This window comes from Lonchura striata, chromosome 18 (genome assembly GCF_046129695.1).
Source record: "Lonchura striata isolate bLonStr1 chromosome 18, bLonStr1.mat, whole genome shotgun sequence".
Lineage (NCBI taxonomy): Eukaryota > Metazoa > Chordata > Aves > Passeriformes > Estrildidae > Lonchura > Lonchura striata.
In genome coordinates this window covers 9,387,413-9,616,917 of record NC_134620.1, presented here as the reverse complement: position 1 = coordinate 9,616,917, position 229,505 = coordinate 9,387,413, and the positions used below count along the sequence as shown (strand labels likewise).

The window sequence follows — 229,505 nt, the reverse complement described above, 5'->3', positions numbered from 1 at the left end:
TTTAACTGTAAGAGCATAGAGGAAGGAGAAAATTAAGCTGTTGTCTCCTTCTAACAATGACATTCAATTGATTATTACTTCAGAAATTGTGAAGGCAATTTCTGTTTAATTCTTTCAGAAATTCCCATCTGGCTCTGAGTTACACCTGCAGGTGAACTCGTCTGAAACCTCTGAGGCAGAGAAAAGAGACTGCACAGACACCAGATCCTGGAGCTACAAAGCTCCTCAGTTTTTTCCTGAAAGGCTTCACATGACAAGGATCATATTCAGCACTCACACATCAAAGACTGCCCCAGCACCAGGCACAAGTTTTAAAGCTTACTGCAGCACATAAATACCACCTACCTCCCATCCTGGCATCTTAACTTTGTCTTGAGGCTTTGAATCCACTCAGGAGTTTCCTCTTACTTTGATTCAAACAAAGCAGTAAGGGCATATGTACTTTGCTACATGAAATAATCCTTAGCCTTTTATCAAATTAGGCTTGTTTTATTGTAAGACTCAGTGATCCTTAAAGAATGAATAAGCTTTTTTCCTCCCCTCATAGACAGATGATACATCAGGTTAATATTTGGTGCAGAATTTGGTCCTAAAGCAACGAATTGCAAAAGCTATCAAATAAAAAATAAAATAAACAAAATAAAAGACCAGGCAAAAAAAATTATAAGGGAAAACAAAATGCTCATAGCCTTTATGAACTCACCAGTACAAGTTCCCATGTAATAGAAGGATAATTCAGTCCTCTGCACAGCTGACAAGAGTTGCCTCAAAAGCAGTCAGCAACTCTCAATGTTTTTTATTCCTGGAAGTTCTTCCTATTACAGTATTTTACTTGTAAAATAAAAAACTTGTAAACAAAGTCAAGAGCACTCTTACATACAACAAGAAAAGAACAAAAATAATTTCCCTTTCTCTATAATTTCAGAAGACTTCTATAAGCTCTTAACAGACTTGAAAAACAGAGCAGCTCAACCACAATCCTTTTGAATTGCTAAAGGCACCTGTTTACCAAACGCTAATTGAGGTTAATCAGACATCAGTAAGGAGAGGAGGTATTTTCACCTTTTCAGATCAAAATCCCCAGCAGCTCTGGCTTGTCCAATTACCCTGCTCTAACTAGAGAAGAAGCTGCCTGTCACTGCCTTGCTGACCATTTCAATTCGTGGCACAGAGTTGGCAGCCTGTAGTTTTTGACTTGTCTGTTGCAGTTACAGAATTATCTGTGTACAGTTTCTCTAGCAAATTCCTCCTGGTTAGTATTTTATGAGTAAAACAAACATATTTTTGAAGTAGCACATAATTTTACTAAAATATTCAGTTAAATCAAATGTAATTTTTCTAATTAAAATGCTTTTTTAGTGAGGATAATTCCTCTTTGTAGGCAAGTCCTTCTTTTTAACCATGAAAGGGAGTTCTTAACAGTGTGTATGCTCTCATAAATATTCTTATATTCCTTCTCAGATATTTAGCAGCATTCTTGTTCACACTTCATTTGTTTGCACTTTATCAAAACTGCAGTGGAAGCTGGCCTGCTGCTATGATCCATATCCTTCCTGGTCTTTCTCGTCTGATAAAACATTAAATAATATTAAAAAAGAAGAGAAAACAAAAGGAAGGTTTCGTTTTATGAAGCCATCCAAACTTTAAATTTTCAATTTTCACAAATAAAAAGACATCAAATTCTGGAATAAATAAATATTAGCTCATTATTATAAAGATAAATTAACTGTAAGTGAATAATGTTGATATCATGTGTGCCTGATTTGCAATAATTTACTCATTGAAGAACTGTAAGCCAGACAATTTGCATTAGCATGGTTAAGTACCTTAATTCAATTATGGAATTACTATTGGGTGATTAAAGACTGAGAACAAATAACAAATAAGTCTGAGTTCATTTTATTTATATACTAGCTGCTAACTACATGACTTAGCAAGCAGTTTAATTAAACTTGTCCCTATGGGAATTTATCTGGTATTGCTAAAAGTAAATATGTACAGGAATTCACCAAGGAATGACCTTTCCTTCCTAGGAATGGTTTGAGATTGGGAAGCAAGAACTTGTCTTTTTTTCAAAACCATTGGGACAAAAATCTTTCATGAACTTCAGGTTATAAAACCAAGAAGAAATATCCCCACACTCTCACTTGGGACTTCTATAAATAAATCCCTACAAAACTGGATGGAACATAGAAGAAAATAAAAATTGAACCATAAATCTGTGGCTGGCTTCTCGCTCAACATGGATTTACAAAGGAAGAACAAATGCCTTGCTCGTGTGCAAGGATTTAGATCAAAGTGAAAAGTCTTTGCTATCTGTTGGGAACCTGGCTTAGTTAATAGGTATTTAGTGAGGTTGCAGGTTCCTCTTCTGGAAAAAGAGGATTTCCTTGCAGTTAGACACCCAGCTTCATGAACAAGCAACTCATGCTTCTTTGGGCTCCTCCTGGGCCCTTAACATTCCCTGGCTGTGCTCACTCTTGCAGAAATGAAAACTGGAAGTTGCTGTATTCTACAAAGAGGCCAAATTGTAAAAATCTCTTTATTTAATGTACTCATCCTCTCATTTGTCCCTTTGGCACTCCAAGGTGATTGTTAATGAAAGTCACAATTCTGCAAAGTATTATTCAATCTGCTTAATGGGCAGCAATTTGCATTGAATGTGTGCGTGTGGTGTGAACACGCACACAAATCCTCCAACACCAGCAAGTTATTGTTCAAGTCTTGGATTACAGTTGTGCTTTTTGGCATGCTGAAGACCACTTGGTAATGGCTGGGAAGCTGGAGTGTTTTGATCACTAATTATAACTCTGTCATAATGGCATTACCGGGTTATTGACTTCTCTCTCACCCCATCTCTTTCAATGAGTCTGTCATTACAGCCCTGATAGATTTTAACAATTTTTTGGGGCATCTGCCTTTCTATAAATGCTCTGTACAGCACAGGCTATGATGGGCCTGACTCCTCTAGTCACACAACAGACCAAAAAATAAAAAGCCCAGAATTTTAATATCAGTAATCATTAGCATACAGTTGTATCCCAAGGATAAAATATGGTCCAATGTATATGTGCATTCAAACCTGGCATTCACAGTATTTTCCATTAAAAGATGTTGGCAATTTAAATATTTCTGGTCATTTGCTCTTATTGTACCAATCACATTTCTAATTTTTCCCAGGCTCTTCCAAGAAAATGATTTAACACACAGTGCAGATCTTCCATGTAAAAAAGACCAGAATTTTTTAATTACAGTAGTTTCAAAGGATCTAATAGCAATAAGGTTCCCATAAATGTGCAGAATCTAACAAGCTTCATAGCACTTTGCAAGGAGAAGCAATCATTCAGCAGAAATGTTAGAATGCCCTTTATTCCCTTTCTCTATTTCCCAGCAAGTATCCCAGGAGAATCATGAGGTTTAAATTTGCTCAGGCATGAAGGGATTGTGCTCCCCTTGAGCCCTTGTATTATGATAATGCATACATAAAGGTAAGTTTTATTAATTGGAGATCTATCCACAGGGGTTACTGCAACAAAGGAGGCAGGGGAAAGAGAACAGAATGGAAGAAGGAATGACCCTACTGTGCAATGATTCCAAGATCCAAAATTCAATCCTGATACACTCCCCTTTGAGCCTGCACCTCTTTACTTGTGCACTGATTTAATGTGAACTGTTCCAGGCAGCACTAACTTTTTACAACTCACTCCAATTTATCATCTTTAAAAAAAAAAATCAATACTCCAAACTCACCTTTCTACTTATCTTAAGAATTGCTCCCAGGCAAGATTGGAATTCATTACTGTAGCCTTTGCATAAAAGTACTGTGAGTTCATGCTCTGTGCCTCCCTAACAGCTCTCTCTGCCTTCTTAACACCAGGAGCACAGATGTGATAGATTTCTCAGTATTTTCCTCATTGCTGTCAAATTACATTATATTTCACTCTTTCTTATTTGTGTCATATCTGTGCCTCCTCTCATTATTAGTTTCTTCTTATTTCTTTCCACATTTTAATAGCTGAGGGATACCAGGAAGTTTTGGTGGTGCCAGACTCCTTCTCCCATGCACAAACATGAGTAACCTGTTGCAGATTTTTCCCCCCATCCCCAAAGACTGAGCTGTAGGGGTGAGCTTCTGCACTTTGGGAAACAAAAGCCTCCATGACAAATGCCTTCTTGCTTTCCTATCAGCTAACCAGGCTTTAGAGGGAAGGAAGAAAATAAAACATGGTGTCAAAGCTGCTCTCCTTCTCCATCACTCAGCGGCTCCAAGAGCCAACAAACTTGTGCTGTGAAGAGAATCTGTGAGCTCTGATTTGGTAGTGGGAATGTCATTGTGAAAATGCTCCATATTCACCAGAGTAAATTAAAAAGGCACCTGCATCCAGCAGATTGCCCCAATTATGCTCTCATAGATTTTTAGTGGTTTCAAGTGAGAACCCTCAGGGCAGAGGCTGGTCCAAAGACAAGAAATACTGCAAAGAGCTCTGTCATGTATCAGTGCACTTGAAGAGGGGACAGGAAACAACTGGCATAGGTTGAGGGCATACAAATAAGCCTTCAGACATATTTGGACAAGAGATGTTCTTTAGGTAGCAGAAGAAATTGTACTTTAGGGGAAATAAGCAGGTTTTAAAATTTTTAATAGCTAAATTCAGTGTTATGTTGAGAAATCACATCAATAACAAAATTCCTTCTAAATCAAGAATACTTGTGTCAGATTTTAGCTTGGTATGAAAAGCTAAAGTGTGGCATTCAGGCAAAGCTGAAAGAAAATTTGTTTCCAGTTTTAGCCACCAAACATACAAACCCCCATTATTTGCTTGGATCTTCTACAGAAGTCAAGATATCAAATATTCTACAAAGATCTCTTTATACCTTATTTCATATCAGTTCAATGGAACAGCAAATAGTATGATCAATAAAACCAAATGCTTTAAAGTGTCTGCAGCTTTTTGGGTTGTTGCTTCTGTCTGTGATGCTTAAGCAGAGTCTTTTCACAGTTAAAAATTAAAACACTTGAGGGGCTCTTTCCTCTGTTTTCTGCTGGAGACTCATTCTCTTTTGAGCTAAAGGGCACAAGCAGCATGCAGCTAAAATAAACTTTGTAGGATCTTATAGCTGACAGCTGCAGTTTTTAAGATGAGGTTTGACAGGCATTTGGAAAGGCATACAATGACTTGAGGAAATTCAAGCAGAATCAAAGAAGGCACGAAATGGGCCTCGCTCTTCCATCCTGCTCTGTGGCTGGCCCATATGTTCTGGGTATTCCCAAAGCTGGCTCTCAGCAGAGGATGCCCTGAACAGCCAGCAATGTTTGTGCATCAAGCTACAGCAAAGGCAGCTGGGCACTTTTCAGATCCCTGCTTTGCAGGAATTGAGCAGGCTTTGTCCCCTCCCTCCATTATGTTCTTAGGGCATTCTGTGCCTTGGAAATAAACTCCATGTTGTACAGCATATGAGGGTTGGGAAATAAATCTGACAGCACCAAGCAGAGCTTGAATCAGGGATGTCTGTCTCATTCCATTATCAGCCTGGCAAAGATGTTGTTTTTCATATCATGCTCCCACACATTTGTCTCAATGGCATCTGAGCATCCTTGTCTCCTCTGCATTCACCTGTGCACAAAGCAAAGTATTTAACCTCATGTCTCCATTTAGCAACACCCTGACAATCCAGCTGGAATGGAATCATCACAAGTTTTCATTGAGCCCTCCCACACCTGCCACACATCAGAAAAATAATAACTTATTAACAAAGGCCTTGCATAATTGTTATCTCCTCAGGTAACTCCAACCCCACTGGCCCTCTGAGTTACCTCAGTGCTCCAGCAGAAAACAATAAGCAACATTCCATTTCTTAACCTGGCAAGTAAGGACAAATTGACTTAGAAAGTTTAATTACTTACAAAAACCCCCCAAAAACGTATGACATTGGTTGCCACGGCAACACATTCTCATTAGGTGGCTCAGAAATGGCAGTACTGAAGAAACAGACTGTAACTGCTAGTCCCACAATAAAATATGATTATTAACTGTAAATGCTTTTTTTCCTGTTTAGAACTACAAATGCAACAGCCAGGGATTGCTTTTGCAGGTAGTGCTACAGAAATTTGTGTGCCTATAGCCCTGTGAGCTGCTGCTGAGGCACTGGGAAAGAACAAACTCTGTTTGTGTAGCATATGACAAAAAGGATGGGTGGGTTTGGAGAATTGGGAACAGCTCACTATAGTACAAAGTTTGATTATGCAGAAAAATATTCATATGAATGTCTTGGTCTTAGTCTTTCCTTAAATCTTGCTTAAAACATCCAGGGACTGCCAATGCTTTAGGGAGAAAAGTAGTAAAGCAAACCAATGAATAGGGAGCCTGGAGCACAGATTGTTGCCAAAGGGGAAGGCAAGGTCCAATCTTCTGCTCTCATGAATGTGGAATCCTCACTTCCTTCCCCAAGTTTTCCTCATTTTCTGGCTCTTCACACTCTTTCTGTCATTTTCTCTCAGGATTAAAGCTTAGGTTAAAAAATGTATCCCGGAATAATCATCTTGGGAACCACTGACAAAGTGATGCACTGTCTTAACATAAGCACTTCCTTTTTGTTTAAATATTTTATCATTTAATTATTAATACAATTTTTTAGAGTAGAAAAACCCTACAGTTCTTCTTGCACCATCTCAGCTCTGCCCTTTAATAAACTTGATAGGTATACATGAAACATAACTCAATTCTCAATTTTCCCTTTTCTACTCTTCTTTCCTTTTCATCCCCCCTCCCTGTCTCTCAGTACCCAGCTGGTATATTTTTGCTGGCTCAAATTTGGTTTTATTTCATGCTACCTAACCCTTGTTTATTCCAGAATATTTAATTTTGAGGGAACTTTCCAGGTCATAATAACCAAGGTGAGCAATGAGTTCTTTAATAGCATATGTGCTACTTTTTCTTATAACAATTGCAAAAGAAAACCAAGAATAAATCTGAGCTGCAAAAACGAAAAAACCAAAACAGAGGTTCTCTCAGCAAATATATATTGTGCAAAACAGTTTCAGAAGGAAAGAAATATTTATGTGAAGTGAAATAAAAGATAATTTTAACCTTCTAAATTATGTATGCGTTACATGGCATAACAAGGAAGCAGAATTTTCTTCCTTAGTCTTGATAAGATAAAAAGATACAAACTAACCCAAGTTTTATATTACCATCCTCTCTTTTAGCTAACATTTCCCAAAATAACATTTTGCTGTTAAAAATTCATCTAGTAATGCTGAAACCTTGCCCTTATCAAACAACACATTGGGATTTAACACAGCTGAAAGATTTTTCCCTTGCTGTTATCCCTGGATATTTGTATTGTAATAACCAAATGAAAGAACATATGTATAATGAATATATGGCACAAGCTTCCCCCCAGCCTCCAAAAGTGCAAAACACAGCACTTTATGAGGCTTTTTTTTTAGCTTCTACATTCCAAAGTCTTGAAATTCACAAATTATATGCATTTCCCCCACTTTATTATTGACATACACCAGGAAAAATTTGTAGGAAAAGGTTATGGAGTAGTTTTCCACAGGACTTAGTAATTTGAGCCTGTCATAAACAACGTGATGGGTGGATTGAAATTTCTAGAACCCAGCATGCAGCTTCTGCAGCACAGAGCAGCTGCAATTCATGCTTGGCTTGTGCCAGCTGCTGCTCCTCATGAGGGGCTGCAGTCACTGCTGCACCAAATCAGCACCTCCAAGCAGCCAACCTGCACCAGTGGGGAAAGGCTCCCAAGATTTCTGTATTGTTAACATTCAGCTACAATGAGCATAAAGAAAGATTGATGCACCAACTACATTTTGGGCTGATTTGATAGGAATAAATCATCTCTTATCAGCTGGACCAGTGCCAGCAGACCACAGCAAAGCACAGTACCACCTGCCCACGACTCCTCAGCAGCTTCCCATTAACTAATACCTATTTAAATGCTCTTTAACTCATTTTAAATGTTTTTTAAACAGCTTTTTAATTTCATTTAGGTTAGTTAAGTAGGGTTTGATAATTGTTGTCTGTCCTGGGGAAAGAGCAGGTGCCAGGTGTGGTGTGGTGCTGTCACACTGCTCCTCACCTCTGTTGTTCCGTTGGGCTGACCAGTGCTAGATCACAGTGACAAACAGACCATGCCTGACATTTATCTCCTGGAAATCAATATGGTTTTAAGATCCTATCCAGAACAGCATAATAACATGCAGAGCAACTCAGGAGATGGAAAGGATGAAAGGAAAATAAGTGGGGTCACAGCTGGGTATCGGAGCTGGGCCACCCAGAGGTCAATCAGGTCCCTTGCCCAAAGGAGTCCATGAGTCAAAATTTACAAGCAGAGTTCAAACACAATGAAGAAAGCAATGGAACTGTGGGATGGGGGTTTCAGCAGAAACCTGTCAGGACCCTATTTCTTTTCAGCTGTTAATGCTTTGAGGTGTGGAAATAATTGAGAAATTTTATGTCATATTGTTTAAATATAAAATCTGGATTGCTCATAACAATTTGTAAAATTACAGAGCAGAAGAAAACAATATTTGTTTTAAGATTGAACAGATGGAAGGAAAAAAACTCCCTAAATTTTATCGTATTGATTTTGCTTATTGAGATCATCAAGATCCTTTATCTTTTTCTAAAGGAAATAAAACCACTATTTGCAGCTGAGTACTGGGGTTTGGAAAGGACAAGTTTTGCTTTTGTTCTGTCAATATATTTCTGAGAAGGTCTAAGAGAGTCTGCCTGCAGGTGATGATTTTGCAAGCAAACAAAATAAACATTTCCAAGTGTCTTTCAAAAGCTGACCTGGAATCCTAATGGTAAGTACACATTAAAGGTATAAAGTTATCCTCCATATAAATGGCTCTGAAATATTCTCCACTATCAATTTTGAAAAAAAAATCTCAACAGCGTATATAACAGCAACATGATATTTCCTGTGGAAGGCATTACTCTCCTATTTGTCATCCAGCATTCAGAAGAAACCTCACTGGGTTTTGCTTTATATGAAGACTAGGAAAGAGCTTGTCATGCTAGCACAGTGTGGAAAACACAAATGGATATTGGATTGTTCCTTTAATGCAAAGGATGAGCAGATAGTCATGCAATATTTATCACTGAAGGGCAGAAGGGCAATCGATAATGGTTTCCCATGTGGGCCATTTTTCTCATCACTTTATAGAACAAATCCAGGTCTCCAAACATGTGAAGCATGGAAAAAATTCCCCCCTGCAGTCAAGGCCATTGTTTAGACTCATGTGTTTCTACTGCCCTGACTTGCAGTCTGAACTCTTGCACTGGTTTCTGTTTTGCCCAGCAGGTATCAATTACCCTGAAGCAGAGCCATGTATAAGCTTCTGAATTTCACCAGTAAAAAGGCTTATGTAGAAAAAGATATCAATGCTCAATGGCTTGGGTTAAAAAAAGAGAAAACCAAACCTGAACATACAAAAATACCCCACCTACACCTTGACTTGCAAGTTGGGAATAGTCAGTCTTTCTTACCTGCATTAATCTCCTTACCTCCTACTTCTCATTCTTTCCCTTCTTCCCTTCCTCCTCAAATCCAGGTAGAGTTATTCTTGGTGCTAACAAAATTCACCAGATTCACCTAATTATTCCAAATATAAAACAGGGGAAGGAAGGTCTAGGAAAAGAGATGAAAACACCTAAACAGGAACAATAAGAAATAATTATCCTTCATATTTTTTTAATGACTAGGATTCTTAAAGAGCCAGAATTGATTTGTATGGGTTTCATAGCATGCACTGTACTTAAAAAAAAAAAAATCAAATAAAGAAGTTATCACATAATTTGAATTTATGTCTTAATGATAAGTCATTAAGAAAAATTATTTGACAGCTATAGGAAAGGAGAGATAAATTCAGGCTGCCTGCAGTTCAGCAAACAGTTGTTCTCACCCTCAGAATGTATATTGAACCACACCCCCGAGGTTCAGAGTTTAGCAAAATCTCCAGCTTTTCTTAACACATGAAAAATAACATTTGCAAAATGTCATAAGCTCACTTTATATTGCTGTTTTGAGGATTGCAACAATAAAGGTATTTTCTTGAAGTGTCAATTTAATTAGTTTCACAGTTCTTCTCATACCTTCCCCTATTGCCAGCAGCCTTTGTTCTTGAGCAAGCAGTGAACTCCTAGAATGGAAAAACTGTTAATTTTTCTAGTTTTTAAAGAAGCAAGCAAGAAAACTTTAATTTCAAATGCTTAAAAAAAAGCCTGGCATTATTTTTCACTCACGTGCATGAGCCTAATCTGGTTTGATCACAGCTTTAGGAATGTTCAGGTTTGAACAATACATTTTACACCTTGACTCAGAAAGGATCTTCTTGTCACGTTTTCTTTTGTTTGCAAGGTCAAGGTGAGGACATAGCCTGTTTCCCTGTTTAAAATCCTTTCCTGTGATTAAAAGCAACACGACAGAGCAAGGAAATGGAGTGGAAAGAGCAGATACCCAGCCACACATCATTACATTACCCAGCCCTTTCAGGAGGCAGGCAATGACCAGCAGTCACCCCTCCAAAGGGAGCATCCCGAGCTTTGATTCTGCTGCTCCAGAGCCCACGAGACTCCAAAGCCACCCAGCCACTCCTGAGCAAACCCATTGCTCCTTCCTGCAGCTCCAGCACACCCTGGAAAAACCCAGCCTGCAACCTTGCTACAACTGGAATTACCTTTAGCACAGCAAGCTGAAATCATTATTTATTTATTCCCTGGCAGTGTAGATGGATAATTAGCACATAATTTGACGTTTCCTAGGCATGACAGCCTGCTCTGATAGCTGCCCCTAGTCCTGATTAAATCTCGACCTCAGATCTCCCAGCAGCACCTCATATGAAAAAATTCCACTCTGCCAGAATCAGGTTGCTGTCTCAAAGTTTGAAACCATCATGAATGTTTGGAGAGAGGGAAGAATTTTAGGAACAATTTAATTTAATTTTATTTTATGAAGATTTCTGTCACTAAAGGTTGCTTGGCATTCAAAGAACCTGTAAGAACACGGATCTGACTGGGGAGCCAAAGGGATATTAAACCTGAGACCTTAAAATAGCTTTGGGAACAGAGACATGCACATGGAATTGGAAAGGAAAACAAGTTTATCTGAGTGCTAGAAAAGCTAATTCAGTGCATTAAGTGCATTAAGGCTGCTCTAGCCCACACCCTATGGAGAATACACAGGAGCTGTTATGATCTGTGGACACATTTTGTGCCTCCTGCAGTGCAGTGCTCACCTTCCCAAGTGTCCTGGACTGAGCAGAGGCCATTGTCTGGCTCGGTGGTGCTGGTTCTGCCTCCAGGGATGGAGAGGATGGGCAGGATCCTTCAGTTTTCCCAGAAAGCAGCTCAGAGCTCCTCATGGCCACCACAGGGTGTTGGCCACAGCTGACACACATTAATGCTGACCCTTTTTGAGGTGCACGTGGGACTGTTCCTCCAGCCCCTGAGGAAAAGACTTTTATCCCATCCCTCTGAGGCCTGAGGTGGCTGGGAGCTCCTAGCCCTGCTCCAAAAGTGTCCTGGTGGGATCTGTTCCACCTCCATGTCTGCAGGCAGCAGCCATCGGGGAGGACAGCTGCAGCACACCAAGCTGCCCCTGACAGGGACACAGGGACACACAGGGACACACAGGGAAACGCACAGGGACACACACAGGGACAAAGGGACAGTGGCAGTGTCCCATCTAAGGGCTCTTCCCAGGCAGGACACAGCCCCTCCATAGCAGGGGAAGGCCTCAGCAGCCATTTGCTTGAAGCCTGGTCACTGAGGGCTTGTGCTGTGCCATGTCCCCAAACCTTGGGGTACAGCTCTGTGTGCCCACTGTCCCCTCACCCCAGGGCAGCAGGATGGCAGCTGTGCCTGGGGTGAATGAGGTGACACTTCTGCAGATGGTGGCAGTGCCAGTCTCTGTCTGCAGCGCCCTATTGTAAATGCAGGCAAACCCAATGGGAAGAAATGATGATGTCTGACTTAATTCAGAGGCTGAATTATTTCTTTATTATAACTATGCTAAAATATATTAATATCCTATATAAAAGGAGGATACTATACTACATACTACTTTCTCTGACTCTCTCCCACAACTCGTGACCCTCTCCCTATAGTCCAGACCCAGGTAGGTTGGATTGGCCATCAGCTCAAACAATCCTCACCAGAATCCAATCAAGCACTCACTCCAGGTAAACAATTCTCCAAACACATTCCACATAGGAAAAACACAGAGCAGAAATATAAATTGTTTTCTTTTTCATTTCTCTCTGTGCACCTCTATGAAAAATCCTGAGAGGAGGAGAAATGTGCTTGCCACAGTGGCCAGATTTGTTCCCTCCTTGGGAGATCAGCAGCTTTTCTCCGTGGGGCTGGAAAGGTCACGGCTCTCTGGAGTCCTCAGGCTGCTCTGCTGTCCCCTTCATCCCTGAGCCACTAAATGCCACTTAGCTCAGCGGCCTCAGGCAGCAAATTAAAACCAGTGGGATAAAATGGACCAGCATCTCAGATGTATGAGTAGGGTTCTGTGCAGATATTTACTTAAGGCTGTTCTGCTCCCATGAAATACCTGAGTTCTTACTGATTTTTTTCTCCGTGCTGCTGCTCCTTTTTTGTTCTTGTTTTTTTACTGATGGTGCTCTGCCTGAGAGCGCAGGAATAAAAGATGGCAGAGCCCAGCCCAGGGGCTGCCTGGGTCCCCAATTTTCTGTGGCTCACCAAATCAAAATTCCAGCCCTGTGAGCCTTTCTGAGTTCCAGGTGATGAGCATTCCAGGGGAGAGAGAATCTGACCCCCGTTTCATGCTCAAAACAAGGAAGAAAGGCAGTGTCCAGCCACTGCTCATGCCATTAGGCTCCAGGGGAGATTATTACTATTTTTTTGACATTCACAATCTCTTCTGAGTGTATTTGGACATGTCCAGAAGTGGTAGTGGAAGGTAGTTGTGTTATTGATCTGAGATCTCCCAGGTTTCACACAGAGGTCTTTCCTGAGCATCTTCACAGCACAGGAGATGCAGAACAGCTGTTCTCACCTTCTCTGTAACCCAGTCTTGCTCATACGGGGACCAAAGATTTTCCCTTGGGTACATAAGGATTCTGGCAAGTACATTGCCTAAATCCTTCTGTGGATATTGATTTGATAAAGGCACCCTTGACAAAATTGGTTTCTGGAGGCCAGTCCAACACCTCAATCCATACATGTTGAATAGATGTCACCCCAAACTCCCATCCCAAAATATTACCTCTCAACATCTTAATAAACACACTTTTTTTCTTTTCTTGGACAGACCCTTTATTACATTTCAGGGGCTAGCTTGCAGAGGACAGGTTCATTTGCTAATACATGAATCATTATTGCTTTGAGCCTCTGAGCTAGCATTTTTATGAGCATATTTCAAAATGTATTTGATTGCTGTTAGAAATCATTTCAGTTCACGCTCGACAACCAGGCCAGCCTAAGCCAATATGCTCTGCCTGGCACTGTGGAAGGATGTTGTGAGAATTTAATTACTAACTGAAAGTTACTGTGCATATGGCAAATTTTTAATGTAGTAGGGTTTTGTTTGTTTGGTTTTTTTTTTTTTTTTTTTGCCTCCAAGATAAAACCAACCAGTTGTTTAACTCCAGCTTATTAAGATTTTTATCTAGCATTTCTGATAAAATTGTTTCAGATTGTACACCCTACAGAGAACAGCATGCTGCCTTTTCCTGTCCATGAGCTGCTTGCTGGCCATAAATGTCATCCAAGCCAAAGTGAGTCCTCTTTGCCCTTCTGTAAGCCTGATTTGAGTGTTAGAGATTAGATTTACTTCATTGCCTTCATGTGAGAAAGCTTTTGGAAAAACATTTGTTTTATGTGATAAGGTACAACAAAACATCACTAGAACAGAACTTCTTAGTTCTGGCAGCAAGAGATTCACCTTGGGGAATGAGAGGAGGGAGGGAGGGAGGGAGGGATGGTGGAGGTGTAGACTGTAAAAACACATTTAAAATAGTTTTTACTTGTCATCTCCTTTTCCACTATTATGATGCTGTTGATGCTCTTCTACTGTTTGGCCTCTGTGTGCCATAAGAGCTCTGTGATATATGTCACACTGATATTTACAGACTAAGTGAGTCAGAACCTTATCTTGAATCAGACTTTATCAGCACATTATCAAGAGGAGAAGTAGTTTTTAGAGTGTTATTTATTTTAGAGTGTTTAGAATATTAATATATAGATGATATGTATATATGGCACATTAAACCTACTGGTTTTTATGAAGACCTCAGGCCTGGCACAAATTAACTGATTAGGAGCCTCATTTTTCTAAGCAGCCAGCATTTTTCTATTTAAGCTGAATTTTCAGAGGCTGTATCAAAGAACATTTCTGCGAGACATAATGCTGTGTGCATTTGCCTCAGACTAAATTTATCACCCATGCATTTATCAATGCATTTCAAAGGAAAAGAAAGAAAGACAACCTAAAGGTCCACTGTTTTGACTTGTGCTCAGGCAAAGAACTTAAAAATTTACTTCAAAAACCATTAGAATTGTAAGGTCTTGAATAGGTTTAATAGTTACACAGAGTCATAAAGAGGAAGAAAAGCCTTGTGTCACCCTGGCCTGATGGCTAGAAAAAAGGGTCTCTGATTCAGACTTAAGAAAGATGATTTGGCTCCAGGATCAAAACATGAAGCAGGCCCCTAAGAGATGAAAAGTTCGTGACTTTTTTCCAATAAGGCTGAACACAACACAAATCCCTCACTGCCCCTCACTGAAGCTTTGAAATTCCTTTCTTTTCAGAAAAAGAAGGCACAATGCAGTATCCTGGGCCTCAGTATTATGATAGCTTGAGACTGTGAAGAAAAAACATGGCTTTGACATGCTAGGATGTATTCTGAGTAATTGAAACAAAATTTCCAACGGGGTTATCATTCCAAATGTACCTTTTCAAAGAAGGAAAAACATTTTCAAAATACCTGTGCCACTTTACTGAACCCACACTCTGCTCTCAAGAGTGACTCAAAATGACTTGTACTGTCTAAAAAGAGAAAAAGTGGAGCAAAAGTTATTTAGGTCCAGATTCACAAAAACATTTAACTACTTAATTGTGATGAGTTTGGACCTCAACTGATCTGTTGGACTTGCATTTGCATCCTTGATGGAGATTGTAATTTCATAACTCTCCTTTGGTCAGCAAGACCAGAACATCCAGGATCTGCCTAGCCTTGACCTCCTCTGCAGGGTGAGAGTGGCCAGGTCAGCACCTCACCCAGAATCACCCTGAGCAGCCCCAACATCTTGCTAATTGCCATTTTTAATATAAAACAATCAGCTTTGCAATGAAAATAGAAGTTTCGCCAGTTTGAACACTTCACTTTGGTATTTAATTTCCTCCTTTTTGATGATAGGTGGCACCAGCTTCTCCTCAAAATGCCAGTGTTTGAAGTACACAGAAAATTTCAATAGGTTTTGGCAAATGTTTCACTGCTAACACATCACAGCACTGACCTGTGTGTTTTGGAGCTCTATCAACAGATTAGGCAGATTTCGCTGTAATAAACTGCAAAAGCAGAAAAGTCTTTCCTGAATCCTGATTAAAATCCCTTTATTAAAGCTCAGTTATTCATGTAAAGAACCCAGGGCCTTATCTCGAATTGCTGTGTGTCAGTTCATGCTTTCCAAGTTGGACAGTGCAGCTCAGTCTTTCTTTAACTCCCATTTTTCCAGTTCAAGGGAATCCTGATGTGCCTTGTCCTTCCCTTCCCATCCCATTACTGGAACTCTGAGCTCCTCAAGAATTTTTTCTGCCAGCTGGGGCCACCCAAAGAGTCATCTTACAGCCTCCACTGTCTGCTTGGCTTTTTAAAAAATAATTAATGTTGCACACATAGTCCAATGAATGTCACATCACTTTGCCGGTTGCAGCCTTACCCCTGAGTTCTGAAAATGACAGAATTTTGTTAGTAAGAAGGCTCTCTTTTTTTTTTTTTTTTTTTTTTTTTTCCCAGTGCAGATTGTCTACATCAGTAACACACCTGAAAGAATGATAGAAAATGTTGAATCCTAAAAGGAAAATTGTAGGATTTGGTTAAGGAGTAAAAGTGTGCTAATGGTAAGAAGAACAAAGTCCAGAAAAACCTTGCACTAAATTTGCATGAGTTTTGTTTGCTGGTTCTTAGGATTTCAGTTAATTTTAAACACTGAAATTATCTCTTGGATTAATTCACAAGTTAGGAATGTTTCATAAATTCTAGAATAAAGAAAGGGGGCTTTGTTTGTTTGTTTGCTTTTACCTCAGCATAACAAACAGGAAAATACCCGTCCTTGTTTCCTTCCTTTAAATTCCAGATAATGAGTCAGGATGCAAAAGCAAAGCTAACTAATAAAGGTGCTCAACTACATTACAGTAACAATAGACAGCCAAAACAAAACAAAACACAACCAAGCCATTATAGGCTGAAAAATCATTATCACTTCCAGTCAGTGCTCAGTTACAGGCACATATTAATGATTCACAGTCAATTCATGAAGATTTATTGAACAAAAGGGTGGCTACATCCACGGAATACATTCTTCACAGTGAAAAATCTGATGCTTAGAATAACTTCTGCAGTATGAATGTTGTCAGATGCAGCACTGCTGACAAAATATTTATACAAACCTAATATTGCCGGATATTATTCACAAAACATTCATTCTAGCAAGCATATGGTACCTTCAAAGGTGATGTTTCTCTTTCCAAGAAATGCTGGCTTGATTACAATAGGAAGTTTGGTCTACAGAATGCCTTGGCTTGAAGCAGAGCAGTGTTTGTACAGAGTCCTCAGCGTGGAGTTACAACAAAATGGGAAAGAACGCAAAGACTGATCCTGGTGATGGAGGTAAATTTGCCAAGGCTGTATCAGGTCATTCCTTCTGAGCCTGGTGGTATTGCCCCCACCTGAAGACTACAGCCAGCCCTACCTGCTCTGGGAAAACCAAGGAATCAACAGCTGCTCCTCAGTGACTTAGGCAGTCACTGTCCTTGCAGAAATTGGGAAGAAAAAAGCTTGGGCATTCAGGTGTCACCCAGCTGATTCAGCTGAACCAGAGGGGTGTAAGAGAGTCAGGAACATGGGCACATGTCCCATCCTGGTCCCTCAGCTGTAATCCTGGGTGCTCCACAGCCTCCTGACAGCAGCAGCAGCAGGGCAGGGAAGAATGAAAGAAGGACTTGGATCCTTTCTCAGATGCTCTCTTCTCCTTGATCACAAATTGCAAACTTTGTCATACACACTGGAGAAACAGCCTGGCTGAGATCCAATATCAATGTTAAAACCAGCAATGTATGTTTTTCCCACTAAGCAGCTCTGGAACCCGATGGGTTCTCACCCTGCTATCACCCAGCACAAGAGATGACACAGACCATCTGCTTGTGCAGTTACAAAGTTGTTTGCTGGTGACACCCACACAAAAAAAAGACAGTTCAGAAATATATTTTAAAACAGGATGACAGAGGTCAAAGTAAGAAGGGTGTTAAAAAAGAGTTGGCAGCAGTTATTCACAGCTTTTCACCATAAGAGACCTACAGGGCATCCTATGGAATGAGAGGCTGTGGTGCTGACTTACAGCAACTGTGCTATTCATTACAGCACGATGTTGTGATATCCAGAGCTCTGAGTGGGTTGGATACAGACAGGTCCAGTGTGCTAAATCTAATGGTTGGGTTGGTGTGTAGAGCCTCTGGCTTGGGAAGGCCTTCCCCTGAGAAATTAGGGGGAGATATATGGTGAAAGAATCATTTTACATTTTCCCTGCATCCTATTTCATTCTTCTAAACACCAATTATTGGCTGTTTGCAGTGGTGAGATGCTGGGATGTGTAGATGACAGTTGTCTGCACTGTTATCAGTCCACTTTTGGATGTGCACCCCCAGGGCCAAGTCTCTTACAAGTGTGTGGTGACTGCCTTTCAGAACACAATATGTACAATTTAAATTTTAAAATGCCCATATGCTTTGCTATTCTAGTTTTCCTTTGTGTGAATCTTTGAATTTTAATACATGTGTCCAAATGTACAATGATAAAACATGCAGCTCATGTCAGCAGTAAAATGCATAGTAATTTATTAACTTTTTCAGTGTGAATACAAATTGATTTGTTGATGTGCCACATAATGAAAAAATATTTGCAGTCACAATTTGCATTCTAGTTGCTGCATTTTTTAAAATTAAACATTACAGAGAGTTTGAAAACTGCACAACACTTGTTAATGGCCAATAGGAAACACTAATACTATGAGAAGTAATCAAAGCTTCTACATGTCTTTGAAGATACTCTTGATTCAGAAGTTGTTTTTCAAAATAAGATTGCCATATATCGTTTCACTGGGTACTTGTAAATATTCTTGGCCAAAACCCATTGTTTTTATTTAGGACAACCACTGAACTCAATACCTTTTAGTTACATGCCATTAATGCTTTTGTAATGTAAGTCACTGTGTTTTATGAAGCCATTCTGAAATCCATTATAGTGTACTAAAGAGGTAACTGTAGTTTGGGATTCTTTCCAAAGAGAATTTTTGGGTATTAAGTTTCCTGTGGTGGCATCTAGATCTAGAGACATATGAAGATCTGATCATTCCTTGGTTTCTCTCCAGTCTGTTAGCTAGATTTTCTAATTTGCAATATCATCTTTTATCTGTGGTATGACCTCTACCATTGACTTTGATCAACACTAAGAAGCAGGTGGTCAAAATAGCAGCAGGAAAAAACAGAACATCATTGTTAAAAACACCTTCAATTGAGTGAATTCTTGTAGTTGTTCTTCCTCCCAAAGCCTCTCATGAAAAAAACAAAGGTATTTGTGCTCTAACTGAATACAAACATGCTAAACTCCCTCTGAACTACAATTTCTATTGCAGTTCTTCCTATAGCCCAACTCCCTGGATCCTGAAATGGCCCATAATGCACTTTTGTATGGCTGGTAATGAACCATTCCAAATGAATACTGGATACTGAAGGAATTACATACTGTGTAATTGATCTAAAGAACAGATTAGGACTGGGGCTATTTCATTAAATCTCACTAGCTCTGATTTAAATACTTAAAATTGCAGCTATCCTGTGTCAGATAGGTTACACTCCTTGTCACATGGCAAGTGAGGTTTTCATCTACTAGATCCCAGTTTTTTAAAAGGGACATGCCAATGAAAAGGACTATAAATGAAAGACCATGAAGGCTTCCTCTTCAGACACATTGAGTCCCAAATTATTCATTCAGCTGAGAGAAATACTTCAACACTTTCAAAATACGTATGAAGACCTGTTCTATGTTTCCATATTTTGGTCTTAGATCATTTCTATGGAACACGAGTTTGGTTTTTTGCATGTGGAACTGCCCCAAAGAGTTCTGGTGGGTGAGCACAATAAAGATCTTACATGATTGCAGGGGAATCCAGTGGGTCCTTCCAAAGCATCAACTTTTCTCTTGTTTCCTTCCCACTGGAGCTTAGCATGCCTCAGGAACCTGCAAGCCAGTAAGGTTAGAGGACAGTTCTGGCTGAGGAACAAATAGATTCAACCAAACCAAAATAAAATTCAGCTTGGAAAATAGTTTGTAGCTCTCAAAAAAGAAAGAGCTTTTATTACCTTAGGACTACGGCTAATTTTTAGGTGCCCTAACATGCTTAGAAAAGAATATTTTTTCCTGGCTTGGCTTTCACAACAGTGCTAGTCTTTCTTACCTTCAATTCTTTTGTCCTATGACCTAGTATTTAGCTCCATAATCCCCTAAATCAAACAAAATAGCATAGAAAGCCTTTGATCTGAATTTTCTCCACAAGGCATATTATACTACATTGAATATTTTTCATGAGATCTAGAATGCTGCACTGTGGGAAACAAGACTGAAAATTTGAACACCATTAAGCAGGATTTCAGATAATACTAAGGGGTGAAATACTGACAAAAGAACCATAGACTTTGGTTAAAACAGATAATACTCAAGGCTTTTTTTATTATTATTCCTTTGACGAGAGAATATTTAAGACCCTCTCAACATGCAGAGTCACCATGTTAGTACCACAGCCAAAGCAGTGGTTCATACAGATAAATAATAAAGTAAAATTAATCCAACAGATGTGTTTTGCAAATATAAGAAATTGTTCCAGCAAGTCTTAAAAAATGACAATCACATAAAATACCAACTCCACCTTTTAAGAGTTATTTGATTTCTTTTATATTTCTTTTATATTGTTATGTAAATCTCAAAGCCACTTATCTACCATAAAAACCTGTTTACCTTCTTATACCCTAAATCTGGTTCTTGCAAGCCCCTGCAGCTGGTGGCCTTGGCACTCAAACCTGCCAGGACTGACCACTGTCAGACAAATGCTCTGCACTGAGGGGCCAAATCCCAAAACACCCAATTCTTATTTTTCATGGTGGTGTCAGAGTGAAGGTTTGAAATCTCCTTTGAAATCTCTGCCAATAAATACAGATCTATCTGGTCCTCTCAGCTTCAAAGCTCCTAAACTGCCCATGCAAGACTCCTTTTAGCAGAGTAGATTTAAACTCTGATATTCTCCTAAATATTCATCTTTCCTTTTTCATTTACCCAGGGTTTGAAAGGCTCACTTGCCCCACTGCTAACCAAGGATCAACTGTAGATTGCTAATTCAAGACAAGGAAAAAATAAAGGGGAAAAAGAAAGCACATGGCATATTTGCTTCTGTTCAGTACTGTGACTTTTTACTCTAATAGGTATTTACTAATCACACTGATATATAATTAATTTCTACTTCCTGCCATGTTCACATAAAACAGTTAGCACTTATTGGAAAGACTAAAAATGGGTGTGAATGACCTGTTACTCCCCCAAAATCTCACCTGGCAAAACCATCTTTTCCTTCTTTTGCTTTCCCATCTCCCTCAAGGAGTAAAACTCCATCAGAGCAAACAAAAAGAGACTACAGCTTTCATACAGTTTAAAAGGTGGAAATTGTATTAGGAGAGAAGATGAAAACTCACTTACAAAATCATTCCTGTACAAAGCCTTCAACACCTGATGCATAGATGGTAAATATAATTTTAAATTGTCTGGTAGTTTAAGATAAGGAGGTTAAATGGAGGGTAGCTGTTCTCAATCTATATTTAGCCTGAAGTTTCCTACCTCTTTTGGACCTGCAGGAAGACTTAAATACTGAGATTGTCCATGATTTTATACAGTATTGCTTGATTTATTAAAGATGCTATTCTCCCTGCAGGTCTTATTACACTGTTCAAAAGGTTGTGTACAACTTACCATAAACACAGAATTTTAAGTATTTTTGTACCTAGAATCTCACCAGAATTATTCTTTTGTTTATGTTCATGTGCAACCTGGTCCATGAGACATGAATAAAGATCAGCAATTAGCCACAAGTAAACTCCAGGAGAATTGGCCTTGTATTGCATCTTGCACACTCTATTTCAAGAATAAAATTGGGGCAAAACACAGTGTTATGCTTTCTAGATACTAACCAAGCCTTGACAAGACCTGATGGATTTTGCATGTTAAAAGTAAAAATTTTATTACATATCATGCCCTTGAAAAATTAACTTTGTTTCCATTAAATTCTGTTCAGCATGCCTTGAAATAGGAATGGCTAAAGTTATTCAAGGAACAGACCACCAAGATTCACAGCACTACAGTGACTGCAATTACCTATTTTCCTGGCTCAGTAAAACAAAACATTTTTTTTTTTTAAACTATAAAATATTAAACTGAAATTAACAGATACCATCTCTGTCTCTCCTTCAGTATGACTGAAATAATCTGTACAGAAAAGCTGTGTGCCATGGACCCACATCCAAAACCAGTGGTCATCAGTTTTGACTGCCTTTTGGATAAGGTCTTGTCACTGCTCTGTCCATATGCACTGACCCTCCATGAACTACCGGACACATTATTAAATTCAGGTTTACAAAGATGCTGCCAATGGGTCAACCACAGTAAATTATTTATATTTCAGAGTAACAGTATTTATATATGCTCCCTACCTCCTGCTCTAATTTGCCTTCTTATCACCAGGCTTGTTTTTCAAATGCTGAAAAGACTTTGTTGGTTTGTTCAGGAAATTTGTCTAGACAGTGCTCACACAGCATATTTGCTCACATTTGACATTTTCACAGGATGAGAAACAAAATGGAAGATCAGAGTTTTTAAGCTCCACAGATGGCATCTAAGCCAGTCATCTTGTTATTTCCAGAATAAGGAGGATTTGCAGTATTCTTGTTCCAGGCAGTCCCTGGAACAACACAACAGTGCCCTGCAGGACAGGACACACACTCAGGGCTTTGAGACCAGTCGAGGCCTCCTGAAATCCATCCATCCATCCATCCATCCATCCATCCATCCATCCATCCATCCATCCATCCATCATCCATCCATCCATCCATCCATCCATCCATCCATCCATCCATCCATCCATCCATCCACCAAGTACATTTACTGCCTCAGAAGAGCCAAATATCCAAGTGCTAAATTGTGATGTCTCTACACACAACAAATGTAAAATGTGGCAATGTAACAGAACATGTGGCTATTTTACCTATTCAACATTTATCTGTGTCTAATTAGAAGAGGTCTCTAAAATGCTGCTTGCCAGCAGCTCAAAGGTTGAGAACCACCTGTAAACATTTGCAGAACAGTCTCTTTCTAGAAACAGAGACTCCTAAACAATCAACCTTGAAATGTACCATATATTATAATATATTTCCAATGTTATTTACAGATCTTGTTTAGTACAACGAACCAGACATGCTGAAAAGGTAGGATTTTTCTAGTCCTCTTTTATACGAAGTACAATAAAAAAGGCACATAATTATTCACCGTAGGAGTTGTGCACCAGTCCAAAACTTAAAGCTAAAAAGCTACCCATCAGAGAACTCTCTTTATGAGGCAGTATTAGGATGTCTCCTTTGAACTCAGCCTAGAAAGATCTGTGTGTCAATTCCTCTAGGAGAGCTTAAGGAATCCACTTTCCTGTTGTGTTCTGATCTTCACAAGATTTCCAAATCAACAGAAAACTCTCCTTAAGCTTCCCACATCATCTGCTGGAGCAAGGAAGAGTCAAACAGGGCATGTGTGTGTCTGCTTTCCTTTTTCTTCTTTCTTTCCTTGGAATGCCCAATGATGGAGGACTCTTGAGAGCCAAGACCTCTTCAAACTAATTTGCTTTAAGACAAATGCCTCAGGAGCTATGGCACACTGAGCAATGGGCACCAGCAGGAGAGGCAGCTCAGCCCCACAGTCAGTGCCGACCGTGTTTGATCCAGTTTCTGATCATCCATTTCTGCCCCGAGCACCTTTGTACAACTAATCTGAGCCCAAAATTTGCATCCTTGGACATTTCCACTTCTAGACAACGGCCTGTGTCTCTGCTGATGATAGGACCATTCTGGGAAAAAAAAAAAAAAAAGAAGGGGAAAAAAGGATTAGAGAAAGGAACACAAAAAGAACAGACTAAAAAAAAAAACAGCGCTAGATCTGTAAATCCTTAAAAACCATTATAAAATGTATTTCTGTATATATCAAGTAATAAATGCCTCAGAATGTGCTAGAAATTCTTAGGAAAAGCTAGCTAATACATAGAAAGTACCGAAACAATTCCTTGATAGTTGTACATTTAAGAATTGCTGGGAAAATCCCCCCAAATCACAAGAAAATCTCTAAAAAGCACTAGTGAATCCCTACAGAGCCCAAGAAATAGGAAATCCCAGAGAGTGTAATAATGCTTTTGAAAGTCTTAAAAATGAAGATTCTAGACCTTAAAAAATGCCTGTAAAGGTACTAGGAAAAAAATCCAGAAAGTTCTAAATGCAAAAACTCCTGGACAGTAAACAATTACAAGCATGTTCTTGACAATCAGGCCAGAAATTGAGACTATTCAAAGACAGGATAAGTAAAAATTCTTAGAAATCGTACCCCAAGATTTCTAGTAATAATGAAAGAATATTCCTGGGTAGCACACAATCTGTGGAAAACACATCTGACTATTTCAAAAAAGTACTGGGGGAAATTCCTAGTATAACCCTTCAAAGACCACCTTGGCATCATTCCTTTCTAATGCATCTCTTTAAGGTTTCCTCAGCTTTTCCACACCTGTGTGAAATCCCAGAACCTCTGCGCTGGCCTCAGGACATCTTCACACTTCTTGAGGGTGGGTGTCCTGCCCTTGCCATCGTCCACCAGGCATTTGGAGTCGGGCAGGAAGGCGGTGGAGCCCAGCGGCCCCAGCTGCAGGACACCTTCCGAGCTGTAGCGGACGAGCTGGGGAGAAAGGAGAATTCTGAGCCCTTTGTGCTTCTGCACGCTGCTCAAGGGCAAAGCTTGGCACTGCTGGTGTTGGAACTCAAAATGTCTCTCAGACATTTCTAGAGGTTCCAGGCCTTGGAAGCATTTTAGGCCCCGGCAGGCAGCTGCAAACAGCTGTGATTTTGAGTTTGAGCCATGGAATGAGTTACCAACTTTGGAGGTGGAACAAGCAGTCACAAAGGGTTAGATAGTATAGTAGAGGGGAGAATTTTTTAGTATTGTACAGGGGGGTTTTAGCACCTGTACAGAGGGGTTTTTACTTTGTACATGGGGGTCAGAAGTTCTAAGATGGAGGAAAGTGGGCTGATCCTGTTCTTCCTCCTTCTTCTTCCTTGCCTCCATATTCTTGGTGATGCTGGCACTTGTGGATTGGTTTAGAGTAGAAAAGCACTTTGTAATATAGGTAGTAGGTATTGGGGAAAAACTGTAAAAATATAATACGTAATATATCATATAAAAGAGAGCAGCAGCCCTGGGCAGAGAGGGAGAAGAAGAAGGCACCAGACAGTGAGGGTGTCAGGTGTGTGTGTCAGCACAGCCTGAGAAGAAAATCTTTTAGATAATTAGAAATAAACTGCCTTGAGACAGGACACCAAGAGGCTGAGGAGTTTTTCTTTGGAAGCACGGGTTGGAGGAGAGACTTTTCCACCACACGAGACCCCTGACCAAACCCGGGGTTCTCACAGTTGGTAAAACCTAGAACACAACATTCCCTTCTCCCACACTTCTGCTCCCCACCCACAATGTCCCTGCAAAAAGGGCAATCAAGGAAGTGAAGTAATCCATATGTAAATCGTGCCCACTCAGCAGGAGTTGATTTAACAAGGACACGATGTCAATTTTGTCATGCAGTTTGTTCTTAAGAGCTCTGGTAGAGGCTATTGATAGCAACAAGTCTAATTAGTTTTTGTAAATAAACATTACTGAAAAAAAAAATCCAACCATGCAAACAGTATCCAAAAATATGAGAGGAAAAAAAGAAACCATGAGGGAAATGGCAGTAAATTTGCTAACATATGCTTCAGGCCTACATAATAAAGAATGACACTGTGGTATTTCAGTTTTGTGTAAAGCACATTAAAGTGAAAATGCACGATGCTAATTTGGCAGCAGGCCAACACGTCAAATCAGACTTATCTACTTCTCACTTCTGTGCTTAAACCCAGAGTCATTAAACCAGCACAATATTTTGCCCTTCTTACTCTGAAAGTGCAACACCCAGGTGCCAAAAGACTGCAGAGTGGAGCCAGCTACGTGGCTTGTGTGCTGTCAGACTGGATGCTGCAGGGTGAGGATCTGAGCCACCAAAGAAGTGCAATTACCACCCAGGAAATTCACTGCCTGTCTGGTCCTGTTGCTGTTATATGGCTGAAATTACTTAACAAGAAAGAGAAGGAAGGTCAGAAGTGCCTGCCATTTACTGGATGCCACTGACCAGTGTGTGAGATATCATTAAGAGTCAATCAAAAAAACTCAAATTAGAGTCTGGCTTTCTACTGCCATCCTTATTAACCTCAGAAGAATCATGCTGTGAATAATCATTTCTTGCTGGTGGCAAAAAGAACATGGTCTACTTGCTCCCAGACCAGATGCTCTTTGACATAGTATGTGTTCATTTTCCCACCTGCCACTTCTGTTCAGAGCAGCCATGTGAAGCACAGAGGTAGAGGAGAGCCTACATCAGAGAGATAACCACATGAGGATGCTCTGGATATTAATGGTGTCTTTGTCATGGGCCAGTCTGTAAACACTTAATCAAGACACTTTTGGGATTTTTTTCCACTCTGAGGTTAGGAGTGACATATGTAAAATAAACTCAAGCAAGCAAAGTAATTCAAAATATGAAGGGACTGCCAGGTCAGACAAATTAACTTTGTTTTTTCACATAAAAAGGAGCTGGGGAAAAAAAATACAAATCAAACATAACACTTCATCTTTTTTTTTTTTTTTTTTTATAAAATCAGTCTGTATATTTCACACTTCTATTTAATGGATTTTCAGCAGAATCCAAATTAACTTCAAGTATGGCTGAAACACTGATCAGAAAATGTATTCATCTTGCATTCTTTATTATCTCTCTGTAGTCCCAAAATACTGCCCCACAAGCTTGTTGGCTTTGCCTGAGGTAGATAATCAGAAGCACTGTTTATAGTGGGCTATGTGCTCTGTAGGATAGGATTGATTTTCTTTTTTGAGATGAGCAGCATTTTCTGTACTGGTATTAAAATGGTCTAAAACATTCTTTATCATCAGTAGGCAGAGTTATATGTGCTCTGTAGCACAGTGGCCATGCACTTGGTCACAGAGCAGCCTGTCAAAGCAGAAAGTACCAGTCCAGCTTAGGCTTTAGAGGTGGAAGATACATTAACTCTATTCTAAACTATCTGCAGTATTGAAAGTGGCAGTTTGTGTCACAGCTCAACAGGGTCAGGGATGGCTCGGTGCAGGAAATTGTTATCTATACAATCTTGAGACAAATGGAACAGCATGGGCCTAATTTCCTGAATTTGCACTTTCTGTCAAGTTTTTATGGCTGTTCCAAACTGAACTTAGGCTTATTCCACAATAAAATAAAAATCTAAAAAACCCACCCACAAAGAATTATCTCAGTTCAGACCATATTACATAGGAAAGCTGTAGAGCCTGCTTCTGCGAAATCAGACCAGAAATTAAGGTTCAAGAAACTACTATATTATTAATAACATCTCTCTCCAAAGAATTCATATCTTAAATTCCTAGAGACAATATAAGGTGTGAAAATAAAATTAGCATTAAAATAAGTTGCTTATTACTATAGGCTAGAAAGCAGGAACTGGGATACAGCCAATTAAAATTGTACCTCTTGTGTTCAAACTTGATCTTAAGTGTCACTAACATATCCACAAAGAAATAATTCCTATTTATTTTAGGACTGTGAACATGAGACACCATGTCAAATCCATTGCCAGTGCCAACCAGCCAAAATCAAATTACAAAGTTCCCTTTGTTACGAAATATGAAATCTTATGAATTAAAAAAAAAAAAAAAATCTGTGCAGGCTTTGATGGGCTGAGATCCTTAGATATCCACACACTCCAAATTGCCAGCTGCAGTACAGAAGCACACTTTTATACATCACATTGGGATGGACCTTCACTCAGCTTTTCTCTTTCATCTAGGAAGAGCTGGAGGATTCAAATGACACTGAAACTAAGAGCTTAAATACTCAAGATCTAATCCTGATACCATCTGCTATACTGATGTATAGGAAAGTTTTCCCTTCAACATTCAGAAATCTGAGCAGAAAGCAAAAGATGCCAAAGGTTGTTTATCAAGGCCACCACACCTGAATCAAAAATAGTCAGTGCTGCTGCCTATGGAATATGATCCTCCAGGAATATTAATGTGGTAAGAAAATGGCAGCTTTAAACTGGAGGGTTTGACTTCAAAAACATTTATTCCTGCTAATTTCCAGTCCAGTGAAAAAAAACACCAAATGATTGCAGGTAATTTTTTGTAGGAAACAGTTTCTAGGATGGGCCTGGTAGCTTTGACACTAAATTTAACCTCTCTCTCTTACTCTTGTTCTCCAGGCAAAAGGAAATCTTTAGTGGTTCCTCAGTCCTGCAGTTAAGGCAAGCTGTCAGCTCACACAGGAACAGCGAGTGATGCAGGAATCCCAAACACCCTACATCTCCAGAATACCTGTCCCCTCAAGGCAAACAAAGATCACAGCTTATCAAACTTCCATGATTGTTCCAGAATCCCACCCACTGCTTCCTGCAAGTGGAGAAACCACCTGTGCATCCACCCTGCTGCCCTGCACACAAATCTGGGCAGCCACAGCTCTACCCAGCAAAATGTGAAATACCTGCCCTCTAGCAACAGTTTAAGCAGAGCCTTTCATCCTCTCTCACTCTATTTGTGTAGCTGCAGCCCCAGGAATGCGAGCAGGGAGCTCTCCCCCCCTCTGGCTGTTCTCAATGCAGAGGGAATTCTCTCTCTGACAGCTGCAGGGCTTCTCCTCTCTCTGCTGTGAGAGGGAAGGGAGGGTGGACAAGGAGGCTGCTCACCATTCTACCCCAGGAAGCCATTCCATTACTTTCCCCTCTCTTTCACACACCATATAATCAGCCCCACATTATGGCATTCAAGGCAGACTCAGACAGGGAATATTTCCCCTGGGGCTGTGTAGTGTTCTCAGAGGGCTCAAAATCTGCATGTCCTATAACCATTCTATGAAGCTTCCAGAACAACATGTTCTACTTTTGGGGGCATAGTATCTGTCCTCACAACCCCACTTTTTTTTTTTTTTTTTTTTTTTTAATTTTTTTTACAACAAATGTGTATAGAATCACTGGGCTTTACAGCTGATTGTACAACGGAGGCCACACACAGAGGCAGAGCAGTTCAAGACTCCAAATATATTCCTTTATTTACAAATCTTCTGTAGCACTCGACTGTTTCTCCCAGTAGTATTTGCAAACATTTTTCCCTGAAAGCCATTAGACTCAAACTCCAGATCCAATGAACACATATAAAAAAGACAGTGCTGTAAAATGGGTTTTGAAATCAACTCAGAATGATGCAAAACCTTGTCTGGATATTCTTAGCTGTTAGCTTACAATGACTTAGTTCAAGTCAAACTCATTAAACTAAATTGATGTAAACTCAGGCGAAATGCATTCCAGAGCATCCATAAAAGAGCTTGTCCCTGTTTGAATAAAGAAATTTAAAAGCTGATATCATTAGAAAGATCTGATTTATCATGGTGAAAACTGGTCTTGAAAATACACATAGGGAAAGGCAGTCACAGTGGAGTGATTTTATTTTGCCACTGTAATGCAGGACAACAATATCCAAGGGAAACAGAAGAGTAAGACATAGAGAAAAGAACATTTTATCATAGATTAACAGTAATCTTATTCCTAATTCAGCTTTCTTTAAACACCTGCCTGACTTGGGTGGGTTTCAGGGGAACCACGTGTACACTAAAATGACTGGCAATGTGTTTGTCAGAATTGAAGAGTATGAAAAACAAATAAGGCTGTAGCTAAACAGGGAGAGGCCTTCACACTGGTAGGACATATGAACACCAGTGATAACCCTACTGGGGAAAGGGAGCTCCATATTTATATGAATTTATATTCAGTAGGCATGTACAAATAATCTAAATCTCGGCTCAGTAGGGGTATTTTATGTTCTATGCTTGAGATGAAAAATGTCAGAAATGGAAAGCTAAATGCAGCAGACAACTATGCTCACCCAGGCTGATTCAAAGAGGGGCTTTAAAAATGTTTATTTAATATATTAAAACTCTTGCTGTCAACACCTTTCATGCTATGTGCTTGAATATCCTTGATTACGGTTTGTGCAGCTGTGGTTCTCTCACTGAATTAATTTTGTAAATTGTGGTGAGATTATAGAAGTTTTCCAGCTGTGTAATCATTAATTAACTTGGCTGCATTTGAGTGGCTCCAACTCATGCTTGTCTGTGAAATATTCAACTTAGATAAAACATCACCTCTGCCTTCACTTGGTGTTTCTTGCAGAATGAAAATTCTTTTCCAGTTTTTTTGTTGGTTTGTTTGTTTTAAATTCACTGTAACTTATGCCCCCCTCTATTTTCTTCCTGCGAAGCCTACTCTGTGAAACAGGAATAATGGAGGCAAACAAGTAGGTTAAGGACTTAAATTGCAAAATAAATTACAGTCAGAACCATTTATTTCATTACTCTTCTAAGTGCTGGCACACTATGATAGAGATTAGATGTTGCTAAGGGACTTTCAGGAAGGACTTAAATTTGCAACTTTCTGTTCCGATTAGGATGGAGCAGGAGAGCCTTGACATCTCTAATGAGAGTCTTCTTGAGAAGCTAATTTACATCTATTTAAGCAATGCTATTTTGTTACCTTATTCACAGGCTGCTCCTTCCACCTCTACTAGGAGAGTGTCAGTCAAATACTCCATAATGACCCTGCCAAAGGTGGACATTGTGGCAGTAGGAATTACTGTCTGTCTCACTTTGCCTCCGTGGTGAAGCACAAGCCAGGGCTCCCAATCAATATATCCATGACTGAACCTCAGATAATTGTTAAGCCTGATAAGGTCAGAGTTTATTTACATGTGAGAATGTTCATTAATATTGTTTTGATTCAGATGCTACTTCAAGAGAAACAAGAATTGCATTTCAGAAAAAGCTCAAGTCCTGGATTTAAAAAATAGTCAACTTGTGTAAGTAAAATCACTATGAGCATGGGAAGAAGAAATGTCATTTTTAAATCTTCAGACATCTGAAAGAAAATAATAATATGCACAGTGACTGACAAAAAAAAGAGAAGTCTTCTATTTTAGAAAAGTCTTGGAGGATATTCTTAATTCCCTTTGAAGTTGATGTTAAATATGTGCTTAACTTTTATGCCTACTTGGGGCATCAAATCAGCAGCTTGATAAATAATTTCTGCCCAGGAGCCTGTTGGACCTAGGAACAGTTAAATTAAAGAGGTACCATGAATAACTCATGTCATAGCAAGAAATGCTCACTCACACAGACTAACTAAATTAATTAATCTTCAGTGGATCCCTGTTATTTAAACAAAGTAACGTGATACTTCTGATTTCCTAACTGGCAACTTCCAAGTATGGATTCACATGATGGACAATCTTGGAAAAGGCACCTGACAAGACTGGAGTAAGCCAGACAATTTCCTTGCAGCTCAGGAATTATACTGGCAAACTCAACCAAATACATCCACTTACTTAATTTCTTCTGAATATTCTCTAAATTCAAGGTTTCTCACTCATGATGGGATTTTCACCATTTACCTGGGAGGACATTCCATGGCATGGATAAAGGATGGCTTTGTCATCCTCTTCAGCCCCCTGGTCCAGGCAGTAGCCACTGGCTTTGCTGTTCCGCACCTGTAACCAGATCAGAATGAAAACACTTCAGCTGGAAATAAATCCCTATTTTAACCCAGTCCAGCTAAATCTCAGCTGTGCTGCAGCTCCTGAGAAAAGTACTATGTAAAACTGCTCTCTGAGAGACACATTCTTCTCCTTCAGCTGTGACAGGGTGCCAGCAGTGAATCTGCTCCAGGAAAAGACATTATTTGGACAACCTGCTGTCTTTACACATCTTGGGTCACAGGTCCATTTTTGGCAATTACTCAAGGATTAGAACTTCCTAAAATTCACCCTAAGAAAGCCAGGCCAAGTTTTGCTCCAAATTGCCTATGTACAAACATAAATTTTGACCCTGTATATTGAGAATGTGGCTTTATAAACAGAATAGGAGCTTCCCAGGACTGGTGTTGGATGTGACATGCTTTTGTTTCTTCCTATTGCCGATATAAAAAAAAAAAAAGCATGTGAAAATTTTTATCTGAACTGAAAATATAGTACATTGTTATGTACAGAAGTGACATAAAGCACATTTTATGAAAGGGCACAGGTTCAGAGATCCAAGGAAGTAAAAAATTTCTGTGCCTCCCTAGACAAGAAGAATTTACAAGTCTATAAAAACTGTGATAGAGCTCTTGTGCTCTTGTGAAAACCCTTCCAGCCTTCCTCTTGAGGCTGGAAGCATTACACGCATATTTTGAACATAGAAAAGCTTTAGAGATATCATAAACAAGAAGTTATTTAGACAGACACCTCAAAAGACTCAGCAGGTCAATTTTGGTTTAGACTGTAAAGTACCTGTCTGGCCACCCCCATAATCTAGAAACAGCAGCAGCATAAGGTGTCAGAAAAAAAAAAATCAGTATCTATTCCTTCATATTATCATGTACAAACATAACAGGAAATCCAATTGGATAAGGGGGCCCACTAACAACTAAATTTCAGGAGGTTTATTTTATTGCTTGGGTGCTATAAAGGCTAAAGAAGATGAAGACAGCTTTATGAGATGGCTTTTAAAAAATGGGAATTGAGTCACTAGGAAATATATTTTTACTACTGTTTCAATCTGTTTCACATCTACTCAATACATTTATTTTCCTTGAAACTCACAAAGATCCAGACATCCTTTCCTCCAGGAAAATAACCAGAAGAGAAAGTACTTTACAACAAGCTTGATGTCATTAGAATGAAGCCTAAAACCTAGGTTGGTTAATAAAAGGTAAATACCTTGTGTGGCTCTATTCTATTAAAAATGTTAAAGAATTTGGTATTTGCATCACTGAACTTCCTGTTTGACTCAAGAACTTTCTATGTGGCAGTTCAAGAGGAACAAAATTTATTTTAGAGCCCAGATTGCTCAGGGTCTGGTAGAATTGACATAACATTGGCACTTCTGCCAATGTTTTTCACTGTTAATGACCTTCTCAGAGCTGACAGATACCAACAGCTCCTCTTGAACTTACTCAATGTCTTTTCTCAGTTCCTGATGGGGATAGTTACATTAGGATGCAAAGTGATATTATGGAATAAAACTTGCACTTTGTATCAATGTCTCAAGTGCCTGACTTATTTTTATATGAAGTCAATCAAATGGAAAAGAAAGGAACAGTCTCCATTTAGTTGTCTTATGGGAAAATACATTGCCTTCGTATTTAATTATAGTGCATGTAGACAATTATTTGAGCTCTGCTGACCACTGAGGCTTTCTTTATGATGTCTGTGGCATCTTGTTTGTGGAAATGATTGCCTCAAACTTATGTCTCAGTGTTTATTATGAGAGCCAAGGAGGTTGTGTGTAATTGTCAGTAAGGACAACTTCATCTGTGCCACAGCACATATCGTAGTTGAGATGGCCACGATACACAGTCACTATACAATTTCAGAAGGCTTTTAGCATTTGCCCAGAGTAACATCATATTACTTGAGAAGTCTGCAAGCATCTGCCCTTCTTGTTCTTTAGCCCAACCTTTTATAGCCTCATGTTCATGTTTTACACCTGTGTGCCCTCTGCTCCCTTTGGTCAGCACACCTGGGCACCCCATGGCTCACAGCTGTGCCCACTGGGGGTGAGGCTGGGCTGCAGCCCCGCTCCCACTCACCACAAACTCTGTGCCTACAACCTGCTGTCCTCCCACAAAAGGAATGAGGCTTCTCAAAGCTCCTTAGTGTTGATTACAAGGAGAGGAGAGCATTTTTGTTGCCACTGCTGTGCTGATGTGTAATTGCTCTGCACACCCTGATGGGCAGCTCTGAAGGCAGAGTGCAGCTGGGATGTGTTTCCAAAGGCATGCTGTACCTCTCCATAAGTGACTGTGTTATTGTAAACCCTCATCTCAGGGTACACGTTCTCCAAGTACCACTTAAAGCTCCGGCACTGCAGTCGCTGTCGCAGAGCGATTCTTTCAGAAACATCTCCAAAGTCAACTCCAGGGTTCTGCAAAATAAAAAAAGAACTCTCACTGCACTGGCTTTATGGTTGCTATCTTTACTGAAATCAAACTGGAGTTAATTTTGTATACCCAGCTGTATACAGCTTGTATAATTTTGTATACCAAGCTGTATTTTCCTCTTTTTCTTCTTTTGTTGTAAGCAGCAGCTCATGAAACAGCTGCTGTTGAGTGCAGACAATAAATATTAATGAAAGCCAGTGGAAAAAAGGAGCATAAAGAACAAGCAAAACCCCAAAATAAATCAAAATAATAAGAATACAATAAGAATGTTGTTACTTACAGCAGTTCTAAGTGTTTGCAATCAATCCTGAAGCCTTTGCTTTCAGATTCATTTAGAATTTAGGCAGTAATTCTGATCTAAAATATGGCAGCTTGGTCATGCTTTACTCCAGTAAGAGATTTGAGTATTCAGTAAAGTAAATGATGTCAGAACAGATCTGTTAAAACTTCAAAGCAAAGCTGCTTAAAAATCATTAAGCTCCACTAAGCATTCATATAGCCCAGCATTCAGTTTTCACTAGAACTGGAGCTCATTTGCAGACTTGAGCTACAGAATGCCATTAAACTCAAAACCTTTATAATTCTTCTTCAGAATTTAATTCATATTTAAATACAAATCCCATGAAAGACACAAACTGGAAGATTCAAGTTAATATGAGCAAAATCAGCCATTTAAAACTGGTGGGTCCTGAGTTAGAGTCTGTTGATTTAAAGAGTTATAAATCATCACAGTTCAACATTAAGACAGTAAGAGTTACCTCATGCAAAAACCTTTTCTGACACTATATTAATCAAATGGACTGCAACTGGGGAGTTTTGCATGAGATCTCTCTGAAGTGCCTTGTGCTTTTCCTCCAGAAGAATATCTGTACATTTTACAGATTGTTTCTAATGCAGGGTTCCAAGACAGCAGCAAATCTTAGCTCAGGGTTTATTAAGATCTCCAACAGATGCCTGGTTTTCAGGAGAGAATACAAGTGTAATACTGAACAGGTTTTCCTATTTGCCACATAAAGAGTTCGCTGTGCTCACTGCTGCTTGCTGATGCAGGCTCTGTCAGGGGCCCTCAGTGCAGCATCCATTCAAATGAATGTTAATTTACGTAGTACTTGAGACTGCGTGGAAGCAGAGCAATCCTCTGAGGCACTCAGTGCAATAAATCATCCAATGTAAGATTCCTTTATCACTAAAATTGTCGAGGAATAAATCATAAGTGGGGATGTACCAAGTATTTGGTTAACTGGAATAAAGGTGTGCTGACCCGCTGCTGAAGGTTATAGGAACACGATCTTGCAGGTGTGCCCAAGACCATCTGCTGATCTAGAAAAACATTATGCTCACATTCTCAATTACCTGTGAGTTGTGAAAAAGATGGTGGGGAAGAAGAGTTTATGTGGAGAAGAATATAAGTTACAGAAGAGTTAATCTGGTTTTGTGGTATGGGAAAATGCATATGTTTTACCTGCCTCTTTTCTGCCCCATTTTGAAATGAGGCAATACAGTGCCTTTTTTGCAGTGCTGTTTCTACAAGAGCAGCAATGAAAACAAATTGAGCTGTGCTCACCCTCTGTGCCAGCTGCAGTCACCATGGAGAGGTTACAATGTGATGGCACAAGAATGAGGTGTCCACAGGATTTACTTTGTGGACATATTCTCTTTAACCAGCTAGCAAGGTTTCTAGTTCCCCTGCAGAAGGCTTTTGTGATGGCTTATGCCAAAAGTACAGTACTTTTGTAATCTGTATTGAATACTACAGTGAATAATGTAATGAACACTAACAGCAGCTTCCTTTTCCTGAGAGCTAATAGGCTTTTTTTATGATGCACATTTTATCAATCAATCAATTTATTTTATGAAAAAAATTTTTTAATGTTCAGTACTTCTGCTGATTTTATGTCTTTTATTGTAGATATGCCTGGTTTTTTTTAAAACCTCTGCTGCATAGCTCAGTGCAGAAAACTGCATCAATAAGTAATCTCAGAGAGATTAAAGGAAATCATGTTTTGGTGTAAATGCTTATTTAAATATCATCTTTTCCCAGAATTCATTTGCACATGTCATAAGACAAGCAATTTTACAGAGGATAGTTTTTCATCTCCTAATTGAAAACTGACCATTTTAGCAAGTGTATTTTATGTGTGCAGACAGGGCCAAAATGCCCATAAATTTTTAATGGACACTGCTCTGTCTTCCTCCTACCGTCACAGAAATCTTGTGTGGAAAAAGTGATGCAGTATTGCCTTTTCTTAAGGCAAAATAATTCTCTGCAATTACCTCTTGTGCCAAAAGAAGTCACCAAAAACACATTTCAGAAACCTTACACAGTGTGTCCAATATTGAACAGCAGCGAGTGAATTTAGAGCTGTGAAAATATCTGGCATATTCAGACATCAAACGGACAAGGAGGAAATGCTGCTCCTCCAGGTATGTGTATTCTAAAAACTGTAAGAGGAAAGAACAAAAATGGGGTTTCATGTATTAACTAGGTACCAAAATACGAGTAGATGGTTAGGACAGATTAAATCTAATGAAGCCTTTAACAAGACTCCATGACTTTGATGAACTCCAGGTCATAGCTGAATATTCCCAGACACATCTGGGTTTGTGTATTTTCCTGTTCTGGTAAGAACATTCCTGTTCCTGTTTGCTTCAGCTCTGGGCAAACTCCTGCTGTAAGGGTTAACTAAACCATCCTTACCTACAGATCAGTGTATGTTACCCCTCAGCTGCTCTCCCTGTGCCCCTTCACGTGAATAATTTGGATGCAAACACAGCCAAGGAACACAGCAACAGCCAGCTTCCACCTGGCTGGGATAGAACATAAAACTCTTTCCTTCAAGAATTATTCTCACTGCAGATGTAGCATGTGGTATACTTATAGAACAAAGTGACAAATGGAACCTATAGTTTATCTAATATTTATATGACATGGATTCCTAGAGGCCCCCACACAGCATCTACAATTTGTATGCACAGTGAGAAGCAGAACGTGCCCACATTGCACCTCTCAGCCTGTGGACAATAAAGCTATTTAATGTCTGATTTTTTTATTGCATACTTCGTTTTTTATGCTGGTAAGGTCTACTGAGTCCCACTATGAATGATGATATTTATTTATGGACATTTCTGTTGTCCCCACCGTTGTGGCATATGAACACCTCAGAGTTTAACGGCGCCCCAAATTAACGACTTCTGGGGGAGCACATAAACCTGAGACATTTTGCTCTGGTTAAATTATAAATCTGTGTCACTGCATACAACAGTCAGGACTGAGTGCACAACTCAACTTAGACTGAGGATGGCAGATGGCAGAACTGTCCACACTGAGCGTGCAACAAAGCGCTTTCCCTGAGCTTAGCCCACTTCGTGCAGCTGTCGGAACACCCTTCACCTCCAAGAGCTAATTAGGAACAGCTTCGTGTTTCTGCCTCTGCTCAGGACAGAGTGTGAGCTGTACTTACTGCCATGGGGATGTTCCAGGCCATGTAGACGTGGGACTTGAAGTCGTCCATCCAGACCTCGGCGGCGCGCAGGGCGTTGCGCTTTGCATAGTAGTCGATGTCGTTGTTGTAGGGCTTCTTGGTGCGCTCGATGTGCGCCACGCGGGAGCAGGGCAGCACCTCCATGCTGCCCCCGCACTGCCACACCTGGGGGAGGCACAGAAAACAGCCCCGTGGATTCTTTTGCCCCTCCAGAAGCAATACAAGTGTCTCTTTGGAGGTGTTGAGTGTAGGGTGTTTGCTAGTGGGAGGTGAGGGCTGTTGAGCAGTTCAAAAGGAGCGCCCAGTGCTCCTCTTGCTGCACGTGGCAGGTGGGTCTCAGGGCATGCAGATGGCTACATTAGGTACATAAGTTTAGAAGCCATAAAGAGACAATCCTTCACCATAATATCTCTGTTTTCAGGCCAGGGACAAATTGTGAGGTATCAACCTCTGCCATGGGTGCTATTTTAATCTAATGTTTGTTATTGAAATTTCAACAAAAATCAGCTGTGCCATCTGGCTGTGTTTGACACATGAGTGGGGTACTGGAAAGGGCTCTAAGGTCACCCCAGAGCCTTCTCTTCTCCAGACTAAACATCTCCAACTCTCTCAGACTGTCTCCACAGAAGAGGTGCTCCAGACCTCTCATCATCTTATCTCTGTACCCCTGAGCTGATGAAGAGGGCTAAAAGGGGCTGAGTGCAGACTGTCACCCAGCCTGCCCAGACACCGTGGAACCCACACTGTGCCATTTTCTCCCTGCCAGTTGTTTACTGTCTGAACTCCATGGCAGGGGACAGTGAGGACTTGTCTCTTTGCATCAGCCAGATCTGGAGTGATGCAGGGTGAGGGAGGCTTATGGATTCAGCTCCCTCAGGTCTGCACCTAGTACTAGAGTCTGAAAATGAAAGATATTAAAATATAAGCAATAATTCAGTACTTTCCAAGGTTGCCTTTTACTGAGAATAAAAACACATTTCCATACAAGATGCATTCCAGAACTATACTGGGGCAGTTCTCCACCTAACCTGCCTTCTCAAGGACAAAGATAAAGTGCTTGGGAAGTGGAAAATAAAATCTCTGCTCTAGCTTTTCTTTTTTTAATACTTTGTTAGGTAATATTTACTTGCTGCTTTCCAAACAGTTCTGTAGTAAATCACTGGCCACTGAAATTTACATGTGATAAATGGAATACCCCGAAAAACACACTGCTCATAAATTTGGACTGACGTGTGCTGAGGGTTTCCAATGCAAAGAGGAAGTGCTACTAAAAAAAAAAAAAAAAAAAAAATTAATTGATTTTCACAATCAGAAGGAGAAATGAGCAGTGAACTTTAGTATACTGCTATTTGCCCAACCCAGCCTGGAAGTCAGCTATTTAATGCATAGCACATTTTTCTTTCTATTGATATGCCTAATGACCTTGTAACTCTTATGTAAGTATTTTGGTACCAAGGGCAAGTACATTATCTGAGCGACAGATTTATTTCCTTTGAATGCCAGTGCTCACACAAACGTGAAAACTAAAAGGTACTAAACTGCAACATCAAAGAAAACAGTTTAGCTCATCTGTAAATTCAACACAAATAGTTATTTATCAGTGATAACTTCTCCACAGATGAAATCCACAGGGAACACAGACACCTGGCTTTGAAGGAAGCACAATAAAAAAGGCAGCAGCAGCCTCAGGCCAGGTAACTCTGCCTGATCCTGGGGCTCAGCTCTCAGTAGGGTCTGCCTGTGGGTCACACCATAATCCCTTGGACTGCTTTCCACTGACACTCAGTCACTTCTTCCCTTTCCCCTGAGCCTGATTTTGCTCTTTAAAGAACCAACATCTGCTGAAGAGGAGGAAAGAAGGATGGAAACAGCCAGAAAATACTCAAGGAAATTTTTCTTTCTTAGAAGATGCTGAAATTTACCCCAAATTACTTGGTTTTTTTCCTGGAATTATGTAATTTTTAATACCAGAAGGGGCTGTTTCCCTGGATAAAAATGGTATTTCCAATCCCAAAGAAACAGAACTGGATGTAGAGCACAGGGAGCAAGTGTCAGAGTCCAGAGCATCCCTCTGGCTGCCCTGGATGACTCGAGCCCCTGACAGGCAAAGAGTCAGATATCTGTGTATCACCAGGTGAACATCATCATGCCACCGTTTCTCCACCTCCCAGACAAATGTCACAGCTCCTCAGCTGTGGTGATTTCTTTCCAGGCCACACAAGGTCTCCTGTTTCACTTCATGAGGATCAGGCGCTGTTCAGTGGAGCACAGACACAACTCAGTATCCTCACACCCTTTCAGCACATGGCAAAGTGCAGGGTGAAGATCTTGTATCCTTCCCTTCCAGCCCAATAATTACTTAAACTTAGACTAAACAGAAGAGTTTCTGTAGTGGAATCAAACATGTGCATCCAAAACTGGGCAAGATCCCAGCAGCTGAGAGCCATCATGTGAGATTTGGATGAATACTCGAGACTTGTGCTTGAAGGAGGAGGATGGGATGTTCTCACCTTCTCCTCTCTGGACACAGACTTGAAAGGCAGAAAACCATTCCCTGTCTGCTTCTAACAAAGGGTGAAAGATTGAGAGAATTTTACTGTATGAGTCAGGTGAGAGAGAGGTGACTCGGCCTGACCCTGAAACGGGTTGATTCTCCTCCTCTTTTCATTCTCAAAACTGCACTTAATGACCCATTCTAACAGTAGCAGACAACACATTTATTTCCACATCAAACTATGAAATTATGCCAGGAAAATAATTACATGCCTCTATAAAGCATTTATCAAGCAGGATCCTTAAAGTACCTTACTGGGGAAGCAAACTATTTCTAACTGTGAACATAAAATGATGCCCGAGGCCCTCCAAAAAGACACATTACAGGCAATCAGAGAAAACTGCCTTCCATATCTGTGGCTCATCTTCTGGGATAACAACACATTTCCAGCCAAGTTACTCCTCTCATATGGAGCTGCCAACAGTAAATGTGTGTCTTAAGGTCCATTTGCTGAGCTGGTGGAAGTGTTACAGCCTCTGAGCTGCTGCCCACAGGGCTGCACATTGCTGAAAATCCCACTCCACCTTCTTTTCCCACGTGGAGAGACAAATCCCTTAGAGCAAATTTTTTTTTCTTTGGCTTCACAGCATGAACTTATCAAACCTGTACTGTGGGGCAACAGCCCAGGCTCCACGGAAGGCCAGGAGCAGCAGCAAAGCAAAGCGTGTCCTCCTTGACTGGTACAGCTGAGCAGCCCAGGGACTCAGCTTTGCCTCCATGAGCATCACACTGTGCAACATTTTAAGACATGATCAAGTAATTCCAAGAGACACTCAATTTATTTGCTAATTGTAGCTAATTTCTAATTTCAGCACTGCTCTTTAGGCTGCTATAAACAAAATTGATGGCAATTTAAATGTTACCATAGCCGTGTTACCTTAGCATTTTTACTGCTAATTATCTCAATCAACTTTTCTATAAACAGACATATTAAGTATTGAGAAGAACAAGTACCCCCATCAGGAGTAAATTACAAACTGAGTGATTATGTTTGTGGCTTGCACTATAATGATTTACTGACACCAATTATTAGCTATTCCTGTACACCTGAGGTGTGGCTGTCCTACAGGAAAATGTTTATTTATGCAGCAGCCAGCTGGACATCACCTTTTATGCATCAGAGAAAATCTGACATGAGGCTGTGTCTTGTCTACCATGGCCTCAATTGTGCATCATCAAAGTTCTCTGAAAGTAGGTTGGGTATATTATTTAGAAAAGCTAATAAGGTGCTGAGCTTTAATTCTTGCCAAACAAGAATAAATTTTCCAAGGAAACACATTTTCCCACAAGTACCTTCTGCTGAAGATTGAAACCATCTTTATCAGGATTTTAAAAAATTAAAGGTAAAAAGAGCTAAACAAACCTGGCCACCACTCAGTAGGAAGCAGAGCTGGCCAGAGTGCTGGACTTATCAATTCCTAAATCTTGGCAATATACATAGAGAGAACATTGCTGATGTGTTCTCCTGCCCTGCAGGTGAGACCTGCTTCCAACAGCATCATGTCCTGCAGAGAGAATGTCAGAGCTCAGAAATATCCTGGGATTTAATATTTGCAATTTTTAGCATTTTAAAGATTATTCCTGGGATTTAATATTTGCCATTGGCAGGAGAGTGGCTGCAGCTCCCAAGAGGCTCTTCCCTCTCTATGGACTTGCTGCTCTGTAAATTGAATATCACATTATTGTGTACACTGAAGTGGCTGCACAGGGTTATTTAATTTGGTACAGATGATCTCACTACAAACAAAATCAATAGGTAAAAATAAAAAAAGGCATCAGTATGAAGGAACAGCTGGCGAGACAGTTTGAACTTTGAAAACCTAGACTGGAAGTAAAGATTGTGGTCCTTAAGAACTTTGTACCTCGCTGTGAATTTTGCAGTTTAAGCACCCTGGAGCTCAGTAAAAGAGAAAAAGAAAAGTCTCAGATTCTCTGTTACAACTCTTTTTCCATCAGACAGACCTTTGATTTAAGGAGCTGGAGAGATGAGGTATCCCAGACTGTGTAATAGTGGAAAGGACACTCCAGTGTGTGGGGGATTTGCCTCCAAATAAAGACTCTTGCCCAACACTTTTGTGCCCTCTTCATAGACACACCAGTTCCAAACATTCCTCTCAACACCACAGGTTTAGAGATGCCAAAGCAATTCCAATAGAGTGTGACCCAGGCATTTACAATATGTTGGTCTCCACCTTTCTTAAAACCTGACTTTTCCAAGAGAGCTGGGGTTAGTCCACTTTTCTAATAATACAGAACATTGAGGAATTAATGAAATTTTCAGTACCCTGAGGCTTTGAGCCCATTTTTTATAGGTAGCAATCTCTCTGAAGGTGTCACTGCACAATGTGCATGGGTGCTGTAGCAGCTTTGTGCTTTATCTGCTTCCAACAACTTTGGACATCTCAGTGACCCTTTCCTGAAAGGAATAATCACAGTCTGCATCTTCCAGCTGGAACAAAATGGAAGGAACCAGCTTCAAAACACACACATGGCAGCAGGGTGCCTCATTCCTGCTATACCCAGCAGAGGATGGCACCTGGCACTCGTGCCATGGCCCTGCCAGAGGCAGCATTTCAGATGTGGATGTTGTTCTGCACATCCTGAAACAAAATCCTGGTGCTGGAACAGGGCTCTGATGTTTTGTGGAGCAGTCCTGAACTCCACCTGAGCAGCACTTCACAGAAGTAGCCCTTCAGATTTCAAACTTTCTTTTCTGAGTGAAAGCAGCAGAAGAGTTGGAGGAGTTTTAAAAGCAGCTCAGATATCCCTGTTTTATGATATTCCACTGTGGGAATTCTAAAAAGTCAGGGATCTCAGGCTTTCTTTGATTTACAAGGTAAAGACTACCAGAAACAGATTTCTTCTAGACTGCCTACACACACCTACAGCAGGATTGGAAAAGATTTTTCTATGATGAAAGAATTTCCACATGTTTCAGAAATTTTGTTGGCCTAAGTTTTCAAGAATAACATCAATTTAAAATGTTTTAACTAACTGAAACACAAGCTCTTTGTTATATCTACCTGTGTTCCCCACAAAGGTTTTTCTGAAACTGAGTAACTGATGATTTTCAGAATATCTGCTTGGTGTTAAAAGCTTTTTCAATGTAAGATTTTATATATATATATATATATATATATATATATATATATATATACATATATATAAATCTGAAAGGTCAGTTTAAACTGAAAACACAAGCCTTTGTTATAAAAATAGAACAACACAATCTTTTGATAACATTAAAACCAGTATTTGCTGTCTAGAAATTTTGCCAAAGCACAGAGTGTTCAAAAGGAATATTTTTGGATCTGACAGAGGGATCAGATTGTGGTTCCTCGAGGTGACAAAAGTCTGATTTCTGACAGAGGTTGTAATACCTGAAGGGCAGGAGGACACGTAGTAAATTCACAACAGCAGGCACCACTGAGCCCTCTCCAGCCCCTGTAACAGCACAGTGTAAAATAAAACCCACGTGTACTGCAGGTACAGGAGAATTCCTACTCTGCTGAAGTCAAACAGAAAGGTAACTTAATTCTTAAAAACCTGCAGTTGTTTCAGTCTCTCTCTCCAGCCAGCCATGAACCAACAAGGTCTAAATCAGAAGCAACTCTTCAAAGTATATTTGAAAGACGACAATAAAATCCTTTCCCCTCTGAAGCATGGGAGCTCTGCACTTATCCTCCAGTCCTTAAGAGATGTGCCAGCTCTTCTAGTGCCCACATTAGAAACTGAAAATTAATAGGAATATAGTACATTTAGTGTTCTTGCATGTCTGATATTGATAGTTTATGTAGTTCACTGAAAACTGATCTTTCAAAGTAATTTACAGCCTGACATTTTCTTGTTTTCTAATGGAGTCTTATGGATATTCTCTCCTGCACATATTCTCAGAGCTGCCTAGAGAGTCATATTTAATCAGCTGGGCTAGATAAAGTGCTCTCTCTCTGTTTTTCACTTCACATAGGAAGCTATTAGAGACTGGGGAGCTGTCATAATCAAACACATCATATGGAAAAATTAATCACATGGTCTCGTTTTGTTCATCAACTGCATTTTTATCACCATCTTTAAAGGCAGCCATAATTATGGTTTCAAAAAGTCCCAACTGTCATTTCTCAAAATAGCCAGTGCTAGTTAATGGTGCACTTCTAGAGCAAAAATCTTTCCATGCTGGGACAAACCAGCTTACATCAGAGAAACTTTTAGCTGCCAAAAAGAGACTTGAACAAAGGAAGAAATCACATCTCAAGATCCACAGATCTTTGTTTTGTCAGATGTTTCAGGATAAACTTCTGACCTACGCTTTCAAATTACAGGACCCAAAAGGGTCCTTGGTTGACTGATCCTGACATTGACTCGGTGACAATCCTTCCTTTTTGCTCTCAGCTGCTGCTCAAAGAAGTTTGCAGATAACCTGCTCATAGCAGATGCAGAGGGAGTGTGACAAAACCTCAAATATGAAAGCTGATTCTGTTATTAGGAGTCAGTACCCATCCTTTACTCCTGCTGCCCTGGAAGGCTGGAAACACAGAGCAGTGATTTTGGATTAATGATTTTTGGAGGGTTGAATTTCACCTGGGGCTCTCCTCATGTTTTTTTTTTTTTTTTTTTTTTTTTTTTTTTTTTTTTTTTTTTTTTTTTCCCCTGCTCAAACAGCAAGAACTTAATTTGAAGAGAGAAGAGATATGAAGGATAGAGAAGTGTAGCCATACAAATCTTCAGGATATGTCTGGCTCTAGCATTACTGCTTTATGATTATTATTTTTATCAATATTTCAGTAGTCCCATTGAGGAATACTTGGAAGCTTGCTGCTTTTCCCACAACTATTATAATAGAGTTCAAGGGTGTGCTACAAAATCCTCCTGCAGAGTTGTTTAATGTGAATTTCATGGCAGACTCAAAATGATACCTTTTCTTTATAGAAAAGTAAAAGAATTTTTTTATAGGTACTTGATTAGCCTTTAAAATTTGTTAGCATTTTTTGGAGTTTGACCTCTCAGCTTTGATCCCTTGGGGTTTTCTGGTATTTACAGATGATTTGCTTTCAGAAAGAAAAAAAAAGGCAGTGGAACAATAACATTCTTGCAATGACATTCTCAACACATGCATGTTTTATATTTGTCTGGTGGCTCTTCAGTAACAAATTTAGAGGCTGTCCTTCACATGTTTCCTAGAGGTTATGCAGAACCTCAAGCCAGTTAAGATCTCGGATGTGACAACAGCAAGAAGATAAAACTCCTCTGTTAACCCTCCTAGAGAGGGAAAATAGATAAGCAAGAAGAAATTGAAACATGTTCTAGAGAAACTCACAGTCAGCAACTGTTATCTTGCTGTAAAGATAAACTTTGTGTGTAAAGAACTAGGGTTGATAAATTAATAGACTGGCTGCTATGCAAAGGACGAGGTAGGATTTAAAATGATATTAAAGATGCCCCATATGCTTTAACCACTAATCCCATCTCCATAAACCACTAATCCCATCCCATATTTTGCACAACTTTTGCAAAGGGTACTGCACTTCTGAAAAGAGCATGTCTGGGGAAAAAGCAAATCTCTCTTCTGCAAGGAAAATTCCAGACTCTCTGAAATGCCTTGCTGGTGAGGGATGGAAATTACAAACCCCTTCAAGGTGAGAAGGGCAGCCTGACCCTGCACAGGTAAGATGTCCCATGCCACACTGGGCTTTGCACATGGACTTCAGATGGCAAAGAATAAAATATCTTAAGCTCCAAAAGGTGGTGGTGGGTTCAGGAATTCTTGTTTCCTGCTAGAGAAGCTCAGTCAGTGCAGTGATGCTGGACAAACTCCCCCTGCTCCAGTCTCCCTGACATCACTGCTCAGGGTCTCACAGGCAAGCAAGCACTGAGGAATGGGAGAAGGGAGAAAGGACAGTCAAAGAGAAAGGTTTTCATTTTCAAAGGCTTGTTTTTCTTAGCAAATTAATGAATGCTGGCACCTCAAAATGCTCCAGGAGATGTTAACAGCTCCTATCATGTAAATGACAGGCGTAGGAAAGAGACTGCTTTGAGGCAAACCCTCAAACTTCATAGACTAGAGATAATAACTCTATTTTCTCTGAATTCTCCTCAAGTCTAATCTTTTAGATTAGGCTGATTTAGATTTAGATCTCTTCTGGTCTAGTACCACCCATATATGTTGTGTTTTGCAAGCACAAATCATTTTTCCGCTATAAAGTAAATGAAATTTGGTATCTCTAATGTAGTTTGCTAATTGTCCCAGGCAGATGCTTCTCATAATGTATTCTTTCAGAATGCATTTGATGAGAATCATTTTCTGCTTTCTTACAAATGTACTCAACTTTTTCCCAAATCAATAGGATCGCTGTCAGTTATTTCTGTAAATATGCCAGCACAGATTCTGTTTGTACTATAACAGTTAAAATTTAACAAATTTACCTTGGAAAAATACAATCTATGTGGGATATATGAAACAGCATTAAAGACCAGTCTGTTGTTCTTCACATCTCCTTCATGTGATTGCTTTAGGTTGTTTCTCCTCACTTATCCCAAAAGACCATGGAGAAAATCTCCCTCTAAGTTCAAACCCCAGCAAGGGATAAAGACTTATATACACTAAGCTTACATGAGAAAATCTGCAGCTGAGCTCCTGCAACATTTAAGTTCTCAGGAAAATACCCCTTTTTGCCAGAGAGTGCTTTATTAACCTGCACAAAGCACCAGGCAATGCTGACTGGTCAGCTCAGCAGCCGGAACACAAGAACAGGACACTCACTGCCACAGTCCAGTCCACAGAAAATGCCCAAGATCAGATCAGCTGAGCGTGGCAGCAATCTCCAAACCACCTTTAATCTCTGGCAGATGCCAGGGGAAGATCAGCAAGAATACCTTAGGTCAGAGTAGGGATGCCTTGCTTGATATAGAGGTGTTCCCATGACCACAGAAATTTCTTGAAGAGCACAAAATTCACCCTGCAACAGCATCTCCCTTCAATTGTCACCTAAGCTAAGCCAGAGGGAAAATAAAAAATTGAAACTTGTTAAACTTTTTCTTTTTTCCACCAAAGTGAGTTCCCAACTTTCTTGTGCAGTACCAGTAGTTCACACTTTCAGCCTTTTGCTAATGAAATAGTACTTACTGTGTGCTTAGCCTTCAGGAAGAAGGCTGAAAAATGATAAAATGCTTCCTGACATTTTAGCTGAGACCACAGGGAGGAAGAATAAAGAGTGGAATTTATTGATGCTTCAATTAGAATAAAGTCATTCTTGAATGAGAAAATATTGAAACAGACTGACTAATGAAGTGATCACAAAGGGTCTTTTCAAAGGACCCTAAGTGGAGTCATCCTCATTTGTTTTCTCTTTCCACAGCAGACCCTTAAATGATCTTTGCATATTGTCTATACTAAATCCTGCAGGGTTGCTATTTCATTTTAAAGAAAAAAGCTTTTAGGCTGCAAGGGATTCATTCAGTGAGAGCTATTATGCTTATTGTGGCTTTGCTGCAGAGCCAAGGGATTTACTATATGCTCATTAGATCCTGCTTTGTTCCAAAACAATCTTTTACGATGCAAATTTCAGCATGCTGATCTACTTAAAATAACATTTTCAAAAAAAAGAAAAAAAAAGAAAAAAAAGGCTATTAAAGTAAAAGCTTCTTTCAAGGCAGGAAGACTACAAATTCAGATTAATTACTAATATTTTAGTCCATGAAAACATCTGATGTCTCAGCTTAAATTCAGCTGTGAACATGGTTACAAGAAGTCCCAAGAAGTTGGTGTTAGGGGCACAAAGCAGTGACATGGATGATCAAACAGAGCTCAGAGGCCACATTATGAAGCCATCACAGATGAGGCACATTTGTCACTTGGCTGCTTGGTGGCTGAAGCACAAAGGTTTGATTTATTCAAGCTTTGGCACCCAAAGCGTGCAGCAGCAGAGATGTTCACTCACCAAGACCCCTAAGGAAGACACACAAAATGAGAGCTGGGAGTTCTCCACAGCCCTGCTCCATAATGATCTCCAGGACAGTGCTGACACAAAAAAAGGAAAGAAAGTGAGGCAAAAATGGGGAAAATGGCAGAAGTGAGGAAACCCACTGTCCTCAAGCTGGATGTGTGGCACTCAGGGAGCTGTGGCAGTTTCCATCTCTTGTCAATGCTCTTTAAACTCACCTGCAGATGCACTGAGAGTGAGGGGGGCACTCCTGTTCTTCAAAGCATTAATTCCACCCTGTTCCCCCTCTGTGACCTTCCTGAAGGAGCGGTTGTACGAACACAATGATGAATATAATCATCCAGGAGATCTACCTGATAGCTCATCCTTAATAGTTCTATAAATCTTGCTAAGTCTTAGTGCTTTAGGTGTACAGCACAGATAATCCTGCTGTAAGGAACTGTGTGAACTCATCCCTCCCATGCACAGAGCCCAGCCAGGCTAGTGACACCACATTAAAGCATTCTCCCCTCTGCCCTGAGCAGCAGAACTCAAACTGGAGCTAGAATTTACACTGATCTCTGGGAGGAAAATTAGTAAAATATCTAAGATGAGCAATAAGAAAAAGATCAGTTTGCCAGTAAGAATACTAACAAATCATTACAGTAATTCCAGGCAGCCCTTTCCACACTCCCATCCTAAATTAGATCAGCAGATTAAACATGCAATTTATACTTAAAAAAACTCACAAATCATCACCTGCTTATAATGGACAGGTTCAGCTAGAGCACCTGCTCTAAAGCAACACATGATTACTAAATTCAGCTGATGTCCTGTTTTACACAGGAAGTGCCAAATCCTTAATAAACATTAGATGCAGATGTGTGTGAGCATGGCTTTCACTGGGAATGCTTATTTACCTGGGATGGCAAACCCATGATTAATATTCTCCTGCCAGGGCTATGGGAAAGTGCCAGAGGAGGGGCAATACCCATAAATGACTGGAATAGGATATTTGAAACATGTCTGAAACCTGGAAAATGCCTCTGCCTACACTGCACTCTACCCAGGCCCCACCAGCCTTGGCAGGTACCTGAGCTGCAAAAAGAACATGAGAAAATGCAAAAATCCCCCTCTGGTGAGTCTGTTACAATATGCTTTGACTTTACTTTCCTATCAGACAGCAGATGTCTGCAACGGCTTTTGGATACCTCAGAGAAAATGCAAAATGGCACAGAAAAGGAACTTTTAGAGAAGAAAGTGCCATTATCTCCTAGTGATTCACTCTGCTTAAATGCTTTATTGCTGCTATCAATGGGCAGATATTAACATTAATCACAGGCTGTGAAATGAGTGACAAACGAAGCTGTTTCGTACATCACCTAAAGAGCTGGTAAGGGAATGCAATTTGGGTAAAACACTAAGGAAAAAGGCTGCTTGTGATTTTGATGGACAGCTCCCTAAAGAGTCTCCAAATTCCAGGACTGCAAAGTAGGCTGTCACATTTTCAGATCTGTAACCTCTCCAGGGAAATTTGAAGTGAGGTGTATCACCAGACACAGCCTTTTACTTGTTATTTAAACTTCATTTCTTCAAGACCAGTTATTCCCATTTCCAAAGATTTAGATTAGGGTTTGCTTTAGCTGACAAATTGTTTTGTTTGGTGGATTTTCTTTTTGGTTGTTTGTTGTATTGTACAATGAAACCAACAGAAGCTTATCAATGGTGACATGTAAAAGACTCTGCTAGGCATGTTTTTATTCTTTAAGTCACCGAGGCCACATTCCATCGAGCATAAGGATGTGAAAGTACACACACACATCTGGCAGTATTTTTCCCAAGAGTCAGAAGTGTCCTCACAATTGAACTCTGCAAATATTAGCTTCAGCTTATTGGGAAGATAGTGTCCCATATTATAAAAGTGCTGAGCAAATAAGGGATGTTCTTTGTTTGCCAGAAATTTCTAGAAGTTAAATATATAGAGATACCAGATATGGTTTCCAACTGAACCAAAATGGTGCTTGACATTTCAAGGTGTTTGACAACTCAAAGTATGGAATGAAAGTTCATTTCAGATCCGGCAAAATATTTTGTTTCAACAACTTCTGCAAGTAACCTTTTTGAGGATGTAATATAATGGTTTCTCCTTTCTCAACACATGCATTTAGATACACTTCCTTGCCAAATCTATATTCTTTCTCAGATAAATTATTTGGCAAATTAATGTCCCATTATAGACAAAAATATCATTAGTTGATTACAAAAAAGGCATTAACATTTACCTTTTACCTTTTCACAGCTTCCCTAATTAAGTCATTCATCACCATTCTTCACTTGTATCAGCACAAAACTTACCCTAAAAGCACATCAGATGTGACCAGAAAAATCCTGCATTAGAATAAATACAAAGCTTACATGGTGACCCACAGCATTTTATGTTCTCAGTCAGTGCCTGTACTTTTATATCAGAATATACACTTCAGCTTGGCTAAAATAAATAACTAAAAATCCACTCCTCTGTTGCTCCAGTAATTTTTTGTTTCTGTAGAATGGCAGTAACCATTAAATGCTACTTTGCCTCATTAAAGTCTGAATTTCCAAGAACTGAAAGAGAGTGTGCCACAGGGTTAAGCAATTCTTTCATCACATGGCTGATGTGTTTTATCCCTGCTGGGTCACAAGTCCTCTTCATTTACCGAGCTCCAGGTTTCATCCAACTATTTATTTGTTGAGCCTTTGTTGTAAACATTCTAAGCTGCCAAAGAAATTATCACGAGTCTTTCTTATTCAACCTAAATACAATTCTGTCAAAAAAAGAAAAAAAGGTTTTCTGGTAAAATGGGATGGATGATAAAAAATAACCAAACCAATAGAACAATTACAGGGGATGCATTGCGTTGCCTATCATCTATAAGAAAATCTGAAAAAAAAAATACAGCTTTACATCATTTTTATGAAGGTACTTTTGTGGACTTGCAGATCATTTAATTTTGCCCTGGAGCACGTTTGCTGTGAGCAACACAGAGTACAAGCCACTTGTCTGTCCTCTTGTCTCTAAATAATCTCTTTCCATCTTCTCAGAGTCAGGCTGTCACAAGCAGCTAATACCTCTACAGAGATAAAATAAGACAAAAGCAATAACCACAGCCAGGGCCCCTGGGGATTTCTTCTCTAGCTCTAACTACAGCGTCCACTCTATCAAAATCCTGCCTTGTTGCCCTGTGTCAATGTTTACATGCTCTGCTGCTTCTACCACTTGTGTTTTCAGAGGGATTCCAGCCTTATCAACTGCTCTGTCAGGTGATGGCAACAATTATTTCCTTTCCCCATCTCCCCTGCTGCCAGCCAGCACAGGTAACAGCTTCTGCTCTACCTTGAACTACGCTGAGCAATTCCACTTTTACATCAGGGATGCTGTGTTTAAATGAATAATTTAAGCACACTATAGCACAGCAGCAGAAAGGGCTTTGTGTCCTTTCTTTGTGTCCTGTGTCCCACTAGTCAGACTAAACTGGAGGTTGGTTGGTTTATTTTGGCTGAGCCAAGTAAAGACCTGATCCCAGAGGTGTTTGTGCCAGTCCTGGTTCATTCCCTCTGCCTTCCACATTCCCCCATCCCTGCTGCTTGAGCTGGCTGTGCAAATGCTCCAGAAGTTGGGTAAATTATAATTCAAGATGACACAGTCTAGTTTAAACAAATAATTAGATATTGCATCATTTTGACATTTTTGGGAAGGCTAAAAAGCAGCTGAGGTTTAAACAATGGTAATCTCTGTTTCAGAATGAAGATGGAGACAATATTTCTGGTAGCTTTGCTGGAAACAAAATGCCAACTAACAAAATGCCAACTATAATTTATGTTGTCATTGACCTGTTAAAGGGTAAATTTCAGTTTTTTAAAAGAGGAGTACTGTGGCTGTTAATGTGGCAGCAGTTATGGAAGCCTCAATTACATCCAGATGCATTTTAAAATACCAGGAGCATTTCATCCTCTGAAAGATGGTCATAGACAGAAAGAAATATTTCCTCCGATCTGCCATAGGAAAAAAAAAGAATATACAAAAATAGAATGTCTTATTCAAAGTCAAACCTGAACCTACAGCAAATCATGAAAAAATGAATTCAGGTTTCCCAACTTTTGAAAATCTTCAGCCAAAAAATTATCCTAACACAGCCAGCTGTGGTGAGTCTCTGGAACAGGCAGAGAGCTGTTACTCATTAGCAGATCTCTGCAGGAATTCTGGCTAGAAAACATCAGTTCTGCTCAGTATTTCAAAATTATTGTTCAGCCCAGTCTTTCTCACCTTTCTTGTTTAGAAGAGAAATCCCCCTGGTGCTCTGACAGGAGCTGAGAAGCACTGGCAGCCCCAGATGAGCCAGGCTGGGGCCCCAGTGAATTCTCAGCCTTTCCATGAGTTTCCAGGGTCCCCAGAGCTGCTCATGGAGCATCCAAAGGGGCAGCACCAGAAAACTCTGCAGGGAAACCTGTCCCATGTCTGCACTTGTCAAAGTGTTCAAACTTGTGCAAACAGACCAGGAAAAAGTCCTTGTCTTCCTCTGACAAATTAAGTGTATTTCACTGGTGTTCCTCCTGAATAGCACAAGTGTGTTTTTTTAACCTCAAAAACACTCAAAAATGTGAGTGAGATGTAAAAAGCCCAATCTATTTTCTGAGAAAAGGCCAAGAGACAGTTTAATAAGCAGATGCATGGGAAGAAATTCTTGGTTGTTGCTCTTTAGCATAGCAGAAGACGACATAATGAAATCTAATAATTTGTAGATCATGCTAGAGAAATTCTGACTTCAGAATAAATTGGAGCTTTTTAAACATCAAAGATAATTAAACATTTAACAGCTTGCTGACCCACTGTGGCAAATTCTCTACCACTTTGAAAGTTTTTGCAGACAGAGTAGGCATCCTCTAAAACCTACCAAAAACCTCAAACAGAAATGATGGAGCGCTCTGTGCAAGCCGCTGGGTCAGGATCTTGGCCCTAATTAAAAAAGCCTGATGGAAGTTGGGGAATTTAACCTTGTACATCAAATTCACAGAGTATTAGGGAGGAAGAAAATACCACAGCTCAAAAGGAAGTCCATCAACTGGCAAACTTTACTTCTCCAATGTTTATAAATTATACAAAACTTTTCTGTAATAAAAATTAATCAGGCAAGCTTCCTAGACTGGCCTAAATTCAGCCTAATCATTCTTTGATGTAGAATTGGAGTTTTCTTCTTTCCCCAAGTTTCTCACACTACAATTACTGTAGTTACAGGGCAAGAGATACAGGTGGAGATTAACAACTCCTTCACAAGCTGAAAAAAAATGAATGCACAGTGCATCAATTTCTGGTAATCCAAGATACAAAAGAAGAACCTCTTCCTCTGCTTGTCATGGCTAAGGATGTGCAGCAAACCAAAAGTTATCAAGCAGAGCACACTTACTGCACCTGTGAGTGGTACAGGTGTGGTTTTACATGAATAAACTCAAGAGTAGGCAGCAATAACAGCTATTACCAAACAGACTAACCAAGGCCAGGTCTGAGCACGCTGTGTGTCGGAATCTGAGGTACTGATGATTCTGAGATTGTAGAAAGTCTCTGTCTTTCTGCCCCACTGCCAAAGCAGAAGCCATAATTGGTCTGTGCTGGTTTCCAGGTTGTTTATTCTGTTTATCTCTAACATGTTCTGCTGCCCTGCCCAGCTCTGTCCTGCAGGGCAGCGTGTGGGGCTCTGCCCTCAGTGGGATGTTACAAACATTAAATACCAGAAACTCCCTGGGCTGCATTTACAATAACGTGCCAATATCTGTCACCTACGTTGGACAGTGTGTCCCCAGCCTGAACCAACAGAAAAATGCCAACACCACAGTGAGACATGGAGGGCATGAAGAAGGAGAAAAAGGACAAGGCACACCCAATTTCCTCCATCTTGTCCCCTTTGGATCCCTCATCTAGAATCCTAAAATTTTACTTTTGCACCCATGCCACACTTAATTATTACTTATATCAAACACTCAGAGCTGGTAATTCATCCTGTAAGATTGAAAACTCTTTTCCATGGACAGAGATCACAGCCAGTGTCTCTGGGGGCTCTGTCCAGGGGGGTTCCTGACCCCTGCCAGGGTCCCAGACCTGCCAGGGCAGCCAGAGGGAAGCTCTGGATTCCCACAGCTGTGTGACAATACCTCAGAAGCAAATGTTCTGTAAATGTCTTTCTCCAGTAGAAAGTGGAAGCTTTATTTTGAAGCTGGCCCTTGGGACAGATGTTGTATGATGGTAGGTTGAAACTGAAGTAAAAAAAAAAAGTATCAGTAGAGTTCCTGGGAATTAAGTAAAAGATAGCAGCAGAGTAGTGAGGTGCTCCCAAACCCACCCTCTGCAGCAGCAGAGCAAAGGCACCTCCCAGCCTGTCAGGATGACTGCACAGGACTCCCAGGGACTCTGGGGTGTCTCTGCAGGGCAATCCCAAGGCAGATGTCAGGACTTTCCCTGCATCCCTGTGTGATTATCTCTACCTGGACCTTACTTCCAAACTGCTTTCTATTTTTAACCATTATATTGTCCTTTGCCTTTGCCTGCCTACATAAGGAAAACATGCAAAGAGAAACTTTTAATATCCTTGGAGATCATTAGGAAATGATGCTTGGCTGCAGCTGCAGCATGGCCTTACTGAGGACAGGAAAGCAATTTGCAATTGCCTGTAGTTCCAGATCCAGCCAAGCACTTGACTGCTTGCCTAACTGCACAGCCCTGTGTTATTCCATTGACTAGAGCAGGACCACTCACACAGTTAAAATTAAATGCCTGGTTAAGTGCCTTGTAGGTTTTTGGCTTGTTAACAATTCACAGCCAATACCTCAACCTGCTTAGGCTGTCTCTCCTTCTCACTGCAGTGCTCCTCTGGAGTTTAAAAGCTCCTTTTAACTCCAAATTGAACAAGTGAATGTGCTCCTGAAAAAACCCCCGAGAAGATCTACTGAAGAACCTGCTATCTTTCCAACTTATGTAATTTTTTATAACAGATCTGTACATCACACTTATCTCATTAGCAGTCATCTCCTCAGGCAGTACATACAGTGTGGGTGGGTTTTCCTTTTTCTTTTTTTGATTTACCTAGGATATCTTGCTGTCTCTAATTTTCCATGAATCTCATGAATTGCCACTGAAATCTTTATAGCTACAGTAGCCTGGGATGTAATGTACTAAACCAATTTTATACCCAATAAAACAATTTAATACCTAATAAACTTTATGAAGAAAGTGGCACATTTCTAAGTAGTGGCTCTTACTAATGAAATCAAGCCAAAGATCTTGAGGGAGAAAAGCTCCATGTCTTTGGGCAGCAGCCTCAGGTGTGTGCTACCACTCAGGACATCAGAGACCCCACAAACCAACTGGTACAATCTGATTGCCCAAACAGATTTGGCAAAGCTCTACCAACAAGTTCAGCAGCAAAGAATTACTAATTCTAATTACAACAGGCATAACTCCCCAAAGTGTTCCACTGCAGGTATGGAGGGGGAGTCAAAATGCAATAAAGTCCAGTGAGGGGGCAAGGAGAGCTCCTGCCACTGTGCCCCTGGCAGGTTTTACTTTAGGGAACTTCCCAAAGGCACAGACTTGGCTCCCCAGAACAGCGAGGCTGGAAAAGGCACAGAAACAGTCTCTCACCTTCCTAGTTCAGCTAAAGGCTGTAAGTGCCTGAAAACCACCACATATGTGAAAAATGAGAGTTAGTCTTGCAAGAACTTTCTGGAGCACTCACACATTGACTACCAAAATTCTGGGAAGAGATGGTTTTTGGGTTTCATTTAAACAGAGAATAGCACACGTAACCTCAAGATGGAATTGGCATTCTTGAAAACAGAACTTCACTTGGGAGAACAGTCTCATCATTTTGCTCCATAGAGCAGCATGTAACAGATCTAATCAAATAATTGTACTATGCTGCAGCTAGAAAGAAGGGTAAGGAAGAAAAACAGTGTGTAAAGGAAAAGAGGATGGGTCACAGTAGCAGCAATGACTTATGAGGGTTATTTCTCACATCTGAAAGCCCAATATCTTACAAATACCCCAGCCATAAGTGAATTATATGAGCCTTTTGTGCAAGTAAAATTTTCCATTATGTACCTAGTCTGGTGCACTGAAACAATTTGTCTCTTTTCACAAAATCATAAGGGATATTTCCCAGAGAACATCAAAAGCCACAGAGGGTAAAAAGCTTCCTTGCCTGAGAAAATGCCCATCATCAACACTGCTCTACATTTAAAGCTGCCTCAGTGCTCTCTTTTGGATGCTCTCTAGGGGGTGTGCCCCACAATACATCATTGGCATGCAGTCTGTATCCTCTGTTTCCTTCTCTTTTTTCCTCTGGCACTAAGACTAAACTTCAGTTTGGCTGCTGGCAATTTGCATTGACTCATTGACTGCGGGGAAGTTACTCTGAATCTATACCAGCCTAAAGGCAGCAGCTGGCCAGAAGAACAGCTTTTGTAATCCCCTCCTGCCACCTGATTCCTTACCACAACTGGACACAACATGGGGAATGCTCCATGATTTCAGCATATTAAAAAAAGAAAAGCCAACTGATAACAAAACTAGTGGCATATTTCTGCAATTTGCCTTATGGACCTCTGGGAGTAGTTCAGCTGCTGTGCTCAGCTACCTAGTGAGCTGAGCATGTTTCTAAACTTACCTTAAATAAAATGAACTTTAAAATGAAATTTCTGCATTATTTTTTATCTTATGGAGAAGCATTGTAGAGGGTGATCATGTGCTTTCAGGAAAATAGTACAGATAATAGACTTTGAACTTCATTTTTCATTTTCTCAGCTGACACTTCCAGGGTTTGAAGAAAAAGTCCTCGATGTCATCATGACTGTAGAGATATAGAGACCTCTGAGTGACCTCATTCTGGACAGAAAACTGCTCCAGTTCTAACCTCTGACTGCTTCAAAGGCTAATTCAGAGCAGCAGTCACTGTTATCTAAACCAAACTGGAAAATGCCAGCCCTGGTTCTTCACTCCAGCTCAGAATACTACAACTTGAAGAAGCCAATTTGTGGCCCTGAGATACTCAACCTTGGCTAAATATCTGAAGTCTGTGCTTTATACTATGGTAACAAAATTTGCATATTCCTTCCCGTCCATATTCTGCTCCACCATCCATTTCTTCACTTGGAAAAGAAAAATGAAGAAACAGATGGGTGCACAGACTTAAACACATGCAGAGTTTTAAGCATTTTCCCTGGGCTGAGTGGGAAGTTAAAACTGTGCTCAAAAACCTCTATTACACAGGAATGGAATTAAATCTGCCCTGGGTGCTCTTGCATCTCTGCGAGATGGATCTGTGTAATCATCTTCCACTTAATCAAAACACAATGCAGCAGAGCTGTGATTACACAATTTCAGATGACAAGTAACAGTCCTCATCATTTGTTTTGATGAATTCTGAGTTCTCTATGTAGATAACATGGTTAATTTGTTATTCAGATATGGCATTTAATCACTGAAGGACATTCTGAGTCTGACCAGGAAAAAAACCCAAACAAGTCAACAAACAAAGTAACAACAATCTAGAAATATTTGATAGATGTTATATGTTTTGAACAATTTTGTTTAAAGTGTTGAGCTTACCAAAAGCAGGCTAAATTAGCAAAAAATGTACTAATCAATAAATGGAAACCACCCCCCCCTTTGAAATCCTGCCTTGTTTCACTTCTCTGATATTTCACATCTGCAAGTTGCTGCACAGGAGGCAGGTTTTCTTTTCCTAAATTACAGTAGTTTTGTATTCTGAACAAATTCACTTGCTCAGCAAGAGAAATGACATTAAACTGCTGACAAAATGTACAAAGCAAAGCTGGTTTCAGATATTCATGCTTTAGACTGTGTCAAAAGCACTGCAAACATTAATATCAAACCATGACTACTTCTAATGGGAACTATGAAAGAAGCCAAAATAAAGTGTGTTTTCTAAAGCAAGAAGCTGAAAAAAACCATGTCTCAGCATGATAAAGAGACAGTGGAAAATTCAGGTACTGATTTCATGGGTATTAACTATGCACAATATACCTGTGTAAGAAGGCAGCATAACCTTGTGGGTAGGGCATTTTTGTAAGCCTGAGAAGAGGAGCTACCTGGAATCCTTGGCTCTGTCAAAAGCAGAGGTTTTGAATAAGACACCCTACTTTTCAGTGTTCTCCATGTAAAGGGCAGATAATGAAATTGTCTTCTGTTGAAGACACAGGAGAATCAGAAGCTGAAAAAATACGAAGCAATGAAAAGACCCTGGTGTGTTTTTTTTTGTTGTTTTTAAGACATTGACATCAGAGCTTTAAAATGCTGACGATTTGCTCACGTATATTTAGGCAGGACTTTCTGTGTTGACTTAGAGTGAGGGTCCTCCAGCTATCCCTGATTATTGGTTTGCACATGGCAGATATGGGGCTCCTCAAAGTCAACAAATGCATCTCTTTTTAGCCACCTGCAGTTATTCCCAATTTAGCAGCAGCAAGAAGATGCTGGCTGAGCAGAGTGGCCCCCTTTGTGCTGCTCCCTACTTCAGCACACGGTGCAGCACCTCACTCCTGTTGGGTGGATCATCACCAGTGGAATGCCATTAACTATAATTGTCCCCTAACTGAAGTGTCATCTGTGAAATGGCTGCTACTCCCAGCAATTTGATCAAGACACATATTAGGACAAACCAGTATTTTATGTCTGCAGTGAACGATATCTACAACAAGTATGAAGTAAATTGTTCTTCTTAAAGTCTTTGATCTTTAAGGGCAGCAATTTGAACCATTTATACACAGTGAACATTTCAGTGTATACAGCTTTCTTCATTTTCAGCCATTTTTAGGCACAGAATAGGCCCTGTCTGTACAAAGGTGACTACTTTCTTCAGTGTTTCCCTGAGCAAAATTAAAAGTGGCATCAGGTACTGGGAGAGCAAAATTTGCCTCTCAAGTAGGTCCAGAAGAGGAAATTCAGTGAAGCTTGAATGAGAAATTATTTAGTCTCCAGCTCCCCATCCCTTTTTGCAATCCTGGAAAGAACAAAGCATTTACACCCCAACTGCCTGGTGGTCCCCTGGGTAACCTTAGCACCCAGGGTAGGTTGGAGCACTCAGAGTTCGCTCCAAGTTGTATTAGTCTGGCCCATCTGTTGGTGTGGAAAATGTACCTGCAAGCACAGAAGCACTGGAAGTGCTTGGCTGTGCCATTAGTGAGGTGATTCGTGGCACTGGCACACTGTCAGGCAACTCTTGCACTTGGAGAGAAACAAAATTCATTTTCATCAGCTGAAATACAGAAACTGAACCTATAAACATAAAGCATCTGCTTTGGGAAAGTGAAAGAGGAGAAAAAAACAAGAGAAGCATTGTGGCTTTAAAATGATAAAAGCTCTTCTAAGAACCACACACTGCATTTGCTGAAAAGTCTGCAGCATCATTTTTCAGCTATGAAATTTTAAAATGAGGATCTGAGGGTACTGAAGATGAAGTAGGTGCATGACACTGCTCTGTTCTTTGGTGTCTGGTGTGGGAATCCAGGACTTCCCTCTGGCTGCCCTGGCAGGTCTGGGACCCTGGCAGGGGTCAGGAACCCCCCTGGACAGAGCCCCCAGAGACACTGTCTGTGATCTCTGTCCATGGGAAAGAGTTTTCAATCTCACAGGATGAGTGTTTGATATCAGTAATAATTAAGTGTGGCATGGGTGCAAAAGTAAAATTTTAGGATTCTAGATGAGGGGTCCAAAGGGGACAAGATGGAGGAAATTGGGTGTGCCTTGTCCTTTTTCTCCTTCTTCATGCCCTCCATGTTTCACTGTGGTGTTGGCATTTTTCTGTTGGTTCAGGCTGGGGACACACTGTCCAACGTAGGTGACAGATATTGACACATTATTGTAAATGCAGCCCAGGGAGTTTCTGGTATTTAATGTTTGTAACATCCCACTGAGGGCAGAGCCCCACACGCTGCCCTGCAGGACAGAGCTGGGCAGGGCAGCAGAACATGTGAGAGATAAACAGAATAAACAACCTGGAAACCAGCACAGACCAATTATGGCTTCTGCTTTGGCAGCGGGGCAGAAAGACAGAGACTACAATCTCAGAATCATCAATAGCACAGATTCCAACACTCTGGAAGCCTCCCAGTGCTTTTAGCACAAGCAAACAGGGATGTGGTGACTCCACATGTGGCAGGGACATTGTGGGCAGTGGCAGCAGCAGGTGGGAACCTGCTGAGTGACATTAGCAGGGACAAGAGTGACAACATTGGACATCAGAGCACATGTCAGGGCTTGCTGCTGAGGAGGGATCCATCCTGCTCAAATCTCTGCCACAGTGACACCAGCACTTCCCACCAAGGTGCCTTCTTCTCCCATAACCACCTCAGTCCTGCCACACCTGGAAACTGATGCTTCTACCAGCTGCTTTTCAAAACTCAGCTAAAAATGCAATGAATTCAGGAAAACAAGATCTGATATTTCTGTTTACACTCTTTAAAAGCTGCCCAAGGCTGTAAAACTTTGCAGGAAACATCACTCTCATTTTCTCCAGCTGAATGATACAAAACAAATTTCACCCCTGCTGTAAAATGATGCTTAGTGGTGTTAAAACCATGCTGTTTAGGGACAAAAAAAACATGAAGAAATGTCTCTGTGCTCAAATATTTCATACTTTTTCTATGCATGCATGCCAACTAATAAAACATATTCTTCCTATTGAATACATGACTCCCTGTCTGCTTTAATAAGACTGTTTTCTTCTTCCACAGCAGTGGTTTGGAAATCCAGTCAGACCCACAGACCTTTGTACTTGGCACTCAGAAACAAAGATCCCATCAAATCCCTCTCTTTTCATCCAGCCACACATCCTGGCATTACAGGGTGACACCACAATGCAAACAGAATCATAAATACCATGAGTGGGAATCCAGACTCTTGGCTCAGCCAAGTGCATAAGAAAGACACCACATAAGAATTTAAACCAAAATTTGTGGTTGAAAATCCCAGAAACACCCCAAATTTCTTATTGCTCTGATATAACCTGAAGGGTGCTTTAAAAGAGAAGAGTGGCAAACTCCACAAGGAATGGCTGTAGCAATGTGGGTAAAGTATTTTGCTGTCTGAAAAAAAAAAAAAAAGTTTTAAAGAAAACAGAGCAGGAAAAAGGTCTTTGGAGAAAACTGCCAGAAACTGAACAAGAGTTTTGCCTGGCTGAATTCAAAATACAGCCCTGCTCAGCCTATCTACTGAAAGACAATGTTCTAAAAATTCCAGCTTTTGTGAAACTCTTCAGAAGACAAACATGATTGACTTGTCAGCAGTTCCTTACTGTTCTGCAGTTCCAATAGCATATGATATGAGAATCAAATATTAATAACTTTGTTTCTCAGGAATGCTTCTGGAACGTAAGGAGGTGTCTCTCATGAACCTGTTGCTTAAAATGATTGTGATTTTTCATCTTAGATGAGCTCTGAAAACCAGCACCACTAAGTCAGAGGGGAGCAGCTTTTGCAACTCCTTCAAGTCGTTCAGAAGAAATAAAGCAGAGGCAGCATTTGCTGATTTGAGTCACTGAAGAGCACAAGCTGTAACTGTTCTGCTTTTTAGAAGGTGCATTGGTTCACACCATCACTCCTGGCAGTGCAGCATCACACGAGGGCATCATTGCACTGTAAACACACTGAAAGGAAACCAGCTCCTACCTCAAATACTCACTGTCCTCTCAGACAAATAAAAAAAAAAACAGATGAAAAAATGCAGGAACTTCTCTAAAAGCTCAGTTTTTATCTAAGGAAAGAGACAGCAATGGAGATGGTGCACGTATTTAATAACACTTCCCAATCATTCCTTCCTTCCTCCCTCCCAGTCAGCACCCCCTTCCTCACTGTTATTCATTTTCAGTGGAGGACCACGATGGTTTGAGCAGCTCCCTGCTGCTTTCTCACCGATTTCTTTGTGGTGTCTTTGTGAAAATCAATGCTACAACACTTTTCAAATGTAACTGTTTGGTTTGAGGCACTCATTTTTGCAGGATAACAAAGACAGGACACCTCCCAGCTCCCTTGCATTCATCTCCTGCAGCAAAACCCTTCAGCATGTGCTTAACTTTAACCAGCACTCAGTTCCTGCTCAGTTCCCCATCAAGGGGACTTGCACAAGTGCTTCACTGATGGCACAGCCCCAGTGATGCAGTAGAAGTTTGGGTCTGCTCAAATGGTGCAGACTGGTGCACCTCCCAAAGCTTCTCCAAGTTATTTAATGAAAAATCAACATAAACACAAACCACTGTGTTTTCCTACCCAGAAAATCAGGTTAAAAAATTTGAACTATTTTGTTCCTATTGTTGTTTTTATACATGAATCCTTTTATTACTACATGTGAATCATCAAGCAGGCAAACAGGCTATGGGTGCTCTGACACACTATTTAAATTTTGGGAGCATGTTTCCTTGTCAGTCATTAAAATGACATGGTGGTTACACATATTTTGATACAAAATATTAAAATCACATAAATACATGTATAATTTTAGGATATGGTGTATATACATATATGTATTTGGGATAGATATACACACTCTTGGCATCCTTCCACAAAGGGTTTTTGCTTGAGGGAAAATGCCCCACTGCTAAGTTCCAGATCATTCCAATTGAACAAACACCTCAGCAAAAGTAACACCACAAGTATGAAATTAAGTCTGAGGTGTGCTACAGTACTGTAAGCTCCCTGCAGAGAGGATCTGACAGAACTACAGCCAAAGTGTTACCAGGGAAATTTTCAAGTGAAAATTCAATGGGATTTTGACATCCAGGTCATCAAATATCACCCTTTTTATTGATTGTATCTCAAATCAGATGCACACTGAGCTTTGTAAAGAAACAGAAATGTGACAGCACATGTGCTTGGGAAGGGGGAGAGGAAGGAAAAGGCACCTGCTAGCCAAAATAATATTTATTATTACAATTACTTTATTGCTTCCACTCCACTTGATTTTTTTGGGCTAGCAATCAAGTCCGAAGGATTTACATTATCAGAGGACCTGGCTCTCATTTTTCTTTGGAATTGTCTCTATTGGCTGCATGTCAAAATAAATATGTCTTGGGCATTTGACAGGGCAAAGAGCCAAGATTGCAGGTTCATGGTTTTTTTTTGTGTGGTTTTTTTTGTTTGTTTTTTTTTTTTTTTTTTTTTTTTTTTTTGTGATTTGTTAGTTTTCTTAAGCTTATTTTGGAAAGGTTTAGTGGTATTTATCTACTGCAAGCAAGTGGGCAGGGCTTACAAGAGAAGCTTTGTTCAGCAGGCTTTGATGTCAGGGAGGCTTGCTGCCTTATTTGAGTACCTCTCCTTTGTGTAAGGGATTTGTTATTTGTTTGTTGTCAAGATGCCTCTGGGCATTAGCCCCCACTTCTTATAAAGAGATTATTTTTCTATTATCTTTCCCGCTGTTCCCCCTCAGCAGTTTCATCTGCTGTAACACTCAAGGATGTTCCAACAGGCAGGCGGATAATGGAGGGACACTGAAAGAATTTAACGCTGTGCCTTCAGATTTTCTTACCTAACATAATTTTCCTTTGAAGTGGCTTCTCAGTCCCCAGAAACTGACTCTCCTTTCCTTACCCTGCTTGATCTCTACTTTAATACAATTTTTTAAGTGCTGCAGATTTACTTGTGTCCACATGGCCCCGTACTACTACTACCAGACCCTGCAAAATAAAGAAGGATCAAGAAGCCTACCCCTTCTGGCAAGGTTGACCCTGGAAAATGAAAAGCCTCTTGGCATTTTGATGGAAGTCATAAGGACTTTATTTTCTACAGAACAGCTAATTTTCTTCTTGAGCCACTTACCTGGGAACTGACCCAGTTTCAGCACCCAAGTCCAATTCCTGTGCTGGATCACACAGCCCTTCACAAACCCCAGTGTGTCTGGTCTTTAAAATGGGAAAAAGAGGTCACTCTGGACAGGAGGCTTAATTTGGAAATAAAACTCCAAGTCAGCAACATGGGAGATGCCATTAGGGTAATCTCAAGGCAAGAATATGGGGAAGAACAGGCAGACAGGGGGAAAATTAATATTACAAGGCCCTATTTCACATCTCAGCAGGCACAAGGTATGAACTTGACAGGTTTGTCCTCTGAGCAGCTGAAGGAGCGAATCCCATACATGGAGCATGAGTTCCAATGGCATAAGGCATTTCCAAGCTGTCAAAAAAACCCCCAGCACTAAATTCAAGCTGTTCCGATTCACTGGTACATGACTATAGAAACAGTGAGTCTGGCACCTTTCAGCTTTCTTCAGGATTGCAGCTCTAAAAGGATGATGTCTGGAAAAACATCAACAGCTTTCAGCTTGCTAAGGCAGAAACATTTCACACAAGGCTTTTTAACACATTTGAGAAATAAATAAAATTTAAGTGCTACATGCCTCTGGATCCAGTACAGCTTCCTGGTTTATACCCTGAACTGGTGTGGACTGGCATCTCATTACCAATTTCAAGGAAACCACACTCGTCTGTCAACTGAGAATGGGACATAACCCCTTTTTCACTGGCCATTACCAAGCTTTAGGACATATATCAGAAGTTAAAGAAAATGCAGTATCAGCAGGTTTACACAGGGCAGATAAATAAAAGCCTAAAGGAAGTGATGGGTAATACAACTTGTACAAAGGGGGTAGTTGAGGTGCATGAAAAAGAAACATTAGGCTGCTTCACAAAAATCAGAAACACCATTCAAAAAGAAAGTTATCCTCAGACACTGCACTAAATCTAGTGATGGATGTGCTGATAACTCAATACTTAGCTTTGTGTCACCACTGTAAATCAGAGGCAATTTTTCAAAAGTCTGAATGTTGTTCTTTCTTAGTCCATCTTCAGCTCAGAGTTCTCAGCTCTAATGGCAAGAACAAAATTTATAGTCCAGAACTTTGAGCTGATTCTTATGCTAGATGGGAGCTTGTCTCCAAGAGGTTAAGCTAACATATTTCTTACTCTCACAGATGCTTGAAAGTTGTTAAGGAAGTCTGAGATTGACAAAAAGCGGAACAAGATATAGCCTAGGACTCGGGGAAGAGATAAAAATAAAATTTTAAACACTTTCTAATCTTTGCCATGCAAATTCTTTTTCCTGGAAAGGTTTCCTTGTTCTTCATGACCAGACCAATATTTTTGAGTCCTCAGATATTTATTTTCATGCCTAATATATGTATTTACCCATGAACAAAAGTCACTGAGCCCAGGGCTCTCCCACCAGCACAACATGTGGCCCTAGCACAACAGAAAATACATTTAAGGTCTCAGTGGTGCAGGACACAATATAAAACTTTTCCTTTTGATCCAGATACTTTAGGGCTTTTCAACACAAAGATAATTAAGACTGGTTAATTGATAGATATCAAAGTGAACGTGTATAATTAAACAAACATAGTGGGCTACTCTGAAATCTCGAATTGAGGGGGAATTCTCTTTACATGGCAGATCTGGGTTAGCAGTCTAAGGCAACTTTGCACACAGATGTTTCCTTCACACTTAGAATTGATTCACTCTTTCTGAATCAAATCAGTAAGACATTAGTTTCTTTGACATCTTCACTGAAAGGATGTGTCAAATTCTGAAAACACTTTGAAATTTGTCACAGACATGTAAGTGAGAGAAGTGATTTAGTCTTCAGTGTTGACATGAATAAGTAGTTTAGTGGCACCCTTTTGAAACACTGAAGAGTGAAACGCATTTATGTCGGCTGGAGGAGCAATCTAAAGCAATCTGAAACTGGAGTTGGTAAACACAGAGACAACAGACAAGAAGGAAAACAACCTCACAGATGCTTGGAACAAAGGGAGGGAAAAGCCGTTCACACTGCCAAGCTACTGCACCCCATACAGCTTTTTGTTTTTGGAGTTTTTTTTTTTAATGAAATGAAACCCCCATGACCATGCAAACATGGCTCAGCACTGACCAGGGCTGCCAGATGTGCTGACAGCAGCTCACACACCTGACCAGACCAACTGGGCTGGAGATTCTGTCCACAGCAGCTGCTTACAAGACATGTGAAATGTATTACTGAAAACTTCACCTGGAAAACAAGGTAACATCAGGCTCTGATTTAGATCTCATCATTGAAACCGTTGACATGGATCTATTTAATAGATCTTTTTTTTTTTTTAATAGGCTCATCAGATGTACAACCATCTTCTCCCACTTGCACATGGCAAGGAAGTGTAAGGCACTTGTGATAACCAGCTCTGTTCACATGTCTGAATCACTCAATTAGCTTTTTCCCCTTGGTGAAAAAAGAGCAGTGCAGATGACGCAGCACACGCTGGGAAAATCCATCTAATGGCTTCATGGATATCTCACACTGGAAGAAGTGGTAGATTGAGCCCAAGATTTGTATTACAACCTGACACTGATATTTTAAGCAGCCTTTTCTAACTCACTGATTGCCTTTCTAACCCTCTGAACAGGGTGAGTTACAGCAACAAACGCTGCCACTGTGTGGTCAGTTTTTTTAGCATTCAGGTAAACACAATACACTTTTTGTTCTTTATTCCCTCTCCTCAAAGGGGAAACTGAGAAGCAAGTTGATTCATCTTGTCCTAGTGATAACCTGGATGCAGGAATAAATTCAGGCTTAAAGTGTGTTTCTCCAATACCAGCACATCCCACTCTACCTGTGAGTGAACAAATCCTAATGATCTGCACACAGAAGCAAAGATGAGAGAAACACAGCTAGATGTGAATAAAGCAGAGGAGAAGGACTGAAAAAAACTGATTCTTTTTTTCTTCTGTATCATGGGGATTATTGAAATGCACTTTTCAATAGAGAAAAAACAAATTACAGAATGAATCAATGTTTGAAACCTGTCCCATTTCAGAAGAGAAAAACAAATACATATTTTAAATTACATTGATAATGTGTTATTTCTTCTCATCAAATTGATTTGCACAGTATTAAATATTGAATTAAAACACAACCACTGAATTGTTTCTCTGGAGGACTGGGAATCAGGCAGGACAGGAGGGCAGAATTGAGGCTCAAACAGCTACAGCACCACAGCTTCACATCTGGCCTTAATCCCAAGCAGCTTTCAGGGTGTGAATCACTGAGATATTCTGTCCAAGCAGGGCACAACTAACATTTGCCCCTCTGTGATAATTTATCTTCTGGTCCAAGCCCACAAGGCCAACAGACACAGTGCAATAAACAAATGTTAATGTGGCTCATTCTTGCCAGTTAATTAATAGCTCTTCTCAGAAACCATTTAGTAAATTATTTGGATGATGCATAGTGCTTTGAAGGCGTTTTGCAGTTACTAATAACACCATTCTCCCTTCTTATTCCACAGCTGGTTTTATTAATGGAATCTTTTTATGGATGAGGGCTGATCTGCAAGAATATTCACAAAAATAACACCAGAAATATGTTCCATATAGGTTGTTCTGAATGCCTAACCCCCAAGAGGCACAGCTGTTTCAGGAAGCCATCAGTTTGCTGGCTGAAGCTGAAGAGCCTGATTGCTTTCAGGAACTCAGAACCTGACATTCCTGTGTGAGAAGGTGCTTGCTGTGACTTTTCTAACTTTCCATAAGACACCAGAGTTCCTAACAAGGAAAAATTCACTTGCTCCATCCCTTATTGAACTCTACCAAGTCTAATGGGCTCTACTGATTCATTTTCACTTAGTTGGCTCTAAGATGCTACCTCATTATTAGTTCAGCTGCAGGCATTCACACCATCTTGGAAAGGTAAATTGGACCTAAAATCAGGGAATTACTCTTTTAATTAGGTTGGATTGATCAGAAAGGCTACAAAGATCACCTGTATTAACTACAAATCAGCAAATGTGCCCTGCTTAGAGTCAGGGAGTGACAAATGACCACAGAGGTCCTGTCTTGTAGCACTCAGCAGTGTGAGACCAAGCTAGGGGATGTTCCAGTAAGGCCATCCATCCAAGGGGCCACAGACTGCAATCAGGCTTAGCTGAAATTTGTTATTGTAATGAACTGAACCTTCTCAAAGTAGCAGCTGCCAGGAGGGAAGGATGTTCTATGGATTTCCAATACCAGCCAAACAGCCTCAATCTTGGAGCCAAAATTCTGTCACTCTGATGCTCCGTGGAGTGTCTTGTTTATGGACTTTTATTACTTATTCAGCTTTGTAAACCACTCATTCCAGAGCTCCCCATGGTATCAGCAACTTATCATCACTTGCCATCAGCTGTTGCATATTATGTACATTAGTAAAGTTCCTCACAGAAGCACAGAACAACAGAAGCAGTTTGGTTTATTTTCCCCAGCAAGAAGAAAAATAAAATCAAGATTTCCATAGAAATAAGCTTGCAAATATATAAAAATTAATAACAAGGCACTAAATGTTTCTGTGCCAAATAAGAGAGTGGGCAATGAAAAGCTCTTCATTGTGGCTAACCTAATGAACATTCTGGGAGGGATTTTAGGAATTACCTTGTGCTCCTGTAAGTGTCCTTCTTCAATGACATCTGTGTCACAGCTGCTCAGGTGATCTTAAGGATTCTCCCATTTTAGCACCCAGCCTCTGCCATCAAACATCTCTCAGTAAGAGCTGAACCACATAGGGGGGCATGCAGAAGTCACTGCTGCTGGGATGGTGTCAAAATGTATTTTAAGAAGATTCCTGTTGCTTTATTAATTTCAAGTTCCATTGAAAAGCAGCCCTTAGTTACAATACAGATACCCCTGCTTGCAAAAGCTCATAAAGCAATCTTGGTTGCATGCAAAACATCTGTACTCTATGTGCTGTTATGGCTATAAATCTGTATTATGCTCCTCTGCACACCAGTATTTATCTTTGTTGTTTAGTGCACCCCTGCACACTGGAGAATTCATTAGGAAAACGACAGAGTCATGCAGTGTGGCTATAAATTAGTGTGCTGCTGCCTGAAGAAATGCTATTGATTTTGCATGGTACTCCTGGATTTGCATGTTTGCCAGTCAGCTTAACCATAATACCATCATGTGTATCAAAAAATAGCCTCAAGAGTTGAGTCTGCAGCCCAGCTAAAGGTACCTTCTGGCAGAAGGTGAAGCCTTCACAGAATGCTAGTGTGCAAAAAGGCCCTCAAAGCAATCAACTAAGTGGCTTAGATTTAACCAAGCATGGAAAATAAAAGGGAATAAAAAGGACACTGCTACACCCAGGCCAAAGGAAAAAAGCCCCTGCAGGACTGCTGGAAAAGTGTTAATCAGGAGGTGGAAGACAGGGAAATCCAAGGAGGAACATCTGTTTGCAAGCCTTGATTTGTGCTCTCCATGAGCTGCAGCTGCCTTGGCATTGTCACCTGTGACAGGGACACCCCCGTGTCCTGTTGTCACTTGGCTACAAAAGCTGTGAGTTGGCTTTGACTCGTTGGCAATCAATTATAGCAGGAGAGCCAATTGATCACAGATCATGATTAGCCAGATAATTTGCTCCATATTTCCATTAACAAGCCCAACGGGCATGATTAATTGCTGCAGGGGGTAGAATTTCAGCATGGCTAGTGGGGAACTTGCTTTGTAATATTGTGAATCCCATTACTGTTAATGGAAATTTAACAGCCAAATCCCCTGTGGATCACTTAGTAAAAATTACCCTTTAAGGTTAAAGGGGATTTCATTAATAGTATTCCAGGATGCTCTGATTTAAAAGTACTGTCACACAGAAATATGCATCCCACTGTTTTTTTGCATATCCCTTGTTATTATATCTATCACTTTACCCTTCTCAAATGGAATTTCAAAACATAGCTCAGCCTATTGAAATGTAAGGCACATTAAGGGTAAATTTTCTAAAAGTTATTCAAGGAGATTTATCTGCTAAATTCCTATTAATATTAATGGAATTGCCCAGACACTAGTCTGAAAATGAACCCCAACAACAATTTATCAATTTCCTTGGTTCTTGATGCCTACATACAGCAGAACATACACCAATTCCAGCCCAGATTTGGGCTGGAAATCTGGATACCACGTTGTCACAGCTTATGACACCTAATGCTTCATCTGGCACTAATCTGAGATGCAGACAGAGTCTTATAAACGACTGTCTGGAGCCAACACATGGATGTCACTTGAACCTAGCTAAAGAATATGTAGAAAAATGTTAAGTTGTCACTCTAGAGTGCCTTCCTGACTGTCAATCACTAAGAAACACCAGAGACAGAATGCTCCTATTGTTGGGCAGTCAAGTTGACAGAGAGCCAGGCTCTCCTGAAACACAAGGCTTATGTTCTCCAGAAGCCAAAGCCCATTAAGACAGACACCCAGAGGAGTCACCTCCTAAATACACATAAAAAAAAGCATAACTGCAAACACTAGGCAGTGTGTCTCAGACTGATGACACCAATCCTTTAGATTGGATTTGGCCATTTGAATGTCAGCAGTATTGCAGTGTTTGCAGGCTCACTCATTTAATCTCCACCGTGACCATTCAGTGAAAACACAGCCTTCCATGCAGGCTGATGCATGTGCACATCTATTTGACAGGGTGTTCAAATTGTGTGGCATTGAACATCCATGGGAACTGCTCCCTGAGACACCCTCCAGTAACATTGTACTGATGCAAACCAATAGAAATCCACAGGTCATTGCTTAAAAAAAAATTAAAAAATAGGTACTTTGATGTTTTGGTTCGAAGTGAGAGAAAAAACTGACTGGATCAAAATTCATCAGCTGGCACAGTTAGTGTCAGCCACAGCTTGATGCCACCACAGCCAATTATTGGCAAAACCCCTGACTAGTTTGGGAATACTCATGCACATAACCTGAAACATCCAAATTAATCAACCAAAATAACTTGTTTATGATATCAAGCAGTTATGAGCATTAAAACCATCCCTAAAACAATTTGGCTGCCCTGGATATGAAGAGGGATTCCCCTAGCCAAAATTTCCAGGATTTAGTGATACAAGGCACTGTAAGGATTTAAAATTTGTTTTCTGTTCCACTTCTATACCCCACGATTGTTTTTGTACTAAAACTGTGTCCATATTATGCAATCTGCTCCTTGTGCAGTGTGGGGCCTCAAGGTCTGTTTTCATCAAGTGGGAGAAAGGCAACATTGGATTCTCATTAGCATGAGATAATTCTGAGCTACTTTGTCCAACTACCTGAGGGGAATGAGTGGATGAAAAGAAAGAAGGCAGCATTAAAAAACAAGCAGCCACACAGAGAAAGAGAGACCAAAGGAGCAGAAGAGACAATCAGGCAAGAGATAACAGAGGTAAAAGGGATACAGCAGACAAACCTCAGAACAGGATTCATTCCTGAGACCTTGAGGGTTTTAGAGACTTGTCCCTGTGCATCTGAGTCCAGCCCTCCTTCAATAATTATCAGATTCTATTTGTGTTCACCTCCGTGTTCATTTCCTGAGGTCACTATTTCAAATTTTACTTTCAAACGCATAACACCTCTAGAAGGCTTTACCCCACTATCTTTCTACAGTCAGAGGGGATGTCAAAAGAAAGCTCTATTATCAACAAAGGCTGATTTCCCTACAAAATATAAGCCTCTTCCACTTTTCCTCTGGATTAATTTCTGCTCAAACTATGACATTTCCTTTACATTCTCACTTCATGTCACAGACAGAACACCTGGTTAGTTGTTCTTGCAATTAAAAAGGCATCTATATTTTTCTACCTTAAGTAATAGTAACCTGAGAAGGTTTTCCCCTTCTCATCTAGTCTAGGCTTCTCCTATTAGGCAAGAAAACTCCTCAAACCTCTAATGCGTCTCTTACTTTGAACATCCATTGTGAAAGACATTTATGAGCTTTCCTGGGAGTTGCTAAGGTACTTAAGAGGTCTGGTGTCCACAGCAGCACTGAGCTCATAAGTCATTGGCACAGCTAGAGGAGAATGTGGAACATTGTCTGGTGGAGCTGAGCCAGGAAAGGCGGAGGGAGGGACAGAAAAGTGATGAAATAGAATGACAAACATTGGCAAGAGCAGGAGACAGAAGGTGGAGAAAAAGTCTAAAGACTTGCCAGAAAGAAAGGATTTAAGACTGGAAAAAAGCTGAACCAAGGTGGGAAAATGGTATGAATTTTCAACAGAGCCCTTGGACAGCTCAGGATGATTTGGTCCTGGCCATTTGTCTCACACACTTCAGTGCCTCATCTCCACCATCCCCACAAAATACTTTGTTGTCAGATCCACGTGCAAAATGCAAAAGATATCCAAACCTCCATGACTGCCTTAGAGAGGATTTAATGAGAGCTGCTTGCACACCTCACCTGCCTGCCAGGGCTGAGAACTGAGCAAAGTCAAACATGTACCTCCCCCTGCATCTCATCTTCATGGTTGCCAAGCTGGTGCCCATCACACAACCAGCCTGGTTACATCTACACCTTCCTCAGCCCTGCTTTGGGTCTGTATGTTGAAGCTCTACCAGGCAGAACTGACAGCAGATCTGTGCTTAGCCCAGAGACTGTTGTGAAAGCACCTAGGGATAAATAGGGATGTGGCTGACAGTCAGCCCTTCACATCTAGATTCCCAAAAAAAACTGTCAATGCCACACAAGGTATGCAGAATGACAAAATTTTGTGTGAAGATCTAAAAAAGACATCTTAATAAGTGTGAGAATTTCCTATATTTTCATGTAGGAACTGCCTTTGACATTTGACATGACAGGAAACGTTGCTCCAGCAAGACGGACAACAGGGCTACGCCTAATTAAAACAGGCAGAGGGAATGGAAACGGAGAGAAAGTAAGTTATAGCACACTGACACATCACTGCATCTTCCTGAAGAGATACTGAATAGGGATTAATGAGGAAAGAGAAAAATGAACCACATTTCCCTCAGCAATTATTTTTGCTGTGTTTCCAGCTGGAGACAACCACGAGTAACCTGTACGAATGAAAGCACCTACAATGCTACGGAGCACACAGTGACACCAGCCTGGGTCTGAATCAGCTTTCCAACATCTCTTCCCATTTCTTCTGCCCAGGGAACACCTCAGCACAACCCCAGAAACAAAACACATTGACCCTCAAGTCAAAAAACGGCCTAGGGAGGAGATGGGAAGAAGAAGGCAAGGTAAAGGAGGAAAGTAAATGGATTGATTCAGTTTATACCAGGTCTAGCTTAACATTGAGAGGGCTCATTGAAGAACACTGGCCGTGGCTCCATGATCTATTATCCACAACTCCATCCCCTGCAGGGATGGGCCAGGTTCATTTCAAGCAGCTGGTACTACCACAGATAATTTCTAAACTGACTTTACTAAAACTCCACCTCTCCTCTCATGAGGTTCCTGGCCAAGCTTGGTTTGACACAGAATCAGAGCCATGTCCCACTCTGCTGCCCTGCCCCCATATCAGAAAAATAATGGGTATTGTCAGTGGAAACAGGCAAGGGCTTTTGTAGGAAAGCAAAAAACATCCTTAATAATCTCTGCAGCCTTTTTGACTGAAGATCATTTGACTCTTATGAGCAAATCCCTCCACATTTCATTTGGCATGTGTTCAAGAAGCCCCAGTTCTAGCAATACTAATGCTTCTCTCTTATCTATTTACTTTAACAGCATTTTTTTTCTGCCATTCCTAAGTCTGGCACAATACTTCCCTGGCCCTCAAAATATAATCTTCATTCTCCTCCCTATCACTTTGTAAACATTTATTTTTACTTCCCTCTAATACCAGTAATCAGAAAAGCACACATTTTGAGGCTTGGAGACACCTGCTTGCATTGGCTAATCTTCCCAGAGCTCCTCTATGATTCTCAAAATCCTTCTTGCTAGGCAATTTGCTTCTTCCCACTCAGCACCACGGCTGACCCCTCCTTTCTGTCACACACCCATTTTCTCATCCCTGTTCTTAACACCATCCTTAGCCCTGTGTGTGCAGGATACCATCCATCTGGTGAAGATCTTGTCTTAGGAAAGGACCTTTCTTCTTCCCAGCCTTTTCTGTCTACCCCACCTTCTTTTTATATTAAAAAAGGTATTTCTATACAGGTAAAAATCCCTTTTAGTAACTCCTTCCATGCTAACACTACACATGTATTGAAGATGGATCAGTTCATCAGAGCACCCAAACAATCTGGCACATAAACAACAGATTTGTAACAGTCTCTTTTAGATTATACATATGTTATTGATTATGTGTATTAAAGGGACAATTTATGTACAAAACTGGTGGCTGTATATTTATAGTTAAGAAAATGGAGTGATGCAGAACATTCACAATGAAAATTTAAAATCCAGTGAATTTTAGACTCTGTTCTGCTTTCATTTTGAAAGACTGATTGAGGCAAACGCAAAATTTCTCTCTTTAATTCTCCTGCTACAAAATATAGCACATCCATATCTTTCTGCTTTTGGAGAGAAAAATGGTTCTGCATTTGAAATTGTGCATTTCAGATTAACTGTACTATGAAGTTCAGCATCTCACCATAAATCCAAGTATTTCACAGAAGCCCTTCTGAGGAAGAATGGCCCAAAATGAACACTAGTCCATGATCTCTGCTTACATATAAATATGTATACACAGATTTATATACACAAACACACAGATGAGTTATCAAGATGGAGAGACAGAATGTGTGCATGATGCTGCAGAAAGAGGGCATGCTTAATTAAAGGATATCAGTAAAAGAACAAATTGATATGTCTGTGACAAAAAAATCTGGCTTTGTGATCCGTCTGATGTTGGAGAGGATTACAATATTTGATTGTAGATTTAAGAAAACTGAAAGTTCTTAGGTGGAGATATATGAAATAGGAGCAAAAATCCCCCAACCCTATCCTCAAATTCTTTTCATATGCCCATATAGCAATCAACAAAAGAGAAAAACCTGTTATTAAAAATAAAATTACCTACTGATTGGAACTTCTAATATTCTGCAGAATAGGGAAATGAAGCATCCCAGTTACGTTTTACAGGAAATCACAGAGAAAGAAAGCATGTACTCTGTGTCATGTGAGTTTCTCTAAATACCAGCATTGGTTCCTAAGTAAAAAGACCCTGCCAAGCCAAGATATGACATGCAGAATTCAGTTGTGGCTTGACAGTGTTCAGCACAGTATTACAACATATCAAGAGACACTTCCAATGCCTTCTACTTCTGTTTTACTCTAGTTAGAGATCTGCTTGCTGTTTGGGACCCAGAAAGCATGAGCCCAGGCCATTTTAACACCCCTGGGAGGCTGGGAGGGTGGGAGGGTGGGAGGGCAGTGGGTGGGACAGGCACCAGACCTCTCTCTCTTCACAGCACACAGCAACCCAAACTCCTTCTGACAAAGGAAATCAATACTACAGCCAGAGATGTGCCCTGGCTTGGCACAGAATCTCAAATGAACAAAAGGCCTCCTCCTGCCTGAAGATCACCCCCTGAGCACTGTATCAAAACTCACCTCATTTAATGCAAGCATCTTGCAGAGGGTATTTTCCCCTCCAGGCCTTCCACGTCCTTCTCTAACATTTTCTGTTTGAGATCAGTAGTCTATACAATTTATCGCACCTGTCAAAGCTAATTTATTCATACAATCTGGCAGTAATCAAAAAGACTGAGATCGATGTGCCAGCAAACCCTGACATTTATTCATATTTTAAAGTCCTATTTGACCTTGAACTGCAGCTAAGTGGGAGCTGAGCTGTCAGCATCTCTCTGAGGCTGCCGGGGTCTGGCAGATCGGCGCCTCTCGGCTGCAGGCACCACGTCAGGGCAGCAGCAGGACAGGCTGAGCCACGGACACAGGGAAGAAACAGCTCCAGTCACAGCTCAGTGGTCACAGACCCACCAGCCAGCCCAGCACATGCACCAGCGCAGCTGATGCCTTAAGATTTTCGATTTTGTATTTTCCAAATTCTATAGTGCATCAGTGCCTAGCTCTAACCTCCACGGGAAGTGTGGTTAATTGTATTCACATTGTATTTAGACAAAACAATTCCTCTGGGCCTGTGAGCCAAGGACATGCACACATTCTGTCTCCCCATCTTGACAACTCATCTGTGTGTTTGTGTATATAAGTCTGTATATACATATTTATATGTAAGTAGGATCATGGACTAGTGCTCATTTTGGGCCATTCCCTCACAGCCTCAGGCCCTGAAAAGTACAAACAAAAGTAAATTGAGGAAGGAGCAAACTAGGAGAGTGACTTCATTACCTGAAGCTGTAACTGGAGAATTAATGCCTGATATGCAAATAGACCGCACTTATATCTGTCTGAAAAACTTGTGACCATTGTCCATCTTGGATGTAGCCTCTGCAAGGCTTTTGGCTGCCCAGGGTGTATCTTTTGAAGGCCTTTGATAGATAAATACCCACTTTGTCCTCCGAACTCTGTCTAGCCTCTGTTCTAGGCAGCCATTCCAAGGCATCGCAGCTTGAGACTCACTGCTGCAGTACAAGTGTTTGGGAGCCAATGGATTTCTTGATGCGGGATAAGAGGGGTGAGGGAAGGGAGAGAAGAAGGAATATGATGTGTGTGCACAGGCAGGATGCATGTGGCGTGGTGCTGCCACACTGGCCTCAGCAGAATGCTGCCAGACTGGCCCCAAGGGCTGCTCTTGCAAGTGGAGGGGAGGCAGAGACAGAAAACGACACCACCTCTCCTCCCTCGGGGATCAGGGACAGTGAGGGAGAGCTCAGGAGATCACAGAAGATCCATCAGAAACTCTGCAAGCCAGCAGGAACCTGCCAGCACAACATAGCAACACCAGCTGGAAACAGGAATGGGAAAACAGATCTCAAGAGGATTGCTTTGGATGTGCTCTCACACTCCTACTCAGACCCAGAAATTAGGACTCACTCATTCCTTCTGAAGTCCATCACCCCTATCCATTCTTCACTCAATCAGGCCCTAAAGAGCACAGGAATTTCAAATGCAATTCTTATAATCTATGCAGGTGCAGTAATCACGTCAGGTTTTAAATTAAGACCAATTAGTAGAGAAATACAATAAAGTTTGTTTTAAATAGTTTCAGCCTGGCTCTGCCATCAGATGACTCTCAGACATCCCATGAGGACATCTTTGGAGCCTTCTGCCTCAGTTTCCCCTTGGTTAAATGAAACCAAACTCATTTACCTGCTTCCTCAGGGCATGCCAGGAATTACAGACAGGACCTGCTCTGAGGTTATTGAATCATTTGCTTTTCTTCTGATAGGAAAGTATTTGTGCAAATGAAATTCTCTCAGAGACACAGAGGAAATCTAAGTGTCAGCTTAGGTAGAAATATGCAGCTACAGTTTTACTAAAACACGTGAATAAATTATTTTATCACAGTCAAAACACTTGACTATGTGATATGCAGTTGCACCCAAAGCAGATTTTGCAAATGGATTTTGTTGCTTCTCTGGGTTCTCCTTGGCTGCGTTTCTCATGCTATAAATTCTGTACGTCATATTAAATATGATTTTTCAGTGAGATCTGCTTTTTCTAACCCTAGAATACAAATAGAAATGACAGTTGTGTCATTTTCTGTTTGTTTTCCTTCTCTTTTAAATAGCTAACACCTTTCTATTATGTTGAAAGAAAGCTACCAATGGAAAGCAATTGGTATTTTGACCAATGCTTTTGTGCACATTAAATATATGTCTAGCACTGCCATAAAATCTAATCTGATATTCATGGAAGGGAAACAATGACATATGAGAATGCAGAGGGAATTTATCTATGTGAATCTAGCCTGGCTGCAGCACACAAGCAGTGAAACTACACACAGAGCTGTGTTACAATAGACATGCTAATAAAACATTTCAGCCAACCTGTTTCCCTATTTTTCCTGTGTAGAAAACAAAATTTAAGAGCATCTTGAAATTTTGTGGCTATAAGCATTTTAATGAAGTTTTATTTCTGTCTGTGCTCAGCCAGATAAGGATCTGGTTTCCTGTTCTGGTTCCTCTAAGAGGAGGTGCCAGGTCCCACCCTTCTGGGAGCTCTTTGGGGGAGAAGCACCAACTCCCCTCTCACTGATGGCTGATTTCCTGCTGCCTCCTACACAAAATGCTCTTTCAAGCCCAGAGTTAAGCTGCCTTTTTTCCATGTGTTACACACAATGCAGATAATGATAAATTTGGCACCAAGGAGTGGACCTTTATCCAACAACACAGCTACATGCATTATTCCTTCCCTGCCCCTGCTCCTCAGCTCAGAGGTACTTGTCACACAGGTCAGCTCAACGTGCTCTGCCTTATTCAGGTGACGCTACTGCAAGGATAATTATTAGTCAGTTAGAGATTTCTTTAGCAAATAAAAAAAAAGTACAGCAAGAAAATGTCACATCACCCCTCGAAGGCTTCCAGGCAGAATGAAAACAGAGCCAAGCAAACCCAGGCCCCACAACTCTTAACCCTCCAAGCCTACAACTCTCAAAGATCCCCTCTGTTACCCTCATGCTCCCATGACAAAACAACTTCCACTTGCCAGTGGTGACAACTTAAAGGTTTAACATCATAAATTAATGGTGACCTGTGCATCCTGCAAGGGGAACATCCCAGCTGTACATTTAAACCTCTACAACCCCACCTCCAGACCTGCACTCTGCCTGGAGGAGCTCAGCCCTAAGGCTGGACAGACTTTCCCAAATGAGGTAATTCACCTGCAGGTACCTGGGGAAACCAACACAACCACACATCAGCCCTGGTCACTGCCAAGGGAAGCAGTTTGGGCTGTGACCCACACATCCACTGGCTGCTCCCCCAGAACTTCCCAGGCTGCTGGTCTGGGTTGGGACAACCACACAGGACACTGCCCCAAGCCAAATCTTTGCTCCAACTGCAGAAATCTGGGCTGAGAGGACTCCTCCCATCTTAAAAGCCTCTTAGTGATTCCTGATTAACCTCTCATCCCCCCCAAGAAATGAGAACCAACTGGAGAGCTACTCAAAAAGTCAATTAAGAAAGGGGCATCCCCTCTCTGGGATCAGCTGGTATTCTGGATCACTTTCATGGTTTGTTTTTTTTTTTGTGTGTGTGTGTAGAAAAAGGATGCTTTCAACAGAACTGTTTTTCTCTTTTTTTTTTTTTTTTAAGAATTCTGAGAGAGATTCAAAATGGTTCCAGAAAAACTCAAAAAAAATCTTTTGCCAGGTGTGCTGGGACCAAGCTAAAGACTGGCACCTCTGGGTACAAAACAGCCCAAGCCAAGCTTTCAGTAATCAGCATCAAAATTGAGAGCTCCACAGACCATTTGGAGTTCTGGATGAGCTGTTATTTTGCAACACAAAATATGTTGTATCAGAAAGTTTCTGAACAGCTGTAGCTCATCTCTAGTGTTTGGTTCAGACTCATCATTAGGCAAGTGAAACCTATTTCAATCTCAATTAACACTCTCCTCTTCATTTTCCCCCTGTCTCTCTCTCCTGCAGTTCACACTTGCCTCTGAAGAGGAACACATGTCAGCTTGAGATCAAACCTGCAGGAAAGGGGCTGAGAAGAAAGTGGAAAAGACTAAGGAAGCAATTTTTTCCCCTCAGTTCTTTTGCTGTTGATCTCTTTCTGAAATTTCCAGCCCTGTGCTTTGATAATGTCCTGGTACATGAAAGAGTTTGTAACATAAAATGTTACACTCGATGGAGCATGATGTGATACTGGAGCCAAACGGCCAGATGCTCTTTTCTGAGCTATTTCCAGTGCTCCCACTTTAGAGAGTGTTTTTAAGGGTACTCACAAGCTCCAGTCCTGTAGTGTGCTGGCAATTTCATGCTAGAGCACCATTGTGCTGTGTTCTGATGAAACCATTGTTCCTCATGCAAGCTTAAAGTTATCCTTATTTTAATAAAAAGAAAAATAATGAAGAAAATAAAAAAGAAAATAAAAGATGACAGTGTGGTTCAAAGAAATTGCAGACAGGTAGGGATTTGGGTTTTGTCCCCAAAACCAGGATCATACATCCCATTAAAAGTACAATTAAGTCTATATTAATAATCTGTTCAGAGAAAACTATTAACTTCATCAGAAGAAGCCCAGGGCCACATTTAAGCTGTTTGGCTTTGCTTTACACTGTTTGTACATCCTGTTCTTTCACGTGAGGAAGACCCTTTACAGAAGAAACCCTCTGGTTTGAAATGTGGCCGAGGTCAGACATTTGAACCCTGTCCCCAGTGCTGGTTATCACTGGAATCAGCCTGTCCTCACCTGCTTTCCCACCATCTCCCTGGATCTGTTCTGGGCTGGGATCTGACCTCAGAGCTGGGGTCAGATCCCTGGCACTGCTGGCATCTCCCTGCCAGCTGTGAACACAGATATTTGCCTCTGCAGCCCATGGAACTGGCCATGGGTGACTCTGCGTGGTTTTTGGTCACTCTGGGTGGTTTTTGGACACTCCAGGGTTCAGCAGGCTGGGGTTTAACACCTGCAGGGGCTCCTTGCCACAAAGTCTGTCACCTTTTCCAGAACTGCTGGACACAAATGCCAAGCCTGATCCTGTCCTGCCTGAATCTGTGCAAGTCCAGTGGAATTAGGAGCTGCTGAACCCTTGGATCTACTGGGGGCCTGGCTCATCACTTGTGCACATCAGCACAGAACCAGCTGCTCCCCTCCCTTTCCTCTGAAGAAGGAAGGGAGTTGGGAATTCATGGAAACCAGGGAATTCATGGAATCCAGGCACCACGACTTGAATCCTTTCATGAGTTCTTAATTCTTGGCTCCACAAGCTTTGCATTCTTTTACCTTAGGAAATAGCAATGAAGCTGCTAAAGTAAACTGGAGATGGAGAAAGGGGACACCTTTACTTACACACTTTATCTGGAGGGTGAGGCCTGGGAGATTTATCACTGAGATCTTTGCAGCCTAAGCACTGGGGCAAGTTCCAATAACAGAGATTGCATCACTTACCAGGATTTTGCTTAGGCAGTGTAGAACTGCTCAGAAACGTTTTAATAGCATTTAACTTCATGCTGAAAATGCTGATTTATTGCACTCCACTGTGAATAGGCATGTCTAAGCACAGAGCACACTACTTTTCTGATGTCAGCAACTGTGGGGTTTTGTTAACATCGTTTAAATGATTAAATGTTTTTGAACTAAAAGGGTTTAAGACTTTTAAGTCAAAACTGAATTAATTTATACTACAAATTACAGCTTGGGAAGGGTCAAAATAAAAATGAAGTGTTTTCAGATTCACCATAATAAGACACTTTGATTAACCTCTACTTTTTGTACAATTTTCACTTGTATTTTACCACAGCACGTGTGAAAAAATGCTGGAAATTTGAGTAACTCACCAGAACTGAGTTTCTATTTAGCTCTAAGACTAGGGATCTGGCCTCATGAATCATACAGAGCAAAAAGCATTGTCCAGAATTCAGAATTAAAATTCGCTATACATAAACCTTGTGACATTTTCATTACAGCATACCAGTCTGGAATCTGCATTTAAAACACTGACTGCTCAAAGGAATCTAAATCTCTTTAGCTAAAGGTAATAAAATTAGGTCAAAAATTCACTACTCAACAATCTACCATTAGCATTTCTGCTCAGAAAAAATGTAGTTCACCTATTTTTAAAGAAAGTAAAGGCAGGACATATAAGTTGGAAAGTATAATGATTTACTTGTGTATGGAAGTCGATTAGGTAGCGAGCTGTGTTTCCTCATAAACAGATTTTGGTGCATCTGCATCATGATTTTTTTTACAGTACACACAGTACTTGTGTAAGCCAGAAGTGGGACTGCATTTGTGTTTACACAACCCACGGTTTCATCACCACCTCCATCACATCCAACTAAATCACAGCAGCAGAGAGCACACAGGGTCTGAGCTGGATCCTGCCTGGGGTCAGCTCTGTTCAGTCCTGGGGGTCTCTGTGCTCCCAGAGACATTCCACTGACAGTGGCCACAGAACTGCCCAAAGGCACCTGGGACACACCTGCTGATGCTGACCCAGTGCTACTGAGAATTAAGCAGCCTGATGCTGGCCATAAAAGAAAAGGAGTTTTACTTGCAGTTATCAATGTGGCAGCATATTTTTTTAAATTTAATTTGTTTGGATTCTTAATGGTGGAAGCAGAACTTGATTTCTGCTGCAGTATCCTTTAAAATAAATGCTTGATCTCTTCCCACCCACCATTACAGCTGATGGGCACAAAATAAAAAGAACAGCAATTCATTCACCTTATCACTGGAGCACCAGAGGAAGCGAGGGATCCTTAGTACAATGATTAATGACTCACCATAAAAAGATGCATCATAAACTGCTTGTATTAGGTTAAATCATAAACTAGGCTTTTAATGTTTATATGATCCCTTTCTAAATAATTAAGTGTGTAGCTCCCAGTAGGAATGGAACTCACATGATGCTTGCAAAGCACAGTTTCTTACAGGGTGATAGTTTGGGACCCTCATTTAAGGGACCCCTTTCTGCCTCCATATTCAAACACTGCTTGAATTTCTCTTCCTATTGGAACATTTCTCTGTATGACAGGTCAGAGAGACCATTTGATGTTCAGGAGCAGCAAAGATGATCTACCCTGAATTTAGAGTGTCTTCTTCAGCCTGTGCTCATGAAGGGCAGCTCATCCACAGAGGAGTCAGCCAAGCCTGGATGCTGTAATTTCCTGTGTTTAGATGCTAATAATAACTTCCAGCAGCTTCAGCAGCTGGTTGGAGAACAGTGAGAGAATAGCACCATTTGTCCTAACAGCCCCCCAAATTATCCACCTTGTGCTGAACCTGCCACCTTTAAAACATAGTACAAGGTGACATTATGTAAGTGCCCATCCATTTCCTTACTATCACAAGCCTGCAAATGTATCCATCTCCCTTTTATTTCCCAGAACAGCTGGTGCTTTTTCTCAACCAAATCTCCCAGAATCTCCCTCTCTTGGCAATCAGACATTGGCTTCAGTGTAAAGTCACCCCATCAGAAGAATGTTGCAGCTCTAACCAGTCTAAACACCATTATTTACTCAAAAAATAACAGGAGTTTGAAAAAGAGCTGCAGACCCCTAAATACTTTCAACAGGCATAGTAGGTAGCCCCAGTCTGTTGCTGCACTGCTTATTCATAGTCAATACAGAAAATCACTTAGGTTAATTACTTAAATATTTCCATCTATGGAATTTAGAAAAGGGCAAAGCCAACAGGGGAATACCCAAGATCATTATTTTTAAATAAACAATAGATTTCATGGGAGTTTGCTGGGTTATCAAACAGTATCCTCTCAAATCAGCTCATTAGTTTCACTGTTTCCCTATTTCACTTTATTAAAACAATTTAGACAAGGGTTCACTAGATGCAATGTAATCTATTTCAGACACTCCGAGACTAATCCCTTTTCTCTTAGCAGTTACATGATAATAGTTCTCAAAAAGTTGAAAAGTATTATTGCTGCAGCTATTTCAAATAGGGACTGTTTTCAGTGAAGCACAGGCCACCACTTTCCCTACATCTTATTATTTATTAGTATATTAATTTTTGTTCTTTACTTATTCATTCATTTATTCCTTCCTTTTTCTATCTTACATTGCTTCACACAAGCAGTCACACATGATCAACAGCATCCTCTGTGCAGGTGGGGGGATGCACCAAATATCTGTGCATGGGTCACCACACCAGGCCTTAGGAAAGAAGTGATTTTTTGCAATTTACTTGGAGGTTCTGGAGTTAAAAAACCCCAACTTGGTAAATTCACAGTGGTTTTATAAATAGCCTAGAGAGAAGGGAGAAAGTTCCCATGCATTTTCACACTGTTAGTTTCTGACAGCTCTGATAGACTCACAGGAGGGGATCACACATAGGATTTGCAAATTAGGAGGCAGAGACTGTATGTTACTTTCCAGGCTGGAAACACAGAGTAACAGACCTGTGCTATGGACACATGGCTTATTTCACAACAAACTCATACTCTTGTATTTTCATAAAACTTTTTCCAAACAGTAGGGTTAGAATTTCTTATAGGGCAGAACAAAACCCCAGACAAAAAAAAAACAAACAAAAAAAAAACAAACAAAAAAAAAAAAACCAACCAAAAAACCCCACAACCAAAGAAAAAGAGCTGGTTTCTAGATCCAAGCTTTCTGCAGGCTTTAACAGGTTCCCTATCCCTGAAAACCCATCCTCACTCACCTCAAATCCTTGTCTCTTCAAGTAAGTGCCATTTCATAATCCTATTAAAACCTTTGCCTCTGTTTACCAGGAGCTCTAATCGTACTCAGCAAGTTCTCCTGGTCTAAGGAAGAGTGACAGCTTTCAGATTTCTTAGGAGGCTTATTCATCAACCACGCCAGAGTTTTGCCAGAGTGTTCAATCTATTCTGGGAGCAGCCATGTGGAAAAAGCTTCAAACAGCTCAAAGCCCTGCACAATGATAAAGGAAAGCTCACACAATCCTGGTAATAGCCTGACCCTCTTAAGGAAAATTGGATGATTTGTGGTAGCAGTTTTTCTGTCCCCTATGTGAATTCTGAACCTTAAAGTATAAGCAGTGTATTCACACAGTCCCATTACAAACCCCATCCCTCTTGCAATGCTGGAATAACAAATACACACCCATGTGTGACAATAAACTCTTACTGCAGTGACCTTCCTCCTCAGTCCAATGGTGTGAAGGAGTTTGTAGCCATTTTAGAAAAAGAGAAGAGCCAGATAAAGAATGGACTAATTTGATGTTCAATGTTTCACCACGAGCAGAATATATGCTTTAATGAGCACATTACATGCACCAGGGACATGTTACTGGGAAGCAGGGGATAAAGAGTAAAAGGAAAATAATTAAACAGTCAGCTTTATAATGAGGAAACTCTGCTCATGCAACATTAACCGGCCTAATTTTCAAATGCTAAGCAAAGACATTTTCCTTGGGCTTCAGGAGGACTTGCTGGCAAGCACCACCTTGAAATCAAGGGTAAGAGATCACAGGTATCAAACCTCCTTTAGGTTCAGGCCACAGGGATTGATATTCCAAAGTCATCTGTCCACACTTCACACTGACCTGTCCAACAGGATTGAATACCTGCACCCTGTATTACTCTAAAAGGAGGATCCTTAGAGTGGTGAAACATCCTAGATTCATAATGTGTGTATGATGAACATTACAACTGACTTCTGCCAGCCTGGCCTTAGTTTTCTGTGGGTATTACATCTGTCAGACCACAAATGTACAACCTCAGCTAAGGGCAATGAGCACATGGAGACTTAGAGTGGCTGTTTGCACCAGGAAAGGTACTGGGAAAAGGGAAAACCTTCCTCACTGGGTTCATGCCAGAGCTCACCCCTAGGTCAGGGGTGGCTCTGTGTGGTGGAAAAGTCTCTCCAACCCGAGCTTCCAAAGAAAGGCTCAGTATTCTTCTGTTGTCTGGTCTCAAGGCAGTTTATTGCAAGTTATCTAAAAGATTTTCTTCTGGGGCTGCTGTGGTTTGCTCACAGCTCAGGCAGAGGCACACACACACCCTGACATCCTCTCTGACTCCCGACTGCTTCTTCTCTCCCTGCCCAGGGCTGCTGCTGTCTTTTATATGGTACATTACGTGTTACATGTTTACAGTTTTTCCCCATGCATATTACCTATATTAAATGGTGCCTTTCTACTCTAAACCAATCTGTGAGTGCCAACATCACCAAGAACATGGAGGTAAGGAAGGAGAAAGAGGGAGAACAGGGCAGGCCCAAATCCCAAATCCATCTTAAAACCTCTGACCCCCATGTACAAAACCAAAACCCCCCTGTACAGCACTAAAAAATTCTTCCCTTTACTTTGCGACTACTTCTACTCTAATATCTAAACTTTTGTGACTTCTTGTTCTTCCTGCAAGGTTGGTAACTCATTCCATGGTTCAAATCCAAAATCACAGCTGCTTCCAGCTGCCTGCCAGAGTCTCAAATGCTTTCTGACCTGAGCCTGGAACATCCAAAAATGTCTGAGGGACATTTTGAGTTCCGACAGGTTCAGACACTGACAGGGTGAGCCAATAAAGCATATTCCAATAAAGCATATTCAGTTCTCTCAAGGCCCACAAGGCCATGAACATTAATTTGCTGGCACTGTCACTTCCAGAGTGTTGCATCATCCATTACTCCAGCATAACAGCCCATCAGGCAGACAGCAGCTCTGCTGGCCCACAAGCTCCCCAGCACTCTTTGCACATGCACAAAGTCTCTTGGTTACTCACTCTCATGCCTAATTCGATGTTTTCTCCTCCATAGACCTCCATGCCAGGGTCAAGCAGGCCAATCTCGCCAAAATACTCTCGGTCCACCACAAAAGAGCATCCAATCATGGCTGGTGTCCTGCACAGAGAGATCAAAGCAAAAAAATTAAGCCATTGATTAGCTCTTACAGATCCCACCTCATAACAAATTTACACAGATTAAACAGTTCTTAGCATTCAAATTTACATTCTAAATTTACCAATTACCATCAATCACATGGCACTTCAGGTATGCAAGAAATTCCAGTACTTCTCTATTTGCTGCTGTAATTTCTGAAGACTTTCTGTTGAATCACAAACAAAACAAAAACCACACAGGTTTTTGTAGAGCTTTGGGACCACTTCTAACTAGAGAATGATTCAACAGAAATTGATTCATTTGAGACCACTTCTAACCTGGATACTCCTGCCTGGGCACTTACATCCTCTGCTGATGCATATATTTATACACCAGGATCTCTGCATCTATAAATTCAAGTTATTTGATAAAATGCATCTTCCTGATTTTATTTCCCAGAGCCAAGCCTGGAAACAGATTTGCCTAAAAAAGCTGAGAGCTCTCCTGTACACAGGATGAGACATATCCTATATACATCTTGATTTCACATTTTGTACCACTGAAAAGCATATCTTAGGCTAACAAGGAATAAATTTGATATTGGAACTAAAATGAAAGAAAGATACAACCAAGGTAAGGAAATTCAGAACCTTTGCAATGAAATAAGCCTTGGAGGGGATATTTCAGGTATCTTTTTTTAAGTTTTACCCACGATAAAAGAGAGAAGGAGATGGGGGGGAGAAACACACACCACTTTCTTCATTTTTCTTTCCATGCATTCAAAGCTAAACATGGGCTTCACTGGATCAAGGCATCACTGCTCTGCAAAACTGAGATGCTAGTTTGGGCTTAGACTCGTTCTTTTTCCAGCCCCATCTCCCCCACAGAAATCCTCTGGAGGCAGCAGGATGTTCCCATGAAGATATCTCCTCCCTTTCTAATGAGGAATGGTACTGTCAGGCTTTGCAGACTGCTCTCAGGTGCTGGAATCTTTCTCTCTCTGGGGATGAATTGCTGCAGCTGTAGGCTCTGTCCATTAAACCCCTGAGTTGTTAATTGAATGGGGGTGGGAAATACATTTCAGATGCAACTACATAATCATCACTCACAAACAAATGCCACTGAGTCTTTGCAACTCCCTCTCTCCCTTCCAGGGTTTATTTCTTCTCATTATATATATTCAAATATAGACTTCACAAGCTTTCACAATTTTTTTGGGGAAAAAAAAATGTTTTCAGGAGTGAAAAACAATACCAGAACAATGACAGAAGGAACAATATCCAGCTTTTATAATTTTATACTGGACTACAGTGTCACACTGACATATCACAAAGACTTTTCAAAAATGTGCTTGAATTAAGCTCAAGGCCCTCACTTGGCATTAGAACTGGGTTTTTCCTGTACCTGAAATACTCCAGTACATCCACCACTTTTAGTGCAGAGCAGCAGTTTTATTTTGGAAGCTAGAGATGGCCACATGAGCAGAAGCAGCTGTGTTAGCACCTCTTACCCACTGCTCACTGCCCAAGGGGCAGCACATGAGAAGGTGAGTGCCCCCAGCACTTCACAGCTTCAGAGCACAAGATATTAACCTGCTTTATATATAACAACCTTTTCCCTCAATCATGCACTCTCTAGTAAAACAGAGCCACTTCTAGAAGGAGAAAGCAGCAATTAGAAGTATACTATTTTTTATCAGCACCTCAAAGGTGTTGTGAAACTTAATTCATCTGTGGAATATTCTTTGACACAATGGAGGATGTTATAAGGATTAATTATAATCAACAGCAGCACTCAAAGGATAATGTGGGAAACACAGCAAAATGGGTTTTGCAGTTAAAAGCTTAAAATGCAGCCTAGAATTGCATTGATTTTGTACTGGAGAAAGATACAGCATGGTCAGTTTGGGGGAATGATCTGACAGCACTGCTGTAGCAAGGGAGACATGGGAGAAACATTTCTCTGGGTAATACCCTGGGAAAGGGAAAGCACAGAGAGGTTTCTGGGGGTGAACTCTCCCTCCCTCCAGCAGCAGCAGGAAGAGAGGCCCTGCATGGGATGGGCACAGGGAACAGAGGGCACGCTGCCCAGGGAAGAAAGGCATTGCTGCAGGACTGAGTCAGGGCTGGTTTGTGGCAGTGAGATCCCCAGGAGCACAGCTCTGCTGCTAAAATTCCAGCAGGTGCTGACACCCATTTCTCCAGCTAGGTGCATCCCTCTCCTTCCCCATACTGAAGGGAGATGCCTGAGGACTTCACCAAGAACCAGTGAAAGAGAAAAGGATGGCGACTAAACTGCACATGGTACAGTCAGTCTTCCTCTGCCTTATGCAACTTTCTCTCCTGCCTTAAGATCAGCATATATTTTTATATATTTATTTATATATATATATTTATTTATACATATGTGTACAATGCAATCAGGTCACATTTGAAACAGTTTCCTGAGCAGCCAACTGCAATTTCCAGGAAAACTGGCAAACACTCACAATGATCACATGAATTCAAACACAAATAGAACCATAAATAAATATATAAGCATGAATGTATATATACAAGTATAATGAGAGAGACAAAGAGTTTCAAATGACACATCACACATCATATCTGAGCGTTCCACCTCTCCAAGCAGGATGTTGCTTTGATTCAGGTTCTTTAACATCACCTCAGCCCTCGTCTGACATGTAGGTGGGGAAACCTGCATGGTACCTGCAGAAGCATTTCTATTTTTCTTACAGCTCAAGAAAGGGTCACACCAGGCCCTGAGAACAGAACTCAAGGACAGATTTGCTGCTTAGGAGATCTAGGGGAAAAAAGACAAGATGGCAAGCTAATGCTCATCTAGAAAGGCAGTGCAAATATGGATGCAGAATAACTCTCTGATGCCCTGTGGAAGTAAATTTTTTGGAATGGGCAGGACACCCATCAGATCCTGGACAAATAAAAGCAAAACAGCTTTGTTGCAGGCTCCTGTGAACCAGAAATTGAAAAGATGGCTATGGGCAGTCAATAAACAGTCACCAGTTTTATTATTACATGGCAGCATGGTTTATAATGGAAGATTTTACCTCCTGAGCTCAGGTACACAGGTGGATTTCTTCCCAGAGCAGTGAGAGCTCAGATTGGCTTCAATTGTTACTGCAGAGCAGCACAGGGCCTGACTTGCACGTGAGATGGGCACACACAGTCTCAGATAGAAGCAGCAGCACAAAACACTTCACTGGGGGCACATCAAACTCGAATTTATGTCCATGAGCGAGGAACAGGCGCTCTCTGGAGCAGCTGATGCAGTGCATGTACATACACATCCCCACTGGTGCCAAGCTATGGCATATTAAAGCAGTAAGTGAGAACATATGCAACAATGAAATGCACCACTGCTGCTGGAGGAAGATAAAATGGAAAGCTGTGCAGCTTGGCTGGGTGAGGCTGACTAATGACTCTAATATTAGTGGCTGCTGATCAAGAAATCAAATGCAGAGCAGTCCATCATAATCACAGCAGGTGAGGGAAGACAAGTCAGAGCCAGAGTTCAGAATACCAGAAACCTTCCTTGCTGTTCCAAAACCCAGGGAAAAAAAAAAATGCAGCATGCATTAAAAACCCAGCTTGTTTCAATGCATAGTCAAATTCATTAGAAGCCTCTGAAATAGATCCTTTGTTACTCAGTGTGTTGCCAGATGATAAGGACATTTTTGGGCAGCATGCTCGCAGGAACACGAATGGAAAATGACATGATGGACACAGCATGTCAAAATAACAATTCTCATTTAAATCTTCACGTTACAGACATCTTCCATCTCAAATGTCAAACATGTAAAATGGATTGCCTGCAGAAGCCAACTCAGGGAACATCAATTGTTCTGGAGTTCAGAGTATTAACGTGGAGGGGAAAAAAAGAACCAACTTTAAAGTGAATCAGAAATCTTTACAACATCTGATACCTTGTTCTTGCTATTTCTTCACCTTTGTTAGCACTTCAAGGCCACGTTCCCTTTTGTCACTTAGCTCACAACAGCTGATGTGACATTTTATGGTGCATACTTGACATGACTGCCCATGAATGACCCACTGGTGTGAGGGACAGTTCCTGCTCTTTCCCAGCAAGGCTGAGTAGAATCACACCACTGTCATTGTTCAAGAAATTGTTCAAAGGCAAAAATTCTTAGGAAAGAAGCACATCTGTTGTGTAGTCCCAGAAAAAAAACAGGAATTGGACTGTGTTTTCCAAATGCCTCACCCAATTCTGCAATGGATGATATTTATTCAATACAGTGCAAACATGAGAAATGCCACGGCTCTGATCCTCACTGATACCAGGGTACACATGTTCTTTAATGCTGAAAATCTCTAATCCCTTTGGAGATCTGGCAGAAAGGATTTGGCTACACCAACCACAAAACCAGTCACAGGGTTATTTGTTACCAGTCTTTTCTTTCACAAAATACACAGAGGAACAGACCAAACCCACTACTTGCTGAAAACTCTGTCAAAGAAAGCTTTAAGAGGGACAGTGGTAGCAAGGACTAAATGGACTTCCAGTTTTCATGCTGAAGAGCAGCTTTGCAATCTTATGATGCACTGGACAGACACATGGATTCAAACACCAGCAAAGTGCACAGTTTCTGTCTTGCAAAGTGGACTGAAACAGGAATCATGGTTACAGTGTGTGATTTGGAAAGCTGGTTACAAAACCAAAACCTGCACCAAACCAAGTCACATCTGATATTTTGAAAAAGCTTGCTCACTAGCCTGACTTTGCCTTCCTGTTGAAAACATACTTTAAATATTCCACAGCTAGTAAGTTCCCACCATGACCACTTTCAAATCTGTCTTAAGGACAGACTTCCTAATTGTTTTCATCAATAACACCCACACAGTCACTCTTTCCACTACCATAATTACACTGGCATGTCACTTAAAAGCCACAAAATCACATTAAATTTCCACAGGCAAGAACAGCACAACACCCAAATGCTTTAGCAAATCCATCCAGGTGCTACAGCTTCTGAGGCCCCTCAGCACACCGTGCAGTGTGGCCATAAAGGGGATGCTCTGCTCTCCTCCATCCCTGCCTTCAGAGAATTTGTGCCCAGGGAGACGTGGAAGTGTTGCTGCTGAGTAAGACATGACACAGATTCACTAGAAGGTTGGTTTGCACAGCAGCAGTTTTAATATGAAAAGTTCTCTTTTTCTATAGATAGTTTTTACACATTCTACTTGATTGGTTAATTAACAAAAACATCTTTTTCACAAACAGTTTTTGAGAAGAACAGAAAAACAGAGTAGGAAACACCACTTGCAGGCTGTTTACACTAACAGGTTATTATTGTTTCTCTATAACTCTCTAAAAAGTTTCACAAGTCCACTGTGAGAAAACAAATCTCATTTTCTCACTCTCTGACCAGGCTGTCACATCCCCATGGAAGTGTTCATGGTTCCATGTGGATGTGTCTGCATTTTTGGACATGGGATTGTTAATTTGCAGAAGAGATGCTTAGGCAGTGACAGTGTGTTAGTGCTCCTGATATTTGCCAGCAAGGGTTGGGTGTTCTTCTCCTTGTGCTGCTTGTCTCATCTGTCTCTGGGCAGTTTATGCACTGTTGAATTCGGGTTCAGAGTAAAATTACTGCTCTTGAGAGCCAGCTACTCATGTGCATCAGATTTTAACACTGCTCAGTGCTTGACTTTGCATTTGTTCACTTCTGTGTCAGCCCGTCAGTGCCAGCGTGGCACCAGCAAGAGCCTGAATGGAAATCTGAGGGAAGTTCTTGGGAAATCAGGCCCTTTATTGCTGAGGTTTAACCTCTTAGTTCACTCTTATCTGTTATGTGATCATTGTCTCCAGAACAGAAGATACTAAAATACTGGAGCAATCCATGAGAAAATTACTACAGTGATTTCACATATAAATTTTGAGTCATGAAGTGCACAAAACCTTTCAGGAGTGAAAGCTTTGGATGATTAATTTTCTTTATCAATAAACTTTCTCAGGGCTGAGTGAAACAGGTATAAAACATCTGCACTTTTAAAACAATGTGAGGCAAGCAGGGCATGTTATCCAGGAAAACTGATTTCCTAAGTAATTACTTCCCTGCTTATTGAGGTTTCAAGCCCAGCAAAAGGTCAGTGATGATGGACTGTGCTGTCCTGCAGTAAATAAGGTTAATATTACTGTATAGTGCTGTTTTGCAGTCATGAGGCATGAGAATGAACCTGAGTACAATTTGCAACACTTGGTCAAATACAGATTAAAATATTACTCTTCACGAGGGAAGGATCCTGTGAGGTGCTCACATCCCTCTGACCACTTAGAAATGTGATCAGTATGTCAGTGTCTTTTCACTTCCAAAAGATTACTGGCTTTTTTTTTTTTTTTTTAATGTGGGTGTGTTGGAAATGCTTGGATAAACTTTGCAGGGTCTGTCAACTCAAGATTTGCACTGGAAGGGAAGTACATCAGCTTCTCTGCCACAGCCCACACTGAGACCATGCAGTAGAGTTTTAGCTTACTTTAAAAAGAAGCCAATATACATGAAAATGAAGATGCTTTTAAGCTGGTAATTTGTGTCCTTCTTAAGAAGTCTTAAAAATAAGAGCATCCTAAAGTGCATACTTAGGCTTCACATTTTTTAGTATTTATTTCTAGAGTTGGTAACAGCAGTACCCTTATCCCAGCACAATATGTCCCAGAGGAGCTGTTAGACAAGCATCTGCACTGGAGATGAAAGGCTAGGAGATGTGAATTTTCAAATGAAGGGGAGAGAAAGCCCTTTTCACACCAGTTCCAGTTTTCCCTCTGTAACAATTCACACAAACACCTTCACAATTCCTGTAATGGCCTTTCCTCAGAAAATTCCATTTCTGTAATATACAATGTTCTCTTGTAGGGAAAAGTAAATGGATACACTGACTACATGGTCTGCTGTGGGTTAATTTTAAAATTCAGCCAATAGGAAAACTCTGAATATGTGCAAAGTTCTCAAAAAAAAAAAAAAAAAACCAAAAACCAAAAAACCAACAAAATCCCCACAACCAACCAACAAAGCCCAAAACAACAAACAAAAACAAACTAACACAAAGAAAAAGCCCACAAAGAAAAGCAAAAAAGACCAGCTCTCAAACACAGCTCCCAGTGGTGCTCCAGGGAAGCTCTGGTTTGGCCTGATGACCAAGACTGCTGCTCACAGAACAGGAGTGAAACCAGCCTCTTTGCAATCACACACACAATTCCTTTGTTTCTCATGCACACAATGGGCCAGAGTCCACTGGAAAATAAAAGGTTAGATGAAAAGGATCCTGCTATCCTACTAATGACCAGAACACACAATTCCTTTGTTTCTCATGTACACAATGGGTCAGAATCCACTGGAAAATAAAAGGTTAGATGAAAAGGATCCTGCTATCCTGCTAATGGCCAGAACACACAATTCCTTTGTTTCTCATGTACACCATAGGTCAGAATCCACTGGAAAATAAAAGGTTAGATGAAAAGGATCCTGCTATCCTACTAATGGCCAGATCACAAACTTGAAGCACACGCCAAGAGCCAGAGTACTCATGTACATTGTGGGGCAGCTCCGAGAGGCAGCACACGCATCCACAGCTTTTGTGGAGCCATCAGTTTTCTCCAGGCTCATTTTGTAATTCCTGCACAAAGCCTGTAGCCTCGCTCACCTAAATTCCCCCTCGGCAGACAGCCGAGACGGAAACGCCACTCGGCCCAAAGGGACAGCACGGGGGAGATTTACCTGATGGGAGCTGACTCATCCCCTTTATCCAGCCAGTCCTGTGGTGGGATGATGTACATGCACCAGAGCCCCCAGTTGTAGCCGTGGGCGGCGTTGGCGTACTGCTGCACTTCAAAGGTGTTGTACTTGATGTTGTCGATGGCGGGCAGGATGATCCGCTTGCGATCCTCCTTGATGCGGGTGAGCGCGGGTTCTGCCCTGGGAGCAATGAGAGCAGCACAAGGTTTTACAGCCATCCTGTCAGCCCAGGCCCTGCTTTGCAGGCTGGTAAAATGAGATTCTCTAATCCAGTGCAGTGAGATGGAAAAGCCAGAGCAGGGTAGAGAGGGACGGGGTAGAGAGCGCAGCCACACGCCGCAGGACTGGTGTGGGGCACTGCACACCTGCACGGGAATTAACACCTCTCTCAAGCTGGGCCAGAGCCTAACAACACAAAATTTGACCAAATACTTATTCTGAGGCCTGGAGACTGTTAATTCACTTCACAATGGACAAATGTTGAGAGACACCATCACCAATAGCAGCTAAATGTTCTCCTACTGGCTACATGACCAGGATTCCTGGCAGCAATTAAATACTGGCTGGCATGGCCTGAAGAATTAAACACACACTGCAAGAATCTGAAGGTTACTCAAAGATTTTAATCCTGTTTCCCAAGACTGACCTCATCACATCTAGTTTGAATGACAAATGTGGCTGCATTATGCCTTCTAAAACCTCTTTGGTGATGAGAAGATTTCAGGTGCCAGATGGTGCAAAAGCAGCAAACTGCAGGAAATGTTCAACCATTTCAAAAGGCTTTAAAACATCAATGTGCTTTCCACAGAAGCTACATCCCAAAAGGAAAGTAAAAAGCTTCAGTGCAAACACTCATTTCTGACCAAGATAGACTGAGTTTGCTATGAATTTACAGAGAAACTGATCCAAAGAGGTAGCAGACTTACATAAGGGTGGAAATCATTCCTCAAAGCAGTATTAGAAAGAGCCACTGGCTCACTCCTTTGTGTGTTTCCCCTTGAAATGTGCTTTGAAATTTTTGCAGAGCTCTCACATGGATCTTTAAGGGAATGGTGGTTTGCTGTGACTCACAGAGGTAGGAGGATTTGAACACTGATCTTTTCTCACTTTTCTCTTGCTGTTGGTCAGAAGAAAATTGCTCCTTAGAGGTTTCAAGTTTGTTACCTCATATTTTGTTTGTTAGCATAAAAATGTTCTTTTAGGCCAGCAGAAGATACTGTACATGGTTCAGACTCTCAATTCATGTGGGTTTTAGGCCACACTTGTGCACCCTCATAGAGCCAGTATGACCTACCAGATCTGGATAAGCCAATTCCCTTATCAGTATGAGATTATATATTATATCAAGTGTCCTAAAAACCAGTGAGTGGGTAGCAGAAAAACTCTTGCAAATCTGACAAAAGCCGGGAAAAATGCAGAAAAGTTGAATCTGCTTTGTTCTTTCCATCATGTTATCTCTGCTCAGCAGCAGAAGAAAATACAGAAGGATGGATGCCATCACTAGTCTGGTGACTCCATGCCCAGACACAGGCATAAAGCTCTCCTTCTCCCTCTAAACTCTGAAACAAAGGATTTCCAAACACCAGACAACAGGCACAGGTGTCACTAATTGTTTGCTTGACTCCCATGGCTTGAACAAATTTATTATGTTTGGGTCTGATTTCCAGACCTGCCCTGCAAAGCAGGAAAGCTGCTTGCATGCCCACTGAAGCAAAAATCTGCAAATGGGTTTCCTTTGCAAGAATCAAACTCTGTCATTCATCACTGTCTGATTCTGGAAACAGGTCTTTGACAAACAAGGAAAGACTGGAGTTTTCCAGAATACTTTTATCTCTCTTGGTGGGAGTTCTTTGGTCACCAAATCCTCAAGTCCTCAATTAATGTCATGTTTATATTGATACAAAGCAAGACTGTTTAACCATCATACCCAAAACTATCCTGAAGGTTTCATGTCCCTTCTACAGTTCCTCCTGGGGTGCTCATTTTTCAAGTATTTTACTTTGTAGGGTAGATTGAGATTGTGTAATGGAAAAGCTGAAAGAAGATAGGGATTTTTTTTCTCCCTTAATGTCAGATACCTGCAATGGACCCCCCACAGGCACAGTAATTGCCTCAAACTTTCATTCTCAGCAGAGAGAGGCAGAGGCTGGCACTTTTATAGTCAGATGCTTCTCATAATAATGTAGACACTGAAACTGGGTGAGATTAATAATGTTCCAGAGGAGCCTATTTTGAATATAAAGGGAATTTAGCCTGCTACTTTGCAAGACATCTTAAAATTGAACTGCTGAAGTGTATCCCAAATAATGGTTAGAGAAATAATGTGAAGAAAATATTCAACAGTCACACTGGGTTTTAGCCCTTAATCATATTTGTGATTGTGTTAATCCAATACTTGAGTCTTAGAAATGCTAACCTGGGTCCTCATTTTCTTCTTTACATCAAGAACAATCTATTCCCTAGAGCTGTTCTCACACAAACCATTACCAAACTACTCCTGTCACTCTACACCTGAGGAATTTCTGTGTTTTCATATTTGTGTGGCTCACATTTATTAACTCCTGACATGATGTTTTGCATCTTAATGGCACAAGGGGGATCTTTGGAGTAATACAACAGTTGGGGTCAAAATGCAGGATGAAATTCCATTACTCTGTCAACCTATTAATGTGAAATCACAGATTCTGAACTTTCATGAAATCTGAGGCATCTGTCCTCATGGTGATGTTCTCTTTAAGTCTCCTGCACTCAAGAAATGTACATAGTTAAGATATTACTGCTTCAACAAGAGTTGATTTCTCTACCCTCAGGTCACAAATGAAGTCAAGTGCCGTGCCAAGGTTATGGAGTCAATTGGTATGAAAGCAACTGCTGGAACTTCATCTTCTAAACCTCCCATCTCACCCATGGAGGTGATTTCCTAGCTCTCTTGGTACCCAGATGTGTGGCAATCACATGTGTTAGGAACAGGAAATATTCAGTATCTGGACAGACTGCGCAGCTACCTAATTTCAAAATATTTTCACACCCACAAGTAAGAAAGTAGGCTCTGAGTCACAGATGGAAAGAGAAAATCCAGGACAGAGCTGTTCTCTTAGCAAAAACGGAGAATGGAGAGCCTTTTAATTAAACATTGCATACCTGAGAGATTTCACAGCCTGTCCTGCCCTATAAAAGACAGCAGAGAGAGCAATGGGGTATTCAGAGGCTCATCTCATCTCTGTGAGATGTGCAGGAACACTCCAATCCCAGATCCTGCCAGAGCCCTCTCACTGCTGACACTGCTGGTGGGCTGTTTGTCTGCCTGCCAAGATCCCCAGGTAATGGCCAATAAAGGAGGACTGTGGGTTTGAACAGGACTGGAAATGCACTGTGTTTGCATTGCTTATCTTGAGTAATCCATGGAATATGAGAGGCTTTCATTGCTATTCATGGCTAGAAAAGTCCAGCCTCAGAGTTGCTCTGTAAAGCTGAGTTGAGCTGCACATTCAGCAAATCCTTTGTCAACCTTCCTGGTCACTCTGGCTTTATGTAATTGCTTCAGATTTTAAAAAGAATTATGATTAAATCGTTCCAAGTAATTTCTAAATTTTTTTTACTAATTCCAAACTGCTACTTTATTGTGTAAATTTACCACTCCTCTTTATAGACACCAGCATTCTTTCCATGTGGTTTTTTTTTCCACTTTGCCTTGTTTTTTCTGCTGTCCATCTGCAGAAGTCAGGTGCTTCTGGCAGCTCACAGGAATGAAAGGATAAGAGGGGAAAAGGTTGCTGAAGTTCAAGGATGTCCAACACACTGAGCTGACAAGCTGCAATACATGCTTGGAGGATTGCCTTGCCACTTGGCCACTGCTGGCAGTGAGCAGGATTCACCCCTGCCTGATGAGGTGCATAAACCAGATGTGGATTTTGGAATCCATCTCCATTTTTCTTAGGTGCAAAAATATTAGGTTCCTAGTTTGCATCTGATTCAAGGTACTTTATGGGCAAAGAGCAGCATGCATTGTTAATGAGTTATTTACTGGAGCAAGAGGGAAAGTTCTCCCAGGCATATTCACAGACATGATGGATTTCAGTAAACTAAATATAATCAAAAGATTCTGCTTTAAAGGCAGTGCTTCACATCATCCAAGTAGGTTTTTTGCCACTTAATAAAAATCAAGCAGACAATTTAGACTGGAATTTGAGTGACATATGAAGATCCTCTCCCTTCCATCCTCTCTAAAACAATGTATTTGTCAGTGTCCTCCTCTCTCTCTGAATAGATTGTTGGTGAACGGATAAAACCAGAAGAGAAAGGACAATAAATTTAGTTCTCTTGTAGACTCCACTAAGCTAAAGGGTATTTTCACTTCAATTTTATTCAGTTTGATTTGTCCAAGTCTGTTGAGCACATCACTAAACAGAACATGCATTCGATGCTTTTGCCTACCAGTGGAAAGATCTCTTCATTAACAGCGGATTTTCCAAGGTGTTGAGCACCCATGATGACTTTATTGGGAGTTCCAGTAATGTTGGTTCTGTAGGATTCAAAGAATAAATGCTCCCAAGATAAACACTAGAGGTAAGAAAAGAGTTGGAAGGCAGAATGTAAGCCAGAGTACAGAAAAAGCCTGTAAGAAGATTGAGAGCAAAGGCAGGGGCCATACTGTGATCACACAGGCCTCTCTAATCCTATTGTAAGTCTATCTCTGAACATATATGCATTCTGTATTTAACACTGGCTTGATTCAGAGCAGCTCAAACCCCACAGGAAACCACAGCAAACAAAAACTCTGTGTTGTCTTACATCCTTATCAGATTGCTGGAGAATTCATGCCAAAGGGAAAGCCTGATTTGTCACAATGCTAAAAAGAACAGCTTCTTCCAGATAAAAAACAGATAAAAAGAAGTTAGTAATGAGCTCCTCAGCGCACATGATTGTATAATTCACCTTTTTAAATATGTAAAATCACCTGCTGACTTCAAGCAGACTTTGAAAAAGGCACAACATCAGAATAAATGCACACGATCCAAGGGAATCCACATGCATGCCGCAGGCCAGATCCTCTGCTGCCCAACTCTGCCACTTCAATGGCCTTCACAGCTTCAGGGATGCTTTGCTGACATGCAGCATCTGAGAAGCAGACCTTACCTTCCAGTTCTTACTTAGAATGGCTGTACAAGGCATTTGTCAATAAATTCCTCCCTGCAGCCCAAATGTCACCTTTTCTAAATTTGTTCAAAAGTAAATCCTTTCCTAAACGACTGCAGGAATTGCACTGGGAAATGTCTCTCCGATTCTGCCCTATCCCAGATGGGTACCCACATACCCTGATCCCTGGGCTCTTTTGAGATAAACATGCCTGTTTTGGTTTTTTTTTTGTTCTCCACCATCACTATGCTACTCTTCACTCCAATAAAAATATGAAGAACTAACATTAAAAGAAAAATCCAACCTTCTTTGTCCTCCTTTCACAAATCAGAATTTCCTCTTCTTGCAAGCAGTTAGGGAAGAGTTCTTATAAGACATAAATGAAAGACAACATGGTCTCATCTGCTAGATTTTATGGCTCAGTGGGTTTAGCACTGTATTTTACTCTGGCTCTACCACTGTCAGGTACCATGAAGTATAAACTTAACAGAGAAATGTAAGGAAAAAGAAAGCTGTATAAACTGAAAGCTTATTTTGCATGATTTTACACGCTACCTCACATTTCACTGACAATATACATTTATCAGATGCAGACAAGCAGATCTACTGACATACATAATTCTTCACTGAGGCCATCTGCAGAATATTTAATGTGGAATGCCTTTCCTGTAAATAAGTGTTCAGAGAAGTAAAAAAGAAAGAAATTTCATTCTCTCTTCCTCGGTCTCTAAGAGAACTTCCCCATCTGTCCTGCCTGACGTCTCTATCAGCATTCCCATGTTTGTCCAGGGAAGTTTCAGACCCACAGTCCCCAGCTGGAACAGAGGGAACTCAGCACCAACACCTGCTGGAGAGTTAAAGATCAGCTCTTTGGCTCAAAAACTTCAATGGCTCTTTTCTGCACCACTGAAAAGCAATGAGGGTGCTTCAGTGAACATTCCAGGTTGTTGAGGTAGATGAATATTGAACCTGCTTTTCTGGTACATCCTCTGCGTGTAGGCTGGCACCGTCCCATGGATCCCAAAGGCTCACAAGTCAGTAGAAGATTAGGAGGAAATCAACTTCCATTCTCCTTTACACACCTTTTTGAGGATCCATTGCTTATGGCCACCACAATAAACTGCATTGCACCTTACAGTATAAGGTGGCATCTGCAAAGTATCATCCACAGGCCTAGGGATCTTGATCTTTAGCTCTTAGTTTAGTAAAACACCAGTTTTGTATATTTTTAAAACAACATCAACTTCAGGGATAATCCAAAATGATGGGATGTGTGTGACACAATCTGATATTTAACACTCAACTTATATTTCATGTTCTCTTTCTCGTGTCAGGCTCTGTCTGGCTGGTATGTTGAAATCTTTTGATTAAATCCTCTTACTTCACTGCTTCCTTATTGAAACTCACCCTTTGTCTGGCAAAATTTTAATTACTGCAGGACTGCATAACTCCATTCAGTGCCCTGATAATACCTCTGTGATAGGAGCAAAAGCAATTCCTAAGATAGACTGCAACTATAATACTCTATCATTATGTCTTCTTTTATGGCTCCTAGCACCCTCTTTATGGCTGCTAATATATTGTGGTTTCTGCCTTTCAGGTACTGATTTCTGCTCTCCTTCACTCAATGTGTCCTTTTTCTCACCCAGAGAATTAACACCCTATCTCTGCAATCTCTTTCCTGCTCCCAGACATAATGTAGGGAAGGTCTCTTCTCCTTGTCATATTATTCTTTCCCATCTCTCAAAGACAGGAGTTTATACAATGCTCTGCATGTTCTGCAACACAATCAGCATCCAGGATGTGCTGGTCTGCTCTCAGGAGGTGCCTTCAGGGATGCTGGGTGGACCTAACCCAAAAGTCAGAGCAGGAATGCTCTAATCTTCAGAGGACTGAAGGAAAACTGAACTAAACAAGCTTAACTACACCCTCAGAGAGGAAAGCACAGCAGCTTTTCCTCCCTCTTGGTTCTGCTGGGTTGCTGACTCCCATTGACATCAAGTAACCATTAAAATCAGACCAGCTTCTAGTCCAACAGGACAGGTAGAATTTTAGATATGAAATGTACACATACATTACCCTGTAATTGTGATTTAAAATTCCATTTGAGAATTAATAGCAATGGCCTCCCTTTCAGGCAATCGTCTCCACTCCCACTCTCAGCTGTATTGGCTCACACTTTCAAAAGCCTTAAGGGGAACAGGTCAGTCGAAAATCACTGCTCTGAGATAACATATTTCTACACCTGAGAAGCCAAAAAGCAGCAATTAAGCACAGCAAAATAAATAATTCAATAGCTAATTTGACCTGCCAGGTTGCAGAGTATTTTTTTATATCCTACCAGATTGTAATTTAGTTTAGAAGAAGTGTCCCTGGAGAGCAATGCTGTGAGAGCCCATAAAATGCTATAGTATGATATCAGGCAAAAAGCCACCTGTAAATGGGCCACTATTGTTTAAAGAAGTTGGTTTTTTTGTTGTTTTCAGTCCTGCATATTTCATGAGAAAGTGATGAAATCCTTCTTTGATTCTTTATGAATTAATCTGCCAACTGATTAGGCAGGTAAAACAGTCATAGACTGGGAAACTAAACTGCACTGCAGGCACTTGACTTATAGATGGAACACAAACCAAAGAGAAAGCTAAATGCTCTTTTCTGTGGTAAAGGAATTGGCTTCTTTTTAATTGCCTCACAAATAATCCATAGACAGCTTTTAGTGGGAGCAATCCAAGTGGCCTCTGAATACATAAATAAGCATTGAAAATGGGGGGAAATATTCATGCAAGGTGCAACTGAGTGGGAGAATAGAACAGCAGAGCTTTAACAAGAGACTCCCACCTGATTCCTGAGTTTATAGAGCTGTGGGGTGGGGGCAGTGCTAACCTGGTGGGAAAAAACAGAGCAGTCCAGATGGAAAGACTTCAGTTCCTCCCAGCCAAAGGAGATGAGGTGAAAATGGAGACGACAGGCAACCACAAGTGCACAGGTGAGCAGAACTAAAACAGGAGGGGGTGGGCGGAGCAGGGTTTGAGATGGCTCTGAGAGCCACAAAGGTGGAGGGGAACAAGAGGAGAAGAGCAGCAGGGAGCACTGTGAGCCCACAGGTGCAGCTCTGAAATGAAGGGGCACAGGAGGCTCCTGGGGCACAGGAGGCTCCTGGAGCACGTTGCTGTCCCCGTTGATCACCGAGTGCCCCAGAGCAGGGGCAGAGCCTGGCTGAGCTGAGCAGCTGAGACCTGAGAGCTCTGCTGGAAGGAGGGTGCACCAGGCAGGGGCAGAAAACACAAACCTTTTCCCTTGGACATAGACACTCATTTACTGAGCATTCCAGGTTCTTGCTATGCTGATCTCAACCCCTTCTGACATTAATGCAAAGCAGCGCAGTAAAAAAATCAAACCCTAACAAACCTCAAAGCAACCACAAAGCCCTTTCCTGCTTACTGACACCATTGTTGATCTTCCCTGGCAAGAGTACATCAGTCAGATCTCAATGTCCTTATAAAATGATAACAAATTCTCCTCAAGCCCCAGAAAATCCTCCCCAGCTTGGGCAGGACAGGCACTGGGGACAGCACCCAGCGCATGCTCTTCACAGTCCCTCATCCTGCCTCATAGCTGATATTATTCTAAATGAATATTTGAAAAATTTTGAAATATCTACTTGCTTTAAAAGCAAATAAACAAATTAAACCAGCTCTTAAGCTTCTAGAAAAATATTACAGCTGCTATTATAGTCTAACATAGTCCTAAAGAAAAAAAATGGGATGAACATAAAGCAGGTGCACTACAAGACTTATTTTATTGCATCTTCCATTTTATAAAGATATTCATGAACATATAAAAATAAACACTCTACTCCTTTGCAATTAAGTTTCTCTCTAGTTGTAAGTACAGCTATTTTTAGTTTTAATTTGAGGATATCTCCCAGAATTGCAGAGCATAATAATTTCCACCATAACTCTGCATCATCATTATCAAATACCAGCCTATCTTTGGAAAATGCATGTTTTACATGCCAAAGGTCCCAGAAGTCCTTTTGCAGCTGATGGTACAGATTAGTTCCTACAGTCCCAACTTCCAGTAATGCTAAATATTGTCCACCAAGTGGTGCTGCAAAGGTTTATTCCAAATGCAGTTCTGGCCCATTAAACCAAAAGGGGATGGGGAAAGGCATGCTAATTTCAAGCCCTTTTAAAAGAATGCAGGCAATAATTTGATGTTTTCCTCAGTTGTAAAGGCAAGGAAATTTATGAGGAAATCAGAGTGGTATTCAAGTTTCTAAGAAGAAATGATAGAAAATTACAAGGAGGTAAAAGAAGCACTTGAAATCCTCCAGCTCAGAGGCTCCTTAATGGTGTCTCCCCATGACCGCTTTGGGATTTCACACCCATTGTGGTTCCCTGTTGCAGAATTTCTCAGAGGGCAGGATTTATGTCTGGAGCGAGAATTGACCTCCCACTCAGACTAGGCCTGGTAAGCGGCCTTGGTGGGGCCTGGGAGCCTTTGATGCAGTGAGAATTCAGTTGTGGCACAGTTAGAAATAATGTTAAGGTAACTACAAAGTAATGAGCTATCCGAGTGTGAATTAGGGTAGAGCTGCAGTGTGAAAAGCCTGACCACCTTAAGGCAAAGGTAAACAATGTTAGTGTGCCAATCAGAGTGCCTTTGTAAACTGTAAACTATATGGAAGTGCATAAAAACTGCCATCTTCTCACTAATAAACAGAGAACGTAGCATTAACCATATGGGTTTGATCTGCATCTGTCCTGTCCAGCTTTCCTGTTTTATGAGGACCCTGAGGTCAGTTCCCATTACTTCTCTCTCCACAGAGCCGTGCTAGACCAGGCACAGCAGCTTTTTTTTGGGTCTTGCAGCCACTGCAGGAGCCTGTCAGCAATGGTGCAATAATTAGGAACACAGTGTGTGGGTCTCAGATTCAGTCAAAGACAGAAACTGAGAGTTTCTAGCCAGGCAGAGGCCTGGGAAAGAGCTGGGAAAAATGTAAATAATTCTTTATCTCTCTTGTTTTTCACATTGTTTATGGTTAAGTTCTATCATTGTGCACCAAGCACTTTGCACCAATGGTGTGGACTGTTTTTACTTCAGAACCAATGGATTTGGTCCTTGCGAAGCTCTGTATAAAAGAGAGGTGTATTTTGAATAAAGGGGGGTTTTACTCTAAACAGCCTTCTAAATCAGAGTCTCTTCATTCCCGTCCTGCCTCTGCAGCGACAACAGTGCTTGCTGATGAGATGCCAGCAGCTGTCCCAGTGCCACTGTCCCTCTGGGCACAGGCAGCACTCACCAGCCAATGTTGAACTCCACGTGGGCATCGAAGAAGCCGACCACGGGAGATGTTGCTGCTTTCCAGCCCTGGATCCTGGCTCGGATCAGCCCCTCGCGTTTGTTGTTGCGCACGATCTTCACCAGGCCCGGGTACCTCTTATGGACGTACTGGTCCAGGTTAAACTTCAGCTCAACTGCAGGGCACAGAGAAAACCCACACACACTTTTAGAGTGAGAAACGCCCTGCAATGATGTGGTTTATTCTGTAACAGAAAGGGAGAGGAATCCTTAAATACTCCCAAACCCTTCATTGAGTCTCACAGATAACAAACCCTGAGGTATGGAGCAGCTCCAGGGGTTTCAGCCCAGAGAAATTCCCCACACACCAGAGACGTGCCCAAATTTAATACTGCCTGATGGATTTGAGTATAGTGTTGAAGAGGTAGTTTGTCTACGTATTTTTAAAAATTTACTATTCTGATTCTCTGATGATTTGCATTAGGTTACAACCAGCCTTTGGAAGAGCAATTCTGACCATAAACAAGTGTAACATGTCAATCTGGTGATTTATTTTTTCTGATTTATGCTGTTCTGTAGGAATTAGAAAAATAACCTCAATGGATTTGGGTCAAGATGTAATTCAGATCACAATTAATTTCCCTTAATTTTCAGGGTTTTCCCTTAAATATAATTAAGATTCTTCAATACCAGGCTTCTTTCCTTTTTAACTAAATGGATATTGAAGATCTCAAATAGACTTCTCTTTTGTTCATTTTCAGGCATTCAATCACAGATGGAGGAGAACTCATTCACCCTTTTTCAGCTTCATTTCAAGAGGCTTATAAACAAGCAAATTACCAAAATGGTCTCCCTATTTTTTAAATCAATGTAGTTCGGTAATTCATTTACACTGAAACTTATTCATAAAGTGGCTTTTGCCTAAATATATTTATCAGAAAACTAGTAGAAGCTTCCAGGACATTAGGAGCCTCATTTTTCTGATCTATATTAGACAGTAGAATCATTATCATTAGAATCTAAGAGTTGATAAATCTCCAGTTATTTAGAAGAGTGGCAGAGAAAAGCCATATAAGAGTTCACTGAAAAATGATGAGTTCAATTCTCCTCAGGATTGCCTTGACTCAAACACTTTTCAGCCTCACATAATTACTCCACAGGTTACACTGCCATAATTGAAATCTGAATTGCATAGGCATTTTCTTAAATCTATAGGTTCTGGAACTTATTTTCTTTTGAGTTATCTCTTCTCTCAGCTCTCCCTTCTCTTTGGTATCTTGAAAAGTAAGAGCAATGTAAAACTGAAAGAACTTAGAGCTGTTTATCTGAGGAGGAAATGTTAAATTTTAGGCTTATTGGAAATAAATATGACTTTAGAAGATGAATCGGTTCTAGAAGTGTAATGTACAAATTTAAACACAACAACACCAGTCTCTTATATCCTGAGAATCTTTAAACATGATTGCATTGTGAAACATGCTGATAATAGCACCCTATATGCTCACCAATATTTGGATTTTGGATTAAATAATGAAGAAACAATGTGCTGCCATATAAAAGAGTGGCATCTATCTTTAAGAAGAATCTGTAGCTTCAATTATCCTTGGAAGCAGAATTTAAACTTTTATTCTATTGATGATGATATTCCTCTGGATCTGAAAATTTGGAGAAAAGTGTCCTGTTGAGATTGCCTACCTAAATACCATTAATTCTGTTAGGATTTCAATGAAATCAACAGGCTTTATCCACATAATGTTTATTTGTTCTACAAATAGTCAATATTTACTCACAGCTTTGTGCAAATGGCTCAATCAACCTTCTCATCAACAAACACATTTACATTTCACACTTAGAAATCACACGGGGCACCGTGTAAAAGGGTAAAGTGACAGAAGCTCACCGTTGTCACTGTTGTCATCCACCAGGATGATCTCCTTGAGCAGGTGGGATGGGGTGTGGTTCACCACGCTGTGCACGGAGCGCAGGATGACAGAGAGAGCCTCGTTCACAAATATGAACACCACAGAGATCTGGGGCAGGTCCTCTGGGTAGGTCATCTGCTTGCACCTGCAGAGAGGAAAGACACAATTAAAACCCAAGCAGCCACTGCAGGCAAAACAGACTGAAGAGCATCCTCCTCTCCTTGCTCTCCATCTGTGTAGGGATTTGCAGACTTTGTCCTTTCTTAATGCCTCAGGTTTTAGCTTTTATATTTTTCAGATTCTGTGCTGCTTTGGTGTGTAGTTCTGAGCTTCATATTAGGGGATGGTGAGCTCTCTGCAGAGAGTAGGGAGACAAAATGATTCCTTCTCTTGCTGGGGACCAAGGACAAATGATCCAAATCTCAGGCCCAAGAGCATAAACAATGTGGACTGAAGAGAGAAAAACAAGAAGGGTGGGACTTCATGGGCTAAAGGTGTAATTGGACAATTAACTCCAATATGCAAGTGGACCAGAACTTATAAAAGTGAGAGATCCCAATGACCAGTTGTCCATTTTGTGACCATTTTGGTTTATCTGGGGTGTAGCCCTGGCTGGCCTCTTGCTCTACCCAAGGTGGACCCATGGAGGCCTTTGAATAAATCCCTATTTTATTCCTTAACTCTGTCTAATCTCTGTTCTAGGTCAGCCTTCATAAAGCATCATCTAATCCCAAGGAAAGATGTGGCAGAAGCTCAGAAGAATCAACCTGGTTAGGAGCAGCACCCTGTCCATCAGCCCAGCATAAACACAGGGTGTGTGCATGCACTGATTTGTAGCACCTCTCATTCCCTGTGAGGTTAAAAACATCTCTTGAAAACCAAAGGACTTGGTCTATATCGAGTACATATCAATGACTCTGCTCAGAAACAACCTGGAGAAGGCCAACAATGCCCCACCCTGGCTGTGCTCTGTGGGGAACCTCCAGCAGCTCCACTGCTAACTCACCACTGCATCAGAGCTTTAAAACAAGCATTGGCTCAAGCAAATTTTGCATTTGCCCATAGCACTTGCCACCCTTCCTGACTGTGCATTTGTGCAGCAAGAGCAAACACATGGTGGTTGTTGTACAGGCCTGCACTTGCTGAATTATCTGCAAACAGGTCTGCTCCCTCTGAGATGTCACCTTGCTCAGCTGTTACATCCTCATTCACAATTTCCTTTTGTGCTGCTCACCGATACATATATTTTACCACAGACCATTTTGAGAAGAAAAACTGAGGCCTGGAGAAGTTGCACAGCACAGAGCAGAGCTCCTGGTTCCCAAGTCCTCGGCCCATGCCCCTCTGTAACACCACACTGCTTTATTTCAGTGGGATTCTCTCCCATTAGCAAAAAGGGTAACTTTAAAAACTACTTACCTGTTCCCACAGTCAAAAAGACATTCAGAATTATCATAGCAATTGCTGAACTTGCTCTCTAAAATACTGCTAATGATATCACAGAAAATGACTTCTCCTGCTCTTATCAAACTTTCTGACCTCTCTGCTCATTACTTTGGCATAACAATCACTTTTTCCCCCACTATCAGCAATCACAGGGATAGGGCAGGTGACAAATGCTTGACTGCTGAGTAACCTCTGCAAGTCAGTTATGAATTTTAGTAAAGTGTATTTATTCATAATTCCTGATCCCAGCACTATTTGCTCAGAGACCTGAGCACTCATCATTGATTCCAGTGCTACCATAGCTACTTACTGGCAGCTCGCTGGTGGCCTGTGCCACACAGAAGACCACTGTGTAAAACTTTTGGCTAAGCAGCATTCTTACACAGCCTAAAAATATGCCTGGAACAAGGAGAGAGGTTTTCAGGAGGCATGAAGGTTCTGACACAGCCCTCATTTTTGAATTTCCTTTTTGAATGCAATTTTCCTCTTGAGCACACTGATGTATAAAAGAAGTGCATCAGGAATGCTGCAGTAACAGGAAAGAGCCATCAGCTAAAAACATGGACCTTACAAGATTTCCTGTGATGAGGGACATTTTTTACCTGACAGCAATTTTCTCTGGAGTCTCACTTGTATCAACACATCCCAAATTGCACCTCAGGAAATCAGAGCAGTCCCAGGGAGTGGGTGCATGGCTGGTGCAGGTGAGGCAGAGGAGGGAGCCCACCCCAGGCTATGCCTCCTTTTGGGGTCCTACAGCAGCACTCAGAGCTGGCAGGAAAGGAGGGAGGGAAGTGTGAAACCCATCTGTGATGCATCAGGTTTTAGCTTTTATATTTTTCAGATTCTGTGCTGCTTTGGTGTGTAGTTCTGAGCTTCATATTAGGGGATGGTGAGCTCTCTTCAAAGAGTAGGGAGATAAAACAATTCCTTCTCTAGCTGGGGACCAAGGACAAATGATCAAATCTCAGGCCCAAGAGCATAAACAACATGGTCTGAAGAGAGAAAAGCAGGATTGGACTTGATAACCTAAAGCTGGAATTGGACAATTAACTGCTCTATGCAAGTGGACCAAAACTCATAAAAGTGAGAGACCCCATGGCCAGCTGTTCATTTTGTGACCATTTTGGTTCATCTTGGGTGTAGCCCTGGCTGGGCTCTTGTGCTGTCCAAGGTGGATCTGTGGAGGCCTTTGAATAAATCCCTACTTTATTTTTTAGCTCTGTCTAGTCTCTGTTCTAGGTCAGCCTTCATGAGACATTATCTGGAGACAAAACAAGAGGCTGTGGCACAAGAGGAGGAATTACAGCAAGAATGAGAGGTCATTCAAAGCAGCACTTACTACAGAAGGGACAAGCAATTAAAGGAAAGGTGGGACCATCACAAATGGCCAAACTAGAAAGGCATGTGTGGAAGGACCAAAGTTGCCTAGGAACAGACAGGGAACCACTGAAATACTACAAAATCTCTGAGAATTAGGAATTTTGCTGAACATTTCTGAGTAAAAAGTATTTGTTTTATTGGCAGTGAACTGAAACACCTGGACACGCAGCCACGTCTTCCTGGTCAGACTGATAGGGTAACTACAAGTGGGACTAATTCCTGTGCTTTTCTGCCATCCTCCCACTTTCATTCTGAGAAAAAAAAAAAACCCAAAAAACTAATTATAGCTTTAAAACCAGCACATCTAAACCATAACCTCCTAATTTTTGATTTACTTGTTCTTCATCACATTAAATCAATGCATTATTGTCCCAGGTGTGTCTCTCTGGCCTTGCTGGTTCACAAGACTTTTCATGCCTTAGTTCTCAGTGATTACTTACACTGTAGGGCATTAGGGACTGCTTTAGATAAAAAAATTTTGAATTGGTTTTAATTTCTTGTTCCACCTGGATGAAGTCATGCCTATCACTTCTCACTGCAACATTTTGTCTGCTAGTTTTTTGCTTGTTTTTCTACTAGGACATAGTTGAAAAAATGCATTTTGACTGCATTTGGAGAGAGCACTCCAAACAATATATATTGGAATATCTTTGGTACTGCCACTGCAACAGGAACACCTAGATGGGAAAAAGCAAACCTCAGAATTTAGCAGTACTTTAAAAGCTGTCATAAATTTATTTATTGCAGTGAGGATGAAGAACAGCAAAAGCAGCTGTCCAGCTAAGCACTTTGCAAAGCACAGCAATGATTTAAGGGTTTGTTTCTTGCAGATTTCAAGTCAACCTTGAACTCCCAACTCCTTAGGTCACTTCACAAAATGAGATTGATGTGCTGAGGTAGTCAGGAGAAATTACTGGTCCACTACCAAACATTTCTGATGATGTTTGAGAGCATGAGCAATCCCAGTTAAGGTGTCTTTCCTTAAAAATCAGTGGGTGCTTAAGTGCTTTGCTGGATTTTTGCCCGAGTTCTTCCCAAAGTGTTCTCTAATTAGACACCAGCCACAGCAATTTACAGTTAATACTTCCTTCATTCCAAGAAACTCTAACCAGAGTTTGACACTCCTGGCCAAGCAGTGACATTAGCAAGCCTCACACTGCCAAAGCACACCCATGGCTGTCACCTCAGCTTTGCATTGCAGTGGGGCAGCCAGTGGTGCCTGCAAGCAAGGGACACAGAGAGTGACAGAGTCCTCCTTGCAGCAGCCCTGGACTGGCCCTGGAGCGAGGCAGCAGCAGGGGACAGATCATTAAAAGGGAAAAGGAAAGGCTGTAAAAAGCTTGTTGACTTCCAAGAGCCAAAGGGCATCCTTGCAGAAAATGGCTGGAACAGCAGCCTGGACACAGAGGAGATCATCAGGCAAGAAACCTATGAGCTTAGTACAAGACTAGCCACTTTTATTATTTCTTTTGAGAAAAAAATTACCAGAATAGGAAGAAATCAAACTGTACGAAATGCACTAGCAAGGCACACCTTTATAATCCTTCAGCCCTATTGCCAACAGAACTGTAGTAAGAAATTTGGAAATTATCCCTTTTTCAGCCCTGATGCTGTGCAGTGCCTGAGTGTTTCAAGCTCCCAATGCTCTGCCAGGGAAGGGAGCTGGATCCCACCACAGTCTCCACTTCTCTGCACCAGGTCTGACCACACTGGGAACTGTGTGAAGAACAATTTCAGCAATTGGCAGCTGAAACCTGGCCTCGTTAACATCCAGCACTCCTGAGTTTGGGAAGAATGGAGTGTACATTTGACCTCTGTGGTAGCTAAAGATGGTCTGAGCTGGGCAGGCACAGCTTACATTTAATATTCCTGTGATTTAATCAGCATTCAGAACTGTCAGCAGGTCCCACGGAGTACAACCAGCAGAGGAGCCCAGGTCTGCAGGGCACACAGGTACCTGGGCAGGGACACACTGCTGGATGCTGCAGGAGTAGGGATTGCAGCAAAGGCTGACAATGCCATGGCTAATCACTTCCAAGGGCCAGCTGAGGATGGATTAGACCTGATATGTGAAACAGCCTCACAGGCACCTTTCATACAACATGCCAGGCAGCAAACCTGGGGCATCCTGCTGTTGTCTTGTCTTTGAGTGTTCTCATTCTGTATTTGCTACTGCAGACCTTGGCTGGCAACCCAGAGGTATTTCCTTTCAAATCATTCTTCTCCATTCTAAAGGTGATTTTCACTCATTCATTCCCTTACATTGAACTGGTCCCTTAAATGAACATTTCCCAGCCAGCCTCCTGAGCCCAACTGTGAGAACTGTCTTGCAGGCACAAGAAAACAGGAAAAGCTCTTTGGCTGGCAAATCAGAAACCTGGGGAAAAAATCATGTCTAACATAAAAAGGTCATAGATCAGAAACTGGGACATGAGAAAACAAAAGGTACTCAGCTGCACATGAACCTGCTCATGGCAACCTCGTAAGCTTGGAGGCATTAAAGGGAAGGAAATTTTCTTCTGCCTGAACCTTCATTCCCTGATAGATGTATTTACTCTATTTGTATCTGATCCAAGAGAAACATGTGAAGTCCTCTATTTATCAGGCTTCTCTTACAGTCCATTTGGGTTGCACTATTTTTCGTGAAGGACTGTCACTGCAGCCATGCAGGTAGTTCAGTGCATTACCAAAAAAAAAAAAAAAGAAAAATCTTCCCTGCTCTATTTCCCCTGCCCTTTTTTTCCTGTCTACAAACTTGCTAAACTCCAAAAATGAGTTTTGCTCGCAGACCTTAATATACTGAGTTTGGAAATGGATTAAGCAATGCATTTAGAGATTTCTGACAGCTTTACCCTTCAGGAAGAAATGCAAACAAAATTAAAGCTGCTTCATGAATCTTTAAAGTGTTTAATACAAGATATGTTTTTCCAATGAACTACTGGGATGGAGATGACTGAAGGTTTCTTTCCTTCACAAACTTGATGAAACTGCTGTGCATGAAGAAACATCTGCAGTTCTGGCAAAAAAAAAAAAAAAAAAAAACCAAAACCACTCCTACATGCTGTGTACCTTGAAAGCTTCAGAATGATTTGTGTTCATGTTTTATAGCCACAGCAGGAGAACAAGTTGGAACAACTCCTTATTTGGTACACGATCAATGAAAGGACAAAGATAAATATTTTAAAAGATTATTGAACTCTTTCTCTTTAATGCTAACAAATACTGCTTTTAATCATTAGGTCAATATGTATTTTGAGCCCTGTTAAACCAAAGGCTCAGACTAATCTTACCTACATGGTTACCTTTTAGCACCTAAATGCTACTGTGACTCCTATAGGCACAGACGATTTACCACAGCTAAATCACTAAATTTAGTGTCTAGCTCAGTGCCTGATTTCTTTCTCCAGAAACCCACTGAGGCTTTACAGCTAGTGCTGGATGCAATAGTAACTTTTGAGCTGCAGAAATAAACTAACATTACCTTCCTCTTCCACACTGGCACAACAGAGGAGACGTGACAAGCTGCAAATGTCTCGCTGCCCAGCATGGGATCCAGCTGCTGACCAGTCTGCAGCAAAGCAGTGACAGCCACAGAACTGATTAGCTTCATGGATCATGAATCTGTCAGCCAGAGGCTCCAACTCCTGCCTAATTAATTCTCCTTCTCAGCAGAGGATGTTAACTGTATTATGGCACAACATTCTGTTGAGGGTGGATTTTCCCTATCCAAAAACCCAAACAGAAAATTTTTGAGATCAAGGCTTGCTCTTACCTTCTCCCCCTGTTTTGCAGCTCAGGGTCAATATTTCCTAAGAACACATAATATAAATTAATTTCCTATATATTAATTATATATTCAAATATGTATTAATTACCTAAGAACACATAATATAAATACAGCTGTGAACAAGAGAGCAGTGGTACAGAATACTGATGCTCTGTGCATCTTGAGAAAAACAGCACATTGTGTTTACAAGTAAGGTAAGAAGAGAAATGAGCCATTTTCAGAAAAAGCCTTGAAATTATGGTGATACCAGAAGATGCCTTCTTCACAGTCTGTGGTCCTTATGGAACAACCTCCATTTTGAAATATCTTACAGCAAAAAAATCAACACCTTCTTCCTGAATTTGTTTGGAGAACTGCAGGTACAAGATACAGTGCAATTCTTGTTGGTGCTGTAAGTCTGAGGAAATCCACTAAAATAACCTTTCCTCCACATTTTCTCATATATAGTGATGCTGATTATCATTTTCTCATAAAATGAGATCTTAAATCTACTTCATACTGTAGGAAATCCCACCAGTCTTTTTCACATTCTCCTTGACATATTTTTTTCTTATTTTGCATCCAAAAGTCTAAGAAAGAAATCCCCTACATCACCAGAACAAAACCAGGTCAAGTCCTGGTACCTGAGCTAACCTTCAATACCTCCTGTATTCAGGAAAAATGTCATTTCATGTCAACCACAAACAAATGACTGCAGTGTGCAATGAGTTTTCCAGAACACATCTGGTCATGAGAATTTCCCACATTCCCAGGCTGGACAATTGAATCTGATGTCTGTAGAATTTTCAAGCTGGACACAGGTAGGTTAAAACTCCCCATCAATTTTCAACACCACACAATGGACAAGAGTTCCCTGATAATCAGAGATTTGTCTTTTGTTCTTTTTCCTTTCTTTTAAATTCCAGGCCAGTACAACTGTGACTAATTGCTCTGCTCATAAAAACCCAACACATGTTTGTGCCTTTTGTTTTATAACACATTTGCTCTATTTGGTTTAATGCCTCCTTTCTCTAAGCAAATTATTTTTATATTTATAGTAGAAAGCCCTGAGAACTGCCAATCAGTGATTGATAGCACAATATATATGCATAGTTAACATATGCAGCAAGATGACTCTACTTGTAGAGAATATTAACCCTTATATTTAAGATTATTAGACTCTTCAAAAGTAGCTGCTGCACACATAAAATAAGAGGCCTTCTATTTCAGTGAGCTATTTCTGGTTTTCCTCAGGCAAACAATACCAGAAACATGCCATTATGTCTAATACCCTTATTGATTTATACATATAAAAGTGCTAAAACTAGTTTCAATCACTTTTAAAACAAGCCTCTTTATTAACATGAAAAATGGCTCAAAGCTCATACTCGCATCTTTCTGTAGTAAAAAGTCTTTGCGCCTTTTTTTTTTTTTCTTTTTTTTTTTTTTTTTTTTTTTTTTTGTAACTTAACTTGAGTCACTAATATGTTTTGAAATACCATCTGTAAAAAATTTCCACTCTATCCCCCAGTGTGCCTGTCCGGATCTGCCTCTGGCTGTATGCATGCTGCATCACAAAGCATTAGGCTCATTGGAAATTAATGGAGAGGCTGAAATCTGCTTTCAAATGCTTTCCAAAAATCCCCAAAGAAAACAGATCCCCTGTGAAAGTTTATTTTTAATGGTGCTGCACTTAAATTTAAGGAGGAGCTCAGCTAAATTCCAAGTGACACATATTCTGCCTCATTTTAGGTGATTAAAACAAATGGCTTGTTTAGTGATTCTCAAGATTTTGCAAATATCTTTGCCTCCATTCCAAGGATTCTTAGCTTCCTTTTAAAGTAAAAACTAGAAAAGAATTGTCTTTTAAAAAAGCCATAAAGGCAATTTAAAAAACTCTGCTTTGAGATTGGAGGGCTCTTTAAAGTTAAGCGAAATATAAAAATTGGTGAAACTGATGAAATGAAATAAAATAAAGGCCAAACTAAAGGCATTGTGTAAATTTGATTTGAAGATCCAATCATCACAATACATTCAGGAAAATACTACCTTTTCAGCAACTATTTAAAAACTTAATTTTGGGAACCATATTGTCTGTGGGGAAGAGAGAATAGAGAATCTCATTTCAGCTTTGCCAAAACTAAGATCTCGTATTTCAAATAGGGAAGGTTCCCAAAGAGCCATCCATGAAACCAGAAGATGTTTTCCAGAGTGCATTCACAAAATTGGCTGCTGCCCCGTGGCACCACTCTTTGTTGCTACCACCAAGGGTCATTGCTCTCCAGCAAGCCACGTGAAGCCATTTAGCTGCACTTCCAGCAGTGCCTCTTTGCACTTTTCCCATCAAAGAAGTACTTTTCCACTCAAGGTGATGCATCAAGATCCCAAAAAGGTTCTTTGTGGCAAAGGGATAATTAATCCCAGCATGTCTGCAGGGAGTGAGATGGTAACAGCCCAGGTAGCAGCAGGTTACACATCTAAAGGTACCACCTTCTCTGAAACTCCTCTCCTATTGCCCACTGAGCCCACGCCAGACATAAGGAAAAAGCAGTAGAATTGATGAAATCAAAGGAATTATTTCAATAAATAATGCATAAGAGTAAACTCACCCTTTTCCATTTGCACAGAAGAGTTTGCTGTTCCCTTGAAGCTATTTGTTATTCAGATAATAATATGTAAATACAGGAAGTTATCCTTGACTATTAAAAATGTACTGCAAGTATTTAACATTAAAAATTCCAGGTACTTTTGTTTAATTTTGACTATCTCTCTGCCTCAGCTGGTGTTGCTGGTGCTGGACAGAGGCTGAGTATCACAGTGTTACCTGGAAATGTAGGGCAATAAAAAAGTTTTCAAGGTAACTGCTGCAGAGCTCTTCATGAATTTCATTAAGGGTTTGCTGTCACATTGCAGTGTAGTGGTAAGGAGGAGAATAGAGGAATGCAATATTTTTCCACTATCACTTCAACTAACAATGTTTTTTATGGTCTTGGGAGGATATACAACAACATTTGGCAAACAATCCCTTCTTTAATAGGCTCCAGTGTATTTCACAGACCAGCTTTAATCTGGTCAAATTCAGTTATGCAGCAGAATGTTTGTTTCTACCTATGTACAGATACAGGTTAGTTGGACGAGTAAACCACCAAATGGGAGGTCAGCCATAAACTGGATAAACTCCACCACTACCTGCCAAAATTGTAGTGACAAGTTCTTTAATCCTGACTTGTCCCAACTGCTGCAAGGCTGGTTGTAGCCCAGAAAGATAATACTCCCCTGGTGATCACAGCACTTTTCTGAGGTGCACAAGCTCATTTGACTAACCAGCAACAGCCTTGAAAAGTTTGAACAGTAGTACTTCCTCCTACTTTAAATGATCAATTCCTATCAGAGTAAAAACAGAACCAAGTTTATGGTATGTGGGAGGAATTATGGTTCAAATAGAGCAGTGTTCCAAGAACAAATGCATAAAGAACATTGATTTAGCACTGAAAATGGGAGTATTAAATCCACGATGTTTAGATGCTTTATATGGGATTGAGGAGAGAGCCTGGTGGCAGCAGCAGAGTGTTTATCAAAAGTCTGAGTCAGGCAGAGAGGACAAAGGAAGGTGCACGTGCTGTGTGTGGGTAGGAAGCTGCCTGACAATTAGATGATGGAGCACATCCAAAGCTCTCCACGAGCTCTAGGTCAGGATTCCATAGGATAAATCATTAGGCAAGAGCAGCCAAATCCTGAAGGGCAGATGGGACTTTACTCGTCCCTACATCTTCCCCAGTGGCACTTGCAGGGTTCTTCTCTATGCATTACAACTACTCTGTGAAATGTCCTACTCAAGGAAAGCACCTGAGCTTGTCTTAACTTCATTGAGGTTATTCATATACTTAAAACTAGGAACATATTTAAGTGCTTCGTTGGACTGGAGCCTAATTACACTTTTAAAGCTTTTGTTTAAATTAAAGGCTAGTTAGAGGTGAACAGCACAGTATTCGACAATTTCATGCACTTAGAAGTTAAATGTTAACAGCAGTTCCCTTCTAACTATTTATAAGGCATCAGTTTGTATAACTTGAGAAAACTCTTGTGTTTTTATTTAGCTTTGGTTACATTTAGAAATGAAAAAAGTTTTCAAAAATCCAGCCACATTTACTGTCTAGCACACAGCTAACACCTAGAGCACACACTTTATAGCAGCAAAACAGTGCAATGCATGGGGGTTTTTTATATTTATGAGCTCTTATCCTAATTTAAAGAAAAAAAAAAGGTCAACATGTACTTGCTTTTAACTCAGGTTGACAGAAATTGGGCATAAGTCCTAGACCAGGCAACGTACTTAAATAAGGCTGTGAATTTGAGCAGGCCAAGGACACTCAGAGCCTCTTCCTGGCTCTGACATTTGGGCATTGCAACACTTCACTGTTCCTGCCCAAACCAGCCTGCTGAGAAACTACTTCCCTCTTCACTTCATCTCGTCTGGTATCTCTTCTATCTTCTCCACAGAGCACAGGTGCATTTTAAATTCACATCCTCGGTGTTTGCAGAGTTGAATTAATTTGCTATCACAGAGAAAGGCAGGAGTGAGTAGCACTACCTGCATGCCCAGCAGGTAGGTTCTGTTCACAGTCCTGCCCTTCCTCATCCCTCATCTGCAGACACACACATTCAACCAGACCCTTCCAGGCTGTTTGCTCAGAGCTGCACGCACAGAAACTTTCCCCCCAGTGCTTCCATAGATTCCCAGCTCTGTCAGGCAAAAGAGGGGAGTGCTCCTCTCTGAGCAAACAGAGCACAAATTCCCTGTCCCTTGGTACATGGGTTAATAACTGCAAGGCAATAAGCCAATGGAGTAGCTAGAGGTCAAGCATTTGTTTTCAGGCAGTGTAGAAAATACAGGAGCAAAGCTTCAATGTCATTTTTATCTTGGGTTTAATGTAAACTTCACCATGACCCTCTGGGAGAACTGTGTCCTAGTGAAACATCCATGGCAGGGATGAAAGCTTACTCCAGTCACTGAATGAGACAACTGTTCACTTTGTGGATGGAAATAACTAAAATTTATGCCTTTCCTCTGAAATTTTAGGGGTACAGACTAACTTAGTAACAACACCCTAGGGTATTTTAGTGCAGAGTTTTAATTATTATTGCTGCTATTAATATTCCACCATTAATCAAGTCTGGAGGACTGTGTCTGCCTGAGAGGTGTGTTTCATACCACCCCAGAGGCCAGCCCACTGCTGGGGCCTGCAGAAGACAAAATGCATAAATGCAGACTAACAGAAGTCTGGTAGCATAGAATAAATAATACACTTACCCCCTGGAGCGAAGAAGAAAATAAACTAACTAAGGAACTATTTGACAACCTGAAGGCATCTCACACAGGTAAAATGCAATTCCAGAGGGTTTCTTTTCTAGAAGCAGAGAAACAGCAAGCTTGTGCAGAAGTAATACACAGAGATGGCATCTCCAGTAATTTAAAACTGCCTGGAGCCTCACTGATAAATCCTGACACACCAACACCACCTGAAATTGTGGGTGCACTTAGACCAAACTCCTTTGGTGCTGCATTCAGCAAGGTGACCTAGGTTGACTGTGGTTTGGTTTTGAGACCACAGCAGAAGGTCTAGAAGCAATGCAACAGGAGACAACAACATTTCAGAAAGCAGCAGGAACAGAAAACAGGGTCCTCACACTCCAATATCATAAAACCTTCAAACAGCAAAACTGGCAGGTGCTGTTTCAGAGAAACCAAACCTTGGAAAGCATCTAAATCAAGCTAAGCAAGACAGGGAGCTAACATTGGCCAGCCTGTATCTGTCAGGTATTTCTGGCTCTGGCCACTTTTAAGAGTCTCTCACTTTTATTAGCACTAAATTCACTCAAAACAGGAGACACAGGCAAAACAAGCATGAACTGACACTATTAAAATGAAACACTGCATCAACCTGGACTTCACAATTCAGTTTTATTTCAGACAGAAGAGTAAATTGACATTTTGGCCTGTTCATGTTTTTATCACAAAGACACAAACAACAACAACAACTAAAAACCCTTGAGGTTATGTGACCTGAAACCTTGACTTTCTTATACTATGAAACCTATCCAAATAAAATAGGAATAAGAACTTGCTAATTTTTAAAGCTACATCAGAAAGACATCTGGAGATAATAGAGACCTCACTCTGTCAGCAGAACTAAATTTGCAAAAACCTTTTAAGAAAGAAATGGGAAATATTATTTCAAACCATTAGAATGCCTTCAAAGCCCTACAAAGAATCTCAGGTATAGTGTAACAGATGTACATGAAAGGAAACATAAAAGGAAAAGAAATACCACCCTGAATTCATTGCCTGTCTTGTTCTGTTACTTCTTTTTATGCTGTAATGTGATATCATGGAGTGTAACATAACATGACAGTTCAGAAATTTACAGGAATACCCTTCTCTCCCTGGAAGTGATAGCAGGCAACCACCAGCCATGGGCTCAGGGGAGGGAAATGAAAGAAATTCTAAAATGCCAGCACACAGCTGCAAGTCCTGGCTGGATCTCAGCAGTGCTTCTGCACTACAGATGTGCATTTACCTATGAAAGAACAGCTCACAGAATTTGTAGACAGCATCCCACCACTGCTCTTCTTTAGGAGGAAATACACTTTCTGCCATGGAAATACTGTGGCTTTCTGGTTTCGAGTTCAAAAAATTACCACAGTCTCTAAGGCATACTTTAAAAAGAAAAAAGAAAAAAAACCCAGTGGTGCTTAAGGTGAATGTGCAGGTCACACGAGCCACATTTATTCTGAGGATTGATAAGAAAAATTGAGGGATGCAAACCAGCTTTTTGATCATTGTTTCTTTTCCTCCCAGCTGACCAGGCTGCCCAGGCTGGCAGGTCATTCTTCAATGAGTGCTGCTAGAACAGAAATCTGGTCTGGTTTCTGCATGCCTCGGAGCAGGTAACACTTTGGGCTGGATTCACCTGCAATCCTGTTCAAGCTGGCTGCCCATGGCTCCTGAGGGGGGACTTGCAGGGGACATTCCAGCCTGTACATGACAAGCAATGCTGCCATGGCATCTCCATCCTCTACACAGGCAGCCAAGTTGATCACCCCAAATTAGATGTCTAATTTCCAGTCACTCTTATGCAACCCTCCTTAGGTAAACTATTCATGTATTCAGGAGTACATTCTGGTGCAGACAAATTGCAGGGAATGGCTTCCAGCCTCGCTGCATTTAAACACAACATTGCAATCAGTTATTTTTCATACTCCCTAGTTAATCAAATTCAGCCTTCACTAAATCTACATTTATTAGTGCTGACAGTCATGCAGAACTTGTCTTCAACAATTAGTATACACAAAGGCACTGCAAAAATGTAGAACAGGAAAATTACTGCATTTGAACATAAGGTGGCTTTTTGGAAAAGGTTGTTCATTTTTATGGTTCTTTTTAATTTAGCCTTTCTGGTGCTCCTTTCATCCCACGGGTCAGTGTTAATAATCAAGACCTATGTTATACACTTTGCAGTATAATTAAAGTCACTACTTAATTGGAAAGCCTAGCACTAAACAAAAGGGAATCAATAATGAATCTAATGGGAAAAGCCAGAGAAAACATCTATCGAATATCAGAAATAACTGTGAGATACTGCCATGTGTCCAGCATTGCTGCTATGGAGACTGCATGGAACCTGGTGATGGGGAGGCTCTGCTCATGAGCTATGTCCTGCAAAAAACTGTGGTACTAGCCTCAAAAAGGAAGATTTCTCAATATCTTTTTTATTATTATTGAGAAACACAGTCACTGTTCCTTAGTCTTCTCACTGGAGTAATTTAACATTGCACAACTAACTAAATATACAAAGACCTAAAAGGTGACCTGGGATTTGGGAGACCGAGGTTTGAGCCCACATTCCACCTAATCAATCATTATTTGTGCAAGGTGAGCAAAGCTCCAGCAGAGGTTGGGAGAAGACCTGAAGTACCTTCCTAAACAGGGTCAGGTCACGACTCCAGGACCCAGCGACAGCTACAGAGGGACTGTGCTGATACAGAGCACTACCTATCATTTCCTCAGAGTTTTCTTGCCCAGCCAAAGAAACAGGTGAGTTTTTTCCTCTCCTTTGAGGGCTTTGCACAGTTCAGTGTGAGCCCCTTACAGCCAAGCACGAAACATTTCCCAAACTGCAGTGACAAGCCCGTGGCGTACACAGGGATACGCAAATAAGCACAGCTGGCCCAGGGGCAGCAGGATGAGAGAATTGAGGTTGTCAGCTGATATCCCAAATGATCCGAGTCAGAACTACAACACCAAATGCTGAGGAGGAGCTGGTCAGAGCCCAGCTCGCTGCAGAGGAAGCAGCACAGGGATTTGCTCATTCTACACCAGCTCCTCCTGCTCTTGGGCAAGACAAGTCAGCTGAAATTGGCTGCATCTCCAGTTGTCCACACAGACAATGTGCATGCAAAGGTGCTGGTTGTGGGGGATTCACAGCCCAGCCCATGTAACTTGACAAAGCTGCATAAACTTCCAGAGCATGTGTCTGCACCCCTCCCCTTAGCCCTGCTCAAAATCCACATCTGGACATTGATTTGGGATCTAATTAAAACACTTCAGTTAGTTTCATCTCTTACTGAATTTCCCTCCAATAAACAATCTTAATCTGTTGCCCAGAGGTAATTCTGTCTGCTCCATTTTCTCTCCCTGTTTTTCCTTCTCTCTGCTTCAATTTACGTCATATGTTCAGAATAGCAAAAAAAGGATTTTTCAGAATTTTACAGTGGTTTTTTAGATTGATTGAGAGTGGGTGCAAAAAAAAGTCAAATGCTTTCCTATAAAAAATAAAGCTAATTGAAATCAAAATATCATGCCTATACTTTAATTGTGAAACACTGTTCTGCTTAAAAAAACCAAAATGCTTAATTTCAATTATGTTTCATTTTACTGACATGATATTTAATCTGAAAGTATTGGTTGAAGCTAGTAATGGAAAATTCATCATTTAAAGAGAGATTTTTTAAATGGGAAACTAAAGGTTTCATTGTTCTAAACACTTTGTTTAAACAGACATTTCACAGAAGATGTTCAGCCTAACACAAAATATTTTTAGGCGTTTTTTTTTTTTTTCTCTTGTCATTTTCTGCTAATCAGAAATTCTGATTCCTGGAAAGCTCTGGACTTAAATATTCCTAGTGAAAAGCCCCATTACACTGCACTCTGGTTAACCTGGAAAGAATCCTAAGGGTCTGTTTGAATTTGGAGTTTCTTGTGTCATTTCTCTAAGTGGCTTAAAGAACACTCAGCATCCCCAGAGGATCTGAAAAATGGGTCACGAGGCAGAGCAAGCAGCAGCAGTGGGGAAAAACAAACAACCCCAGACCCAGCCTTCTCCAATGCACTGATCCAAAAGCTGTGAAAGCCGCCTGCCTTGGAGCCCTGCTCCTGCAGCCACGTCCAGCAGAGGATGGCAGGGCTGTCTGTCAGAATCTGAGGTATTGATGATTCCAGATTGTAGAAAGTCTCTGTCTTTCTGCCCCGCTGCCAAAGCAGAAGCCATAATTGGTCTGTGCTGGTTTCCAGGTTGTTTATTCTGTTTATCTCTAACATGTTCTGCTGCCCTGCCCAGCTCTGTCCTGCAGGGCAGCGTGTGGGGCTCTGCCCTCAGTGGGATGTTACAAACATTAAATACCAGAAACTCCCTGGGCTGGATTTACAAGAACGTGCCAATATCTGTCACCTACGTTGGACAGTGTGTCCCCAGCCTGAACCAACAGAAAAATGCCAACACCACAGTGAGACATGGAGGGCATGAAGAAGGAGAAAAAGGACAAGGCACACCCAATTTCATCCATCTTGTCCCCTTTGGACCCCTCATCTAGAATCCTAAAATTTTACTTTTGCACCCACGCCACATTGAATTATTACTCATATCAAACACTCAGAGCTTGTAATTCATTCTGTGAGATTGAAAACTCTTTTCCATGGACAGAGATCACAGCCAGTGTCTCTGGGGGCTCTGTCCAGGGGGGTTCCTGACCCCTGCCAGGGTCCCAGACCTGCCAGGGCAGCCAGAGGGAAACTCTGGATTCCCACAGCCATCCAAGCCCAGCACTAAGAAACTGCAAACACACCCGTGATGGGGCTCAAGAGAGCTGCTGACTGATGGCTGAGATATCACAGGGACTCCACAGAGATCTGCTGCCAACAGAAAGGGTCAGAGGGAAAGGTGGTGGTTCTGCCTTTGCAGACAGCTGGAGCTCCCTGGTCACTGAGGACCATCTCTGACAGCAGGGCTGCTCTCCTGGCCTCACTCGAGCTGCTGTTATTAAACCTTTGAATGAACAAATCACAGGTCTATTTACCAAGCCTGGCCTCTTGGTAACACTATTTGATCAATTCCGGAATTCTTTTTGATAGGTAATTAAAAAAGCTTTTCCTTAGGTATGGAGTGGGTTGAACCATTAATTACACTTCACAGCCCTAGAGATGCAATTTTTTGCTATTGTGAAATGTCGATGGCAAACCACAAAAAATGCTTGTCTCCATAAAAGAACAGAATAAATGAAAGCAATTTCCTCAAGACCCAGATTTCTCTGCGTTTTATGGCTAAAGACTTGAGTTGCCACAGCATTAATAAGTTTGTTCTTTAGGGCTGAATTTTCTCAATACAAACATCCATGACCGTAACACAAAGAAATATCTTCTTTGGCTGATAGAGCCAGCAGACTGAATCCACATATTAATATTATTGTTATCACTGGACTGCCACAATGCACTGAGCATCCAGTTGCACAAAAAAAAAGATTGGTTAAATTAAAGATCCTCACCAAGCAGCGACGATTTTGTGTAAAAGCCAATTTAGCCATTATGGAAGCTGCAGGATCATATTAACTTTTCTCAAAAGTATGCATAATGCATGACAGCAAGTGGTTTTGACAAGTGCCTGAGTGTGCTTGTCTGTGTGTGTGGATGTGTCCTGCATATAAAGAAACCCCTGAAGTTATTTAAGTTGCAAAGTCAAGTGATAGAAAGATAGGAAATGCTGAATTTACAGGTGTTGCACCTGTTCAGTTCAACCCCTTGCTATCCAGCCTGTGCATCAAAAAGAACAGGGGAATTGATGTTATCCTGAGAGAAAATGCTTATGTCTGAAAGCATCTGGTTAGCTGACACTTCCCAATTTTCCAGCATGCTATGCTGTAAAACAAACAGCTTTTGTAAGTTTGGGGGCCTTTACCCCTGTCTTTGAATGACATTCCCTAAGGTTTTGGGCATCTCTACTTTCTTTAACTTTGCTAAAGTCAAAATCTACTGTCATGTGGGGCTTCAGCACCTCTGCATGATTACCTTCATGCATGATTGGGAAGGGCTGTGTCTGATCCTTTGTTATTTAGCAGGGGCTGATATTTTGGCTAGAGCTGGCAGCAGTGGAGGCTGTTATCCCCCAAAAGGGCAGGAGGAAGAATTCTGCCAGCCTGTTGTAGCCACACAGGGACACCTGCTCTCCTCTGCCCAGTGCCTGCAGGGCTTTATGTGGCTGACCCCGGGAAGTGCAAAACCTCCACTAAAATCTCAGCTCTGTTGCTCCAGGTCTGGTTTTGCCTATTCAGTCAAACATTTTCCCTTTGACATTATGGTAAGAGAGGCATGGACAGAGCCCAGCAGATTTTACAGCATTTCCAGGGGCAGGATTCTAGACAATTCTACACCTAGACATATTGGGAGGGATGGCTGACAGGAATACAAGTTCTTATGCTTTCCTACACACAAGGTTCATTGGCATCAGTAGATTATTTTCACTTAGTGCTCAGGTTTTTTCAATTACAACACTCATTTTATATATGGAAGAACATATATGGAAATTACTCCAATAACACTTCACCATCAAATAGCACTTTTCCCAGAGAACCACAGAACAAGCTCTAGCTGAGCCCTGTGCTTGCAAAACAAAAATAACCTGTTCCTTGCAAGAAAAGCTTCTATTTCTTCCATTTCATAGAGGAAATAAGGTGTGTTAGTGAGGGCTAGGAGTCCTCACTAATAAAGCTAATACTGCTGTGAAGAAAAATCAGGACATTAAACATTCTGAGCTCCCTGCAACATATTTTCTACAGTAGTATAGCCCTTGAAAAACTTCAAATATTATATTATTTATACATCTCTGATAGATCCTTAAAAATCCCTGATATTGAGAGAAGAAGCTGAGATATATTTATCATACCATGCTCGACTCAAACGGTAATTTTGTAATTATTGTGTGATTTGTGATCACAAGCAAGAAGTTTACTGCCATTGCCTCTATTTGGCACACAAACCCAACATGCACAGAATTTCCTTTTGTCTCCTGTACCAACAGAAATTTGTATCCTAAAGAAATGTTTCTGAGCTAAAAGGAATAAAAATAGTGGCAGCAGCAGGAGGAAAGCAGAACAAAATGTGAGAAAAGCATCTTGAGGGCAGGAGTACCCACCCAGGCTTGAGACTTTGCTGCAGTGGAAGGACAGGGGGAGGTGACTCCAATTTAGGAGCCTTCATGGTCATGTTGGCTGACTCTGCACCTCCGTAAAGCAACATATTTTTTAATTTGCTGCATGGGGATGAAAATACTTCCTGGAAAGCAATTAAACTGCCAAATGTTTATGAACCTATGCTTGTAGATGGAATAGAAGGCTTATTCTATCAGAATAAGAGAGTGGACAACACTAAGAGGGGAGTTCAAATGTACTAAAATACAATATTTCTCATCAAGCTTGGAATATTATAAGTCCTGAGTTTGCATACTGAAATCATGTTTACTTTCATAAATTGTGCCTGTGCAGTATAGACTTGAGTATAAATTCTCCCTGTTCATATCTTTAATAGTGGTTTGAGAAAATACATAGATTGAATATTTCAAATGGAAGCCAGAATGGGGAGAAAGCAGAGTTTAATACTTTGGGAATGCAAATTTGGATGTTTTTATTCAGACTGGCCATGGACTTTGTATATGGCCGTGGACATTGATTCTACCTTGCCCTTCAATTTAAAAGTGAAAAGCCTTCTCCTGTAAAAAATGAACAGTTCTGGGAATGACAGGAATATAAAGCACAAGCAAACTGACAAGCTCAGCAATGGAGAGGGGAGACCACTGAGCAAGTCTGCACACAGAGAAACTGGACAAGAGTGGTATTTCAAGGTCTGTCTCAAGCTCATGGAGGTTCAGTTCTCTCCAAAACATAATTAGAGCAGATTTTCTAAACCAAAGAGTCCAGCTCAGCTTTGGTACATGTCCTCCTTATGCTGGGGCCTGCAGAGCTGGGTGCAGTTCCAGGGGGCTCCCAGAGGAGTGGAGCAGAGGGGCAGAATCCCCTCCCTGCCCTGCTCCTGTGCTGGGAGATGAGCCCAGGACACGTTTGGCTTTCTGGACTCTGGGCCATGCTGAGCTCCATGTCATCCAACACCCCCAAATCCTCCTCCTCAGGGCTGCTCTCAAACCTTTTAAGTGGGAAAAATCTTCTTACACAAAGTCCTTCTACCTTCTCCACGCTCTCCTTTTCCATAGCAAATTCAGTCTGAAGGGTTTTCCTGTGACTCATCTAGAGACAAGTGCATCAATTGCAGCTTCTAGATCTAACTAGAACCTCCTCAGAAGTGTCAAAACATGGCAAGGAAGGCAGTTCTCCCAGTGACACAGATATTTAATCATGTGGCATGGCCTGATGAGATACCCACAATGAGAATGTCAAAAAGCTCATCTGAATGACTCATCAAAGCTTCTGAGCGAAACTGTGGGAGAGCATCATCTGAAGTGAAACATCACTGCACTGCAAATGGTCTCATGCCTCTGACAGCTGCTGAGCTGGATTTGAGCTCTGCAGCCTTTGCTTTTGCATTTCCTAGCAGAACACATCTCATTTATCCTCATCCCCCTGCCCACAGCAGTGAGTAACAGCCAGGTCAGACCTCACCGACCTTCATTTGGGAAACTTCACTTTGACTTTAGGGTCTCTGGGGCAGATCTGATGCACAGCTCCAATATTTGCATAACCACAGACTCCTCTTTCCCCAGCATAATTCCATGATGGAATTTTATGACACATCAAGAGAGGAGGGATGAGAGCATTGAACAAGTCAATGTACTTGCATCAAATGTGCTATCAAGGCACTACTGTTTTCTTTTTGCCTCTTCTGTTACCTAAATTTTGTTTTCTGTAGCAAGTGTTTGATAAAACAAAAGGTGAGTCAATACTTCTGAGATCAGTTTAATATGTAACACAGCTAAAGAAATTTGTGGTTAAGCTGAAGTTCTGTTTTTGGCAGCTTGAACTGCCTAAAATCCTAATTCAATTGCAATCTACTCACAGACACAGCTGTTTAGCTTGGCTAAACTTTTCTCATAGCTTAATAAGATATTTTTTATTTAACTTTCAGTTCTTCCTAGGAGCCCCAGTGGGTCTTTTAAAACAGAAGATTATTATTAGAAATTAATTAAGTATTCTTTTCAATTCTATCTCCTGAGAGCAACTAGGCATTGTTGCTGATCTCCTCTGCATTAAGACATTACTGATTGTCATTCATGGGATGATAGTGTGCATGTCTCATCTGGAAAATATATAACTCCATAAAGATGAAAGATTTGAAAGTTATTTAATACAAAATATAATAAATCAGTGCAAATAATAAACATGTAATTGCAATGTCAAGCATAGCACAGGCGTGTGAAGACTATAAACACTGGAATAAAAATAGACACACATTCTAAAGACAAAAAAACCACCTTACTGCAATTACAGGACCCCGATGGATTGCACTTAGTCCATGTTTCAGCACACTGCAAACCCTGACTAAACAATTCTAAGAATATCAAATGCAATTAAAGACAATTGATTTGATAAGATGGGGGTATTTTTTAAGGGAGCAGTGACTATGAAGTGTTTGTTGCACTGCCCCCCTCCCACTGCACGTGACTACAAGAAGCACAGACTAAATCTGTCACCTCTGAAGGCTTTTTCTAAATGAACCAAACCTCAAAAGCACTGATATCCTGATGTAATTTTTGATCTGAGGCCTTGAACATGCATATTAATGTACTACTGACAGAATTAGCTATGCATTTAATTAATGAAGTTGGTCTATTTCATTTGAACTCAGCTCAGGGGTTTCTGTACAAGTATCTGCTGTCATATTCCAGCCAGGAAGGGGTGTGAAGAATGCCACCATGGATTGATAGTAAAAGGGTTTTAAAATCATGGGGATTAAGGGTTAAAAGGAAAAATAAGCTTAGTAGGCCCTGGAAAAATAAACACCCTAAGCACATGGAGAACTTGTACTTGCTAGAACTGCACTGTGTAGCTAGTACATGATAATTGATATAATTGTTAGATGTGATGATTGTTTATTAATTAAATATAATTACTGTTTAATCATAAGAATAATCATGAGAAACTGTGGTCAGGGACCTATGAAAGATCACGAGAAACTCATGTCAATGTATACAATAGAACAATATAAGTTTAATAATTAATATGTAAGTTATATAACGATAGAATATAAAATACATTCAGCTCAAAAGCCATGTCAGATTCAGATTTGGGTCTGTACCCCTGATTCCCAGAGCTCTTAACAAAAGCACCTGCAGATAATCACATCCTGTGATTATGTGTGTTCCTGAATGCTAACAGGATCAGCAGAACAACAATCAATCCCTTACTCCAAATAATAATGCAGAATTCAACTTACTTTTTAGGTCTGTAGTCAGGGATGGACCTGTCCAGTGATATCCTGTCACTGAGCTGGGCATTGTAACCATATTCTTCATACTTAGTCTCTGATTCATGGCTATCATCTCTCAGCGTAGCAGCCATTCCCCCCTGGCCCAAGCCTCCTGGACCTTCAACTAATCCCATGGGCTTTGCCAGACCTAAATGAAACAGATTAAAAAAAAAAAAAAAAAAAGAAAAAAGAAAATCAAAAATCAAATTATTAATATAAAGGATATAGACAGAACCTCTTCTGTGACAGAGAATGTTTTCAGATAAATGAGATCTGAACTCCCAGCTCTTAAACCCTCATGGCTCTGTGGAAATTATCCTCAGCTTCTCAAACCAAAGTCCAAATCAACACATCTTGTTGTATCTGTGCATAATGAGCAAACTATAAAGAATCAATTAGCAGCATCTTTTTCCAAAATGGCTAATTATTGTTAAGATAATTAAGAAAAAAATTTCCCCATTAGAACTGGAGGGTTTCCCCATGTAGCCCATTAAAACTTCATTCAGTTTAAGGGAGAGATGTTGAATTTCTACCACATGTGGGTGTGCCAGTTTAACTCCACATTAGTGACAGTTCTGAACCTGCTCTGTGACTCAGGACCACTGCAGCCCTGGTCAAGGTTTGGTTCCTGTGTTGGGGACACAGTTATGGACTGGTCACCAGCTTCTGCTGGGTAGGAAATACAGGATAAATCTGATTTCACTGCCTGAGTCAACAGATGAGTGATCTGGACTCAAATACACACCCTGCCCAGCCTGTTGCCACAAAGATGTGCTAAAACTATTTTTAATGGAGCTGACAGTCCACCTGGGAATCACTCCAGATTCCTCTGCACTTCACATCTGACAAATGAAATATGTAAGATACTCAGCTCTGTAGAGCTCACAGCAGCAGAAAGTTTGGACACTCAGTAAGTGCTGAGAAATCAGCCAATTAACAATGCATTTACAGGTTTCATTCACTGCTCAACTCAAAAATAAAAGTAAAACAAAACTAAACCAACGTAAAAATGCTCGTATTATCACATCACCAGGAACCTCTTCCATGGCAACAGGCATTTAATTTGGTGCTGAATCCTCATAAATAAGCTCCTCAAATATCCTGTGTTTAATGTCAAAGCTGTCCTTTCCAAAAGGCTCACCATCAACAAGTCATTATAAGTGACAAAGTTATTTAGAATAACCCTGGGAACACCATACAGGAATGTGTGACTCTCCCCCAAATCATTTACGACACCAAGTAAAGCAATTAGAGCTTGACCCGCTCAATTTTTTGCAAATCAAGACTTTTTCAAGAGGAAGATGCCATTACTTCAACTAAATGATTAAAAAGAAAGAAACTGTCAGCATTTGGTAGCAACAAACACACATGGCAGTACAAATGTGGGACTGGCTTCTCCAAGTCCCATTAAGGAGGGCAGTTCAGACCCTTGGGAAGGAATTCTCTTTCACCTCACTGCAAACAATTCCTTACTTGTTATAGCTCCATCACCATCTCTGTTCAATCACAGGACAGCCCATGGCTCATTACTGATCTGAAAGAGTAAAATTTTGCATTTTTTCCTGCAGTGCTTATGACAAAATACTGTGCTGAGGTAAAGTGCAACAATACAAACAGTCACAAATGAACATAAAAGGGATTCTGCTACTGAATTTCAGACACTGCCAACAAACACTGCAGTCAGTGGTCCTGAGTCAGGACAGCTCTTTCTTGTGATTGTGTCTTTGATGCCTTCATGCTCTTCATCATCATGTACTGAAACATGACTAAAAATCAAGACTGGTCTGGATTTCAAACCTGAGAAATTCTTTTAGTTTATTAAGTGAAGCACTTCAATCCATGTTCAATATTCTGAAAATATTTAAAGGAGCTTCATTTTGAAGAAAATGATAACATTTGCCCTTTTTGTTCCAATTTAGGACAGGAGGCTACTTGGCACTTGGACTTTCCTTTGGAAAAAATTAGAACAGAGGGCCCTGCATGTCTGGCCTGACAGTGATTCCTTGCTTGAGTAATTACAGAAATTATATGTCTGAGATTCTTCATCTCTCCCCACCCAAAAGGAAGAGCAGAGCAGCCTAATCTTCCTGCATGACACAGTCTTAGACTTAGACACCAGCAGCAGTGATGCTGCAAGCTCTGCCTGACATGCCCAATATATGGAATCTAAAAGGGGCTCAGTTTCTCAGAAAAGTCAGCAGTTCCCTCAAAAAAAGAAAAAAAAAAAAAAGAAAAAAAAAGAAAAAAGACACACAGAAAAGGAGAAAAGGAGTTTCAATCCAGCAGAAACTTCACAAAAATAGGTTGGTATCAAGATGGTCAGGGGACAGGTGATGGGAGGAGCATCCCCCAGCCTGGCTGAAGCAGAGCTGCTGGTGAACACCTCCCAGCACATCCCCCAGCCCCTCATCTGAGAGCACTTCTCTGTTTTCTTCTTGTTCTGAAGCTCATTGCAGACTTCCAGCTCCTTCTCCTATCTTTGGGTTACTCACCTGCAGACCTAACTCACACCCATTTTTCCACAGCATCAGAAGCCAGTGAAGGCAAGGCACAGAGCCAGGGCCAAGGATTGACATAATGGGAAATGGGGATGTGCAGAAAGGGGATGCCCAGTGAGCAGCTATTTTTAAAGCTGTCTTTTCTTTAAATTTTCTAGACTAAAAATATCTGCAGCTGATACACTGGGAATGGTCATAGACTGTTCCATGCTGCAGATGACAATGAGGTCACATATAATTAGTGTCTGTCATTCATTTCAGATTTATTGCTCCCACTGCAGAGATTTCTGTGTAGGCCAGAAATTGTTGGGAGAATGGAGAGCAGAACAAGCCAGCCTTAGTTCCTTAACCAGATTAATTACTCCACAGGATACATCATTTTCTAGGAAGAAAAGAGATCTTCTATTTTTCATCATAAACCCAGTCACAATGGGAAAAGTACTAAGGAGATTTATATGAGAAACTATGGCAAAGGCTAGATCAGATTATGGCTGTGATTATTTTATTATAATTTTTTTTCTTATTTGCAACACAATTACAGGCAGCTGTAAATCAGGTTCAGCCAAGGTTCTCAGACAAAATTAAACTTCTGACAAATCAAAATAAAAATAAGTGATTGAAAATAATAATAGAATGTCATAATACTGACAGAACTGCTGCAAATCTCCAAAATGTCCTTGCTGGCCTGTCTCAGCCCCAGCTTGAGAAGGGCTTCAAAGCCAGATTCTGAACTTTATCTACACTTACATCACCTGCACATTTGAATAGCTGCAGAAGATTATTTCAGTTTCTAGCACCTTAAAAAGAGGGAATAAAACATTTCCTTCTAAAACTCCTGGCACAGGTCGAAAAACCTGACATAGTTACCCAGCAATTCTACCTGTGTCTCCTGAAACACTTCTGTCTTTTAAACTGGAAACATAAAATTCATCAGCAAAACAGCTGTTTCCTTCCTTCTCCAATTATTATTTCTCACTTGAAAATACCACTGCATACCATGTAAAGCAATAATCCTAGCTTTACCAAAAAAAAAAAAAAAAAAAAAAAAAAAAAAAAAAAAAATCAAAAAATCAGGGACAATAGCAACTCCACATGGATTGACAAAGCTGACTTTCAGCATTTCCAGTTACAACTTTGCAAAGAAAAGAAAAAAGGTTCAGAGATTCTGGAATAGGTTCAGTAACAGCTTAAACAAGACTCAGCTTACAATGCCTTTTTAAGCTATTTTTACATAAGCTCACCTGTTTAGAGGCAGGAATTAAAGCAGTTGCAACTATTGAACCAGCCCTAATGCTTCCACTATGAATTACTGTATTGTGCTAATTTTGTGCTCTTGTTCTGTTGCAGCTAGAAACTTCAGCTGAAGGTCACAGCCTCGCTGAATGGCGTTTCAGGAGGCATGGAGTGAAACACTGATCTTCCTCCTTCAGGAGCTGCATGTCAGAGTGAAGCAGATGCACAAGAAAAGCAGCTGGTTGGAGGAGGAGGAGGAAAAATGCAACACAGGTGAGCCATTCAACACTGAACTAAGGGTCTCAGCTCACCAGCTGTTTATAACTTCATTTTAGTGATCCCCAAAAATAACTATTAGCTGTTGATTTCTGAAAGAACATGCTCACACCAGAGAAAGGCTCATGTTGTAAGCAGCCCCTTGCCTCTCACACACACCCAGCACAGCCCCACTGGCATAAAGTCAGTGAATGCATTGGCAGTTCACTGCACCAAATTAAACCTGAAAAACTAAAAGCATTTTTCTGTTGCAAGCATGAGGATCAACAATATGAAGAAAAAGAAATATCTTATTTGGAATGATGTCCCTATTTGACAGCGTTTCAGCCAACTTTGCAAACAGCAGCATGCAGCATAGGGAGCTGCTGGTGTCCAACTCATGATTCAATCTAAATGTTAAACAGAGCCTGGCCCTTAATTTCTGCATATCCCAACTTTCCATATCCCAAACCAGTTTCTCCCACCATGACCCTGAAGCAAGCCTACATAATATGTAAGATTTGCTGCCCAGAGAGCTGATCTGAATTTTGCCCATATCAAAAGGTGCTCACTTTCTGAGTTAGAAGGAATACTGAACGTGGAGATTTATTTTACACACAGCAACCTTCAGCAAATCACATCCCACAGGGATACAAGCCCCAACTTTTGGAAATTGGAGAGCAACAAACAAAATCCCATCTAATTTAAGTGACTCCAGCACTTCCATTTATCTGAAACCCAAAACATAGTCTTCTTTTTTTTTATAGTTGTACTCAAGTTAGCTGTGTCCTTGGTTAAAAAGTTTATGTCCCCTGGTGCCTGGTATCAGCCCCAAGTATCTCTGCAGATATATCAGGGAGAAGACAAACAGCATCCTGCAGCTGATGGCTTGAAAAGGAAAATACAACAACTTGTAAAGCTGAAGCACTTGATATGCAACTTTTTGTTTCTAGAAACAGGAGGTGCAGTGGTTTTGTAGCTTAACTTCCTCTCCAGACCCCAGTGGAAAGCCTGAGGCAGGATTTCTCAGTCTTGATGCCCAGAGGAGAGGCAAGTCTGTAAGACATCCATGTGTGAGAAGATGAATGATGGGGAAGGGATGAAGTGTTTGTCAGCTCTGCCTGGAAGGGGCTGCTCCTTTCCCACCCCCAGCACCAGTCAGGCAGAGAGCACAGAACCAGGAGCCTTGGAAAGTATGTGGATTATCTGGAAAGAGGATTAATATCCAACCCCTTGTGTGCTTTGCCATATGTTTCTTCTTCAAAACAAGGACTTTTCCAGGTTGCAGAGAGCACTCTGAGACACAACATGTGCATATCTGTCAAATGGTTAAAATACATTTTATAGAAAATTCCATGAAGATGCCCAGGGCTGTTCTCAGCAGCTGGGCTGGAAGCTGACCCTTATTCCCTCCTACACACTCTGCTCCCACCATATTGATTCTTTAATCCTTAAATCCTCCAAGGTAACTCCTACCAGGACAGGATTTTGCCAGAACTATTTTTTTCCTTAGAGTTCCCATGGCCTGTAGTCCAGACTCAGGATATCACTGCAGCAGATGCTACATGAGCCCAAAAAGACAGATCCCCTCCCAAAGAACTCACCATCAATAACGACAAGAACCAGATGCAAGAAAGATAATGAAGAAAGAAGATATGAAGACAATATAACAAGGTCAAGGTGTTTCTGAAATGATCCTTTTTGTAGAAAAGCTGTGATAAGAGCTCCCTAGTCATTCAGGTCATTTTGAGATGATGAAAGGTGGCAGTTCTGTGTCTGTAGAGGGAAGGAGTTCACCTCTGGTAAAGCTGCCCCATGCCAAATGCAAGACTGAATACTCTGAGGAAGAGGAGAGGAATATTGAGGAAGTAAAAAGACTGAGGGCCAGGTGTAGAAGACAGGCAGAGCAGGACAAACTGTGTTAGTCATCTTGGCACAATGTGGAGAGGGATCTGCTTCATCAGTGTTGACAAAAGGCCTGCTGGGGACAAAAAGGAACAGGATGTCCTTGCAGAGCTCTGTTCCCTCTGAATCTGCTTTTCAGTGGGGCAGCACACACCACTGCCCTCTTACAGTTGCCTAATCTTTTGTTCCTTGGCTTCACAGAAACTGCAGCATTGCATAGGCTAGTGCATCTCTAGACACAAAATTCATTAGTGCTTCTTAATTGGAAGAAATACTCTGTTTTTATGTACAGATATCTAATATCAAAAGTAATTGCTTTTATAGAACACTCATTTGGAGCTGGTTACCTCTTGAGATGAGAAAATGTATTCTAATTACAACAGATAATTCAGGAGGAGATAAACAGATTGACGACTGGAAGGACCAAGAAATAGCAGCTGTACAGTCCACTGGAGATGAAGATAAAAGCTCATTTGTGAGGTAGGACACTGATCCCAAATTTACAGATAATAAGAGAGGTGCCAGAGTTTTGCCAGAAACTTGGTATAAACAAAAAAATATATTTCCTCCCTAAGCAAGGAAGAGCTATATAAGGATATATTTTGAGAGACAAAATAAAAAGCCCCTACCCCAGATGCATAATTTTAAATTATGTGTGTGACTCTAATTTTTTTTTAAATTTTTCTTTCAGCGATCAAAAAGTTCATTCACAGAGGAAGATCACTTTGTTATCTTTAAATAAATAACAGATGCCACGATTCTTCTAAAAGTTTTTAAATCCCAGATGACTCGTGGTTTTTGCTGGTGAAACATAAAATGTATTTTTCTTTTCAGGGATATGGAGAAAAGCCAGAAAACTCCTCTGGTGATGGCATAAATCTGGAGTTGAGGGGGAGGAGCTGAAATGTTGGTGTATCTGCCTGGCAGCCCACTGATATTAAAAGGAGACAAAATCTGAGTGTCATCAGTTTGGCAGCTGTCCTCTGGCAGTGGCCAATACCTGAGGCTTCAGAGGAAATGAAATACAAACGATGAAGCACTTGGCCAATTAAACTCTGCACAGGCCCTGGAAGCAGAGTTCCCTTCTGAACCCCATAGGCAGGTAACTAAAGCCCTGAAGCATAATATTAGATTACCCTCATTATCTTAACTCAGACAGGTAGAAACAGGGCATAAAACCACCCAGTGTCCTTTAAAAGCCCAGCCACTAATATTAGATTCAATGGGCTCCTGCAGCAATGAATTCTCTGGTACTGTCACGGTCAGAGTGTCACCAACTCACATGAAATGGATAATCTGTATCAATATATTAGATTTTCTTTAATTTTTCCAGGGAAACAGAGGTGAAAACTCCTGGCTGAAGTGATCATTAAAACAATAACAGACATTCTGGAGGAAGGGAGAGTGACCTCTACTTGAAAAGCTCCACGGTGCAAGAGCTAAAACTTTGGGGCTCTTTAATTAGATCCAGGAACAAGCTGGTTCAGCCAAGTTAAAGGGTTTTTATTTCATAAATGAGGAAAATATATTTTGAAAAGCAAGGAGTTTGCTTGTGTTAGTCAAAGGTAGGGAAGGGAAGCAGTGGACCATGGTGGGAAGGGAGTTGTGACCCAAGGTCTGACAGGATGGAGCCACAGCTGGAAAGCTGCTGTTGGATGCAATGACATTTCCTTGACCCTACAAAGCTGACTGCACTCCTCCAATCACTAAAAATACCCCTTTGACTTCTGATGCAATTCTAGATGAGAAGTCCCTGACCGCTCTATTCTCAGACCAGCTCCACTACAACAGTCAATCCCACAGGGGGAGGCTGCAAAAGGGAAAAAAATAATCTTTAAACACAAGGAACCAAAAAAATAAATCGATCTAATTTCAGGTCCTATGCAGGTTCATACTGTTCTAGACCCCATTGTGCTGATAATAAAGTCCAAACTCATCAAAGGCCCTACCACATCTGACATTGCCCAACCTGCCAAATTACTGCCTTTCAGCCCAGGATTCACCCTCGGCTCTCTGTCTCAGAGGGATTTTGTCCAAGGTTAAGGAAGATTCTCCTCTCCTGCTCAAGGGTGTTTGGAGAGCCCTGACAAGGGCCAGACAAGCCCATCTCCTGCAGCATCATTTTGCAATCATGCTCCACATTATTTGCAGACACTCATACGCCTCCCTGCTCATTTACCTAAACAGCCTGCTATTAAATTAAACGAACATAATCACACAGATAGCTTTCCCAACAACAAAGTCATATAGAACACTTTGCTATTTGTAAAGCTGAAAAGCTCCTGGTTGTTCAGCTCATTTTGCACAGCAGAGGATGGCAGCATTAAACCCAGACGTGGGAGCTGCTGGAACTCAGAGTCACATCGTGCTTGAAAGCGGATCTCGATTTTCCACTCCTGTGAAATTAGTCACCGAGTTCACCCCTGGCAATGCCCCCACAATAAAGAGCCAATGTTAACAACCACAGACCTGCTGGCTGCAGCCACTGCTCTCCTTCCGTGCTCCAGAGCACTGCCTGCTCTTCCTATTGGCATGGAGAATTAAATGAGCTGAGAAAGTCCCTGGGTTTGTCAGAGCAGGGCTGGTTCTCTATCTGCTGCCTCTCCATCTCATCACTGGACATTTCTCCTTGGGAACGAGTGTGAGAAGACATCAGCTGCTGTTGAGGATGAGAGACTTCAAATACTTCCACCCAACCTCTTGGAAAACAGTTAATTTGGATATTGGTTTTCTCAGGAGCCAGAGAGAACCTTGATTCCTCCCCTTTCCTTTCAGTGTTGTATTGCCTTAAAAGCTCTGTAAGGGTGACATACTTTTTTTTTTTTGCATCATTGCACATTGGTTTCAAAACATACTCATTTCCCTGACAGACTGTCTATTTTAGATCTGTAGATCTGTGTATTTTTCTTGACCTGTCTTTGTATTCTCCTTTCTCAGGCACATCTTTGACACCTCTCAGGGAGCTTGGCTTGGGAATTTGGTTGAGACACAACCTGCATCTCTGCTTTTCCTCCTCTTTCCTGCCTTCACTTTATTTTCGTATCTCATGTCAACACACACCACAGCTGTGCCTTGCTTGTCAATGCCAGGCTTCAATGCCTCCTTCCATCAACCTCTTAATATGTGTATGATTTAATTTTCTGCCAGCAGGACAAGTCAGCTCAAAACCAAACACATTTTAAACAGCAAAAAGACAATCTTGAATCCAGCACCTAAACAAAAATGCTTACAAATTAACAAATTCTGGCATATTTGAAGCTAAAATGGAAGAAGTTATTATGCAGAGTCCTTCTAATTGATGAGATGAAGTGACAGCCACATTTATAACAGATCTATCCACAAGAGGATGTGCCCAACTAAAGGTCTGAGTCTCTCCTGCTCACAAAGGAGGAACAGAAGGAGTCCACAGTGCTGAGAATCTTACTTGGTTTTGAAGTGCCTTGCTATTGTTAAAGGAAATGCTCAGTCTGGATTTGGTTTTGGCTCTAGAAAGGAAAGCTTTAGCTCTTTATATTCATAAAAGAAAGCCTATTTAAAAATGAAAGACACGATGTTGCATGGATAGCGTATAACATACAATTAATCAGGGATTTATCAAGGACAAATAAAAAGAATTAGGTACCACATTCTCTGGGGGAAGCAAATCAAAGGATGAGATAGCTTTGCAAAAGAAAGGAGAAATGAAGATAAATAGCAATTGCCAATAAATTTGAGAAAATAAAGATGTAATGTTAGGGGGAAAATATTGGCACAATGTTTTATTTAAAAGCGATAATAAAAACATTGCTTACTTTGATTTCTGCCCTTTCTGGTTTATTGTTGATATAAAGATAAATTGACTCAGACTTCCAGGAGCGGGAAAGCTACAATCTACTATTACAGGCACTGTAAAAACCAGCCCTGCTATAATAACTGATTCATTATTAACAAGATTGGCTTCATTGCATGTGGGTATTTGTAGGAATTGACTGTGACCCAGGGCTGATTTGGGCCCTGGCAAGCCCACAGCAGGACCCCTGGGCTTGCCTTGGAGAAGGCAGGATGCATTTGGTAACAATGTGCTGCTTTGATCTGCCTACAGAGCACGTTTAAATTACCACACATATATAGAATTCAGATCATATATAAAGACAATGGCCAAGTTTTTGAAGTTGTGGGTCAGCTATCTTCAATTTACCTTCCTAATGCCACTGACTGCAACAGTGCTGATCTGGTTTTCACCAAAGCAATGTAAAAAGAAATTCAAGTTTTCAGTCTCAATTTTTCTTCAAGTTTTTCTCTCCTTTGTGCAAAATTCCAGGAAAGAATGAATGTCTCTGTCCCCTGATGTGTCTCTGGTTTGTACTTACAACTACATTATGAGGTGTTAAATTACACAGTAAAAAGAGAAATTAGGACAGTGACAGAAGGTGCCTTTATCCAGGAGGAGATCATCCTTCAGTGGAGAGACTGGTATGAATCAAAATTTGAATTCCAGGACCCGGATTTCTGAGTTTACAGCTTGGGCTCATCACTCCTCAAGGACACAAAGCAGATGTGCTCCCTGGTCACGCTCAAACTTCAGGTCACACCCACATTTCTCCAAAGCAGCAAGAGCTTCTCAGCACCAAGTGTGCCAGGGAAAGGCAGGGCTGAGCCATGGGATGGGATGGGATGGGATGGGATGGGATGGGATGGGATGGGATGGGATGGGATGGGATGGGATGGGATGGGATGGGATGGGATGGGATGGGATGGGATGGGATGGGATGGGATGGGATGGGATGGGATGGGATGGGATGGGATGAGCAGCAGGACATGTGTCACACTGCTGAGCACAAGGCACCAGGATTGCTGCTCTGCTTGCTCATATTTTAATTATTCGCTCTGCTGAAAGGCACTGAGACAGGCTAGTGGGACCTGAGCCTGCCATTTCAGCAGGCTGAAAATAAGGCAGGCTCTCCTGCAGTACTGGTGGAGTGTCAGGGAAATGTCATGCTCCTGTAGTTATTAACTGAATAAGGAATGTAGAGAAAAAAATGCTTGTGCTAACATATTGCCAATTAACAGAGCAAGCAAAGAAGTTCAATGTGGACATCCGAGTCTGGTTCCTTTAAATGCTCAGAGCTTAATTTGCATGATTGTGTTTAAATAAGTAAAAATCCCACTTGTCACCAATATGATTTTTAGCCTGGTTTACTAAGAAAAAACATTTTGTGGGATCATACTGTCTCCATTTGCCTATCAGTCTGCTTCCCTCTCCATACTCTCCCTTCACTCTGCTTGTTAGATATCAAGGACTGCTTCTAACTTCAGCCAAAGCTTGGCAGATAGTCAGAGGTCTCCAAAAATTGCATTTCTGTGAGTGTCACAGAAACTGACATCTGGGAAGAAAGTGCCATTAAAATGTTCCTACTGAGAGAAGAGGTTTGGTGAAAGATCAAACACAAGAGACCTGTTGGAGCTCTTAGAGACCCCCCAAGAATTCACTTGTGGGATGCCAACCCACAAGAAATTCAGCTTTCTAGGTTTAGCTGCTCAAGGAACTGAACAGATATTTTTAGGATTAAATGTGTTAATCACTGGGTGTCCAGATCTGTTAGATGTCTGGCTGTTATATCCACCAATTAACAATATCACAAAGTTAACCTGAGGACACAGATAAGGGGAGGGGATCAGGGGAGCAGAGATGAGCTGTCACCACAGCTAAAGAGCCCAGGACAGACCCCTGGAAATGAAGGCCAGGTCTCCTGGGTATGGGACTTGTATTTCAGCAGTTTCAAATATTGTCTTCACCCCTTCTGTCCCTAGTTCCAGTTTCTGGGAGCTCACACACTCTGCTTCTTGTCAGGAGTTAGTGGCAATGATGGGAACCAGGGTAAGTGATAAGAGTGTGTTTTCTGGTCACAGATCAGGGGATTCCTAATGAAATCGTGAGGATCCCATTTAAAACTACGTGTCCATACTATAGAAAATTCCCATGGAAATGCCTGACTCACTAGATTAGCACTTCTACCCTTGGAAAGGGGGAACACAGGCTTAGAGGTGCTGCACCCTGACAGCAGGGCACACCACTACATGCAACTCTGACTGTTTCCCCTGGAATTAATTAAAATATTAATCCTTCTGATTTCTTATGGTAGGAGTGCTATTCCCTCCCCACCTTTAAAAGGAATATGAAGCAAGTATGACCCTAAAACCGACAAAGCCTCATGAGCAGAGAAGCAAACAAAACATCTTTTTCTCTTTTTAACAGGGAATTTGTTACTTCAGTTATCTGTCAGAATACTTTTGAAAATAATCAGCCTCTAGTTTCAGAACCATATGCTGAGGCACTGAGGAGCCACAGGCATGCAATATCACCCATCAAACAGATTAGAAGCATCTTCTTCCAGCTCAGGGACAAAACCAGATCATACACTGATTTCTGCTTCTAAAATGAATTTCCATCCTGAAATATCATTTTGCTTTATGACAGTACAGTGTGTCTCAGCCTAGTCATGCCTAATTGGTGCTGAGCTTTCCTGTCCTCTGGGCCTGGCTCTGACTTTGCTCTCGGTGCCATAAGGAATCCACACAAGAGCTTTTCTCTCCCAAAACTGGTCCACAATAACCATCAACACTCCAAGTTAAGGTGCATTGTCAAACTGTGGTATGGCTGTCCCAGGGTGACCTGTCCTGCCATGGGGAGCTCCACCTCTCTTAGGGCCAGAACAGTTCTGCCATGAGTTGTGCACAGACCCTGACCCCAGTTCACTCACCCCATGAGCATTTCCATTGACTGGAATAAGGAAAATTCATATTGGCTTCATCCTTCCACAGGCTCCACTGTGTCTCAGACTCAATTTGTGCTCCAGCTTCTTGTCAGGCTGATTAAAGGCTGAGAGATGCCTAAACAAGAAGTCCTGTAGCATATGCAAAAATCCTTCTGCGATGATCATCTCCTTCTCCAAGCCTGCATCACTCAGCCCGTGTCCCTTGGCACGCTGGGCTGCTCCATCCCAGCTTCAAAGTCAGGCCCATGTCTTTGTTCCCTCATAAATATTTCTCCTCCATTTAAGCACATCTTTTGTTCACTCTTCTCATTGTGCGAAGAAGACTGGAAATTCTCACTTTGTGAACTTTTTAATGTGTGACAGAAAGAGGGAGACCAAAGAATCCAGTTATTAGGCAGATCAGGTCCAGAATGAATCACAGAAGAAATTCTTTATTCTGTGATCTCATCTGAGAGGGCTCTCTGCAGCCTGGCTTTGAGTTATGTGGGCCTGGAATGGGAACGTAGCTGTGAATATGGGGCCCATACCAAGCTGCCTCTTTCAGGAAACAGAAGGTTTTGCATACAACCCCACTGGATACAGGCATTATAAAAGGCACTTCTCTTCTGGAATTAATTTTCTGTTGAATAGGAATGCATCAAGCCAGATGGATCTATTTCAGGAGGAGCATCATGCTGGCACAGGTCTAAAATCAAAGATTATTAGGTTTGTGTATTCAGAGCTGGAATGGCTGAGGGTGAAATGTTCAGTGCAGGTGCTAACATGGTTTGTGCCTAAAGGAGCACCCCACGAAGGATGTGTTGAGTGAGTTTGCCAAATGTTAAATTGAAGAAATACGTGAAATTTATAATTAATACCTGCAAACATTTTTACTGCTCCTTGTGATACTAGCAGTGAATAAACAGAAGACATTTTTCAATGCTGAGAAAGTTGCAACTTCTGGCAGATGCAAAAGTTCATTAAAGAGTGGTAGAAATGACTGGCCACCTGGAAGAAAGGTGGCTCCAGTGGATAATTTGGCTGCCCACATCCCTGTGATGGTTTTGGAAAGTCAGCAGCCTAAATGCACAGACCTGAATCCTGGGGACTCTCCAGGTGACACACAAATTATGTAACAGAACTACCTAAAAAAAAAGTGGTTTCCAAACCCAAGGCTAGCACCCAAGGTTCACACCCAAACCACCCAACCACCCATTTTTCCACCTCAAACCCACTCATTGCTGTGAAAACTGAAAGCATCAACTCTTCCAGCAGCTGGGCAGCTCAGCATTAGCTGTTTAATAACTCCAGCATGCTCAGCTCGCTCTCCCCTCATGCCCCACTCCCATCTGTTACATGGAGCCACCTGCAATCCATCAGCAGCTTTTAGCATTAACAGCTTGGTGCTGGCAAATCTGCTTTTGCTGCTAGAGGTGTGAACAGTGCCTGCTCCTCAGCTCAGTGCTGGTAACACAGGCAGCACTCACCCCCAGCTCACAGCACAGAAATGGGTATCAGCACTGGCCACCAGCTGAATTCTGCTCCTGGAGCCACCAGAGGGGCTGAGTTTTGCAGATACAGAACTTTGCAGCTATCAGTAGCCTCATTTTGCACATGGCTGCATGACCAGAAATCTGTCTTACAAGGAACCTATAGAGCAACTGCAAATTTTCATCCCCAGGAAAACTAACCTTTGGGTTATACAATGATATTTCATTTGGGGATATTTTTAGTCTTATCATTGCCTTCAGTTCAGCGTGCACAGGAAAGAATACCACCAGTCTTTGCTACAACACAAGGCTTGCTTGAAAATGAGTAAATATAACAAAAAATACATTTTTATTTACAAAAGCTGTTCATCCTAGAGGCATATGAGAGCTGTAGAAAGAAATAAACTCAATTTCTAAAAGGGCAGTAAGGCCCCATTGCCAAATAAAATACAAAACCAGCATAAAAAATCCAAATGAAAAACAGCCAATTAACCCTACCACCCAACCAAAAATGCTAGAGGGAAAAAAAAAGAAGCAGCAAACTTCCCCAGTATTGCAGCAAAGGCCTTTCCAACTGTCTTCATGGATATCTTCCAAGAAAAACAAAATCCTGTGCAACAAACCCCTTTTTCTTTGCAAATAGTCCTGGAGTACCACAGGCAGTACAGCCACCATGAAGTGCTAATCTGACCTGGTCTGAGAGCTTCTTTTTGCAAAATGCAAACTGGAGCCAAACAGCACAAACACAGGAGCAATGAGAGCCCCCAGAATTAGGAGTCAGAGGTAAAAAAACCCACAAAGTTCACCAGACCTCTATTAGAAAGGGGAATCCTTCCAAAACCTCCAAGGAGGAAGGGCCCTGTTCTCATCCATTCTGAAGCAGTACAGGGACACAGCAAGGCTTAATCCTTTGTGCTACATACACATCATCATGGCTCCTCATCCTGTGGCAAAAATGCCTTCACTTGGCCAAATTTACTTCTGGAGTTATTGTGCTGATCACTACTGACTGTGCTGATGCCTCTGGAACAAGAGCAAAGATTAATTTAGGCACCTGATTTCTACAGGACGAAGTGCACGGGTGAGCTGAGAAGAATTTGAATCATTGCTGCAGGGACAAAAACCTACTTGAGGCAGTCACCCCATGCAGGCAGCAGGGTCTGTCACCCCCAGGGCTGGCAGCACCTGCACTTTGCTTAGAAAGCAGTGTCACTTTTGTACCTGGCTTGGATTCCCAGCTGAACACAGCTGCTGACTCAAGCACAGACATGGACACAGCTCCCCTGGAACAAAATCCAGCAACACCCTGGTGGGAACAAAAGAACTCCAGTCAGAAGGCTTGAGGAATAGAACTCAACTGAACTGATTTATTTCAAAAACATTGCTCTTTTGATAGAGAGCATCATGCAGACCAATTTCATTGTTCTTAAAGTAAAAACATCTCAACACCATTGCTGTGCAGTGAATGATGCATGGTGGAAGAACATATCTATGAACAATGTGAACAACAAGAGAGATAGAGAATTATTTACATTCCTTTCCAACTTGTTCCCAGGCCCTAGCCTGGCAGAAACCTCTCCTTTCTCTCTGGCTGAACTGAGAATACCCTGGGAAACCCAGAGAGATCAGCCAGCTCTGTGCTGTCGATCCTGGGAGCCACAGACCTTACACAGCTTCTTTCCACAGAGCTGTCCTGGCTGTGCCCAGGGGAAGGAGGTCCAGGAGCCTGCTGGGGGAGCAAGGCTTGGGCCAGGGCTGTGCCACCTTACAGGGGCTGCTCAGCCCGATGGAGAGCCTGGTGTTGCAGCAGCCTCTTGGTCTTGTTGCTCTAAATGTGATTCCAGACACTGGAATTCCAAACATTATGCTGTGAAACAGATAACACTCTCCTGTAGTACTTTGGCATCAAATATCTCTGCCTGACAGAGGCATTTTTAAGTAGCAAAAAGCTACTAAAACAGAAGCTCTTTCAAAAACCTTCTCCCTGGTTTAGTTTTCTTCATCACTGCCCACTCTCCCAGGATGACATGCAAATTACAGCTCATGTATTAAAAGTATAAATCAGACCAGTGGCAAGTGAAAGTGCTTCTAGAGAATGGCTCCATGAGAGGTGATACAGGGCTTAAGATACTCAGAAATCTATAGTCTCACCTTCTCAAAAAACGTTTTGCTCATTTACTTCAACTCTTCAGCCCCCAAGAGAACTCTGCGTCCACACTGCGCATGATGACAAAGCAGAATCACTCTATTGTCTCCTCAGCTCTCTACCCTGCTGCTGCCCTCAGACTCTCCTTCAAAGCCAGTAATCAAGGACACATTTGAAGGAAAAATGAAAAAACAACAAATAAAATTGGGCCTTTTACCATTTGTCAGGGAGTCTCAAGACCAGCCCATTTATGCTGCATTGTTCCATAAGGACTGCCCTCAACAGGGATACAAAACAATTCATGGCCCCAGACTCATCCTTGGTTTGTGGGAAGATCCCTCAGAACAAGTCAACCAAGTAAATTAAAGACAAACAGAATTGTTCAGGAATGAACTGGCCTGACAAGTGCAGTAAGAGGGGCAGGGAACTGGTGTGAGAGCTCCTCTGGAACACCCATTCCACTGTATTCCCCACAAAAGGTGCTGCTGGACTCTTTCCATCCACAGCAAGGAGTCCAACTGAGCTGAACCAGCTGAAATAAAACATTAGTGTGAAGAACAGAAAGCAAAGTCCCCTTCCCTCACTGTGGGAGGAGAACATCAAACCAGAAGGGTAAGAGAGCAGAACTCAGCTCCAAAATACCACTTCCTTGGACACCTACGGACATGCACACGCTCACAGCTCACTTCATCTGGACCTACACCAGGTCACGGGTGTGACATCACTTCAAGAAATAACAAATTGAAAGCCCAACAGATCAAACTGAGAAATAACCAACAGAACCAAGGGTGTCACCTTTATCCCCAGCAGCACTACTGTGTGTTTAAACTCAAAGTAACCCCAAATAAATCAGAGGGCCCTAGACCAAGTTGAATCATTGCTGCCTTCTGTTGAGTAAGTCAAGAAATCTTGGCTCAGGAGATGGCCTTACACTCTTTAATCTCCTACAGGACTTGCTGAGTAAGCAGTAAGTGCCACTTGTGCTGTATCTTTCTTCAATACTGTCTGAAGAGCCTAGATATTCCAGAACACCTGAAAGGATAGAAACTCTAGGGCAGAAAGAGTTTTTAACCTGTTTGCACCTGCCCTGCTGTCCTAGAAATGGGCTTTGCCTCCACCTCTGAAGCTTTCAGATATTCACAGGCATTTCCATGGCATCACAGCTATGGGTTTTAGGAAAAGCAGACACATCCAATTAGTATTTGGCTGGTTTAGCTCTGTGCTCTCAGGAGAAGATGACTTTGGGTCACTGGGAGGATCTTTCTGGTTTTTGCTCTCAGGAACTCGAGGTATCTTATTTCAGAGGACAGTTTTGATCAATAGGACTACAACAAGGTTGGAAGCTGCTCTGCTGTCACTGGCTCTCATCCTTCCTGTTATCCATAACATCACAGACTCCTTTTATTTTCTACTTTTTCTTTTTTCTGTCCTTCAGTGCACTGACTTAAACTAAATGTTGGTAATGACTACCAAAAGAAACCCCCCAAACAACAACAATAATTAAAAACTATGCCAAGTATGCTGAGAAAGAGAAACTGAGTGCCCATTAGTAAAGTTAGAGAGGAGCATTTAAAAATGGCAGATTTGTTAAACATGACTCATTTCTTTTCCTTCCTTTCATAAATCTTAGTACTTCCTTGGATAAGTGCCACACACTCAGTGTCTGGAACCTCATTCTAAAATGATGCTCCTGGTGTAACTGCTACCTGCTTTATTTACTAAAAGATCAAACAAACAAACAATAAAACCCCCTGAACTCAAAAACCAGCTTCACCTCTTTCTATCAAGGGTATTAAGTTAAAGCCAGGTTTTCTAATCCTCTAAACCTGTGCAGTGGCTGTAGGTGTGCAGCCACCACACTGCAGCTCCTCTCTGGGAAGATGACAGACCCATATTTGCTTTTCCAATTCCAGCTAAATGTACAAAGAAATAGAAAGATACTGAACCAGAATACAGCTGAAAAGGCAACAAAACTGACATCAGGCAAAGGTTTCCTTTCTGCCTCTGTAAACATTGCTTTTAATCTCATACGGTACAAATGATTCAAGTTCCACACAAATGAGTCAATGATAAAATTACCACATGATTTTTTTTTCCTGTCAAAATAAGCTTTCTTCCCAGCTACAAAGGCAAAAAGCAGAAACATTACATAAAAAATAGTTTTACCACTATATGAAACACAGAGTACAACTTTAAAATCACTGATGTGCTGCTGGAATGGAGACATAATTTTTTGTATTTGTCAATATTTTTGCAGAGCTGAGTGCAATTTTGTCTGTTTTATAAAAGAGAGCTGCCTTCTTTTTTAATTAAACTTTTAGAACTTTTCTTCCTAAAGTGCCTAAATAGAGTAATTCTATTTCAAATATTACCTTATATTTATATAGGGGCTCCCAAATATTGGTTCATTACATTTTCCTTCTGTTATTTTGGGGAATAAAACCTTGACCTTCCTGAAAGCACTGATTGTGAGTTCCCTCAGCAACATAAATCAATACTAATACAACCAAACCAAGTGGGATGGGGAAATTGGTCTGTTGGACTTGACCATCACTTTGCAATACAGAAGGTCAGAGCTGTAGCAATGGTGACTTACCCAAGCTTGAGAAAATGACCCAGCACAATAGAAAATACTGTGTAGTAAACCAAGAAATGGCAGCCTAACTTAAAAAAAAAAAAAAGTTAGCATTTTTCCCTCCTGCCTTCATGTGAACCAACCTTGCACTTCTTTAAAAACATCCTCAAAATGAGACCACGTGAAGAGAAGCCCATCAGCAGAAGGAAACCACATGGCTGAAAGCAGAGCCCACACGTGAGCTGATGTTTCTGGAAATGTTTAGGTCCTAATTTAGCCAGATGTATGTTAGCAGCATAACCACATAAAATATAAATAGTTCTAAAACATGTGGGGATGAGAAGTTTCATTGGTACAAGGCTGCAGTCACACTAAACATGACCCGTGCATGTGTAGCTTTACCTCTCTCCTCTGCCAAGGAATTGCTCTTCAGCTGAGAGCTGCCAGCTGTAAAAGCTTCTTTTTGACAATGTGGACATGGGATGTGGACATTCACATTACTCTCTTGCAGCCTGTTCCCAACCTTTACTTTCAAATGTGGAAATTTGGACCCATTTTCAACCAGTCCAGAGCTTATGAAGAATAAACTGCCCTTTTAAAAATACTACTGTAACTTTTACCTATGCAGATTGCCAGGCTGAATTGTAAATGCAATCACTTGGCTTCCAGTGCACTCTAAAAATCAGGAGTCCCAGTCAGCAGGAATCAGTGCTCTGCACCCAGGTCCTGCTATTTCCATCAGTTTAAGCCTCTGTGCTGCAATTATGTGAATTGTCCACTTCTTCCCCCAGCCTCCTCCATGAAATGCATATGTAATGTAAACCCCATTTATCACACTGAAAATTGCTATTGCATTTAATCTTCCCAAAGAGACCAAAATCAAATTATGATGTGTAACGAATGATAACCTGTCAAATTCAAGGGAATACTCCCAACTTATCCCTCCACATCTAAAATAGAACAGGTCAAAGGGGTCTAGTGTAGAAGACATGGGCAGGAAGACATGATGTGAGAATACATAATGAGAAGATGAAAGCTCTCTAAATCTTTGCAGATTGAATGAAATCTAATTACATGCTGTATTGATTGTTGTGTATTACTGGAAAGAGACAGTGAAAAGGGAAAAAGGCAATTAGACTGAAACTGTAGTCTGACCTTCAATTGCTTTTGGCATGAAAGGTTATGCTCTACTTGGGGCATCAAAAATTCTTTATCCTCTATGTTGAATCATTAGCTACAGACTTAGATGCAAAACTGATTAGGGAAAAAAAAACAGTCAATTAAATAATTTTTTTAATTTTCCTCTTTAGAAAAAAAGTAAAGGTAAAGGAAGAAAATATGAAGGTGTTATCATTATGACATTTAATGAATTGCAACCAAGTCTAGCTGGTATGAGTTCTGTGTTGAATGACAATAAAATATATCCATCAATAGCAATACCACAGCAAAAAAAAAAAAAAAAAAAAAATATATATATATATAGATTGCTCAACTAGGTCTATAATAACTCTGTTTTTCAAAATAAACATTGTACCCAAGGTCAAACATCAGGAGGTAATACAAAGTCTCACCAAGAAAATTCCACTGACACATTTCATTGCTTTCCTTTCCCTTTACATGCTCCAATCATTTGCTTCCACCAAACCCAGCAGCAGCTGAGGGAAAAGAAAGCTTTCAGAAATACTATTTTTCCCAAGTTGATAAAAAACCAGAGCACGAGCCAAATGAAAACTATTGTTTGGGTGTATGTCTGCACGACTCTGCAGGGAATCATGGCAATTCTCATTCATCCCATTCTAAAAACTCTTGTTCTGCCAAAGATAATGGCAAGGACTGGCTTCCTCCTGACTTTCATGCACTGTCCTCTGTGTTCTGCACACACCTCCACAGGCACTGCACTCACTGATTTCATTCAGACTGAAAAGTTAATGAGTTCTCAAGTGATCCGTTTTGGATTGCCTCTTTATACGTTTGTAATGTTACTGCCTGTGTTTCTTTTCCTTGCAGAAGGTACACACTTCTAAATATAATTTTCCTGATTGTATGTAAACAAATACGTGTGACAGAAACAAAATTCTGTGCAGCTGCAGGGCTGGTCTCTCACAGAGTGGCTTTTTATTGCACTGGATCATCAACAGAGCCCCTAGAAAATCCAGATAAGTTTTACGAGTTCAGGTCTCATCCGAACAGAAGAGAAAAATAAAATAAAAGAACACTGAGATATTACCAAAACATACTTAATAGGCAGCTCTAAATTTGCTGATCTCAAAGGGAAAGAACCAAGAGCAGAAAACTCAAATACTGAGCTGGGCTGACCTGCTGCAATGATAGCACTGAGCTGGACTCAGTCTCCTGCTGCTTTGAGGGGTTCTGGGTATGCAAGGAACTCGTATTCCTCCTGAATAAAATCTGTCTACCCGTGTCTGTCTCTCCACATAGAGGAGACTTCGACCCACCTCATGACAAAGTGACATCCAACACAGCCTCAGTTGGCTCTCTAAGCTTGTGATCAGGCAGCATGTGCAGGACAGGGGCTGAGAAGCCTTACTCAACATGAGGAGAAGCTGCAGAGTGTTTGTGTCACAGCAGCCCTGCCGTGTGACACAGCACAGCCCTGTCAGACTGGCTCCCCTGGATCCCAGGCTACCTGAGCAGCAGTGATGCCCCTTAGGACATGAATACTGAGTCATGGGATTACAAACAGAACAGCACTGAGCAAACCCAAATAGAGATGCTCGGTCCTGATTTCACTTACAGCAATGCAACTCTGATTATTTCAGTGGAGCACTTCCTAATTTCTTAGGAGTTTTTCTTTTTGTTGAAACAAGATGGGGGGGGGGGGGGAAAGTATTTTTTTGATAATGATGATGAAAGAATTAATCCACATTTACGTACCACTGTGTAATAATAAGAACCTCAACAAGCACATCAGAGAAAAACTAAGGGGAAATAAATAGGAAATTTGAACAGCTGAGCTTGAAACTTTCTGTATTTTTCTGTGTAAGAACTTCCAGGAAAAGAAGACTGCCTGCAGTGTTTGATATGACCTGAAGAAATAACGCAACACTAAGTTCAAATAATTTCACCATGAAGATGCATATCCAATAAATGGAATTAAAGAAGATGAAGAAAACAGTTCCCAAAAAAGAGGCATGCTTCACAGAGAACTTCCAGTCATTGCATGCAATGGTGCCTGCCTAGCACGGTAAGGACTCCTGCTGATTCTCCAGGGGATGCTATGCTGAGATGAACACAGCACAGCAAAATCCTTCCCAAAGTCTCCCCTGTGAAGAACACCAAGAACAAATCATAGATTGGGCCAAAAAACCCCATTCATAGAGCTGTAATGGATAAATCTTGCAGAGCAATCTGATTTAGTTTGGGAACTTTGTGGCTTGATGGAATTCACAAGAATGATTTTCCTCTTAAATCCAACATTCTTCAAAACTGTTCCAAAATATGGTTAGAAAATGCAGCCATTTACACTTTCCTTCTAATTCCTGAATGTGTGGGTTTGAGACTAGCACCCCACTCCAGGTTCCCCCTCTCTCTGCCCTGTTTATCCAGAGGGGAGCATGAGGGGATGCCTGTTCCCTAACACTTGCTGGCACAAACTGCACATTACCATAACAGCCTAACTTACTCAGATTTATACATTCATTCACAAGGTAGTAATAGGAAACATACTTTATGCTAACCCTCCTATTTGTCTGCATTTTGAGGCTACAGTAGCCTTCCTTAAATCAATGTTACAAGTAAGATTTCCACAAGCAGCCTAGAAGCACATATTAAACGTACTTATACTAAAAATTTTATTTGCTGCAAAACACTAAATGTTACATTTATATTATAATCTCATACAAAAGTTCACTCCTTCAGCCTTTTCTTGTCCAAAACACTGCTGTATTTAATCACATACTTATTTCCTTGATGTCTCGCACGTAGAACTTTACAAACCTATGCAAATACAAATGCAGTAATTTTGAAGAATTAGTTTCTATATGAAATGCTATCTGTCCTATAACAACTTTGATGGCTTAGCCTGTTTTAACTAACATGGGAGGGTTCTTTTCTTACCTACCAATATTTTTCAAGGCTGGTGAATTAGAATGGTAAGTCATAAAAAGAACTGGTGGATGCTTCCCTTCCTCGTCAATGAGTATAACAAATTTAAAAGGCAAAATCATTAGGGAAACATATGGGTGCTATGTTTAAACAGACCATTAATAGTGCACAATGTAAGAGCTCAGCAGAATGGTTTTAAAGTAGTTCTGAAACCAAGTATATGACTTCCAGCTATAATCTAACACCGTATTTGCTATAAAAACAACTTCCTATGCAGAGTTAATATATCCAGGCAAACTGTAAAACCTGGTCCAGTTTGTAGGGACTTGCTCTGATCCCAAAACCCCTGAACTGCATCCTCCTGAACTTTGCATCTATTGAGGAAGTCCTGACTTTGGATCAAGAGTTGGCAGACAGGCAGGGTGGTGGTGGGAGGCTGGACAAACCCCTCCAGCAAAACCCTGCACCACTTCTTGCGCTCGGTTTTCAGCACTTCAGCTCTGGGGTGGGTGCGATCGGTGCCTGGGCTCCCCTCCCCGGCGCAGGGACACTTCGGGGGCTCTTGCCCATCCTGCAGCACCTCCCGGGGCACAGGACATCCCCTCCCCGCCCCTCGTACCATTGAGCTGGTTGTAGACCACTTCCTCCAGGTGGTCCAGGCGCTGCAGGATGGACTCCCTGTCGGCCAGGCTGCCCACCTTGGCGCCGCGGCTCCTGGCCCGGCGGTCTGCGCTCCGGACGATCTGCACCAGCTCCTGGGAGCGGTCCTGGATCCTGCAGTAGACGGAGAAGAGGATGATGCCCACGAAGACCAAGATGTTCACCGTCAACAAAGTTTTGATTTTCCGTGCCACCGCCATGGGAGCCGCGGGCGCGGTGGCGGGGGGCGCATCCAGGCGCGGCGAGCGGCGGCCCCGCGGCCACCCGGCGAGGGGCGCGCCCGGGGCGCGGAGCGGAGCCGGGGCGAGCGGAGCGGAAGGCAGCGGAGCCAGGGGGAGCGGAGCCGAGGAGAGCGGAGCCAGGGGGAGCGGAGCTAACGGGAGCGGAGCCGAGGAGAGCGGAGCTAACGGGAGCGGAGCCGAGGAGAGCGGAGCTGTCCTTCAGCACCGCCGCGCCGCTCCCCGCCCCGCGCCCGCCGTCGCCCCGCGGGGCCCGCGCCGCGGCGGGCAGGGCGGCATGGAGCGGCGCCGAGCGCTGCTGCTCCCCGAGCCTCCTCCTGCTGCCGCTGCTCCCGCTCGCTGTCCGCCGCCCCAAACGCAGAGCGCCGGTGCGGAGTGACGTGCTCCGGGGGATCTCATCTACATGCACACGGCGGAGCCGCCCGCCCGCCCCGCCTCGCCCGCCCGCCTCCGCGCCCTGCGCAGCGGCCCCGCAGCGCCGGGGGCCGCATCGCGGCCCTGCTGCCCACCCGGAGAGCGCCCGTCCCGCCCGAGCGGCGCCGCGGCACCTCCTGGGGGCGGCAGGGCCGAGGTGTCCTTGGCTCCCGCAGGGGAGGCGATGCCCCACCCGTCGCAGCGGTGGAGAAGAGATGAAACAAGTTCGCACGCTCCCAGCGAGAGAGGGAGATGGAAACGCACCCAGCTCCGCGGGTTTCCCAGCAGCCCGAGTACGGCACTGGCTTGGGGTCCTGCATGGAAAGGACATGGTTAGCACCTCATCCACGGGCAAGAGAAGTTCTTGCCAAGCATCCAGAGAAATATAGACTCATAAAATAGTTTAGGTTGGCAGAAATGTTGAAAAGCCCGTCTGCTCCAAGCCCCCTGCTCATTGCAGGGACAGCTTCAATTAGTTCCCAGAGGAATTAGGAATTCAGTTAGGTTTTCCAGAGCCCTGTCTGAGCTGACCTCAAATATTTCCAGGGATGGGGCACCCACCACCTCTCTGGGCAACTTATGACAGCATTTTACCACCGTCATCAGAAAACATGTATTCTTTACATCTAGTTCAAATTGATAATCTCTCAGGTCATAACTATTAACTCTTTCATCTCAATACCTATGGGCATTACATATGGCCTTTCAAAAGCTTCTCCATTTATGTTCACAGTGATCTTCCTTTTATACAAAAAGATATATCCATGTCACTTAGAGGGTTGCATACCCTAGGGTATGTCCTGGTCCTGGGAATTTTTCTCCTTTCATCCTTCCTCCTGGTTTCAGAAGCAAATGTTACAACCTCCCCGAGTTCATTGAATCTTGACAAGTCCTGCTCAGGGTTTACTGAGATATAAATTCTCCACTGCTTCTGACCCTCCTGCTGCTCACCTTCTGCAAGACCCCTGGGGGTGCAGTTTCTTTCCTAGAGGAATTCGCCCCTGTTTTTTTGAGGATCACCAGTGAGACCTGTGTTGAGCAGAAAATACCTAAACTGGAGTTTCACCATCATGTTATCTTATCCCTGGAAGAAGATGACACAAGCTTCTGCAGTGTCATCTCTTCCAAGTATGGAAATATATACAGGATTTAGCTATTTCCTACATTACTGGATTCTTAAACACAAATAATGCCTAGGTGCTGGATCAGATCTTTCACTCAAGCTGTAGCAAAACTCTCTTAGTCACTCAGCAGAAGCAGCTCAGAATCTGAAATTTTCCAGTGCTTTGATTATTTCAGTAGTATTCTTATTGCAAATCCCTCACAGCATTACATTTTCCTAACATATAACAATTTGGTTTAAGAAAATATTGAACTAATGCTCAAGTACAGCTTATTTGATGGCTCCACAACATTTAATATATTATAGCAACACCTGCTGGTCTTGATATGGTTAAGAATCTATTACATCCCTATTTCCATTATAAACTCCAAGTTCACAAGCTGGCCACAAGAATTCAGATTGGATTCTGACACGAGTTTATAGTTTGTCCCAAGGCTTATAAAACACCTTCAACTTTCTCAGAGAATTTACCAAGTTTTGATGAGGATTTTTTGCACCACTGCAGTTTTAAAGTGTCTTTCACAGACATGATTTCATCCATGACTGCCTTAGCTAAAGGAAACCACTTTTTGACCTAAGTAAATTTCTTTAATGGTCAGCTTAAAATATTCTCATATTCTTCTGTACACACCCCAGACTATGTTCACATGGCTGAAACCTCACCCAGTATCACTCAAATAATAGCGAGCTCGTGTAGCTCACTGTTCCTTCAAACAACTCAAAACAAGTTGCAAAAGAGATACTAGAGCTGACTGAAGGACAGCAGAAATGTTTCTGGACAAATTTCATGACCAAATGATATTTTATATTTTCCTTGGAACCAAACAAAAAGGCACTGTGATATTTTCACACAAACAGCACTTGAGCTGAAGCCGCTGTTTCCCTGCCCAAAATGGTCAGGTTCCAATTTTAATTCCCACAGAAAATACTTATGTTGCCAAAAGAAAATTTGATCAAAATCAATATATGTAACAGCTGGATTTCAGTGAAAATGCTCTACCTGAAACCACAGGAATCAGCTCTGATTGCTGATCCATTCTGCAGAGATCATGGGAAGGCATTGGTAGCTGTTCCCAACCAATGGATCAAGCCAGAGGCAATGCTGGGATTCCATTCCAAACCACAAATCCAGTTCCTCTCGCTGATTTTCACCCCTATTCATCCCCAGAGGGTTCCTATTTTCATTCATCATTGAAGATGGATCAGGAAGATGCTGTGAAGGCACACCAAGACACCGTGCATTCCAATGGCAGCCCACAGGCGATCACACTCCACATCCCTGTGCTCCCACTGTCCTCGGCCAAGGAACGCCTGGATGAAGGACAGCTGGCTGCAGATGTGGTGCCAAACAGCCAGAGGTAAGGACTCTGAAAATCCAGTCAGCTCTCTGAAATATCCACCTGCCACAGGCATCTCCCCGAAAGCAGCAAAGATGGTTTATTGCCTTGGGGCACTTCTGAGCTGCTACTGGGCTGTCAAACAGCTGAGGCTGTGATGGTAACAGCAGCATGTAAAACCAAACCTTGTTGTTGTCTGGGGTTCTCCTTGCAGCTCTGCTTGGTCTTGTGCAACGTTGACCTTACAACAATTATATTTGCTTCTGTTAACTCTTGGTTACTGCAGAACGCTCCACCTTGGCATGAAGATGTTGATACAGAGGAAAACTTCAGCTGCTTCTGCATTTAAAATCCTGTTCTACTTAGCTACTGAGCTATGAGACAGAAAATTTCACTTAAAATAACAAGGAACTAAAATGTTTTGAAGAACTCTAGTAAAGCATCAGTCTTACAGCCATTATGTACAGAGCCTATCATGCAGCTTCTCAAGGCAACAGACTCCAAGTCAACCTGACCCAGTTCATTTGGAGCTACAAACCTCAACCAATACACAATTTATGGTTTTTTTAGCCAGCTACTGAAATCTGTAGATTGTACAATAACTGAGTATGAACATACCCACCATCATCTGGATAGTTCTCAAGTTGAGTTTTCCCAAAAAGTGCTCAGAAAAATATATTAAAAGAGATCATGTGGAAGTGCCATCCCTACAGCAGAACCCTTGGAGGCACCACACCTTTAGTCCCAGGTGTGGTGAGCACATGCTTAAATAACCAGTGAGTTTCAATTTTCTATGAGGTGTCTTATGTTGAATTTAATTTTAAATGAGATGAAGGAACTGGCTGATGAAACAAAAATGTAAGATTTTACTTTTGAGAAAAGGCAAGAAGAGGCTGATTAAAAAGTTGCTTGAAAGTTTTTTGAATTTTAAAAAGCCTAGGTTGAAAAAAAAATATTGAATTCAAGTTAATAACCATAAAATCATTCCCAACCACTTTTCCAAAAGGACAAGATTGATTCACCATTTCTAAAGAGACATACCTTTCTGATCATCCTGCTGCATGATATGAGACATTTGCAGGAATGAATAATGTGTAGAACGGAAGACTTTGATGTTTCAAGTATTTGAACACTATCTTTAAAGAAAAAGACACCACAGACAAAATATTATGCCAGTGCTGATCTGCAACTGCAGATTCCAGCTGTAGTTACTCACACACAGACATCACCTACCGTTTTCCCATGAAATCCCAACTGCATTTGCTAGGACTTTGCTTAGAGTTTTAACACAGACTAATATTTTTCTACTTAATTTTCTACTTATTTAGAAGAAAACAGCAGCAAAAGCAGCCAGCAGAGTCTCAGATCTGTGGAGCACCCAGACACACAGAGCTGAGGCCCTCACCCTGTTGCAAAGAGGCACTGCAGCCCCTCAGATACTGAGATGCCTTAAAATCTGAACACACATTTCAGAAATTATATATATAAGTGTGTGTGTGTGTGTGTGTGCGTATAACCATTTAATTCTGGCTGTAATTAATCACTTAATAAGTCAATAAGATTACACAGAAGTTTCATAAATGGAATTTGGGATGCTTCCTCTAAAACTGCAGCAATTCCCACTTGCACATGGGACAGTTCTTCAAATGTACAGCTCATGCTGTGTTCCTCCACCTGTGGCTGTGACACAAATATGCACTTCTTTTATATTCCCCCTGCTGCATTAAAGCTACAGGTTGACCCTGCAGAGTGAATTTATAATAGACAGCACAATTGCCAGCAGATCTGCTGCTTTCAAGCCTGTGAGATTGTGCTGATGACCACCCTGTAGTAAAAGCACACAGATAAAACTCAACAATTATCCAAACGTGCATTAAAACCCCCAATAAACCTGTCATTGTAAAACCAGAATATAAATAATGCCAAGACTAAAATATTCAGCCCACATACTTACATTTTACAAAGCTCTAATTTATAAACATTACAGCTCTCACCAATTTTAATAAGAATTGAGTGGAGCTACCTTTTTAAAATCCAACTGCATAGTCCTCCATCCATTTCCTATTGTTATCTCCTACTGTAATTCCTGAATAGCTGCTTGTTTGCTAAGAGAGGATTATCACCATTCACCATGATCAAAAATTTCTTGAAGGCACTTAGATTTACCCATGCAACAAGAGGAAAAGCTTCCTTGAGGCCCTTGTCTCCCCAAGTGACAGAGAGCTCAGCCCACCAAAAAAAGGGAAGGTGGCTGGGACCTGCCTGGCAGCTGCTGCCCTGCAATTCCAAGCTGCAGATTGATGTTTCTGATCATCCCCATAACTTATTGCAAAGAATTTCAGAGTTGCTGTGATAAGATAGAGACTCACACTGGAAATAAATCAGGGAAGCTTTCAAGGACAGCTTCTATGTTTATGAGAGTTGCAATAAAGAAAATAAATGTGCAAGAGATATATAAATGTAACTTAATATCCAGCTATTACAGATATAGAAATTACCTCATTATACTCCTTGAAATCCATCTTTACTTATTCCTGGTGCCAGAAAACTTACAAAGCCCTAAACAATGGCTAGGCTGTTAGCATGCTGAGACTTCTACTTTTCACACTGTCCAACATTATCTTCTGGTTCTGCTGTTCCTTCTTCTACTGCTCTCATGCACTGCACAGGCTTTAAAACAGAGACTGCTTTTTTGATAGGGCCGTTTTTAAAAAATGGTTCATGAATGATGCTCCTGATTCCAAGAGAAAATCAATTTTCAGCTCTGTCTGTGACATCTGTGGATTGTGATCCTCAGCTCTTCCTTGGAATCCATTTGTCTCATTTCCACTTCTACTCTTAAACAGCCAACCTTATGGTGGCACAATTTCCTGTCAGGTCTTTTATTAGTTTTTGATCAGATATTATTTTAGGAAACCAGATCAAGTTTCCTGTTCCAGCATGTTTTTAACACAGCAGTGCTGGCTTTGGGGAGAAGCCTTTTCTCAGAGCCATGTGGAGTGGAAGAGCTCTGCACTGGCACTAAAAAGGAAGGATGGAAGGATGGATGTTGCTCCCTGTCCAATGCAGCTGAAAGCTGGTGAAAAAGCTGAACATTATCCCTGGCTTAGAATAGTTAAAAATGTTTTGCTCCTGGAATTGCACTGAATCCAATAGGGCATATTAATCTTTGGCCATCATCGTAGCAGTCCCAGTTCTGCCAGGAGGAACAGGCTTGTGGGCATGTGCAGGTATTTGTCCAGGCTGATCCTCTGGTGGAAAAGAAGCTCATACAATATTCATTACTGACTCATCTCTGTCTTGATGCACATTATTAAGAGCTGCCTGGCCCTCCAGCAACATCTTCACAACAAAATTAAGAAACACAGCCAGGCATCATGTCAAAGTCCTAAGAGATTAAATATTCTAAGTGCAGCAGCAGCACCAGGGTAAATTAGTATTGTTACCTCCTGACCCCCAGAGCTGCACCCAATGCTGGCTTTAAACAATAAAAATAATGAGATTTTTAGATTCCATTTATTTTGAAACAACAACTGGCAGCTTGAGAGAAGAAAACATGTTTTGGCAAATAAAGTTGACATTGACATTTTTAGTAAAGAATAGCTTTATGGTGCCTTGTCACTGGGCAAATCTGAAGAATCACTGCTGCCTCTGATGTATGATGTTTTTCACAGGGACAGTGTATGTATGAGTAATAAAGAACATTTAGTACAGTTTGTATCTGCCTTTAACAGAGATGTTCAGAATATTTAAATAGAAACCAAAACATTTCTAGCACTGAAATCTTCAATGTATTTTTAAAATATTTCATCTTAAAGAAAAAGAAAAGTTAAAGGCTGATGCATAATAGAATTCTATCCTAAAACTATGCCAGTGAGAAGCCTTGACAGATGGAAGTAGGATGACAAAACCACATTCATTTAATTGGGTTGGATTTCCTAATATTCCCAGTGAAGGGCAAAGTCCAATGTAACAGTTTTGGAGAGAGTTTTTGGGGGGCTTTGTTTTTTTGTTTTTTTTTAATACACTTGAAAATGAGCCAGTCAGTAGGAAAAGAACATTTAAGACTATATTAGACTATGCAAATGTTTTCAGAACTGTTCTGTCTTTTCCTGCTCCAGACCACAAAGCTTCTCTAGCTTTCAATTTCTCCTGAAATTTTTCTGAAAACAGGGGACAGCTTGCCACAAGGGAAGTGACAAAATTTGCTTTTATTAATCTTCCTGTCAATTGATTTGGAGACCATATGGAGTTTAAAACACAAAGAAGTCCAAACCAAGAAAAACAAGGAGAACCAAGGGATCTATCAGGAGGCAGCAAAAGCGCAATGGTAAGGGGTGCTGCAGGTAGGCAGAGACATGCAGGTATGACATGCACACATATTCATCACCCTTTTAGCTCTAGATGCTGGGAAGACATTCTCTATTATTCATTACTTCTGTGGTGAGCAGACAGATTAAGCATTTTTCCCTATTAATTAATCTTGCTCTGGGCTATGAAATTGAAAAGCTTCATTTATTTATATATTTATTTATTTTGAGGGAAAATGATTTCTCAGCAAAGCCCTCCCCAGGGAAACTGCAGCATCAAAGCCTGTGGCCAGGCTCCCAAGCATTCCATACTGTGCCTGCCTTCAGCCACTACATCATGATATATAATTACAGACACAGATCACTCACTGCTTTGGATACTAAATACTGGGAGATATTTTACACTGGGGGCTTGATTGTGATACAAAGGACAGATCACATCCCACTGATATAAAGGAAACGTGAAATGGATCAGGTCTGAAGTATTCTTTATATTGTTTAGTATTATATACTATATCCAACACACATCCAGTGGTATCAGCTCACCAAAAAAATCATGGCATTGAATCCTTTCATGTCCATTGAGCTGCTTTTGATTTGCATAAAGCAAGGATGAGCACTAAGCAGTGTGTGGGCTGAGCAAGGGTGTTATTGGTGGTGGGTGTTGCCCTCCACCCCTGAGGCACACAGATCCCAGGAGGACATGGCTGGACTGAGCTTAGCAAGGAGCTGCCTTGGTCTGAAATCCTGGGCTTTTAGCTGCTGTTTCACAGAGTGCTGCAGGGAGCTGCACTGCTGCCTGTTAGCACACTTTGTTCAACACAATTAGTACAATTCCCTGCCAGGGAAAACACTGAGGGATAGCTCGGTGATAGACTGGGGTTATTCAACTCTTGACAAAAGGTTAGGAGAATTCTCTTGAACCAGTAATTGTCTGTCACATGAAATACTGCAACTTCTTGAGCACAGAAGGAGAACACCATAACATGAAGTGGATTAGGGCAGGAGGAAGCTAGAGGCAGGCAGGTTAATAGAGAGGAATCCAAATGGACTTGCCAAAACAGTCTAGGGAAGAACAGACAAAAAATTAAAAAATAAAAGTCATTAAGGACCTCAAATTTTTCTGATGTTTGTAGGTAAAATAACTGAAGCTGATTTCCTTCCAAGTCTTTAAGATTTTTGAGGTCACTATGTGCACAGGGAACTTCTATGGTACTGCCCAGAGAGGCCGCAGAGGAGTTGGCACAAGAGCCAAAACAAGACAGAATGGCATAGAAAAAATAATGTATTTCTTGTGGTGACAGCATTCACTACACTAGGAAAGGAGACTCACATCATAAACACATCATCCCAAAGCTCCAGAGCCCAATCCAGACAAGGTGCCACTGTTCCCTGGCTAACTGGAGGCAAGGGAAGGGGATTGCCTGCCCAGGAAAATGTTCTGCAGGTTTGGTTTGAGGAACGAGATGTAGGGAGCCTAAAGAAGGGGCACACCCTTTTCAAGTACATGAGTGCACATGAGGTTTGGAACAGAGGGTAAGAAAGGCTTAAAGTGAAAATTTATAATTTAATCTTGTAATGGAGCCAGAAGTGATGCTCACAGCACACATTTTACTACATTTAACTGGTCACAGATCCATCTACTGATTACCACTAAATTAATTCTGTTGATAAATCTTTCAGTATGTATCTTACAGTCCTCTTTTCTCCCCGAGGATACTTTCCTAAATTTTTTGTTCTCAATGTCTGCAAGAAGCATTTATCTACAACAAGACCCTGGTCTTGACTGGGACAGGGAGCTGCTTCCACCTATCACACACAGGACAAGTGAGAGCAGCAGTGTAAGAACAGAGCATCTTCATAACACCCACTCTATGTAGGACATAAATGAATACATCAGATTATTCTTTAAATAGCCTACTCTAAAATTAGATGAGTGAATGCTGCCACGTAACACTAATGCTAATGGAAATGGAAGAGCTGGATACCAGGAGCAGACAGTTGAGAAAATTTGCTGCCTTGAAAATGTTAATTCATTTAATTGCCACTAATTGTACATAGCATCAGTGCAAATTCAAGAACGAGAACTGAACAAGCAGTTCTGAGCCTGACCTTTGCCAGGTAAAACCTTCAGTTTAAGGAAAATCTGTCTCAGAATCTGCAATGTATTCTCTTTCATGCCCACCCAGCTTTCCAAAGCACACTGCAGGTGTGCAGACAAGCCCAATACTAAGAAAAATGTAGCCCAAATTAATCTCAAAGTGCAACTTCTGTGGCACACACAACAGTTCTGAGCCACATCTTCCATCACCTTGTTCCTCAACTGTATGACTGTGAACTTGCAGCAAGCCTGGTGGTGTCTTAAAATGGCCAGAGAAGGAGCATTTCTATCCACTCCTCTAAACCACAGCAAATCCTGTAATAGATAATTCAGTTTTATGGTTGGACTTTTCCAACCTAAACCATTCTATGATTCTATAAAAATTCCTACCCAATGGGATTTTGGGGTACAGAGAAGAGAGAAGACGGGGCCCTTTTGTTTTATGGAATGGAAAGCTGAGGTCTGATAGCCAACAAGACACTGAACAGTGCCATGGTGGACACAATTTGGTATGCTAGAGGAAAATTCTCGAGTCTTTTGGGAATTTATTGTCACAAGCCAGCTGCTTATACTGGATTAGAAAGGGAATTAGAAAATACACAACCCAATTAAAAAGTAATGTTTGTTTGCTTGCTTCTTGCAGTTCTTTTGCTCTTTCATACTAATTCCTTCTCTTTTTCATTTTTACTGAATTCAACATTAATATTGATATTCCCAAATAAATCCCAAGATTCATGTCTTTTTAAAATGCCTCTAGCATTTTATCACTCCATGGCCTGATCCTGCAGCTGTAAATGGAGCTGCTGCAGTTTCCAGCAGCTCAGGAACAGCCCCAAGCATGCCTTCAGTGGGAGGTGACCTCAGAACACAGTGACCTTTCCACAGCATCAGACCAAAATGAAAAGGTGCCCCAGCCTCTCAAGCAAGGACACTGAGAGGAATCAATACCACTTTGCACAGATTTACAGCAAAGCTGAAGGAAGGATCATGCTGAAGGCAAAACAGAAGAGGAATTTTTCTCTGTGTGTTTTTCCATTGGCAAAAGTTGGAAATGGAGCTGGCACCTAACAAATGCTGGTAGTTAACTCTGCTACCCTCTGGAATGGTCCATTAAAATAACAAGGACAATAACAGGTTATATTTCAAAATAGCACTGAAATTCCAGCAAACAAACTGGACTGACTGTAAATACCCTGCACAAACTTAAAAAAAATATCCATCTCAGATTTACCAGATTTGAGGGTAAATTCCCATTTTCCATCTAAGCAAAGCAAAATCAAATTACACAACTCCTTAGACCTATGAATTCTCTTTTGCTTTTAGATGTAAAAACAAATTCTTCCTTGTTGAAAAGAAGGAAAAAATCCAGTAATTTATTAGGTTCCTTTAAAACCTGTGAAAAAATTTCAGATAGAAAGCTTGTGGCGCTCTACTTATTTTTACTTTCATGAAGGAACTCACATGATTAGAAAAGAAACATAAACATTCCATACTGAGTTGAAAGAAAAACTTCAAATAAGAAAAGAAGTAATAGAAAAAATAAAACCCTCCAAAATTATGGTCTAGAAAATTTCATTAGTCTTCAGATGAATAAGATTATAATATTCAGATGATAATATTTGATCAGATGATAATATTTGCATCCCATTTTCACATCTGACATTTTGAATTATTTCAATCCTTATAACTTCTCAGTTTAGGAAGTTTATACAGAACAAGGAATCATTCAACACTTAGATATTTGCAAGTCCCATTTTTTCCATTTTTTTTGGTGCCATTTCTGCTGTCATCCCCCAGTTGGGCCACTTGTCTGCAAAGGGATTCTGCTGCAGCCCTGCAGCACCCTCAGCTGCACTCTGGTGAGCTCAGCAGGGCAAGGCATTTGAATTTTAAATTGTAGAGTTCCCTCCATCTTTCAAGTTATTCTTGTTTAATGCTCAAAGCCAGGAAAGTCAATTGAAACTTAATTCTCTTCTTCTTTGATTTATAGCAGCTGTGGATTAAGAAGCTGATTTGGGACAGATTCAATTGTTTCCTCACTGAAAAAAAAAAAAAAAAAAAACCAAAAACATAAGAGCTTTTCTAAGGTTTGCACCTTGAATAATGGTTGTGTGTGTTTTATTGTATTGCACCACTATATTTTATGAGAAGACATTATTCAACCCTTATTTCCTGGAATTTCACCATGGCCCATTAATGTGTTGTCAGAGCATGGGAGTGACTGAACAGAACTCTGTGCTCAAGACACATGGGGACAAGGGGCTTGGCTAACCTGGGATTTCATCCATTGAGAAACAGACTTCAGGCACCCCAAAATGGGCCATGTGAATTCTCTGCAACTGTTAGTATGATTTTTTTTTTTCCAAATAAACTTTAAAAGGGTGATTTTGTTTCAAATTTTCACATCTTTCCACACTTTCAAGTTCTACATTTCTAAATTATGCCCTGACATGAAGTGGACCAATTCTGACTCCAAAGAACTTTCACTTTTATAAACATATACATATACACATATACATATATAGATATATGGATTTCACTATGTATTCTAGTGAAAAAGCTTAAATAATCATTTTGGTCTGGATATTTCTCTTTAACAATGTTTTGATTTAGTCAACAAAGGAACAAACAAACCAATTATTTGTATATCTCCAGTCTCCTTAGTAAAGCCTTCCCTATTCAAGTTTATAAGAGACAGCATGCTTCAAAACAACCCATTTGGATCTGGGGCTTAGCAAAAAAGATGTTTAGTTCATATAAATCAATATACCCTCAGTGAGGAACATGAAACTGTGCTTTGATGCCAGACCAGGATCCTACCTGGTTTTACTATCTCAATTCAGAGTAACTTTTTGTTTGAAAATGTATGTGTTTCATCCCTCACAAATATTCAATTAAAAAAAAAATAATTACAGAAAACATGAATGATGTATTTCCCCAAAATACGGGCATTGAAATGCACAAAGTATTGGAAGATAGGGACGTCCTGTACAAAAAAACAGGACCCCTTGACAAAAGAGGAATGCTTTGAAAAGATAAAGGGAAGATCAATATGTTCCATCTTTATAGGCTCTCATCTTGTATTCTCCTGTAGTCTCAAGTCAAAGCCTACTTTTGTCTGTAGTCTAACAAAGAGTATCGGTGTTATGAAAGGTACAGTGGCTCCTTCTTTATGCTCCCTGATAACTCGTCATTTACAATCAGCCTGAGATTCAAAACAGCTTTTTCTTCACCTGCCTGGCTGCCCTGGCAGAGCAGCCCAGGCCCTGCTGGGTGTGGAGCCGTGGCTCCCTGCAAGGCTGCTGCTCCTTTGTCTGATCCCTCCCTGCCGAGCCTGGCCACAGCAGGGAGCTGGGGAAGAACAAATCTGTTTGTCTGATGGACCAGGGCTGCCATACCTCACAGCTGTGTTACACACTGAGTGCAAAACACGCCTCACAAATACCTTCACCACGGGGGAGGATGTGGCAAACCCATCCCCATTCACCAGAGCTACAAGTACAGGGTGCTGCTGTGCTGCCGCATCTGCCCCAAGGATTGCTGCCTTGCCACAAGCAGCTGTGTCTTGGCTAAGAAAGGCAGAAGCCTCCCCTGAAATTGAAAAAAAAAAAAAAACAAAAACAACCAAACCAAAGCAAACAAACAACCAAAATATGTAGTTCCCTTCCCTCCAAACTGTTATAAATTTAAAATTAAGGGGGGCTCTCAGGTAAAAATATAGGAGCATAAATATCAGTTCATTATTAGGGAAGAAAATAATAAAAAGATAAAATAAACAATGCAGTAAACCAAAACAACACTGTCAGAGTCAGAAAACAACCTGACTCCCTGTTGGACAGGGTGTAGGCAGCAGTCCAATTGGGAATTATGGCTGCAGTCCTCCTGGAGTGGCAGGTGTAGTTCTGTTGGAGCAGTGATTGTGTAAAAAAGGTGTAGTCTTCCTGCAGTGGAAGAGGCAGCTGTTACTCTGGGAAATCTAGTGCAGAAAAAGCTGTACTGGTGTACCAGAAACTCCAGATTATATCCAGGTAGGAATGCTTGGCTCCTCCCTCTGGGCAGAGCATCCCACAATGGGATGCTGCAACTTTTACCAGTCATGCAGTGACATTCAATAGCTGATTATCAGCAGATGTCTCCCCTGAGAGAGGATTGGTTGTGAAAGAGATAAGGAAAATCTGCCCACTTAACAGAAGACAGTTGCCATACAGATGGCAAATACATCTTGCCTTTCAATCTGGGACAAGCTGAAAGCTGAGGCAGCCACTGAGGTTCACCTCAGCAGCCAACTCTACATTGCTCCTGAAAGTCCTGCCAGGAAAATGTAAAACAGTTCTCTCAACAGGTGAATATAAAACAGCCCCTCAAGTGCAACCCACAGCTGCACAGCAAGTACAGATCAAAGCTTGTTCTGAGAGAAGTACCTGGGTGTGACAGCAATCACTTGTACACAGAGAGACACCACTTTCTTCCCTTTTCACCTAATTATCTGTATTTAAGCTGTGCCTGTTTACAAGGAGTCATGCAGGATGGAAAAGGAAGTACAAAATCACACTCGCCTCTTCCACAATAACTTAAAATAGCTTCCCTGGAAACGCAGAGTCCCTGTGATATTCCTTGGTGTCTGAGCCAAGAAAACTTTAGCAAGTCCTGAGTCGTGAGGTACACTGTGACTCTGTTATTTTTGCTTGTATTTATAGCAAGGTTTTCCTCTCCAGTTAAATAGCATTGGTATTCAGCACTATTTTGAGACTTTCTGGAGGAGTTGAGGGGAGGAAGAAGGGACAGGGGATGGTGGGTGGTCTGTCTGGGAAGCAACATCCCTCCATTAACTCATGGCAAGGCAACTTGCTGGACCACCTACATGACTTGTCACTTTCTGTCTCCACAGACAAATCACTCAAGAAAAAGGAATTCTCTTCAAAACCAGATTGATTGATTTCTTTCTTTCTCATGTGTCACCATTCTGGCCCATCACAATTACATCAGAAGCAGACTGGTTAGCTCAGAGTATTCTATAGCGACTGCACGAAATGCAGAGTGGGGTGTTAGAGGTTGCAAATGAACTCCTGCAAACACGAAGTTTGTCCACCAAAGCAGCTACACTTACAGAAGCCCAGAGCTGGAGGCAGTGGAATATTGTTGCTTCATTTCTGGATCCCAGAATCCACCATTGTAACATCAGGGATTGCAGGGAATCAGAAAATCCTTTTCCATGTTGGCTCTGATCATAAACCCCCAGCACTATGCACTCATGCAGAAGCCCATGAAAGTTATCAGATGGGCTTTTCTAATCTGAAAAATCAGTAGGATCTTCATTTGCTTGCTGCCCACCTGTCCCACGTAAGGAAAGCAGGGTGCCCACCCCATGCAGAGGGCAGCCCTTGGGGCTGGGGCAGCACGAGGAGACTTGCACTGCTTCCTTAGCAGAGGCTGGAAATCAGACATTTGCTTTATCCTGACATAATTGCATTTGTTAGTTGTGTTACAGCAGATAAGGAAGTAGCCAGCAGGACAACAGAGTAAATGATGCCCACAACCAGCCTGCAACTTGCAAACCCAAAAGCACCTTCCTTAGAAACTCAGAACTCTGTTAGTTGAAAGCCTGAGATAAGGAAGCAGATGTATCCTTGGAAGAAATGCTAAAAAGACAAAATCCTTTTGCTGCAGACAAAGAAAGGCTCTGAGGACTGAAACCCATTTCTTATCTTCCAGAGAACTGCTTTGTCTGGATGCTATTAGCACAGCATTCCTCTGATCATTTGTAAATGTCATTTACAAACTCTGGCACAATTGTTCTGTGCAGAATAGATTACAGGTCCAGCCTTCCTCCTTTCAGAGCCCGTGCTCTGTGTTCAATAAGGATGCTGCATTTTGTGTTTTTCAGTTCCTGCCCCACGTGCTGCACTGTCACAAACCAGCCCCAGCACACTGCTGAACGTGTGATGTGGGACACACAGGGCATCCCACTCCCAGGCTGAAAACCTGCACTCCTCTTCTCACAAAGCCTTCCTTTGAAGTCACCACTGATCCTGGCCGGATCAGAGAAGTGGGCTGAGCCACAGGGAACCAGCTGCCTGAACTCTCTGTGCTCACAACCCTCTCATGCACACAGGGATTTCTGGCCCTATTCAGGACTGTCTTCACATCTGGGTTGATCCCTCACACCTCCCAGTGTAACATCAATTTGCAGTATTTTTGATACTTGTTTTGTTTTTGGCAAGAATATCACAATAACAACTGCTGTTTACACAGACCATATTGTCATTTATGTTGTCTCCTCAGAGGTACTGAGGCAGACAGAAAGGGAAGTTTTCATTTTAATCCTGTGCATATTTCTTTACTCAAATCCTGCCTGCAGAACGATCTGAAATTCATGCCAGTAGTGTCCATTAAAGAGATATTTGACAAGCCTCATCTCCATTCCCTCTTAAACAAAACAGGGCCCAGCTACCCCTCCACAGCATCTGATCAGCAAAACAGTGAGGTAAGAACAAGAGCAGACATAGCAAATAAAGCTCTTGGGATGGCACAGCCCAGACAGAATTCTATTCTGGATTTAATTGCTGCATGCAGGCAACGTAGGAATATGGAATAAAAGTAGTGGATGCTTCACCAGCCATTCATATGGGGGCTGTATCTGCTTGCTTAATTTTAAAATTCCAGGTATCAAATAAACATGCTGAACTCTGGGCCACAAGAAGCAGATGTTGTATGTTTACTTCTACTTTGAGCTGTAAGGTGTACTTTTTTCTTGGTATTTTAGCGACAATGTCCAATTCTGAAAGGCACGGGCTGTTTATTAATTTCAAAGGAGGAAAGGGAACTCTCTGTTGAATTAATTAATTTCCTTCATTTCATGCAAGGCTTCAACTTCACAGCTTGTGATCAAAGAAAGGACATCTGAAATAATGTTAAATATGGTTTAGGTTTTACAATGTGCTATCTGCTAGTTTGGCTCCCACTTCTCTAACAAATCTCTTGCAAACACATCATGCAAGGGCTCTGCAAAACACCACACAGGAATGACAGCGAGGGCACTGGAACCAATGTTGAAACTAAGCAAAAGCCATCTATTGCCCTATTATTACCAGTTGAGAGTTGAATCAGCATAACACCTCCTAAAAACGACCCTCTCAATCTCCTCAAAACCATCCATGAACAAACACCTTCAGCAAGGGGACTGGTACCATTTTTTCTAGAGGAATCCAAAGTCAGGTGATTCCCAAATGCTGCCAGGTACCAGATCCCATCCTGGTGACATCTGGATTTCTCTTGGTGCTGTAGGTCCCAGCCAGAAGGGAGTTTGCTCCCTCAGCACACTCCAAAGGTGTGGAGCTGGTGAAACTCCAGCATCACAGAGACTCCACTGATTCCAGCCCAATGTAGAGAATTATGACGTGTTTGCCAAAATATTAATGTGTGCTATGCTCCAGTGTTAACTAAAAACATTTCTTAATCCACCGGCTAATCCAAACAAACAAATTAGTATAATTGGGGAGTTGTGCTTGCGAATACAAAGCACAAAGAGAGGGAACATGAATTGTCTTGTTGTCATTCCTCTCAGGCAGCATGTGCAGCTAGTTGTGCTCCTTGCAGTCTGAGCATACTGGTATAATTGATAGCAACATTTATCATAACAGCAGCGCGAAAGCATCAACTGCTTGATGAATTTATTTACTCCTGCCCAGAAGTGAAGCTATGATTGGACCACTTTATAAACATCAAACTGCTGTAGACCTGGTCTGTTGTTGTTGATTGCACAAGGGGAAAAGAGGGGGAAGAAAAAAGAATTAAAAACAGGGCAAAAAAATCTTGATTGGGAGGCTGGAGGTTCAGTGAAAAGACAAATGTCTTTCATTAGAGGAAAACAACCATTACTTTATCTAATTAAAAAAAAAATAAAAAATAATGACTCTTGCATCCATGATCAACAGCTGCAGCACTGTCTGCTGCAGAGTCTAGTCCTTTCTCTGGCAGGTTTTTTTCTCCCCAGCCCACAGCACTCCTGGAGGCAGAGAGCTGTAAAGAAAGCACCAACCTTCCGAACTAACATGGCAAGGACACAGCTTAGTAAGGCAAAACCAGGAACCACATTTCTACTTTGTCATCTCTTGTCCTCAACAGAGAAATAGGGGGTCATGTTCTCGTTGCCCTGACATAATAGTCATATGAACCTATGCAAAATTCTGCTACTTTTCCTGGGTGGATTCTGCACTTTTTGTCCCCAGATGGAAGTAAATACAATAGGAAATAGGTCCAATGGCTTTACATTTGCTAAGTTTCCAGACTGATATCTAAAAATGTCTGAAAACCATGGCTTGAGATGGAATGGTCTGCAACACTCAGGCTCCACACTAAATATCGTTGTTTTTCAAATAATGGTTTTTTAAAATCCTCCTTTTTTTCCTGGCTGGCTCCTTTGACTTCCCTCTGAGAAGCACAGAGGCCAGCAGTATCTGGAGATGAATTTCAAACATCCAGTTGCTGTTTGGAGCAGTCTCTATCCAGCCTACAGCAAAGCCAGCAGTATCATCACAGGATGATTCACAGACAGGGAAACAACACGAGTTCCATTACAGGCTTCTGCAGGGTAAAGAGTTCATCCTTAATGAGATCTTAATGTCTTATAACTCACTAGATAAAATTTAGTTTATGATATTATGCTAAGTCACCAAAATGTAGTCAGCCCTGATACAGTCAGGCTCTAAAGTCCATAATTAAGACTCAGTGCTTCAAACTGCTGAGAAACTCATATCTGACTGGGGGTAGATTTTTTTTTTTTCCTTTAAAATAATAGGTTCTGTGCTCAAAGGTGTCAACTTTCCCAGCACTGGGACAAGGAATTCCAAACATGCATTGTAACAAATAAATGTAAAAGCACACAGGGGTACATGCCAAAGGGGAACAGTGGTGAGCTGTCCTCCAGAGGCTGTGCAAGCTCATGTAGGGCAGAGACCAATGTGCTCCTCAAGCACTGCACCAACTGACAGCTGCTGTGTCAGACCCTAAGCAGAAATAAGTGGGATTTCAGAAGCATCTCAGGCCTCAAGAGCACAAAGGTCACTCCATTTCTTTGTTGTTTGCATTCCTTAATGACTTGGGAGCTTTATAAAATTCCTGCTGAAACCTTTTAAATTCCCTTCCTAATTATGCTGCATCTAGCTCTGAGGAGCCACACACAAGGCACTTTGTTGGAGAGAGTGGCACAAGCACCATGATCCCAGGAAGAGCCTGGGAAGGAGAATGGGAACAAGCACGCTGCCTCCAGTGCCTGCAGGACCAGCCTGGTATTAATCTAAAGATTATTTTTATGAGTGGGACTCGTGTCCCCTTTATGTTTTATGCAGCACTTCAAACTCCAGGTCAGTGTCACACAAAGAACAATAGGATAATCATAGTAATAAAATGCTAATCTATCCCATTAACCTCTGCCTGGAAAATTGCAGCAGACCTGGCTTCCAATAACAATGCAGGGAGGCCTGAGGAAAGGGCAGATTAGACAGATTCCAGCACAGGGAAAGAACCCATCAAATCCTGCTGCATGCAGTTGCTAATGTTACACACCCCATGGAAAATTGGATAACAGCAACAAGAACTGCTGGTGGCACAGTTTCCATCCTGGCTGCTGAGCTCAGGAATTGAGTGAGCCCTGGGCAGCCCAGCCAGGGAGGGAGATGGCTATTAATGGAAAAGAAAAGCCTGAATGAGTAGGGGTAAGCAGTTTCCACCACACTCATCACTGTTCAATGAAAGGCACAGCTGCACCTTTCTCTGAGTTATCAAAGATTATTTCAAAAGAGTACAGAATGGCATTTACAGCAAGATACATCCCACCCTCTCTTCTGTCACTCTGTTCCACAAAGCACTGGATGTGGTTCCCTCCCTTTAGCAAAAGCCTCTGGGGGGGCCAAAATATTGCTTCCCACACGAGGGGGCTGCTCACAGGAGGCTGCTCACAGGTAGCCCTCACCCAAGTCCTTCAGAGGCTGTTCTCCCTTTGCCAGAGGAGACAGATTTCCAACAGCTGCAAATGGGACTTAGAGGAGAATTTAAAGTCTCAGACAAATGCCTTGGTAGATAAACCAAGGCTAGCTCTGCTGGCCCTGCTAACAGGAGTCAGCCCAGGCCTGGCTCTGCTGGGAGCTGCCAGAGCAAACAAATGCTGTGCATGGAGAAGCTGAGCACAGCATGAGAAAACCACAGAGCAGGTCCTGTGGTTCCCTTTTCAACATGAATCTCATGGTTACTTCAAAAACCCTGTGAAGGAAGGCAAAGGGACTCTCTACTGGCTTTCAAGATTCAAGAGGCTTTCAACTGCAAGGAATAAATATCTACAAAGACAATTATTTTTGCTTTTAGTATAAGTAGCTCCTTAAAAAAATAAAACCACAACAGCATGTAGCATCTCAGGACAGGCACCAGGGCCCGTCACCAGTGCTGCCCTGAGCTGGTCTCACATGCACACACCCCCTCACAGAAGAGAAAACCCTATTGTGAAAAACGCCAATCACTTGGTTTTTAAAATTTTAGAAGTTTAATAATAATAAAATGGTTATAAAAATAATAATAAAATTAGAGTAATAAAGTTTAGAGTTAGGACAATTATAAGAAAATAAAAAGCAAAGAATTACGGATGTCCGGATGCTCTTGGACACTAAGTCATGAAAAGCATGACTTGTGAACAAAGGAATCACCCTTAAACCAATACACTTGTTGCATATTCATATATCCTTCATGGTTATGCATACATTCTATTTCAAACAAGAAACTCTGTCTGTTGTATGTCAACTGTTCTTTTAATCCTCATGACATCTTTGAGTCTGAGCAAGGCCTGAAGAAATTAGCTTCTTCTGATAAGAAGCCATAAATTCCTCTCCTTTGGAAGATTTAGGTGTTCCTCTAACCGAGTATCTCATTCCTAAAAAAAAACTTCCCCCACATACATAGTCTCTATTTTAACATTATGTTGGAACCTAAAACTATATTTAACACGCTACTTCAGAGAATTAATACAGCATAACTTTCTCACATTACACATATAATATTCATTGTAATATTTGCGAAAAGCCAATCATAAAATATTCATTTTTCACACTATCCACCACAGGTTGCAAAAAGTCCTCAACACCATCAGAGTGAATCCATCCTTGCTATCCAAATATATGTCTGAGGGATAATTTATCATAGCTTTAACAGGGTTTTAAAAATCATTAATATTGTTTATAAATATCAATACTCTTTCTCTACATTATTTAACTATTTCATAAGCAGGCAAAAGCCCATCCAATTAACAGGAGATTTTCTGCAAGCTATTAATAACCTCTCAGGTATGCCCTAGTCCTCAGTAAGACTATATGCAAGCAACAGTGGGATGTAGAGCTCAGGGCAACACAGGACCAAGGCACAGGGCTGCCAGTCACACTTCCTTGGCCTGGGTCTGCTGGGGAAGACTTTCCCCCTGCAGAGGAGATGGAGCTTTCCTGCAAAAGCACATTATTGACCACATTAGAAGGGCATGAACAGTTTTGGTGTTCATTTTCCATGGTCTTTCTGCTCATTTCTTCTCTCTGCTGTCTTTCTGAATGATCTCGTGCACTTTCTCCTACTTCACACATCAGAAGGATCACCAAGAATCACTCACCCTCCAGCCTGAGGAAAAGGGGAGCAATGCTCTGGGGAACCCAAAGGTGCTGCAGTCATAGAGGAGCCTCAGCTGGGGTCCAGGATCCCCCGTGGCCATGGCAGCACCAGTCCCTGGGGAGATGAACTCTCCCAGGGTCCTCCTGCCTTTCTGGGGAGCTCTGCATCCTACCCTGGACTCTGGGCCGATGGAGCTGCACCACAATGAGGAGTGACTTCAGACCCAAACTCAGGATGCTGCACACCACATCTGCAGGTAATGTGAACGAGCACCAGCGTCAAGGCAGATTTATGCCAGCTGAGAAATCTGTTTTCTCCCAGCCCACCTTGCAAGCATAAAACATTTTCTTTCCTCAGTCATGAGACACTAGCAGGGTTTGCAGGGCTGTGTCTCCAACTCCCTCCAGAGCCAGCTCTGCCTCCTGAGGCTGCAGTAGTCTCACCCAGGATGTTTGGTCTTTTAATTCAATTCCCTTAAACCAACAGCACTGCTGAGGCTTTCCCCTTCCATTCTCATTAGCAGACCAAATATATTCTAGAATGAATTGCATAATTATATCAGCAAATCCATTTTCTCCTGCAATGTTTTTTCCAGTTTTCCAAACTGTGGGGCTTCTTTTTCCCTGCAGAACTCCCCAAAGAGATGCCACAAAGCAAAGCAATCATGCAAAAAGATTTATGACAGTCATTTGTATACATGAGTATGCTCACAGACATTCAAGTTCCCTCTTCTGTCTTCTCCTTTTATTTAGTGTGAAAGCACAAGCTGTTCCCAAGTCACATTTATACATTTTTCATAAATCAGATATGCTACTCTTATCATTTTAAAGATGGACATGAGGGGGGGTTGTGTGTTTTCTTGTTTTCAGGGTCCCAGCATATCTCATGCTTTGCCTGAAGTCTTTAAAAAAGCAAATTTAACCAAAAGGGACACTCACCTCATAATTAACCATGACCTGGACTGAGCCTTTGCTCAGTGTAGGGTAACACAAAGTGAAGGAATGGTGCTGCAGACACAGCTCCTGCCTCCCCATCCCTTGCCTGATCCTGCAGCTCTCAGCAGGTACAGGCTGGAACCAACCTTCCAGGCTGTATTCCTGCTCAGGAAAACAGGACACAGAGCTGAGCAGTTACACCCCCAAAAAGAGCATGACAGGAGTTCCTGCAGGGCTCCACCACAGCCTGGCTCTTCTTCAGCATTCAACCAGTGAGATCCTGGTTAAAGCACATGGTTCATGAAAACTTACACAGATTCCTGGAGCTGCTGTGGACTTGGAGAACAAACACAGACATCTCTATGTTTCCCCCAATCTCAGTTTCCTATTTGCAAATGCCTGCCCTATTTTACAACACCTCACAGCAAATGTAGAACATTTGTTAGGAACAATTTCATCCTCATGTTCTTCTTCTCAACCCATTTTGTTCTCCCTGAAACAATAATGAAAGCTGAATAAACTGGGAAGAAATGTATATTTTTCCCCTAAAAACCCCAGCAGTATGCATATATCACATCTTACAATCTGCTGGAAAAACAAGCCAGGTCACAGCTTGATTAGTCCATATCTGGTTTGTGCCATCCTTTGCTTTACTCTGTGCAAGGTAAAGGAAAAAAATGTTCAGAATGAGAAAAAACAGGTTCAAGGTGGAACCCTGATGTCCTGGATGGAGTTTGGGCTGCCTTGTGATGCTGGGAGATGTAACATTCTCATTCTCTGGACAGAGAGACATAACTCTTGTCTCTCAGGATTGCTTGGAGAAGCACAGAGAAAAGAAGAGAAAACAATCTTTATCTCTGTTCCTTTGTTTTCCCCATGTAGAATGTGGTGTGGAGGTTGGTTACCTGCAGTGATGCTGGGTTGGGTTCTGGTGAAGGTTGTTTGGGGTCAGTGACCAGTGGATCCAGCTGTGTTGGACTCTCAGCACAGAGTCACGAGTTTGTAGTTAGATAAGTAAGTAAGTATGTAAAATAGTATGGTATATCTTTAAATAGTATATTAATGTAATATAGTATAGTTTTAATAAAACCATCCTTCAGCTTTTTCATCTGGAGCCAGACATCATCATTTCTTCCCTGCAGCCAGGGTTCACCACATTTTACCACAGGGAGAGCCCCAAGATTGCCACAGGCTCCCTGAGTGTCCCAAACCCAGAGGAGGTGATGGCTGCATGTGACATGCACACAGCACAGAGGACTGGGAGCAGCAGGCACTCGCCTTGCTCTGCTCTGGCAATTCTCCACTCTGGTCACATCAACATCTGAAAACCAGGCAAATGGCAGAATTCAGGGCAGAACCCTCCCCTGCTTTGCATCCTCCCTGCACAGGCACACAGCCCCCTGAAGGGCTTGGCAGGGGCCACTCAAACCTCAGCACATCATTTGTCCTGTGTGCCTGGTGAGCACCTCAGCTCATGACAGCACCCACTGGACACACAGAAGCACTGAGGGAGCTCCTGAGCAGAATGTCTGCCCTATTACCCCGCTGAATGCTTCCACAGACACACCAGAACATCAACCTCCTGTGTTCCTGGGAATGTGCAGCAGGGAGAGTTGAAGGCCAGGGAAGACTTCAGCCCTCCAGAAATATTTCAGTGCTCAGCACAGAGCCTCCTCTTCCAGCTGCTCTCTCAGGAAGCAAAGCCTGCCCAGGGTTTGACTGACTCAGATCCATTTTTATTTGTGTTTAGCACATGCTTTGTGCTACTTAAGGCAAGTGTCTTCTCTGCTGCAGAACAATTGCCAGAGTTAGGATTAGTTACACAATTATTTTTTTTCCTTTCTTGGGGAGAAGCTGAACAAAGCTTTTCTCATTCTTGTCAAATGTACATTTGCAAAACACTGGCACCTATTAGACACAAAAGATAAAGAAGGTGACATTAAAAGCTGAATAAAAAGGGAGTTTGGGCTGTTTCCTGTGAATAGAAGGCAAAGAATTGCTAGACAAAATCAGATACTTTCTGAAAACATTTCATTTAGTTGGATATAAGCACTTTGCCTGATGATGATGTTTGCCTGGCCATTATGTTTTCCTAATACACAGGATGCTGAAGCTCTGTTCAGAAAGGCTTTGAAATGACACTGAAAGATGCCATTTCTGTACAAGAGCAGTATCAGAAAATGTTCCATATTTTAGCAGTCCAGAGTATCAAGATCACTCAGCAGTGGAAGGTGGTGAAAGGAAGAGGCTATGAAGCTATCAAAACAGGAGAAGAATCTGTCCAGATTAGAGAGAACTGTGAACAGAAAGTCCCTTTATTTTTAAATGCTATGTTATTAAAAGCCTAGCATGACCAAATTATGCTGAAATTGTTGCTAAGTGTTGAAAGAATAAAGATGAATGTGACAAGAAGAAGGGGAAAACAAATCACACGTTAGGAAAAAAACAGTTTCTAACTGATAGCAATTAAACCTGGCTATGAAGGTTAGTCTCCTGATGTGATTTTATTTCTAATCACTGCAAAAGTGGCTGTGTGAAGCTGTAAAGCCAGTCAGAATGTGTCTATCTCAAGATCTATGGATTATACACTTGGCAGATTATTTCTTACAGGGACATTATCAAGCTGCCATTCCCAGTGCACTTTTAAATAATCCTGTAAAGATAACAAGTAGTACTCTAATTAAAAACATTCTTTTCCATCATGTAAATCACTTTTAAGATATCTGTGACTGATACGATGGACTACAAATTCTGGTAGCACCCACCCAAGCCTGTGCCAGCAGCACGCTGGTATATAATTTTATCTAATTGATCAATTAAATTAAAATAATCTTTGAAACAAGCTATAATAAGAGCTGTATAATTCCAGTGCCACCTATTATATTCCTTGCCTCTTTATCTCCTCTGTCTCATTAAAATATTCATCCAGGCCCTGGCTGAGTAATAAAATGGCAGCTCTGATGGTTTCATGACAGAGAAGTGGATGAGCTATGGCTGAACAGTTCAATTAACTCCAGCTTCTCCCCATGTTAACTGTTTCTTACTTGTATAAAAAGTATTGAACCAGGTCCTTTTCTACATCCCAGTCACTTCACTGCTTGCAGCAATTCTCAGCCTTTAGCAGACAGTCAAAACTAACACACCCCCATGAGATGGCAGTTGCAGGTTCTTCATGGGGATGCTCTGTGTCTGCTGGGTGTAGACAGGACCTTCTACAGAAAAATTCACACTGTATTTATTTTTATCTCATCATTCTATGAACAGTGTCAAAATGTGATTATTTCCACCTCTCTGTCTTTTGGAAAAAACAGCAGATGTGAAATCCTTTTCCAGGTGGTATTTATAGTAGTTTAAAGTGAGTTCTGATTGCTTTGCGTTATTTGGGGACAAAAAAATCCCACACAAGGGAAAGCTGAGAGACAAATGGTGTAGGGGATTAGAAAAAAAAATTAAAATAAGGGGAGTAAAGAACCTGGAAGAGAAAAACTGCAAAAACCCCAATCTGACATCTGACATCTGACATCTTTCACAAAGAATATTTTGTCTTTCATATTAATTTACAATCATTTTGTAAACCTTGAAGAAAGAAATCTAAAAATCTCAGTCTTACTTGGGAAAGAAGGAAGTTAAAACAGATAATGCTGCCCTGCCCAGATGACCACAGCCTTCTTTGGGATGCTGATCTCAGGAGGATGAAGTCTCCCATTTTTTTCACAACTCAGTGTATTGCAAATGAAATATATTGGCTCAGGCAGACAGAATAGGAAAATTCTATTTCAGTCAGCCAAGATCAATGAGCAGACTACTGACCGGTAAGAGAGTCAAGAATTAGCAAAGCAAAGGACTTTTTAATGGAACTTTATATTGTCGATCTCCATCTGCCATCCAGAGTCTTCAGTCAAAGCAGGAAATTCATCCAGACATTATAACCACCTAGCCTTACTCTGACATTGGGACTTAACATGCCTTCTCTTGTTAATATCATTCAGCAACAGCTGCATTATATTACCTGTCAAAAATTATTAATCCAATTCTGTTTTCATGTATATTTATCATTTCCCTGCCAACCACAGTCAAATAATTCTGTAAGACACATCGATTTCCTGAATGAATTAAATGAAAAGTGTCTGTCATAAGTTTTACAGACAGTAGAGTGATTTTCAGGTACTCTCAGTTTTTTTGCTGTATTTTATTCCCAATAACCTGCAGAAAATAATCAAGGAACAGGGATATAGTCATTATGAGACCTTTTTTGCTTCCTTCAATTTTACTTGCTTTGAAGAACTGTGCCATGGAGCCAAATATTCTTACTTCCCTTGTATTCTTATTCCATTTCAGGCAAGCTCCTTGTGAAAAATACTATTTTACTATAACTGCTCATCTGAGTAGTTCCCAGAATCAGAGATAACCAAGTTACAGAACCACAAAAGGGTTTGGGTTGGAAGGGACTTTAAAGCCCATCTTGTTCCAAGCCCCTGCCATGGGCAGGGACACCTTCCACTATCCCAGGTTCCTCCAAGCCCTGTCCAACCTGGCCTTGCATACACCCAGGGACAGCCACAGCTTCTCTGTGCCAGGGCCTCAGCCCCCTCAGAGTAGAGAATTTCTTCCAAACACTGAATCTAAACCTACCCTCTTTCAGTTTGAAGCCATTCCCCCTTGTCCTGTCACTGCAGTTCCTGCAGAAGCCCATTTCAACAAAACCATTCTGTGCTTCTCCCTTGCATTCAAATCATGACACCCAACACCTGGGGAGTCACTGCCCATCTCCCAGCACACCCCATGACAGCTCTCACACCCTGTTTAAACAATTCCCCATGTACAAAACACTGCCCAGGTGTGCTGTGGGGCACAGACTGCACTCTGCCTTCCACAGCTGGGCAAGAAGTGCCACACAGCTCCTGCAGCTGATGAATATTTACCATTTCTATCTAGTATCCATAAAGAGAATGTGATGCACAGAAAAAACCAAGTGTGAATTGTTGAAAGACAACTGGAGGTCTTGGACATTGAACTCAAGAGTCCTGAAGAAACAGGACACTTCTCAAGCAAGTCCCTTTCATTATTTTCTTCAAATGAAATTATAATAAAGTTCACCGTGCCTAAAGCAAAAAATTAAAGTCCACAGGGACTTCAAAAGTGACAAAAGGATAAAAGTTATGTTAATATGAACAGAGAGTTTCCTTCAATCCAGAGCAGGAGGTGCCAATCCCTTGGAGATAACAGACAGAACCTTTCAATGACATTCAAATGACTGGTGAGAAGTTGTTATTTTTCTGGAAATGTCTTTTCCTTTCAGCTCTCTTCAAGTATTGATGAACTGAACAAAAACCTTTACTAGTTTCTTTGTCTCCCCTCCAGCCCATATCCGAGAGCACCTTGTAGATGTCCCAGTGTTTGGAAGATGCTGCACCACGGGGAGGTTCTTGCTCAGGACCAATGAAACATAAATTTTAAGGAATTTAGAGATTTTAGAGGAGCTAAGATTTTAGTTAGAGATAAGCCTTACTAGAGTTAACTAAAATAAATGAGTAGGCCTTGATGAAGTCAGGAGTTAGTAGTTAACTGATAATTGATTGCTTGTCAGCACAATGTTTAGCTAGCTGGGTTTATAATGAAGAATACACAAACTGACAAAGAGCTTTTAGGAACGTGAGACAATTGTGGGCCTCCTCTGTTCTGAAACCAATTGAAGATAAGGAATGGGAGTTCTACCAAGAGTTCATTTGTCATATTTGCATCGAAAAGGTAGAAAGGTCAGAACAAAGAAGACTTCATTTATTTCCTCATTTTGAGACCCCTCCCCATGAAAGGGACACCGACCCATTTCAAGGAACAAACTATGCATAGTTAATAGCTTTTGAAGTGATTAGCATATGAAGTGGGGAATGGGATGTACCAAAATGATGAATATGTATTTGTATTTTGGGTATTCAATACTTGTATGGATAAAAGGACTCTGTAATCACCTGGAAGCTGCAATGTGGATTTGGAAGTGATCCCACACACAATAAACACACACTTTCTAACTTTAAACTCTTAGAGAGTTTTTGTCCGTCACAGTTGGATATCGGTACTAGATCAATATCCGTATTTTTTTAATAAATCACCATGACTGAGTGGGGAGGCAGAGTGAACCTGACTCATCTCAATTTGATAATGCCAGTGGGAACACCCAGGTGACCCCAGAGCTGCTCGTCTCTTCAGCTCACTGCCTCCACCCCATTCTCCAGGATACAACTTCACCCATCCTCATTATTTGCAGGCAGTAAATCTTCCCCACACTAAAGGACCGAGATGCAAAGTGCAGCGTTGTTTTCAGGGATCTCACTGCCAGCAGCTGAGTGATGCTGCTCAGAACGACACCAAATGAGCTGTGCAACGCAGCCTGTTATGAGTTGGACCTTGTGTGCAATACATCAAGCTTTTAAATGTGAGACACAGCACTGAGCAGGTGAGGTTTGCTCACAGATTGTAGAACAGGCATGGTGCTGAACTGGGGAAAATGACAGCTCAGCAAAGCATTTGCTGCTCGTGCTCTGGGCATGCCAAAAGCAGAGCAGCTCTGACCAGGGCCCCCTCTAGCAAACAGCACATTCCTCAAACAACTATTTCACGTTAGTAAACCATGCACAATAGTGAGTTTTTCCATGTTTTCCATATCAATATCTAGGGGGAGATTGTCCCCTGCTAGTTATTCAGATGCAAGTACACCTGGGAGATGACAAAGGGGAACAAAAAAGGGGACAACTTCCTCCCCTCCCCATCTACCTCTTTTGGTCAGCCCAGTATTACCCAAATAATCTCTTAGCAGGAGAATCTAAAAGGAGAGCCTTGACTTGAAGGAGCTCCCAGAAAAACAGGGAAAGTACGAATCAGAAAGATGATTTCAGCATTTGTACTTGTGTTTGGGGCAGGCAGCATGATGCCCTTTTTAGGGACACTGAGAGAAGTCTACAATATTTTTTATTTGAAGGCATGACAGTCTAGATAGGAAACCTAACTGAACACAGAAAGAAAAAAGGCATTTCTTAGAAGTGATAAAGAAAATAGAGTCTGTCCACTGGCTGAAGGAGGGAAGGGAATTTGGGATGAGACAGTGAAGAGCTGGTGTCTAGGTAATAGGTCTAGGTCAAAATGAGCATATTTGCTATGCTACCCCTGATGCTTTATTGCTGTGGTAAGAGGCAATGGCTTCACATCCCCACCAGGCAAAGCAGATCAGCAATTTCTCCAGGATCATCTTGATTTCATTCTCCTCTTTGAATTCTAGCTTTCTGCATTTGGTATTTCCTCAGCAAATTTTTCTGTAGCCACCATGAATAACAAAACCATGCTACTTCTACTCTCAGTATTCCCAATTCTGCTGCTGCTATTTGCTCTGGCCATATTGACTCAGGTATCCCACAGCCCAGAACTGCTTCAGTACTGTTTGCAAAATTGAACAGTTACTTACTGAAATCCTACATTTCTCACACCCACCCTTGCATTTAGAATCATCTGTCTGTGAAACAGCTAGAAAATGTTCCTGAGTAAAGAAGCTGCCTTTCCTCCCCTTGTGTGACAAAATGGGAAACAGGAAATCAGAGCACAGTGACAGCAGAGCCTTAGCTCAGGCTTCATTCAGGCCTTTGAGAGGTTTCCTCCCTTCACCAACCTGCAGGGAAAGAATGTCTCTACAGGTGTATAAGAAGTGCTACTGACATCCCATCACACTCCTGCTGCACGCTGAGAATATCACAGAATGTGGAGGTGTGCAATAATTCCTTTCTCTTCCCTTCAATAATACAATGAGGGTTTATGCAGCTGCTCAAGGAAGCTGAGAAGTAACCTACAGTTGGATCAATGGAGATTCAGACTCAGACCGTGTGTTTGCTGAGAAAATTTGTGTCCCCTCCCAGAGCAGCTCCCCAGAGCTGGGTCAGGAGCAAACCCCAGGTCTGAACATTCGGGTGCAGATTTGTGCTGCGCTCAGTGGGGACAGCCAGACAGCTCAGCTGGACAAACCCCAGCTCAGCTCAGCTACCACTGGGGAGTCTCACAAGCTGTTATAAATGAAAGTTATGAATTGCTAGCAAACTGCTCCTGGGGACAGGAACAGGTTGGAGTTCAGAGCTTGCTGAGTCGCTGCTCTGCGGGGCTCTCGTGCCAAACCCGCTGCAAGCCCAAGGGGCTCTCCAGGGAGCACCTTGGTTTGTCTGAGCTTCTGTCCCCAAATAACCATCTGAAGCTTCAGCTGGAAGAGGAAACGACATAGTGTACATATTAAAACAGCTACAACGGAGGAGGAAATTGCCTTTCATTAATTTTCCATAAGTAGATTACACCAAGCAGAGTGTAAACAGTCCCACGGGCACCAATTACCAGGCTTATTCTATAACTGAATTGTCCTAAACAAGCACCATTTTAATTTGAATATCAAATACTTTACACAGCAGGAATGAGAAGGAATAAACCAACCTAACAACGCATTTGTTATGGATTTCTACAAAATTGCTGTGGAAACCTCTGTGTCCCCAGTGGATTGTGCATGGTCTCTGCCCACATACTCATGCTGCACATCTTCCTCCATCCCAGGAGAGGCAGCACGTGTACATGCCAGACATTGTGCCATTAATAAAATGGCCTCAGAATCTAAGGAGAGGCCAAATAATGAAAGCAAACCAACCAGACAAAAATCCCACAACAAAGTCCCCTCTACAATTAATGAATCTAATTAATTAGATTTGGCATAATTCCCTTGTTTTTCTTTTTTTTTCTCCCTTTAAGATACTAACTTACTAGAGCTATTTGCTGCTTCTAAAGGTCTTCATGAAATTAGCCTTCAGGCACAATTTTTCTCTAATAAATTGGAATGAATAACTCCTTCATATGTCCAGGAATGAGTGAAGCCAGTGGCATTAAAGAGACAGAACCCAGCATTATCCAGGTCAGTTCTCCGACATAAAAGCAGCAACACACATTCCCATGAAGATCTGGAAAATCCTTTTCATATCCCAAACTCTAGCTTGTTTGTGAACTATGAACATTAGGAACATCAGCAAAAGGCCTAAGATTCAATAGATGAAATTAGAAATGAGCTAATAAAATGTTCTACTCTGTCCAAAGGAAGGCAGGGAACTTCAGAGGACTCTCCACAACTCTTTCAATCCTGGTGAAACACAAAGTTTTGTCCTCATATTTGTATATAGTGCAGTTGTGGTTATTTCAGATCAGCTCTTGTGAGTGTTAGCCTCACTCAAACACATTAAAGCCATGTAATTTCTGTTTGTGGAACTGAGAATGTACAACCTATTTGGGCTGGACAGAAGGTCTAAGAGAGGGCTGGGTTATCCCAGTTTAAAAAGCAGGAACCAAGGCATGCATTAACTAGTTTAGCCAATAAAGCTCAGGATCAAAGCCTGAAGAACATCTGCTTAAACCACAGGGCTCTGAGCTCTTCATCTTCTCTCAGAACATTCATCCTCCAGGAAGAGTAACAACTCTGGGAAAAGCACCAACAAATCTGCCTCTGATGTGAATCTCCAGCACACCCTCTGACATGGCAGAGCTGCAAGGTGCTGCCCAGAACCTTTACTGGGACAAGTTCAGCAGTGCTGCCACAGCACACTTGACACTGCAGTGTGTTCCAACAGACCATGCTGTAAATTCAAAGCCAAGTGTTCTCTGTAGAGTTCTTGAAGAAATAATTTAGTTCCTAGGTGAGGGCAATGTTGTTAAATGTATTTGAAGCTCTGAATACTAATCAGTCCTTTTTGTCCTGCTGTGTATTTTGGGTTTGTTTTATATCACATAGATGAATGGGCAGGGAAGAGCAGCCTTCCAGAAACTGAGTTTGGTCTTTGCCCAAAACCCATTTTTCATTTCCATGTAACAACAGCAAGAATTGCATGTCCTCCACTTGTACTTACACCATTGAAAGAAAAGGCCCTGAAGAGAAACACAGAGAGAAATTCCTACATGTAAAACAGGAGTTGGGAAGTTTCCTCTTCTTCAATTTCATTAAACAGAAGAAGAAAGCACAGCAATTATTTAGACTGAATCTAACCATCCTGTTTTATAACCAGTGTCCAAAAAGGCCAATCCACAGCATCTTTGCATTACTGTTCACACATATGAAGGCAGGATTGAGCCACTGCATCAACAAGACCCTACAGGAAAGAGTTTGCTCTCTGCTCCATGTGCCTGGCTGCTCCTACAGCAGCAGAATTGGGGCCCCTTTCCCCTCCAGTGGCAGACTAAAGGTGATCAGCCAGAGGGATTTGTGCCCAGAAGTGAAGTGCTCAGGAATCCTGTCCCCATCTGTGCCAGCCTGTCTCCTCCTGTGCCAAGCCATGTCCTGCTGAAGCTCCTTGGTTCCTCCACAGGGGACTCGAGCCAGCCCTGCCTGGCCATGGCCCACAGGCACTGCTGAGGAGCACTTCTGCAATTGGCACTTCCTCTTTTCCACTGTTTATCAGGCTGCTATGTCATTCACAGAAAGGGTGAAGACTGAAAATACCACAGTCAGCTGCAGGTACAAGTCATTTCCAGATTTTGCCACCACTGATGAAGCAGGAATGACAGGTCCAGGATAAAATTTTCAGTCATTCCTGTGGCTGCCAGGATCTCAAGCACCTCTCTTGCTCATTACACATATGTATTGTAATTTCTTCCATGTTCCGGTATTCTGCTTGCTGTCTGGATCTGGCAGGGGCACATACTTCTGTTTCAGCCCCATCCATTATTACCAATCCAATGGAAAAATCATTCCAGATCCCTCCCCCAGCACAGATTTCCATGTGACCTTGACCAGGTCACTGTACCTCAGTTGTTCACTCAGGGACTTACTTCAATAGATCACTGAAAATATAAACCACAATTTCCTAGAACAGATAAGTTCCCAAACATAAGGATAAGGATTAAGGATGGTTAATGGGCTGTGCATGCTAAACTTTACTACACAGGTCACTGGATTCTGTCCCCCACCACAGCCACTGTGTCCCAGTGTCACATAAAGTCATGTCAGCATTCTAAACCACATCCAAAGTCTCCAGTTCAGCCTGTGAGATGAGATTTGTTGGATAAAAAATAGCAGCAACGAATTTCAGGCTCAGCAGAGAAGCTGCCTGTATATTTATGAGCCTAAGTCCAACCTTTAAAAACTCCCTTTTCGCCGGTGCAGGTTTCTTCAACAGGAAGTCATGGATAAAACAAAAAGAAGGTGCTAATGATAGAATAGTCAGGTAGAAATAATAGATTTTTTACTTTTTTCACATCCCTAGAAGCACAATTGAAGTAGCAAGGAGCATCAACAATTTATTTACTGGTCTTTGGTACCACATCCTGCTGTTTTTCTACCCCCAAACAAGACCCTGTGGGTTTAATTAAGTTTTCAGAGGAGGCTTGGGAGACACGATTTCAGTCAGTCTATGTCATTCATTCCATGTTTTCTATGGATGCACGGGGAAAGAACCCTACACAGCAATATAAATCAAACATGTTCCTGGTGAGCAATACACCAGACAGACATGGCAACCCTCCCTTGTGCTGATGTTCTCACACTGCAAGAACACAGGGGAGGGAAGGCCAGGAAAGCTCTGCCCGCGCAGGGCGAGGAAGCCCTCAAAACTGAGCTTCTCATGGACATCATTCTTCACCAAGGAGCTGGAGGAAGATGCACCTGGGTCTCCTGAGGAACCTTTCCTCCCCCCTTGCCCATCCACATGCCACTGCCTTATCCCTGGCATTTCCAGTCTCACCTCTGAGACTCCCACAGGCCATGAACTGATGCTGTGGTCTGGACAGATCCCCCAGGAGTAGGTCCAAAGCAATACTGAGACCTCTGAAGATGCAGATGGGCACCTGCAACTGGGAGTGCAGCACTAATAAAATCCACCAGCAAAAAGAGTTAAAATCCTTAACTCTCGGGACAAGTAAAGGATTTTTTATACTTGGCCCTATCCTTCTGCCTCAGTACATCACCTGCACAACAGGAAAACAGGAATATCTGACCTCGGTGGGACATGTGGGAGGCTGGGAAAACACCCAGCTGCTCTAGGGAGCTGTGATTGTGCAGCAGGATTTGCAGATGCATGCACAAAGAACCACAGCAGGCCCTGTCGTACAGCACATTCAGACTCACAGAAATGATGCTACAAAAGGTATCAGGATTTCTTTTTACACCTTCCTGATGAAAGCCTAGACTTGTTAACACCCCCCTTTCGAGTCAATCAACCAGCCAGTACTTCTGTTCCATAAATTACTGTGTTCATGTTGAGCACAGCATACTCTGCAGAAAGGATGAACCATTTCTTTCAGGTTGTTTCTGGCAAAACTGGTGTCAACAATCTAAACCTTTTGCCTCCACTTTTTTTTCTGACTCAGTGAGTGCTAAAATAGTCTTCTGCCCCAGCATTTTGAGGTAATCTCCCACCTGCATTATCTCTGACCTGAAGCCCTGCTTCATTTTTGGAAGGCTCCAGGTCAGTCTCTTGTGTTCACTTGTGAGCACATTGACTCTGCTGTTTCTCCAGAGGGAAATCCTCTGCCCTGACTCATCATTACCAGCAAACCATTTGAATTTCAAGGCAGTGTTGCTTTGGCATTTCAAATGACCAAACAAAAGAGACCATTTCCTGTAGCTATCTTAAAAACAAAGGAGTTTAACACACCTATCCAAAACCTTAGCTGAACATTACAAGCAGTAAGAGGGTCAGGAATTGTGCTTTTAGAGATATTAAGGTCAATCCATATTTGAGGAACATGACTAGAACCCCAGAACAATAACTGGAAATAATTCCCAGGCCTAAGCCTTCTGTGTGCCTTTGCAGACAACCCCCCCACCCTTAAACTACTTCATCTCACAGGCCCCTGCCAGAGTATTTTTCATGATTTTAAAAAATGACTGGGTTTATTTGCTCTCTTTGTTGTTTTTAAGCCAATGTCTTAGAAGCCTGAAAGTGAAATATATTTCTTTATCAATTCCTTGTTTTTCTCCTCCTCTGCCACCCATGCACAGTGGTTTGCTTACTGAGGCTCATTCATGTGTAGGAGCTGCTGGCATTGATGTATTTTCTCAACAGGGTGGAGGGTTTTGTTTTTTATATTTTTAGAGCTGGCTGGCACATTGATTTAGGCTGGCAGAAAAAGCAGATGAAGATGATGTTAATTTTACAAGCAGAATCAAGCAGGGATAGAATGCTGGGCTTCTGTACCAAAAACATCTCAGTGGGCTACCACACAGACAAGCTCAGGATTTACAGATTATAATTCCCTTCCAGATTTACTGAGACTGATGACACACAGGTAAAGGAGTTCACTTCCTTTTGAAAGAATATTTTGTGCAGATTTTGTAATTGTTTCTGCTCTGACTCATGGAACACTGCTGGTCACTTGTAAGTAGAATCTGGATGTGCACAGTGGCAGTGGGAGCTCTGTTACTCCAGGAAGATGGATGTACACCAATTTATCCCTTCCAGCCATTTATCAGTTCATTAGCACTACTCAATGCTTTGCTCAAAACTCTCTTTGTGGATATAACACACCAAAACCCAAACAAACAAAAGCAGTGATTTGTTTATAAGTGCTCTTTTCACAGGAACACCAGCCTGAGAGTGAGCACTGCCTTCCTCAGCCATAGCACACACCCAAACACTGTCTAAAAGCTCCTGTACCACATGTAAATTACTTCAGATCCTCATTGAGCATCTGCTTGAATTTTACAGAGGGGTCTTTCCCCTTGCAGACACCCAATGCACTACAGAAAGAAAGGACACCCTCTTCTTTCACTCTGCTTCACCCATCTCCAGCCATGGGAAAACCATGCAATTATCAGTAACTTTGAGTTAAAATCCATCTGTATCTCTCGTGGCTGCTCATCCACATCTTTGCAAGGGCTTTGGTTGGTGCATGAAGCTGTTTTGCAGCAGTGCTTTGCACACAAACATGAGGCACACGTTTCAGACCTGCCCTGAAAACATGCTCATGCTCCAGCTGGACACGTCTGTGTGTGTTAAATTTGTCATCTGCCTGGGAAAGGGTGAGATCCTGCACTCCACTGGAGGCTGCCTTGGGACAAGAGCTGGCTCAGATTTACACCAGTATTTCCTCTTCTCCAACAATAAGGGCAACTCAGAAGGAATATGAGAACACAGAGAATTTCATGTGTTGCTTAGGGTCTCTTGTAATATCACAGATTATTATCCCTCCATATTTGTTAGAGGAGTTTGGAAGAAAGAGGAAGGATTGCTGGAAATTGGCTTTTAAATCTGGCTTCCCCTGAGAAAGATGGTCATGCTCTGAGGTTTGTGGTATTACTTGATAAGCAGTGATTAAAACAGTAATCCCAAATTGTAATCAAAAAGCAGTCAAGGCTCTGAAATTACTTTTTACTAAGCTTTTTTCCCCTTTCAAAGACAGCTCTGTATGGCAAAAGATAATAAAACACCACAGACACTGTTCCAATTTCATTTAGAAATATTTGAGCCATTAATTTATAGTTTGGAAAAGTTTTTCCTCTTGTCTCTAAATCCACTTCAAAAATAGGTCTATAGTCTAGGAGAAAGAGGGAAAAGCTCTTTCCTGTGGCTATATTGCTCTTGAATACCTGATATATTTATGTCATCACAGTATGAAGCAGGGAAAAGGTTTCTCCCTACCCAGTGAAATGCTTGAGTCAGCCTTCCCCAAGCAACAAAATGTCAACGTGTGATTGTCAGCAAGAGCCTCTCCTAATTGATATGGTTTTGAGATTTCTGAAAAACAAAACTCCTGCTGATTGGATTGCACAAGGAGAATTCAGTGCTCTGACTTCAGGGTTGATGTCTGCAGGTTCACTGGAGGAGGAAACCCAGAGTGGCTGTGCTCAATAACTTCTCCTTCAGCCCACTCAGCCAGAGCTGCGTGTTCACATTCCCCCCATCAGATGAAAAGCACACACAATAGCTCTCATGACACTTTGATTTTCCACACAGCAAGTGGCCAAACTAGCAACCAGTTTGTTTTAAAACAATGATGTTGCCAGAGGAAAAAAAAAAAAAAAAATAGCAGCACATGTGCTTTTTAAAATTTCAGACGTAAGGACAAAGCTTTCATTAAGCTGGAAAATTTTCCATAGTTATGAGCAATGATTTGTGATTTTTCCCCTTTTTGCTGATTTTGCAAGAGAACAGAAATAAAATTCATCAGGCTGTAAAAATCAATAGTGATGCTTTGTCCTGTGTAATAGAAAAACTGCAGAAGTTTATCAAGCTGAACAGCAAAATTCACAAAGGAATGCAGGTCATATCAGAGGGAAGAGCTCAGCCTGCTGCCTGTGTGTCCCAGTCTAACCCCACACTCCAGTCTTAGTCTTTATTAGGGACAAAATAAAGACACTACAAGGTATTGCCTTTTGCCATACGTGCCCTTATAGCTCTGCAACCACATTTATTTATTTTAGGAACAACTTAGAAATTTCTGCTCTGTAAATGCCATTCATGGGTTACCCTGAAACCCAACTCACACCATTCCAGGTCTCACATTTCCCCCAGAGATCACTTAAGTGTTTTTATTAATCATACCTCTCCACAATACAGTTTTCAGCCTGACATTTCCTCAAGCCAACAGGGGGATCCTGAGGAAACAGGATCAGCTGCTCCAGCTGCTGCATGGACGCAGATCAGCCCAAGCCTGAGGATGAAGAGCCCCAGGCACTCCCCATCCTGAGTGCCTTTGGAAAAATGTGGAAAGAAAAACTTGATTGTGTGTTGATTATGCAGTCACACTCCTGACAAGGCCCACTAATGAATGCCCTTGTTTTACAGAACTTGATGGAAGCAAAGCTATAACACAAACTTAAAAAACAAATTTTCTCAGTGATAAATGCTTCCCTTCTGTTCCATTTAACAGCTGGATAGTGAAGATGAAGACAAAGCACACGTTTTATCTGTGGATTAAATTAAACCCTGGATTACAAATTGTAATTGAACATAATTATTTCAGTAGTAGAAAAATTTAAGGTTGCCCTCATGAGACAGAATTTGCCCCACAGAGCAGCATTAACATGATCAAAATGGTTATTTTCCACTAACACACATTCTGGTATTCCATTTCCAAGCAGCTAGCAAAACATCCTCCATTTCTTGTGGAGGAGCAAAAAATCCCAAGATACCTTTATGTTTTATGCTACTCTGTAAAACCAGCAAAGTATAAACTCCATAAAATGGCTTTTAATCTAGCACAAGCTTACTTTATACAATCATCTAAAATAAATGTTGTGGGTTAAATTTGGAAAACAGAAGATGAAATCTAAAAAACCTCTCCCTTTTAATGTCTGAAGTACAAACCCCAGCTGCCTTTCATGACCAGAAGACTTCAAACCAACAGAATATTCTATCTGCACTGCTGCTCAGGTTTGCTTTTCTCCCCATAGAAGGAAAATTCCTACTTTTCCTTGGCCACAAGAGTGCTACTGCTCATGTCAGCAGGGCAAACAAGATCTGACTGACAGAAAAACAGTTCTGTGCAGGATTCAGATTCTGTGATAAATGCAAATGCCCTTTTATTACTTTGTCATTCAATCTCATGATCTTACACTTGTGTAATTGAAATAAACATAATGCAAAAATTAAATTAAATACCTATGAGTAGGACTCTGCTAGAAATCATAAAAGACAGGGCTACATCGAGGAGGAGATTTATTTCGGAGCACTGAGTTCATGTCCTTTAGAGACAAAAATAGGTACTCTGGACAACAGACAGAAGCAGGCATCAGGTTTGCTGTAAGGACAGGCAACTCTCTGCACACATACAAAATCATCAGCTCCCAGAATATAGAAAATCACTATTGAGCAGTATCCTCAAAAACCCTAAAAACCCACATAAAATCACTAGGTTGTTTTTTGATTTGTTTTTTTTTTTAAGTATGGCATAAGTCAAAATGTCAACATATTAAGTGGGATATAAAAAAGTGAAAGTACTCAAAGGCAAAATTGACTCAGTTACATTTGTGTTACCAATAGCAAGAAGCATCTGACTCATCAGAAGATGATTTCATCCAGCCTTTTCAGGAGGATAGGGATGAATGTATTCAGTATCCTCAGGATGATTTGGGATGCTGTGGGAACACTCAGAGATCAAGGGGAGCCTGTTTTTCTGGGTAGCAAGGGACACCAGAGCTCCTTTGGAAGGAGATGAGTGATTACAGCTACAGGAGAGGGTGGGAAGCTGGTTCACCATGAAAGGGAATGCAGCACTTTTAGTGACAGTGGTTGCAGTAGATCCTACTGAAGGGAAAAGGAGCAGGGATTTGGGAATAGGAGAGAGATGGCAGCAGGAGAAAATCTGATTTTCACAGCGGAGGTGCCTGGTTTGATGGGCTGAAGGAGAAGAAGCTCTCCCTCATGAGCAAAGGAGGCAAAATAACAAAGGAAGAAGATAACTCCATTCCAGACATCAACAGGAGTAAGACTGCCTCTAGGACAAAAACAGGATCACAAAAGGCAGGATGAAACGTGAGAATAGGGAATGCCTAGAAGAGAAACTCAGTTTTGCAGATAATGAAACTAAACCTGAGACACACTGGATAAGAAGACAAACCAACAGGGAAGCTGAAAAACACAGCAATGAATGCTGTGAAACCTTCAGCTCTTTTGACCCACAAGGCACTGATAGAAAATTCTTGGGTTAACCCTTTTGTTTCTGGTATTTTTTTGGTTATTACTTATATAATTTAGTTTCCATTGCAATAAATAGAGCAATATGCTAATAATTTACAAGGCAGGATGAGCATTCCTGCCTGATGTTTGTAAGGCATCTCCAGATGGGAATAGAAACCATGACGTACCCACACACCTTCCAGACCCATACACACACCATATATAAACCTGGATAAAGGTCAGGTTGTGTCATTAATCTGTATTTAGGATCCTTCCCAGCACATCAGGATCTTACTGCACTAAAGACTTACAGACCAAACCAAGAGCTCCAACCATATTATCAGACTAAAAATGGTGGATCACAAGGAAGAAAGCAAGGTGTTACTGGCTGACATAAAAAGTAAGCAAAAATGAATTCTGGTTGTGGTCATTTTTTCTTGGCATCACAGAGGAAGACAGTTTGAAAATTTGAAAGAAATGAACAGTAAAGCTCTATGGACTTTTAACAGAAAGCTTTTCTAATTCATCTCAGAAATCCCAGGTCCTACTTCCCTGCACATCTCTTTCAGACCTGCTCTAAGTGCAGCTCTATAAATACACAGATCTATGCAGAACACAGGTGTGTGTCCCACTTCTGCCTCTCCCTGTACACAAGTGAACTGGGATCAGGATTTGCAAGAAGAGGAAATTCTCACTCTGTATTCAAAAGGTAAATAATGACTCTGACCTACTGTTCTGACCCAAGACAGTGCAGGCTGTCCTTTATCCATCACTTACTCTCACAGCATACAAAGCAGTACAATTCAGGGAGTAAATTAATCATTTTCTCTTTCTGCAGTGTACAGGATATGGACTGTTTTACTGAGTGACTACTTCTTTATAAGATAAGGTTAATCAATGAAGATAATTAGACACTTCTGGTTAATACATCCATGTCACTGAAAAAAACCCACATTACATCCTGCATTCCCTGCTGAAATACAAACAAACACTGGAACAAATCCAACTGATATAAAAATGACCTAACTGTATGGCATTGAAAAACTCAGATTAAAAACACTGTGTGGTTCACTCCAACCTGAACACTCCTGAATCTCAGAGGAAATCACATCCTGCCTTATCTCCACAGTCTGAGCCACGAGGTTAAACCTCTGTGGTCAGCCCAAGCCTTCCTGATTTTAGTGGATCTTTGAGCAATTTGTAGCGAGTGTCAATTTGTCAAACCCCTAGAGCTGGTATTTAGCATCTGGGCAAAAACAGCTGAGAGAAAACCCAGCTCTGTTTCGGGCACAAGGGTTCAGCCACAAAAAAAAATATAAAGTGCACCCTTTTAAGAGTGAGCCTTCTTCATTGTTTCTGTGGCATCTCTGCACAGCAATTATAAAACCAAAGTCTGATTAACCTCACTCTAAGCCCATAACCTCTGCCTGCTCAGGCTGCTTTTGATGCAAAGGGAGACTGAAGGATGGACAGTTTGTCCAGGGCACAAAGAGGTTCTGAGGTGCCCACACTGCTCCCTTGGAGAAATCCTTCTTTGCCATTGCACCTGTGGCACCCACAGCTTTTATTTCTAATTCCTGTGATCTGTCCCAGGTCACTGCTCAGTTCTTAACAGGGGGGGCTAGATAAACCTCTCCAGCTACCACTGAGAAATCTATAGCCATGGACAACCAGCAGATCATCGGGCTAATCTCCTCTTGTCCCACTTTAACTGAAGCTTTTAGCAAACAAATATCGATCCATTGTTCCACAGCCACAAATCCTCAAGTAATTCTCAGTGAAAAGCAGTACTTCTTTTTGTCAGGGAAGCTGTCTTTTAACCAAAAGAAAGAAAAAAATCAAATAAAATATTTTTTAAGATTTTGTAAGACCAGCAGTCACAGATATTTTGCTCCTGCCCAAGGACTCTCACTAAGTCATACAATCCTGTTTTGCTTCCACTTCCCCTGGTTAACATTTCATCCCCAAGTAGGATTTGGGCACAATTTTACTTTTCTCATAGCTGTGCTATTGAGTGTCCTCTACTTTTCTCGCTCACACTTCACCTTTTCACTGGCACTGCACTAGAAGCCTTCCCTGGCTTCCTTTCCTGTCTGTAGTTTTCCTCTTTCTCAATTTCAGAATAAAGGTGACAGTGCCATGGTTCCATCTGAAATGTCACCTTCTTATTTTTGCAAGTCCCAATACACAGCCACATGCAGCAGTGGCTGCTCAGAGTTCCAGGGATGGCTTGCCAATGCCTCATCTAAAATATCCAAGTTTATTTTTTTCAGAAGTAAGAGATGATAGCAGCTTTAATGAAAGTGGAGAAACAACAACAACAAAACAACATAAACCCAGCAGGAGCCCTGGCTGAGAAAGCTGTTGCAGAGAATAAGTATTTTACTTTTCCTCTTTAGGAATGATAATAGTTTCTTTTCTACCAGCACATCTCAGCATGTCCACACTGGTGTTGTTTTCACCTAGGTGAAATTAAAAACAAACAAACAAAAACAATAAAACCCAACAAAACCACAAACAAACCAAACAAAAACCAAAACAAAACTCAATCAGCTAAAAAAAAAACCCAAAAAAAACCAAAAAAAACCCAAGTGTTATGCTGTAGGTGGAATTGCACAACATCATGAGATGATGACCTCAACCCAGAGGAAACATGCACAGAATTGGGTGCACCAGAAGTCTGAAATAATGGGGAGGAGCCAAACTCAAGTGGGCCACCAAGCCCTTCTGATGGAAACCACGGGGAGATGCTCCACAGCACGAAATGGTGTCAGGGATTTCACCAGAGTGGTGCTCTATCAATGGGAACGGGGCTGAAGAAGCACAGACAGGACAGTGCCTAGAGCTCATCATCACAATGCACCATGAACAGGAGGCAAGGGAGGTGGGAGATGAGCCCAATGCCTCTATTTTGTTAAATGGAAGACAATTCTGGCTAAGAAAAAGACATTTCAATGTTCTCATAGCTACAAAGATCTCAGATGCCCTTTGAAATTTAACTTGTGTTACCAGGTGGATCTCTCATGAAAAATTACAGCTCTTCAAACAGGGGCTGTGGGTGACACTACTGCCTGCATTATAAAAAGGGAAAGTAGATGATCACCACTGATCCTGAAGAAAATTAACTTTTTTTCAGATAAACAGACTTTCCCAGTCCAGAAGAATAAGAAGGGAGATGCTCAGCTCTGCCATTTTTAGTCTTAAATGGTTTTTTGCTCTTATTCAACTCTGAGGTCAGAGACAATTTCACTATAATCAAAATTCCAGATCTACTAAAGATTATTCCAAATCCTTATGTCACGCAGTTTAATTGTTTTCATTATCTTTGGAGTTTTATTATTTTAATTATCTGCGTGCTTTTATTATCCTACATATTGATGATTTTTCCTTCTAATTAAGCCTATAGTTAAGATAGGAATACGTTGAGCTTATTTGTAACAAATAAAGCAAACTTTTATCCCCTTGGTGCCATGATGGGAGATGGAATCCAACATCTGGAAAACTTCTAAAAAGCTGAATTTTGTTTACAGGATGTGAGAATCTGAATTTGATGCCAGTTTCTACCCAGATCCCAGGAGCAGGGCATTGCCAGCTCCCTGCAGGGGGGAGCTCGAAGGGCAGAAATTCCTGATCCCACAGCTGAGCTGAGCTTGGCACCCTTCACCTCTCCTGGGCTACACTGGGTGTCACTGCAATGCCAAGCTTTGGCAAGCAAATCCTGCTTCCCCGGGTCTTGCTGCAGCCTTTTGCTCCAGTGCTGAGGAAGTTATCATGACATGTCATATTTCAGCTGGAAAAAATCTATTTTGCATGGTTCCTCCTGCAATTTGCATGTGCTTTGCTTGCTCCTCACAGCGTTGCACGTGTAAAAGGCACTTGTAGTAAAGGAAGAATATACATAGCATGGTTTTCTGTTCAAATTTGGTTTTGTTCATGCTGAGCCAAGACTTTGATGCTAGACAGCAGTGGAAGGAATGCCTGAACTCAGAGCACTTTAATTTTTTTTTTTGAAAGATTTACAAAATGCATTAAAAGTGGTGTATAAACACAGAGTATTAACAATTCTGTGGCAAATAAATTATTAGCTCTTTATGTTGTAGGATAAGATTTTTCTCTTGCATTTTCTTTACAAAGGGACTGTTAAATATTTATGCAATAAAAGATAAAGATGGTGATGCTACAGAGCAAACAATTAGGCTTTCCTAACAAATTCCTCCAGTAAATTAAACAATATGTTCCTGAATTTTGAAATCCTTCTCCACTAATTATTTCAAGCTGTATTCCAGGATTGCATCTAGCTTTTATTATAATGTTTTGCATGGAATTATGCAGCCAAAAATAAAAACAAAACTCAGGATAAAGATCCTTATCCTAGAGTGGGTATAGACATACTGAAAATAGTCCAAATAAGCATACAGGCTCTGGTGTCTCATCTTCTAATGCACAGATGGATTTTGGATAAAGCCATGTAGGCCTTCAGCAGAAATAAAAAGTCCTGATCAAGTATTTTCCATCCCAGGGCAGGGGGAACAAAAGATGGATCTTGTGCAACTGCCTGAGCAAGCAATGATAGTGTGAGACATTGCACCAAATCAAGCAAATCCATCCTTACAGGCAGCAGAAATTGGTGATTATTTTTACATGCCTCAGGTTCTCTGATGAGCAAGAAGCAGCCCTGGCCCAGCTGTGCAGCCTTTGCTGGGTATGTAGGGCACAGAGAGCTGCAGAGCTGCATTCTTGTTCTTAAAGGAGGACATACTACAAAGTATTCTTAATTACAGAGTCCATAAAATTGTGACAGTCCCAATGATTTGGTTTGTGAGGAATGCAGAAATCCCTTAGTCAGAGGTAGACAAAGATCCAGTATCAAGCTGAGTTCTGCTGACAAAACATTATCATTGTAGCTGAAGTAAAAATGGTCATTCAGTTCCAGAGAAGGTACATTGCAAATACTTCTGCAAGAGCTAGACAAATTTCTGATTTTAATTCCAGGGCATGTCTCAGACAATGGCCTAGCCAGACACTACCACTCTGCATCTTCCTGTTCACATTCAGATTTCATCTGAGTGCACCCAAACTCCAGATTGGGAAATTCAGAGCAGCCTTCTGCCTCGTGGCAGCTTTATCACCTGCTGGAGCAGCTCTGTGCTGCCTATCTGACAGGACTGTCAATTCATTTTAAACTTGATTCTTAAAAGCAGATGCACAGCTTCAAAACCTCCTGGTCTGTCACATATGGAGATGCCATCTGGTCTGTTACTGCTTCAGTGTGACCCAGTCACTCAGCCCTTTCCTTCAAGATCTACTGAGTGCCAAGACAAAGTGAAGTTGGCAATGGTGGGGGGTGGAGAAATTCAGATTTACTTTTCATTCTGCCTTGACTAAGAGGATGAATAAGCAATAGACGTTTATTCTTAAGTACCACATAAAATTAAGAAGCCTCTCCTGAGGCCAGCTGTGCACAGCTGATGGTTCTCCAGGAACTGGAGAAGCATATTGACTTGCCACCCTGGTTTCCTCTTCAGTTTTGTTCTGCATCAGAATGGTACAGGTAAATGAAAGTAACCTGCTAAAACCCATTCAGATAAATAAAGCATTCAAGCTTTAGGCTGACCTTGAAATGCACAACCAGAACCTGGACATTTAAGAGTTCAGGCACAATTAACATGTTTTTCTTGGACAGTGAATTGGAGAAATATTGAGAAGTGAAGCCATTGTTAAAACTGATAGAGGAAAAATCCTGTCAATCAGGATCCTAAGGGAAAAAAGAGTCCTATGGGGTGCTTGAAAAATAGATGCTTAGCTACCCATTAGATTAGGAAGGATGGTAGAATCATTTCCATGGCTCACACTATTTATAGACTATGCCTATCATCCCTAAAATGCCAGCAAAAAAAAACTCAGAAGAGGCTTCTCACAGCAAAGGAAGAGAAGATCTAATTCAAAATCCTGGATATCAGCAGCCAATTAGCAGCTTCAGCACAGATGTGAGCTATCCTTCTCCCTGCTCCACATCTTGTCAGTCATGCATAGGTAATGCTCACTTCATCCTCTTTTATCAGCTTTTCAGGACAGTGGCCATGGTAATAAACGACCCTGTTGCTCCCACAATACAAATGGAAGTCAGCACTTGCTACTGTACACAGAACAAGAAGAAATATAAAATGATTGTGAGGGGAGATCAGGCAAAAGAACACTGTTCAGACATTGTAAGGCTATCTTTAAGGCAAATTTTTACTCTGGATAAAGAAACAGAGATTGGTATAATATATTTAGACCCCTCTATACCTGGTTATGGTTCCAGGCCTAGTTCCACATCTTTGACAGAGCCTCTGAAAATAATCCAGTCCAGATGCAGCATTTGGAGTCATCAATATGAGCAAACAGTCATAACCTGTCAGAGCTTCCCAGATAGTGAAATGAAATATTAATAACAAACCTAAGATATAATTCCTCTGATAAACCAAAGGATAACACAAAAGCCACGCTGCTGCTGTCAAAAGAGCTTTGCTTTGAGAAACTTCTGGAGCTAAACCATGAGTCACATTGGCTTCCCACTTGCTGAAAGCATCCTGGGTGATTCAGCACCTGCTAAGATGCCACATCACCCTTCAGACGTGTCACTGCTGGTGCTTCAGGAAAGGTATTCAAAGCAAACTCCTGTCTACAGACCTGCAAGGCATTTTCTTCTCTTTTGGTGTTACTAACACAGAGTTTGGACCAGATTAAAAGAGCTACTCCACATAGGCAAAGGTCTTCTGTTTTACTGGACTGGTCCCATGCTGCCCTCAGAACTTGTGTTTGTCCAAAAATTCCTATTTCAGGATGCAACCTGGCTGAGGCTACAGACTGCTGGAAATGGGGCAGCAACCACTTCCTTTTGGACTTTTTGAAACCCTGGGCCTTTGCTCTGTGCAGTCAGGCTCAGCAGTAACAGTGCTTCTGGCTCTGCTGTGAACCAGTCGGGTGAAGCTCCTGGAACAGATGTGTGCCAGATGTGTAATCCCCCCAGGGGCTGCAGTGCCCTCTCACTACTGCTCCAGTCCCACTGGATTTGTCATTAAAGATGCCATGATATCAGAGCTAAGTCCACAAAGGGTATCCCACCACATACAGCACACAAATTTGTATCCTTACCCACTGATTACTCCTCTAATTGCTGAGAGGACACTCCTGTTGAGAAGAGTGGATACAAACCAGCACAGAGTTAAGTGAGGAGAACCACTTGGCAGCTTGTTAGCTTGGTTACCCAAAGACTTATCAAAATCTCAACAAGGAAATCTGATTGCAAGATGATTAATGCCAGTTGTTCACCATTCCTCCCCCACATGCTTCCAAGGATGATGTTTTTCCACCCTGGCATCTATAATATAGTTAATGCTGTGTGGCTGAAGGCAGAAGCAGAAATGCACAGAGCCAGATGGGAGCAGAGGAAGGCAGGGTTTAAGTTGTCTATGAAATGGAGATGATTATGGGCAGTGCAATTAGCAATCTGTGTATCTGCCTGCCTATGACTCCCCAGGTCAGAACACACTCATATTGTTTCAGTGCTGAGGAACGTTTATTTGCTATTGCAAGAGGATATGGAGCAAAACCCTCCAAATAATCCTGCCCTAAGAACATTTATCAATTAGTGGCAGGCAGAAGAGAACCCCACCACATGGTGATGTCACTACAGGGAAGACTACAGCAAGAAACTGCCCTGCACCTCCATTCTGTTGAATGTTTTTCCTCTCAGAGTTGAGGGTGCACAAACATCACAGTCACCTGCAGTGAAAAGATTCCTTCAATTCAAGCTCAAATCAGGGAGTTGTAACACTGCACAATTCCCCCCACTTTGTCTCAGTCAGGTCCATTTCCATCATTTCATTGTGCCCAAGAGCTGCTTTCTCTGCAAACAGGCAGAATTCTCACCTTTACTGAGCACAAATCCGTGACAATACCCAAATCAAAGAGGCTGCAAAAGGGAAGATGGGAGGATTTGGTTCTTCAGGGCTGATGCTACAAATTGATTTTAACGCCACTCAGAGAGCATTAGCTTGGGTCTGGCTTTTCAAGAAGGCTTGGCCCTGCAAGTTCATGGCAAGAGCTGTAGTAATGATGGGATTGTTGACACCTCTGAAGGTGCTTTTCTGAACAGACAAAAACTCAGATCCACAAAAAAAGCCACAACAAGCCCCTCAATAAAAAAAAAAAAAAATAAATAAAATTAAAAAAAAAAAAAATCCAGCAGAGCTAAGGCAGGAAATATGATAAAATCCTCCATATTGTCTTCATCACTGATTTTTGCAATGTTCATGTTTTCAGTGCACAAAAATCTCAGAGGAATGCTACTCCTTTTCTGTATCTGTTCTGAATGTGGCTTTTTCTTCCCGATGGAATTTAATATATTCCTGACATGAAACATTTAATGCCTGTTGCACAAATGTCTAATAAAATTCAGCCCCGTGGCTCTTTTACTGTCAAGCTAAATAGGATCCATTTGAAACAAACGTGCAGCTTTAAAATTTCCTCATCTGAATGCTCCTGTCTTTGAAGGGAGCAATTCTCTTCTCCCATTCCCTACAGATCAACAGGGATTTAGAGGAGCAGTAGGTGGAAATCTTTCAGCTTTGGTTTTGCTTTGCCAACCCAGGGTTTTAGATGGCAGAGCTGTGCCCTGCTGCACTGAGGAAAATGAAATCTTCCTTAGAGGCACTGATTTTTGCAGGTTATTAAAAGTGTTCATAAACACATGAAGAAAAGCAGCCCCAGACATTTTCAAAGGAAGGAGAAAAAGGGTTGAGATATGGTACAAAGGGTAACTACTGCAAAGAAAAGTTTTTCTCTAACTTAGACCTCACATCACTCAGGGCAAATCACTCTTTCCCTAACACATGAGGAAAGCTTCAATCTTTACAGACAGCTATTAGTTTGAAGTTTTGCTCAGCAGTCACCCCTGGAGGAAATCAGTGGTGGTTAGCAGGGCTGGTTTTCCTGGGACTTTTTGTTGCCCTCTAAATCTGTAAGGGTAGAGAAGACTCCCAGGAAGATGTCATTAGCTTTCAGGATGGCATTTCTGGAAGGCAGAATTGTCAGAGCACTTGCTCTGTGGTGGCCTCTGTTCCAGCACTCACAGAGGTATGTAAATAAAGAAATGCATTTAATATACTGATTCTCTGTTGGCTCCTCCACAGGGAAGCTGATCTGCACAGCTCATGTTTCTTTAACATGCAGCAGCATGTCCTCTTCTACACAATATCCAGAAGAGACACCTCCACTTTCTGAATAATGAAGCATCTTTTTACTTTGAAAGAGAAAATAAAATCTGATTATAAAAGCCCCTGCTGCGGGTAATAATGGGTTTAAGATATTTTACGATTAAGCATGTAAATGCAGTTTTACAGGTGGAAAATAGACAACTATGACTTAACTGGTACATTGAGAGAGAGAAAAGGAAGTTATTAAACCTTCATTTTGTTAAATGTGTAGGTAAGGAGTTTTAAACACAAAGAGTGAGAGAGAAGGATATTATTCATGACTTCAGACTCAGTCTTACTAGACTGAACATGCAAACAAAACTTATATCTAACTAAACATTTATTTTAAATGAATCATGATATAAAAGCACTAATTCGAGCTTCTAATTAATTTTCCAAAAGAAATTATAGTTATATTTCTAACACTTAACATTTCTCGTTTGCAAACATGTTTTAGCCACTTCATTCTTATGCAGCACAAGAACAAGAGCGGAGAGCAGGAAACAAGTCAACAAACCAAAAAGTCCTCAACACTGCAAAATACAGGATGAAAAGGATAATGGTAACTTCCAGTGGCAGGCAGAGCCATGGGGGGTTTATGGGCTTTAATTGGGTAGCAAAGATTTCTGCACCACCAGCTATCAATTACACGATGCCTCACATCCTCCTTTTGCCAGTGACCATTTCTGTGGAATTCCTGCCAACTGAGGTCCCCCCTGAGCTCTGAGCACGAGGTTTGTGTCACATCTCCCCCTGTGAGGACACAATGGGATGTTGCTGGAGCCCTGATGCACAGACTGCTGTGCCAACCATCGTTTCTCAGATCAGAAACAAAAAGCTAAATCATAAATCCATCTTTGGGCACAGCTTAGGCATCACTGCACAATAACACCTGTATTTTAAAAGCCCTCACTTTTTGCAGCCAGCAGGTTGTGCAGGGAACCTTTGGCAGAGCTCAGAAATACAAACTCTTTGCAAGAAGTCCACAGCGTTGCCTTTGCACCGACACCAGTCCCATTCACAGAGGTGGTGGGGTCTGACAGACCCAGCACACCACAGCTCTTCCAGAGACCTTATTCCACCCTTTTCCCAGCACAGAGGAGTCTTCAGCAAGACCCTTTGAATCTGATCATTTGATGGCCAGCACAGAGCACGTTCACAGAGTTTCCTGTGCCTTTTATGACAGGGACGTGCTTTCCGTGCTCACACTGCTCAGCAAAACGTGATCCCTTTACACTGAGGTATTTTAAAAACTATCCAAGCCCCAAAGCTGTCAGATGTCTCTGTGCAACCACAACTCTGCAATCACCATGCCCTGGTAATTTAGGGTGGAATGGTACCATTGCATAATCCTTCTTTCTTAGTGATTTATAAAGTCCTAATGCAGAATAGCATCAAACTTCAATGCCTGTCCCTTAAATTCTCTCTAATATTTATTCTGCTGTTTTGTCTACCTGCAATTTTTTTTTTTTCTTCTTTAATAGGAAAGTGTTTAAACAGCTCTTTCAAGTATTGATTAGGCTGGTACTCAAAGAAGAAGGGAGGTGATTGATGAATATACCTGTTCATTTAAAGCAGGTCTGAGGCAGCAATGAAATTAGTTGCTGACTTAAGTAATTTGGTCACAAAATTATGCTCATGTAAGTAGCAAATAGAGTATTTTTGCTGTGCAGTCAGAAAGGCAACTTTGGATGCTCCCAACAAACAAAAAGAACTGTGTGTGACTTTTTACAGCACCTTAGATCAGTGTCAGAGTGGTGGATTTATGCAGGAAACATACAGTTAAGGGTTGAGAGCCCATTGCTTTTTTAGCCAGTGATAAATCATCCCATGTGCAATTTGTGAGGCTGTTATTTGTGGAGCTGAATGGGAAACTTACAATTTTTTTCCTTTTTAAATACACTTACAGTTTTTCCTCTTTAAATATATGTCAAAGCTAGAAGGAATTGCAGTGCTACACAAAAAGTGAAACCTGTTCCAAGCACCTTGACACATTGATAAGTCAGAAATTACCTTTGAAAGACTTAGAAAAAAAAAAGCCTGTCATGATTGTGCTTGGTTTTTAAGAGAGCTACAGCAGAAATGCTTTCACAGCTTTGGACAGTGCTTCAGCAGGCACAAAAATTCAGGAGTCTTGAAGGACAGAGAGGTAGGAATGCTGTTTGATCCATGGAAAGGAAGGCTGGCACTTTTTGCCAGGGGGAGGGAGGCTTTGCAGAGGAATGAGTACCCCTACCCAAACTCTGGCAGTTCTGGGCAAGCACTGAAGATGCTGCTCAGGCTGTAGGACTGGAAAAGTGCTGCTCCAAGAGCCCTCTCACCCCTGTGCACCTGGGGGTGTCCAGCACCAGCCACTGCCAGAGAGGAGACACGACTGGACGAGGGCTGGATCCCAAAGGAGCAGCTTCTCTGTCCCCAGCAGGTAAGATGTGACACAGGAACATAAAAACCATCAACTGCAGTCTGCATAAAACTTCTCTGCTTTTGTATCACTTCACATTTGAGGTCCCTTTCTCCAAATCAGAAGTGGTCCAGCACACATACAGAATAAATATTTAAAGCACAAGTGAGAAGAAAAGCTCCCTTGTCTTTCTTTGCCAATCTCTTCATCTTTCAGCATCACTAACAGGCCTGCTGTTTACAGAGCAGTGGCAAAGCCTGATTAGGGATGCAACTTTAAGAAAAATAATGTGGGGGGGAAAAGGAGCAGATATCCTTGAGATCAGATGATTCCCCAAAATGTTTGATCCCTCAGATCAAATGCAGTGTTTTTCTTCCCACTGTGCCTCTGTGTGTGCATCTGCACCAGATTACTTGCAGGTACCACAGTCCTTAGAATTCCTGATCACAGTCATGGGGGAATTACCACAGAAAGGAACAAACATTGTCCATTAAAAGACAGCCTTGAGTTGTTTTTTTGCCAGTTTTCTTGCTTTAGGCTAATACTTTGGTGTTCATTCAAACCACTGAAGTCTCTTATCAGGGACAGCACAGCACAGAACTTGAAATGGAAAACATAGGCAATATGAGTCTCCTTAGAAAATATTAGAAGCCTAACTTTGAAATGCCTTAATTTTAAATTTCTTTCTTTTCACAATTATCATTCCTTAAAAGCAAAACAATGTCAGTAAAGTAACAGAAGGGAAAAAAATAGACGTGCAAGAAGAAGAAACTAAAAGAAGCAGAAGGGGAAAAATAATGGGCTGAAAATATTACTTCCCTAGGGTTTTTATTCTGCTTTTTCCTATATATCACCCAAACTGCAGAACACGAAAATTATCTATTAATCACATTAAACTTAACCGTCCATTAAAAAGTATTTTAATATCACCTGTCTCTCAAAACATAAAAATCTCCTGACAGCCATATCATTTTCCTGACTTACTCACTCCTTTTTCATGAAATGAAGTTGATGCCAAAGGAAACCCAGGGATAAATGAGGGCCTGTATCACCATATTCCCAAACTTTGATAACCTGGATCACTGGGGATAGATGCAATTATAAGAATTAATAATTCCACCAGAGCACAAGAGGGTTTTTGTCCTTTCTCCCCATTAGTAAGGGCTCAGGTACCTCACCTGGGGTCCCTTTCTTGGTGTGCCTGGCACCCTCCAAGCTGTCCCTGCCAGACCAGAGCAGTGGGACACACATCCCTCATCAGTGCTGGGAGATTTTTAGCTGCAAAGCTGACTACAACAGAGCCCCAGAGTAAATGATCTCCCACTCTTGCTTGACACCCAGCAGAGCTCCTGTCCTGCCACAGCTCAGTGTTTGCCAGACAATAAGAGGTGGAGAAATCCAAGTGCCTCTCGTTGTTTAACAGACCTCAAGGTGCAAAATTATTGGTCAATTACCCAAAAAATCTCATCTTTTAAACTCTCCTTTTAAGCCTATTTTGGTCTTCAGGTAACCAAGTAACTCATCTTTATGCGTTGGTGATTTTTTTTACAGCTGCCTGTAATCTCCCAACTTACAGACTGAAAATCATTTAAAAACAAATGAGCTTCCCTGCAGATAAAATTCAGAGTCTCTCTGAGCTTTCAAGATAATAAAGCTAAAAGACAACGTTAAGTTCAAAGGGGAGATGAAAAACAGAGTAAACCAGAAAGTCCCATAAAGTTCAGAATTAAGCCTTAAGGCTAGAAGAAATGGACAGAGAGTAAATTCTCCTTTTCAATACACTATTTTATGGGAGTGGGATGAGAGCAGCAGCAGGGCACAGTATCTCTCTATCTTGTTAGCACTGTTCATATTCTCATGTGTTTTTCTATGTGTGTGCTTGTACTCCAGCTGGGCCTGGTGCCATCACATATTAGATATTCACAGTTTCAGACTTCACAGCCAAGATTTTCAAAAAGCTCCAGTAGCTTGAGGTGCCTCCAGTGCTGAAACATCCTAAGGCAAGCAGCTTGACAGCACTCTCAGTAAAGGGCTTTTTAAGGCCTCTCAGGCTGGATATTCAAATAGCCTGGTCCTCATAATCATCAATTTGTGACAAAACCTGGCAGTGGCATGAGGCACATTTCTATCTATATAAACTGCTGATGGAGCTGGTGGGTGGCTTTGGTTGGACATTGCAACAACATCTGTTATAAATACAGCATAATTGTAAACCTGCCTCTCCCCTCTTCATCCAGCACTTCAGCATTTTAATGAAACTGCTCCCAGAAATGCACCTCTTGTTTGTCTAATACCAAGCATTGGAATAAATTATTTCATTTTTCTGCTGTTTTTACAGATCCTTACAGACTTGAAAAAGTTGTATGTGTGATACTCAGCATATGATTTTAGAGCTTTTATAACGTTTTCCTTTTAACTTGAAGAAGTACCTTGGAAACAACTGCAGTTCAAACATCCTTAATCATATTCTCTTCCCATGAAAATTTAGCAGTACAGCCTCATCCTTGTTTAAGCCCACAATAGTTTACCTTCCTTTAAAATTGGCCTGCAAATGTCCCTCTCGGTGGCAGTTCAGCCACTCTGATCCCAGTGCCATGGAGGGAGTTGTCCCCCAGCTGGGGGGAATCACTCATCCCCTTCCACTCTACAACCTCTGAGAGCCTTAGCATATGTAAGAAAAAGACTTATTCATCAGAAAAGATGACAGGCACTGGGTAACAAGCTGCCAGTACTGTGGAAAAAAAAAAAAAATAATAGCTATTTTACTGGGGAGATGCAAGACAGAGAGGACAGGATGTGTGGGAGTCCAGGGCTTCCCTCTGGCTGCCCTGGGACCCTGGTAGGGATCAGGAACCCCCCTGGACAGAGCCCCCAGAGACACTGGCTGTGATCTCTGTCCATGGAAAAGAGTTTTCAATCTTACAGGATTAATTACCAGCTCTGAGTGTTTGATAGAAGTAATAATTAAGTGTGGCACGGGTGCAAAAGTAAAATTTTAGGATTCTAGATGAGGGGTCCAAAGGGGACAAGATGGAGGAAATTGGGCGTGCCTTGTCCTTTTTCTCCTTCTTCATGCCCTCCATGTCTCACTGTGGTGTTGGCATTTTTCTGTTGGTTCAGGCTGGGGACACACTGTCCAACGTAGGTGACAGATATTGGCACGTTATTGTAAATCCAGCCCAGGGAGTTTCTGGTATTTAATGTTTGTAACATCCCACTGAGGGCAGAGCCCCACACGCTGCCCTGCAGGACAGAGCTGGGCAGGGCAGCAGAACATGTTAGAGATAAACAGAATAAACAACCTGGGAACCAGCACAGACCAATTATGGCTTCTTCTTTGGCAGCGGGGCAGAAAGACAGAGACTTTCTACAATCTCAGAATCATCAATACCTCAGATTCTGACAAGGATGGAGGAAGGCTTTTGGGCAAGCAAATGAAAACAACTCACCCAAGAAGAGGTTACATCTCTCAGCACATTCTGGGAAGCTTTGCACATATGCAAATGTCCCCCTGAGCTTCTGCACATCAGCACAGGGGAAAATACCTGGGGGCTCTACAGGGGGAGGGGAAAAATGAGGCCAAAGGAGCTCCTGCACACACAACTGCTGCACAGGACAGAAAGGGAGAAAGGCAGCACAGGGGCTGTGGGATGGCTGCAGAGGCTCCAGAGCAGCAGCTGTGGGAGGCAGCTCCAGGGCGAGGAGGGGACCAACAGAGCTGCTTCTGAAGCAGCATGAGCAACACAAGGCATTGGCTTCTTGCTACAAAACCCAACCCTCAGAATCCCTCCTACTCCCCACACCAGGTTGCTGAGGGCAGAAAACATGTTCTCACCCACTTTGCTGTTTCCAAGAGCACGTGCAGAGGCACAAATCCATTCCAAACAGTTTTTGTGCTCCAGTAACCCAGCACAACCTCACAAAGGGCACCAGGCCCTCGTGGCAGCTCAACATTTACATGCTGAAATAAGAACTGTGAGCTGCCCTCAGCAGAGAGAAGGGAAAAACCAAAACACTGTTTGACCTCCAACACAGCAGCCTCTTCTGCCTCTGCTAACATCCTCAAGCTGAAAAATATCCTGTCCCTTCTGAAGAGGATGGTCCATATGCAGCAAACTCAAATGAATCACCATTTGCATAGCAGGAATTATCAACGTGGGGCTGAGGGCTCTGTGGTCCTCTTTGCTGCCTCAGAGAACCAGCCAAGATTCACCAGAGATCCCATTAATCTCCTCTCACAGCAGAACCCCAAAGCTGCCCCAAAGGCACAGCATGCCGACAAACAACATTCCTTAGCAAGATCCAGGCACTTTGGAAGGTTTCACTGTTGTCAAGAAAGATTTCCAAACTGAGTTTTATTTATGCAATCTAACTGGAATAAATTAAAATAAAAAGTAGAATAGAATTACCCTCAGTTCAGTGGCCCACACCAGTCTGGTGCTCGCCCTCACCTCTTTCTGTCCAAAAGAATTCACAGCATAGTGCTCTAGGATGTGTCTCAGCATTGTCTGACTGCACTTGAGCCTCTTAGACATTTGTGACCATATTTAAAAGATCAAAGTAAGTGGAGTGTGTTTTCAGCTATACTGCCTTAAGTCAATTAAATACATCTTTTCAGAAATATGAAAAATGTAATTATTTGCATTGGATCAGCCAACTCAGCATGTTAGTCCTGGATTCTCCCATCTTTCTCTAAAACAAAAAAAATTACAAATACCCAGCAGAATTCCCAGTCTGGGCCCAAGTTCCAAGCAGGACTGTGAGAGGGGTCAGAGGAAGCATTATGATAAAGAATTGCCACATCATTTGGGAGAGGAGTACTGCAGTATTTGCCATCTGCAGCCATTTTCAGAAGTGACAGAGACATCACCTCCACCTTTATCAGCTGGAGCCAGAGAGAGCCAGTCCAAGGAAGCACTTTGGGGTTTTTTCTCCTGCTCCTGAAGAATCAGATGAATCCAAATCAGCAAGGCATGAAGCTGAGATCACTTATGAAATGCTGGGAAAGGTCAAAATTCTCTCAACTTCACAGGAAAGTCCTGCAGCAGTTTTGATCAAGATGGTGAAGCACAGATTGAGTTAAAATCAAAACCCCAAACACCCTGATGCTGTGCTGAGCGGAACCTCACATTATCTAATCTAAGTATGAAATATTTAGCAGTTTAAAATTCAGTCATGTCAGCTGGAGTTTAATTTCTCTTTCCCCTGTGGATTTCAAGTGTCTTTTTGAAGCTTTTTGGCATTAAAATAAGTAGAGAAGAAAATAAAAAAAGAAGGAAGCAGAGTTTAGAGTAGGATTTCTATATTTCATAGAGCTTTGTGCTAATAAATGAGGGGTGGGGGGCTTGGTTGAAAGAATAAAAGTGACCATTAGGACAACATACACAGCACCTAAACCAATGGCTTACTCAGACTGTCAAAATGGATATTATACACTTACTATATATTAATGTATACTATACACTTATACTGATTCATCTCCAAGAATGAACATTATGTACAAGACACAAGCAGAAATAAAATGTTTCATTCTGTAAATTTTGAGATTTACATTTGCTTTCATTTCTTATTGAGAGGGAGGAAAAAAGCCAAACCTCAACCAAATAACCCCAAAAATAGAGCAAATAATTCCATAACCTAGAATAGAAGTGACTGACCAGGGAGGTGGCAGATATGAGTCCAAATCCCACTTCTGAATCATTTCAGCCTAAGCTTGGTCACATTTCACAGTTAAGTGTGCCATGACGAAAAACATTCATGACATAATAGAAAATTCACAGCAACGTGGCCTGGTGGTTAAACCACACACCTACATGTGTGTTTGACAAATCCTTTGCAACAGCCTTTCAAAGATTACTGCTCTGCCTTGTCAAGATAGCTGTGGAATTTGCCTGAAGAAGTTGTCTCTTTTTGAAACCAAAGTTACATGTGGTTGAGAAATGTAAAGGATGGGACAAGAAAGGAGGAGTTTTCAGCATTAGTAGGGAAAAGCTACAGGCTACATTAGAAAAAAGTATGGAATGCAATGAATCAGCAGGAATACATTTTAATGTGTCTAAATTCCACAATTTACCTTGTGCCCTGTGAAAAGAGGGTCTGAAAACAAAAGAGCCCAAAGAATTCTGGAATACTATCCTGATACAAGGATCCCCAGAAACTATGCAAAAGTCTGCTTACATGCTGCTTTGGTTACAACACAAACTAAAAATTGCTGTTATCATTAAAATTATTCGTAAAATCTTTTTTTTTTTTTTTTTTTGCCCTGGCTAACAATATTCATAATATCAAACCAGTTGAGCACTAACAAATAAATTTTAAATTAGGAAGTGGTACATCAGGCTTTTATGTCCTCCAACACTCAAGTCAGTTTTGCAATCCAACACAAATCTATCTTAGAACTAAATTCATGACCCTTCTTTTGCTGAATTTTTGTTGTTGCTGTGGTATTAAGAAACATAAATTGTATTTCATTTCCATCAAAGTACCAATCAGTTTTTTGTTTCTTCAAGCATGGGTTGAATTACAGCCCCTTTTGCACTTTGATTTTGATTTCTGTTGGTCGGTTCAAAGAGCAGGCAGTGGAAGAGAAAGATGTAGAAATAAATAAGATGGCAAAGTCAAGCATTTTCAGCTATGATATACAAGAGATGTCAAAATTCTCCAATGCATATCACACTGCTAATCTAGGTTTGCTAGGGTGATTAGAGGAAATCACCATTTGAAGTAAATAAAATAATTTGCTAAAATGTATGCCACCTCATGGAGATGGAGAAATTCCCATATTTTTGCAATTGCTTCTTAGCAAGGAAATAAATGCTAATTCTATTGGGGGAAAGGAGATATTAAGAGCTCAATCTTAAACAATACTTGTGCTCTAGGAAATTGAAAACATCAGAATTCAGCTCTTGTTCCTGTGACACAAAGAAGAACAAGAATCTTTCATCTGAAACAGTAAAGACTAAAGCTGCAAAAAGATATTTGGGAAGAGAGGAAGATGCCATATTTGAAACAAAAGCTTCTGTTCTTTAAAGACAACAGATGAGAGTTAATTGCTTCACAATGGAGAAGGTATTGAAGTATGAAAACCATCTGTATTTTGGAGAACTGTTCTGTGTCCACAAGTTGAGTTCATTACTAATGTTTTATTCATATCTTTTAACAACACTGCACTAAAATCCTACAATAATTTGTCAGTTTGTATCAGATATCCTTGAATTTTAGCAGATCCCAGCTCCATTCTGGAAGTGATGGAAGCAGATAGCAAAACAAGTGTTTATGCGGATACAGCTGCTTGAGAAACCAAGCTAACCAAACAGCCTCTTTCTTGCACCTGGGAAAGGCACTGAGGGTTCCACTAAAAGAACCCCTTAAATAAACAAAAACAGGCATCAGGAACTTCTCAACCACAAAATCAGGAGCAATCATTGTCCGATTTTCTTAGAGATTAAAAAAAAAAGCCCCCCAGGTTCCTGCAGGCATTAACACAGAGAAAGTCAGCCATAAACCACATTTTACAGCATCATTAAATTGACCAGAAACCACAGGTTCACCATGGTTAGCACTATGCATACTCTTAAAAAGTAAGCACACACGCAGAAACAGAGTTTGTATTTGGAAAATATAAGACCTGTAATAAAACCCATCCTTGGCTTGTTTCTGGAGGTCTCCTTGCCCCTTTCTGAGATGACCTTGGAAAGGAAATACAACAATTTCTCCTCTCAGCCTGGGATCCACCAAGCATCCCCCCAAGGCCTTGATTTGCCCTCTCACCACAGCTCCCCTTTTGCCCAGAGATTCTTGGACACTCCTGGCATCAGTCTCAGTGAAATAAGCTGCTGATACCCACAGGGAGCTCAGAGTGCTGAGCAGTGGCCCTTGGAGGCAGGTTTGCCCCTGTCATTATTGTACTTTCTATCACAGGATCAGGCACGTCAGGAATTATTCACAACATGGAATGTCCATGTTCGTACAATAAGTTCACCACAGTCCTTCCTTACTGAAAGGCTTTCAAGCAAATATCTTCACTTGCTGTGGCCATTGGAAACCTCAGCTCATCCAAAATTCATCACTACAGGCAAATGATTCAAGATGTTCCTCCTCACACTTCACTAGCTGAAGGCTACTTTGGGTGCCTGTTTCAGAAGCATAGAAATACTAACCTAAAGTTTCCTTTAAAATACAATTTGCAAGCCTGGCATGTTATTTATTTATCAGAGGGAGATGAAACTGTTTCCATATTTCCCTAAAATAAATGTACCATGGAGTACTGAGTTAGTTTAACTAAGGTTGCCTTTGGTTTGATCTGCCTGCCAGCTGCACAGCTGTTAATAAACTGCCAGACCACACCTCATCTCCAATAAAAGCTGAATTCTAACATCAGCAAGTATTCTTATTGCAGAGGCTTCATGGACCTTCAAAACCCCAATTGCTGGAAATTTCTGCTAAAATAGCAGAAAAGGCCCAGGCTGCCTGTGAGAAAATGGGAGCTAATTTATATGTAAACCCATGTTACACAGTGTTCATTCTCCAGGCCTGACTCACACTGATAAGCTGTTAGCCCAAATAAGGAGGGGGAGGTGGGAAATAATTTATTTTTTTTTTTTTAACATAAAATTAGCTGTTGAACATCCTGCTCATTCATTGTGTGCCTGATCTGAGGTCTCTCAGTGATATGGAAAACAGCAGGAGCAGAGAGCAGCACTGGGGGCCCCCAGGGTGTTTTTGCTTCACAGAGGAGGCTTTGGAGGATATCACACATCCAGGAAGGGAAGAGGTGAAGTCAGCCACAGCAGCTAGGAAAAGGACCTTAAGGCAGCCTGGAGGGAGTGTCCATCTCTGCACAATCCATGGGTCACACCTGCATCTCCTGGCAGGAGGGGAGGGATCCCCAGAGACAGGAGTTGCAGGGGTCCCTCCTGCACATGGTGGGGGTCTTACAGCCCAGCATCCAGATTGCATCCCTGGGGACAGCCATCCCTGCTGCTAATTAGTACCCAATTATCTCAAACATGAGATTGTTCTCCAGTCATCTGTCCTTAGGAACAGGAAAACATCATCTGTGGCCACTCACAGGTAGTTTCTTTGTTTCAAATCTCTCAATTTTTATCCTTTTCTACAGTTCCAGGCACTGGGTTTTTTCCCAAGCCTATTTTTTTTTTCTCTAATTGCTGCTGCTAGAGGTGTCACACCTCACCTGTAGCTGTGCATCCCAGGTGGAATTCATTTCTCCAGCTCACACTGACCGTAGTGTTGTGAACAACTCATCTTCTGTATCTGTGGGAAGTCTGAAAACTATGATGGACCCCAAGACAAATGTGTTGGGTTTTTTCCATTTTGCAAAAAACTTCTTGATTTCCATTAAATTCATTTAAGTCATATGTACTGTTTTTTTCTTTACAATATTTTTCTTTGTTTGAAAATATTGTTTCTAACATCTCAAAAAATATTCAGTTAGAGCATTGGGGAGAAAATATTGAAAGCTGAACTATATTTTAAGTATTACCCTAAAAATAGCATGATCACAGGTGGAGTTGAGCATGATTTCACTCCACAAAATTTTGTACAATGGCATTTTCATACCCTTCTCTGCTACGACTATAACCGTCTCTCAGAAAAACTAATTAAGCCCAAACAATACAAAACAAAATCCTGTGTCATGTTCAAGGAACCTGCTGGGACCTATCTGAGCTACTGTAAGATAATTTAATGAGTACTCATTAAATTAACATCTACCCCCACAGCAAGTTCAGCAGTGAGAGATATGAGCAGAAGAGCTTTAAGTGGCTTTTCCTGCTCTGGGGGCTCCTGCTGTCTCATCTGGTTCAGGCAGCTCCAATTCTGTGCCTCCACACTCTGGGGAAGCCCAGGCTGGCTGTTAAACAGCTTCACAAAATTCATTTTTCCCGTAAATTTCTAGCGTTAAGAGGAAAAGAAGATCTATTAGCCTCAAGCAGAGCTGCCTGAGGAATCCCAGTGTTCCCCCAAGGGAGGTGTGCTCAGGGCTGCTCAGCCAGGGCTCCCCACTGCAGGAAGCTCAGGGTGGAGGACAGCCACCCTTGGGGTGTCCCTGCAGCCACCAACCCCGGGCAGGGGGTGGCATTCACAGGCCTTCTGAACAGAGAGAGGTTTGGTTTTCTCAGCATTTCTCCTGAGAGAAGCAAAGAGAATCAAAACAATTCTTACCTCATTCACAGCTCCCTGTTTGTGCCCATGTGGAATGGGGTATGGAGATTGTTTACCCAAAATTATTGCTTGATTGGACTCTGGTGATGCTTGTTTGGATTCATGGACCAACTGGATCCATGTGTGTGTCGCACTCTTGGCAGACAGCCATGGGATTTTTTTTCTTAATAGTGATATAACTAGTTAGTGATAGTTCTTGTTAGTGTAATAGAGTATAATATAGCTTAAAAAAGGAATTAATTAGCCTTCTGAAATCAGTGGAGTTCAGACATCATTCTTCCCAGATGTTGGGGGCCGCTTTTACAATAACAACATACAATAGTAGGTGCAATACAATTTTACAATACCCAACATACAATAGTGGGTGCAACACAATTTTACAATACCCAACATACAATAGTGGTTGCAATACAATTTTACAATACCCAACATACAATAGTGGGTGCTGCCTCACCCACTCTGCAAGCTTTCACGTGGCCTTGTTAACCCCTGAGTTCCCAAATGCAGGATGGCTGTGGAAGGTGGCTGTCTAGTGGGGAAAACTCTTTGCTGCCTTGGAAGAGTCCTTGGCCTATAAATGGCTTTTGTCTTACAGAGCCAGGCTGGAGCCAGAGGGATGCAACAGAGACAGGGGTGCAGTTTGCTCTTACTCAAACTGGGTTTCATGGGCTGCCCACTAATTACAAATAAATAAATAAATAATTTCCCTCTCTAGCAGGTGATTTAGATGCACTGGCAGGGTACTGTGGAGATCAACAGGGATGTATCAATGTTTTATAGCAATACTTAGATGGACACAAAGAAAGCTCAGCCAGGTTTTGTGCTGACTCACATGCCCTGGGTAAAATGGAGATAACTTCCCTTTGAACTCAGAACAGGTTTGTTTTCACAGCCTGCCAAGCTGTTTGCTGTCTGGATAATGTGCTTGGTTCAAAAGGCATCCACAGACACCAGGCACTGTGAAAAGGCAAACTGCTTGATACATATTTAATATTAGGGTACTACAAAACAAGTTATCAGTGTTCAGGATCACTCACCAGCAAACAGTATCAGCACAATGCATGAGGAATATCATGGCATATTAGGAGAGTCCATCACTGTGTTAAGGACACAAACTCTTACAAACCCATTGCTAACACCTTGTTTGGGCTCACACAGACTTTAGTCTCTGTCAAAGGAGCATCCAAAATTAAGTTTATTCATGTCCACACAATCCTGAATGATACTGAACTGTTTAAAGAAACAATATGTGTCAAAGAGCTGCAGAACAAACTGAGTGGTGATGGTTAGAAGAGCACTCCCCAAATGCCCTACAAATGCCTTCTTGGCTTTTGGAGAGCCTAAAAGGAGAAAAAACCAACAGCTGATGAATCTTGTTTAGGTTTTTTTTATACCCAAAACAATTCAAAGGACTGCACTGTTGAGCTGGCAAGGAGGTAGTTCCCAACTGCTAGGCCCTCAAGTCTGGCTCCAGTGCCAGATTTCTGCATTCACAGTGCAGCAGCTCCAAACTGTGGGGCAGCTTTTGGGGACTGTGCTGCTGTCAGCCCAGAGGTGGACCCTGCCAGGGATAAAAGGAGATATTCCAGAGAAACACTGGCTGGGCACGTACCTGCCCTTTGCTACCAAGGCTCTCAGAGCCAGGATTCCAGCTTCTCCTCTGCCAGAATTTCAGAGGCTGTGCTGGAACCATTTGGGAAATAACGCCCGGGGCAGTCTTGCTAAGAACAAACAGATCCTCTGAGCACAGCCAGGACACGGCAGAACGGCACAGGGAAATCAAAAAACAAAACTCTGCAGTGAAATTGTGTAGACACAGCTTATCAAAGTCTCGACAGCACTTTTATTGCTGCTTGCAGTAGGACTAAAGTAGTGACTTCCCAAATGATTCTCTCAAAGAACAGAGATAAAGACATTTCTATCCTATAATGAGAATTTGGAGGTGGAAGGATTTTTTTTCTGGAAAATAAAGTATATTATATCTACCCCGGAGTGATAGGGCATAATATATATGTGGACCTGTGTGGCAGTAGAACAAAAATTTATAAACAAGAGGCAAGAATAGTCTGTACTCCCTACAGAATATTTTGGTATGCTTTTGTTTGTTTTGCAACACCATGGCAGTCCCGTGTTCCCCTTGGCATGCCTTTTGTAGCTGCATGGAGCTCTGGGCTTTGTGATGTTCTAAATCCTAACCCTAGGTGTGACCCTAACCCAGGTGGAGCAGGAAAAGGCTCATGGGGGTGAGGCTGGTGCCGAGCAGAAAGGTGTGGAGGGAGCTGTGCTGTGTCAGTTCTGTGTCCCCCTTGCATCCCTTTTGTAGCTGCAGCGTGTCTGGAGCTCTGGGCTTTGTGGTTTTCTGAACCCCAACCCTGGTGTAACCCTAACCCCAGGCAGAGCAGTAACAGCAGCCTTGGGCTGAGGCTGGTGCCAACAAAAAGGTGTGGATGGAGCTGTGCTGTGGCAGCCCTTTGTTCCCTTGGCATGCCTTTTTGCTGCTCCCTGGAGAATGTTTGTTTTGTTCTAATGCTGTGTTTGCCTCCGGGACACTTGTCAGGTTGCTTCTAGCCAAGCTTCTTAGAAGGCTGTGGAAGCAGGCAGTCTGAAGTCTGGATTGATTTTAGCTTTTTTAAAATGCTGCAACATTTAGGCTTCTGCTACTGTTAAATCTACTTTTATGAGAGGGCCATAAAGCTTGATGTGGTGAAGCAGGATTGCACCCAACAGCCAGGAGCAGTGCCCAGCAGCCTGGAAGCCATGGCCACAAACACAGCTTAGGGTAAAAAGAGAGTCAGTCTGTTTAAATAAAGCTCACTGTGGCACAGAGAGGCTGCTCTGGGACTGACCACTCCTTTTGGTCAGGAGAGCTGAATTACTGCAGCTCTCAGGAAAAAATTGTTCTGATTTCTATATGAGTGATTAGTTTTAATGAAGACCCAGACCCAGATAATTTTTGACCCATGTTTAGTACAAGAAAACACCATCAGGCATCAACTAGGCTAGCTTATCCTAAATGCTCCTTCAAAACTCAATGGAGCTCTTCAGCTTAAAGGAAATACAGGTTGCCAGGGTAGATGCCTCTCGCCCACATACACTGAGTTTCCAGCCAGCATGGTGTCCCAAACCAGTGCCTCAAACCAGTCCTAGAACAAGGCAGCATTGATTTCTACCCACCTTGCAGTCCCCATTGTCCTGGTAGTCCAAGCCCCAGGCTGATGATAGCAAAACCTCATAGTCCCAGGTCAAAATGTGCCCAGACAGACCTGGGTCACCAACAGGAGTGTCTGGGTTTGGCATGTTCTGTCCTTTACCCAGACTATAACTCCAATCCAACAGCTCTTCCCAGTCCTAAATCCAATCATTGTCTAAGTCCAGTCAATGCCCCTGAGGCCTAAACCCCACATTTCAACCATATTGTCCCCAAGAAGGAGCAAATCCCACCTGTCCAACACCAAAGCTAAGCTGGTTGTTCATCTTAATTGGCAGACTTCTGGCACAGTCACACTTTTGCTGGTTCTTTATCTCAGTATTTATTTCTCCTCTTGCCTCAGGAATTCACAGACACAGAGGAGCTCATTGCCTTCACCAGCTGTGAAGGAACATGAATTACTTCCAAAAAAGAGAAAGGCGTAGGCTGAACAGTAGGAAGCATCCTGTTCTCTAATGGGCATTTCCACTCAGCTGCTGAATCAGGGAACACTTTCAGATTCGTGCTGCCACTCTTTGGAACACACATCTTAAATGATATTGATTTCCAAGACCATGAGCTAATTTGTTGAATACTTTGCCACTTAACAGTGCTTTACATGGAGTTATCATCATCCTTCCGGTGGCATTTGGAAAGCCCCGTTCTGGAGAAACAAGCTCTCAGGGAACACAGCTACAGCCAAGGAACACTTAGTCATTAATCCATCTTTGTGATGTTTGTACTGAGCTGTACAGTCAGATGGATCCTCAGAGGTACCAGCTCTGAGGGACTCACAGCAGCACACATCAACCTTCAGATGCCTGCACACATCAGAGACCAGAAGAGCCTTGTTCTCCCTTTTCCATTGTTGAAGCACAAGCCATGGCTGCTGTCACAGCAATCTGCACCCTTCCTTTCCCTCTGCAGAGCAAAGGAGCCAGTCCTGACACAGGAGAATAAAGGGTTTGTAGTTCTGAGCTATGGGCAAATCAATTGAAGCCAAGATGCAGAGCATGGATTTAAAGACATTTAACATCTCTGAAAAAGCAAAGGCCCAGGAAGCAAGCACTGCCTCAATTATGAACAACAATTCTCACCAAAAAACACCTCCAAAGCATGGAATATGTACCTCCCATATATACCTGATGTGCATTTCAACAGAAATAGCTGCTGCTGCAAGGGATCCACAAAAGGAAGATACAATTTCAAGGCTACTGGCATAGCCTTAGCCAGAGCACATCTCTACAAAGATATGAACAGGGCTGTAATTCCAGGCCTGTCATCTCTGTCATGCTGAGATGACTGCATTTCCAACCACACAGGGAATTCAAAAGTCACCCCCAGCATCTGCTCCTTGACTGTCAGGAGCCATCCAGTGAGAGCCCTTGCTGTTTGCAAGTTTCCTTACAATTTAACCTGGCTCAGGGCAAACCGAGATCAGCTCATTTTTTTTAATTAACCACTCTATGCACTGATGTGCCCAGGCCAATAGAGTTGCTGATGGCAGCACACATCAGCAGCTCTGATTATTCTAACCTAGATGAACACATGAAACAATTTGACAGGAATTGTGCTGTCAGAGGATTTACCCAAGAGGCAGCTGCATGGCTGGGCTCCGGGTTCGATGATAGCTTGAACAGAAAAAACTTGCTCAGAAGAAAACATTTCCAAGTGACCTATAATGCAAACAGGATCACTTCTCAGACAAAAGCATGCAGGAGAGCTCATAAAATACTGCTCTCCTCCTGGGCAGAGCTAAAGCTCCTGGGGTAGCTGCCTTTCTACACACAGTGCCTAAAGGCAGCACATGAGTGCACAGTCAGAGGCATTTTCCCAGGACCAATTGATTGGAAATGTGCTAAGACACAACTTCTTCCGAATTGACCAAAAATCCATGTAATACCATGGCATTTTTTTCCAGTAGGAAGGGATAACAAGAGTCAGAGGCCAGTTTTTATTTATACACACAGAAGCACACAGTGTGCATGCACTCATACACCCACCACTGTAAAAGAGTCTCTCACAGCCCAAATTGAAAGATTAGTTCAGGCTTTCTTTAATGTGCCACTGACTCCTGACACTTCCTTTGTCAGTGCTATCATGCACTCTGGATTTGCTGCGAGCAGGAGCTGCCAAAACCCTTCTGCTCAAACTCTCCACACTCCCTTTTGCAATCGCTGCCAATCCCTCTTGGACACTGACACCTCACCCCACACCCACAGCAGGACCTCAATCCAAGAGCCAAAAGGAAAGGGTTTTCCAGGCAAAGGAGCAGATCAAACAGAAACGGAACAAATCCCACAAAGAATTTATGTCTGCGCAGAATTTTCTGCCAGCAGCAACCCCCAGTTTATAAAAGGAAACATCTTGCTTGGATCAGCTTGGAAAGAGATGATCAGCCTGGGTTGTGCACTGTGCAGAATTTTTAGGATGCTTAGCTTTCTACAAGTATCTATTTTCAGAGAAGACTTGATTTATGGCTTCATTGGCATTGCATTGCAGCATTACAGCAGTGGGGGACGGTGACAAGGCAGCACCAGAGCTGATCACTGCAGGCTGGAGGAGTCACAGGGATGCTGAAGGATGAAGTGCTCACATCCTCAAAGGTGGGAGAGAACACAAGGAGCAGGATGGCATCTTACAACCTTAAAAGGGGCATCAGTACTAATACCAGCACCCTGTTCTCTTATTCGAGACCTTGTTCCAACACATCTTAATGATGCAAACCCCAACATCAATGGTGTAATGCCCACAGTGAAGTTTTGAGAGTTAGCAGCACTTTGTGGTAATGAACCAGTGGTGCTGCACAAACATCTCAGTGACCCAAGATATCAGGGAAAATAACACTAAAGCAGATGAAAATATATAACTATCAGATATATGGAGGTAGACTCAAACTCTGGAAAATTCTTTTACTCGTGGCCAGTGTAACTCCCAAGCAATTAATCTACTAATATCCTTACCCTACTTCAAATACTCAAAATTTAGATACTTGCCCAAGCTCTTCACTCAACTGGTAGTAAGATTAATTGGTATGCTATATACACCTCTAAGTGATATTTCCAGTTATAAATACCAACCTGCATTCTGCCACACTAAATTTGATATGCACCAGTGATCACATGAATTTGAAAGTGGTTTTCTCAGCATCCATCCTAATTTGGAATCATCAAAAAAAAATTAAATTGTGTTATAAAACTTTTGCTATTTTGCCCTGAGATTTGTGGTAGCTGATACCTGTCTCCCTTCAAGAGACATATCAGCCATACTTTCCCTAACATTTTTTCCTGATAAGTGCAGTTGTCCAATGAGAACTGTAAAGTGATCTGTGCTTATCATCCCCAGCTATTGCAAAAATCAGATCTTTCTGAAACAAAGTCCTCTGCAAGATGAAATTAAACACAAACTTGTAGGCTTAATTGTATTACTTAGAATGGAGTATTGATTGTAGCTAATTTTATCACCCATTTTGAGGGTTTACTTGCTGGCTGGCTAGCTGTCACTTTGATAAATGGGAGCCAGTGGATATCTGAAGAGGGACTGATATTTATAGTCCAGAAAATATCACCACTAAGTTTACAATGAGAAATAGCCCCCCCTCTTTGCTAACAATCACAGGAGCAATTAGGTTTGATGAGGCACAGGGACACCTACTGTAAAGCAGATGGTCAGCTCAGAATGTCTGGCTACCTCAAATGGCATTTTCCAAGACTCTTTACAGCTCAGGTGAATTTGGCCCCTGCGTGAGCAGCAGCTGCCACTTGGAATTTCAACAATATCCCACTGCAAAGACCCTCAGGACAGTCAGGCCATTTAGTCAGGACAGTGACCATCCAAAGGCTGAGAGAGAGACATGAGATAGAAGTGGTTCATGAGATAAAAATGAGCCAAGCCAGCAGTCTGGATTTCTGCAACAAATACTGGAGCTGTCTGTTCATCAGATTTGGGGAATTATTGTTATTCTTTATATTTTCACAACTGCAGGTGAAATTTCTATGACTATAGAGGATTGTAGTTACCAAAAAGTGTTTGCTAAAACATTTTACTCTATTCTACAATGTGAACAAAAGTGCTGTAATCTTAAAATTAATTTCAGGAAATGTATGCATTTAGGGCTACCAAATCCTAGTATTAGGACTGTGTCTTATATTTAATCCAAACCTATTCTTTGTAGACCATTATATTCAGCTCAATTTGCATATGAAGTCTACTTAATGATGTCCAACAGCTAAATGAGGAAGGGGCCACAAGGCACAGAGATGGTGGAATAGTTGTACCATGAAAATAAGAAAATAACCACCTGGTGATTGATTAGCCACAGCTTTGTTTTTAAATGGAAGTTATTCATACTCGTAACCATTTCCATTGCAAATATCACAAGGATTATCACTCTTATTACACAAGGATTATACTTATGATTCTTTTAGCCACAATAGCAGGATTATCATATCAGATGAGTCTCAATTTGCCTGCCTCCCCTGACTTTCTGGCTCTAATGAGCCATCTGGGTGACCTCCTTCTCCACAACTGCCCTCACAGCATCTTTTTAACACACAAAGCCAACAATAAAATGACTGCACAGAGCTCCTGCCAAAGGAAAGGAGGAGAAAAATGCAAAACCAAGTTGAACAAGCAAGAATGCTCACCAGCAATATCCCTAACACTCTCAAACTTCCCAGTAGCTGGCACATTTCTTGCCCCAGAGCCACAGCAGAGTGGTGTGAGCAGGCAGAACACCTCTGGCAGTAGCAGGGAAGCTCTGCTGGCCTGCAGGAGCAGCAGGGAACCCTCAGGAAAACAGGCACAGCCACCATGGGTCACCCACCCCGACAGGAACAGACAGCCCAGCAGAGCACTGAGCTCTGGTGGAGAACATTAAACAAAGTAAAGGGTGGAGGCAGACAAGAGGAAAAAATAGTAATGAGATTTTAAAAAGAGATAGGGAGAAGGGGGAGGAAAAGATTAGAATGCTGAACTGAGGGGAAGAAAGTGAAAACTGCAGAGGAAAAAAGAATGAAAAAATTAATATCAGAAGAATAAAAAAAAAGGCAAATGAAAAACAGGAAAAGAAATGACAAAGGAAAGAATTAAGGAGCTTAGTGCAATAGCTTTATTGTTCTCTGAAAGCTCCTTTAGTACTAATAAGAGGGGAGATTAAGAGTATTTCTTTCAACTAGCAAATTTAAGAAATATTTCCTCCTACTATCTTTCATTCCAAATCTAATTTTCCCAAACATTAAATTAGAGCTAGGAAAGACTTTCATATATGACTAAAACTGGGATGAAGTCAGGAATAGGCATCAAATGGCAGCATCTTAAATAAGGCATCGTTATTTCTGAAGGAGATTTTTGTTTTCTTGCTTATTTGCATTTTAATATCAAACAGACTTTGAATTCTGAAAATACAAGCAGTGTATTCCACCTATATTGAACTCCTTCCCTTTCCAAGATGCATCAAATCTCCTACTGAAGTCATGGGAAAAAACCTGCCACTGAAGGTATGGAAGAAAACCACTCACCCTGTCACAGCAAGACTAAATATGCCTTTAAAAGCCTCGTGCTGCAGCTGGTCTCTCACATCTATTTCCCAAGAGATTTCCTTGCTCACCAGCTCTAAGAACAGACATGGAAGGGTTCACAGGTGACTCAGAACCTGAATATCTCCTGCAGAAGCTGCATTTGGAGCTCCACCAGAAAAACTTAACAGTTTTAACAGGGTGAGGCAGGAATATTGGCCAAGCATCACCACAATGTGGGAAATTCTAACACAAAAGAAGTGTTTTCTTCAAATTGAACAAAAATGAAAAGGTGATTTTCAAGATAAACACTGGGGAAAGTATTTTTCTGTTTCAAAATGCAGTAATCACCTAAACATTTGTGAGGGAAATGGAGGAATTGAAAATCCAAAAAGTCTTTGGCATTCTCAGGATTTCCAGCACCTTCCAGTGGAGGTGCTGCCAAGGCCAGGGCAGGGCCAGCTGCCCAAAATGCTGCTGCAGAAATTGAGGCTGGAGCAATGCTACAGACATACAACACTGACCTCCAGCTTGGGCCTTTCAAAACCATATTTTTCACCAGCAGTTTTCTCATTTCCATCTTCACCTTTCTGCCCCAGAAATGCAGCAGGAGTGTTGCAGTGTTGCAGTGTTGGAGCATACCAGTGGAACATACAATAATTTGACCCTTACCCATTTTCAGGGATGGCTCCTCTCCTTTTGGAGAGTCATTTTTGAAGGCAAACTCTTCTGAAGCAATAGAAAGCATATCCATGACTGGAGAGCATAGGCCAGTCAATAAAATTAATGGTTTATATATTAAAACAAATTAAATGCCAGAGTCCTGTGCCTATCACATGGACATGCTCAGGTTCATGAATAGAAACTGGTCGATTCCCTGGAGTACATGCTGGGATAATAGAACAAATGCATTTGTACTGACAGTCATTGGTAAATGGCTAATCAATCCCTCAGTGCTGCTTAATTAGTGACTGCAGGAGACCCTTTTAATTGGCATCTGATACTTGATTTGAACAGACAAATAAAGTGCCACTCAGCCCTTATTGCCAGTGAACCCTTTTTTCCCCCTATTAACTCCACTATAGCTCCTGAAGACCAGACCAAATTTCCAGTCACAGCCTAGCCTGACACCCTGAAGTATTTTATCATGATTTCAGTGCTGATGTTGCATTGAAACACTGCATATGATCTGCTGGTTGCTCAATATGGTTTATATTAATACAAGTTGTAGACTGTCACTGTTCAGAGAGTAGGTAGTTACAAGGAATGCATTGGTTACATTTTAACTGGAATAATTTATTATTGAGCAAGCAAGTTCAACAAGCACTACAAAAATCAATTTATAATTTTTATGTACTTCATCTGGGCTGAAAAACGGTTTTGTTCTCCATTATTTTCTGACTAGACCGCTTCGACAGAAAAAGGGGGAATAAAGCTTTTAAAATTGCAGTTTGGTCAGCAATGCACTCTGGAAATCGAGATTAAAGATGACAGTTTTCAGATGCATAAGTTATGCTTACTTTGTTTTATGGACCTAAGGCCACCATGGTGCCAGGCAGTCCCTTGGCAAAGAAAATCATCCAAAGGTTAAAGAAAGAAACATAGTTTGACAGAGTCAGCCAGAAACAGAGGTGACTTGCATTAGCTGAAAAGCTATTCCACATCTGTTTACTCCTTCAAATCACTGATTCACAAAAGGTAAGCTGGTGGATATTAAAACTTTCAATAGCAATGGCAGCTTTGAAGGAATTAAACAAGGAGCACGAAAATCTTCAGCTGTGCCTGCAATTGCTATGCAAGACACAAACCACACACCTTCCCAGTAGCATGAAATCCAATTAATACAGTCCTGGGAAGGCTCAGTGATGAAGATTTAAAGGTGCAATGACAGATTGTAAGAGTTAGCTGAGACTCACACCCTTAAAGACCTTGTTAATACTGGCAAGATTTACTTAGCACGTGTCCAGCTGGTCAAGTTAAAGGGAGAGTTCATCATCCCTGTGGACAGGAGTGTCTGATTTGCATTGTATCACCAGGCCAGGCAGAGGGAGGGAGGCACAGGCATCTGGCAACAGCCTATTCCAGCAAAATTTACCCAGAATGTGGCTCTAGGACATCAACCTCAGAAGGGGATCCCACCATCACACACCTCTGAGCTGTTCAGGGAGTAATAAATCTGTCACCAGATTGTCCAAAACCAGACCCAGCTGCTCAGTTCTGGGATGCCCCTTGTGCTGCATCTACAAATGAACAGTGCACCTGCCAGGATCCCAGCCTCCTGCCACCACCACTTTACACATTGCTTCACATCACACACACATTTATTTTAAAAGGGCCTCTGAGTAATCCTTGGCAATGATTAGCTTTGATGAAATCCCCCTGTTCACAATCAGCACTTTGCCTTGTGATTTGTCACTAAACTAGTTTATCATGTAACAGTCGCCCTCTAATACTTTACAGTTTGAACTGTTGTGCAGTTTAAAGATATATGTTGCTATTTTCTGATGCTATTTACTTAATTTTTAATAATATTCAGCCTCTTGGAATCACACACCCTGGGAGGCTGTTGCACCAGCATCCCAGCAGTGGAGAAGGGTGATGAACACAGTGCAAAGCCAGTCACACACAGGACATTTCCTGCTGCTTTCTGCTCTGTGCAAGGTCACAGTCCCCTGTTTGACATGTGCCTCCTTAAGCCAGAGGGAAAGGGCAGGAGAAAACACTCTCTGAAAGAACAAGCAGCTCCACAAAACAGCCCAAACCTATTTTGCAAGGAAAGGAAGAAGTGTATGTGTTAGAGCAGCTTTGAACCCAGAAGCTGGTGGCAGATAATACACTCACACAAAAGTTCAGGCTTTGCAGGATCATTTATCACCTGTGACTGTGGCTTGCAGTGAGAAAAGTTCAACTTGTGTAAAGCATCAGCACAACTTTCCTTCTGCACAGGAGGGTGACCTCTCAGGGAGTTTTAACAGTGGATTTTCAATGTTCTACCTATCAAACTATTTAATACAAGCACATATTTCAGAGAGGCTTAAAACATGAAAGATATAGAGGAAGGTTCCAGTTTGAATTAATTAAGCATCTTCCTCCCCCTTTACTCTCCATAGGTTTCCTCTTATTCAAATCCACCAAACCTGTAGACTTCAATGTGAGAGGAAATACAGCTTCTTTTAGAAAGGGGAAGGAAGGGATGTGATTGTAATTTAGACAATTTTGATTTCCTTGTTCTCCACCAAAGACCACCCCAATTTTTTTTTTTTTTTTTTTTTGCCTTGGAACACTTCACAGAAGACAGAAGTTGGGTGGCAGCAGCAGTGAATAGGAAGCAAGAGAATTTCAAAGATCAGAACAGTAAACAGAGCTTAAGGAAAACACATTATCTTTTAGAAAAAAGGCTATCCCTTTAGAAGAAAGTGATATGAGAAGGTTCTGGAGAAAAACAAGTACAACTCTATATATCTTTATTTTCAAGTGGAAATTTCTGCTTCCTATTCCAGCCCAGAAGCTGAACCTTTGTCCCTGAAAGCAGAATATTTATTGTTTGGAAACATTGCTGCCTTGCCAGGGAAATTACAGTTCAGCTGCTCTATGTTTTCACTTCCTTCTGAGGACCACGACCCAGGTGGACACAAACATCAGCAACACCTCAATTTCTCCTCATCACAACCAAGAGGATAAAGTCATTCTTAAAGGAGTGTCCCAGCCATAACAGAGATGAGAAAAACGAGTTCACAACAAAACACTCCCAGAGCTGTTCTGTGAAGAGCAGTGATCAGTCAAGAACCTTTAACTTGCAGAACGAGGCATTTCTGCTGGAAGGCATCCAGCCAGGCTGCAGAAACACAGCTCTCATCTCCTTGCTGCTTCATCAGCTCCATCCAGAGCCCAGGGAATCTGTGTCCATCCAGGTGTCTCTGGCTCTGACAGGAATAAACCTTCCAGCCACCACAGACACACTTCTGCCAGCTCCAGCCTCCTTGCAGAAGGCACAATTAGAGTTGGGCATTATTTAATGAATGTCACTCCCAAATTCCATCTCTGCCTGCATTCCTTTCCAAATCAGCTCAAGGGTTGTCTCTACAGCTACACCATTTAGATGGTAATGGAGCAACAACATGATCAACACCTGAAGGAAGAATTGACCAGTCTGAAAATGCAATTACTCCAAAGCTGGGCACAGATCTGTACAAATTTCTTCCCCATCAGATCAGAGAGAATTCTGCTTTCAGATTGTGCAAAGTAATTTCCTCAGCCTAGCTTTCCCCCAGCAGCACAGTGCTGAACCTCCATGTGGGACTAACATTCAGTGAAAGAAAGAAACTGAGAGTTTCAAGCCAGGCAGAGACCTGGGAAAGAACTGGAGAAGAATGTAAATAATTCTTTATGTCTCTTTTTTTCACATTGTTTATAGTTAAGTTCTATCACTGTGCGTCAAGAACTTTGTGCCAATGCTGTGGGTTGTTTTCACTTCAGAACCAATGAAGTTGGTCCTCACGAAGCTCTATATAGAAGAGTGGTGTATTTTGAATAAATTGGAGTTTTACTCTCAGCAGCCTTCTGATCTGGGTCTCTTCATTCCTGTCCTGCCTCGACAGCGACACCTCCACAGCAAGATGCAGCTCCAGGATGCACAGGCACGTGTCACATCTGGCTGGCACACGCTGGAAGCTTCAGTGGGGCACTTCTGGAACAAACCACTGGATTCCAGCTGGAGCCACCGGTAGTTTTTATTCAGCACCTTGGAGATGGCACCTCCACAAGGGCTCTCAGGATCTGAGCTGTTTAGAGGAGGGCTGGCAGCAGGGATGCTGCATCTCTTCGATCTCACCTCTAAATATCACATTAAACTTTGAAGAGCAATGACAGAGCAGCACTGCTCTGACACTGAGACATTTCAGCTTTGAAATGCACTTTGCCCTGACAGCTTTAGCCAGGGAAGCTGCAGAGGGGGGAATGATGCTGCATACCAAGAGGGATTTGTCTGTCACAGAATTAGGGTCTATATAATTTAAAGTCATGCATACTTACACTGCCTGGCTTTTGTTGCTATACTTTCCAAGGGGTTTTAAAATGGCTCCAAGAAACATTTAGGGGAAGAAAAATAGGTTGAGATCTGGACTCTCCAAGATATTTTAGCATTAACAGATTAGAAAATTACCCAGGAAGGGTCAGAAATCATTCCCTAAGTAGTCTCAAAGGTAATGAAATAAAACCCACTGAAAGACAAATAGGAACATGAAGGCCTGAATATCACTATTTCTGCTTTAATCAGATTCCTGAGAGATCTAAATCCACTAATGCTAAATAGCAATAAACAATAATAGCACTTACATGGACCTATTCAACTCAGAGGTGTTATAGGCACTCATTTATGAATGCATAGCACATCAAAGAGATAGGCACAATTCTTCTGTATCACCAATATTAGCTAAAATTGGAATTTCTGTTCCAGAAGAAATGCACTCAGAGTGTAGATTCCCTTCCAAGCCATAATAATAATTCTAAAAATTTGATTTCAGGGGCATTTCTATACACACTGTGCTTCATTTTAGCTGAAAAATCATGAAAATAATTGATGCCACTATCAGGTCTGCTCCACAACTTCCAACTTCCCAGCTCTAAAAGTTGATCCTCTTCAGATACTCCAACTCCATTTTTCTTCAAAAATCTAGTTTCACCCAACTGCCACATACTGCAAAGTTGAATTCTGATAAAGCTGCTTTTTCTGGAAGAGAAACGTGCTGGTGAGAAACAAACTGCTGCAGCAGGAAGGACCATGCACAGTTACTCACACAGCACCCCATTTTTAAAACAAAATACAATCAGATTTTATTCAGATATTATTACACAATGGAAATTTGACAATTCAGACCAACTTCGCAAATTAACAAGGATGAAAAAAAAAAACCTTTGGCTGTGTAGGGATCACAGGCAGCAGAGCAGCATGATGATTTTATCCACAAAAATGTCCACAGACACAGCTACCACAGAGGCTGACTTGGAGTCACCCAGCCAAGATAAAGCCACGCCATGTATCCCCCATCACAGGGAATTCCTCCTCTCCCAGCACTTGCCCAACACAATGGGTTTGCAGTGATTAGTGCTGGGAACCATCCACTTCCACCAGCCTGATTCAGGGCTTATTAAAAACACACACACACTCACACAAATTAGCCTGTCTTAATTATGTCTTCATCAAAGGCAATCACAGTGCCTGGAACGTTCAGCTCGACACCTTGTGCATCAAAGGAAATGCAATCCTCCAGGCAAAATGTTTACCAAGCTGAATGACCCAGAGCAGTGGGAAACCAGTGTCACATGGAAAACTAAGAGCCCTGGTGTTTCTAAAAGCCTTCCAACAGTGGGGTAAAAAAGCAATCATAATGCATTAGCAGAGGAGGGTATTCACACCTCACCCTGACCCTTTTTTTAAGCTATAAAAGCAAACTCTGCATGAGCAAAGCAGATAAAGCTTGAATGGGCAGTATTAATTAGAAAACAAAATAGTAATGGGAAAAGCTGCTGTGCTCTTTTTTTTCCCCTGCAATTTTTAGTTCAGTAAGTGCCCACTTATAAAACCCAAACAAAGCACTCAAAAAACCTGACCGTGGGATGACATCTCCTTTTCTTGCTCTGAGTAATGAACCTATTTTCTTCTTCCTTGAAGATAAGACAACTTTTGACTATGAGAAATATAGGAGAAAGTTTTCTATTATATGTATAGGTCAGCTAGAGAACAGAGGCAGAACATTGCAATACAGCAGCGAGACAAAGTGTGGAAGATAAGTTTTCCAGATGCTCTGCTACACCCTCTTCTCAGATTCCAGCATTTCAAGGGCAGTTTCTGGAAATGCCAAGAGATAAGAAAAGTCTCTGACTGGAGTTCATTGATTTCATAGACAAAGGAAGAAAAGGATCACAGGGGTGGGGGGAGAAAGGGGAGTGGAGGAAGAAAAAAATGGAAATAAAACTTTTCTGTTCCAGTGCAGGGGTAAGTGAGGATGGGGAGGGAGAAGCTTGGCCACGAGGCACCTTGGGCTATTTGTTCAATCTGGTTGGCACTGAACCTGAAACTTCAGCTCTTGGTGCTCCCCTGGTTCAGATCATTGGTTGTTGCCCTGGAACCAGCGGATACAGAGCCAATTTCTCACCCTGTGCCCATGTCCTTGGTCCTGCCAGGAGGATTTGAAAGCAAGGCATCAAAGCTGTTTAAGCAACAGATGAGTCAAGGATTTTGTAACACAGAAAGCAAGACTGGGTGTTAGGAAGGCAGAATTAGAGATGGCTGATTAGCTGTGAGCTGAGAGGCTGTGCCAGGGCATCTCTGTTCCACAAACATCATCCCAGTGTGACAGGGTGACACGAGAGATGGGGGAGAATTCTTCAACAGCAGCAAAGAAAGGGAGAAAATTAAATTCCCTGTCACTCAGCT

General features: G+C 41.5%; 1 protein-coding gene across 3 annotated transcripts; it reads right to left on the bottom strand.

Annotated features, from left to right (window-relative positions):
• Positions 1 to 18,087: 18,087 nt before the first annotated feature.
• Positions 18,088 to 152,083, bottom strand: GALNT9 (polypeptide N-acetylgalactosaminyltransferase 9). 3 transcript variants are annotated; one of them, XM_021544474.3, is made up of 11 exons: positions 151,788 to 152,083; positions 128,235 to 128,415; positions 105,909 to 106,075; positions 104,010 to 104,184; positions 93,551 to 93,748; positions 85,704 to 85,821; positions 37,137 to 37,322; positions 33,522 to 33,659; positions 31,148 to 31,243; positions 24,131 to 24,298; positions 18,088 to 23,426 (listed from the first exon to the last, which is right to left on the bottom strand). In XM_021544474.3, exons 1-11 carry the CDS (start codon positions 152,026 to 152,028, stop codon positions 23,280 to 23,282), a joined length of 1,815 nt encoding a protein of 604 aa, XP_021400149.1. In that variant the 5' UTR covers positions 152,029 to 152,083; the 3' UTR covers positions 18,088 to 23,279. The 3 variants fall into 3 exon arrangements, with proteins under 3 accessions (XP_021400149.1, XP_021400151.1, XP_021400150.1); XM_021544476.3 differs by having other exon boundaries at positions 23,332 to 23,426; positions 33,583 to 33,659; positions 151,788 to 152,082; XM_021544475.3 differs by lacking the exons at positions 18,088 to 23,426; positions 24,131 to 24,298 and adding an exon at positions 28,657 to 29,036 and having other exon boundaries at positions 151,788 to 152,082.
• Between the last annotated feature and the right edge of the window lie 77,422 nt (positions 152,084 to 229,505).

Excerpts from the sequence above, each read along its gene's own strand:
- GALNT9 (XM_021544474.3), bottom strand. The coding sequence starts at position 152,028 with ATGGCGGTGGCACGGAAAATCAAAACTTTGTTGACGGTGAACATCTTG. Across the intron at positions 128,416-151,787 it reads GGTCTACAACCAGCTCAATG|GTCTGGCAAAGCCCATGGGA; the intron begins GTACGAGGGGCG and ends TGTTTCATTTAG. Across the intron at positions 37,323-85,703 it reads ACATCGAATTAGGCATGAGA|GTGTGGCAGTGCGGGGGCAG; the intron begins GTGAGTAACCAA and ends TGCCTCCCCCAG.